This window comes from Rhineura floridana, chromosome 6, assembly GCF_030035675.1.
Source record: "Rhineura floridana isolate rRhiFlo1 chromosome 6, rRhiFlo1.hap2, whole genome shotgun sequence".
Classification (NCBI taxonomy): Eukaryota; Metazoa; Chordata; class Lepidosauria; order Squamata; family Rhineuridae; genus Rhineura; species Rhineura floridana.
The window spans coordinates 19594691-19883048 of NC_084485.1; the positions used below are offsets into that span (position 1 = coordinate 19594691).

Here is a 288358-nt window from a genome sequence, read left to right on the forward strand (position 1 = left end):
TGCATGTCCGCACTTATGTACACCTCATAGAACTGTAATTTGGCCAAGGTTCACAGAACATGTTACAAGAGACATGTATGTGTATCTTCTGTGTTTTACATGTTTTCTGCAGGACGAGGTCATACCAGTATTTTCAGAAGTGCTGGGCACCCAACAATAAAATTCTTCCAAAAGCTGAAAGTTCACCTTAGTTTTATTCAAGCCTGATCCAAAGAATTTGTAGCCTAAAATATTTAGATTCATATTATCTGGGTAAACCACAAACCATTTATTTTGTAACAGTTGTCGTGAAGTTACTCGAGGAGAAGTGGTTTGAGGAGTGTAATCCAACAAGGCCAAACTAAACAAACCACAGAAATCAGCTACAATCCAAAGTACAGTGAATTAAGCAGAACCTAAGCAATGATTACTTTCAACATATGGAACTGGGCCTGGCTTGCAGCCATTGTGTTCATGCCTCTTAGGTTAAAATTGAAAGCAGAGTTTCATTGCAGTTCAAGTAGCTTTGTCTTACATTTATCTAGGCTTAAGCATGAGAAAGTTAGCTGTGCTAAATAATTTCATTGCGTCTCATCAGACTCAACAGAACGAATTTCTCTGGGATGTAAACATGACTAATTAAATGGATTGTGACCATGACATTTGCTTTAGTTTGTCTTTTGTTACACTAATGAACACTTGGGTTACTGAAAATCATTTCCGTTATTTTTAGGGGCCTATAGCAAACCATTTGGGGACCTATAGCAAACTGAATGGAATCTTGACAAAACTGATATTCTGTTATGCATCATTGATAAACTGGTGGCACATCAATAATTCCATTACCTGACAAGATAAATTTATTCATATGTTGATGGCTACATGCTTGGGCAAGTTTGCGATGATAAAGTTGAACAATTTTTCTACAAGTTTTACATATGGACAAAAGAATTAATCACTGTGATGTCAAATGTTAATCTGCCTAATTATCGTCACAACAGTGTCAAACTACCCACAATTATTGGGTATACTCCAGAAGCAGCTGCAACTTTTGAAAGAAGTAGGCACATAAGTGACATTTCCGGTGTCTAGCATTTAGGTCAAAGATTATTCTTATTCTGAGGAGCTACTTTATTATCCTGCTGAAGTCAAAGGTCCAGAACTATTTGACCTGCACTGACACCCTTTATGGACAGTCAAACTCTATGCCAAACTTTTGTCCCATGGATCACTTGAAAACTGCTGAGGGCATCGGTGGACCACTTAATGATTTTTTTCTGCCTACTGTAGAATCATAGAATAGTAGAGTTGGAAGGGGCCTATAAGGCCATCGTCCAACCCCCTGCTCAATGCAGGAATGTAGCAATTGTAATGCTCAGTGCTAGATGCTATATGATTTTTATTGAATTTTTATTACTTTTATTTTTTCATATTGCATTTTATTGTATTACAATTTGAATTCCATAGAATTCTACAGAATTCAAACTGTAAGTATTCTTCACAGACATACCATGGATCACCTGAATAAAGCTCATGGGCCACTGGTGGTCTACAGACTACAATTCGGGAACCCCTGCTCTACGCCAAAGTTATTATCTAGTATGAAGGGTTTTTTGGTTAGGGACTGCCTGCACTCAGATGGCATGAGGTCGTTGAATGGGGTGGGGCTGAGTGTGTGCTAGCTGAAAGATTAGTGTACCTTTTTTGCATTTCCAAAATCTGTACAAAACAACAATAGAATGAAATATATGTGTGAAATACACTAACAGCACCATTTTTCTTTTCTTTACAAGTGAAACTAGGCAAACCTCCAGCTGGATTTGGGCCTTATTCTTTATGACAAGCACCTGCTTTAAAAACACAGCTGACTTTCCCCCCTCAATTAAAAGAAACACAATAAGAAAAGAGATACTTGCCAGTACTATAAATAGACTACATCTCTACAAAATACACAAAAGCATGTCAGAAAAATAGAAAACTTGTATAAATGTGATAATGGAGAGAGGTATTTTACTTTTATAATAATTTATTTATGTAATATATTCATACATATACTATATATATATATATATAGACAAAAGATCTGTTCCTTTGTTGTTTAAAACAATGTTCATTACTTCTTTCACATATTCTATATGGCCGGTTTGGGGGTTTGTGTGCTTTTTGCAGTAAGCACGAGAGTTCATCTGTTCAGCCTATAGTCTTAACTGTGGTCTCCAAATCTGTATTCTAGTAAAATATTAGCTTTCCTAAAGAGAAATCCCAGTTTTTACTAAAGTATCCTTTGAAAGATTTCCAACGATCAATAATGAATGTCTTTCTCCTCTTTTTCTTTTATTAGCAAACAGTGGATGAATGTTCTTCTGACATTTTCTACATGCACCCAACTCATTCACAAGGTCCATCCAGGCCACTTCCACTGGTTGTGTAGAAATATATCCAGTCCTTCTGCTTTGCCTATTCCTCAAGAGTGAGCTTTCTTAATTGTTGTTAAGTGTTCTGATCAATGTATTTTCCCAACCAGCCCTTCTAGCAATTCAAATTGAGGGCTAACAAATGGCTTTGAATGTCCTTAGCAAATTCATTTTTAATGTTTCAAATTTTCTTCTTAGAGAGGTTTTCAGTGTGGGTAGAGTTTGACAGATAAACAAGTGTTCCATTCACCAACACTACATATTCCCCAACATCTATCCTGTGGATCAGTTTTAAAATTCCACTTCAGTGCAGGAATAATTGGTGCCTAAATCCAATAACCTATGAAATACTCACAGTATACTGTTAGCTTGCTATATGTTATAATGTTATCAATATGAGCCATTCATATTTAATCTGCATAGATACTGTCATTTTTTAAAAAACAAATTGCCATTGAAATTACAATATGAAGTCAGATTTCAACAACTTTAGGGAGAAACAGCTTTTTAAAAAAATATAAAAGTGACAACAGTATCAAATACAGGTATTTTTCTAATGTACCAATTTCTCCCATGAGAACTGCATGTGGAAAATGGGACATTCACACACATATGAAAAGCAAGCAGGTGAAGCAGTATTTTTTCCTGTCTCACTTGCTGACAGAGTACGAGAGTTTTCCATCCCCTGAATTAGTGGTTCTTTGGACCTTAAAATAGGGGAAATGTTGTTTCCAAAATGGATGACAGTCATTATCATGTTCTGTATGATGTACAAGACTCATGCAAAATTCTAACCAGAACGCTGCAGAACAGTACAACATTCTCCAGGCAGGAACTTTCTCCACTTCCAATATGGCATCAGTTCAGGAAAAGATAGCACTTGCTAGATAATCCATGTGAGAATCCGGCACATTTGTTCATCTTCAGCAAGTTTCATATGTTATGGAGTAGCTTCTCGACTTCATACCTTTGAAAGAAAATGTGTTTAAGTGGTTGGGCATAATGAAAGGCTTTTCCAGATACTCTTGAGGTTTTATTTTGTATTCTTAAGCCATTAATATTTTTAAGGGCCAAAAGACAGAGTAGTTTATAAATTGTTATATTGATCAGGATGAGACCGAGGATAAAATAAGAGCTTCTTTATTTAATAATTCTCAAACAGTAAAACATCTGAGCTTGTTCTGTGCTAAGCCTTACCCAGCACCACAACATTGACTAACTAACTCCAGTAACTAAATCAGACTAGCTTCCCCTATGGTGTGTAATACCCTGTAGAGAAAGTTTCTTTGCTGTGCATCTAACCTAAAGACACATTTCACTACATAAATAAATGAAACCGTCATTGAGCACCAGTGGGGCTTGAACTGCTTTTTCCAATGTGTCATCTGCACAGACCACTTCCAGTGACCACAAGGCCCCTTTACTAGGCATCTGGGCACACTGTAAAGGCAAGTGCTGTCCAGCCATCCAACCTTTTCTCTGCCCACCCTGAAAAAAAAGGTTTTAGAAAAAGAGAAAAAGGGAGTGCCCCTCCAATAAGTTGGGAAGGGGTGGGGTAGAGAAGAAATGCAAAGCATCCAAGGATAGTACAGCAGGAAGAGAAAGCAGGGCAGGGCAGCAGTCAGGTGGCGGGAGAGTGGAGTGGCCAGTATGGTAGCAGGAATTGAGAGAGAGAGAGAGAGGTGCACAGAGACTGAAAGTGGGGGGGGGGGAGAGAAGAGGCACAAACATACACAAGCCAGATCCAGTAGAATTACAATAGAGCCTCCTGAATTTGCATGATTTTTATATAGGATCTTCCCATCCCATCCTGATGGGATGAGTTAACTGAATACCATCCAAAGACTCCCACCATTTTTTTATCAAATAACATGTTCAAAACAGTTGACTAGACAAGTGAACATGACTTCCTTGCCATTATTTCCACAATGATGCATCCCAAAGACATATTAAGGACTGTTCTCCATTTTCTTCTATTCTCTAAACTCACGGGTGATAAATTTATGTGCTTGTGTGATCTTAAGAATAGTGGAGCATGAACCATGTAGTCTAGCATTCCTTTTTCAACAGTGTCTCAGCCAGATGCTTCTCACAAGCTCACATGCAAGGTGTTAAGATGATGACCATCCATAACACTTCTGAACATGAATACAACTATCATGTCTATTAGCCATTAAGAGACACATCCTCTATGCCTATGTCAAATCCTTTTAAAAGCCACTTGAAGCACCATTCACACAAAAGCTCAGCCATGTCAGAGCAGCTTCCTCATGGTGCTCTGCCATGCTGCCACATACAGTATGCGTCGAAATACCAGAACTGCAGAGACTGTGCCAATTACATGGGTCTTTCCAACCCAACTGATGCCCAGCCCCACTCCAAGCAATTGGACAGGAAAGACCTAGCCAGTGCTGGCATTCACACAAATACTGCCACTGCATGGCATTGCATCATGGGGAAGCAGCTCCCACATAGCTGTGGGAGCATTTGGAAGAAGAATGTGCTCATCACCATCATCACATCTTGCGATTGTGAATTCTATACATTAAATTACGTAGTTCATGAAAAGGTACTTACTTTTGTCTGTCCTGTACCTACTGCATCATTTGCTGTGCTCAATTTCTCTTATATGAGACAGGAAGAAAAATTATACCAAGACTATTCACAATTTCTTCCAGATACACAGGTATAAATAGAACAGGAGTATGCAACCTGCACCCTTTGGCCTAATTTCATGTGGGTGGCAAGGAGAAAAATAAGAGGGAAACGGGGTGCCCAAAAGAAAGAAAAGGGGATAGCTACACTCACCTTTGATTCTGTCCCCCACTTCCCACCAGTATGTGGCCCCCAACCGTTTGCCCCCAAGGGAATGTGGCCCTCAATGGAAAAAAGCTGCTTCCCTCCCCTGTCACAAAGAACAAACTTACCATTGGCTACTCTGGGTCCTTTTGCAAAAACGCATACACTGCTTGTCACATCTGTCTGCGCAAGAGCAGCGCAATGGAGGCCAATTTGATGAATGCAAGCTCTTGTGATGTTGCTCTGCAGACCTTTTGCCTCTGAAACTTCCCCTATAATTAGCCAGCCCATATGGAACAGTCCTCCTGTAACAAAAGATATAAAAATGCCTTAGCATTTTCAGAACTATTATTTATTTTAAGCAGTTTTACCCCTCTTCAGCCAATGTTCCTAGAACAGCTTTCAAAGATCAATAATGTTTGCCCTCAGACTTACAATCTAAAAGATATGCCACAAAAACAAAAGGAATTGGGATGGAAGAGAGGTGGAACCAAACTGAGGCCCTAGTTCTTAGTTACACATTTTCTTATAAAGATCAGCTAGAATGGAAACAGTTCAAGGAGAGGAACAGCCAAAGTAGCTAAGCCAGAGAAGCCGCCCTGCCGCCCTTCTCTTCCCTCCTGCAACTTCTCACATGAGCATTTGAGTGTGTAGGCTGCTGAGGAGTCTATCTGTCTAGTTTTCCAGAAAGCCAGGAATGAAAGACTAGTAAAGGGTTAAGGTGTGCAGCAGCTCAAGGACAGCTCACAGCTGAGGCTGCAGCTGGCACAGAGCAAACCCAGTCTATAAAAGAAACTACAAGGTGTGGGGGTGTTAGGAGAGTAAAGGAAAGTATTCGTATCTATATTGTAACCGTTCCTGTACGAAATCCTGTCAGTAAAAGACTCTTAACAATTAATGGCCTGTGTGTGGGTATCCTTTCAACTTGCTCTATCCTGCTGGGCACAAGAAGTCGATACACCGCTGCCAACAAGGGTTATGGGCCCAGCTAACCCAGCAAGCCCAGAGGCTTAGAAGCGCAGCTTGTTCACAGTGCCAAGGAAGGAAAACAGAAGAGTTCAGGAGACGTGGCTGCAGGCATGGCAGTCTCTCTCTCAGCCGGGATGCCTTTGGAAAGGCTCACTGAACGAAACTATTCCTGTTGGCGATTAAGGATGCAAGTGTTCCTTACTAAGGAAGATTTATGGCAGGTGATTGTGACCGACCCACCGGCGGAACCGCAACCAGCTCCATGGATTCGAATGGATGAAACAGCAAGGGCGTTTATCATCTTGGCAGTAGATGATTCCCAGTTGCTGCATATACAAGATAAGCCGACAGCGAGGCTTATATGGACTGCATTAAATGAGGTGCACGTGAGAAAAACAGCCAGCAGTAAAATCCATTTAGCACGGAGACTCTATCAGATGAAGATGCCTGATGACGGGACAATGTCTGCCCATTTATTGGAGATAAAGAAACTGTTTGCGGAGCTGCAAGAAAGGAATGTGGTGCACACACAGTTGCAACAAGTGTACATCATTCTCTCTTCACTGAATTCGTCCTGGGATCCAGTCGTAAGCTCGTTGGAAGCTATGCCAGACGAGGGTCTGACAGTCGAGTACGTATCGGGCAAACTGCTACAGGAGTGGGAGAGACGAAAGGAAGCTGAAGGAAGGGAGCGAAATGAGAAAAGAGAAAGCAGAAAGCTAAACTTTAAGGACACAGAAGCACGATCTTTCAGACTAAAGACCTGCTACGTCTGTGGTTCTAATACTCATCTACAAAGAGACTGTGAAGCGAAGCGGAAAAGACAAGGAAGGAAGCCTTCGAAAGTACACATAGTCAGAGTATCAGGTTCATGTAAAGAGGACAGAGATTGCACTGTATGGGTTGTAGACTCAGGCGCTACCCACAGTATGATAAAGGACAAAACATTATTCAAAACTACACTTCCCATGAAAGAGGATGTTGTGCTTGCGGATGGCACGCACAGACAGGTATTGGGGAGGGGAACTGTAAAGTTAAGCGTACTTAACACTGTAATGACTGACGTATTATATGTACCAGGCTTAGAAAGTAATATCATGTCTGTTACGAAACTGAACGCAATGGGATATGTCATCACGTTTAGACAAGGGACATGTGAGATAAGGAAAGGGGACAAACTCTGAGAGGGTATCTCAAGAACGCACTATATCATATCAAACTGGGTTTTTTGAGGTTTGTTCAAGGGGTGGAAGACAAGGTGACAACACAAAGGGATGTTAGCAAAAGCCCAGAATGCGTACCAATGACGTGCCCAGTGATAGAATCGTCTCTGGGATTCACTACCGCTTTAACATCAATTGATGTGATACAGGAGGACCCCTCCAGCATCAATGACATCAGGCGGTTGTCTGAGGCTGAGCAGGCTAAATGGCAGGCAGCCATGCATGAGGAGCTAAATGCCATGGACAAAAACAGTACATGGACCTTGGGAAATCTTCCCACAGGAAAGAAGGCAATTGGCTGCAAGTGGGTATTTAAGAGAAAAAGGACTAGCACAGGAGATGTGCAAAGATATAGAGCGCGCTTAGTAGCCAAAGGGTTTACACAGCAGTATGGTACTGACTATGACGATGTCTTTGCCCCAGTCGTTAAGCATGAATCTATAAGACTACTGCTTAAGATAGCTGCGATGAAGAACATGAAAGTGTACCATTACAATATAGGTACTGCCTTCTTGCATGGAGACCTACAGGAGGAGATATATATGGAACAGCCTCCAGGGTTTGTAACAAAACCGGGGCTAGTCTGCAAGTTGCACAAATCTTTATGCGGTCTTCGTCAGAGTGCAAGATGTTGGAACACGAAATTAGATGAAGTGTTGAAGTCTATGGGGTTTAGAAGATGCATTGCAGATGCATGTGTGTATGTAAAGAACAGTGGGACCAAAACCACGTATTGTTCTGTGTATGTGGATGATATCTTGTATGTTTTCCACGACGAGAAGGATGAGATAAGCTTCCATAACAGCCTCAAACAACACGTGGATACAAAGTGTTTGGGGCCAGTAACTCATTACCTAGGAACTGACACGATACGTAGCGAAGACGGTAGCTTTATGTTGCGACAGGAAAAGAAAATAAAGCAGATGCTAGATATATGTGGCATGTCTGAATGTAAACCAGTGAGTACACCCATGACTGTCTCGTTCCAACAGGAAACAAACGAGATACCATGTACGAACCTGGATCTATACAGACACATTATGGGCAAGTTACAATATTTGGTGAAGGTAACATGCCCTGACATTTGCAATGCAGTCAGCATCTTAAGCAGGAAGGTAGAAACACCAACAGAACATGATTGGCAAGGCGTTAAGAGAGTGCTCAGATACCTTAAGGGCACGAGCAAGAAGGGGCTGGTTATGTCTGGACAAGGAAAGGGTGGCATGGAATGTTATGTGGGCGCAGACCATGCGGGTGAACTAACGAGCCGTAAGTCCACCACTGGCATTGTGATACTACACGGGTCTGTAATCGACTGCTGTAGCAGAAGGCAAGCGGTAGTTGCGATATCCAGCACAGAAGCTGAATATGTTAGTTTGTCTACCGCGTGCAACGAACTGCAATGGTTCGAACACCTAACACAGGAACTGTGTATAGAAGTCAAGAAGCTGATACTGGTTTATGAAGACAATCAGACATGCATTAGATTGGCAACATCAGAAGCGAACACCAAGCGCACAAAACACATCAGTGTGCGATACCACCACATAAGAGAATGCATACAGCAAGGATTTATCACATTAAGTTACTGTAACATGAATGATATGTTGGCAGATGTCATGACTAAACCAATATGTGAGGAGAAATACAACCGAATGGTTATTAAGCTTGGTATGTACTGACTGTAATTGTGAAACAAAAAGAATAAAACGTCATTAACTGTGTCTTTATGGAAAAGGTGGGAGCTGTAGGCTGCTGAGGAGTCTATCTGTCTAGTTTTCCAGAAAGCCAGGAATGAAAGACTAGTAAAGGGTTAAGGTGTGCAGCAGCTCAAGGACAGCTCACAGCAGAGGCTGCAGCTGGCACAGAGCAAACCCAGTCTATAAAGCCTTGAAAAAGAAACTACAAGGTGTGGGGGTGTTAGGAGAGTAAAGGAAAGTATTTGTATCTATATTGTAACCGTTCCTGTACGAAATCCTGTCAGTAAAAGACTCTTAACAATTAACGGCCTGTGTGTGGGTATCCTTTCAACTTGCTCTGTCCTGCTGGGCACAAGAAGTCGATACACCGCTGCCAACAGAGTGAAGTGGGGCTGTTGTCTGGACCAAACTTCCAAGAAATGCAGAATATGGATACAACCAGGAAAAATTTCGGCTTCATTCTACACCACTCACTCAGCGTGCTAAGACTGCAACTATGAAGCCTTCAGTTCTATTCTCACCTAAGGCACAAGCTTAGGCGGTGGCCTGAAATAAACCATCTTAACTTCAGCCCCACATTAGTAATGTACTGATGATAATACTCATATAATTCATTCATTCATTGGCAATCACTCATGGCCAAGTAAGATTGTCTTCCAAGATAAGGTCTTTAACAGTGGGTCTGTAAGTGACTGTGGAGGCCAATTCTGGATGCACACAGCCTCCCACAGTGAGGACATAGGTTTCCAGATGGAAGATGGTCGCGATGAGGGTTTGTTTGACATGCCTACTGCTTAGCTCATTTGTACCATTTCACTGATATAAATGCCAAGCACTGGAAAGGGTGCTAGGTAGATCTTTCGAGTAACATGCCATTTTATTGGTGGTCCTCCAACATTTCCACATCAAGCTACTGCCTTGGTTGCTTGTGCAGTCAGAACAGTCCTCCGCATCTCCCACCACTTCCCTCCAAAGACTCTTCAGACAAGATTCACATGCACAACCCTCAGCTTGGATTGGCTCGGAAATGTGATGAGCTATTTACATAAAGCGTGGAAATAGGTCTGCATATTTTTTGAGCCAATCTGACTTCAGCCAACTAGCCTCTCCCTTCCAGTCTGCCTTCCCTGATCCTCAAAACATCCCCCCCCACCAACCCATGATTCACATACACACACACACCCATCTGCTTTAAAGATAACTTACTGGGCTGGCAGGAGCAAGAAGAGGCATGGTGGACAGGAGCAGTGGCATCCAGGGAGAGGGAAGGGAGAAGGTGTGCTCATTCCCCCTCCAGTGCCCTGATATGCTACTACTTCCCAAGTTACATAGGACAGTTGAGCATGGGAGAGGAAGAGAAAGGAAAAACTTCCTCTTCTCTCCCCTTGAGTGCTGCTGCTACTTCTTCCATGCCCCAGCAAGCAGGAAGGAAACTAGGAATTCTTCTGCAATGCAGCTTAAAACCATAGCTAGAGAATAAAGTATCTGGGCCCAAGCCAAGCAAGCTTCACCAGCATCCCAAACAGGCTGCAAGTCAAAGAGATATAATTTAACTGCTGGCTGCCAGATATCATCATCCTGAGTAGGAGGGCTTTCTGCAGCTGCATCCCATTCCACTCTATTATCAAGTGTCCAGATTGGTAAGAGGGGTGGGTTTGCTGCTGGCATGATAAATCACACAAGGCTGCCCTCTCCCATTAGCAGTCTATGGCAACCACATGGGACTTCTTATTTGTGAAGAGTCTAACCAACCAACCCAAGAAACTGTCAGTGTTGAAACAAAGAAGAAGAGGGGAACCATCTTTCTCCTATAAGCACAGAAATATGAGACAGGAACAGAAGGATGCCATTTGGAGGTATGGGGATGAAAAGGGAGAAGAGGCTGTCTGCTGAAACAGAATTATCATCCAATGGCTATGTGGATGGATGGGCTGATTTTTATTCCTCTCCATCTGAAGATATGTCACTCGTGAATGTGAACTGACAGAGGTTTCCAGCAGGTTGTACATACTGTACTGGAAAGGTCTGGAGTTTGAACAACATGGAAATAATCTTTCCCAATGTGGTGGACATCAACATTAGTCCTCTGAAGGGAATGAATACAAATAACTGGAGAAAAACTAGCTTGTCATTTAAAGCTGCCATTTAAAATTAATCTAGTGTACTAGGTCTTATGAACACATTCTGAGATCAGAGTTTTTCCTAAAATAGGATAAAAAATCCCAATGTAATGTGAGAAATAAGCCACTATTTTTCAGAGTTTAAGAACAGAGCTGACACAAAATTGCCCCCAGTTTTAGTGTATTTTCAATAGTACACACACACACACACACACAACATTTCAACAATTCTTAAGAAATTGATTGTTCTTGCTGTCACTGCATAACCAATCTGACTGGCTATATAGCATCTTGATAATCATCTTGTTCACTGTATATGACTCCTGATGGCTGGGATTTAAAACAGGGATGAGGGAGGAACAGCCAAGGGAAAAGATGGCATCCAAAGGGATTGAAAGGGGCAGGGGAAGGAGTTAATATTTGCACAAACTGTTCGCAAGTAAAGATTTCTATCTCACAAAAAAATGCCATTTTTGGCTAGAAAACTGGAAATGGGTAAAGTTCAGCACAGCCCTATTTAGGAAGGAAAGAAGCATAAATTCTCTAGATTGCGCCTTTATATCATACAGAGTCTCTGCTACCAGTGTTGTGTATATTCCACAATTCCTTGGAAGCACAACATTCATTTTGATTAAAAAAAATAAGTTTTAGCCCGTTGTTACAAAGTTAAAATTGAAAGGATGTGGGTTATGCATAGTGAAATCTCAGAAACCAAAGGATAAGCCTCTGAGATTTCCAGTGATCAGATTTCAGAGCTTCTGTAGTCCTGTTCAGAAATTTCCTCCTCCACTACCACCATGTGATTACCGCTGCACAAGGGGAATAGCAGGGATGAGCTTATTACTCTACTGAGTAGCGTTCTATATTACACAGTAGCCTACAGCAGACTTCCGGCTGCAGGCATCCAGCCCTCAACATGCTGGGAGTTGCAGAAACAGAGACGGGGATGTGAAGGAGGAGACAGGACCAATAGACTCATCCCACTCTCCCCCTCACACAATGGCAACAGGGTAGTGTCCTGCATATCTTCATGTAACCGTCTACAACCAGAATAAACTATACAAATCAAGCAGTAATATGCAAAATGTATATAGCTTGCAGAATTTAGCTTTGCATTGCTCAAAACATGCATTAAATGGTGATGAATTTTGATATGTGTGTGTGATTTTAGTGTAGAGTTTATGAATGTGCAACTCCTTTTATTAAAAGACATTTATAAAAGTGTGGGGGGAAAGGAGATTGTGCAGCAGACTCATTACCTGGCCATAAACAAACACACATGAACCCAAGGGGTGGGGAAATAGGGAAGAACAAGAAAGTTAAAATGTACTGTACACAATAAATCAAACCTGCACAAAGATATATCCAAAACATGACAACCCTACAGAAGTTTCAGGATTTTGTGGTCCCTGAAAATACCTGGCTATGGGTTTGTGGTTAGCCTCAATAGGTTAGCAAACCAAGAATGAGATTCATCACAGATCAACAATCAAGAGTTACAAAAGAAATTATGAGGACAGGTTGGGGAAAAAACCTCATTAGTACAGTGGAATAAGCTTATTCAATACTGGAAGCAAAAAATGAGTACCAGAAACTAAGAAAAGAGGTGTTAGAAGTTGTATAACAAAAATAGATAGAAAGACAATTTAAATATTCACAAAATTGTAGTAGCATCAATTATGATTAGAAGTTGATTAATCATAATGAGTTGATAATGAAACTGATAATGAAAGTTGATAATGAAAACTTCATCTTGATTTTTTGTTTAACCTTTTGGAACTGTAAAAAGATTTGTATTTTAATATTTTATTTCTATTAAAATAAACAAAATCAAGGAGTTGCCATACATATGTAAACCTACCAAAGAGATTATTTTTCTTTGCTAGATAAAATGATCTCAGCTGTAGATAAGTAACTCAAACACGATATGTAACTCAAACACTCGTATATCAAGTGTTGCCTTATGCCAAGTCATAGCAAAGTCCACCTACATGTGATATTAAACGTAAATTTGCATCAAACCTGCAGATTTTTTAAAATACAAATTGCATCAGCTGGGAGGACTGATAATTGAATGGATCACAGCAGACATGCAGAGGGAAAGTCCCTCTTCTGAAGCTAATATTTCTGAAGCAAATGCTGCAGCCAATTAGGGATTTTCCCCAAAAGCAAATACTAGCTTTAGAAGAAGCGTTTTCCACCAGACTGCAGTAGGAAAGGGTTAAATCCCCCTCTAATTATCAGACACTCCCCCCATACAATTTGGATTTTTAAAATCCTGCAGGTTTAACTCAAGCATAATTTGGCCCTAAACCAATGCTGTCAAACAGCAGCTCTTGTTTTACATGGTCCTTTAAAATGGAAATGGACTGCCTTCAAGTCGATCCTGACTTGTAGCGACCCTATGAATAGGGTTTTCATGGTAAGCGGTATTTAGAGGGTTTTTTCCATTGCCTCCCTCTGAGCCTGAGAGGCAGTGACTGGCCCAAGGTCACCCAGGGAGCTTCATGGCTGCGTGGGGATTCAAACCCTGGTTGCGCAGGTCATAGTCCATCACCTTAACCACTACACCACACTGGCTCTCCATGGTCCTTTAACTGTAGGCTGGAACCCCTAGAACAAATGTAGCCTACATGGTCCTTTAACTGTAGGCTAAATCTCTTCTAGGGGTTCCCCTAACCCTCCGGAGCAGATCTGGGCATGTAGGGAGAGCAGGACAGGGGGGAAATCCCCTTGCACTAGTGGAAGTCATTCCACTACTGCAAGAATTTAGTTAAATACCACTACTACCATCCCATTTTTATTTTACAATTTGATTTTACTGTTACCTTGGGAAGTGCCAGGCGGCCTGAAAAACAAAGTGCCGGCTTCCAGCCATCCAACCCTCTTCCCTTCCTTTCCCAATAATGCCTCTGGCCCCATGTTTTCCTACTAGTGGCTTTTGAGGATTCGTGGGTGGGTTTTGCCTGTTTTGCCCATTTGTGGCGTGTGGGGAGGAATTCCCTGGTTTTCTTTCTTTTCTTTTTGTGGATTTTGCCTAGATTTGAGAGGGGGCTTTGAGGAGGGGTGTACAGTTTCAGATTTCCTGTGTGCAAAAGCATCAGGAATGCCTGACTGTGAACTGGGCTCCTGCCACCCTGGGCTCCTGCCGCCCTGGGCTCCTGTCACGTGGGATATAAATAAATAAACAAACAAACAAACAAACTGGAAAGATTTGCTCATGCTGTGTTATAATGCCATTTGTTCTGCTCCTCATAAAAAGAACTACTCAGAATACTGAAGCCCTAGCCCCTGACTAGTAGAAACTCTGGTCAACAATCCCTGCCTAGGTTCACCAGACACTGCACACCAGCTTATCTACACAGGCATATAGGGTAAACTTGCCTTTTCTTTTCAATGAAATCTAAGATTATCAGAACACTGAACAAAACATACAGTACCAAATTCCATGCAAAGATAATGGAAGAAATAAAGGTTTAATTAATTAGTGGTCTTAAAGACAATCAATTGTGTATTCCCCATTGTAACAAGAACTCTTAGTCAGTCTTCTCTATTACAGCAACTCCAGAGATTTTCAGTAAAAGGCAAATTATCAAAATCCCCATGGACTGAGAATTGGCTTGAAAGAATCTGAGATAATGCATATGATTAAATTAATCCATTTAGTCAGTTTTAGGGACATACATATGAATAGGAACAGGTACAAAAACTTCCTCCTTAGCTGGAATCAGTCAGTTCCTTTACTTCTGAAATACACACTTCAATCTGAATGTCTGCTTAAGATTCTTGCACTTTTAACAGTCTTTGTATTCAAGCAAGTTATCCAGTGCACAGGGTGGTATTCAATGCTAGCTCTACTTAGAGTAGACTCATTGAAATTAATAGATATGTGTAGCTTAGTAGGTACATTCATTTCAATGGCTCTGCCTAAGTAGGGCTTAGTTGAATACAACCCTATTTGTTTCTCTTTTTTCTGAGTAAATGTCTAAGGAAATTGACTAGGCATTGCTGAGATTTGAATCAATTGTGAATTTTTATAGTTGTATTTTATATACATAAATGATTTACATTTTTTGTAAATCAGATAATAACTATACTCAAAACACTATACAAATGGGAAGTATTAAGGAAATCTTAAAGTAACAGACTGACATTGTATCAGCATTGTAGGTGAATGCCAGAAAACATTTCTTTAAGAAACTTGTTTTCTTTGACTGCTTGCAAAGAAATGTTCTGAACATATGCTTGGTCCAATAAATAAAATGCAAGTTCACATACTCCATGCCTCCCATTTACTATTCAGTACCATTAGCACTAAAGGTGTGCCTGAGTGAGAGGATTAACACAGAGATCAAATTACAAAGTGCATCCTTGTAATTAAGCAGTAGCTGTGTGTGCCCTGGAGCTCAAGAGAGATGCATTCTTTCAGGAAGATATAAGCATCCTACCTTCCTTTAACTTCAACTTTCCTCGACGCACTAAGTGCAATTTTGGCCCCAGGCAACACTGGAGTCTAAAATTTGGAGCAACAGAAAAGTCAATAGTTTAGCTAGACTGCAATAAACAAACTCATAATTTCTGTAGCAGCAACTTCCAAATTACACGCTGGGCCACACTAATGTGCCACGAGAGAACTCTTAAGGGTGCCACAAGAAACGAATTAGTTAAGTAATTAAAGGCTCTTATGAGCCAATATCATGAGCCAATATACCCACCCATAGACAAACTTGACAAGTTTGTCAGTGCATCATTCAGTGCTCTGGTGTTGCTTCCTTCCAATCAGAAGATATGTATACACCAGTGACTGGTTTAGAAACATACAGGACCCTCCACTGAGAGCAGGCAATTCAGACTTGTAAAATAAGCACTCTTCGGTGAAAGAGTAAATTGAATCTCCATTTCTAACCCAGAGAAAAAGTATGTTATTAGCTATCAGAGATTTGGGAAGCTGTTCTATACATAGCTTACAATACATTTCCCAAGGTTATATTCTTATGGAATGCCATGACTGATAAAAGCAGAAGCTGCACATAAACCAGGGGTGGGGAACCTTTGGCCCGTGAGCTAATCATGGCCCACCTGGGGACCCAGTTTGGCCCATAAGGCCCTTTCCCCCAAGCCATGCCCATCTGTCCATCAGCTGGGTGGGGTTCAGGTGTTGCTTCACCAGCACATTCCCTGCAGACCCCTGCAAACAATAGGATTGATCCCTCCGCTTATCAGCTGCTGAACAGAGAGTTCAATCCCTCTGGGTACTGCATTATTTCCGAAGGAAGTCAGTGTGATGTAGTCCCCACTCAATCATGTAGCTCCCTGGAGTAAAACAATTTTGAGATGATAAAACTGGGGACGGGGGGGGGAATCATGTACACTGCTCTAAAATGCTTGGAGCAAGGTCAGGATAAAAATGTAATAGATTATTTTGCAATAAATAATCCATATGGTTCCATCACAACACTAAGCAGTGCTTTAAATCAGGGATTTAAAATGCACATGTTAAACCTTTGGAGAATCAATGAACCAATTAGCAGCATTCTCTGCCAAAGGGCACTGAAAACAACATAAGCAGTTAAGAAGCCATGATGAAAGAACAAATAACAATACAGTAAGGAATTCAATAATGGATTCCATCAGACCATAAGATCCTTACAGCTTGGTCCAGTATGTTTTACCCAGTGTTAAATCTTATTGATCCTAACAGAATTCAAGGGAAGCATGTACAGTGTCTTAGCGTGAAGTCACCTTTCCTAGAGAGATTTATTTACAAATGTAACATTAGCACATTTGCCTCCCTTAGCTTTATAAATGGACCAGCAGAACTCTGACATCAAAAGTATCTGTAAAAGGCAATCCAAAAGAGTAATTACTCTCAGAAGAAAGTAAGCAATCTGTCTTCTCTCCCTCTCCTCAAAAAGAATATGATCGTCTTTGTGGATCTGGCAAGAGGCCATTTGGCCAACTGTTAGCAGGAACATTCTTACTAACTCTCTGTGTGGTCAACACACCCCAGCTGTCCAGGCAAGTGTTGGGTTTCCCACACACACACACATATACGGACATGTGGCCAACAGTCACAACACTGCATCTCAGGATGTTTCACATACGATGCTTTTATCAGAATGACATGTGATAAAAGTATACATGGCTATTTTGCCATACAAACACACAGCAAAAGTTCCATTTAGCCCAAGGCTCCTGTCCTGAATACAGGTGTGTATATATCATCGAGCAATCAGGGAGAGCTACCCATTGCTGGCAAACTCTGAACATCTTGCTAGAGCCATCAGCAGGCCTCCTGTTGTAGCATTTCACCAGCCTTCTAATTTGCGCAGACTGTTAGTGAGAGCTGTGTTTAAGCCACCTATCACCAATCCTGAGTCTCATCCTTGTCACTCCAAATGCTGTATCACCTGTGTGTACCTCAGGGAGACAGCTACTTTTACAAGCACTAGGACAGGCAGGACATATTACATCAAACAGAACATCACCTGCAGGTCCTGCAATATAATTTATGTAATTGAATGCAAAAGACCAGGATGTCATATCCAATATGTAGGAAAAACCACATGCTTCAGAAACCACAAATCAGCAATCTTAACAAAAAAAAGTGGAGCAACCAGTTGCAAAACATTTCAACACTGAGGGTCACAGCCTGTTGGACTTTTCTATAACAGCTATAGAGGTGCCAACAGATCCAGCAGCATTGACTAAAAGGGAGAACGTTTGGATATACTCTATGGATACATTGGGACCACATGGCCTGAACCTGGAGGACAGTACCAGCATCACTTAGCTTCTGCCAATGAAGCCCCTCTGAGCATTCCATCCTCAAAGCTCTATAACTGCCACCTTGGTAACAGCATTTGTATGTTAGCAGCTGATGAAGGTGGAAGCCGAAATGTTTTGGTATTACAATAAAAACCTCTGTTTTGTTAATCACAATTACGTAATATGTATATAAAATGACAGCAAATACACTGGTTATACACAATTTCCAGCATGAAAGGAACTCATTAGCATGAAGCTGTCCTGATCCATAGTACTGAGGGCATCTAATGTTATGCTATGAGTGATACATTTCCTTGCCCTAAATATCCTGAATTTCAGTTTCAAGGAGGTAAATACCCTCAGAGCTTAAAATAAGACCTACAAAGATAATAAACACAAATGTTCAAAATATCTTGTTCTTTTCTACAGCATACACACACCCATACAGTGGATAGTGTCTGATTAAGTCACAGTCAGAGTAGACCCACCAAAATCAATGACTTCAGGTCCATTGATTTCAATGAGTTTACCCTATTATGTGTCAATGTACTGTGTCAATTTAAGCAGCTGAAGACCAAACTACATGAGACAGAGATTCTGTGATTCTTCCTTCCAATTTTTTTTTAAATGATAAGCACTCCCAGGAGGCTAAAAATGGGAGCAGAAGCCTAACTAACAGGGGTGATGAAAAGAAGCTGCTTAATCCTTTGATGCCGTTTGTCTGCTCAAAATTGTCCCTTCGCTCACTGCTTTCACCCCTCTGAGGAATAAAATAAGGAGTCCTGGTGTCTTTTCCCCTACAGGCTAGAAAACAGCTTGAGTTATAGCAGGGCTGTGGAGTCGGAGTCGTGGAGTCGGAGTTGGAAGCAATTTTGGCTGGAGTCGGTAGAAATGTACCGACTCCAAAGTAAAAGTAATATTTTATATTAATATTAATAAATTAATATACATTTGCCATTTATGAAGGAGTCGGAGTCAGACAGTAGAAAAATAAAGGAGTTGGAGTCGGAGTCAAAGGTTTGACGTACCGACTCCACAGCCCTGGGTTATAGCAATGTTGAATGGAAGGGAAAGGATTAAGCAGGCCCTCCCTCTGCTAGTCCTCAGCCCCAGATTTCAGTCTCACATAGCTACTTTTCTTTTTAAAAAGAGGGAGGGAAGATAGAAGCAGCACATTCATTGTCAAATGTACTTTTGGCCTAATGGCAAACTACCATACATTGTTTCTAGAGTTTCATTTCCTTCCTCCACTTGAGAGGCCGAGAAGAACTGTCATCAAGACTGATTACATTCTGCAGCCATCACCTGGGATTGTGCAATGGTTCTCCTTTTCAATCCAAGCAGCAGTGAAAAGTTATATATGTGCATGTTAATAGAGAATGGCAGCATCTATTGGGTATAGCAGCTATAGAAAGCCTGTGACTGAAGAGGAGGTGTCAGGAGGTCAAGGCAGAGGAGGAGAGAGTTTGACAGCTGAAGGTGTGCAGGAGGTTGCACCAAAGCCTAGGAATGGCCTGAAAAATTGGTACAGAAGAAGTGTGTATCCAAAGAAATTTGGGGGTGAATATGGAAGCATTAAGTGAAACAAATAGAAGAAAAGGCAGGAAGAGGAGTCTAAAATCACAGAAAAGTTGTGGAAGAAGAGAGCAGAAGTAATGTAATTTAAATGGGCCTGGGTTGAATAAATTGGTAAGCAATCTCATTCCAGTGCAACCCTTTTGGCACTAGCTGGCAAAGTCAACTCTCGCTCATTAGAAGGCAATACTTTAACATTATTTTTTAAAGCCAAACATATGCAAGGGAACACAGTCAGTTTTATATTACATGCTTTGGGTATATACCTAAGATATCTTAAGTGTAAAATGTGAAATGTGCTTGCAAGCAAATGTCTCACACAGGTACATTTATCAAGGCGTTGTAGTTGGTTCCACCTCCCTGTTGAGTGTATTTATTTATTATTCTTTTATATCATTTATTAAACTTATAGCCTACCTTTCATCCTAGAAGGAGCCCAGGGAAGCAAACAAAACACTAAAAGAATTCTAAAATATCTTAAAAACAGACTTTAAAATATACTAAAACAAAACTTTTTTAAAAACAGCTTTAAAAAACAGCTTTACAAACGTCTTAAAAAGCATTGACTGTGATAAGGTCTCTACTTAAAAGGCTTGTTGAATGAGGAAGGTTTTCAGTGGGTGCCAAAAAGATAACACAGATGGTGCTTGTCTAATATTTAAGGGCAGGAAATTCCAAAGGGTCGATGCCACAACACTAACGTTCCATTTCCCAAGTTGTGCAGAAAAGACCTGCTGATAAGAAGATATCTGCAGGAGGCCCTCACCTGCAGAGTGCAGTGATCGACTGGGTATATAAGGAGTAAGAAGATCTTTCAAGTATCCTGATCCCAAGCTGTATAGGGCTTTATAGACCAAAATCAGAACCTTGAACCTAGCCTGCAAAATTTCAAAGAACGCTACTTTAAGGAGCAACTTTACTATTAATTCCAAAGTCATTTCCAAATAAATCCCTTAGCACCCTAATTATAAAGAGGTGGTTTGCATGCAGCGTTAAGTCAAACTAAGGCTTAGTGCCAACACATAAGAGTGCAGGTTCCCAGACAGGAGATCACAGTCGCTTAGCTCCTCCCCCAGTCCTCCTGCTACTGTACTACTGTGAACTAAGCCATAGTTTGCTTAGCATGTCAGCTCAATCCAGGCTCATGGTCTGTCTTGCTCTAGGCCAACCACAAACTGTAGCCAAGGTTTATTCTTAAATTTACAGCTCGTGATTTGGCTAGGGAAGACAAATTACATGCCTGAGTATGGGTGATGCACTAAGCTGAACTATAGTTTAACTCATAGTAGTGCAGCAGCAGCAGCACGAGGACTGCGGCAGAGGACAGGAGCCACAATCTCCTGTCTGGGAACTCCTCATGCTCACACATTCACATAAAGCCATGATTTGGCTTAAGTGTTATGTGCAAACCACCTCAAAATCTTGTTTCCTCCCCCACGTTTTTCCAATAACCAAACAGATAAACATTAGCATTATCATGAGAAACAAAGCATCAATAAAACCACCGAAATAACTGATAAGGTGGAAATGTGGGTGGGGAAGAATTCACAGAACACTGACACTAATTTTAAAAAAATAACAGGGGTTCACACTATTGTACAAGACTAGCAAAATTACTCATCTCAAAAGAATCAGATGGCAAAGTGTCTCATTTCCAGTTTATTCTCCCTGCAGTACAGCAAGTACTCCAATCCAAAATAAGTTGTATTTTCTCTAGCTTTACACACATACTCTCTAAAAGAAAGAAAGAAAATTCTAAAATTATGCAATGTGAGTGATCGTGCAATTTACCTTGGAACAGTGAGACTGCAGTTTATTATGGAACTGTAAATTCTAAACTATTCAACTGGATTAAGATGAACTGCACTAGAAATCTCAACTCCTAGGAAGGAAGCACAAAATATTTTTTCTCTCTCCAAGCCACTTGTTTTCCCTCTTTTCATTTAGCACACAAATGTTCTTCTTTCCCAACTCCAACCCCTCTACTCCTGGACTGGGTCAAAAACAAGGCATGAGAAATTAATTTCTGTCTCGCTGGTTCTCACAAAACGAAAGACAGAGCTTTCCGCAATAAGGGGAGGGGACCGAATAAATATCAATACTGAGATGGAGAATGTGAAATAATACAGAACCTTTGCTTCAGCAATGAACAGGGCATGTGGGAGTGTCTTTAAAACAACCTTACTCTAAATAGCATTACTCTTCTGTATTGCAATATTCGCAACTTCTGTAAATATACAGCGCTATTGTGTGTAGGATACCTTAGCTTTATTGCTCAGACCAGATATCTACCCAATCAACCCACCTATGGATATCCATCTATGTAGTTCACAAACAGGGCCTGAGGGAAACAACCGGGTTTTTTTTGAAAATCAGAAGTCTGTTGCCCCTGATTGTGCTGGTTTTTGCTCTTTTGGCTAATAACCCCCATGAATCTATTCCACCTTTCTTAAGAGCCATCTGCTAGCGCTCCTCATATGCCAATGAATTCCACTAAGATATTAGGCATTGCATTACAAAATAATTTATCCTTTTTTAAAAAGAATCTGTTGCAATTCAGCTTAGGAATCCTGTATACCAATAGCACACTCATTCTGCAAGTGTGGGTCGTTCTGTAGCGAAAACATTGCCATCCACAAACAAGCGGAACACATCAGCAGGCTTGGAGAGAAGTATATTTATTTATTTATTATTACATTTATACCCTGCCTTTCTTATCATGATAGAAACCCAAGGCGGCTTACATATGGTTCCCATGCAGTCTCCCATCCAGGCACCGACCAGACCTGACCCTACTTAGCTTCAGCAGGGTGCTGGCCTCATGTGCCTTCAGACCATAGCCTGGGACACATAGGCAGGCACGGACAGGTCTCTTTTTCTTAGCTTCTGGGATTTTCCCACCCTTTTCTATTGTACTGCTTCTTGTGTGCAAGACACCTTACCTATCTCCTCAGTTAAATCTACTGTACAATGCCACTGCAGTTTTGACTATTTTTTTCCAATCTGTTTCAGAAACATGCCCTTTGTCTTCCTCATATTTTTTTTTTGCCCAGACATCTTTATGTCACTCTGCTTTGCACTGTTGCCTTCCTCTATATTCTTGCCTTCTTTGGTTTCCCTTCACTCTATTGAATAAATGTTCTACGCAAATTATTGGTATTTTCCTGTTTGACAATAGTCTGACTTGGTATAAAGCAGCTTCACATGAAAGAAGGGGGTGGAGGAAGGACTGAGGCTGGTGGAGAGGGCTGAAAAAGCTATTGAGAGAACACTGGTGACAACAAAGAGGAATCTTGCTTTCCTTTTCTTTTTCTTTTGATCACTCCCTCATTACCTCCTTGCAGTAATTAAACAGTTCTGAAGCAGGCTGGCTGTTACTCTGGGTCTGAAGATGTCACCTGCCCCCCATCATTGCTAAGCAACACCTTGAGGGAATAACTGTCAACTGTCATCTTGAGGGAGAAAACAACAGGGGCAGGGATTTTGAAGGAAGGTTTTGGAAAAGATTAAGGGAATTTACATAGCAAATATTTCATTTGGATGCTCCCTCATGGCAAGGTGAACACTAGTTCTTGGTATCTGCACCTCACATAGTAAATCTCAGCACTCATCACACAAGTGTTCACTTTGTATCCACACCATTGTTGTTATTAATCATTTATAAACAATCTAACATTTCATCTGAACAGATTGGAAGATGTTCTTGTTTGCAGGTTTGTAATCTAGTAGACATGACACAAAGGAAAAAAGGATGCAGAGCGGAGAGAAAAGCTGGCAAATATGAAGTAGATATGGAGAAAATGTCCTGAGAGAACTTTAATATCCCAACAAACAACATGGAAAGACAAGTATTTACAAACATTGTGAGTTGGTTGGAAACAAGAAAACAAGAGAAGACATACTGGATCAGGTCAAAGGCTGATCTAGCCCTGCATCCTGTTCTCACAGTGACCTACTAGATCCTTATGGGAAACTCAAAAGTAGGATTTGAGTGCAATCACACTCTTCCCACTTCTGATTCCCAGGTGGTGAACTGGTATTCAGAAGTATGCTGTTTCCAACAGTGAAGGTAGAATCTATAGCTATCATGGTTAGTAGTCAGTGAAAGTCTCATCCTCCATGAATTTCTATAATTCTCTTTCAAAGCCATCCAAGTTGGCGGCCATCAATGTATCTTGTGGGAGTTAACTCCATAATTTAACTGTGCACTGTGTGAGAAAGTACTTTCTTTTGTCTGTCCTGAATCTTTCAAGATTGGCCCCAGGTCTGCATATTATAAGAAAGAGGGAGGAAACACCTTCTCCCTAACCACTTTTTCTACACCATACACAATTTTATACACCTCTATCATGTCCCCCACTTCGCCTTTTCCTCAAAACTGAAAATCCCCAGATGTTGTAACCTTTCCTTAAAGGGGAATTGCCTTGATAATTTTGGTTGCCCTTTTCTGAACCTCTTCCAGTTCTACTACCTTCTTTTAGAGGTGAGGCTACCAGAACTATACACAGTATTCCAAGTGCGGCCTCGCCATAGATTTGTATAGTATGATATTGGCAGTTTTATTTCCACTCCTTTACCTAATGATTTGTAACACTGAATTCATCGTTTTCACAGCTACCACATATGGGGTTGACATCTTTCATCTTCCATGTTTCACTACAACCCCAAGGTCTTGTTTCTGGTCAATAACCACCAGTTCAGACCCCATTAGTTCTCACTAAGACAGTAAACCTGTGCCAAGGCTGTACCACTTCAGAAGACAAGCAAGGGCTTCACATGCTTGAATGCAGCATTCCAAAAGCTTCTCCCACATGGAAAAAAGTAGAATGTCAGGGAGACAGATGGCAGAGTAACCTTCTTTCCAACATCTAATTTTCTATTTGCACTGAACTTTCTTCATGTAAAAGGACAATAATGTGAGAGACACTTGCAGCCTGAAGTTCTACAGGTACAGGTTTACTGCTTCAGAGAGAACTGGGCCTTGTAGGAATGCCTTAAATGTTTATTATCATTAAGTTATTGTTCATTTATTTTCATAGCAACTTCTACATACATAGCACTTTACCAAGGCACAGTTGACAGCTCCCTACCCCAAGAGACTTGCACTCTAAATAATTCAAATAATTATTCAGATTAGAGATGTGCTAGCATTCCACCCAATTTGGATTTGGTACCAAATTTTCCATTAATTCACTTGTTCACCATCACTGAGGATCAGATTTTTATGTAGTAATTTTCCACAGCTATTTCTGGAAACTTAAAAAAAAATCCAAGTCTAATATATTTCTATTAATATTGATATTTTAATCAATATTTCCTTCAATTTATTGGTATTTCCTTTTAAAATATCAATATTTCCTTTAAAAACACTGATACTAATACAGTAGGGCCCCACTCATACGGTGGGTTATGTTCCGGACCCCCACTGAAAAGCAAAAGCCGCTGAAATAGAATGGTGCGTGACATCGGAAAACCGTCATAGAAGTGGAACAAGCGCCGTACGAGTGGGGCTTTAGTCTAATTGCATCTAACTGAGACTGCCACATTAGCGAAGCGCCATAAAGCGAAGCACTGTAAAGCGGGGCCCTACTGTATCAATTTTTTTCCAAGGGAAAAAACAGATCAATCAAACAGACAAAGAGCAAACTCGAATCGATACCCGCCTGTTAGGTTGACAAAATGCTTTCGAACCAGCACCAGGCAATGGATCTCATTCCTAATTCAGAACAATCTTTATCATCATAGTCTGAATGCTTAAGCTCAGTTATTAGCATGATTTCAGCCACTTATCAACACAGACTCATATTTTATTTGTATTCAATCTTCTATTCTACTTCCTAAACCAGCGGTGGGAAACTTCTTGTCCTCCACAGTGTAAAGCAGGCATAAAGGACTCATTTCCATAAAAAGAGCTGAGAAAAAGAGCGGAGAAGCCAGGACTCAATGAATACTACATAAAATTTAATCAGTCTCATTTTCTGAGCTATTAACTATGAGTTTCTGCTTCTCCCGGTTCTTCATATTTGTCATCATATGTATCACGGATTTTGAAAAAATGAAGGTTTGCCTGGGCTGAAACAATCTTCTATACCCTTTTACATGTCATAGCCCATTTTTTCATTTCCCCCCAAAAAACTAAAATAAAAAAAACTGGAAAAAATGGGGGGGGGTTCCCCCCTAATTCTTCCAAGCCTCCACATCTCTAGAGTTGTTCTGATGATGATGATTTATTAAATGTATATCCCACCCTTCCTCCTGCAGGAACCTAAGGCAGCAAACATAAGACAAAACAATTTTACGGAAAAAAAACCCTTCCCCACCTCCATTTTCCAGATATAAATCAAGCCCTTGAAGCAGCTATGAATCAATTAACAGGGGGCAAAAAACAAAGGTATGAGCACTTATCAATGCAGCTGCTAGGAGCGGGGGCAGAGGGAGACACACATGGAGAGATCCAATCACAAGTTACTCGGATCATGTCTGTTTCAGCCCAAAGGAAGCTGTCAATCTCATGCTTAGCTTTTGAACTTTTGACAATGGGGGCAACCAGAATGAGAAGAGAAACAGAGGATCATGTTAGGAGAGATTGGGGTGACAGAGAGATGAAGGAAGCCTTGTTGTGCAAAGCAAGAGATAAGGGAGGTTGAGAAAGTAAGAAGTTAAGGAAGAAAATCTAGTTTGACATGACCTACTTTCTCTTTTTTTCCCTAGTCCTTCCACATTACCTTTATGTTTGAAGCGTAAATGAAGTGGTTGCCACCCATCCAAAATCACCAAGCCTAAGCTTATAATACTGCAGAATGGAGGCTCATTGGCAGAGCATCTGCTTTGCATGAAGAAAGTCCCAGGCACGATCCCTGACGTCTCCAGGTAGATAGGGTTACCTTTCAGGTAGGGAAAGATCCCTACCGGAAACTTTGGTGAGTCACCCTGTCAGTTAGTGTAAGACAATACTGAGCTAGATGTACCAAAAGTGTGACTCAGAATAAGAGAGATTCTTATGTCCTATCTGTGCAAAGTGCAGCCAGTACAGGAGAGAGTCATTTAATAGCACTTATTACTTTGTTTTTAAAAAACTGGCAAAAAAGAGGAGCATCTACACAGTGGTTTATTGTGTGTTTGGTGCTACTCACATCTCCTTTAAATTTGCATGCTTCACATGACGTTACCGGCAAACGGAAGCTATTACGCAATTTCCCCCCTGTAAATCCATACTAACCTAATCCGCTGATAATACGAAAAGGGTAGGGGGAAATCTCCATTCCATTTCTCTAGTGCCTGCAGATGATTTGCTCTGATGCTTTTAGGTGGGTGCGTCAATCATTCCCCTCTCCACACCAACTATCTCCTCCTTCCTTGTTTCATTTTGTTTCCCATGGGCTGACAAGCTACTTCCAGTTGTTCTCCTCCATTCTGCTGGCCTTTTTTATATTGCTGCAAATGGTGCCTTTATTTTCTTTTTCCCCTAACATGTGCTCAAAAGCATAACACTGCTCAAACAAAGATTTGTATTTCAGCTGTATCCTACTGACCATAGGCATGGAAAACAGAGATATTCACACTTCCGTTTTTTTTTTAAAAGGAACCTATTGCGGCTGGTAGAACAGACTGAACATGCTTGGCCACCTAGCAACCAGAGGGAATGGAAATGCATAATTAGGGGGTGGGGCCACCAGGGCTGTGGAGTCGGTACGCCAAACCTTCGACTCTGACTCCAACTCCTTTATTTTTCCACTGTCTGACTCCAACTCCTCTATTTTTCTACTGTCCGACTCCAACTCCGACTCCACCCAAAATTGCTTCTTGTTAAACAAAATTTATTTGGAAGTCAGAGTCGGTACATTTCTACCGACTCCGACTCCACCCAAAATTGCTCCCGACTCCGACTCCACACAAAATTGCTCCTGACTCCGACTCCACAGCCCTAGGGGCCACAAGGAAACAGTGAGACTAATCCTTCCCAGAGGAATGCCTACTTGTGTGAATAGGACAAACCAATCGGCAGCTAACATTGAGCAAGAACTGTGGATGGTGCAAATATATTATGAATAGGGTTGCCAGGCCCAGCCTCAAGAGGTCTTTTGTATCTTTAAAAGTTGTGCAGAGGGAAGGGAGAATTCCACCTTGTGGTTTTTCCCATTACAGGGTTGCAAGAACACCTGCACTTGGCTGACTTTCTCTTCTCCTAAAGATACAGGATCAGCCTCAGGGATTGAACCTGGCAACCCTAATTATGAAGGTAAAAAGCAGTGTATTTGCTATGAAGAAATGATCTCATGTAGATGAACCCAGAGAGAGACCGGGGCAGGGCAGAGAGACAGTCAAAGAAGATATCCATGCTCTAGATGCATAAACGGCTTGCATGTCTCTCACAAGTTTCATTTTGAATGCTACAGCAGCAATGTGAAAGCCTAAGTTTTAATTCAGTTGGGCTTCCTCTTCCCACAAATCTAGGTAAATGCTCTCTGTGGCTGGTACGACTTTGAAACGAGTTTCCAAAGCATCCTCCAGAATCCAACAGATGTCTTGTGTTGGAGCAACATTTTATTGTATAATTATATTACTGAATTTGCCTTGACCCCTCAGAAGTTATACCAAACTTTCTGTGCTTAAAATACAAAAATTTAAAACAGAAACCCACAAAAGAATAGGCAATTTAGAAAATCCCTGCATCACCCACTGGCCATTAAACGTCTTTTCAAGTTAGAAAAAGAAGTGGGTGGGAAGTCTTGTAATACTTCTGGAAAGTGTTCAACCTCTGGCAGATTGGCAGATGCACATTTGGCATCTGGAGTAAATGAGGAATGGATCTATTTGAATTCAATTAAACTGTATACTTAAATCCATTTTTTAAACATGATGTTACCTGCCTGAAGCCTTTGGAATAAAAACAGGTAGGATGAAATGAAAATATAAACTAGCTAGGTGTCTGTCAGTATGCTGCTAAGGCAGCACAGCATGCTAGGAGACAGACTTGGCATTGCAATTTTGTTGAGTAACACTGCCCATTCAGCAAGACATGCCTACAGCTTCCACCATGTCAGCACACTGGCACACTGAAAACACTTTCCACCCTTATTGATCTAGTTAACTCCCATTCCCTAAAAACAGATGTTGTAGATGTATGAGATGATGATGATCTATTGGATTTCTTACCCTTCACCATGAGGTCCCAGGTCACTTTGCAGCAATATCAAAATACAGTATTATTAAAGCGCTTCCAGGGGGAGGGGACACACTGGAGAAGGGACACACTTGTGCGGGCACATAAAGTGGACTTTGCTTCAGTGCTTCACTGAAACTATCCCATCTGTGCAAGCAGAAAACCAAGCATTTGGTGAAATCCTGATCCCATGGTCCAGCATCCTGTTCTCACAGTGGCCAACCAGATGCCTGTGGGAAGCCTGCTATCAGGACCTGAGTGCAACAGCACTCTCCTCTCCTGTGTTTCCAGCAGCTGGTATTCAGAAGCATTCTGCCTCCAACAGTGGAGGCATCATGGTTAGTAGCCATTGATAGCCTTATCATCCATAAATTTGTTTGAACCTCTTTTAAAGCCATCCAAGTTGGCGGCCATCACTGCCTCTTCTGAAAGTGAATACTAACTATGTGCTGTGTGAAGAAGCACTTTCTTTTGTCTGTTCTGAATCTTCCAACATTCAGCTTCATTAAATGTCCCCAAGTTCTAGTGTTCCCCCAGGCACCTGGTTGGCCACTGTGAGAACAGGATGCTGGACTAGATGGGCCACTGGCCTGATCCAGCAGGCTCTTATGTTCTTAGGGTGAAAGCCCTTTCTCTGTCCACTTTCTCCACACCATGCATAATTCTGTACACCTCTATCATATCTCCTCTTACTCGCCTTTTCTCTACACTAAAATGCCCCAAATGTTGTAATCTTTTCTCATGGGGGAGTTGCTTCATCCCCTTGATCATTTTGGTTGTGCTTTTCTGAATTTTTCCAGTGCTTTAACATCCTTTTTGAGGTGAGGTTACCAGAACTGTACACAGTACTCCAAGTGCAGTTGCACTATAGATTTGTATAACAGCATTATTATATTGGCAGTTTTATTTTCAGTTTAAAGGAGTTTGGATGGTGTTAACTGAGAACCAAAGTCAATGAGATATTGGGGAAACATGACTGGATCTCCCAACTTTTTACAGTTCTTTTAAAAGCAGTTGAGGGGGGAGAAAAAGAGATTGGATCAGGACATTGTTCTTGCACTCGGGTCCTGCTTGTGGGCTTCCCTCAGACACCTGGTTGGCCACTGTGAGAGCAGGATGCTGGACTAGATGGGCCACTGGCCTGATCCAGCAGGCTCTTCTTATGTTCTTATGTTCTTAAATTGGCACTGAAAGATGGCAGACTTACCTTTCCCTCTGCCTCTTTTCCCCTAATATAAACCCCTCCCCAGTTGCCAGTTGCCTCACTGAGGAAAACGTGCTGGGACACAGGAGTTTTAACAGAGCCCAGGTAACAGCATAGGGGATCTATTCAGAGCTGGATGGCAGTAGAGAAAAAAGAATTAACCACCCTTTCACTAATTTATTAATTACATTTGCATCCCATCTTTCCTCCAAGAAAGCTCAGGGTGACATAGATGTGGTTTTCCAATTTTATCCTCGCAACAACCTGTGAGGTAGTGATTTATTTAATATCGCCCAGTGAGTTTCATGGTTTAGCAGGCATTTGAACCACATCTCTGCAATCCAAGTTCAACACCCTGCATTGTCAACCAAACTGGCTACAGTGTTGCACCAGGAAGAGCAAAATAGGGTGGAATTCACAGGAAATAACAATGGCATGTGGGGTAGAACTGCACTTCTCCTTGTTTTTAGTGCCATGAAAAAAGTCTGTGTTTGTGCAGCTAAAGCAACTACAGTGGATAATCTGGCTGCCTGAATCTGAATGCAGCATAGCAGAAAAGACCAAATAAATTCAAAAGAATGTTTCTATTTTAACTCTTTCATAGTTCATTAGCAAACCCTGCCAATTTAAAAATGGAAAACATACAACTTATTCATTGCAGAAAGCCAACTTTTCCAAACTAAGGACTGGAAATTTAAGCAATCCTCCTGAAATCAATGAAATTTGATCAAGGATAATTGAGTCAGGGCTAAACATTCTTATTTAATTATGATAAACAGGTATGATCTGAGGTGCTTATTTCTTAATTTCAGCTATTGTATCAATTCTGAGCCACCTCAGGCAAGAAAGTTTGTCTAGACAGATAATGCTTTGATGTAGGATAATATTGATAACAGGTAAAAACCTCAACTGTGTGTATTTTACTGCACATGAATGTGGCAAGACTGTGCAACCTATTGTATGAATGTGTGTATTTGTCATGAGTTTGAGGAGTTTTTCTGCACACAGGAAATAGCTGTACAGAAAGCCATCTTGCGCAAAGAGACTCTTAGCATTCACCTTAAAAGTACCTTAACAGTAAAGCTTACAAAAAGAAAAGTTCAGAGACTAAAGACAAACACTAACAATTCAGAAACACTTTCCAAAGAACAAATACGTGCTTATCATATGTGGTATGCAAGCCACCCGCACATCTAACCCATTTTTCTTTTGAAGAAATTGGAAGTGGCAACCAACAGATGTTCTGGCTCTGGCTAATTCATATTATGAAGGGGAAAGCCACAATTTGTTTATGTAGGTGCCTTACAAACCCAGTATTAGAAATCTGTTCCCACATTAAAAATGTAATCCATCCCATGTACAAAATGTATAGTTTGAAACAATAGTTTGCTCTAGAACGAGAACTCCACATCATTCTTATTCGTTTTATTTTCTTTTAGTAAATATGTAAAGGATAAACAGAAGCTCAACAAGTAACACACTCAATGCATGGAAATTGTGAATGCTGAAAGAATGTTATATTTGTCCGAGGCATTATTAGTTTGTAATTTAAAAGGGTGATAGAGTTCAGTATGGAAATTCATATTCCTTTATTGAGCTACTTCACTCACAATATTTTTGGGTGTACTTTTAAAGGTATGCCTGGAGAGCCAGTATTAGCTGCATCCATCTTTCAAGGATTCACTCAGGCCATTACCATGTCATGTGTGGAATGGCTCGGATTCTATATTTACATCTCTTTGCCAAAGAGTGGTATTGGAACTAAGAGTTGTATTGGTATGGAATCCAATAGCAGCATATACTATCAAAATATTATTGTATTATCTAACCAAAATTATAAATTACTAGTACAAGCATATTTATACAAAAATGTTCCAGGGCAACTGTTACAGCTTTTCACAGACAAGCACTGTGGAAAACTAGACAATCCATCATCTGACACAAAGTGTAATTGAGAAAATACATATGGAGAACATGATAGGATCCAGAGAACCATATAATTCCAAGGTTTAAAAAAATCCTCTAACATCTGGATTTGGCTTGTGAAGTTATTTACTATCATACAGGAGTTTTAAATTGAAAATATATGTGTATATATTTCTCTATGATACATTGGGCACTGATTTCAATTCCTGGCGTTTAGGACAGCTAGTGTGGTGTAGTGGTTAAGGTGTTGGACTATGACCTGGGAGACCAGGGTTTGAATCCCCACATAGCCATGAAGCTCACTGGGTGACCTTGAGCCAGTCACTGCCTCTCAGCCTCATGAAAACCCTATTCATAGGCAGAGCTTGGAAAAGTTACTTTTTTAAACTACAACTCCCATCAGCCCCAGCCAGCATAGCCACTGGATAGGGTCTCCATAAGTCAGAATCAACTTGAAAGCAGTACAGGCATACCCCGCTTAACGTACGCGTGCTTTGCAATTACGGACACTTAATGGCATGACACTGCTGTCATCTAGTGGCGATTTCTGTGCAATACATGCGTAGATAATTGCTTCACTTTAAGTACATTTTCACTTTACATACATGCTCCAGTCCCATTGCGTATGTTAAAGCGGGGTATGCCTGTACATTTACATTTAGCTGTGGGAATTGACTACTATAATGGAAGATATTCATTGGAATTCATACCTTTTTCTATGTATCTGAAATTTAAATAGTAATTATTCAGGCCACAAGTCAAATACATTTATCATTTATCAATGTTATATAAATCAGAAGAAGTGCAGTGTTTTCTCAACTGGCATCTTCATAAGGGTCAAAGTAATCTGCATTCCAATCAAACTTCAAATTGGCTGGGACACATACATTTGTTCCCTCCAATCACTTCTATAGCGAAGCTAACTAAGGCTGCAATCCTAACCCCACCTTCCTAGAGAGAGCCTTGGGCTGAATTCAATAGGGCTTAACTTCTAAATGAGAGCCAGTGTAGTGTAGTGGTCAGAGTATTGGACTACGACCTGAGAGACCAGAGTTCGAATCCCCACATAGCCATGAAACTCACTGGGTGACCTTGGGCCAGTCACTGCCTCTCAGTCTCAGAGGGAGGCAATGGTAAACCCCCTCCGAATACCGCTTACCATGAAAATCCTATTCATGGGGTCACCATAAGTCAGAATCGACTTGAAAGCAGTCCATTTCCATTTTAACTTCTGAGTAGAAATAGTTCGGATTGTGCTGAAAGTTAAGTACTAAAGCCAGCCTGAGGAGAAGCAGACAATCATTCACAGATGGCTAATTTCCTCAGTTCTGTGGAGAAGATCATGACCACTAAACAGATACAGAATGAAAGCTCATTTGTGTAACTTATGCCCCAAGAGCTCAGAAATGCTTTAAGTTGGATTCGTGCATTGCATAGGGGGTTGGACTCAATGGCCTTATAGGACCCTTCCAACTCTACCATTTTATGATTCTATGAAATCCAGCTGCTCAGCAATGATGCAGCCGAAATCTAACAGTATACTCAAGCATAACACAGTTGGTACACGTTTTCAGTGTGGCTTGACACAATTTTTTCTTGTTCTTCTCAGAGTAAGGCATTGCAGAAGCTCCATACCAGCATTTCCAAATTATAGTAACATGAATGTGGGTTGGTAGTTCCCTAGTTTGGTTAATTGGTCAATTGCCTGCTTTGGATGGGGTCGTACTCCCTCTGAAATAGCAGGTTCATAGTCTGGGGGTGCTCCCGTATCCATCTTTGTCAATAGAGGCCCAGGTGACCTCAGTGGCTAGGAGTGCCTTTCACCAGCTTTGGCTGGTAAGCCAGCTGCAGCCATTTCTGGACGGGGATAGCTTGACCACTGTTGTCCATGCACTGGTAACCACTAGGCTGGATAACTGTAATGTGCTCTATGTGGGGCTGCCCTTGAGGTTGGTCTGGAAGCTGCAGCTGGTGCAAAATGTAGCAGTACCACTGCTCACTCAATGTTACCTCACTACTGAAAAAAATTGCACTGGTTGCCCATTAGCTACCAGGCCAAGTTCAAGATTCTGGTTTTGGTGTACAAAGCCCTACACAGCTTGGGACCAGGATACTTGAAAGATCTTATCCCTTATATACCCTGTCGATCACTGCACTCTGCAGGTGAGGGCCTTCTGGAGATACCATCTTATCAGGGAGTCTGTTCCGCACAACATAGGAAGCGGACCTTTAATGTTGTGGCACCAACACTTTGGAATTTCCTCCCCTTAAAAATTAGACAGGTGCCATCTCTGTTATCTTTTTGGTGCCTACTGAAGACCCTCTTTCAACAAGTCTTTTCAATCTGTGGCTGTGTTGGAATTGTTTTTTAAGATGTTTTTAAAGTTGTATATTAAAGATGTTTTTAAATGTTTTGTTTAAAGTCTTTTGTTTTTAAGATGCTTTAAAATGATTTTAGGGTTTTTGTTTGTTGCCCTGGGCTCCTTCGGGGAGAAAGGGTGGAATATAAATTTAATAAATAAATAAACACTGTAAAAAGATAAGTCATGTCTAACATTCAGAGCATAAAACAGCTTAAGCCTCTGATAGTTCTCAAAGGAGTAAATCTAGGACACTACATTTTTTTAAAATGTCTGCTACATTTTTTTAAGGCCTGTTTGAAAGCCATATATACTCTGACCTAAAAACCTTGGCCACTATCTTGGAGGTTGGGTGTAGGTCATATTTACTCGGTGACAAGGAGAAAGGCATTCTGCACAGGCTTAAAGACATACTTTACTATCATTTTGAAGGATACAGTACTATGTTCTGGGGACTGAGCCCCTCCGAGGCCTGGCTCAGACCAAGAGCTGCTGGATTGTGCGTGTATGTTTGGGGTTTTGCTTTGTACTACTGCAATCTGTTTTAAGCCATCTTGAGGAACTTTCAAGTGAAAGGTGGAATATAAATCTTCAAATTAACAGGTGGGCTATAAATCTTCAAACTAAATGGCAAGAGTATAGAGGCTGCATAAAGGGCTACTGGCTCTTAAGCAAAAAGAAACTCAACCATGCAGTCTTTTCTTAAAGACAGAAGCACTGGGAAACCAACAGGTATTATGGACTCATATTCCCTTCTAGCTAGCAGTGACTTGGCTAGAAGGGTACAGGACAAAACCATATACACATCCTCCATAGTAATAAGGAAAGCTGTGTTGCTGTCACAGATAAAGAAGTATTTTCACACATAGAAACCTAGTAGAAACACCAGTGGGAAAGGCAAGCTAGAATCTTGTTGACATGCTAGTTTTCTATGATCAGAGGTCCTCTTTTCTCTTGAGGGACCAATATGCAGTCTTTGCAGTCTGAAACAATATATAGTCCAAGCCTGGGTGAACCAACTGCCACTTGGTTCCTCTAATGACCATTTCACATTTATGAGAGTACAAATCCCTGCCCCAAGAAGCTTACAATCTAAAATTGTAAACCAGGTTGGCAAGATAAACAGGGGGGAAATATCCATCAATAATTAAAAACTTTAATTAACCTGAATATACTTATCCTTCCTAGGATAAGGAACCTATTTTATTTCTTAGTACAGTACCTAGAATGTTAAACACATTTCATGAACATATTATTATTAATATAATAATAAGCACCAAGCAAATTTAGCCAAGGTTTGGTTTAGCATGCCATCTGAACCTTAAGGTCTAGCCACAATCTGGGTGGGGAACCTGCTTTGTCCCTGCTTTTTATCTCTAAAGGGGGCTCTGGAACCACTCTTGCCAAGAGAAAAATACCTGGAGAAGTGATGGGGTGGAACATGGGCAAGGGTTCACTTCTCTGCCCATCCACTAAGCATTTTAAATCCCCATCTGACCCTCAGCTTATATGAACTTGGGGCAAACAGAATTGGGTCAAGCTACCTAATTTTGCCTTGGGTTGTTGGAAGATTACACAGGAAACACCAAAGGCCTAGATCTTTTGGCATTGGTGACCAACTGCTGTGTAAACGCAGCAAATTCGCTTATAGTTCAGCAGTGACTTTAAGGGTTAGTACCATCAGTCACAGAACCTCTTTCATAGCAGAACCATGCAAGTTTACACTGCAGCAGCTAAACTGTAAACAGAGCCCAAATCCAGTACTCTGCAAAGAGAGACTGTTTCCAGGTTCAAAAGGTACATTCAGGCTGCCGGCTTAATACTGTATGCCACAACAGTGTAGCTTTCAAACCTGACAATGCTATTTTGTCCCTGAGAATTACTCTTTGAATGTTCCAAGGGTGCTGTTCCCCACCTGCATCCTTGAGATGCTTGAAAGACAGTCCAGGAAAAAACAGCTGGGGTGCCTTAGCATGGTCTTTCATGCTCCCTTATTCAACATGAGGCTGGATCAGGCCTAAAGTCCACCTAACCCAGCATCCTGTTTCAAGCAGTGCCAACCACACGTCTCCAGAAAGTGCACATGCAGAGCATGAAAACGATGTTTGCCTTCCAGAGGTATACTTCCTCTGTATATGGATGTTCATATGAGTAGTTTTATCCTCATATGCCGACCGTACAAAGTATTTTCATGCTGAAATTAAAAGGATGAACGTATTGCTTTTTGAAATGCCCTTCTCCTCACGCTTACCCCCTCATGCTTGACCTCATGCTTACCCCCCCCCCATTTCCCCACCCCTGTATGGAGGTGCTACCCCCTCACTCACTCTGGGGTGTTGATCCAGATGATGTCCAAGTGGCAGTAATAAACACATTCCTTATCCTTGTAGGTGTAGCAAGTGCAGCGCTTGGCTCTGTGGTGTACTTCCTCTGGGCCAGCCACTTTCTCCACGGTGGTGTTGCTGGCTGAGACTAGCCCTTCTCCTGTTGCCTTGTTTTCTGTGCTGACCCTCTCCCAGAGCCCTGGTAACCTCAGCCTGCTGCTGCTGCTGCCGCCGCCACTGGGGAGCAGCAGGGAGTGAGAGACGGGCAGTGAGAAGCCTGCAGGTCAGGGAAAGAATAAAAGAAGTTGCATCAGAAAGCTAAATGTCTATTCCCGCAGCTCTTGGTTAGGCAGCTAAGGCCAATAAGAGGGCAGCAACATCTGGGAAAAGATTCAGTCTTGAACATCTCATACTGACTTGAAAGTAAACAGCGTTTTATTTTTTAACATATAAAATATACAGAATGAAAACTGCAGTAAATCATCAACATGAATTTATGATAAACTCAGGGTTCCACCCATTATTTAAATGGAGATAGTAATTAATCAAAGGTCACATTCAGACATTATGATTAAACATGGCTCATTATGACAGGAACAAGCCTATGTAAGTCTTGGATCACACACTCTCCTCTAACTCCCTCTGTCATGATCATGAAGTATTCAGAAGCTTTCACTTGCATTTTGATTAACTGGCTTGTCATGCCATCTGAAACCAAAATACTAAGAGTAATGTTAACCAGGGTTTATTTGAAACAAGACAGCTTCAAACCACGAGATGCAACACTATTCTGCAATTAATCAAAAACAGGAGCAAAAGCTTCCATTCCTCATAACTACACTGGAGGAGGAAGAAGCACATGAGCCAAATGCTTGTACAGGTTCATTCATGTCACAATAAACCACAGTTTATCATGACATCTGAACACATATCACTTAGCCATGGTTAAAATGCTTAATGTCATTTTAACCCATAGCTTAATGTCATTTTAACCCATGGTTAATGGTTTATCATTCATGAGCAGATCACTCCCACTTTGCTCATAAGAGTGTAAGAGCCTGCTGGATCAGGCCAATGGTCCATCTAGTCCAGCATCCTGTTCTCATAGTGGTCAACCTGATACCCTTGGGAAGCCCACAAGCAAAATCTGACCACAACAGCACTCTCTTAGTAGGGACAACAAACCACAATCCTTGGCTTAGAGTTACATCCAAACTAAAGTTCATAGTTTGTTTAAGTCCAAACAAACCATGATCTGAAGCCAATATTTGCTTGTGGGTTTGCTTGGATTGAAACAAACCATGATCTTTGATTTGGACACACTACTAAGCCAAGGATAGTTTGTTGCTCCTCCTCCTCCTCCTAGGAGAGGAGCAAAGTATGACTGATCTGTGCATTCACAGTAAAATATTAACAATGGCTTATGATGATGTGCAAATGGGGCCAATGAGGAAAGCTGAACAAATGGAGGATGACCAAGACAAAAAGAATACAAAATGATACATTTACTGTCAAATTGCACTAACTTGCCATGTTTAAGAAGCGCTATTTGTCCCAAGCTGCCAGTGTACAGAGATCAGTAGTCCAATTTTGTATGTTGGAGTAATATTGGCTTCAAAATTTGTTTTGAGCCCCTAGAAATGTACAACTTAACACTAGGTTTGTGCAACTTCTATAAACTGCAGGAAATACTCCAGAGATTACACTGCGAGAAAACTTCTCACCAAAAGTGTGCTGCCTTGCAACAAGCCATCGCATGCAAGTTAGGGACGCATTTTATTGTCCTGTGCCAGTTCTCTCTGGCGCACTGGATTTCAGTGGAGATCAGAGCACAGCACTACCTGTAGGGAAGTCAGTGGAGCAACAGCGCAATCATTAGAAGTGCACTCCAGCATCCTCTCCTCTATAGGCAAAAGATTCTGGATGCAACCATTGCACTGTGCAGTACAGCCACATGAGATAGCCCCCCAAACCCTATATTATTTCCCTTGACCCTTGACCAGCCCTGATTACCCTTGTCCAGTCCTGATGGAAATAATACAGGAGTTTTTGTGTCTTCAGAGCAATTCCAACAGATTACTGAGATAATCCTCACAAAATGGAAATGGACTGCCTTCAAGTCGATCCCGACTTATGGGCGACCCTATTAATAGGGTTTTCATGGTAAGGGGTATTCAGAGGGGATTTCCCATTGCCTCCCTCTGAGGCTGAGAGGCAGTGACTGGCCCAAGGTCACCCAGTGAGCTTCATGGCTGTGTGGGGATTCGAACCCTGGTCTCCCAGGTCGTAGACCAACACTCTAACACCCTTTATAATGCAAGCGAGAATTACCATCACCAACTGCAGCCACGAGACATCAGCTCTGCTATCCCTAAAGCTATGAAGAGAATTTGTGACTAATGTTGGATTTGAACCAGGGAGTTCCAGGCTCCCAGCTCATCACAGCGCAAGAAAACAGATTCTTTTTTGGTTAGCATCACGTGAGCATGCACAACTCGAAGGTATGTACAAGCAATATAATACTTTGGAAAATTCTCTACTTTTTATTTTGAGGAAAAAATGTCAGATTTCCTTGATCCAGGAAATCCTGGATACTTTTTAGGAACTATTAATATTCATAGAAAGGTATTTCATAATTTTTTGTTGCCAAATAGCACTACTTTAAAAAAGCAAGGAGGGAACCAGATACCTTTAAAATTTTGGGGTTTTTTTTTTGTCTTTTAATGGTAACTGTTGTTTTTAATGATTTCATACTGCATTTTTAATATTGTCTTGCTTTTAAGCCACCCAGGGGATATTTAGTGATGGGTGACCATATAAATTTAATAATTACCTAACAAAATTTCAGAAGTTACAAGACTGCAGGCAATAATCTTATTTATTTGTTCTAATTTATTCTACTTTTATACTACAGGGCATTTCATTGTTTAATATTAATAAATTAGTATATTGTATTATTAACAATAACTTATTAAACAGAAGAAACATGTTTAAAACAATTTTAACGCCAGGAAGAGAGCTGTATCCTTGATTTTGACGGTTATTCAAGAGGCACTACTGTCCGTGGGATTTAATACGCAGAAGCAAATCATATTTCCTTCAATGGGGTTTACCCTCAGGTAACTGGGTATAGGATTTGTAACCTTAAGCAGCGATCCTATGCAGAACTACATACGGCTCACGTCTCAGTAGATATGATAGGACTGGACTGCACGGCTACGATCCTGTGCACATTTACTAGGGAGTAAGCCCTACTCAACTCAGGGGCACTAACTTTCGAGTACACGAGGTTAAGGATCGCGCGACTCATAGCTGCGAAATCGAATTCTCTTCTGTCTCGTCGCTATCGGCTGTCGCTTCCGAGAAAGTGATCAGAAATAACCAATGCAATGCATCTCTTTCTCCACCACCCTTTCTTTTCTTTTTTTTACCTGTACTCGAGATAATTGTAAGTCCAACAAGTATCAGGAATCCCAGCTCCATCAAATCCAAATTGCAAGCTTCTCAACTTGCAGGCAAATACGGAGGGCAAGGAAGAGAGGGGCTGGCTGGGGAGGGGAAAACCCTGCACGCCTTGGTGCATGCAAAATTACTCTCGGCGGCAGGGAAACTCCCGTCTACATGCAAGGTCTTCTCCCGGACTGGTTACCTCCACGCGCCGAGGTGTTCCCGCCGCCGGTGGTCTTGAATTGCCGCTTGTGTTCCCCCCTCCACCTCCCTCTTGGCACAACTAGTCCCGGGGAAAGCCTTGCAAAACCAAGACGCGCCCCATAGCTCGCCTTTCCCTCTCAGTCAGCACCCCGCCATCCGGTCCGAACCCGGGGTGTGAGGGCTTCCGCGCCAGCGCGCACCAATCGCTTCCAAGCCACGCCGTCGCCGAGCTGCTATCAGAGAGCTCTGCTTCTTTCCGTTTCCCTCATCGTCCTGCTGCAGCAGCTTGACCCAGGTAAATGCTGAGGGAGAGGCGCCGCTCCACCGCCGGGGCTGGAGGATGAGCCTACTCTCGTCAAAACGGATTTTGGCGCGGGTATCTTGCCCCATCACTTGAACGCAGCGCTTAAGCGAGCCGTCGGCTGGGGAGGGGGGCTTAGGGCAGGACGCAGGGCGTGGTAGCCACCCAGACTCTGCCCTGATTGGTTCCGCTCCGCCCTGGGTTTTGCATGCGTTGGCATAGGCTCGCAGCTTACGCGATCGAGGAGAAGGCAAGCGGCGAGGTTCGAGGTGTGAGCGCGTCCCTCTGTGATAAAGCCCTTCCTCGCTATGTGTCATGTACAGATTCATGTAGCATACTCAGATACAGAAACAGAGTTTAATCGGTAAAGCGCTTTACAGTCTTAAACTGTTGCCCTCCTAACAACCTCTATGCGCCCCCACACACACCAGCCCTTGGGAGGGGAAAAGTCAGGGGTGATCTGTTGAGGCTGAGAGTCAGCCGTATGTCCAAAGCCATGTAGAAAGAGGATGGCCTAGATCAGGGCTTGTGAACCTCAGAGCCGGGTGGAATGTGGCCCCTCAGGCTAGTCCTCAGGACTCTTCCCCAGGTCACACCCAGGGCTGGCCCCACTTCCTAATCTCCTGAGTATTTTTACCTGGCTGGAATGTGGACTTGAACTCTGATAGTGCCTCTTGGTTGCCTGGGCGTATGGTAAAGAGGGGTATGTGAGTGTGGGTGCAAACTAGCCTGCTGTACAAAGGTAAAAGTCACACTTGTTACTCCGCCCACTTTTGCCTCTGGTCCCTTCAACGTGTACCTTAGAAGCATATCCAGAAGGGAATGCAGCCCTCAGGCTGAAAATGTATTATTATTATTATTATTATTATTATCCCACCCTTCCTCCCAGCAGGAGCCCAGGGCAGCAAACAAAAGCACCAAAAACATTAAAACATCATAAAAACAAAGTTTAAAACACATTAAAACAAAACATCTTCAAAAACGTTACTTAAAAAAACAACTTTCAAAACATCTAAGATTAAAAACATTTTAAAAAGGTTTACGAACATCTTCTGAAGCAATTCCAGCACAGACGCAGACTGGGATAGGACTCGATTTAAAAGGCTTGTTGAGAGGGGAAAGTCTTCAATAGGCGCCGAAAAGATAACAGAGATGGCGCCTTTGTACCTTGCCCCTGGCATGGATCGAGGACAGGGAACCAGCCATGGCCCTCCAGATATCTCTGTATTACAGTTCCTATCATTCCTGAGTCCAACAACATATGGAGGGCCACTGGTTCTCCATGCCTGGCACTGATAGCATGAATCCAGATCTAATCTTGCTGTCTGCAACCAATGGTCTGCCAACTTCCTACCGTCATGGAACCCTTTCCACATCAACTCATCTGCAAAGAAACCCCGCATGTCTTCTTTGCACAGGATACTGGCGTGCATATGTTCTAGGGCACACTCTCAGTTCATAGACACTGGCAAAGACCTCCTGGGAACTAAGCGTGCACTGAAGATACCCAACAGCCTGTTTCGACATTGCAAAGATTGATATTGATTGGCAAACTTGTGTTTTAGGGAAGTTTGTATGCCATCACATTATGTTGGCTTGAATTTTTGTAAATTGTATTGTTTTTATTTGTATTTTGTATTTGCGTGTAAGCTGCCTTGAGGGCCTTTTGGCCAAAGGGCGGCCTAGAAATAAACCATAACATAACATTACTGCATTAATAATTAAGGAACAGCAGATAAGCTTCCAAGGAACTCAAAGTGTCTTCCAGAACAGAGTTTGAAAAGCAAAGCGTACTGGCTCTCTAGTTGTCACTTATGAGTAAGGTTGAAAACGTAAGCACCCTAGTCATATATTTACTCAGAAGGTATCACCTTTATTTCAATGTTGATTACCAGTTCCTTATTCGGAGATGATTTCCACTTTGAAATGTTAACTGTTGGGTGTCTCTTCTTTATGCCTACATACCTATGCAGTTCTTTAATCTTCATTTTGGTTAGTTAGTTATTTTAATGATTATTTTGTATTGTTTGTATGGTGTTTCATGTTTTATTGTACAAGGAACTGATTTGGGTTTTATTTATGAGTACTTTGTATTAGTACTTTGTATTTATTAGTACTTTGTATTAGTACTTTGTGCAAGTGTAGAATACTTGTATATGTAATATTATGTACTTCTGTAACATTCGTTGTTTTAGGGTGTTTTTTAATTTTTTTTTAGCATTATAGAATGATAGTATGATTATTTCTGTATATTTTTGACATTTCTGTGGTTGTAAACCGCCTTGAGTGCAGTGATGTAGAAAGGCGGTATACAAATTAAAAATGTAGCTGCCAACACCTTCCTCAACAATTGAAGAACAGGGCAGGAGCCACAGCAACAATAGCCTCTCTCCGTGCCTTCAAGCATTTAAAGGTGTAGACATAGTTGCTATTTGTGGGTAGGGTACTGGCAACCTTTCTTCCTCACCATAAAGCAATGATGTACAGTTTACAAGGGTTTCAGTACTGTTTGTACTTGTTAACGTTTCTTCCAGAAGAACTTTGGAAGGAGTGAGGGTTACAATAGTGCCTTGCTATTTTGGCTGCAAGCCATGATCTCAGCTGTAACTAAAAATATTCTTAGCACTTCCTAACACAAGTAGCAAATTCATTGCATTTTAATAGGACTTTGTAGATGCACCACTGATACACTGCACTGTAGATTTAGACTCATTGTGGCCTTTTCACTTCTTTAAAGGAGATAAAATAGCGTGGAGAAAGTACTCCTGCAATATGTTGTGCCAAGAGAGGCTGGGCTGGTTCACTCTGGCTAAGATCCACACATAGGAGCCATTGCTGAAGTCATGTCCAGCAATAAGCAAAATAATATGAAAACTCCCCCATTGACCTGTATACACTGAAGAGCTGCTTCTATAGAGAGCTGTAGTTTACAAATCTGGCTAGGTACGCATGACATGTATCACTCTCTGTTACATGGAAATGGCTCACTTGCAAGAGGAATTGCTGCATGATTGAAGCCATAATACAATAAACTGCCATCTATATTGGCAATCATTTACGCTATATAGAACTTGTGCCAGAGGACTGATACCCCAGCATAGTGAGTCTATGGTTAGGAACAATTTGTTTTTTCAAAAACCTCAAAGTTGTTGGCAGTTGTCAAGCAGTAGGCCAAGGTCTCTAACTACAGCTTAGGCTGCAATCCAATACATGCCTACTCAGAAGTTTTGGGTTCAACGAGACTTACTCCCAGATAAGTGTGTATTGGATTTCAGCCTTAATGTCTGTAAATATGCAAAGCACTTGCCAGCTCAAAAATGCATTGCTTTATTTCACTGATTCATAGCAAATAAAAATGTACTGAGAAGCCAGTTTTTGTTACAACTCATCATTACAGCCAATGAGACGTTTACAAGGGCTATGATAGTTTTTATTATTTCCTTTGTTCAAATGTTGCAAAATTCTTTCTCTTTCCCAAGCAATTAAGTCTTCATACAGCAATGAGGAAGAGCAAGGAAACATCATAATTTTATGTCATATTTATGAACTTTTGTTGAGTTCCAGTTCCAGAGGAATAGCTGTGGTAGTCTGTGGTAGCAAAAATGACAAAGAGTCCTGTGGCATCTTAAAGCCTTACTGATTTATTGTGACATAGAGCCCACTTTGTCGGATAAACCGTGAGTCTCACCCAAATATTCCAATCACCATTTTCAGATTCCAACTTTTAATAAGGTATAATAAATGCATGTAAGGCAATATCCAGACCACATGATAGTTCCTGGTTAGCCATTCCTGATTTAGAGGCAGTATCAGGCAGATATAGTCCATGATATTTGATACCTTAGGCACCATCTAAATACATCTCACAGTGGTCAAAATAAAATAATTACCTAGGCAATTGACACTGTGCTGCTTTTTAATGACACACCCAAATCTGCTCCTTGACTATATTTAATGGCAGCTCTGGCCTTGACACAGGTGACCCACTACTTGAAAATCCAGCCTACTTCTTCATCTGAATCATTCCATCTTCGGTTATTTTTGTTCAAGTGATGGCAGACATATTATAAAGACAGAATTCACAATTAATTCTGAAGCTGCAGTGCAAGTCTGGCTTTGCACCTGAGATGACAGATGTGCACACCAGAGAATCAAACACCGATTGAGCTGTCAGTTTTCCCTTCTCCTTTGCTTTAGAAAAGCTATAGAGCTTTTTAATTTTTTAAAAAAACATTGCATGAACATTCATACAAGTATCTATTTATTCATTCCTTATTAACTAAATGAAGTGGAAGTGAACCTTGTCTGCTGTCCTGAGGTCCTTGGAGGAAAAGTAGGGGGACACAGTGAGAGAGAATATATGTTCCCTTAATGCTTCATCATATGCTGAGGAGCCAAGGAGTGCTTGATCATTGCACCCAGTGCAAAGTCAGCTCACAGTCATAAAATGCATTCTCTCCTTAACAGCAATCAAAGTTCAAAATGAAGCATCCAAGCCAAGGCTTTGATCCCGAGCTTTCTTTGGGATATAATACAAAAAGATTAAATGAAATTTCCAGTGCTGAAAGAAGCCCTTGGCTAAATAAGTACAAAAACTATTATGAATTCTAGAAGTGTGTGACTGCTCTCAAGTCAGGGCTGATTTCTACATATTTTGACTGACATGGATCAGAGGACTACAGAGGACTGTCATCTGCAACTTGAGAATTGTCAGATCCCTGCATGTTACATTTGCATTACTGACTGAAACTTGCTTTAAGCCTCATGTGTGACAATGCCCCAAAACTAGTAACTAAATTTTGTTAGATTTTGCCATCTATCTTTATTTGTTACCAAGTGGTTGTTGCTAGGAAAATGCAATGACAGATGCTGTCTTTCATTAAGCAAGCAACAAAATTAAAGGGAGATCAGACATTTCATGCAGCTTATTTATTGAGGCACAAAGGATGATAGCTAAACATAAGACAGGCAAGGCACAATCCACCCATTGAAGCCCCATTGATGCCAGTGGGACAGGTGTAAGCATATGTTTAACTCTACCACAGAAACCAATGAGACTTCAAAATGTTTAACTTTGGCTGGGTTGTATCCATAATGTTTACATATATAAGGTTGTTTAGGTTCATCAGGACATCAAAAGCTCTGAGAAAAGGAGGAACCTCTAGAAATTCAATGATCAGAGACATTTCCTAAGTAATCCCATGTAACGTCGTAACTTGAATACAGTGTGATGTCATGACTTTTCATTGTTCATTCAAATGCACTTAGAGAGTTCCAAATTAAATCACTCTATCCTATTCCTCCAGTGGATTATGTCAGTGGGCCTTGGTTCTCATTTTAGATTATGATAAAAATGGTTTAGGTGTATAGATTTTTAGTGCCATGCAAATTTCATGCTTCTGCACAGCATTAACAGTCCAATCCTACATAGAGCATTGTATATCTTAACCCATTTATTTCACTGGGCTTAGGCATGCCTAATTCTGCATAGAATTGGGATGCAAGTACAAAAAAAACTAGAACTGACCATAATATCTTTTGTCAAAAAATCCCACAAAAATCTTCTTGTAGTACATGCTATGGTAAACAAGTTTTTCATAGGCATGGGAACTCTGCTGTACACATGCAGCTCCCCTGTTCACAATGGTTTGCCCATTCATTTCAATGGGGAACGGTGATTAGTTTATGTACTCTTTTGCGCTCATTGTTATTATTATTAAATTTATTATCTGCCCTTCCCCAGAAGGTCGCAGGACAGGTCACAGTATAAAATGCAGTATTAAAACTTAAACTGTTTTACATATTTTATAAATTACATTCACAACTAGAGAGGGTCCTAAAAATATATCTCGCAAAATATATATAAGTATCAAAGGCTAGGATTAAGATATGCATCTGCAGCATACGACAGAAGCTGTATGATGAAGATGCCAGACCCCTCCTGCGGGGAGGGAATTCCACAATTTAGGGACTGCTGCAGAGAATGCCCTCTCCCAAACCACCCCCATCCCCAAACTTCTGAGGGCAGTGGAACTACCAAGACAGCCCCCTCTGCTGATCTCAACACCTGAGAGGGTCTGTAGGGAAGGAGGCAGTCTTTCAGATATTTAGGGTCTACATTGTTTAGGGCTTTAAACAGTGGCTCAAGCATCTTGAACGGGGTCCAGAAATGAACTCACCACTGATGCAGCTGTTTTAAAGCTGGGGTTATGTGAAATCTAAACAGAACCCCAACCAATAGTTGGCTGCTGCATTTTGGACTAGTTGAAGTTTCTGAGTCGCCTTCAAGGGCTCATTGCAATGATAGAGTCTGAAAGTCACCAGAGCATGGGGTACAATGGTCAAGTCATAGAATCATAGAGTTGGAAGGGGCCTTGTAGGCCATCGAGTCCAACCCCCTGCTCACAGCAGGAAATCCACAGCTAGAGTCATCTCTGTCCAAAAGGGGCTGTAGCTGGCGAACTAGCCATAACTGGAAAAAGGCACTCCTAGCCACCAAGGCCACCTGAGCCTCCAGTGACAATGTTCAATCCTCCAGTGACAATGTTCAATCCAGGAGCACCTCCAAGTTATGAACCTGATCCTTCCAGAGGAGTGCAACCCTGTTTGGGACAGGCCACCTCCCCACCTTCCAGACTCGAGAACTCAGAACACATAACACCTCTGTCTTTTCAGGATTCAGCCTCAATTTATACATCTATTCCTTCTACAAAATTATTTAAACAGCTTGCCTGCATAACGGCTCACTCGACTGATACATAGGTGTGTAATAATGTGCCCTAGCAGTCTCTCAAGGCTAAAACAATCAGATCTTAGAATATCAGAATCAGAAGATAAAACTATTATTTTGAAATCTTTAACAGCATACATTTTCAAGGGAATAACATTTTTCTAAAAACAGCCAGTTTTCAAGCTCCTAATTTCTCTAGGGCTCTCTCTTTGGGAGCTGCTAGGAAAGGGTTATCTATATATCCAAGTAGGAGGTTTATTTTCTTGATTTTTAACAGTTGTTCCTAATAGCTGAAGTAAATCCCTTAGGAACAGTGATCCCCATCACCATGTGTTCAGGGATTAGGTGTTTCCTTATTTGCAACAGGGAAGACAACAACAGAACCAGGCCTTTTTCTGTTGTGACAACAGTCTACCCCTTCAACATATCCCTTTTAGTTTTTGCAAGCCACTTTTGCAGACTCATTTGGGTCAAAAATATTAAATAATATTTAATCATTGGATCACACCCATAATCTTTAATATATCAGAAAGAAACAGCTCACATTCCCTCAGCACCACGATAATTAAGAGTGCAAAGTTCGTGCTTCCCATTGTTTCTAGTTATTAAAGCAATATCAATCAGCAAATGTACTAGCATCAGGAATGCTGAATGTGCAGATTAGATACACAAATGCACTGCTCAAAGTAAATGTGTCAGTTTTGAAACTAGATGCACACCACCCATTCTGCAGTGTCAGTGGCATTTTGACTCTGACATGAAGTCATCTGGTCTCCCTGGGCAAGTTGCCATTAGTAAATTTCGGGTTCTTATCTGAAAAAATGGAGAAATTGGTGGTCAAAGGCTTGTTATGAGAAGCTGCTTGGCCATGTGTTGATGTATAAAGGAACAAAGGCAGTTCCATAGATGTCTTGTGTATTAGAAGAATCTCATAAACGGGGTTGGGATGGCTACATGGATACCCCCGGCCCTTTACCTTCAACATTGCCTCTTAATGGGAAGATGAGGCAGCCACTGCTTTTCTGGCCTCGTCCTCTTGGCCTCTTTCCTCTTCCACCTGTTGTAGGAAGCAGGGCTCCAGGTGTGCCATACGGTAGGCAGGGAAAGAGGCAGATTAAAAAAAACAAATAAAGTGCAATGGGAAAAACGAAGGCCCAGCTGCGTCATCTCCCCAACACAGCAGCAAATTTAAAGGTTCAGGAGGAATTTCTGCATTATGATCTAGCAACTGTCTCTGTTGTCTTTTCAACACCAACTGAAGACTTTCCTTTTTCAACAAGCCTGATGAGTAGAGACCTTACCCTAATCTGCATCTGTGATAGAATTATTTTTAAATACTTTTTTTTAAAAAAGATGTTTTTAAAGATTTTTTTTTTAAAAAAATATGTTTTATAGATGTTTTCAATGTTTTGTCATTTGTTTGCCGCTCCTTCTGGGAGGACGGGCGAGATATAAATTTAATATATATTAAACACTAGCTTGGATAGAAGCAATAGCTAGAGCTTTTGAGCTAGAGCTAGTTAATACCAGCCCATAGTGCGCCCATTCATCTTGCTATTACCTCTGTGTAGAAGTTCTTATAGTGCTTGAAAAAACTACTTCACCAGAGACCGCCCAAATTATCAAGAGCAACTATAGCCCTATTCATTCATTGTTTGTTCCTCTATACATGAACATGCCACAAAAGAGTGGGGTCATGTAAAGTAGCCCCATCTGACATCTGCGCATGCAGCATGAATGTCTTAAGGGAGGAGGACCCTGGTGTGTATGGTAGTACATGTGAAAACTTCTCTGGGACCCGGAACCCTGATTGTTCAGGATTCCAGATTCCAGGGAAGACTTTGTGCACATAACCATATCTGTGAAGGCCCTCCTCCCTATAGACAATAACAGCAAATATATGGATTTGGTGAAGGAGTGGCCCTACTCCTTGGCCCTGTATCAATGTACACAGGAACAAATAACATCCAAATAAGGCTTATGCCTTCTATTAATCTATTAATCTTCTATTATGCCTTCAACTCCATTAATCAGATCAGCTTCAGCTCTCTTAAATACTATTGCTTATATCCAGCCTAAGAGTTCTACAGAAATTAGCTAATGATAGCATTGGGTGATTTATTATCTTTTGGCCCCCTGGCAGTTGTGCTGTGGGGTGCCGCAGGGTACCATCTTGTCCCTAATGCTGTTTAACATCTATATGAAGCCCTTGGGAGCAGTCATCATGAGATTTGGGGTGAGGTGTGAGCAGTATGCTGATGATGCCTAGCTCTATTTCTCCGTAACATCTGAATCACGAGAGGCCGTGCAAGCCCTGACTAGTGCCTGGATTCGGTGGTGGGCTGGATGAGGGCCAATAAACTAAGTCTGAATTCTAACAAGATGGAGTCACTGTGGGTTGGTGGTTCCTGAGTTCAGATAATTGGTCAATTGCCTGCTTTGGATGTCCCTATGAAAGAGCAGATTGTCTGGAGGTATTCCTGGATCCATCTTTGTCACTAGAGACCCAGGTGACCTCAGTGGCTAGGACTGCCTTTTACCAGCTTTGGCTGGTAAGAAAGTGGCGGCCATTTCTGGACCGGGATAGCCTGACCACTGTTGTCCATGCACTGGTAACCTCCAGGCTGGATTACTTTAATGAGGTGTATGTGGGGTTACCATTGAGGTTGGTCCGGAAGCTGCAGCTAGTGCAAACTGCGGCAGCATAACTGCTTACTGGGGCAGGGTATTGCCAACATGTTACTCTGCTACTGAAAGAATTGCACTGGCTACCTATTAGCTACCGGGCTAAGTTCAAGGTTCTAGTTTTGGTGTATAAAGCCCTATGCAGCTTGGGACCAGGCCACCTGAAAGATCTTCTTACCCCTTATATATCCAGTCGATCACTGCACTCTGCAGGTGTGGGCTGTGACATCACAAGACAATGTAAATATGTTATCCAGGTTCTGCTCTTGTTTATTTGTTAACATATGTCCTTATTTGGAATGTGGAGTGGGGTAAAATGGAATGTTAGGGAGTGAGTGTTTGGCATGAATATTTCTGACTGGGTGATGGATTCTCTGATTGGGAGGAGGGAATAAGTGAGGGTTGGTGACAGAACATACACCATGGCTACTGCTGCACCCTAATTCACATTTGCCAATGACACAAATTAAAAAGTTTGAACAGCTGACCCAGGCAGCGTTATTTAGACATAAATTAAATTCCCCGTCATTTGTGTTTAAATATACTGGAGGTTTTGTCAGTGTGGTAGTTGGTTTTATTCTGGTGATGGATAGATAGATGGATAGACAGACAGAGGAATTGGGGTAGAAGGTGAAAGTTGGTCTGAGATTTAGTTAATAAAGTTTAGTGATATTGTATCTTATATTGTATCAGAGCTTATTACTATCTTTAAGGTATAAAAATACACTTACGTAAATAATAAAGTATTTTATTTTATATTGTCCCATGCTAACGCCTATGCTTGGTTTCTGTATACCAGAAATAAATAACAGTTAGGGAGGTGGTGAATAAACAAATGGTACTGAATCTGATACTCTCAATGTACAGTGTCTCTTGGCAAATATGATAAAGGTGTTTCATTTAGAACTGGTGGCAGCATAATACCATGGGGTAGCCCTTGAAGGAAGGGTTTGCCTTGCATGCAACCTAGCAATAATCACAGTGGGTTTGGGGTATTCAGGTTCACCCCAAGATAAGGTGGGATACTGTAGTATGCCCAGGCTGCGGAAACAAATATTGCACATACAGGTTGGGAGGCGATTAAAGGGTAGATTTTACTGGGTGCAGAGGCAGACATCCCCCTCATCTGTTGCAGGAAGGCAGAAACAGGTGGGTAGACAAGTCACAAGGGCCTCCTACAAATACCATCTTATCAGGAGTTCAGTTGCGCACAACATAGGAAGCAGACCTTTAATGTTGTGGCACCGACACTTTAAATACTAGACAGGTGCCATCTCTATTATATTTTCAGCACCTATTGAAGGCCTCCCTCTTTCAACAAGCCTTTTAAGTAGAGACCTTATCCCAGTCTGCATATGTGCTGGAATTGCATTTTAAGATGTTTTTAAAGTTGTTTTTAAAATGCGTTTTTAAGATGTTTTGTTTTAAGATGTTTTTAAAGATGCTTTGTTTTAATACATTTTAAAGTCTTTTGTTTTTAAGATGTTTTAAAGTGCTTTTAGTGTTTTTGTTTGCCGCCTGGTGTTCCTTCTGGGAAGAAGGGTGGGATATTGATTGATTGATTGATTGATTAAAGATAATAATAGCTATTTGCAAAGAGTGCTTGCAAATTAACTGCCTTGCAAATAGTTTTAGAGATAGACATAAGCAAATTATTTTCTATCTGATAACAGTAAGTATTTCTGTTCATGTGCATTTAATTCCAAGAGATTAATGAGCATGGCTATTAAATTCATATGTATTGTGACAAGGGTGAAGATATCTTTTTAGCAATCACACTGAAAGAAATATTGTTACCACATGCGATTCTGCTGTGATGGCAGCTTCTAAACTATTTTGAGGTGGGTGCAATTTCTTTTCTCTTTTTCTCATTTATAAATAAATTGGTTCCTTTTGATATTTGATTAAAGTCTTTTGTGTAAAAAAAAATCCTTTGAGAGCATGAGATTCTGATGATTGAACTCTAGAAACACAGCAAACATCTGTCAAAAAGTGAAGTCATCCAACTCTCATCAAACTTGCAGAGAAAAAACTAAGACGGTTCAAAAAAAAATTGGAGCCAGAAACGTAGACTGCTATTACTGTCATTAGTTTTTGCTTTGGCTGTGTTAGCTTGGTTAAATATTGGAAAAGTAGATTTTTCAAATAAATGGTACCCAGGGGCATCAAATTTATGTTAAGACAAACCAAAAGGTCTTAAGATCTCATTTTGAAAGGGATTTAGGACAAAATTCCCTGGGAAGTTCTCCTATATATGCTCCTTTGAAATCAATGGGAACAGGACAAGAGCACTTGTTCCCTGACCCTGGCATACCTCACAATCGTTTAACGGGTATACGCAGAAGAAAATTGCTACAGGATTGTGCTATAAAGTCCAGTGTACTCCAAATACATACCTTTACTATCTTAAGTACAACTCTAATTCTATTGAGAGATTTGCCATAACTGCTGAATAATACTCCCCTGCCCCAGAGACTCCTTTCCCAAGTTCTTGAATTAGTAGATAGCAGAGCAGCTGATCAAATTGGTACTGTGTTCACTAGGGGATGATACCCAATGTTAGGGGTGATATCAAATGGACAAGTCAATTGATTTTAATGTGTCTACTTTAAACATGACTTAGTTTTGCCAGCAGTAGACAGAAATCACAAATTTGTTCACCTTTCCATCAACTGAACAACACAAAAGGTATGAGAAGAGAGAAGTATCCATTTAAAGTAGAGACAAAGGCAAGACTCATGGAAGCATTTCAGAATGTGGAACAGCTGAGAAGGGTGACACCAGAATTCCCTAACTGAGCTTGTAGCAGGAATCCCCAAGACAAGTGACCTCAACACATTCCAGATCCTATATTTAGAATATCACAGAATGGCAATGCAAACACAAATTTATTTAAAAGTTATCTGGCACATCCACCCATCTTTGTTTTCAGAATTAAGATTCAGAAGTTTCTATATCAGGGTTGTCCCACAAATATCTCTTTGCCGAATACAGTTCGCTCTGTTTCTCTGTGAATTCCACACATAACAGATAGCAGCCTTCCTGTTGCCAGATCGACACTCAGAGATGGTGCCTGGATCTATCAAAACTCCATCACACTATCATTGCTATAGTAGATAACTGCTGTCATTATTAATATTTTCAGGTCACAAGGTCAAAAATACTTTATTCTGGAAAATATTTTCCAGAATATAAGAACATAAGAACATAAGAAGAGCCTGCTGGATCAGGCCAGTGGCCCATCTAGTCCAGCATCCTGTTCTCACAGTGGCCAACCAGGTGCCTGGGGGAAGCCCACAAGCAGGACCCGAGTGCAAGAACACTCTCCCCTCCTGATGCTTCCGGCAACTGGTTTTCAGTTTTACTCATATTTTACTCATAATCTTATAGACTGGAGCACTTCCCCAAAATAGATTCACCTTTTTCCATAATAAACCACTTATCAGTTTAAGTTGCTGTAAGCACCAGGCAAGCTTGTTTCCTTTGATAATAAATAACATCCCTATTAATTCATAGAAAATTATTCTGTCATCATGCAGAACAGCCACAAATCTAGATGATTTTAGTGAATATCCAGGTTTGAGTGTTTGTTTCTGCAATAGCCATTGCAACACTTAATTAATCAAGGGCAATGTTTTTATTTCCTTTTAAGTACTGCATTACATTTAAGGAACTTTCAGTTATATAAACCTTGCAAAAACATTCCAATATTTTATTTAAAATATAATGGAAATAGCTTTCCTCCCCCAGCACCAGCCAGTAACCACAGCCAACTCCCATACATCGAGGACTAAAAAGCAGCACTTTCCAGTTTGTGGTTGTCATTTCCACACAGGCCTGCCCCCCCCATGCATGTGCACACACAACAGCTTGCTGTTTATAAACTACACTCTAGGCATGAACAATAGCTGCAGCAAGCTGGTCCATTTCAGCAACAGAGAGGCTCATTTATCAATCTATTTTATTTCTTCTCTGAGGTGACATGCTATTTACTTCACTCTGGGAGCCTCTCTTTGGTGTGATCATGGGGAAGGAAAGGTCATATATTCATGTGCCACATAGGGCTTATTGCTAGATTGATGGGGCACGGCTGTGGTAGCAAATGAGATGCTTTGGTCAGAGACTGGGGCCTGACTATTCAAAAACTTAATAAAGGGGAAAGGGAATTTCCTGTAAGTGTTCACTTTTGGTTGAGTCCAACAAAGTCATTGCAAGAAAGAGACAACATCGGCCCGTGCCATGAAACTTCCCCTCCCTCTCCCCCCCCCCAATCTTCTACACTGGACGGTTGGGGGGAAACCCCAGAGCAGACTGGGGGAGGGGTGCAGGGGGAGGAGAGGGAAGTACTGTTGAGTAAACAGGTATCATTCTGTTCATTCAGTGACTTAATAGGATACATCCCCTGCAGGTTCCTATTGCCCAAATAGTAACCCTGATGTCATATTTTTATGTTGCTATCCTGATTTGAACTTTCAGGTACCTCCAGCTAGGGGATGGGGGAGAAATTTGATTTTGTTCGCATTTAAAGCCAAATTTATCAGATCCGCACTTTCCAAAATAATATGAGAACTGAAATACAGCCGTCCTTCAAAATTCGCACGTATCCAAATTTTGCAATGCAGTTCTCCAACCAAACAATGTTTACAAAAATGCAGATATATATGAGGGGAGCATGTGCATAAAAATGAATATATTCATGAAAATAACATACAAAAATGCATTACATTAGGAGAAAATGCTTGCAAAAATACATACATTAGTCAAACGTCATACAAAATATGTTTGTTGGGAGTGATTGGCACAGTAGCGTAGTGGCAAATTCAGAAGTGCAGGGTCCCTTCATGATAGTCACAGCTACACCCCCTCACGGCCACAACCCTTATAAGACTATCCAACCAAATATTATAGAATAACCTGGCCAGGTTTGAATACGGCTTTCTGCTTCTCTATCCTTGTTAATGCTCTCTCTCACAACAGAAATCCTTTGGAGCCAATCAGTATGAAAGGGGAGTGCGTTAACTACTAAGAAGAGTGGCTTCTCAATGGCTGACTCACCTCCTTTCACTCTGATTGGCTCCAGTCTTTCCATTCCATCTCTTCCACCAGAACTTCATCAGGACCTCCCCTTTATTAAGACTTTGCTCACAAGAACATAAGTCTTAGGTGTTCTGTAGTAAAGATGGAAAGATATGTCAGTTTTGGTTCTTTCAGTTTCTCATTTTTCCAATCTTAAATTCAGTTCTCTGCATTTCTGCAGCAATTTGTGCCTTTTTTTTTTTACAAAAAATCATCATGAACATTCGCCAGCATTTTAGTACAAATTTCTCCTAATAAAAATGTTTTTTGTAGGGAGTTTTGACTAATGTACACATTTTGCAAGCATTTATTATTATATAATACATTTTTGCATGTCATATATTCATTTTTATGCAAACATTCCCCTAATATATGCATTTTTGTAAACATTGGTTGGTGAACTGCATCACAAAATTTGAATAACTGTGAATGTTGAAGGATAGCTGTGTTTCGGTTCTCATATTGCTTCAGAGAGAGTGAAGATGATAAATTCAGCTGAAAATGCAAACTGGATCAAAATTCTCACCCATCCCTATTTTGCAGGGATTATTGAGATGGATGCCTGAATTTGGTTACTACTCACATGTGCTGCTGGGTTTTGCCACCCACTGTCATGCAAGGAAAAGTGCTTTTTCAGGAGGAAACACCACCTATTTCCTGTCTACGAGCTGATTCACACGGAGGTTTAATATGAGTCTGGTGCTACTCACAGCCCCTTGTAATCCTCATGGTTCACATGACGTTGAAGACAATCAGCAGCTAGAATGCAGTTTTCCCTATATCAATCCAATCCAATTATAATCTGAAAAGGGAAGGAAAAAATGTCTCCATTTGCAGATGCTGTGCTCCAATGCTTTTAGGTGGGTGTGTCAATCATCCCTCTCTCTCCACACCCACTCCCTCCTCCTCCGGCTGGCTCCCGTTCTGCAAGCCTGCTGCAAACAGTGCTTTATTTTTCTTTCCCCCCTAACTTGTGCAAAAAAGCATAACACTGTTCAAACAAATATTTGTATTTCAGCTGGATTGTAGCAGTGAAAATACAAGTAATCACACCTCAGGGTTTTTTTAATAAAACTTACTCTGGAACAAATTGAGCATGCTCGGTTGCCAAGGTAACCAGAAGAAGTGGTATTTTGACCTTAAGAGGACGTGGTCATTAGGAAGCTGCATGATTGATCCTTTCCCTTCAGTGTGAATGGAAAACAGAGATTGGAAAGTAGAAACCTTGCAAATCTAACGCTATGGCAAAAGCTTCATCTTTAATACGAAGTTCGGCTTCTGTGTTAATCAGCCCTATCTCTTGTTGCTTCCTACCTGACACATCTACAGAGCCCGCTTCTTTACCTACACAACACATTATTGTATTTATATAGCACCTCTGAAGTGCATGGTACTTCAGAGAGTAACATAGGCAAAAAGGTCAGTACCCCCCCCCCAGGAGCTTGCAACCTAACTTTCAACAGGAGATGGACAAAGGGGATCAGTGGGATGCAGGAACAAGAAGAGACTATTAACATGAAAAAGTGCATATGAAGAAAGGGATATGGTTGCAGAAGTGGTGGATCAAAGGGCAGGGAAGGCACATAATGAAAAACAAGGACCAAACAATTGGGTGGCAGTGGTCACAAAGAAGTGTAAAGTTGAGCCCACACAGTTGAAGGGGATGGGAAGCCAGTGCAAGGATACACAGTGGCCCAAGCCAGAGATCTTTCAGCTGGAGGTGACATATCCCATATATTGGCTATGGCAATGTTGTTTCCACCCTGTTAATGCAAGTTTTGAGTGCAACTTTAATTAATTGCGAGGGGGACTACTGGAGAGGAAGAGATGCTTTGATTCCTTGCACACAGTTTGCAAATGTTTGTATTTCTATTATTTATATTTCACCCTTTTCTGTCAAAATATACTCAGAATGGCTTACAATCTCCAAATGCAATGTTCAGTAAAACAACATCTTAAACAAAGACAGAACAAAACAACCAATCTAATTAGAAGCAGCAAGAAGAATTTGTTGTTATATGCCTTTAAGTCAATTACGACTTATGGCGACCCTACCATCTGTTATAAACCACCCTGTTCAGATCTTGTAAGTTCATGTCTGTGGTTTCCTTTATGGAATCAGTCCATCTCTTGTTTGGTCTTCCTGTTTTTCCTCTGCCTTCTGTTTTTCCCAGCATTATTGTCTTTTCCAGTGAATCATAGAATAAGCAGTAAGAATAAAAACACATTGGTCCCAGGCTATGGTCTGAAGGCACATAAGGCCAGCACTCTGCTGAAGCTAAGCAGGGCCAGGTCTGGTCAGTGCCTGGATGGGAGACCGCTGGGAACATATGTAAGCCGCCTTGGGTTTCAATCGTGAAAAGAAAGTCAGGGTAGAAATGTAATAAATAAATAAATAAAGAGGCCAAATCTTGGAAAAGTCCTTTGAAATAAAAGTGTTTTCAATGTCTGCCTAAATGTGTACACTGAACAATCTAGGTGTACCTCTCAAATGCATGTAAGCACTGAAATGTTGCTCAACAGCATCTTTAAGAGGCAGGAGTTAGGGCCAAAACTGTTACGATGTGTGCCATAGATAAGCATTTACCAATGCATACATTCCATATGTGTCCTTTCACATTCAAGTGCACTTTTCACATACTTTGGCTCATTTCCATGTAGCATTAACACACCACCAGCAGCACATTCACCTTGGCCACGTAGGAACTGTGAGCAGTTTTTCTGCAGCTTTAGCTGTTCTTTAACTACTGAAGCAACGGAGCTCCGACTTACTACCCTAGCACTTCACACCAAAGAGATTCGCTTCCTCAGAGCTTTTTGCCTCACTAGAAAGAAAATAAAGATACTGAAGGGGGAACTTGGGGCTGATTCACAAGGGAGAGAAAGTTCGGATTAAAGACGCAGCATTCGCTGTTGCAATAGATTTGGAATGTTCACACTACCTTCCAATCCACTGTTTTCTATTCACATTTAGTACCATTGTTTCCTTGTGGCCCCACCCCCAAATTTACATGTTTACTCCCTCCGAGTATTGCTAATGGAGAAGGGGAGGGGTTTTTTGTTTCATTGTTTCTTGTCAATTCCATACTGAAGCTGGGAGAGCGCTGTGACGTCCTTCCCCAGCACTACCTGTGAAGCTCTCACTTGTGGCTACCAGCAGACAGGAACAGCAGGTTTATTCTTACCCTTTACAGCACTAGCACCGATCTCAAAAGATCCCACTGCTAGGCCTTACTACCCAACACTCTGTATCTCTTATAACCTTTAGACTGTGCCTTAGTCTCTGCCAGGCTACCTCAATACCTTGTGTCTATGGGTATAGGTAATTCCCACACACCCCTGCAGCCTCTTGCACTGAAGCATACAGCCCTGGGTTTCTCTGTGGGACTGGATACACTTTCCTCCGATCCGCCGCTGCCACCATTCGATACAAACTGTTCAGCCTTGGTTACTTTGCTATTTCCCCTGGTACAAGTATCCCAGCTGAAGGAAACAGGCTTTTATTTAACCAAGAAATATTTATTAAGAATTAGAAATAACAAGATTACTTAAGGAATGTTTCACAAGCGTATGGTTTCATCTGTATTCTGTTATGTACTTGACTTCTTACTAATTGCCTCAGAACTCTGACACTCTCAACAACAACACCGACCCTCCAACATCCACCTCCCAATTCACCACCCAGATTCAACTGTCATTCTTCCACTTATACTCCCAACCATTCAAACGCTCAGCCAATCATCCAGCATTCTACTGCTCATGTACTCCCCCTCCTCTTTCACTCCACTTACCATATGTCTTCTATATAACCAGCACTTAGCATATTTACAATATAAGCAGGAACATCACAAGCACAGGGGGTGCAATTGACATGAAACTTTTTTCTGTCAGTTTCATTTCCTCCTGACATACTTATAGCAAAACCCCTTTTTGATTAAGTACTTATGAAATGCAATTTTTTGTGGAAGTGTGTGTGTGTATGTGTATGTGCCTTCTGTCACATGGGTAACTCAGAATGAAGAGGGGGGGTGCAACCCCCAGGACTGTTTGGGCTTCAAGGCTGAAGCCCAGAGAGCACCTCGGCGTGAAATTGACATGACACTGACTAGACTCCCCCCTATACCTAGCAAAACCATTCCTTTTTCTTTTTTAAAATTAGGTAGTCAGAGACAGTGTGTGTGTGTGTGTGTGTGTGTGTGTGTGTCAAGCTTCACAGCCCAACATTCCCTTCCTTCCTGCAGATCGGCGGCACTGTGCGGGAAAGTCGCAGGGGTAGTTCAGCTTCGTTTTTGTAAAGCCCGAAGAAGTTTCAGTGGAAAGAGTTCAAACCATGCTGAAATTTTTAAAAAAGAAAGAACAGGAGTGAAGGAAGGCAGTTTACTGGGTGAGAAAGGGGCGAAAGAAAGGGGCGAAAGTTCAGGAGCAGTCAGTCGGAAGTTGGTTGTTGAGCCACCAGAAATAAAATGGAATTCATGGAGAGTTTAGTGGGCAGAGAAGGGGGAGTATCTGAAAGTGACAATCCACCCTCAGCAAAAAAAATCACAGCAAAGCACCTACATGGGAGGAGCACAGCAAAGTGGAGACGTTTTCTCCTTCACTTTTCACATTTTCAGCGGGTTGGTTTAATTCAAATTTATTTATTTATTTATTTATATACCGCCCCTCTGGGCGGTTTACAGTAACTAAAAACATTAAAAACAAATATACAAGTTTAAAACACATCTTTTAAAAACAATTTAAAACACACTTTAAAAAATTTAAAACAATTTTAAAAAACACATTCTAAAATGCCTGGGAGAAGAGGAAAGTCTTGACCTGGTGCCGAAAACATAACAGTGATAGTGCCAGGCGCACCTCGTCAGAAATATCATTCCATAATTTGGGGGCCACCACTGAGAAGGCCCTCTCCCTTGTTGCCACCCTCAGAGCTTTCCTCGGAGTAGGCACCCGGAGGAGGGCCTTAGATGTTGAGCGTAGTGTACAGGTGGGTTCGTATCGGGAGAGGCATTCCATCAGGTATTATGGTCCCAAGCCGTTTAAGGCTTTATATGTTAAAACCAGCACCTTGAATCGAGCTCGGAAACATACAGGCAGCCAATGCAAGTGGGTCAGAATTTAAAGGGAAAAGCAGCAACACACCTTCCCTTTGCCTGCTACATCTTGTAAACCCTGCGAATTAAACAGGGATGCAGGTAGCACCAATCTCACATTAAATCGTCATGTGAACCAGCCCGCAGTTAACCAGGAAGATAAATCAGAAGAGTGCAACAAACTTGTGAAGGCGCCAAAAGCAAGAGAAAAAGCAGGGTCAGCAATGGCAGGGCTAGAATAGAGTGGTAGCTATGAGGCAATCTTGTTTTTCTAAATAAGAAAATTTAAAGCATCATTAATACTATTTACAATATTTTTAACCTGCTTCTTGAGAACTTATTATCACCAAAAGCAGCTTACAGCAAAAAAAAGGGGGGGGGCTGCCATCAAGCTTACAAATTTGTAGAAAGGCAAGACACACAAAGGAAAGAGCATGAAAGGAAAAGGCAGAGGAGGGCGATCACCATGAAATTTGAGATGGTTGTTAAGGAAGCATTTCTGACTTCAGGACTATAAGTTTTGTGAGGTTTTGTTTTGAAATGAGCTTATGGGAAGCATCAGAATGGCATGGCAGGTATTTTCAATTTAACATTGCGGAATGTGAAAAATCCATGCTGGCTATAGTATACAGCCACTCTCGTGGCTGTATAATAAAAAACTACAACAGTATCAAAAAATAATACCACAAAATATCATAAAACAGGCTGAAATCTCAAATCAATCTAGTCTGCAAAATCTAGAGAAAACAAATATATATATGGAGAGAGAGAGAGAACAAATATACAGTAGAGACCCATCACTGTATAACAGTCCATATCCTTCAAAGAAGGCTATCACAGATTCCTTGGTAGCAGTGTCTTCCCCCAGTGCCCAGACAGGCTTGCTTCCATCTCAACGTCCTCGGGCTCGCTCAGCTGCTGCTCCCCAGGCTTCTGCTGCTGGTGGTGGTTCATGTTGGACAGCGGCTGCAGCAGCTTGGGCTCAGGGGCCTGGGCCTTTTCACAGAAATTATTCTGTTTGATGGGGGTGGCCAATATTTATGCTGGCTTGTGGCTGTTCTGTTAGTTTTAATAATTGTGATTTGACTTTATTATTCATTGTTTTGATTTATGTAAGCCGCTCTGCAAGTCTTTGGACTGAAGAGTGGATGTTATTTTTGTATAATAAACAAACAAAACAGAAACTAAACATTTAATTCACTGGTATGCAGACCACTCTTTAGCTGCAAAGCTGGGAGAAAGCCAGGCTTACCAAAGAACTGAGGGATATTCATTCTCTTCATATTATATCTGTCTTCAGCCTCAGTAGCAGTGCACTGTTTAGAGCCACTCTATTTAGCATGGCACAACGTGGCAGGAAAATATTACAAGGACCATTGTAGATGATACATGAACAAAGAAATACCTCCTGGTATTAAAAAAGCTGCATCTCTTGTCCACATGAAACTACCTGTTGTGCACAAGAATTAAGGACATCTTTGAGAACAACCCATTGCCAGGCACCTGCTTGCAGGACTCAGCCTTGAACAAGAATTTAATCTCAGGAACAGAGCCCAGCACCAGCTCACATTTCGTAGATTTCCCAGGCAAATCCAGCTGTTTTTGCAGCATGGTGGCCAGAAAAGCAAACAAAATAAATGTGAAACTCCACAAAGCAATCAGATGAACACAATTCCAAATAGTAAGTCCGTGAGATCTGGCAGGCTGGCTATTGGACAGGATTCCAAAGAACAGGTCAGAATGGAGTGCCTAATTCATAAAACCAGCCCAGACTTTAAACCAGCAGCCCCACCACGTGAGAGGCTTAGTCTCCTGGTACAAAAATGTATCTGAAAATCCATGGAAGCTTGCTAGCTTAGCCTAATGGGATGCTGGGACAAAGCTGGTCAGCAAGTAAGATAGGGTTGAGGAACTCAAACAGAACAGAGCCAGCCAGACCCAGCCAAGGGATTTGATCTTGACACCCATTCCCCACCCCATCATCAGATGATTTACTCTAAAAACCGTATCTCTGAGGTCCTTGCATTTGTAAATGGAATGCAACAGCTGCATTAATTTCAAGATGGCTCTCGTCTGTTTTCAGTTTTACATTAACAACATTCACAAAAAGGCAGCAGTTTAATAAGAGACAGTTCCCATTCCAAAAATCTAAACAGTGAAGCCAGGGAGAGGGGTGCTGCGCTGTTGTCATTGTAGTAACTCTCTCATTACTTCATCCTGTCCAGCAACCTTTGCAGTTTGAGATGAGCAATATTTTTAATGAAATAAAATGAGAGCCAAGAGGCAAATCCATTAGAGAATCCATTGGATCATTATCAAATTGAGTAAATAATCTCGGAAATTTTGCTCCAGAAAAAATGTTCAGGTCCTTCCAAAATCCATACAAGTAGTCTGTCAGGGCAAAAACATAATCTCCAAAGCTGCTTGAACTCAGCTGAGGATCCTGCTAGAAAAGCCAAAACTCTTCAGGATACAGACTAGACTGTCTCGCACCACAATGTCATGTTGGGAGGAGTGAAAGAAATAGCAGTGTTCACTCCTAGCTGAAGACTGTTAGCAGCGCAATCCTAATGCATGAGTACTGGAAGCCTTACTCCCAGCACTGTGTATAGGATTGCAGCCAGACCAAGCAATCCTATACTTAGGATCATCAAATCTGCTCAACCCAGAGAGTAGAAAAAGTCAGAAATACAGAAGCAGTGCAAAAGTGACAGACATGCTGTCAGGGATCCCCCTGGTTCCTCAGCTTCACTTCATGTAACAGTCTTCTGCAACCCTTTCACTGCCACCAATTCATGCAGAATACTTCTTTAAACCCTCCTAGTAGTGTGTATGGAAGGCTTAGGCATGAGACGACAACACCACTGAGAGTCAGTATAAATCTTGAACTGTGTTGTAGGTTTATCAGAGGGATATTATTTACAAAAGGGAATCTGATTGCTTATTTTGGGACTTTATAGGTGCTTGCTGACAGGTTCCAAAGTCTCCATAGACACTGTCGCTGACACCAGCCTCCGCGTGGCTCTCCCCACAGGCCAATTTCCCTAAGCCTCCACCCCAGCCAATAACTTCCACAACCCAGTCCAGCACCTGGGACCAATCTGCCTCTGTGCCCCTCTGGTTGCACTCCTGGCTGTGGGACAGTTTAGCCAGGGATTGATTCCATAAAGGAAGCTACAGACCTGAACTTACACGATCTGAACAGGGTGGTTCATGACAGATGCTCTTGGAGGTCACTGATTCATAGGGTCGCCATAAGTCGTAGGCGACTTGGAGGCACATAACAACAACAACAAACTGTATATCCCCATTTGTGTCACTTCCCTCTGGTAAGACCTTACTTCAGGGCAACTCCTCAGACTCTCTCAGTCACTGGCTCCTTTCTGATCTTCACCAGACCACAATTAATGACACCCTCGGTAACTATTTACAGGCCTCATTCCTTCCCTCAGCTATTATCACCAACAACCAACTGCCATTTCTAACTGCTAACTGCCAGTTAACTTCCTATATGCCTGGAACCTTCAGCCAATAACAAAGAATTTACCCAACAGGCCCCATCTACTAGAGTCTTAAAGAGAGTGCCTCTCTCTCCTCTCAGGGTTGCAACCATGTACCAAAACAAGGCCTCATTGCAGTCACAGAGGTCATATAATATTTTTTAAACACAAACACATACATAAGAGTTTCTCCACACCTGCCCATTTTTCCATTCATGGAAAAACTTACACAGCCCAGCAGTTAAGGACTGTGCTGACAACGCCCACATGTCACCCACACACATGGGCAACCAATGAACCCATGACATTTGGGACACGTCGCCTACACACACCCCACATCACAACGACATCAGAGCACTTCCCACTCAATCAGCACCACTGGAATTGTTCTTTAAAGATGTTTTAAAGATACTTTAAAGACGTTTTTATTGTTTTATTGCTTGCTGTTTGCCATCCTGGGCTCGTTTTGGAAGAAGCATGGGATATAAATGTATTTATTTATTAATTATTAACAGCAAGGATCTTAAGTGTAAGCATATCCCTACAGGGCAGGCAGGGGTTCAAATCTCCTTACCCTGCTCTCTTAACCACCACTGTAAGATCCATGAACAGAGGAGGAAGAAGACAAAGCACCCCCAAATGCCCTTGCACAGAGCACACATGGGGGTGTGGAGACTGGAATGACTAAATATACATACATGACCCCTTCCCCCTTGGGGGCTGTAGTGGAATGCTGTGTGTGGGAGCTGTGGTGACAGCTTATTTTGCGCCAAGTATCCAGGCTCTGATCCTCCAAGGCAGGGGTGCCCAAACTGTGGTCCATAGAATGCCAGTGGTCTGTGAGCTTCATTCATGCATGTTTGCACTAAATATTCATATTGATTTTTAATTGCATTTTTATTGCTTCTTTTATATCTTATATTGTATTTTATTGTATTACAATTTGAATTCCATAAAATTATCTGAATTTTGCTATGCAGCTTTCCAGCCAAACAATATTTACATAAATTCATATGTTAAGGGAAAGTCTGCATAAAAATAAATATATTAGTGAAAATAACATACAACAGTGCATTATATTAGAAGGAATTGCTAGCAACAATGTGTTCATTAGTCAAAACTGCACACAAAAATGTGTTTATTAGGAGAAGCTTATACTAAAAATGCTGAAGAATTTTTATCAGGATTTTTTTAAAAAAATTCAAATTTCTGCAGAAATGAAAAAGCTGAATTTAAGACTGGAAAAATGAGAAAGTGAGAGAACCAAAACTGGCAGATCCTTCCATTCCTACTCCCAAGTAATGTACATAGAATTGTAACTAATTGTAACTCAGCCATGAAACTCACTGGCCAGTCACTATCCTTAGCCTAACCTACCTCACAGGCTTGTTGTGAGGATAAAATGGAAAGGGAAGAACCATGTACACCACTTTGAGCTCCTTGGAGGAAAAGTAAATGTAATAAATAAACAAACAAGCAAGGGATGCTGAAGACTAGGGTTGCCAGGTTCAGGGCCTGAGACTGATCCTGTATCTTTAGGAGAAGAGAAAGTCAGCTAAGTGCAGGTTTTCTTGCAACACTGTAATGGGAAAAACCACAAGGCGGAATTCTCCCTTCCCCCTGCACAACTTTTAAAGATACAGAAGACCTCTTGGAGATACAGGATCAGTCTCAGGCCCTGAGCCTGGCAACCCTGCTGAAGACCTTTGCTCTATTTGCTTTCAAATATGAACTGACATGATCTTCACCTCTGAGATGGTAATTATGGTGCAACAACATCTAGAGGGCAGCAGTTTCCTCATCCCTCTTTACAGGCAATAGTCACTCCAGGAGGGAAGAACACATGAGTTGTATCCAATGCTAGCCCTACTCAAAGTAGAACCATTGAAATTAATGGGCATGACTTAGCTTCATTAATTCCAATGGGTTTACCCTAAGTAGGACTCGCATTGGATTCCCACTGCAAAGCACTGTGCTCAGGTCCATGCAGATGCCTGCAACCCCTCTTTGGCCCAGTTGCACCTTTACCTGCCCACACATGTCATATATCAGGTGTAGAGCAAGTGGATGTGAGTTGGCCATGATGGCCTTGCGGGCCAAATGGGGAGGCCTGGGAGATCTAATTAGGCTCACTGCCCTGGCCTACAGGGACACATTTGGTTGTGGCATCCCCCATGTAGAACATCCTTTCCAGCGAGGATCTTCTAGAACCAAATCTGATGTCTTCACAGAACTAGACAAAGACTTTATATTGCTTCCACATGAGCTAATCTCCTGGAATTGCCATCATTTGCTCACACAGTTTTTATGGATAACCAAGCAAAGGCATATGCAAGTTCCTTCACTGCAACTTCTCCAAAGAAAAACCAAAATTATTTCATAATTTAGAAGTCACCTTTCTGTTAAGGCCCAGACTTTGCAAAACACTAGGTTATGTACAGTTTTAACCTGAGATTGTTTTTGTTTTGTTTTTTTTACACACTCTGCATCATTTCCCCCCCCCCCAAAAAAAAGTAGCTTGGGGAAGCAGCTGTTCTCATATAAAGTGATGCAGCTGTTGCATGAAGAACCAAATGATGTGATACTGCTGAAGATCCATGACTGACTCTCCATTTAGTGAAAAAAGGATAAAGAAACGTTTGGAGAATCTGTTTCCTTTTTTCACTAAATGCAGCTGCTAGAGGCTATCATGGGGGGGAGCAGCAGGAGGTGAAAAGGGTGTACAACACTTCCCCACAGACACCAACACTATGCAATTTTTCTAAGTTCTCCCACACCCCAGGTTGTAGTTTGCCCCATGGAAGGAAAATACTATGATGGGCAGCAAAGCCGCCTGGTGCCTGCCAACCTAGCAGGGCAGCCTACCAGCACCATGTGATCTGGCCTATTTCTTCCTCTTCTGACTACCACTTGCTTATTTCTCACCTAAGGCAAGAGGTATGGGATTCCCCCTGCCTGACTGTAGTCTGCACAAGGTTCTAGGGACTGCCAGATGAATTCCAAGTCTCTTGCTTGGTAACATCTATCTTCTTCTCCTGGCCTCTCCGGGAGTTCAGAAACTAGTAGCATCGGCCAAATGGTCTAAGCAATGTGGCGAGCAATAGGAATGGGGGAGATATTTGATTCAGTTCACATTTAAAGCAGAATCTATCAAAATATGCACTTTCCAAAACAATATGAGAACCGGAACCCAGCCATCCTTCAAAATTCGTACATATCCAAACTTTGTGATCTAGTTCTCCAACCAAACAATGTTTACAAAAGTGCATGGGTTAGGAGGAAATGTGCATAAAAATGAATATATTGGTGAAAATAACATACAACAATGCATGACATTAGGAGAAATTGCTTGCAAAAATGTGTTCATTAAGGAACAGCTGGAGCACTTGGGGACTGGAGAAGACCTGCCCTGGAAGTGAGTACCTGAGCATCTGGGTGCTTGCTTGCTCGCTCCTGTGGGTTGCTGTCTGTTGAGACAACTGAGGTCCCTGGTAAGTGCTACAAGGACTGGGACCCCCTGAATCCAGACAGAAGCTACAGTCAATCTTGCAGCCTCTTGCATGTGCTCCTGGCTTGGTCAGGGGATATAAGAGCCCGGCTGCCCTTGGGTGATACCAAAGGGGGTCAATCCCTGGGGAGCCCCTTAGGAAGTCCCAAGGATGAGGGTGCTACCCCCTTCTATTTTCTTTTTTAAAAACCAATCTAGAGAAGATTGGTAGTGGGGAGGGATATGGCACATGTGAAGTCCTTGCAACACTTACCTATGCAGGGTGAGAGTCTGTGCGGTGAACTGAATGATAGGAGAAAGTTGCCAGATGCCTTCAGAGTGAGAGTCTGTAACTAGCAGAAGGCTAGCCCTCCCTGGGTGTGAGTAGATGAGCCCTATGTGAAAGATATTGAGTGGGTCTGACTGTTCCTAATTCTGTCAGAGGCCTACTGGGATAACTGGTTCAGGTAGGTTTTGTTGGTGGGCTCTTGTTGGGTCCATATCAGGTGTTTAGGAGAAGTTTTGTAAGGAGGGACATGGGTGATGCCACCCCAATTTCAGTAATCATGGGTAGAGCGAGGTATAGCCATGGGGAGGTGGTAAGCTACCATAGAATATGAAGGCAAGGCTATCTACGCTTTGTTCCTCACTCCCAATAGATGGGTTCCTCATTGTTCATCTGCTGTGCCCGCTGGCCTGTGTGTGCTGTTGCTCAATGCCAGATCGGTACACAATAAGACCACACTGATTTGACCATGGATGAAGGTGCCTATTTGGTGTGCATTACCGAGACCTGGGTGGGTGAGCTGGGAAAAGTTGATCTAGCTTTGCCAACCTGTGTCCTGCCAGAATCCACTGAAGTCAGACACAAACATGGAGGTATGCTTTTCTTTTAGTAGATTTAATAGAAAGTTTTAGTTCAGAGCACTTCATGAATCAGCTTAAAGGTAACACAGAACACAGCATCTTTACTAGACACGACTATACTGCACGAAGACATTCTTGCAGCAACTAGTCACACCCCTCATCATGCTTAAGTAAGGATGGGCGGGCACCCTACTTGCATGAACCGAGAATGTGCGTGCACACTAACACTGCTTCTCAAGAGAGGTTGTGTTGAATTTGCCAGTGCAACCGCCTCCGTGTATGAGGCAAGGACAGCTGCTCTGCCTCAGCAAGATCCTCCCTATCAGAGGGAGGGAACCTCCCTATCACTGGGGCGGGCGGCAGTGAAGTGGGCATTGGAAGGGTATGAATGTTGGGTGGAGAAGCAACTGCCTGACTGGGTTGAGCCTCCTCGTGGGTAACCAGAGCTATAGGGGCCGAGCTGTCACTGTCTCTAGCATGAGAGCTTTCAGAATCCAGTACACCTGTTGGCCAAACACTGGAACCGTTTTCCCATTCGAAGTCCTCCTCCTCATTCTCACCACTCCACTCCCTTTCTGCGGGGCACACAACCACCTTGATACTCAGTGCAGCACAGGCTGCAGGGATGGGGGGAAGGGATTGCTGTAGGCTACAGAACTTCCATCTCGGTCACCAGGAAACCGCTCTGTCGTGGAGCTGGCTGTGAGGGCCTGCACCTGCTGTCAGGCCAAGGAGACAGTAAATTAGGATTGCTTCTGGTGTACCATCCACCCTGCTGCCTGGCAGCTTCTCTGACCAAGCTGGCGGAGTCTGTCGCAACTGTGGTATAGGAGGAGCCCAGAACTATAGTACTGAGTGGTTTCAATATCCATGCTGAGGCTGCCTCTAGTGTTCCAGCTCGGAATTTTATGGTCTTCATGACAACCATGGGGCTATCTCAAGTTGTCACTGGCCCAACACATAGGGCAGGGCACACCTTCGACTTGGTTTTTGCTCCAGATGCAGGAAGGGGTGGTCTGGAGATGGGGGGGTGGATGTCACCTCTTTTAGACTTATGCCTCCGCTCCTTCCCTGCAGGGGTGGTGGGCAGATTAAGATGGTCCACCCGTGGAGCCTAATGGAATCCACAGGATTCCTGAATGCCCTGGGTGTTTTAATAGTGCTTTCTTTGCTGAGAGAAGACAGAAACCTGCTTACTATAACTAAAGCTTTATTAAGAGAATGCTTACAAGATCTACCATGCTTGCTCAGGCTCCTCCCACCTGACCTTTACACTAGAGCTCAGCCTCCAGATCTCCATGGCAGTCTCCCTGCAGTTCCCTCTGCTGGATGGAACTGCTACCTATTATAACACTGCGGGAGTTCCCCGTAGATAGAGCAAGTGACCCTGTTGAAGCCGCTGTCAGGCTCTTGACACGGTTATTATTATCCAATCCACTTCTTGTGTAGCTTGGAAGAATTTGGTAACATGTACCTCTGAGCATATGGTGAGTGGTGGCAACACCTACAATCAGCCCAAATAACAGAAAGAAGACATGTGCTGTGCTGATCTTGTTTTAGCAGGAAGGAAGCAACATTATTAAGACAGTTGACATAGTTCAGATAGTCACTTTAAATAAGTCTGACTTCCTTTGCAATTTTAGTGAAGTTTCCTATAGGAAATCATTTTCTTTTACTTCTATTTCCGAGAATATGTGAAGCACAGCAACACTTTGCATAATTTACACTAAAAAAACTCAAAAAATAATTGTGGAATAATGGCACTAATTATTCTGCAGAATAGTCTCCAGTGGACATCAGGAGTGTCTCAGTTTGCACAAGATAAAACAGTGGGAGGTGAAATATATTCTAGCAAAATTCTAGGTGTGCTCTCTGTTTTTAATTGACCGTGGTTTAAATGTAGCAGCCTGAAAACATGCATCTTGGGCAGGCTAAGTTTGTTTTTTCCAACAGCTAGAGTCATTGCTGAAGTAGCAACATATTGTAATCAGTCTGATTTTACATCAAATTGCAGTTTCAGATTCAACTCTTAATGCACCCAAAATAGAAATAGAACATAACCTCCAATTTGAAACACAAAAAGCTGTCCTCACCATCATATGACACTGACCGATAAAAAGGCTTTGAAATTAATAAAAATAAATTTGACATGGATTTCTAGGATGAATAATGAGAGAAATAAAATTTTCTATATTAGATTCTCTGTAGAAGCAATAGTAACACAGGAATGAAGCAAAGTAAGAAGAACACCAACAAACATATAAAAATGTCATTCTCCATCTTTGGAGATGGCAGGTATTTACACCACTCACCATATGCTCAGAGGCACGTTACCAAATTCTTTCAAGCTACACAGGAAGTGGATTGGACTGTGAAAGACCAACCCAAATTGTGTTTGCATTTTGACAAATTTGTAGGGCAGCACAATATCTCAGACAGGAGGTCAGGTCTCCTGCTCCCCTGGTGCATTCACTACAGCTGCCCAATTTCCCTGCTTTTGAAAGTTTAATAGAAATATCTGTAGGCTATAGGTATGTTCTTAAACTGCAAGGTTTTTTGCCTTTTAGTGAATATTTATATGAAAGACAGACAGGGATTGATATTGGATAGGGATAGGGTCTGATGTTTGGAGGGAAAGGCCTGGAGGGTGTGTATGAGTGTAACCGATTTTTAGAGGGTTATACTGTGTAGGCAGATTAATATTAATTGACCATACAGTAAAGACTGTTGGAATTGTGTAAGTAAAGAACATATTTGTAAACCACATGTCTGAGTACTTGAAATGTAAACAATCTTACTTAAGAAACATCTGTTAAACAAATAAATGTATTTGTTCTTTTTAAACACACCTGGTTCTTGGCCAGCTATTGCAAGAATACAAGGATGGAAAAAAACAAAACGGGAAAAACAATATAAATGGTGCCAGCAAAGTACCTGAGAAAGTAACTGTAATAGGTTAGAGAGGACTAATAAAGGGCTGTTATCTTTCAGGGTTGTAAAGATACATAGGGGGGTTGAGGCTTGACTGGAAACCTGGATGTTTACAACAAGGGCTGGGGGAAATAGTCCCTAATAGCAGATTTTGTTATAAAGGGTGGTGGAAGAAAAGGGAAACCACGTCTCCCTCTGCTAAAGGTGGAGTGTTGGCAGGGTGGGGATGTGACAGTAACCAACCAAACCATTCTGTCTTTTCAACTGCCCTGCAGTTGCATACAAGGTTACTAGCTTCGCTTCTCATGCCCCAGTGCTCTTTTGATCCTGTTACTCACTGTTCCTTGCTGTGGGACAAATCTTGCTTGGTCTAGCACAGTGATGGGGAACCTGTGGCCCTCCAGATGTTGTTGGACAACTCCTGTCAGCTCTAGCCAGCATGGAGTCCCACAGCATCTGGAGAGCCACAGGTTCCCCATCCCTGTTATAGCAGGAGGCAGAGGAGGAAAAGGAATCCTTCCTTGCAGCTGCACAACTGCTAAAGAGCCACGAGAATTTGGTTGGCCTCCATGTAAGAAGCAAAATGATCCTATGCTAGAGAAAGTATGGTTTAGTGGTCAGAATGTAGGCCATGGATGTAGAACAACTGTGTTCGAATTGCCACCCATCTATTAATTCCCAGGGTGGCCTCACCACAGGTCCTCATCCATAAAAGGGATACAGTAATGAACAACATCACAAGAAGATCTCAGAGCAAAGGAAAAGCATCATCAACGTTGCCGCCCAACAAGATCAGCCTCAAAAGACCTTCTCTCCATCCCACCAGTTAAAACAGCTAGACTGGTGAGAACTAGGGAGAGGGCTTTTCCAATCGTGGCACCCACTCTGTGGAACTCCCTCCCAAATGATATCTGCCATGCCCCCTCCATGATGAGCTTCCGCCAGACCTTAAAAACCTGGCTCTTCAGGCAAGCTTTTGGGGCAGGTTAGGGTTTTAGTCTTATTGTCGGAATTTTAAGGTTTTAATGTGAATTATATGTTTTTATGTTGTACGTCACCCAGAGTGGCTGGTAAACCAGCCAGATGGGCGACTAATAAATTTAATAAATAAATAAATAATAACATGCTTTGCAGATCATGAGTTAATGAATCTCAGGTAGCAGAAGCAGGGAGGATTTCAGAAGAGGACAATGCTGGGCCTTATGATAAGATGGCCTTATGGTCTAATTCAGTGCAAGGTACCTTCAGGAATGCACAGAATTATTCTTGCTACTAAAAAGCCTACAAGTGATCAAATCAAAAGCCTCCATCAATGAGTTTTGTGGGGAGAAACAGTTGCTACCCTGTTCTATGCATGTTTGTGTAAATGCCTCTGAGTTTAATGGAATCTACTCCCAAATATGTGTGCACAGGATTTTAGTATTTTTCACTCTCACCAGATATAGACCCCAAAGTGGCCAAGCCACCAGATTCTCTAAGTTGTGTGTGTGTGTGTGTGTGTGTGTGTGTGTGTGTGTGTGTGTGTGTGTGTGTGTTTTCTTGATTCACTGTTGCAATAGCCCATATTGCTTTGCCTTTTGCCAGATTTATGTAGCTAATTAAATTGTCACATCGTTTCTTGTCTCCTGTGGAGACACAGAGCAGTTTAGAGAAACATACAACAGCCTTCCTGTAGCCAATTACAATAAAATGTGTCTTTATTATTTACTTATTCTGCATGGATTGTGTTCGGTTTGGGAAGAGTTTCAGAAATCTAGATTTCTGGAATCTCATTTGGACTCTTTAATTTATTTTATTTTTATTTTATTCAATTTTTATACCGCCCACAGCCAGAAGGCTCTCTGGGCGGTGCACAACAGTAAGTAAAGAAGACTAAACCTCTTGAAATTGTTAGAAATGGACACGAGGTAGAACCCTATGCAACAACAGGAAACAGTATTGCCCCAGCTTTGGAGCGGGAGCCTGTTTAACACCAGTTTGTTCTGCAGCAGTTAACAGGGAATATATTTACCTTCATACTGAGAAAAACTTTGCCTGCTGATTGCTGCAATCAAGCTCCTGTTACAGAAGCAGAAGGAGGCTTGGCTGTTTTTATCTGATCAGTTGGCAACCTAAAGAGGAAAGATGGCAGCATTGGTTTAGGGGTGTCATATAGCTCACACAGAATTTTTGTGGGTCTGTTATCTTCCATCTCAGGAAAAGTTTTGTCTGCTAAATCTCCATGTCAGGCTGCTGTTAAAAGCCCAGGGCAGAACAAAGCCAACAAAAATAGTTGTTGTTTGTTTATATACCACTTTTTGGTCAAAAGGCCCCCAACGTGGTGAAGAGCATATTATAAAATATATTGCAAAAACACCTCTAATAATATACAGTAGAAATACAATGCATGCAATAGATAAAACCATATTTTAAAAACAGCATGAAAATTCAGTCACTAATACCAACTGTGTAATAAGATCTAGTAATCAATAGGTGTGGCCCATTGGAAGTGGAATAAATCTTCTATTTTACTCGGTTTCTTTACAGAAGTAAGTAATCACATAAAATGGTCACGTACAAAATGAACATACATAAGTTTTATACCTGCCCCTCCTCCACAAAGAATCCTGGGGACTGTGGTTTGCTGAGGGTGCTGAGAATTCTCTGTTACAGTTACTAGCCTCCCTCATGTAACTTTAGATCTCAGAGATTTAATACCTCAGGGTTGCATAATCAGGAGGAAGAGGAGGAGCAGCAGCAGCAGCAGATTGGCAGTAACTCTGGAGTCTAACGAATATAACATTATTTATGTCATTAGTTTAAGAATGGCTAATGCAACCAATGGAAGAATAATTATAGCAGCCTTTGCAAATCTGATGCCCTCCAGACGTTTTAGACTACAGTTCCCATCAGTCTCAGCTAGGTTGGGCTGGAAAAAGTGAACAGAGAATAGCTTTCCTCCCTCTCTCATAATACTATGGTCCTTGGGAAGGGTAAATCTTCATGATTTTACCATCTATCATATGCTGCTAATATAATTGTTTTTATATGTATTGATGACTGTCCAGTATTTTTCTCTACTGTTATTAATATGACTGCATTTGATATTGTTGTATTTTATCTCATTTTAATGTACATCGCCTAGAGTGGCTATTTGCCAGATAGGCGACAAACAAATTAATTATTATTATTATTATTATTATTATTATTACTAGAACTTGGGGACATCCAATGAAGCTGAATGCTGGAAGATCCAAGACAGACAAAAGGAAGTACTGGGCATTGCGCCTCCAACTTAGTTAGTTAGAATTAAGTATGGCTTTCCCATCTACTATGTATTTCTATAAATAAAGTAGCTTTTCTTATTTTACTAAGACTTAAGTCTCAGTGATCTAAATGCAGGGTAAAAGCCTGCTTCTAAGGGAAACACACCTGTCATGAACCACCCTGTTCAGATCTTGTAAGTTCAGGTCTGTGGCTTCAATCCATCTCTTGTTTGGCCTTCCTCTTTTTCTACTCCCTTCTGTTTTTCCCAGCATTATCAAGCAAATGCAAAATCTACATTGCTAATGTTTCTTCTCCGCAATCAGTGCAAGAGGCTCCAAGGTGATTTAAGCCTCTTAAGGAAACACTAGAATAGCACTGAGGCATTGCAAACCGAACATTACTGTTAATATGCCAGAATTAAAATAACAATATGGGTCTCTGCCTCGAAGATTGCAATCTAAAATGTAACACAAAATAGAAGTATAGGGGAAGGATAAGGAAGTCAGAATATAATTTGGTACTAATGTAGGAGGGAATTATAAAAGCAATCAAGTTGGTCGCCATAAATCATAATTGACTTGAAAGCACATAACAAAATGGCAATGGTCATGGCATTCACAAATCAAAAGTAAATCTGGGGAGGGGTCACACACAAGTAATAAGATGTCTGACAGACAGAATGTTAACAGGTGAAGCTTTCCCCATAATTGTATTTCCACAACAGAAAAGGTTTAACCTTTACTACCTGCCCCACAGCTGTTAAATGCACAAGAGCTTGATCTCCTGCAATAGCAAACCATGCAAAGAACTCAAGTTAAAAAAATCAACCACAGATTATGGGCATTTTTTTAAAAAAAGAGCATCTTTAACTGTATGAAATACAACATTATCAGGTAAAAAGAAGTTATGGGGCAGTAGACATAAATTACACACACACAAAGCCTTGACAAACAGCAACAAAAATACTCTGAGCATGGGCATTTTCACATTTTAAATTTTTACTCATCATTATTTTTGCTTATTTACTGCCTTGGGCCAGTCGCTAACTCTCAGCCTATCCTACCTCACATGGCTGTTGTGAAGGTGCTGAAGGCAGAATTAAAATGGTTGCAAAAGGAAACTAAGGAAACCTCCTGGAGGCTGGGCCTGGCAACCAAGAGGTCTTCTGTATCTTTAAAAGTTGTGCAGGGGGAAGGGAGAAGTTCACCTTGTGGTTTTTCTCGTTACAGTGTTGCAAGAAACCTGCACTTGGCTGAATTTTCTCTTCTCTTAAGATACAGAATCATTCTCAGGCCCTGAGCCTGGCAGCCCTAATCTCAGCCAGCCAGCAGTCTCTCTCACTCAACCACTTCCTGGACCCTGCCCTGCAACAAAGCTAACCTTTTCCCTTGGGATGCAAAAAAGTTAAAACTGCAAATGGAGGAAAGTATCCACACACCAAGTGCAAATACAGTATTCACACATACACATCGTCGTTCTCCACCTCCTCCTAAATACCCATAGAGCAGGAGGGAAGAGCAACACTACACAGAAGAATGTGATTTTTATCCACAAATCAGAGGAGCAGAATGTTTCCCCTGCTCCCCCCCAATAAAAGCCCAAAAGTAATGCTGGAAACACTACACTTACAGCTCAAAAGTAATGAAATTACTCCTTGCTCTATTACAATCAAAATGTAAAGAAATTACCCACTCGTTCCTCAAAAAAGTAATAAATTACAAGTAATTCATTTTTCCTAGTGAATTACTTCCAAGCTCTGCTAAGCAGATCATTCCATCAGCACAAGGATTTCTACTTGCACAATGCAACAGTCTCCCCTTCCCCACTCCCCCCCCAAAAAAAACCTGTTCTGGGGTTTTCCCCAACCCTCCAGAGCAGACAGCATGGGGCTCACATGGGGGAGAAGGGGGAATTCCTGTAGCACTAGAGCAACTTTTTATTTGAATATCATCCATAGACTGGATCATCCTCAACTTCAGCACTGCTTCGAATTTCGATGTGTTTCCCTATGTTTTGGATCCATTTACATTGGCTTCTTTTCTACAAACCAAGGATTCTGAAATTATACTTCCTTTCTCAGTGCTTGTAGCATAGACACTGTCTCAAACCCTTAGAATGTGTTGCCATGTAGTTTGTTTGTTTGTTTATATACATATCCTGCCCTTTATTTATTTATATATGCATTCTTTTAATCTTTCTTGGTAAATCACTATTCGTTTTCCTCCTCTGACTTCCATACCATTTGTTAGCTTTGTGGGGTCAAGGCAGCATACACAGTTCTGACAGTACCTGGACTCTTTTGAAACATAGGACAAGTTCCCTTGGGTATGTTGTTAATTAGTAGTTCCTCAAGTTCCACTTTTTCTGATCGTGACTCCCCAGTTCACATCTGGTATTAATAAAAACAAAGGCTCTCATTTTTGTTTACGCTCTTCATATCAGACATGCAAAGGTAATAATTACTTCCCTTTGGCCCAGGTTTTTTCAATCAGACTGAAGCTGGCCAACTTTGTTCCTTTACTCCCTTAAGCTTCATACTATTTCCCTGGATCAAATCTCTTCTATTTCTTCTGCTGCTTTCTTTGCCTGATACTTCCAGTCTGAATCCCTTGTTTATTCGCTGAGCCAACAAGTTTATACAACTCCTCAATCAACACGCTTATGCAAACACTTTCATAAGCTTGAATGTTTCGACGGTCAGAAAAACAAGCCCTGGTTCCCCACACCAACATTATTTTATTATTTTATTTATTTCATTTCTAGACCGCCCATAGCTAGTAGCTCTCTGGGCGGTGTACAAAACGGGATTAAAATACAATATATAATAAAATCAGTAACAGAGAGGAACACATTAAACTAAAACATTAAACGTAAAACATTGAACATTAAAACATTAGAGATCATTCTTTGATAAAGAGAGATAAGGTGGATACATGTAATCCCTTCAAACAGAGAAATTAAATACAGTGTAAGTGGGGGGACAAATGGGATGTTTTAATATCAGATTAGACCAGAGTCAATTTTGTCTGTGACTTGTTCATCATATTTTCAGCCACACAATCTAAGAAGTTTGAACTTAAACCGTCAAAGTCTTGTGGCACCTTGAAGACTAAAGGTTGTAGCCAATGTTAGTCCTACTCAGAGTCGTCCCACTGAAATTAATAAACATTACTAAGTTAGGCTCATTAATTTCAAAGCAGGGGTGGGCAAGCTTGGCAATTGCCAAGCTGAGCTCATTGACTTATTTTAATGTACTGTCTGCAAGTGAGCTAGGGTGGTAAAGGAAGTGTCAGTAACTTTTCCCCCAAAGTTCTAAGGTTGTTTGGGTACTAACTATAAAAACAATATTCCTTCAATTAGCTTTAAAATATTTTTTTTTCAATTTCTACTTCAATGACATTTGCACTAGGTAAAAATAAGTGAAATACAGTGTTACTTTGAGTCAACATTACCAAGCACTTAGCACTTGAAATACTATACTTGAAATACTATTTTATGTATTTTAATAGTATTTTATGCATTTAATCTACTGTAATGTTTTGTGTTTTTATTGTGTATTTTATTATGTATGTATGCGCTTTTATTGTAGCCGCCCTGAGTGACCTATTGTAGGGTAGAAGGGTGGGATAGAAATATTTTAAATAAATAAATAATAAAATATAAACACTATATAAATAACAATAAAATTAAGCCATAAGCTGTAAGAGGTCAGCTGGATAACTTTTTTTATTTGTAACTTTTATTTATTATTTTTAAAGATAAAAATAATGGATATTCTAAAATAAAGAATGCTTATCAAAAGATATGAACTGCTAAATATATATACATATATTAAGTAAAACTTGTGATAACTGAGGACGGAGTGTTGGAACTCAGGGAGGAGAGCTTGCAGTAGGAGCCATTTTGTGTGTGTGCCGGACACAATGTAGACCTTCAAGACCATGCGGCCTACAGCTCCATGAGAGTAATTCTTTGAGAGTCACCCACACACATGACAGAAACTTCATTAGGACCCTAGAAATGGAGCGGGATTGCACTGAAAGCAGAGCAGAAAATAAAAAGTAACTCACTCTGGGCCCTTTTCATGGGCATTGCTGGGGGAAAGCCTGGGAGTAGCAGGGTCTGTTACACTGCTAAGTTTTGCAATCCTGCACAAGCCATACAACTTGGCAACGTTGCAAAGCTGCAGGGCTGCCCAGAGGGGTTGGGGCAATTTGCCCAGGCCCCCACAAAACAAGGGCCCGCTGCCTTAGTTCCTGGGTGTACCACTGACTCCTGCCCTGATCCTGCCACATTGCTCACCAGAATTCTTCATATTTTGTTAAGAAATTATATATTAAGAGTGTAAGATTGAATCTCAACATGTAATTTTGACATCATGGGACCTCTCCCCAGTCATGATGAAGTAAATATTTTACATAGTTGTATATGAAACAGAAGAGATGCCAATTTGAGGCTTGAGCTGGCTATAAAATGTATCCTTGGGAGGCTGCAATGGTCTGCTTATTAACTAAGCCTGAAGCCCAAATGTAACGGAGTCTCAACTAATCAAGGTAAGGTAAAATCTTTATGGTTGGGCAGCAATAGAGATAAGATTGGTCAGGCACCTTTTTGACTGGCCCAGGCCAAGAAGCCTTGGTTACAGAGTTTGTTGTAAGGAGAGAAGGAACAGGGAAGACTTTAAGGAGGAATTCTGTTGCAGAGTAGGTGGCCTGTTCTTGTCACAGAAAGAACTCCAGACCCACCAGGAAAAGAGTTTAAGGAGTGAGTGAGTGAACATCACCTAAGATTTCCAGGCAAGGTGCCACAGGAGAGTAATTTTCTGTGGCATTTACCACAGAGAAAGGTTTAGGACTGGTGTGAGCCATGCCTTAAGGAAGGTATCCTTCATGAGAGAGTAGTGAAGAAGGCCAGCAGCAGCCCACAACTAGAAGACCTGTGAGACTGAGCCCCTGAAAGCAGAAAGCTCTGCCAGAAGCAGTTTTGAATTTGGAGGAGATCCTTAGGAAAAGCACAACCTGATCCCTATTCCCTTATCCCCCATAAGAAAAAATGAAGCACATCTATCATTCTGCTCGATCTCAGAACAAGGAGGAGCTGCAGGCAAGAATTCTCACATGTAGTCTGTGCATGCAATTCTCACATGTAGTCTGTGCATGCAATAATTCTAACATGTGGCCTCCAGCTTTGTACACACATGCATGGGTCCTTGTAGAGGAGCATCAGCATCACACCTGCACTGTGGGCTCCATAAAGCCTCTGGGTGGCCCTGCAAAGCTAACCATGGAGGAGGGTGGCACCGACAGCACTCCTCACCCAAGGTACTATTTATCCTAGAGCCAGCCCTATTTCAAAGGATCTGTTCTGAGTATAACTTGGTTGAATACAACCCTAACATTATATTTATTGAGCTTTCATTGATGACAATCTGCTTCTTCAGATGCATGAAGTGACAGGAATATATTATTATTATTAACTTTATTTATACCCCGCCGTTTTTCCAAATTGGAACTCACGGCGGCTTCCAGATAAAAAACAGATACAATTAAAACCTACCAAAGTTAAAAGCATATAATACATAAATAAATAAATATAGACAGATATAATTAAAAAATGAACTCTAATTTAAAACAGCATTAAACTGTTTCTGATAATTAAAAACTATACTCATAAAATCAGAATAATTAAAAAATAAACAAGAAAGAACAATATAACCTCCTTTTGGGCCTATCCTTAGCCACCTTCAGAATCAAAGGCTTGCTGAAATAAGAAAGTTTTTACCTGTCGACAAAAGGACTGCAGGGAAGAGGCCATTCTTATCTCCTCATTGGGAAGGCCCTATCTCGTATCCTCACTAGTTGTACTTGTGTGAATGAAAGTATTGAAAGAAGGGCCTCTCCTGAGGATCTCAGGGCCCAGGCAGGCACATAGAGGGCGATGCGGTCTGACAAATAGCCTGGACCCAAGCCGTGTAGGGCTTTATAGGTCAGCACCAGCACTTTGAATTGTGTCTGGAAACAAACTGGCAGCCAGTGGAGCTTTTTTTTAACAGGGGAGTTGTATGGTCCCTGTAATCAGCCCCAGTTAACATTCTGGCTGCAGCACGTTGTACCAGCTGAAGTTTCCGAGCAGTCTTCAGAGGCAGCCCCACATAGAGTGCATTACAGTAATCTAAACAGAATGTGACTAAGGCATGTGTCACCATGGCCAGATCGGACAGGTCAAGGAACGGGCGCAGTTGGCGCACTAATCTCAAATGTGCAAAAGCCCTCCTGGCCACTGCAGAAACCTGGGAATCCAAATTTAAAGCTGAGTCCAGGAGGACACCCAAACTGCGAACCTGTCTCTTCAGGGGGAGTATAACCCCATCCAGCACAGGCTGAATCCCTATTCTCTGATCTGCCTTACGACTGACCAGGAGCACCTCTGTCTTGTCTGGATTAAGCCTCAATTTGCTCACCCTCATCCAATCCACCACTGACGTCAGACACCGGTTTAAAACCAAGACAGCTTCCTTGGAAGAAGGTGGAAAGGAGAAATAGAGTTGGGTGTCATCAGCATACTGGTGGCACCAAACTCCAAACGCCCGAACAACCTCTCCCAGCGGTTTCACGTAGATGTTAAATAACATAGGGGACAAAACTGAATCCTGAGGGACTCCACAGGCCAACGGCCAAGGAGTTGAACAGGAGTTCCCCAATACCACCTTCTGGGTTTGCCCCTCCAGGAATGACCGGAGCCACTGCAAGACAGTGCCCCCAAGTCCCATCCCAGCTAGGAGGTCCAGGAGGATACCATGGTCGATGGTATCAAAAGCCACTGAGAGGTCCAGCAGAACCAACAGGGACACACTCCCCCTGTCCAGTTCTCTGCGTAGGTAGTCCACCAAGGCGACCAAAGCTGTCTCCGTCCCATACCCAGGCCTGAAACCAGATTGAAATGGATCTAGATATTCTGTTTCATCCAGGAATCTCTGGAGCTGGGAGGCCACCACACGCTCTATTACCTTACCCAAGAATGGAATATATCAGTATGATAGGTTGGCAGGAATATATACATGTGGGTCTGAAGGAAAAAGAGTAGAGGTTGGAGATAAATGGAGGTGAAATACAAAAGTAGACAGTAACAATTTAATTACAGTTTAGATGTTTGCAAAATAGGCACAGTGATCCTTCACAACAGCAGTAATTGGTGATAACATAATGATCTTAGCACTGCTGAGTAAATTAGCACCCATAATGGAACAGGAAACCACTGTCTCTTTTTAGTCCCAAATGAATCAAACTGAACTTCTTGATAACTTGCAATTCAGTAGTTTCATGCTGGAGTTTCCCTTTGAAGTCCCTTTATTCAAGGATGACCACCTCAAGGTCAATAGTGTGCCCTGCTAGCTGAAATGTTCTGATATTGTGTCCACTCATTCTGTTGCAGAGAGAAAAGAAATGGCAATCTCAGAAATCTGTTACCAACCTTGTCAGATTCTTTGTCATTTTTGCAACAAGATTCTTCTTTGTTTTTGCTGCAACAAAGTAACACACTGCCCCTCAGAAACCTGAATTCACATTCACACTCTGCAATAATTACAGTCAGTTATCAACTATTACTAAAGACAAGAATTGCTAGTAAGTTAAACCTGTCAATAAATGTGGTTTAATTTTGGACATGACATGCCTTCAAAAAGTGTCCAGATATCCTCATTGTGTAATTATGTGCACTTGTTCGCTGCAGAGGCAGAGCAAAAAGTATCACCAGCATGACATTGCTCCTTGCCCAACCATTGTTTTATCATATTTTGGCTTAAAATGTGGTGTAGAGGGCCAACCACTAGATTCTATAAAAAGGGCCAGTTTTCATCTTATAGCCTTGCCCAGGCCAGAGTTGGCTGTGAAGCTGAGAGGCACAGTAGACAGACAGGCACTTCAGACAGACAGCTTCATCTTGCTCTGGAGGCCCAGCTAAAGTTCTGCTGGGTTTGGGGCTTCACTTCTTTCTTTGCAAGCGCCTGCATCATCCAACTCCACTAACAGCAATATTTATTTATTTATTTATTTATTATACTTGTTTACCGCCCCATAGCCGAAGCTCTCTGGGCGGTTTACAGTAACTAAAAACAAATACAATTTAAAATACATCTTTTAAAAAACAATTTCAAACACAATTAAAAAATTTAAAACAATATAAAACACATGCTAAAATGCCTGGCAGAAGAGGAAAGTCTTGACCTGGCGCCGAAAAGATAAGTGCACCTCGTCAGTGAGATCATTCCATAATTTGGGGGCCACCACTGAGAAGGCCCTCTCCCTTGTTGCCATTCTCCGAGCTTCCCTTGGAGTAGGCACCCGGAGGAGGGCCTTTGATCTTGAACATAGTGTATGGGTGGGTTCGTATCGAGACAGGCGTTCCATCAGGTGTTGTGGTCCCAAGCCGTATAAGGCTTTATAGGTCAAAACCAGCACCTTGAATTGAGCTCGGAAACATAAAGGCAGCCAGTGCAAGTGGGCCAGAATCGGTTTTATATGTTCGGACTGTCTGGTCCCTGTTACCAATCTGGCTGCTGCATTTTGCCCAAGCTGCAGTTTCCGAAACGTCTTCAAAGGCAGCCCCACGTAGAGTGCATTGCAGTAATCTAATTTAGAGGTTACCAAAGCATTGACAACTGAAGCCAGGTTATCCCTGTCCAGATAGGGACGTAGTTGGGCCACCAACCGAAGTTGGTAGAAGGCACTCCGTGCCACCGAGGCTATCTGAACCTCAAGTGACAGAGATGGTTCTAGGATAACCCCCAAGCTACGAACCTGCTCCTTCAGGGGGAGTGCAACCCCATCCAGGACAGGTTGGACATCCACCATCCAGTCAGAAGAATGACCCACAATATTGATCTAAGCCTGCTCTACGTAGCATCCCAAGGTGATTTTACATCCAGTTTTGAGATGCATCCCACCCCCCTTTAAGCACTGCTGACTATTAGGCTGGCTGTGTGCCCTCAGACAGAAGGGCTGTCAAAGGACAGTTTTCTATCTGAAGGAGTCCTCTCTTGGACGGGCTGCTAGTTTAGGTCTGGTTTAAAGAATCCTAGGGAGAGCACTAAATATTTATGAACTTGCACACACACACACACACACACACACAAATTAGCATACACAAATGTGATGTGAATCTTTGTCCTTTTGTCTTCTCTTTGCATCATCATTTTTGGTGATGGCCACCCTGCCCACAACAGTCATTGCATTTTTATTTCTCTTGTGAAAACATATATGGAGAAGCTGTGCTGGTTCTTAGTCACTTCCTTATGAACATATGAAGCAGTTTAGGACACTGTGAGTGAGGAGAAACCTACAGGAGCCAAGGCAGATTTTTCTGCTTTAGGGTTGGGTGAAGCCAGCCAGTCAGCATCCTGCCCAGGCATCTAAGGAAGGGGGAGGAAAAGCTGATGAAATCACACACACACGATCCTTCATTTCCAAAGCCTTCTTTCCCTGCTTCTAGGCCAACCTTCCCCAACCTGATGCCCTCTAGATGTTTCTGTTGCAGCGTGCGTTGGCACGGTCCAGAGAGGCGGTACTGAAACAGGTTCAATCAGAAATAATCCAGGCCAGGCAAAGTACTTTGTAAGAGTCTTTTACTGCCATTAAGTTTCTCAAACGCAGTCCTCCTTCCATACAACATTCCCCCACACCAGAGCTGCCGTGAGTCCTGTTCTTATCAGAGCTGTTGCCCTTGCCAACCAGCTGCTGGCCTTGACAGACCTGGCATCCTCTCTTGCTCTGGTTAACCCTTTTTCTTCAGGTTTCCTTTTCCTCACAAGAACCTCTTTCTGTGAGACACACAGATAGCACTATAGGCCAACAGTTTCAGACGTCATTACCTCTGACCTTCAGCCAGGCTGGCTGAGGCTGGTAGTTGTAGTTCAAAACATCTGGAGGGCACCAGGTTGGGGGAAGTTGTTGGAGACTTGCCAAAAGCAGCTGCTCGGCAACTGCTTAAAGCAAGATGCTGGACTAGTGTCTGGCGCATTACTTTGCTCCATCATGGCTCTTCTTAAGTATTATTATTATTCATTAGATTTATTAGTCGCTTGATACTCGAAGGTGCCCAAGCAATGTTTAACACATTAAAACAAAAAGTAACACATACTATAAAATGTAACAATAAACAACAATAGCAATAACACCCCCACATAGCCAAAGGAAGGTTTGGCAGCACATTAAAACAAAATATCTCAATCTAGCAAATGCCTGGGACAAAATGTATGTCTTTACCTGGCATTGAAAAGATGTCAATGAAGATGCCAGGTGGACCTCACTGGGAAGCATTTCCACAGATAGTGAGCCACAACTGAAAAGGCCCTCTCCCTTTTCACCACCCTCAAAGCCTTCCTCAGATGGGGGACCAGTCTGGGTTTTAGATTTGTCTCAATAGCCCCTTGTCAATGATTGCGGTAAAGAAACACTGCAGGGCAGGGAAAGACACAGGTTCTAATCCCCACTCAGAAATGAAATTCACCTTGGGGCAGTCATTATCATTCAAACGTAACTTTATAGGGTTATTTTTGAGGATAAAACGGGTTGGGGGAAGAATCAGGTATATTGCCTTGGCCTATTTGAAAGTCAGGATATAAATGTGATAAACTTAATTACATTTTGAATGATAATCAAGTCATTATACTCCGCTGTGAGACAGAGTATTGCAGAAATTCATAAAAGGATCAATAATATTTTTTAAGAGATTGTTATTCTGTTGGCTTTGATTGCTTCCAATCTTGGCGCTAAATCACTCTCTGCTTCTAAGTGCATACTTACGTTGATCTTAAATCCTTTGGGGCTGAATTCTTACTATGTGGTATAAAAAAAAAGTCTGGAGACTTTTTTATCCGGGCATACATTAAACAGAAAAAGAAAACCAGAGGATAAAAAAAACAACACTTGGATTTAGGAAGATGGATACTTAACTTTAGGGTTTTTTTGCCTATCTTCTACTTGTTGTTCGTGTAACAATCAGAATAGATAACAAACGATTAAAAAATATAAAGCAAGACAACCGAGAAAGAAATCACATCCATTAACACCCAGCAATTAAAACACGTGATTACGCCACCGCGCTCGCTCCGCATGAAAGTAGACGCGAGCCTAGAGTATCGCGAGAGTTCGCTCGCAACCTCCTTCTTCTCCGCGCACGTGTTGTAAAACTCGTGTCTGAGTGGGTTAGAGATCCCGCGATAGAAGGTTTCCTTGGGGTGAAATCTCGCGAGAGGGGTATTCTCCTTTTCTTTTTCGGAGCCGACAAGATGGTAGGTCGAACTGGGAGCGCCGGCTGAGGAGGGCGCCTGATGGGTGTCCTGTTCGCTGCTTTTCACGACGGAGGGAGTCTGTGTGCCCTTCGTTAGGTTGTACCGCCCGGACCAGGCCCCGTTTGGTCTCTACGGGGAGGCGGGAGGAGAATCGAGGCTCCTCTCAGAGCTCGTGGGAGGAGGGAAAATTCAGGAGCGGCTGAGGGGATTGTTTTTAAAAGGGGGGAATTTCGTGTTGGACTCGGACTGGAGAGACCTAGGTTCAAATCCCTCCTCAGGCATGGACTTCACGGGGTGATTTTTCCCTCAGTCTGTCCTACCTCGCAGGGTTGTTTGTATGGATAGAAAAGGCGAGAGGGGAGGCCGCTGTGCAGCAAAGGAGCAGCCCCGTGTTTCTGCTTTCGAAACGATTTTTTTTAAGGGATTATTTTGCTAGATCAGGCCGGGGGTGGGATCCTGCCTGCCTGCCTCTTCACAGTGGCCAGCTAGATTCCTGTGGAGAAGCCCAGAAAGCAAACAGGAGGGCTGCAGTCTTTGGCTGGTGTTTTCACTCCAACCACTAGTATTCAGAGGAATCCTACTTCAGGTTGAGGAGGTCTTTTGCATCTATCATGCGTACTTGCTGTTAGTAGAGTCATTCTTAAAGAACGTGGCTACGTCTGTGGCTGAATCTTCTTGCTTTCTTTTTAAGAGTTCTAAACCTGTCGGGTTGGGTTGGGTGTTATACGGAATACCACTTCCTCTTATCCTACATGTGTTGCTGATCCATTTCATTTCTGGATAACTGATCTGGTGCCCTCTAGATGTTGCTTATACCGAAAAATATTGAAATGGACTGCCTTCAAGTTGATCCTGACTTATGGTGGCCCTATGAATAAAGTTTTCATGGTAAGCGGTATTCAGATGTGGTTTACCATTGCCTTCCTCTGAGGCTGAGAGGCAGTGACTGGCCCAAGGTCACCCAGTAAGCATCATGGCTGAGGGGGGCTTCGAACAATGGTCTCCCAGGTTGTAGTCCAACACTCTAACTCTATGCCACACTGGCTGTCATTTCTTATACTACAAGTCTGATAATCCCCGACTGCTGGCTGGGCTGAGTGAGACTGGTGGAAATTGAGAGCCCAACGCTACATCTTTGCGTATTGGGATCTCTTCTCTATTTCATTCATATTTTTGTCATCCTTGGTTGTCATTGTTTCTCTCTCTTCCCCCCCCCCGACCTCCAGTTATTTCTGTTCCTAGACTAACTGCCATAAAGCACATTACTGTAACAGAAAGGTGCTTCAGCCCTGAGTAGCCCTTTTCTATAGCTTTTTAGTTAGGCTCCAGAGTAGTTTCATTGTTTTCCAAAAGTGTATTCTTAGTAAAGGTTACTCCCAACACGTTATGCATCTGTTATCTGTGTGGGTCATACATGGCCATTCCTTCTATGAGTGGATGAGCAGGTGCAGTGAGAGCTGCGCTGGTCATATTTTGTTTTGCCTGATTTTGGCCATATGCTGAATAGGAGCTGCAAAACTTATACCAAGTCAGGCCATTGGTTTATCCAGTTCACTATTGTCAACACTGACTGGCAGCGGCTCTCCAGGATTTCAGGCAGGAATCATTCCCATCCCACCTGGTGGCTGAACTTGCAAGGGATTGTATCTGGGACCTTTGCATGTAATGTGCTCTTCCACTGAGCACCATCCCTTCCTCTTGGCCCAGACCTTTCTGCGTTGAGTAAGGAAGGCCTGAAAAGGGGCTCTGCTTGTGTTATCTTGAACATTAGAAGCCTCTGCAGAATGGGGAGCTCTGCTTTATCAGAGTACCTGGTTGTGCAGAGGGGTCTACTCACATGCATTCAAACATTTGTACAGGCTGCTTCAGACTTTTCTGGCCAACATGGGAAGGTCAGGAGCAGAGTAGCAGGGCTGCTGTGCATGGGGACATTGTGGGTAGGAGTTGTGTGTGTGATCCTGCTCCTATCCATAGATTGGGAATTTAAATGAGTCTTCTAGCCTAAAGAATCACTGATGTGAAAGAGTTTCTTTTACTTGTATTTTTAAAATTTATATAGGCTTTAGTGTGCCGTATACTGCTAGCTCAGTATGGCTAGTACTAGAGCATACTGATGCATATATAGTGTGTACAACCCAGTGTATGCAGTGGTTAGAGAGGTTTAAATCCCTGAACAGCCATGAAGCTCACTGGCCGATCTTGAGCTGCTCACTGAGTCAGCCTCACCCAGATATATAACTGTTGTGCAGATTAAATGGAGAGGTGGAAAATAATGTACACCATCCTGAGATGGGATAAAAATGTAAAACTACTAATGTAACAGCCACTTGAAGCAAATTAAACTGTCAAAACATTGAAATATGGTGCTCATAAAAAGTAAGTGTGAGGTGCATGTTAATCAGGCATATTAATCTTAATCTTATTAAAGCTCATAACAATTTGAGGCAGAAAGACCCCACTGGCATATTCAAAACATTTATTGCTTTTTGAAACTTCAGGCTATGTCTGTTTCTGTTTCCCTAGACACTGACATAACATGATTATGTTCTCATATATATGTAAATATTTATTTTTCCCCTACTTAAGCCTTCAAGACTAAGGAAGACCAGAAAATTGCGGGGTCATGTCAGCCATGGCCATGGCCGGATTGGTATGTGTAGAGGGCAGTTTCCTTGGAGAACTATTTAACCATTGATCTGTCATTGCTGCATGGTGTCTAGAAATTTTCTGCTTTGGTTTTCAGATCACTTAAGTCTGCAGAGAAAGGAAGCTTGTTGGTGTCTCCCACTTTTATTACTTCTTTTTATTGCTTTTAAGCTCTTCAGTGTATAAGAGTAAAATGATCCATTCCAGACTTGTATAATGTTGTCTGCTACCCAGGACTATCTTTCCATAGCTAGTACCATCATGCTTTTGGGGCTCAGCTTGGACAGCCCAGAATGAATTCGGGCCATGGAGAAGAACTGTTTTAATACCTAGGACCACACTGTTCATCTCAGCCAAGGTTTCTCTACTAATATGGGAATGAATTCGTTTGCAAGAAAGTAGGTAACCAAGCATTTTTAAGCAGGGTCTTTAGCATAACTATTTGAGACAGAACGCTTTTTGAAATGCAAGGGCGGCAAACAAAAGCATTAAAAACATTTTTAAAACATCATAAAAACAGACTGTAAAATCTATTAAAACAAAACATCTATTTTTTAAAAAGCTTTAAAAACATCTATTTTTTAAAAAAAATCTTAAAAAGCAATTCTAACAGACGCAGACTGGGATAAGGTCTCAAAAGGCTTGTTGAAAGAGTAAGGTCTTCAGTAGGCACTGAAAAGATAACAGAGATGGCGCCTGTCTAATATACACACTGAAGGTCCATTTCCTATGTTGTGCGGAACGGACCTTCTGATAAGATGGTATCTGCAAGAGGCCCTCATCTGTAGAGTGGGTATATAAGGGGGTCTTTCAGGCATCCTGGTCCCAAGCTGTATAGGGCTTTGTACACCAAAACTAGAACCTTGAACTTAGCCTGGTAGCTAACAGGTAGCCAGTGCTGTTCTTTCAGCAGTAGGGTGACATGTTGGTGATACCCTGCCCCAATGAGCAGTCTCACCGCTGCATTTTGCACAAGCTGCAGCTTCTGGACCAACCTCAAGGGTAGCCCCACATAAAGTGCATTACAATAATCCAGCCTGGAGGTTACCAGTGTATGGAAAACAGTGGTCAGGCTGTCCTGGTCCAGAAATGGCCGCAGCTGTCTTACTAGCTGAAGCTGGTAAAAGGCACTCCTAGCCACTGAGATCACCTGGGCTTCTAGTGACAAAGATGGATCCAGGAGCACCCCCAGACTACAGACCTGTTCTTTCAGAGGGAGTACGACCCCATCCAAAGCAGGCAACCAACCAATTATCTGAACATGGGAACCACCAACCCACAGCGCCTCCATCTTGCTAGGATTGAGAGTCAGTTTAGAGGCCCTCATCCAGCCCACCAAGTTCAGGCAGCGATCCAGGGCTTTCACGGCCTCTCCCAGTTCAGATGTTACAGATAAATAGAGCTGGGTTTTGTCAGCATACTGCTGACACCTCGCCCCAAAGCTCCTGATGGTCGCTCCCAAGGGCTTCATATAGATGTTAAACAGGGTGAGGGACCCTACAGCAAACTGTCGGGGCTGAAAGACAATCACCCAATGCTGTTTCCTGAAAATGACCCTGGAGATAGGATCGGAACCACTGTGAAACAGTGCCTCCAGTACCCAGAAGGATACCATGGTCAATGGTATCAAAAGCTGCTGAGAGATCAAGTAAGAGTAACAGGATTGCATTCCCCCTGTCCTTCTGCCGATAAAGGTCATCCATCAGGGTGACCCAGGCCAATTCAGTCTCATAACCAGGCCTGAACCCAGACTGGAATGGATCAAGATAATCCATTTCATCCAAGAGTAATTGCAATTGCTGTACCACAACCCTCTCAATCACCTTCCCTAAGAAGGGGGTATTTGTGACCAGTTGCTAATTATCACAAACCAGTGGGTCCAAGGTGGGCTTTTTCAGGAACCATTGGATCACTGTCTCTTTCAGGGTGGCTGAAAGCATTCCTTCCTGCAACTATGAATTGACCACACCCTGGATCCACTTGGTCAAACCCCCTTGGCAAGCTTTAATAAGTCAAGAACGGGAAGGGTCAAGAGGACACGTTGCTGGCTGCATTATCGCAAGCACCATGTCATCAGGCTGCATCAACTGAAACCCTTCCCAAGAAGTTGCAGGAGATGTTACACTGGATACTTCACTGAGGACTACAGATGTGAATGGGGCATCAAGACTGCTGCGGAGGCGAGCAACTTCACTCTCAAACTGCCTTGCAAACAATTCACAGTGGGCCTCCAAAGGGTCTAAAACTCCATTTCCTGGAGTTGATGTCAGCAGACCCCTGATAATATGGAAAAGCTCCACTTGAGGATGTGATGATGGCAGAGAAGTGGACCTTCTTCGCTGCCCTCACCACCACACAATAGGCATGGTTATGTTGTTTTACTCGTACCCGATCAGCCTTACAGTACGTCTTTCATCACTTGCGCTCTAGCCATACAGAAGCAGCAGATATGCATAGCATAACAGTGGTAAAATACAGGGTTGCTTAGTACGAAGTCTTGCTTTACTGATCGGCTAAAACGGGTTTTCCATGCTGGGTCCCAAACTTATAGACGTTCCCCAAGTAATTTCAGGCCTTGTTTAAAAAATCCAGTGACATCCACCACATGTGTTCTGGAGCAGTTCTAACCCACCCATATATATGTTGGCATCAGGAAGAATGAATGGGGAAAAGGAGAACTACCGTCCCATCTTGTTATTTAAGCTTTCTAAGTCCTGCTTTGGGTAACTAGATAGTACTTTCAGACAGTTTAGAGCTGGGTGTAGCGTGAGTGGCATCATGCAGTAACTTTACAAAGCAGAGATCCCAGGTAGCTTGAAATGCACTCTGAAGAAAAGTCAGAAACGTGCTCTCTGGGAGTGACACTCAATGCATATAGTATATAGGGAAAAATACAATAGAACTGATAACTTCACTAACTTGATACCAAGTTTTGGAGCTTTTTAAGAATTAAGCTGGAAGTTCAACCTTGGCCATCAAGGTCAACAGGGATGCAGTTCATCACACCTGCAACCTGATCCTCTTCATGTTCACTCTTAAGTCACACACCTAAGTGCTTGCTTAAAGGGTAAGCACCATTGAACAAAGTGGGACTTCTGAGTAAACATGTTTAGGGTTATGCTGTAAATTCTGTGAGAGTTAATTCCTCAGTATTATGGATGGGATTGCAGGCTTAATCTTACGTAAATTTTGCGTTGGATTGTGATCTATGAGTATTAGCAATGTTTAAACTTTTATGTTAGTGCTTTTGTTCTGAGCTTTTAAACTTTAAAGTGACTTGGAGAGGTTTTGTAAAATGTTATTTAATGCTTCTCTTAGGCAAGCATAGAAAGCATCCTGGAGGACGTGGTAATGCTGGGGGTATGCACCACCACAGAATTAACTTCGATAAATAGTAAGCTAGCCCTCCTTTTCTTTAACTTCCCATCTCATCATTTCTTCCATTATCCACTCCCCTTACTTCCTATACATGTTCAGCCAATAGGAAATGCTATTGTCAAATATTCAAATATATTTAAGGTGAGTAAGCATGTATCAGGGCAGCAGTGGAAAGCTTGAACTTATTGCTCTTGCCTTCTCAAATCCCTACTGAAACCAATGAGCTCAAGTCTGCAAAAAGTGTATTTTGTTTGTTTGAATGTGGGAGCTGTATCTGCAAATTCTGAAATGACATATGGGCTATTTTTCAACTAAATGTTAAGAGAATATTGTTCTCATTTCTGGTACATTTTAATGAATTATTTTAGCTACCAAATGGAATGCTACACCAGTGATATGGAGCAGAATGTTTTCTGTAATGGAAAACTGTTGTTTTTTCTGTGCAAAAGTTTCCATTCCTAGAACCAGTAGCATACTCAGTAGATACAAAATCAGTTAAAATTGGTAATTTAAAAAGTTGTCATTGCCCCCTACACTTTGGAACAAAGATACATACTCTTCCATTTTGCTTGTTTAATTTAAACTCTCTTTGGAAGTGTATGCTATTGTTATGACTTAAAAGTGTTCTTATAAAAGTCACTTCCAAATAAAGCTTGGAAAATATTTGAATGTAAAAAAACATTGAATGCACACTGCTGTTTCTTCTAATAAAGTATTTTAGTTCAAATAGTTGTAGGGAAAACTGTTTCAGTGATCTATACAGTACATAAAATTGACTTCTTGGAGTAAAATCCAATGTCACACCAGCAGATATAGTGGAACTTTCCCTTCTCCTTCCCTCTGCAGCCCCCCCCCCAGTTCTCTGGAGGATCCCCAGCCCTCCAGAGCAGGTTAGAGGGGGGCTGCAGGGAAGAGGAAGGGGAAGTCCCGTTTGTGCAAGCAGCAGTCCATAACAGAAGAGGGACCGTGCCATTGGATGTGTTATGCATGGCTGCGTTTACTAAATATTAGTCAAATATATTAAATCAGATTTCAGGTCAATTGGGCCCATTGGAAAATTTTCCCAAGAAGCTACATTCAGATTTTTCCAACAAACTGGATAAACCATATTATTAAAACCAATTCTTTCATAATCTATAGAAACTCCCTTATTTCAGATGTGTTCTGACATGCACAGTATTAATAATCCAGTCCATTGTACATTGGTCAGGGATCGGAGTACTTTTGCAGGGCACTGTATATAGTCTGTGCCAGACTTTGATCTGTTGCCTTGAGTGTTTGGCATGACAATGGAGCTGCATATTTACAAATGACTGAGACTAGAGTCACATCTAGATATTGTCAGTTATCATGGTGTGCTATAGTACTCAGAGAGTAACAACTGACTTCTATTCACTGACTGTTCTCATAGTACAGTCAGCCACGAGGTTAGTAACAGTAGGCTGTTCCAGTGGGAGTTGTGGGTCATCAGGAGGGAGTGCATAGTGTCCCATATAGTCTTTTCTGTTTTTAAACTGCTTTGCTGGCACTTTGTCAGTAATATTTGCCTCATCTCCTTATCCTGTATTAAGAGAAAGCAGCTTACTTAAAGCTCATGGCTGAGTTTTGAAAATAATGTCTCCCTTGTACCTTGTGCTCTGAACTTCTGAGTTATGCCAGATCTTAGTCAATAAACCCCAAAATGGTCACTCCGTAACATGTATTTCAAAATGAACCATGCAGTGATTTTTCATGTTGTGTACTTTCTTTCTAGCCACCCTGGTTATTTTGGAAAGGTTGGTATGAGACATTACCACTTGAAGAAAAACCAGCACTTCTGTCCCACAGTCAACCTGGATAAGCTCTGGACCCTTGTTAGTGAGCAGACAAGGCTCAAGTACGCAAAAAATCAGACTGGATTAGCACCTGTTATTGATGTTGTACGCTCAGTAAGTGTCACTAACTTCTGTATCTGCCTTTTTCGATAATGGAGAACTTAAGTGTGTCCATGTGCTTTTGTTTCCTTATATTTGAAGACCTAGGGCAGGTCTGTGTTACTTGCCTACAGTTAAGGATGAGGAAATAATCCATCACATGGCTCAAGTGAGAACTGCCGTTTTTCTTTTAAATCCAACCTCCATAGTGTTTCACTGTTTATATAACAATGGAACTTTACAGTCATCTCATTAAACTTTAAGCCAAACAGCACTGATGTAAAAGTTGCTGTAAAGAAGCCTAGCACAGTATCATAATATACTTCATTATTTATAGCGTGCTGTGTTTCTTGGAGAAAAGTTCAGATACAAATGTGATCTGAAGTCTGGGACCATATTCCACCTGTATGAATGACTCTCATTAGGTTGTGGGGTCAGCTTCTGGAACATGAGTGAGTTCTTGGTGATATTGAAGTTATGTGAAACAGCTGGTGTTAGCAAATCAGGATAATACCCATTTAACATTAGAATATGTGTTGGAACAGCTCATTGTGACACTGCCCTCACTTGCACATAACAGTGAGCCAAACCATGTCTCTGAACCCAGGCTCATGGTTTAGCTTACACAAGCTGCAGCTATGATTTATCCTATGGTTTACAGTTTGTGGTTTGCCCAGAGTGCTAAAGCACAAGCCCATGTTTGGATGATGTGCTAAGCAAAACCATAGCTTAATGCAGTGTAGTAGAGCAGCAAAATGAGAAGGGACAAAGCATCCAGTCTCCTCTCTGAAAGCGTGCTTGTTTGTGATAAATCATGATTTGCCTCAGCATCATGAGCAAAATGGGCCTATGTTATGTACTGTAAAAATGTGGTATAGGATGCTAATAATCCCCAAACGCTGGAGTTTCAGCAGCTACCTTTCCCATTAACAAAACAGTAAGGCAGCATCCATTCAGTAGACTTGACTGTTTCTAACACGTGCATACTGAAAATGTGATGAGACTTTGCTACATGTCTGTAGAGACTATATTGTATGCAAAAAATAGTGTGTAGATTCAACATTTGTCTTTCTACCTGTAGATATTAAGTATACAGACAACTATCTAAGTGAGACATGATATGGAATAACCTTTAATTTCTTGTTCAATTATAATTTGCTAGCAGATTGCCCCACATTATCAAAACATTTTATCAGCTAGAATAGTGAGACAAATGCATGTGTGTATTGTAAATATCATGGAGTAGCAAGCATATTTTAAACTGTACATGTTGCACTACATTGCAAAATTACTATTTTTGGTTTCTACCCTTTAAGTGCCATCCGTAATTCTACATAATACCTTCTCCACTAGGCACAAGTTGTTACTTACAACATTCTGCAAAGTATTGTGTGCCAGTTTTATTGAAATGGCTCCAGACCAGTGATGGTTGCAAGAAATGTACCTTTTGGGCTTGCTTGTGATTTTGCTAAATTATTTACCTTTTCAGGGTTATTATAAAGTCCTGGGCAAGGGAAAACTGCCCAAACAGCCTGTAATTGTGAAAGCAAAGTTCTTCAGCAGAAAAGCAGAAGAGAAGATAAAAAAAGTTGGTGGAGCTTGTGTGCTAGTAGCATAAGGATCTCTCCGTGTGTGCAGATTTAAATAAACATCATTTCAGCTATGCTGTGTTCTCCTTTTAATAAGCTAGTGAGAGAGTGCCAATTCCAGTGCTGCTGGTTTATTCATAGGAGGTAAAATCCTGATAATGTATCTCCTGTCATCTTCCCTTTTCTTTCAAAATATACGTAAGGGCAGGAGCCCGGAGGGTTCAACATTGTGGTCAGTGATAAGGGTAACAGTTTCTGCTAAACAGTGGGGTACACTATACATCGTAGGGCAAGGTGGAAGATATGTGGTCATTGTGCAAAAACAACTACTGCAAACGAGTGGATTTGACATCAAGTCATAATTGTCATCCTAGCATTGGAGCACAGCTGAATTGAGCCAACTTTCACTGTCAAAGAATATCAACACATGCACACCAAAAAAAACCCTGGCTTTCACATTCATGAGCCATAGTCTTCAGTTAGAATTACTGGAACATTTTAATAAGCACACAGTATTTCATAAAAATAAGAAAGCTATTTGCAAAATCCACCAAGAAACAGCTACTAGGAAGTTCCTAAGATCATACTCTGTCTTGCATGTCTTCCAATAGAGCTTGTATAGTTACAGTTCTAATTGTTCACTAGCAACTGAAAACAATTTGAGGCTTGGATGGCCTTTCCCCGTAACATTCTGAAAGCTGGTAACTGAGACCAACTCTAAATCTGATTGCCAAATTGGTAAAGTATTTTTAAAAGTCCACATTTAAACAAAGGAAGTTTTGAGTATTTTCAGGTCAGAAGGAGGATGACCTGCTTTTTTTCAGTCACGTTCTTAGTATGTGTTTTTCCTGCTGCATATCTGGTACCACCAGTATAAGGTTTCATTTTTATCATTTTTTACCAAAGAAAAAGCAATTCCAAGCATCACATGAAAGATTTACTGTCTTGTAACAATACAGAATCAAAGTATTCTAAAATGCCTATGAAATATTAAATATAAACCTGAATATAATACAGCAGTGCAGTTGAGCTATAAAATTACCTCACGTCACATTAGTGTTATAACAAAACGGTTGAGTTTAGAAAAAAAACCGACCAATTAGACTTGGTACATAGAAGCTGGTGAAATAAATTTTTCAGCAAAGCATGTTTTGCTGATGTACTAGTTCAAAAGATTGGACTAGGACAAAACTTGAGGGGGAGGGAAACATGAAACGGTTTTTTTATCTGTATATTCAAGTCCTGTGGCTCAAACTAAGCATTTATTTGTGTAAAAAATTTTCTTGTTTGACCTAGAAAACAATTCAAAAGAAACCTTAGAAATGTTGACACTGATAAGCCATTTTACCAGAGGAGTCGGAGATATAAAATACTCAAAAAATGATTTCAGAAGAAAAAGGCACAAAACACGAAGCAAGACACGCTTGTGTTGTCTGTCAAAAGGCAGTACAGAATATGCAATATGGAAAAGCTATAGGATGCCTTAAGGACACAGATCTCATGCAAAAGTCTGTAGATGGGAAAAGGTTATAGAAAAGCAGCAACCAACAGCTGATAGAACTATTCCAAAGTTGATGGCACTGTGTTGATCTTCAACTAGCAGGAAAGTGATTGCTGCTGTTCTCAAGATGTGCTGTGGATGTGGCCTCTGCTGCTTTCCATTGTATCAATATGAGAAACAAATAGGACTGAGCTTACAATGAGGCTTGATGCAGCAAGGAACTAAGGTAATGTTGGTTTATTGTTGGACGAAGTGCTTCCTTCATATAAAAACATGAACACATCTAAATAAGCCCAACTGAGGTCAGGCATGGCTTTTTCTGCACTCAAACATGCAATAGAAAAGCAGGCCAACAATTTGCTGGTCGTACAGCACTTCCCCGCTCTAGGATGCATACCTTAACGTGGTGAGGGGGTTTGAGAGTATCAAAAAAGCTGAGACCAATGTTGTCAGGAGCCTAGACCAAGACGCTAGGTTCCTAACGGGCACCCAAGGCAGAATGGTCAAAGCTGAGACACCAGACCAAACGCAGAGGAAGGTAATGGTAAACCACCTCAGAATACCTCCTACTGTGAAAATCCTATGAACAGAGTATCCAAAATGCAACATGTGATAGTGCTGGAAGATGAGACCCCCAAGTCAGATGGCACTTAACGAGCTACTGGGAAAGAACAAAGGACAAGTACGAGTAGCGCTGTGACTAATGACACCACTGGGTCAAAGTCGAAGGGAAGCCCAGAGGCTGATGCGCACAAATGTGAAAGGAGGGTCAGGAGTTGTATGACGTATGCAAGAGGAACATGGAATGTGAGAAGCATGAACCAGGAAAAGTTAGAAATTGTCAAGCAAGAAATGGAGCATATCAACATTACAATACTTGGCATGAGTGAATTAAAATGGATGGGAATAGGACACTTTCAATCAGGCAACTACAAAATATTTTATGCAGGAAATGATAAGAAGAAACGGGATTGCTTTAACAGTGAGAAGTAATGTAGCAAAAGCAATTAAAAGCTATAATGCAAGGTCTGAGCGAGTGATATCAATGAGATTTAACGGGATATGTATTAACACAACCATCATCCAAGTCTATGCTCCAATGGCAAACACAGAAGAAGAGAAACTGGAAAGATTTTACACAAAGTACAGGAAGAAATTGATCACACACCAAAACAAGATGTACTGATACTCATGGGAGACTGGAATGCAAAAGGAGGGAACAGAGAAGAACTAGGAATTGTGGGCAAATGGGGCTTAGGAGACAGAAATGAAGCAGGAAAAAGACTTACTGAATTCTGTGCAGCCAACAATTTGTTTCTTGCAAATACATTTTTTGAGCAACTGAAAGGATGACTGTACACGTGGACATCACCAAATGGTCAATATAGGAATCAAATTGATTAGATAATTGGTAGCAGAAGATGGAGATGCGAAAACAAGACCAGGTGCAGACTGCGGTACAGATCATGAACTAGTAATATCAAAAATCAGAATAAACCTAAAGAAGAAGAACAAAGCAATCATAATGGTTTCAAAGTACAATTTAAATAACATCCCAGAAGAATTTAAAGCTCAAATAAGGAACGGATTTGAGGCTTTAAACTTAGTTGATAGAGAACCAGAAGAACTATGAATTGAAGAGACATCACCAGAGAAGAATGCAAAAAGACAATACCTCTAGTTAAAAAGCTAGAAGACCTCAATGGATGACTGAAGAAACTTCTTAAAATGGCTAGAGAGGGAGAAAGCAAAGAAACACAGTCAGAACCCTAAATACAGTGACTAGTAATACAGTGATACAGTAATACAGTGACTAGTACGTAAGAACAAAGAGAACTATTACAATAGATATTGTATAGAAACAGAAGAGGATAATAAAAAAGGTAGAACAAGAGCCATATTCCAAAAGATTTGAGAATTAAAGGGAAATTTAAACGAAGAGTAGGGATCTGGAATAATCAACAGGGAACACTGACTGACTGAGATGAAATCAACGAAGATGGAAGCAATACACTGAAGAACAACAGAAAAGAGATGCAAGGAGCACAGATTCATTCACGGAGGAACTGTATAATGAAGAACCAGAAATTTTATAATGCGAGGTGAAAGCTTCTCTCAAAATACTTGGATGAAACAAATCACCAGGAACAGATGACATACCAATAGAGTTGCTACAAGCTACTGAGATGGAATGTGTCCAAATTTTGACAAAAATTTGTCAACAAATATGGAAAACTAAACAATGGCCCACAGACTGGAAGCGTTCAATATATATCCCAAATCCAAAGAAAGGGGATTCCAGGGAATGCAGTAATTATTGAACTATCCCTTAATATCCCATGCAGATAAAGTAATGCTCAAGATACTACAACAAAGGCTCTTACTATATATGGAGCTTTTGTACTGGTCTTTGACCGTAAGAATAAATTCATTCATTCAATATATATGGAGCAAGAAATGCCAGACGTCCAAGCTGGATTTAGAAAGAGAAGAGGTACAAGAGATCATATCGCAAATATATGCTGGATAATGGAACGGACCAAGGAATTTCAGAAGAAAATCACCCTGTGCTTTATAGATTACAGCAAAGCCTTTGACTGTGCAGATCATGAAAAACTATGGAATGTGTTATAAGAAATGGGGGTGCCACAGCATCTGATTGTTCTGATGCGCAACCTATACTCTGGTCAAGAGGCTACTGTAAGGACGGAATATGGAGAAACCAATTGGTTCCCCATCGGAAAGGGTGTGAGACAGGTGTATTTTATCACCCTATTTGTTTAATCTATATGCAAGTGAACAAAACAAGTAAAATGGAACCTTAATGAATACCATAGGTAAAAATAAATAAATAAAAAATTAAGGTGAAAGTAGCAGTATAAATCCTGAAAATATTTATTATAATAAGGTAAGATAAAACAAAAATGCATCAATATCACAGAATGTATCTAAACTCAAACATGAAGAATTTTTTACAGAAATATATATGTCAAGAACAATATATAAATGTGAATATTGTTTCTGATATGGAACAAGATTGGTAGGAGAAATCAAATTCTAATGTGGTGATGTTTTCAAGGTGGTCCAGCCAGACGCGTTTCGACACAAAATGTCTTTTTCAATGGCCTTAAAGATAGAAAGAGCACAGCACAATATAGTTTATGTCTTAATATAAAAAAAATATTTTTATAGAAAAAATCTTATATAATATAAAATATACATACTTTAAAACTGGCTCACAACATATCAAATATAATTCAGTATCCAATTCTGTAAAATATATAGATATACACATAAATAAAAAAATAATACAAAGAAATATCACAGAATTTTTTATACATAAAGAAAAAATTATTATATGGAAAATAAGGTTTTCCATATAATAATTTTTTCTTCTTTTTACACATAAAAATTTTTTACACATAAAGAAAATTGTGTAAAAAATTATGTGATATTTCTTTGTATTATTTTTTTATTTATGTGTATATCTATATATTTTACAGAATTTATTGGATACTGAATTATATTTGATTCATGTTGTGAGCCAGTTTTAAAGTATGTATATATATTGATGCATTTTTGTTTTACCTTATTATAATAAATATTTTCAGGATTTATACTGCTACTTTCACCTTAATTTTTTATTTTAATCTATATGCAAAACATATCATACAGAAAGCAGGATTGGACCAAGATTAAGGAGGTGTGAAATTTGGAGGGAGAAATATCAATAATTTAAGACATGCAGACGATACCATACTACTCACAGAAACCAGTAATTATTTTAAACTAATGCTGTTGACGATTAAAGAGGAAAACACAAAAGCAGGACTCAGCTGAATGTCAAGTAGACTAAAGTGATGACAACAGATTTATGTAACTTTAAAGCTGACAATGAGGACAGTAAACTTGTCAAGGATTATCAATATCTTGGCACAGTCATTAACCAAAGCGGAGACAATAGTCAAGAAATCAGAAGAAGGCTATGACTGGGGAGGGCAGCTATGAGAGAACTAGAAAAAGTCCTCAGATGCAAAGATGTACCACTGAACACTAAAGTCAAGATCATTCAGACCATGGTATTTCCGATCTCTATGTATGGATGTGAAAATTGGACAGTGGAAAAAGTGGATAAGAGAAAAATAAACTCATTTGAAATGTGGTGCTGGAGGAGAGGTTTGCGCATACCATGGACTGCGAAAAAGACAAATAATTGGGTGTTAGAACAAATTAAAGCAGAACTATCATTAGAAGCCAAAATGATGAAATTGAGGTTATCATACTTTGGACACATAATGAGAAGACATGATTCACTAGAAAAGACAATAATGCTGGGAAAAACAGAAGGGAGTAGAAAAAGAGGAAGGTCAAACAAGAGATGGATTGATTCCATAAAGGAAGCCACAGACCTGAACTTACAAGATCTGAACAGGGTGGTTCATGACAGATGCTATTGGAGGTCACTGATTCATAGGGTCGCCATAAGTTGAAATCAACTTGAAGGCACATAACAAACAGCACTTCCTAATGACCGTGCCCCTATTAGACCAGTTAGGACTTCCCAAGCTGTACCCAGCACCAGCCCTATTCCATAGCCTCCTCAAGTGCTTTTGCCAGGACAGAATGTGCGCTTGATAATGCCTCTTGCTAGCAGTGAGAGATGTGTGGATGCAGATGTGGCCCTTAGAAGGTTGCCCAACAGGGATGCAGCCGTTGGGCTGAGAAAGGGTTCCCCCCCCCGCCCTATATGTTAAATCTTCAACCATAGAGGGACTATTCACTATATTTCTATAATCAGCCTGTCTTCATCATCACTGCTGCTTGTGTCATCATATTCCACATGTGCTTGCTTGTTTATCACTTCCACACTTAGCTTTTTGTAAGAGTTGGAGACTGTTCCAGAGCTAGCAATGAAAGCAGAGGGTTTTTTAAAAGCAGGAAATCCAGGTTTACAAAGCTTTCCTTGATTATCATCTGGTTTCACTGAGTGGACGTTCTTATCTGTACATCTAAGGTGGCCAGAAGAGTCGTTTGTCTCCTGCACATGCTTTGAACCATGTAAAGGGTTATTTGAAACTGACATATCAGGAAGCAGCTTCGATCTGAGCAAAACAGGACACTGAGTTTCGAAGGTGGGTGCGAGTTGCTCTTTTAAAGATGAATACAAATCCCCGTGTGTGGATTTTTCTTTTCTTCCTGTGGTGTGAACAGATGTCTCTAAGACATTTTGATGCTTCACTTCTATGCTATTGCAGTCTACTTCTGATCCTACAAAAATAGGACTAGTAACCTTTGAATCAACAATGTCACGTGAATTGCTCTTGCCTGAAACTGTGAATTCAAAGTTACAATGCCCAGTAGAAGACCAGTGATGGTCAGAATTAACATCTGGCTGTGGCTCTTTCTGAAGTATTCCTAAGGATGTAACATCGAAGGTGCTTGCTTTTTCCACCAGTGCATCAGTAGCCAATGGACAGGAATATGATGCTGTTGGAACATCTGGAACTGTAGCAATTACATTAAAAGAGAGGCTACCACTTGAGTGTTGCTTAATGGACCCAGGAATCTCCTATCAAAGATGGAGAAGAAATTATCAATTCATTAAATTCTATGACTTTAAAATCTAAAGCAACTGAGTGTACTATGAAAATTTAAAAGTTCATTTAACTACATTGACTAAAGCTGCAATCCTAGCTGTGTCTACTCAGAAGTAAGTCCCACTGAATTCAATGGGGTTTACTCCTATACAGGTAGGATTAGAATTGCAGCCTCTGGGCAGTATTCAATGCATTTGTCCATTTGTGCAATGGACAACTTCTCCTTCCTCTCCTCTCCCTGCATACCCCCTAAATCTGTTCTGGGGGTTCCCCCAACCTCTGGAGCATATTTGGGGAGGGCATGGGATGAAGAGGGTTTAGTTGCACAAATGGAAATCCTTGCACTAACAGAATGAGTGCACTAGACAGTGCACTATGTCTATGAATATTCCCCCAGAACTCCGCCCATAAAGTTATTTTCTCACAACAAAATCACTTGTGGCAGGCATCTTCTGGTAAAGAAGACTATCATGCAACTTGTTCTTATAAATGGTATCTCATGTATTGTGCGGGGGGGCACACACATTTATGAGCTCAGATTTTATATGGATAGCTGCAATGCCTGCCAAAATTAATCTTGCAGTAAGAAGATATCAGAAATGGGAAATCACTGACCATCACAAATCACTATCATTACATTTCCTTTCTTGTCATAATGGCAAGCGATAAACATTTGTCTTTCACGATGTTGCCAAACATCCCAGCAAGTAACATTACTGTTTTCATTTTCATTGTACGCTAGGACTTAATAATTTTGTATAGACTGCACAATTTTACACACACTTATCAGGCTATTCTCTCTCCCTTCACACTATTTGTATACAACCCATGATAGTAACTCCACCCTGTTGCTCCTAGGCAACTCAGATATTCTTGGATGTGACCTGCTCTAACTGTTCTAAGCCTCAGAGTAGTGTTGCAAAGATCACCAACTGTTTGTGGCTCTGCTTGCTGTCTTGACACTAGATCTGCTTCATGGTTGGCCTTGAATCTTGTCCTTCCAAGCTTTTCTTGACATAATCCTGTTCAATCCATTCTGCAGATACTCTATTAAAAACGATCTTCCCACAAGGGCTCTGACAACCACATTGTTCCCTCCCAAGCCTTTCTTCTGTTGCAACTCCACTACCAATGTGTGGTATCCAACTAAACAGATCCACCAGCACAAGGATATTTCGCTGTGTAAAGGAACTTCCACTCCCATGAGCCCCTGAAATCTGTTCTGGGTTTTCCCCCAATCCTCCGGAGCAGATTTGGGGATGATACAGGGGGCAAGCGGGAAGAGGAAAGGGAGGGGAATTTCCATTGCACAAATGGAAATGCTTGCACTAATAGCTTTACTTAGTTGGGTACTGCCCAAAATGAATTACCTTTTGCTTTTTACAGATTCAAAACTATCCAGAGGACAATGGCTGGTTTGTCATCTATTCGTCCATTCAGCTTATCATTTAGCCCAAAGTTACTTGAGTTACCAAGAGATGGAATAGTGTTTCCAAATGACTCCTTACTTCTTTCATCTGCTTATTTTTCACAGAGGAAGCTGCTTGATCAGTTGGAGTATAAGCTGTCTCCTGTGGCAGATCTTGGTCATTCCCTATTTGGGAAGAAAACAGTGACATAAACATGATTAGCAGGGTGATGCATGTAGTGATTTCCCCACCACCACCTTCTCTGGGCAAAAAGGTTGCAGATGGTTTTTGCTTAGATTTGATTTTGTAGTTAGTGATTCTCAGAATGCATTTGGTGAACCATATTTTACAAGCAGCTGTTTAATATTGTTATTTATGTAGATATCTTTGTCATTTTATCCTTAATGGTTTGAGGAATGTATAATTATATTTAAACATCTCAGTGAAACTGGCTAGGCTGCCTGCCCAAGGTTACTGCTCCATTTTATGGCTGAGTAAGGAGCTGACTAAGTTTGCCATGTCTAAACCCAACACTTGTCTGTACTTCACTGGCAACATCACTTGAATCCCTTTATAATAATAATAATAATAAAATTTTATTTCTAGGCCGCGTATCTGGCCGAATTAACGGCCACTCTAGGCGGCGTACATAGACTAAAATATAACACAGAGTAAAATGTAACATATAATACAAAACAACAAACCTACCCACATCATACAAAGTTTAAACTAAATTAGACAGAGGTCTCGAATGCCTGCCTAAAAAGCCATGTTTTCAGTCCTCGGCGGAAGCCTGTCAGGGACGGGGCATGGCGGAGATCATAAGGCAGAGAGTTCCAGAGGGCGGGGGCCACAATTGAAAATGCCCTCTCTCTGGTCCGCACCAGCTTAGCTGTTTTGACTGGTGGGACCGAGAGAAGGTCTTGGGAGGCTGATCTCGTTTGGCGGCCTATCTGGTGATGCTGAAGGCGTTCCTTTAGATAAACTGGACCAAAACCGTGTAAGGCTTTAAAGGTTAAAACCAACACCTTGAATTGGGCCCGGTAAACAACTGGAAGCCAATGCAGATCTTTAAGTACTGGAGTAATATGGTCTCGGCGGTGGCTGTTCTTGATCACACGTGCCGCCGCGTTCTGTACCAGCTGTAATTTCCGGACCATCTTCAAGGGTAGCCCCACGTAGAGTGCATTACAATAGTCTAAGCGAGAGGAGACCAGGGCATGTACCACCCGTGGGAGCAGATGGACAGGGAGGTAGGGTCGCAGCCTCTGTATCAAATGTAATTGATACCAAGCTGCCCGGCTCACCGTCACGACCTGAGCCTCCATGGACAGCTGGGAATCAAGAACAACACCGAAGCTGCGAACCTGGTCCTTCAGGGGCAATCTTACCCCATTCAACACCAGGTCAAAATCACCCAACCTCCTCCTATCTCCCACAAGCAGTACCTCGGTCTTGTCGGGGTTCATCTTCAGCCTGTTTCCTCCCATCCATGCTTGCAAGATGGCGGCATAGGAGGCTGACGCTTTAGTCAGAGCTCCGGAAGCCATATTTTAACATCCAAATCTGCCACCTTAAAACACTTTAAAACCTTTTGGGGGACTTGTACGAGAACTGCCCTACCCCCCCTTTTATACTACAGCGGTGAGAGAGCATTGTGGGGGGCCGTCTGAACACTGGATGCGACCTGCCTTCCTGCCTCCTGTCTCCGGCACCGAGAACTCGGTGGTGAGAGCGCCGAGTTTGGGGTGCTAAGGTGAGCAGTCTCATGTTCTGGCTGTGAGCATTGTTACTAATGTAGCCAAAGTGCCACTACCCATGCACAAGAGGGAGGTACCAGAAGGCTTGAGAGAACCTCTTAGTTTTCAGTTTTTTTAAAAAAAAAAACCTAAGGTGGGAAGAGAGGATACCCCCAAAAGCCTAATGAGAACTCAGCATCTTCAGTGGCCATGGAATGCTGACCAGGGAGGGAGAAGGAATGGAATGGTGGTTTACTTTGGAGGAACAGCATAGCCATTGTGAATAGCCATTCATAGGAAAAGACTATCTAGTCCTGTCAATCCATAGCCATACATGCTGCATACTCACCACATGAAATCAGTGCTAGGGCAAGCCCATCTTGAGGTCTGTATGTCTTATTTAAAGAGCATAAACAAAAATGAGGTCCTTTGTGCATCTACAGCTCACAGTTGTTATGAATAAAACAATCAGAAAAAAGTGGAAGTTGGGGAACAAAACTGGAAATGGTGGAACTATCCAGAATTAGCACTGTGGGAGCGCAGACATGTTCTGTGCTTCAGGTGTTGTCCAATCTGGGTATGGCACCCTGAGCTCACAAAGATGACAGGTGGGATAGGAGAAGGAAATATTGAATGCTTCAAAGGAATGACACCAAGAAGCAAAGAAGCAAGGGAATGTATTATTACACCTATTAATATCTTTTTCTTAACATAAGCGAAGTAATGGCGTAATACTTCCCAGATTCATAACCCATGTATCCATTGTTCCATCCATAGGACCTCAAAGCATATTAAATTAAAATTCAAAATATGTAATATTGACAGCCTTCTAGTTCCAATGATCAAGAGACAGACTGAAAGGGTGCGATACAAATACTACGCTGGTTTCTGTCCTGTAGCAATAAAAAAAGCTGAGCCTTGTAGAAATCCATCCCTGGAAAAACAGTTTATACTCTTTAGTGCCGCAATTACTAGTTCATGTCTTCAAGGAAACCAGTACCAAGGAGCTAAACTGAGATGATTAAAAAGAAAAAAGGAGATTGTGTGCTGAAAAGACATTGTTCCAAGCCTCTGCATTAATTCAAAGACAGGCAGGGTAACTGAGGGCCCTGGGATATTTATTTATTTATTATTTAATTTGTATCCCGCCCTTCCTCCCAGCAGGAGCCCATGGCAGCAAACAAAGCGCTAAAAACACTTTAAAACATCATAAAAACAGGTCTTAAAACACATTAAAACAAAACAGAGTTAAAAACATTTTAAAAAAACAACTTTAAAAAAGGGTTAAAAACATTAAAAAACATATTAAGCTATTAGGATATGCGCAATCCCACCAGCGCAGGAATGGGAGAAACCTACAGCCCTCTAGATTTTGCTGAATTCCAACTGCCATCAGCCCAAGCCAGAATGGTCAATGGTGAGGGATGATGGGAGTTGTAGTCCAACAGCTTCTGGAGGGCAACATGTTCCCCATCCTTGCACTGGCACTGCATGTGACTCAATGAAAATTAAAGCATTTCTCCACTGCAGTCAAAATTAATGCAACGACATAACAATAGCCATGTTACAGTCTTCGTATCTGTTATATCAGGGGTAGGGAACCTTTTAGGCTCCGTGGGCCAGAGCCTTATTGGGAACTGCCTTGCGGGCCAAATTTGACAGGTGTGCAGGGATGTCACAAATGACAGCAGGATTTTTTGTCCTTTGAAGTCCCAAAGTCAGGGCTTTTCCTTTTTCCACAGACAGTGCTTTTGCTAGCCATTCTTCTGTCTTTGTTTCCTATCCTTCTGGGAGCATACACAGCAATTTAATTGGAAAGAAATATGTCAAGAAGTTGAGAATGTAAGGTCTCCCACAAATCTGCACAGAAAGCATTACTCCAAAGCTTCTTTGGAGTGACACATACTTACACTAAAAGTCCAGAGACCAATCGAATTCTGCAGGCACTGTCCACTCCATCAGGTAAACAGGAATTGGAAAGCTAAAGCTTTCCACAGTAAACCCAAATGATTTGGCAGCCAAATACACCAACACACTACAGTGAACTAGGACGGTGCTAATGCGTAGATAAGGAGTCTGGCAATACTTTTTCTTTTGTGCTTGGCCTAGTCACAATTCTGCATTCTCCTAACAATGAAGGCTCAATTCACATTTTACACAGCAAGGGGATTTGCTGAGTATACAATGGAGCTTGCCATGATAAACACTATGAAGTATTAAGTAATGAATTATGCTTGTAAATAGACTTGGAGACCTCGTAGATAATGTGCTAGGGAGTATGCCATGGCCCCTTGGCATGAAGTGCTTTTACAAACAATGTTTCTACTACATCATGGGTGTTCACTACTATAAACACCAGTGCATGTGCAGGTAACACACGTGTCTCACCTCTCTCAAGCTAATGCTCTACATTATGTAAGACCAGGCCTGCACAGCTTGTGATTCAGGCAGCTGCACACAGCCCACCAACCACATATTGTGGTTTGACAACCCACATCTTAATCTATTCATTCTCAAATGAGCAGCAAAACTAGATTTTCCAAGACCCTGGTGAGCCATCCTTCATGGATGGCAACCTGAAGTAAGCTGTTGTCGCTTGATTAGATGCAGAAGCATGTTTTAATTTGCAACACTTTTCTCAAAATGTCAACATTTGTTTTTGTGGATATGAGAGACAACTAGAAACAATTGTGGGGGTTCCATAGTGAAAGCAGGGAGTGCCTAGGGTGGGGCGAGTGTAATTTTGCCCCATCTTTTAGTGTGAGCTTAAATTGGGGATTTGGCATCATTAGCAAAAGTGCTGCTGCAATCTATAAATACATGTTTGTCTAGTTGGTGGGTGAGTCTGGTTGTCACTCTTGTACTTCTGTATTTTGGTTCTGTTAATAGTTCTTATGTTCCCGTATGCTAGAAGTTTAGTTTAAACTGATGTTTTAAGAGGATATTTTATTTATTTGTTCTGTGCTGCTCTGAAATGTGCCCTGCTGGAGATGGGGGGACTGAATCTAGGATATTGTGTGTGCAAAGCAGATACTCCACCACTGAGCTACAGCCCTTCCCAAACACACGCCTTACACAGGAATGCTTGTTGAGGAGCTACAGAAAGGCCATGAAGCAATCTAAGGAGCAGCTGCTCTTGACCTGAGAATATCAGTCAATAAGGAAACTGGAGTGGCAGTGTGCTTCTAATTATTATGTAATGGAAAGCCACCCTTACCTTGAGAGGCTGTTGAAAGACAAAGGCATTTTCCACAAGGGTCATGGCTGTCAGATGTGTGGGAATGGGGACGCGTTTTTGGAGTCTCCAAGGCTCTACTCGTTGGCCAGTGTTGCTTGCCCATCCTGCTGGTTTTCAATAGAATGAGTCTGTGCCCATAACTCCCTTTATAGCTGTAAAATAAAATATACAGATCAAGTTTTATATCTTTAAAAAATGTCTTATGATCACTACTGAGGACATTTCATCACAATCATCGGTGGGACCCTCCAGACTGGTGTTTTTATACAGGTGCATTCTGCAACATGCCATTGACTCAACAATAGTGGATCAGTGGCAAATTTATATTGGACCATCCATCCATAATTCTCTACTTTATTAGTTGTTGTGGGATGCTTCCCTAATATTATTGCCATCTGGAGGGGCAACAACAGCGGGGGGGAAAAAAACCCTCCAGAGTATTTATGGTATAAAAAGGTATAGGATTTCAGAAGAAAGTTACAGGATATGCACTGATTGGAAATGCAGCAGTATGCCTGTCCTCAAACGTCTGCAGGTGCGAACAGCAAGACTGCATATAATTGCTGATACCGGCACCAGCACCAATAATCAAGAATGCACAACATAAAGGACATCTGGAGGGGCCCACTGACTGATGTTTACTGCCCAAGATTAACAGTCAAGAAAGAAACAACTCCACAAGGTTGTCTTCTGCAAAGTTCACCTAAAAGTTGACTGACCCGTTCATAGTTTAGATAAATGATCATTCAGAAATGAAACTTTCCTTCTGCTTTCATAAATCATAGGCAGCCCTACTGCAAAGCAATAATAAATCACTTTGTGTTGTATATGAAATCACACCAGTATATATGAAAGTCTTGTAAAGGATATGAGCTTCAACTGGCAATTCTCCATTCAAGTTTCATCTCTGCCCTAACTAGTTAGCCTCTGATAAGCCACCATCGGCCAATTTTAGCTTCTGTGACAAGGGATGCTAATGCTGGCTTACCTTAGGGATCTTGTAAGGATTACTGAATAATTACGATACTGTAACGTGAAATGCTCTGAACATTTGAACTCTGGGATGTAACATGCCAAGTGCTGTATCTCACTTCTCTATTCTCCTGTCGGATGGCATCCACCCGAGAGTTCTCAAAGAACTCAAAGGTGAAATTGCTGATCTGCTAACTAAAATATGTAACTTGTCCCTCGGGTCCTCCTCCGTGCCTGAGGACTGGAAAGTGGCAAATGTAACACCAATCTTCAAAAAGGGATCCAGAGGGGATCCCGGAAATTACAGGCCAGTTAGCTTAACTTCTGTCCCTGGAAAACTGGTAGAAAGTATGATTAAAGCTAGATTAACCAAGCACATAGAAGAACAAGCCTTGCTGAAGCAGAGCCAGCATGGCTTCTGCAAGGGAAAGTCCTGTCTCAGTAACCTATTAGAATTCTTTGAGAGTGTCAACAAACATATAGATAGAGGTGATCCAGTGGACATAGTGTACTTAGACTTTCAAAAAGCGTTTGACAAGGTACCTCACCAAAGGCTTCTGAGGAAGCTTAGCAGTCATGGAATAAGAGGAGAGGTCCTCTTGTGGATAAGGAATTGGTTAAGAAGCAGAAAGCAGAGAGTAGGAATAAACGGACAGTTCTCCCAATGGAGGGCTGTAGAAAGTAGAGTCCCTCAAGGATCGGTATTGGGACCTGTACTTTTCAACTTGTTCATTAATGACCTAGAATTAGGAGTGAGCAGTGAAGTGGCCAAGTTTGCTGACGACACTAAATTGTTCAGGGTTGTTAAAACAAAAAGGGATTGCGAAGAGCTCCAAAAAGACCTCTCCAAACTGAGTGAATGGGCGGAAAAATGGCAAATGCAATTCAATATAAACAAGTGTAAAATTATGCATATTGGAGCAAAAAATCTGAATTTCACATATACGCTCATGGGGTCTGAACTGGCGGTGACCGACCAGGAGAGAGACCTCGGGGTTGTAGTGGACAGCACGATGAAAATGTCGACCCAGTGTGCGGCAGCTGTGAAAAAGGCAAATTCCATGCTAGCAATAATTAGGAAAGGTATTGAAAATAAAACAGCCGATATCATCATGCCGTTGTATAAATCTATGGTGTGGCCGCATTTGGAATACTGTGTACAGTTCTGGTCGCCTCATCTCAAAAAGGATATTATAGAGTTGGAAAAGGTTCAGAAGAGGGCAACCAGAATGATCAAGGGGATGGAGCGACTCCCTTACGAGGAAAGGTTGCAGCATTTGGGGCTTTTTAGTTTAGAGAAAAGGCGGGTCAGAGGAGACATGATAGAAGTGTATAAAATTATGCATGGCATTGAGAAAGTGGATAGAGAAAAGTTCTTCTCCCTCTCTCATAATACTAGAACTCATGGACATTCAAAAAAGCTGAATGTTGGAAGATTCAGGACAGACAAAAGGAAGTACTTCTTTACTCAGCGCATAGTTAAACTATGGAATTTGCTCCCACAAGATGCAGTAATGGCCACCAGCTTGGATGGCTTTAAAAGAAGATTAGACAAATTCATGGAGACAGGGCTATCAATGGCTACTAGCCATGATGGCTGTGCTCTGCCACCCTAGTCAGAGGCAGCATGCTTCTGAAAACCAGTTGCCGGAAGCCTCAGGAGGGGAGAGTGTTCTTGCACTTGGGTCCTGCTTGTGGGCTTCCCCCAGGCACCTGGTTGGCCACTGTGAGAACAGGATGCTGGACTAGATGGGCCACTGGCCTGATCCAGCAGGCTCTTCTTATGTTCTTCAGTCCAGTCCCCTCTTTATCCACATCTGACTCATGCAAAGCCTTGTATGGTAAAAAATGTAAATGTACTGCCTTCAAGTTGATTCTGACTTATGGCGACCCTATGAATAGGGTTTTCATGAGGCTGAGAGGCAGTGACTGGCCCAAGGTCACCCAGTGAGCTTCATAGCTATGTGGGGATTCAAACCCTGGTCTCCCAGGTCGTAGTCCAACACCTTAACCACTACACCACATCGGCTCTCACTCTGTATGGTACAATGGCAGTATTATGAATCATTACACTGGTGCAGCTAAAGCCTCTGTTCTACCCCCCTTTTTTTACTTGCACAGCAGACTCACTTATTTGTGATATTTGTTTTAATTAGATGTACTTTCAGTAGCATCATACTAATGTCTGCTGGGTATTAAAAACAAAAGGGAAGAAAAAGAAAAAAGCATCAGTGTCTGCATCTGATAAGTTTTAAGGTGGAGTGTAGGAGTTGCTAGCAGACATTCAACTAAGGTACTTGTAGGCTTCATGTTGCGCTATAGCCTCCTGGGAAGCAGAAACTGAGTAACAGCTGGTTGTTTTACTTATTTTAATTATAAAAATATTTGTATACCACTATTTCGTTAAAACATCAAAGCGGTTTGTTGTTATGTGCTTTCAAGTCAATTACAACTTATGGCAAACCTATGAATCAGCGACCTCCAATAGCATGTGTTATAAACCACCCTGCTGAGATCTTGCAAGTTCACGTCTGTGGCTTACTTTATGAATCAATCTACCTCTTGTTTGGCCTTCCTCTTTTTCTACTCCCTTCTGTCTTCCCAGCAAAATTGTTCCATCACCTTTTGCATCTTTTACATCTGTTGGGGGCCACATGTGTGAAGTGGAGCAGCCCTCACCTCCCCTTTTTTAAATCGCTGAAGTACCTTCCCTACCTGCGGCGTCGGGACGGGTGTGACGGCGAGGCAGTGGAGGAGTGCTGTGGAGGTGGGCGCTGTGGGGAGAGACCAGAGTTGGTGTGGCCGGCCCCCTGTGGTGGCTGGAGAGTGGTTGGAGAGTGCGGTGAGGAGCGGCCTGGTGGCGGTAGGAAGAGTGCCGTGGAGGCTGTGAGAGAGCCACGGGGGACGACCGAGCCGAGAGAACATCAAGCTGACGGCAGTTGGGGAGCGGTGGTGAGAGCGCCGCGAGAAACAGCCGACAGCGGTGGCGGCAGCGACGGAGTTGTGGAAGTGCCACCGAGGAGTGACCCAAGGAGTGGGGCCGCCGAGGAGGAGCAGCCCAGCAGCGATGGCGGTGGCGGCGACGAGAGAACGCCGCCGAGGAGTGGCCCAGTGACGGAGAGAGAGCGCCGCGGAGAAACGGCCCGGATCTCTCAGCGGCTTTTGATACCGTTGACCACGGTATCCTCCTGGATCGCCTGGAGAGAATGGGAATTGGGGGCACTGTTTTACGGTGGTTCCGTTCCTATCTCTCTGACAGGCACCAGAGGGTGGCATTGGGAGAGGAGGTTTCAGACCCTTGGCCTCTCAATTGTGGTGTGCCACAGGGTTCTATCCTCTCTCCCATGCTGTTTAACATCTATGTAAAGCCGCTGGGAGCTATCATCAGGAGATTTGGGTTGCAGTGTCACCAATATGCGGATGACACTCAGCTCTATCTCTCATTTAAGTTCTCACCGGAGTTGGCTGTGGGGACTATTTCCAAGTGCCTGGAGTCTGTAAGTGAATGGATGGGAGGAAACAGGCTGAAACTGAACACTGACAAGACCGAGGTACTGCTTGTGGGAGATAAGAGAAGGATAGGAGATATTGACCTGATGCTGAATGGGGTTAGATTGCCCCTGAAGGACCAGGTTCGCAGCCTCGGGGTCATTCTTGACTCCCAGCTGTCCATGGAGGCTCAGGTGTCAGCGGTGAGCCGGGAAGCTTGGTATCAATTACGTCTGATACAGAGGCTGCGACCCTACCTTCCGGTCCATCTGCTCCCATGGGTGGTGCATGCCCTGGTCTCCTCTCGCTTAGACTACTGTAATGCGCTCTACGTGGGGCTACCCTTGAAGACGGTCCGGAAATTACAACTGGTACAGAATGCGGCGGCACGGTTGATTAAAAACAGCCGCCACCGGGATCATATCACCCCAGTGCTGGAAGATCTGCACTGGCTACCAGTTGTGTACCGAGCCCAATTCAAGGTGTTGGTGTTAACCTTTAAAGCCCTATACGGTGTCGGTCCAGTTTATCTAAAGGAGCACCTCCAGCATCACCAAATATGCCGCCTGACGAGATCAGCTACACAAGACCTTCTCTCGGTCCCACCAGTTAAGACAGCTAGGCTGGTGCGGACCAGAGAGAGGGCATTCTCAGTTGTGGCCCCCACCCTCTGGAACTCTCTGCCATATGACCTTCGCCATGCCCCCTCCCTGGTAGGTTTCCGCCAAGGATTGAAAACTTGGTTGTTTCAGCGGGCATACAAGTCTCCTAGATAATTTTAGTTTACAGTGTATAGATGTAGGTTGGTGGATTATAATTGTTTTATATGTTAAAACTGTATTATATGTTGTATTTTTAATTATGTATGCCGCCTAGAGTGGCTGTTCATTCGGCCAGATAGGCGGCCTAAAAATAAAATTTTATTATTATTATTATTATATTGTCTTTTCTAGTGAATCATGTCTTGCCATTATGTGTCCAAAGTATGATAACCTGTTTCATCGTTTTAACTTCTAGTGATAGTTCTGCTTTAATTTGTTCGAACACCCAATTATTTCTTTTTTGCAGTTCATGGTATGTGCACAGCTCTCCTCCAACACCACATTTCAAATGAGTTGATTTTTCTCTTTACTGCTTTTTTCACTGTCCAACTTTCACATCCACACATAGAGATCGGAAATACCATGGTCTGAATGATCCTGATTCTAGTGTTCAGCGATACTTCTTTGCATTTGAGGAACTATTCTAGTTCTCTCATAGCTGCCCTCCCCAGTCCTAGCCTTCTTCTGATTTCTTGACTATTGTCTCCATTTTGGTTAATGACTGTGCCAAGGTATTGATAATCCCCATTGTCAACTTTATATAACTCTTCTGTTGTCATTATTTTAGTCTTCTTGACATTCCGCTGTAGTCCTGCTTTTGTGCTTTCCTCTTTAACTTTCATCAGCGTTCGTTTCAAATCATTACTGGTTTCTGCTAGTAGTATGTTATTAGTATGTTGTTAGTAGTATATTTTGTTAAAAACATCAATGCAGTTTACAATACGTTAAGAACCACCACAGAATAAAAAACATTAAAAATACAATAAAAACAAAGGCCACCTGTTGCAAAAAAAGCTTTAGAATAGCAGGAGTGGATGGCATCCAACAAAACAGGGGGATGGGGGGGGAAGTGACTAGATTCCCTTTTATGTGCAGAATTGTAGTTTATTTGCCTTATTTGTATTATCTTACTAGTGAATGACTTTACAGACTCTACACTCGCCCCTGATGAAGGCCAAGATTTGTCTAGCTGAAACATGTTGAGCACATTTTCTTTACTATTTTTAATAAATCCATTTGGAACTTCATCATCTATGTTTTTTCTTTCTGGCATCCTGGGTTCTCCCCCCCCCCCAATCCTCCTGCAAAAAAAGCTTTGCCTGCATAAACCTGGCAGAACAGAAAGGTTTTCAGCAGGCGCTTAAAAGTTAAAATAGTTGTACTTGCAGAGATGTGGACTCGATGACTATGTGCTTCCGCTTCCCAGAAGGCTGTATGGCAACACGAAATCTACAAAATGCTTCATTGAATGTCTGCTAGCTCCTCTCACAAGACGTTTCTGCTTACCAAGAGGCCATAGCGCAACATGAAGCCTACAAGCACCTCTTAAACTTACCAGATGCAGACCTGGATGTTTCACTAACTACTCCCTGCCCCCCAACCTAATAAAGAGTTCTAGGGAATTCAACAGCTTGCACACTATTTTATGATCTTTTGGTTAGCCTAAGAAAGGTATTGTCCTAATATGCCCTTTGTTTTGTTTTTTTCATTATGGACCGCCAGAGCCACCATTAAGCATTATGTGACTCCTCATAGAAATGGAAATGGACTGCCTTCAAGTCGATTCCGACTTATGGTGACCCTTTCATGGTAAGCGGTATTCAGATGTGGCTTACCATTGCCTTCCTCTGAGGCTGAGAGACAGTGACTGGCCCAAGGTCACCCAGTGAGCTTCATGGCTGTGTGGGGCTTCGAACCCTGGTCTCCCAGGTCGTAGTCCAATACCTTAACCCAGCCTTTCCCAACCAGTGTGCCTCCAGATGTTGTTGGACCACAACTCCCATCTTCCTGACCATTGGCAGTGCTGGCTGAGGCTGATGGGAGTTGTGGTCCAACAACATCTGGAGGCACACTGGTTGGGAAAGGCTGCCTTAACCACTACACCACACTGGCTCTTATACTAGTGTGAAAATAGTGACTCCCCATACTAGTGTGAAAATTTTCAGAGGGGTAGCCGTGTTATTCACCTGTAGCAAAAAAGAACAAAGAGGCTCGGGACACCTTAAACACTAAAACATTTATTATGGCATAAACCTTGTGGACTCAAGCTCACTTTTTCAGATGCACTAGTGGTTTTTCTTGTAAGTTTAGCAAGATGTTCACATTCCCTTCAGAACTGAAGGGAAAATGGGTAAGTACTTCCTTTTCCCTTGAAAAAATTATCTGTTGCCTCATTCTCATAGTCCCTTATCATTATCATGTCACATTTATTAACATGAAAACAAACATCAGCAATATAATCACAGTGATATCCAAGGCCATCTAGTGGCTGAAGTGGGGATTCCAGCTCTAAGCAACATTCCAACCCAATATACAACTGTTCACAGAAGCAGACGAAGCAAGAGTGGGAAACATAAATCTTATGCATCACCTCTCATATTTGTTCTCTGTATGAGAGCTACACTTTCTTAACATTCCAGCTCTCCCCTTTTCAAATGTAAGCCTCTGGGCAACGGTTGTCTTATCACTGACATTTCTAATTCTAAGCCACTCTGGACTTTTTTTAGCTGAAAACTGGGATAAAACATGTGTTAAATAAATAAATAATACACAATGCTGAAAATATTGCCACTCCAGTTTTGTAATGAAACCATATTTGTTCTGTGGTGGTTGCCAATATCATGAAATCAGTTATGAGACACCTGAAAGCATGTCTGCAATTTAACATCAATCCAGTTAATGCCACCTAAAAGAGGAAATTTATCCCTGCTGGAGACTTGGCCTCAACACACACATTTTACTTCATTGCTATAAACATAAATCTTGTGTTCAACTGAACCCACCCACATAACTTTACATGTTGCACTCCAAGCCAGCTCCAAGCCACTCAAGTGTTTAGTTGTTCCGACTGCAAAAATGCCAGCTAATCTTCTGCTTGGGACAAGGGCAGCCACGCAACATGCATTCTAAGTCACAATGTGGCTCCATCTGTATTCTTCACTTCATGTCTTCTTCATGATATAATCTGCTTTGTCTAGGTTCAGTCAGTTATCCTCAAAAAGCAAGTGCTCATGCAAAAGCTATTGGTCTAATTCAGGTCTTGGTGGTTTGTGTGCTCTTTCAACCAACTCCCAAATGGTAGCAGTGCGGGGTGGGGGGGACTACATGTTCCAGTCAGATGCTACTACAAATACAGGCTTCAAGACTGCATCCATGCTAATCAAATTGTTCTTTATGGCAGCTTTTGTGTGCACATTATAGGAGCATTAAGAGAGATAAAACAGTGCTTCTCAAATCCCCAGATTTACCATTCACACTGAGAGGCATAAACAGATGCCCCCCTTTTGTACTTCCTTTGGCACCTATTCTTTGCATGTATCTCTCTCTTTTGCACCCATACTCATCTTCTTCCTCTCTTTATTCTGCCTCCTTTACCACTTTAATCATTTTGCATTCATAGGAAAGGAGAGGGGAAAGAGTTAGGGAGACAAATATGAAATAAATAACCAGGACCAAAGTCAATTTTTTTTATCTTAGTTGTTGTTATGATTACTACTACAGCACCATCAATAATCCAACCCACCCAATCCCTAGACCCTGCATTTGGAGAGAGAGAAAGGCATCAGGAGCACAAAGCATGGAGCTGCCACCACATCAGGTTACATAGTTTCTGGATGCTACACATATCCAGAGAAAATGCTCTTCAATTAGATTAAAGCTAAACCCCAAATTTCTTACTGTTTTTGGCTGATCTTCATCTTTTTCCTTTTACGGCTTCTCTTCGCTTTGTTTGTTGCGAATCCTCTCACTTTGTTAAGTTTTTCTTTTGCTTCTTCTTGCTCTGGAATATTTTTCAACAGTGTATCCAATCTGGCTGTTGAAAGGTACTGCTGCAAATAATTTTTTAAAAAGTATGGCAAGATAAAGATGACTTTAAAAACACCCCCCCACCCACAAATTGTATTAATGATACAATTCCCTCCACATTTCTCCAGAGGGAGGCCTTCCTACCACCATCACTGTTGTCCTACTCGTTCCAGGCAAAGACATTTTTACAGGGCAATCCAATGAACAGATGCAAGCTTCTTCCTTTGCATCCCCAGCTTAAATTCAAGCTGTGCAGATGCAAAGGAAGAGCCAGGGCTAGAAAGGAAGAATCTCCCTTTGCAGGGCTTGAACTTTCAGTGACCTGCCATCATATGGCATCAGGGGACTGACAGGTAGTCAGCTCACCTGTCAGTGGTTGGCTACTGCTGGCTGTACCCCTCTGGCCTGATCCAATTCCACATCCCTGCTACAGTGAGAAATCTGTGTTCATTCTCACTGTCCTCCTCCTAGGTAAGTGTACACGGGTTTGCAGCCTAACTGAGCTATCCTTTGGAGAAGGGGAAAGAATCCCTGGTGGTGGATTCACCTTCAGTCCTGTTGTGCTCATGCCAGCCAGGGCAAAAGGCGCCCCCTGGGTTTTTCTCTTCTTTTTATTTTAACTTGTTTGTCCTTTTTAACGTTGTCCCTATTGGTGTCAATGGGAGGGCCAATAACTCCTCCAGCTCCAAGGCTAGCTTAGCTTTTTTCCTATTAGGGACATGACAGAGGAATAAGAGGGTGTTGGATCTTGTGGATCCCGGAGCTTCCCTCATCACTCAACCTGCCCCTCTCCATCCCATGCCAATGGATCTTTACACTGCCACATCAAGGAAGCCTCTGGTGGCAGTTCTCCCTCTCCACCTGCAGAGACTAGCTGAGTCTAGCAGCTCCTCAGCTGCAGTTCATTAGAGCTTATACTGTTCCTTTGTCCTCCCAGGCTTCTCAATGTATTTTTTCTTCTAACATATTTATTATATTTTATTTATGTATTTTATCTTGTTTTTGCAAACATCCATGGAAGATTTGATGAGGTTACTATATTAATCTTTTAAATAAATAAAATTATGCTAAAGAGAGATAAAATAATCATCTTGTACAGCAATCCAGTATAAAATTCAAATATAAAATATTTGAATTTAACCTGATTGTCTGGTCTCAGACAGCTTCACACAGCTCTCTGTGTTCATTGAGTTCACTGAAGGCAAGGCAACTACTTGTTTTCTATCCAGATGGGGAAAAATAGGTCATTTAAAGCACATTATTTTCCCCCAAAGTATCCTGGGAACTGTAGTTTACACACAGCAGCGATTCCCCACACTCTTAACAAACTAACAGTTCCTATGATTCTTTGGGGAAAATAATGTGCTTTAAATGTATGGTGCGTACGCAGCCTAAGATGTCCTTGCAGTAGAGTAGTTGTGCGAGTACTGGATCTAACCTGAATGAGTGAGCACAGAGGAAATGCAAGTGATGTGCATGACTACTTACTTAAAGCCTTACACGGCATGGGACCTCAATACCTTGTGGAACGCCTCTCTCGCTATGAACCTACCCGTTCACTTCGTTCAGAATCTAAGGCCCTCCTCCGGGTACCAGCTCATTGGGAAGCCCGGAGGGTGGTTACTAGATCTAGGGCCTTTTCTGTGGTGGCCCGAGTTGTGGAACAGCCTCCCCGAAGAGGTACGCCTGGCGCCTACACTTCTATCTTTCCGGCGCCAGAAAAAGACCTTTTTATGCTCCCAGGCATTTTAATCTTTTAATTTTCTTAATCTTTCTACTTTTAACATGTATCCTTCTTAATTTGTGTTCTATTTCGTTTTTGTTGTGCTTTCTGTTGTTTGTTTGTACATGTTTTTGTGATTTTTTACTATGATATATTGTATTTTATCTTGTTTGTTCACCGCCCTGAGAGCTATTCTGCTAAGGGCGGTATATAAATTGAAATAATAAATAAATAAATACTTCTTACACGGCTTTTGAATATCTTGACATTTTGCCCACATATGCTCAAATACAGACACAAAAGATGCCTCTTCCCAAGGGCAGTGCTGGTTCCCAGCTTCCTGAACCTCCAGGGCTGCTAGAAGAAGGAACTGCAGGTAGTATAAGCCCAGACGCTATTACTGCAGCCCAGAGTCCTCCTGGGTCCTGGGAATCAGATTACTGAAATCTGATCCCACGCTACTTGCCTGATATAAAGCTCCCAACCCTAATGCAAAGGTACAGAAATTAAGGCTGTTAATTCTAGTTCAAAATATAGTACCATGTTTCTGACTGACATGAATCCTTTTCAGAATACTCATATTCAATGAGCATGTGAAGACATATTCATGTTGGGGGGTTGTGCTTGTAGCCCTCGCTCCCTAAACATTTAGTTGAACCTGTGCACAGACTTGTATTTGCAAGTTAAACACACAGGTTCAGCTGAGGGGTTGGGAGGCTAGTGGTCACAAAGCCTGTGTATTTACTGAATGTGAAGGACATGCCTTCTGAATAATGCTATAGTTCTTTGTGCTGCCTATTTTATGCTCCGACCCTTCATGTCTGTAAACAGATGCATAACTTGCTTGTTGAAAAAATATTACCTGCATCAAGAGATGCACATTAATGATTTACAACAAACTTAGCAACCTTGAGTATCCTTCTGCAATGGGTAACTCCAATTAAAAATTCTTGTTTCAGCCTGTGAGTAGATACATTTAATTAAAATCAAATGGATATGGAGTAAACTCTTTCTCCAGGGAGGAGTCTCTTGTTTCTCCACCCCATCAGTGCTTTGAGTAGCTTGACAAAGCAGATGAGAAGGTCTGGATGGAGCTATGGGTGGCACACACCATTCCTCAGAATGCCTGGTTGTCCTGCTTTAGTAAATGTGCCAGAGTGAAGGGGAAAAACAGATCTCCATTGAAGCCTATGGTGGCCTTTCTACATGCAATGGATTATGGATCCCTCCTCATATCCTTTTTTTGTGTGCACATTTATATTTAGTTCTGGTCAAGATGGTATCAGCATGGTGATTCACAATTCTGTTTTCAATACTCTTTGTACCTGTAAACATTGCAGGGCAGGCATATTACTGCACTTCCTACTGATATCCTTTATATACCACAAACGTTCTGGGAAGGGGGAGAGGGTTGTCACCTTTGTGCAAGAGTGCCTATCCAGCTGGGAATGATGCAGTAATATTAGGGGAGCATTGCAGAACTAATAAAGCAGAATTAAGTGCACATACTTCTCTCATTTCCCCTATGTCTACTTTTAAATTGTAAGCTCCCCCTCTGTCTGTCCTCTTGCATTCTCTAAAGTACCATACACACTGATGATGCTATACACACAAACAGCAGCACTTGGAGCTAACTGCATGGTAGGTGAGCAGGACTCACCCTGTCCCCACACCATTCTACTGAAATGCCACCTTAAAATTACTCTATGAACTGGGACTCACCTGAATCTCCTCCCACTGAAACATATTGTGTAAGTTCAGCGTATAGTGGCTATTTCCCACGTGTAAGTTATTTCTGGATGCTACACACAAATTGACTCAATCTAAAAATATCAGAGGAGCAATTTCATGAAATACTTTAAAAGACAGATGATGCAGCAACCATACCAAAAGGTAAGCAGGCTTGGATCTAGTTAGCACCTGGATAGGAAACCCACTGGGCATCCTATCTATCTATGCCACACTGAGTTTGATGGAATGAAGGCAGGATATAAATGTAAAATAATAAAAAGAATGCAACATGGGATTCTATCCAACTAAATTCTAGTCACAGTAGATCCGCTGAAATTAATTGACCTAAATTAGTCACATCTATTCATTTCAACAGGTGTACTTTGAGTAGGGCTTATTTGGATACAACCCACAGCAATCACACATTATAATTGTGACTTGGTCATGTATAGAGGAAGGTGATCACCACACATTTTGAGGATTCAACTTTGTACCTACCAATAATCTACAGACAGCCATATGGCCCTTGAATATCCAGAGTATGAATCTATCAGAACCTACTAGTATCACTACTAACAAGATGAGATAAAAACATACCCTTTAACCACCATTCTCCCATTTTATTCTAGGTGAAAAGTAACATCCATCTATTTGGGGAGGAAGGGAGTAATGACATTACCTTCCCCATCTGCTGCTTCTGTGAAAACCAGGAGGCTGGTGTTTTGGGGGTCTCAGCTGCCAAGCCTTCGCTAGCAGCCTTCCTGGTATTTTTCATTTTACAAAAGGAGAGACTACATTTTGAAACAATGTTTTCATTTTTGCAGGTATGCAGGGAAGAATAAGCAGAATCTTTCTTCTCCTTCTGCTCAATAGGAAGAGGAAGGTTTCTAGATAAGCAACACCAAGTCAACTGTGGCTCAGCATTTAGAGTTGGGAAGGATATATCCAAGTTTGGGATTTTCAAGCCTCCTGCAGGAGAAACTACACTTAATTGGGACAAAGAGCAGATTTCCTTTTGCTGAGTACAGAGCACATGGCAATAAAGCATGTCAGAGGACTGACAAAGGCATCTGGAATTATCCACTGAGCAGGTGGGCAGATCTTGAAATCCTGGGAAAGGGTTAACATCTGATTGCCACTCCTTGATTTTCTTGTCTGTGCTTCCACACAAAACTGCCCTTTCAACCAATGAAGACACCGATATAACTGAACTGTTCCCTGAGTGTATTAACTGAAGGGCAGAACTCTGCCCTGTCATGTCCGAAGATATAAAAAACCCTCCTGTATACATAGATGTAAAGCATATTTTCTTCCCTGGTGTGTGTGATGTACAAACAATTGTGTGTCCACTCCCCTCCTGTGCTGGCTTTTGATCACCTAAATTGTCTTTGTTATTGGCTCCTTTCCTCGTATCTTTCGTCTTCTCCGTTTGCTTGGCACTCTGAAGACAGCATCTTCTGTCTATCCTGGCTGTGATGCTGGTTGTTTCTAAGATAGCTGGTGAACAAACTACTAGAGACTTCAATGTCGTACGCACATCCCATTTTAGCTCTTTTGTCCTGGTTGGATGACTCAGTTCCAATTGCAAAGGGCACAGAAATACATCTGCAGAATTGGTTCCAAGTGATCCATTGTTATTGGCAGGGGAAGGGGAGTCAGTCGAAGTGCATGGCAGTGAAATACAGGTCATTTCATTTGACTCCCCTGCAAGAATTAATGGCACACCTGTACTATTCCCTTCTTGTGGATATTTTAGGATATACTTTGGGAGAAATTCATTTTTCTCTAGATGTGGAGCTACTTGATCACATACTAGGTGTTGTGTGGGCAATGGTGACATGTTTCCACACTGACATGACATTTCTGTCCCTGCTATCATGGGACATGATTTTTTTGTCAGCTTTTGTAAAGCATATGAATTACAGATGTATCCCTTTCTTATCCCAGCCCTAGGTTGTTCAGAAAATGAACGTGCTGATACATCTGCAGAATCAGTAAGATTAGCAATATCATCCCTTTTATCAGAAATCATTATGGGATGCTGGATTGCTTCCTCACATTCCATGCTGCTACCTGATGCATTTTTTCCTGCCATTACTGTCTGTTTTTCTCCCTTAACTGGGTGCTTTACTGATACTGGAGCAACCATATCAATAAGTTTGTAGCAATCTAGTGGTTTCACAATTGTCTCTGCTAAGCTACTGAGACCAAGACTGACTTTTAAGTTTGTATTTTCCTTGCTCTTCAGTTTATCCACTTTTAACTTTTTTCTCTCTGAGGGTAACTTTTGAGGTCCCTGCACTGGCTCACTGCTGTTGCACTGATGTGATGGTAAGCCCCCCTCTGCAAGTTTTAAGCTTTCTTTCCCACTGGCATCCTCTTCTTGGTTAGTCAAAATATCCTCATGTAGCAGGGGCACACATTTAATAAAGTCTTGTGCATCTGTCTGCTCCAAGCTGTTATCATGCAGGCTAGCAGTGTTTAATGAGGTACCAGTCTCTTGGAGTGCAGGCTGCTGTAGTTGGAACCTCAATTCACAAGTGGTATTTAACGGCTGGACCTGACTGTTGTCACTTGAGTCTTGTTTTGAAACACACAGTTCTTTGCATCTGCGTTCAAGGAGTGTTTTAGTCATCACAGTGTGTTCACAATCACTGACTGAACATGTTTCCATTAATTCTGCAAAGCTACCTGAACTCTCCTGTGAGGAAACACACTGCGACATAGGACTACCAACGGAACAGCCTTCTGACTCTTCAGAATTCAGTTTTGCAGAAATGGGTACTGGGGATGAAACTAGATTCCTAACTGTGGAGAGTCTGCCATCTCTTGGCAGAGCAATTCCCTCCTGACTAGTTGTTTCCTTGGCATCCAAATGGAAACTTGAAAAATCTGTTACCTTGTTTCCCTTTTGTTTCTTGGCCGTTTGACTGTTTTTCATTTTCTGGTAGATTTTCTTGAATGTCTCATCCCCATACACCTGCCATTTTTCTTGAGAGAACATTTTAAATTTTCTTTGACTAGGTTTCTTATACTTTGTGTTTGCTCCTTCCCCTCTGGCTCCAGGCTTTTTAGTGCCTTTCATCTCTTCAGAAGATAATGAAGATTCAACCACGTTACTTAAAGGCAGGTCATCTACCGCCACCTGCCTGACCAGTGCCCGGGGGTGGCTGTTAGGAAAAACTGCTGTACTTGCAGCGAAGTTGTTGCTACGCAACAAACCAGAAAAACTTGTATTTGGGGACATTCTAGTGAAAGAAGGTAGTTGTGAACTATCCAGTTCGGTCTGCATCCGCCTACTACTCTCAACAAAAGGCAAAGAGTTACTTCTGGTAACAGGCACACAATCAATTGTTGTTGAGAACTGAGTGGGGACAGAGTGAAACAGCAATGGCTTGGATTTTTCCACAGGTGTGAATATAGACTTGGCTGAGCACAGAGAAAGATTCTTTTTTCTGTTTATATCAACAGGCCGTATGTCAAAATGGAAAGAGTCTTTGTATGTATAAGGCATAGGCAAGTCAATACTGCCCTGCTTGGACAGGACAGTTTTCCTGGGTCTAACATTGTCCAATTGGGTGTCATCCACCACAGCTTTGTTATGAGAGATTAGCTTTGAGATATGTTCCTCCAACTTCTTTTTCTCTAATGTTACTGCTCCTGGTGATTTCTCAGTCAAATCTACTTTTGAGCTATTTCCTGCTGTGCACCTGAGATTGCTAGTGGCTATATCACTTTCTGACTCTATGCTGTGTTCACTAAGACTGTGCAGGGAGCTGGGGGACAGCATCTGCTGTTCCACACTATCAGAGCGTGACAGATATCCTGAGTCAGTGCTTTCACATTTCTTCAGCTTGTAGTCTGGCGATCTACTGTCCCACAGCTTCTCTGAATATGTGGCTTGCTGCCTCTGTAACTGACTATGCTTATTAACTGTTGGAGACTTTTGCTCCTGGATCTTCCTTCTTTGGAGTGGAGTTGATGGATCTTTTGTGGTCTCCTTCTCAAGAACATTCTGATAGGAGTTGTCCGTTATTACATCAATGGACTCAGAAATGGCTTGTTTAATCACTGTCCTTGGGAGGTCACAGTTTCTATCATTGGCTTTTGTTATCTGGGGGGATCCAATGCTCTCAGTCACCTTCTCATTCTCTTCTAATGTGCTACTGCTGTCAGTCTCCGAGGGCTGCCTGGCATTGTTTACATGTGTTTGGGTTCTTCTATGTTTATACAGATTGCTTTGAGTTTTAAACGCAATGCCACATGTCATACATGGAAAAGGCCTCTCACCTGTGTGTGAGCGCATATGTTTCTCAAGAACACTTGGCTTTAGGCAATCACGCCCACAATGTTTACAGAGGTACTTCCCAGCACTTTTGGATTTCCCTGGGCTTCCAAGGGGTGCACACGGAGAAGAGTTTTGTGGCAAAACTGATAAACCACTAATTATATTTATTGTCCCAGGTTGTTTCTGAATGACTGCCTGAAGTTGATCTGTCTCCTCCAAATGTAAAACTGGGCTTACAATTAAAGGCATATTACTGCTGTCTAAGCTGATAGTGGTTCGGCCTGTGGGTAGCTTGTTGCTTGGCTGACGGCATTCTGACTGGATAGGATGATAAAGTGGTATGGTAAGGGCTTTCAGATATATAGTCTGGGAGAGTGCTTGTTCTGGCTGGAGAATCAATGGACTCAGTGAGAGATTTGATGCTGTTGGTATGGCTTGAAGGCAAGACAGCTGAACTGATTGATCATTTAATGAGGCCGGAGGACAAGGAAGTCTCTGTGCCTCCATTCTTTTTATGTTCTCCAACAACTGATGTTCAGTTATCTGTAGAAGAAATAAAACAGAAGCAGTTACATTTGAAATCAACACTGGGCTGGATGTAGAATAAGTTAGTTCCACTTAGGTCCCATTGACAGCACTGTGAAAGCTTAGCTGGGATAAAAGTTTCATTGATATCAGTGGGACCTAAGTGCAGCTAACTTAGTCTGAATCCAACTCCCTGTTTCTTTCCCACATTCAGGAGTGTGGAATGTAGTGACCAAAGGTCTCTACAAGGATACATGGTAACCTAAATAAGTATTACAAATTGGTTAATTAAAATTATGAAGGCACTATTACTTTTAAAGGGCACAAAACAGCACACACATTATGCTGACAAAGTAGCAAGGAGAACGTTTGTAATTCAAGATATTTTATTAAAATGTCCTACTACCTTTTAAACAATATAAAATGTATATATGAAATTTCTTTATCTATTATCTCTATGCTATTAATTATGCTGAGTTCCCCTAGCCATGGAAGAAAAGCAAGGTAGAAATCACATATATAAATGAATAATGAAAGCCCGGCTACATTCTCTTGGAAAAAGCATTTTAACTGAAAAACAGGAACTTGGGCACTTGGATTCCAATTATTTCTATCATAAAAACAGAACACTAGTTCCAGACAGAGACATCTAAACATTATTACCGTGTGAATTTAGCCACCCATTCAGCAACCAATGATTGACAAGTTAGCATGTCGGGGAAGCCATGGCTGTTTAAAGTGGTATGAAAATGGAAATTGACTGCCTTCAAGTCAAACCCGACTTATGGCGACCCTATGAATAGGGTTTTCATGGTAAGCGGTATTCAGAGGGGGTTTACCATTGCCTTCCTCTGAGGGGCAGTGACATCCAGTGAGCTTCATGGTTGTGTGGGAATTCAAACCAGGTTGTAGTCCAACACCTTAACCACTACACCACACTGGCTCTCTTTAGTAGACCTTACCTGCATTCTAATGTAACAACATTTTGTGACTCCCTGACCCCTGCTAGCAGCAACTAATAGTGCAAAACAGGGATAGAAAAATGCAGAGCATACATGTACTATGCATTAGGGAGGTGGGAACTAGCTTCTGAGCTTCCAAAAGACATCTCGTTGGCTGCTGTGGTAAACAGAACACTGAACTAGATGGGCTTGATCCAACAGGACCCTTCTTATGACAAGATATAGCCATTTTTAAGGGAAGTTGAGTACTTAGCTTAATGCTTAGTTTTGCTATCACAGCTCTCGAAAACACTGGTCGTAACGTCCCTAAAAAGAAAACCAAATGTCCAGATCCCATGGGAGACAAACCAAATTGTGGGATAAATTACAATCTAATCAGCACCTGCTACTTTGAACTCCAGCTGGATGAAGACAGGCCAAAATTATCAGGAAATTGGAATCACAGATATATAAGGGCTTGGTTTTTATAATAATCACTAATAAAGTAGAAAGTTTCATGTTTTCACAGACTGAGGCTCAATGTGGCCCTTGAAGTAAATTGAAAACAAAAAGTGACAAGATGAATTGTCCAATTATACTGGACATTTAAAAGGTACAAATGCAAAACAGTAAGAGCAATAATAACTAGAGCAACTATAAACTTGACATGCAATACAAAGAGTTGTATTCAACATAGTCCTCAGTAGATAGTTCCATTGTGCAAGGAAAAATCCTTGTTCTGACTAGAGATCTGAAGGCCCAGAAAAAAATGAGAAAAATTTGGAAAAAGACTGTTTTTTTCCCCTTTTCCCCCCGAAGTCTTTTTTGTTTTTTCTGAAAAACTGGAAAAATTGAAAAAAATGAAGAAAAAATAGATCATGGAATGTTTTATTTTAGCATGAATAAAATGTTTCATTGAATCTTGCCCCCCCCCATTTTTCTCAGTTCTTTTTATGGAAATGGATGCTTTATGTCTGCTTGACACTAGCGGAGACATAAATAATTTTCTTTGTTATTAATGTTGATGGTTTCTTCTGGGGGGTTTTAATTGCTTTTTGCCTGCTCCTCACAAACTGGCAAAATGAAAGAGGTTCCTTACAGTTCAGGGGTTCCTTACAGTTCAGGAGCTTGTAGATCCATTTGTTACCAAAAAAAGTAAAAATTTTAAAAAGTAAATTCAATTTGTAATAATTGTTTGAATAAAATGTACTTTTAATATACCAAATGTGATGATTTTATGCCAAACCAACTTGTACATAATTACATTTTACGTTCCTGAAGTAACAATGTGACTTTCAATTTGTAGAAAGTGCTAATATTGCATTTTTTTAATTTTTCCAAAACTTTCCATTTTTTTCTGAGAAAACCCCAGAAAAAAACTGTTTTTCCCCCCATGGCTTCAAAATTTACAGAAATTTTACATCCCTAGTTCTGACAGAATGATTCCACCTTTTCTTTCTCTGCACACCCCCAGAGCTGTCTTGGGATGGTGCGGGGCACTTGCAAGGAGAGGAGAGAGGGAAATCCTGTTGCACTAGTACTAAGTTAAAACACTTCTGTTTGAAATGGAAAAGATGTATAACATAATTCTATATATGTCTACTCAAAAGTAAGCCCCACTGAGTTCAAAGGGACTTACTCCGAGGTATGCGTACATAACACAGGATTGCAGCACAAAGCTTGTGTCCATCTCATAAGAACATAAGAAGAGCCTGCTGGATCAGGCCAGTGGCCCATCTAGTCCAGCATCCTGTTCTCACAGTGGCCAACCAGGTGCCCGGGGGAAGCCTGCAAGCAGGACCCGAGTGCAAGAACACTCTCCCCTCCTGAGGCTTCCGGCAACTGGTTTTCAGAAGCATGCTGCCTCTGACTAGGGTGGCAGAGCACAGCCATCATGGCTAGTAGCCATTGATAGCCCTGTCCTCCATGAATTTGTCTAATCTTCTTTTAAAGCCATCCAAGCTGGTGGCCATTACTGTGTCTTGTGGGAGCAAATTCCATAGTTTAACTATGCGCTGAGTAAAGAAGTACTTCCTTTTGTCTGTCCTGAATCTTCCAACATTCAGCTTCTTTGAATGTCCACAAGTTCTAGTATTATGAGAGGGAGAAGAACTTTTCTCTATCCACTTTCTCAATGCCATGCATAATTTTATACACTTCTATCATGTCTCCTCTGACCCGCCTTTTCTCTAAACTAAAAAGCCCCAAATGCTGCAACCTTTCCTCGTAAGGGAGTCGCTCCATCCCCTTGATCCCCAGACTGCTGGCACTTAAAATTAAAAAGGTGGCAGAGCAGCTTTTAAACTGACTGAGGGGGGAAACCCGACAGGAGCTGAGAAAGGTCCGGTTTGGAATAAACCTCCCCCCTGGGATAAAAACCAAAGAAATGATGAAATTTTAAAAGGGGTAGGCCTAGAAGTAGGCATTGTGAGAGCAGGGGCACAGGATATAAATTCAGAAGAGCAAAATTACCACAGGCCTAACCACAAGTGCCAAAGACACTTGAAGAGAGACACTGCTTACAAGTGCCTGTACGCTAATGCTAGGAGCCTGCGAACCAAGATGGGAGAACTGGAGTGCTTGGTCTTAGAGGAGAGCATTGATATAGTGAGCATAACGGAGACCTGGTGGAATGGAGAAAACAAGTGGGATACGGTTATCCCTGGATATAAACTATATCGGAAGGACAGGGAAGGACGTGTTGGTGGCGGAGTCGCTCTATACGTGAAAGAAGGCATTGAATCCAGCAAGCTCGAAACCCCAAAAGAGGCAGACTCCTCCACAGAATCGTTGTGGGTGGTGATACCATGCCCCAGGAGGGACTTAATACTGGGAACGATCTATCGTCCCCCTGATCAAAATGCTCAGGGAGACCTTGAGATGAGATATGAAATTGAGGAAGCATCCAAACTAGGAAAGGTGGTAGTAATGGGTGACTTCAACTACCCGGACATAGACTGGCCGCATATGTGTTCCAGTCATGACAAAGAAGCAAAGTTTCTAGATATTCTAAATGACTATTCCCTAGACCAGTTGGTCATGGAACCGACCAGAGGGACGGCAACCCTGGACTTAATCCTCAGTAGGGACCGGGACCTGGTGCGAGATGTAAGTGTTGTTGAACCGATTGGGAGCAGTGACCACAGTGCTATTAAATTAAACATACATGTAACTGGCCAATTGCCAAGAAAATCCAACACGGTCACATTTGACTTCAAAAGAGGAAACTTCACAAAAATGAGGGGATTGGTAAAAAGAAAGCTGAAAAACAAAGTCCAGAGGGTCACATCACTCAAAAATGCTTGGAAGTTGTTTAAAAACACTATATCAGAAGCTCAACTGGAGTGCATACCGCAGATCAGAAAAGGTACCGCCAGGGCCAAGAAGATGCCAGCATGGTTAACGAGCAAAGTCAAGGAAGCTCTTAGAGGCAAAAAGTCTTCCTTCAAAAAATGGAAGTCTTGTCCAAATGAAGAAAATAAAAAAGAACACAAACTCTGGCAAAAGAAATGCAAGAAGACAATAAGGGATGCTAAAAAAGAATTTGAGGAGCACATTGCTAAGAACATAAAAACCAACAACAAAAAATTCTATAAATACATTCAAAGCAGGAGACCATCTAGGGAGACAATTGGACCCTTGGATGAGAAGGGAGTCAAAGGTGTCCTAAAGAACGATAAGGAGATTGCAGAGAAGCTAAATGAATTCTTTGCATCTGTCTTCACAGTGGAAGATATAGGGCAGATCCCTGAACCTGAACTAACATTTGCAGGAAGGGATTCTGAGGAACTGAGACAAATAGTGGTAACGAGAGAGGAAGTTCTAAGCTTAATGGACAATATAAAAACTGACAAATCACCGGGCCCGGATGGCATCCACCCGAGAGTTCTCAAAGAACTCAAAGGTGAAATTGCTGATCTGCTAACTAAAATATGTAACTTGTCCCTTGGGTCCTCCTCCGTGCCTGAGGACTGGAAAGTGGCAAATGTAACACCAATCTTCAAAAAGGGATCCAGAGGGGATCCAGGAAATTACAGGCCAGTTAGCTTAACTTCTGTCCCTGGAAAACTGGTAGAAAGTATTATTAAAGCTAGATTAACTAAGCACATAGAAGAACAAGCCTTGCTGAAGCAGAGCCAGCATGGCTTCTGCAAGGGAAAGTCCTGTCTCAGTAACCTATTATAATTCTTTGAGAGTGTCAACAAGCATATAGATAGAGGTGATCCAGTGGACATAGTGTACTTAGACTTTCAAAAAGCGTTTGACAAGGTACCTCACCAAAGGCTTCTGAGGAAGCTTAGCAGTCATGGAATAAGAGGAGAGGTCCTCTTGTGGATAAGGAATTGGTTAAGAAACAGAAAGCAGAGAGTAGGAATAAACGGACAGTTCTCCCAATGGAGGGCTGTAGAAAGTGGAGTCCCTCAAGGATCGGTATTGGGACCTGTACTTTTCAACTTGTTCATTAATGACCTAGAATTAGGAGTGAGCAGTGAAGTGGCCAAGTTTGCTGATGACACTAAATTGTTCAGGGTTGTTAAAACAAAAAAGGATTGCGAAGAGCTCCAAAAAGACCTCTCCAAACTGAGTGAATGGGCAGAAAAATGGCAAATGCAATTCAATATAAACAAGTGTAAAATTATGCATATTGGAGCAAAAAATCTGAATTTCACATATACGCTCATGGGGTCTGAACTGGCGGTGACCGACCAGGAGAGAGACCTCGGGGTTGTAGTGGACAGCACGATGAAAATGTCGACCCAGTGTGTGGCAGCTGTGAAAAAGGCAAATTCCATGCTAGCGATAATTAGGAAAGGTGTTGAAAATAAAACAGCCAATATCATAATGCCGTTGTATAAATCTATGGTGCAGCCGCATTTGGAATACTGTGTACAGTTCTGGTCGCCTCATCTCAAAAAGGATATTATAGAGTTGGAAAAGGTTCAGAAGAGGGCAACCAGAATGATCAAGGGGATGGAGCGACTCCCTTACGAGGAAAGGTTGCAGCATTTGGGGCTTTTTAGTTTAGAGAAAAGGCAGGTCAGAGGAGACATGATAGAAGTGTATAAAATTATGCATGGCATTGAGAAAGTGGATAGAGAAAAGTTCTTCTCCCTCTCATAATACTAGAACTCGTGGACATTCAAAGAAGCTGAATGTTGGAAGATTCAGGACAGACAAAAGGAAGTACTTCTTTACTCAGCGCATAGTTAAACTATGGAATTTGCTCCCACAAGATGCAGTAATGGCCACCAGCTTGGACGGCTTTAAAAGAAGATTAGACAAATTCATGGAGGACAGGGCTATCAATGGCTACTAGCCGTGATGGCTGTGCTCTGCCACCCTAGTCAGAGGCAGCATGCTTCTGAAAACCAGTTGCCGGAAGCCTCAGGAGGGGAGAGTGTTCTTGCACTCAGGTCCTACTTGCGGGCTTCCCCCAGGCATCTGGTTGGCCACTGTGAGAACAGGATGCTGGACTAGATGGGCCACTGGCCTGATCCAGCAGGCTCTTCTTATGTTCTTATCATTCTGGTTGCCCTCTTCTGAACCTTTTCCAACTCTATAATATCCTTTTTGAGATGAGGTGACCAGAACTCTCCCATTAAAATTAACTAAATTTAAAAATATATCTGCCTATGTCTTGCTTAAAGGCATAATTACAGCACAATCCCTTTTGTTTATATATAATATACAAGCAACCCCTAATAAAAATATAAAATAAGTAGTCCCAATAGTGAGGTTCAAATTGTAACAAAATGTAATATCCCTCTGATGGAAGCTTAAGTCCCTACAATAAATAAGAACTGTTCAGCAAATAGTTATGGAAATATCCTGATCACTTGCAGTAACTGAGTACAAAATTAGTATTTATTATTCAAAGAGGGCTATAAGGATATCCTACACAGCTCTTCATGCATCGTCAGTACTGCAAATGCGATTAATGCCCTGTGGATTCTGGATTGGCATTTCCTGAATAAACATTACATTACATTACATTACATTACATACTGATTGCTGTGTATCCTTACATGTTGGTAACAAACTAGTTTTTTAGCTTAAAATTAATTGCAATTAGGAATGTCAGATTAAAAGAGAAGATGCTAGTGTCTTTAACAGGCACAGAGAAGGAAAAACTTGTTGAGCATGGAATTAGAGGGATGAGAGAAGCTTCATTTCATATGGCATTCATCAATTAGCTTTGTATTAAACTATGCTGTACAAAATTAGTACAGAACCACTGAGGTTAGAATGCTGGATTAACACAGAGAGACCGAAGTTCAAATCCACTCTCAGGGGGAGAGAACATTGCCTGGCACTCAGAGCTCTTTGGAAGAAGGTGAGAATAGCAATGTAAATTATTGTTTTATTATTATCAGTTGTAGTAATAGCACTACTGCTATTACTACAACTGATAATAATAAAAACAATAAAACAAAGCAGCAGTAGTATGGGCTGAGAGAACCACTAAAATGCTTCAGAGAATTAGCTGCAAGCCAATAAATTCCTTTTTCAAATTAGGATCACGGTATAGCTGCTCCAATGGGAGATGCTTATCTTGAGGCTAAGGTTTACACACAGTTGTCACAAACTATACTTTTTTCATTTCATTATCACTTGGCCACATTTTTTTCTCTCCATGTCCCGTATATACACACCAGCCAACCGAGGAAAATTGTTTATGCGTATGATGGAGAAGACTCGAGTCTATGAAATCTTATGCTATTGTAAAATCTGTTCTTTCAGAAAGGGGTCACCAGCCTTTATGGAATTCTAAGGGAGCTGTGGGCACCTGTCACAAAATAGCTCTCATGGGAGCACAGCAAAAACTTGAACACAAGGCATGGATTCTTATAGATCTTTGATTTTGACATGGGATCCCCCTCAAACCACCATGAAATCTGTGAACACAGATATGATTTGTAATTTAATGTTGGTTTAATGAGATACCTTGTTAAAATCATAAGGATTCATAAAGATCTGTGACTGGCACCATGTCAAATCCATGCCTTGGATAATTATTTGCATGGAAAATATTTTAAGTCAAGAGCCAAGAAACGGTGTGAGCCACAGCAGAGACAATCCTGCCATTGGGAAGCAGGGGATGAAGGTGGTTAAGAAAAAGGAAGAAGTTGAACCCATTCACTTAGGAGCACCCAATGGTTCAAATATGTGTCCCCAAAAACAAGAATGGGGTGGGGGAAGACAGAAGTTGATTTTTTCTAGTCAATCTTCAAAAGCAGCCCCTCTTCCAGAAAGGGAAAAGAAGAGGCAAGCCACAGTTGGGGTTTATTTTAGAAGGAAAGTCAGTAAACACCTGCAAGTCACTGACTCAGCCTTCCCCAAGGTGCTTTTTGGGAAGGGACCCCTAAGATTATTTCCACACACATTTCCTTATACTTGTACACACCACTGCTGCAAAAAGGCATGATGTACAGGAGCAGGGAATGCCCACTGAGCATCAGCTTCCTGTGCTCATCTCTCCACTGGGTGCATTCTTAGAAAGGTCCTGCTTGTGACCACTACCACAAGGCATGTAGGTGGGGAATAACCCTCGCTCAGGCAGCCTATCTCCATGAAGCCATTCAAGCACATACAATCCACACATACAAACCACATACATATGTGTATATTCATAAGAACATGCATGCATAGAGCACTCACCCTCTACATTCACCTGTACATTCTTTGTTGATTTTGCTGCAACAGAGTAAAGGCCAAACTACAAGTAATCTGAAACACATAGCTAGGTGTTGCATGTATCTTTTTAAATATATACATAGCAGCTGCTAGCAAACCCAGTCAGGACTGGGAACTAAGATCATCAGGGAGGGGCCAGTAATTCTCAGGGCCATAATCCCAATAAAAACCCCTCCCCTTCAGAAGCTACTATATGACATAGGAGAGAAAACTTCCAGAGGCACTTTCATCCCATGCCAAATAGTAATCTCCCTTCCCCAGGGGCTGTGGTGCCAATGCTAATTGGACTTGCCAGATATATATGTATCCTGTCCTTCCTCCCAGCAGGAGCCCAGGGAGGCAAACAAAAACACTCAAAAACATAATACAAACAGACTTTTAAAAATATTAATATGAAACATCTTTAAAAATATCTTTTTTTTAAAAAAAGGGTTCAAAGCATATTAAAAAGCAATTCCAACACAGATGCAGACTGGGATAAGGTCTCTACCTGAAGGCTTGTTGAAAGAGGAAGGTCTTCAGTAGGCACTGAAAAGATAACAGAGATAGTGCCTGCCTAATATTTAACAAGAGAGAATTCCAAAGGGTCAGTGCCACTACACTAAAGGTCGGCTTCCTATGTTGTATGGAATGGACCTTCTGATAAAATGATATCTACAGGAGGCCCTCACCTGCAGGGTGCAGTGACTGACTGGGTATATAAGGGTAAGACAACTTAAAGGCATGTGTGGTTTGGCCCTGAATATGATGGTCCTTCTGGAAGTTTTCCTAGAACTGTATCTGTCAGCAGCCATTCCTCCTGACCGCTTCATGAGATGCAAGACAAAAAGACCCCTTCCATCACCCTAACTAGTATCACCTGCCTTTTAGCTTTCCTCACTCAGAACTGTTTGCTGCCCTGATTATATTATTAGTCACTAACAGGCAAAAAAACCCCTTGTTGTTTAAGAACGTACCTATAGCCAACAGATATTTCTATCAAACTTTAAAAAACAGGGAAATTGGGCAGCCATAGCGAATGCACAAGGGGAGGAGACCTGACCTCCTCTCTCAGATACTGTCCCGCCCTACAAATTTGGAGAAGGGTAAGAAGGGTAGGGGGGAAGGTAGAGGAGAGAGACAGGGGAGGAGATTGGGTGGGCGGGCATTGGGCAAAGGGAAAGCCCCTTTCCTTTCCAGAAGGAAAACACTGTGAACAGTATCACTGTTTTTCAGGGTTTCTGCTACCTTTTTATTCTACAGCAGACACATATAGTCTCCCACCCAAATTTAAACCAAAGCTGACACTGGCTACATGCACACCAGACCTTTATTTTACTTTAGATCGTCATGGCTTCCCCCAAAGCATCCTGGGAAGTGTAGTTTGTGAAGAGTGCTGAGAGTTGCTAGGAGACACCCAATTCCCCTCACAGAGCTACAGTCCCCAGAAGAGGGGCTGACTGTTAAACCACTCTGGCCACTATACTTCCCAGGATTCTTTGGGGGAAGCCATGACTATCCAAAGTGAAATAGAATGGGTTTGGCCCCCTGATTAGCCAAGCCAAGCAGCTGTGCATCTGGCCTTTAGAATACTGACAACTGGTTCTTACTGAGCATGCCCGAAATTATAATAGATTTCAATGTTACATTTCTTAAATTAATTAAAAATCAGCCTTGCATTTTTCTAAATTTTTAAACTGCAGAAGATGAAGGTCAGAGTGTAGGGCAAGGTCAGTAATAGGATTACAGGTACTCTTTAAACATGACTGATTTTTAATTAATTTCAACATATTATGAGACCACTGACAGAAAAAAGTCCAACAGAGGTCTGGATTTTTTCCTCTGGTTTTACACTTTGAACTCTCAATTCTCTCTTACTGTTTTGTGTATCAACATAAAAACTTAAGAGGGTTGTTAAGCAAGCTTTTCTGAGTTCAGGACTATAAGTTTTGTAAAATTTTGTTTTGAAATGACTTTATGGGAAGCACCAGAATGACGGGGGGTATTTTCAATTTAACATTGCAGAATGTGGCTGTATAATGTAAGTGATGGTATCTGCATTTGCTTATCATCCTCTTTCCTCTCAGTGCCTCTTTTCTTCAGCATTATTTTAGCTTGTAAACCACCTCGACTGTATTGGCAGAGAAGTAAATGCACTCATGTGATGGCCTTAAGCAAGCCCCGATCTCTAAGCACACGTACACGCAATATGAGGATAATATGACTGACTACCACACAGGGTTTGTAAAAAGATTTCTGAGAGAGTACGAGTAAAACACTTAAAGCACTTCAGAAAGTACGATACAAATATTTGTTACCACAGAATCATGCATTTCCCCACTATCCCCTATAAACAAGACACAACTTACAACTAGAATATGCCAACAGGTTAAATTATTGTTATTTCCCAGTAGGAGCCCAGGGCAACAAACAAAAACACTAAAACAATCTAAAATATCATAAAAACAGACTTTAAAATATATTAAAACAAAACATCTTTAAAAACCTATTCTTAAAAAGCTTTAAAAAGTCTTAAATATTCCAACATGGATGCAGATAAGGTGTCTTAAAAGGTTTGTTGAAAGAGGAAGGTCTTCAGTAATTGCCAAAAAGATAAGAGAGATGGTGCTTGCCGAATATTTAAGGGGAGAGAATTTCAAAGGGTAGGTGCCGCCACACTAAAGGTCCACTTCCTCTGTTTTGCAGAACAGACCTCCTGATAAGATGGTATCTGCAGGAGGCCCTCATCTGCACAGCACAGTAAGACTGGATGTATAAGGGGTAAGAGGATCATTCAGGTATCCTGATCCCAAGCTGTATAGCGTTTGTATACCAAAACCAGAACCTTGAACTTAGCCTGGTAGCTAATGGGCAGCCAATGCAATTCTTTCAGCAGTGGGATGACATATTGGTGATAACCTGGTCCCAGTGTGCGGTCACACTGCCACATTTTGCACCAGCTGCAGCTTCTGGATCAGCCTCAAGGGTAGCTCCCATAGAGCACATTACAGTAATCCAACCTGGAGGTTACCAGTGCATACACAACAGTGGTCAGGCTATCCTGGTACAGAAATGGCTGCAGCTGTCTTACCAGCCAAAATTGGTAAATGGCACTCCTAGTCACCTGGGCCTCTAGCGACAAAGATGGATCCAGGAGCACCCCCAGACTACAAACCTGCTCTTTCCGAGGGAGTACGGCCCCATCCAAAGCAGGCAACTGACCAATCATCCGGATTCGGGAACCACTAACCCACAGCACCTCCGTCTTGCTAGGATTCAGACTCAGTTTTTTGACCCTCATTCAGCCCACCACCGAGTCCAGGCGCATCAGGGCTTGCGCAGCCTCTCCTGATTCAGATGCTACAGAAAAATAGAGCTGGATATCATCAGTGTACTGCTGACACTTCACCCCAAATATCCTGATGACTGCTCCCAAGGAATTCATATAGATGTTAAACAGCATTGAGGACAAGATGGTGCCCTGCGGCACCCTAGAGCACAACTGGGCTCCTATTGGGAGGAATGGTGGGATATAAAGCTAATAAATAAATACATACATAATAAACTGCCAGTGAACCAATCACCCAATGCTATTCTCTGAAAATGACCCTGGAGGTAGGATCGGAACCACTGTAAAACAGTAATGTGGATCAGCAATTTAGAAAACATGCCATGGCTGCAATCCTAAGTCATTTTCTGATGAATAAGAACACTCATGAGTAATGGTTTTAGGCCAGAAGCCCTAAGGCTTTGTGGCAGACAGATGTTTTTGATGCGTGCTGTTATTCTAGCATACCCATTGATCCATGTAATTCAATATAAAACATTAAAGCATACAGACTGTAAAGCGTATACCATAAAACATGGTACTTTATGTCCTTTAAACAGACTCAGCCCTTTTCAGCATAACATATTAGAAAAAGACAAACATTTTAATGAGACTCCCAGCCCCAAAGTACTGGCTCTAATCAAAAGCCATGGGGTCATAGCACAATATAGGGAAAGATTTTAGCAAATGCTGCACTAAATGATGACACAGGCTGATGCCAGCAGTTCAGTGTTTTCTGAAACAAGCTGATGTTATCTCGCTTTGTGGCATCCGGTGTTTTTCATAAGTCAGTCTCATTCTGTTGTTCTTTATTGTTCTGAAGATTTTTCTGCAGGCCAGACACGGTGTTCCTTTGCACATGACCTGTGGTCTGATCTACCATGCAACAGAATGAGGGGGCAGGGTGGAATGTATCACCTCTAGGTACAAATGGTGACATGCTATTTCTGAATGTTATCCCTGTGTTCAGAGAGAAAGATTCCTTCTCCATTTCCTACTTCTGTGAGATTTCTTTACATACAGGAATACTACCAAAAAAAAAAAGTAACAACCAGTTGCAGTTAGAAATAGTTCAATCTATTCTACTACCATATTTATGTGTTAGGCCTGTGCAGCTGATAAATGATATGATCATAATGGATAAATGGAACTAAAACCAAAGCAGCTGCTTCAGAGAGATTCAGGGTTTGTCTGAGACAAAGCAGGGCTTCACCAAAGCAGCTCAAAGTGAGCTGGGTGGCTCCCAAAGCCCTGTGTCTACCTTCAGAGAACACCAATGGAGTCAGACAATCTCAGACTCTCCGTTAAAAAAATTTACATTTCCCCTCTCAGCCCTCCATAAAAGGACAGTCAAGGGGGGAAGGAGAAGGGTAATTTTGTCACTGATCTCTAAGAGGTATGCAAATTTTCGAGCAGAGTGGTAAGCGGCGGTAACGCAGCTGAAGCTCTGCTCACGGCTGCAGTCGATTCCAACGAAAGGAGGAAGTCGAATCTCCGGTAAAAGGGGTCGAGGTCCACTCAGCCTTCCATCCATCCGTGGTCGGTAAAATGAGTACCCGGCATATGCTGGGACGTAAAGAAAGGCCAGGGAAGGAACTGGCAACCCCACCCCATATGTACGGTCTGCCTAGTAAACGTCGCAAGACATCACCCTAAGAGTCGGAAACGGCTCGCACTATAAGTGCGGGGACACCTTTACCTTTTAAAATTAAAATCAGAAGGGAAGGAAATCCTTTTCGCCACTCCCAAAAACTTTAAAGACTTCCCTTTCACAAATTTCACTGTACCTATCTGTCTGAAATTTGACTTCATCCTCACAGTAGGAGGAACTATGCCTACACATTTCATCCAATTTTACTAATAAATAAAATTATAGCTGTCCCTTTAAAAAAAAAATCAGACTGTTAAAGCACCTAGTGCAGAACCCCCTACACATATCTGTCTGACATGTGACATGCTTCATCCACTCAGAAAGGCTATTATGCTGACAAAATTAATCCAGTTCTACATTAAAAAGCGTAAAAGCACTATAGGCATTTGTTCATTTCCCCAGTAAGTCTAAGCCTGTACACCTGATGATATTATCATGTTGGTTAAGTGAAACCTTGGTGTTCTTGCAGGGGGGGTGCTTCATTTCAGACAAAGTCTGAATCCAGAACCAAAGCAGGCTGCTTCAGAGAGATCCAAGCACATATAAATTCTCAGATTTTCTTTTTTTTTTTTTTCAATAATTTTTATTCAGATTTTCATAAAACATACAAGACGAAATCATAAAACATTCGAAGACAAAAAACAAAATCAAAAATAGTTAAACAAAAAGAAAAAAAGAAAAAAAAAACAAAAACAAAAAATAAAGAGTAAAATATTGACTTCCCATTTGTCAAAGATCAAATCAGTTATAAGTCTATAATATATAACAATCCTGTCTCTTAAGTCATATTATAAAATCACTTTCCTCCAGTAGTTATCTTACTTAATCATCAAATCTCATAAACATTACTTTATTCTTTCCACAAAAAGTCAAAGAGAGGTTTCAATTCTTTAAGAAATATATCTATCAATTTTTTTTCCAGTTAAGCATATCGATTAATCCATCTCATTACTAATTATGATAATCTTATTGTCATAACCATAGTCAAAATAAACATTTCAATTAATCCATCACATCAGAATCTGTTAGGTTCAATAATTTCAGTAGCCATTGTTCTATTATCCCTATTAGTTCCATTTTCCATCTTCCATCTTCAGTAGTCTTGTTAAGTCCAATAATTTCAGTATCCAATCTTCCATTATCAGTATTCCATAATAATCTTGCTGTCAAAGCCATAGTCATATAGTAAGAGTCTGATGGGAATTACCTCTATCCCAAATATTTTCTTGCCATCCATTCTGAATAGGTTGCTGAAATACTGCTGTAAAATCATATCTCTGTTCTTTTTTTCAAAATACACTGGGTCATCTCTTGAAAGTTTTTCCATTGTCACATGGCTGCAGTTAATTCCATAGATTTTCTCTATATTGGGCTCCATCACATCATTCCAGTCCAGAAGATTATCCATGCCATTGATAACTTTATCTCTAGAATCTTCATTAATTTCTTCAGAGATAACATTGAGTTCCAAACAATAGATTTTATTTCTAAAGTCCATAGACTCCAAATCTTGTTCCTGTTCCACGTTTGTTCCAATCTCCGGGATCTCCTCTCTCACAGGGACCCCTGTTCCAGTCTCCAGGGTCTCCTCTCTCACAGGGACCCCTGTTCCAGTCTCCAGGGTCTCCTCTCTCACAAGGACCCCTATGTCTTTAATCTCCTGTGTCTCCAAACAATAGATTTTGTTTCTAAAGTCCATAGACTCCAAATCTTTTTCCTGTTCCACGTTTGTTCCAATCTCCGGGGTCTCCTCTCTCACAGGGACCCCTTCCAGGGTCACCTCTCTCACAGGGACCCCTATATCTTTAATCTCCTGCTTCATTTTACTCAATTCAATTTTCAGCTCCTTACAACCCTGTCGCAGGTTTTGTTTCGTTATCTCAATCTCATCCATTATTTTCTGAAACATAGTTATTTCCAGATTCTCAGCCACTTTCTTAATTGCCATTTTAAAAGAAAAATATAGGAAAACCACTTCTTATTTCAGCAACAATTGGGTTAATACTCCAAACTTGGTGACATCACAGTATAAACAGAGCAGACAGCCTTATCTCTCCATGCTTAAGTAAACAAAATGTAGTTCCCAGGATCGAAACAATTAATGGCGGTCGTCAGGAAACAGATTCGTCAAAATAAAATAGACCAAAAAGAGAGTAGTCTCAGACAATATAATATTCTTCAAAATAAAAATCTGGAATAGAAATCCCTCTTCTGTGTATATCTTTAGAATGCAAATCCAGGACAGCTTTTTGCAACAAAAACAGAGATAAGCTATTAATTAGTGAGTAGCAGAGAGAAGTTATGGCTCCCCAGTGAGATGTCAAAAACCGATCAATCTGGCAAATCTCTTTTAAACAGCAACAATTTAAGTCAAGTAAAAGAAAAATATAGAAAGAAGGGTGCTTGCCTGTTAGTGCGTTCTCTCTTAGAAGATAAGATGAACGTTCGCTTTATCAGATAGAGCTTGTTGTTGAAAATCCGTCCCACCTTCGTCGGCTAGACCTCGTCCCATAAATTAATGAGATCTGGTCGTCCCAACAAAAATAGGCTTTGAGGTTAATCTCTTCGTTTCTCCCTACCCGGGAGAAGTTTAATCAGTCAAAAAAAAAAAAAAAATCTGACTGATATATCTGAATAAGCTTCTTTTGAGGCAGGAGCCCGTCTCAAAAGCAGGCACAGGCTAAGTCACCCTTCCCGGAAGTCAAATTCTCAGATTTTCCAAAGTGAGGTTTTAATTTAGACCACAGGCAAAGTGGCTTGTGCCCAAAGCAGTCCAAGTCAAATCAATCTGCTTTCCAAAGCGGGATCTGAACTGAATCTTGTCTTTGGTGTAGACCCCTAATTCAGAGTCCGGGGGCTTATCCATATAGGAGCATAACTTTGTGCTAAAGACGCTGTTTTTACCCCAGTTTTCTGTTTGCACCTTCTACAGTAAGAGATCAGTGCTAGGTGCAAACACAGTGTTTTCTAGTCACACTTGAGCAGAAGCATCAATCACGGAGTTTCCTAAAGACTACACCCCTAATTCAACATTTCCACTCCCTCTGTTTACCTGGCAACCAAGCATGCTCAGTTTGTTCTACCAGCAAGTTTCATTTAAAAAAAAAAAACTTGGAAGTGCAATTATTTGTATTTTCACTGGTACAATACAGATGAAATACAAATCTTTGTTTGAACTATGTTATGCTTTTGAGCACAAGTTAGAGGGAAAAAGAAAATAAAGGCACCATTTGCAGCAACTTAAAAAAAGCTTGCAGAACGGGAGAGAGAAGCAGAAATGAAATGAAAGAATGGAGGAGGGAGTGGGCGTGGAAAGGGGAATGATTGACATACCCACCTAACAGCATCAGAGCAAAGCATCTGCAAGCCCTAGAGATACTGAGTGAAAACTTTTTTTTCTTCCCTTTTCGGATTATCAGAAGATTGGGTTAGTATGGATTTACAGGGGGGAAACTGTGATAACTTCTGTTTGCCAGTAACATCATGTGAACCATGTAAATTAAAAGGGGATGCAAGTAGCACCAGACACACAGTAAAACCCTGTGTAGATGAGTCCAGGGCAGGGCTATGGAGTCAGTACGCCAGACCTTCGACTCTGACTTCTCTATTTTTCTACTGTCCGACTCCGACTCCTTCATAAATGGCAAATGTATATTAACTAGTAACAAATTTACTGTAGTAAAATGGTAGCACAAGGCATTTCATCACCACCACGTGAATCCAGAGCTTGGAAAAGTTACTTTTTTGAACTACAACTCCCACGAGCCCAATCCCTGGGGTTGATGGGAGTTGTAGTTTAAAAAAGTAACTTTTCCAAACTCTGGATCCATGTGGTGGTGATGAAATGCCTTGTGCTACTATTTTACTACAGTAAATTTGTTATTATTAGTTAATATACACTTGCCATTTATGAAGGAGTAGGAGTCGGAGTCAGAATCAGGGTCGGTACATTTCGACTGACTCCGACTCCACCCAAAATTGCTCCCAACTCCGACTCCATGACTCCGACTCCACAGCCCTGGTCCAGGGTGTGCTGTGCTGCCGAATACCAGTTGCTGAGGAACAGCAGCAGTAGGAGAGGGCTATTGTTTTCATAGTCTGCTTGAGGACTTTCCAGTTGCCCATTGCAGGAAACAGGATATTAGACTAGATGGACCTATGGTCTGATCAATCAGGGCTGTTCCTATATTCTGAAATACAGCTAGTCCAAAACTAGTCCTTTTAACTTTCCTTTACTTCATAAGTGATTAATAATCCCTGGGAGGAAGGAACTAAGAGGCAGAGCTAAACCCCAAAGACAACCTGCTTTCAATGTAGCTAAGGCAAAGTTCTGTTTTTGACAAAAGGAAATAATAGGTGTGGCCACCCTGATTTCCACCCCATTCCTTTTCTAAGGTATTTCCTTGCTCCCAGTTCCATGTTTTATCACAGCAGACTACAGGAATCTGTCACAAAAGAAGCTAAGCGGCCAGGAGACAGAAACGCTTGTGCAGAATACGATATTTTGGCCCATACCACATGTCATGCAGGGATGAAAAAAGCTACAGTTTCTTAACTTCCCCTCTCCACCATAGCTTTCTGAAGGTGCAGGAGCCCGGTCTTCTACTGAATCTGGACAGGCACGACTCCTGTGTCTAGCAGGTGAAGTGGGCTATATATATAAATAGCCTTTTTCACATGCTCAGGACAAGGGATTGCTCAGAGTCCTGACATATAAGGGCCAATGCTGGGTTGGAACCATCACTTGAAAAAAACAGGACCAGGTGGGGGGACAGCAGCAAAACTGCAATGAAATCTTGCAAAGGGCATTCCCACTAGAACTACCTAGTCCATGCTCCCATTTCTGGAGTTAGAATCATTTATGGCGCCTAGAATTAGTACATGTCATTCTTCAGCTGCTGTCAGGGTTTATTTTAGCTCACCAGTGATACAAGTTTTGGATCCCCCTTTAACCAATGCTTCAATCTAATAAGCACTGGGCAGGTTTGAGAAATGTTAACATAATCTCCAGTGGAGTCCAGCAGCCTTCATTTAAATTTCCCACGATGTCTCTAATGTAGCACTGCTCTGAGGCATTGTGATAAATTTAAATGGCAGTTCCATTGGAGCCCTGCTTCTGCCAGCTGCAGCAACAACTACTGTAAGCACCTGCAGCCTGACTGACACAGGAGGGGAGGTCTATCAGAGGGCAGTATGCAAAGAGTCCCCTCAAGCCTGGACCTGACACTGTGAAATGGGTTCAGCTGTTGCAATAATTCCATGTCTGTGTAGCTTGTAGGCATCATATATTGATCTAGAACATCCCTCCTAATCAGATCTTGCTGGATAGTGTTTGCCTTAAACTTTGCCAGAGAAATTAATTGCTTTAAATAAAATCCTGCTTCTTAGCATCTTAAAATAGACATGATGTGTATGAAATGTCATTTGGCTTCTTTTCACCCCACAAACTGTTTTATTATTCAGACTGTGAGTCCCTTGGAGCAGTATTAGCTACTCCAAGCTCACAGGGCAGAGGGATATAAATTTTAAGTACTGTTAATTCTGATTAAATGATGCCCAAATAACTTACAACATAAGGTGCCTCAAGCATCAGAAAAATTAGGGTGGCAAAAAAGAAAATTAATTACCCCAAAAAAGAGAGACAAAAGAGGACATGCATATAGAACAGGGATGGTACTACAACTCCCATCATTCCTGACCATTGGCCATGCTGGCAGGAGCTGGAGTCCAACAACATCTGAAGGGCCACCGCACTACTTAATACAATGCAACATGCCTAACAATGGTTTGAATTATTGCACAAGTACATGCCAGCAATGACTCATACAAACAGTTCTGGTTCACAGATTGCTGCTAATTACAACTCCCAGAATCAAATTGTATGCATGTACAAAGACTTTCTAAAGGCCTAATCCTGTAAGGAAGTGACACATACCATGTAAAAAAGTGTCACAGTGCATCCCATTTATATTGCATACCTTATTACAGACAATTCTTTATATCTAACAGAAGTGGCTAAATGTCTGTCTGCAGAACAATGGTAAGGTTCCATGGCAAGGGACCCTAATGAGAAAAGGGAGTTCAAGATGGGTGGGAGTTTCTAAAACAGGAAATTCTAAAGGCACAATGGCAAACAATTCCATCAAGGAAAAAAGGGGGAAGACAGCAGAAGAAGCCAATGTGGCTTCACAGAAAGCTTAGAGATGACCTGAAAACAAAAAAGGACACATACAAGATATAGGCCAGACCACAACAGAAGAGTACTGACATGTACCATGGAATTGCAGGGATGGCATCAGGACAGCTAAAGCTGAGGTTAGTGAGAGATACAAAAAGCAACAACAACAAAACTTTCTTTAGGTACATCCATAGAAAAGAAATGGTGGTACCACTACTCAATAAGGATGGCAAAATGACAATAGATGACAAAAAAGGCAGAAATGTTCAATTCCTACTTTGGCTCAGTCTTCTCCCCAAAGGGGGTCTATGATCCTCCTGGGAAACATGAAGTTGACGGGGCAGAACTGCAGCTTGAGACTGACAGACAAATGGTCCAGGAATACCTAATCACTTTGAACGAGTTCAAATCTCCAGGGCTCAACTGGCTGAAGAACTCTCAGAACCACTGTCTATTATCTTTGCAAAATCGTGGAGGATGGGTGAAGTGCTGGATGGCTGGAAGACAAAAAGGGCAAAAAGGAGGAACTTGGGAACTACAAACTAGTCAGTCTGACATATGTCAGCCTGCAAGCACCTAGAAAACAATGCAGTGATTACTAGAAGCTAACATGAATTTGTCAAGAACAAATCCTGCCAGAGTAATTGTTATGCCACAGGGTAGCTAAGCCTGGGCCAGAGTTACATGTGATACTAGCAAGGCAAATAAAGACATCAGCTTGATAAAGTTAACAAGACATTTATAAAAAGACAGGATTAGGAAACAGCAGAAATTTTTCTGCCTGTTGTAGCAACTGTAATGTGCTGTGCTATGTGCTGCATGATTTTTAATTGTATTATTGCTTCTTTTATTTCTTATATTGTATTTTATTGTATCAACTTGCATTCCACAGAATTCAAATTGCAATACTGTAAAATATAATAAAAAACAATTAAATACAATTAAAAATCACTATGAATATTGAATGGGAACCTCTGGCCAAGACGGTTCTGCTGCAAGTTAGTTAGGCTCCCTTCCCTACTCCCACCCCACATTCCTTACCTCCCTTCAGACTGTATCTTTGTGTTTATACTCAGATTAGTTCCAGCAGAGGTTCATCACATGTATATCTCCCTTCATCAAATGTGCACCTCTAAGAAATCTGCCAGGACTCAGTCCACCCTTGTCTGGTTGTTTGTGGGTAAAAAGAGGAATCTTATTATCTAAGGCCCAGTGTTGGAACCCCAAGAATTCCTAAGAAAGTGGTCAAGCAACTCCCACTATCATAGTGCTGAGGAGACTATTCTGATTTACTGCAACCCTCTGACAAAAAAGTTTATTCCTCTTCCTCCCACCTCAGAGTAGATGGCTGTGGTCATACTAGTCACCTGAAAAGTGTGTTTTGAAGCAACTCTGCTCTCTGCTTGCCACACCTCCCTTCCCTATTGCTGACTTCAGACCTTAAAGGACCACCCACAGCAAAGTGTTGGGCCAATTACTGTCTCTGCCTGAGCCTGCAGCAAAACAATTCCATTGGCCACACCTGGAAGACAAACGGGTTGATCTACCAATCAGTTGTGAAATCTGCCTGAAGCGGAATTGGGGGGGAAAATGTACTCAAGGTGATCTGACCAGGATTTTAGAGTAAAAAGGGGCAAAGTCTGACTAGCATCATATGCCAGTTTCCAGAAAAGAGAGGTGGAGACGCAGTGGAACTGGCACAACAGTAAGCGTGTCTCTACCCAATAATATACACCCTCCCCCCTTTCTTTCCTCTTTAGCTCTTGTATAGGTACCACTATTTTTAACAACTTATGTTTGCAATCTATAACTTCCTTCTGTAACCTAATTTCTCTAGTTTCTACCACCAAAAGTTGCCAGTGCAGCCTGAATCATCCTTTTTACTCTGCAACAACCTGCACATTAATCCATCTTTGTGTTTTGCTATAAATTGAGTCTTTTATTCTAAGCTTTTGTTTCTGTTACGAATTCCCCCGGTATGCCTATACCCTTGTATAAGTCTACTTTGCCCCTTAACATGCCATGACTCTCTGAGCTAAAGGCCCAACATGTGCTTCTTCTGTACATGGAGGTTTCCCAAACTTGTGTAAACGAGGACAGGCAACAACTGCCCAAGCCCACATCTTTCCATTCCCTCTGCTCCCTAGATGTTCCAGATGATGCTCTCCAATCTTCCTATCCCTCATGTGCCTCTAAGGGCAGCGGTTAGGAGCACTCTGGCATCTAAGTGGCACACGCCTTTAGCTGTCTCAGGGCCTGTTCACATGGTGACTTACCGTGAGATTGATACTACTTGCATCCCCGTTTAATTCGCATGGCTCACATGATGTTGCAGGCAAGCTAGTTTTTCCCTTTAAATCCACATTAAACCAATCCAGGGAGAATGCGAAAAGTGAAGGAAAAACTGTCTCCGCTTTGCAGTGTTACTGCATGTAGGCACTTTGCTTCAACGTTTTTTGCTGGGCAGGTGGATCCTCGCTTTTAGATACTCCCCTTTCTCCGCCCACTAAACTCTCCATGAATTTCATTTTGTTCCCAGCTGCTTAACCAGCCACTTCTGCCTCCCTCTCCTACATCAGAGTTTCCTATAGCCTTCCTTTCTTCCCCCCCCCCCGCTCTAATCAGTTTCGTGTCAATTGCACCAGATGCTCTGGGCTTCCAGGTGTGCAACTGACAAGAACAATGAAACTGATAAAGAAAACCATCTCTCTCTCTCTCTCTCCCCCCTCCCAGTCAGTATCCTATCAATTGCATCCCCAAGCTCTGGGCTTCAGCAGGGACAAGCATGTAATTGACAAGAAACAATGAAACTGACAATGAAATACCATCTCCCCCTCTAGTCTGTATCCGGTCAATTGCACCCATAGGCTGTGGGGCTTCAGCAGGGAGAAGCGTGCAATTGACAAGAAACACTGACAAAAAAATGTTGGCAGCGTTGTATCGATTGCGTGTGCCCAGCGGTATACAGCAAGTTGAAAGGATACCCACACACAGGCCGTTAATTGTTAAGAGTCTTTTACTGACAGGATTTCGTAAAGGAACGGTTACAAGACAGATACGAATACTTTCCTTTACTCTCCTAACACCCCCACACCTTGTAGTTTCTCTTTCAAGGCTTTATAGACTGGGTTGCTCTGTGCCAGCTGCAGCCTCTGCTGTGAGCTGTCCTTGAGCTGCTGCACACCTTAACCCTTTACTTGTCTTTCATTTCTGGCTTTCTGGAAAACTAGACAGATAGACTCCTCAGCAGCCTACAAAAAACCCTTCCCCTTCTCCATTAGCAATAGCTATACACTGGAGGGACTAAACATGTACATTTAGGGGCGGGGGCACAAAACAGCAACACCAATCCTTCCCAGAGGAATGCTGACAAGTGTGAACAGAAAACAGTAGATTTGAAGGTAGTAAATGTGAACCTTGCAAATCTATCCCAATGGCAAAAGCTGTGTCTTTACTACGTCTTTTGGCTCCTGTGTGAAAGCAGCCAAACCACAAGTGGAGACTTGAAGTTCAGTATGGACAAAGGAAAAGTTCTTGAGTCTCAGCGGAGGTGGCCACAAGGGCAGAAGGATAGGTAAGAGTAGTTTGCAAATGTGCCCAAGGACCAAAAACATTTGATGAGCCCTGAATTACAAGGCAGGAAAAGGAGTTTTGTAAGATATATCATCTCTGCAATTTTCTGTTCTTCCTCTGGGGCACGAGTACCCATCCATTCACAAGTACAGAATCTGCATGCTGAAAAAGTCTGTGGCAAAAATCTCTTTTCTTGCCCCTCCATTTCAGTTGGGTAGCCTGGCATACGGCATACACCAGCTGGAATCCACAAACCTAGGATGGATTCTGTCTGAGAGGGGCATGGCCCTATCCTCTGCCCAGAGGGTGTCTAACATCCTCTCCCGCCTCCCAAGGGCTTAATCTCCTGTTTACACAGGAGGAGAGCAAAAGATAGCTCAGATAGTTGAGCTAAAGAGCTGCTTTTTATTTGCCCCAAATCCTGCTTTGTCCATTTGTTCTATTTCTTTACATTATATAATTAGACAGTCAGGTCTGTGTGCATGGTTGCCAAACTCTCAGGGTATTCAGATACTGCCATGTGCCTAGGTCGTTTGGGGTTCATGTTACAGTATGTTTCAGAGTTGTTAAAGGAGCAGCTTGTTGCTAGGCTCTCCAGGGGAGATGGGAGAACATGGGCTGATTTTACTCTGTGGGTAAATTGTACAAGGAATCTGGCCGGAAAGTGCATGGCATTTCTAGTATTTTTCTTGGGCACCCCAGTATTTCTTTCTATCTGAGGGGCTGCGAGTTGAGAAGGAAGCGGTGGCAGCAATTACCAGAAGATTAAAACACAACTGGCCTACTATGTTTTCTGAAAAAGTCTGTGCTTTTTCTTAAGGTTTTTTCAGTTAAAAAAGAAATTCCTTATCAGCATATTTAATTATGTAGCCAAATTATATTTTAAGCTTGCACATACACAGACAGTACCTAACATGGCAGTATGCAGCAAGAAACTTGTTTCTCTCTGAAAGTGGGATGCTGGGCTTCTGGCCAAAATACATATACATATATATAATTCTTCACTGCCTATAGTAAAACTGAAAATCACTGGCAACGCACCTCTTAAAATCAATGGGATTTAAACATTTTCCACAAACCCAGAATATAATTTACTGAATAAGGGTTTTTTTTAATGATTCAGAAGGATGAACCAACTACAGCTGAGAATAAGTATATGATATCTCCAAATTAATTTTATTCACAGTATAGCACATGGAACCTACAAAATTTCACAGAAAATATTTATTCTAAATGCACCAGATTGGCTTGCAAACTGTGGAGTTATTCTCCAAGCCAAGACCCTGGAGAGCCTATAGAATTATTTACCCAATTGGTACCACTCCCACTTGGGAGAATCCCTAATAAGGACTTCCCACCAAGCTACTGTGAGCTTTTTTACTGTATTAATAGGAAGATAGGAAGATTAATAAGAAGGATAATGCTCTCATACCATCTCAGGACTCTACCAGGGCTGATGGGAGTTGTAGTTTAAATTCATTCTTATTTGTTGCTTCTCCCCACTCATGGTTGATGTCCAGGAACATGCTTGTGACTGAAATGCCTCTGGGATGTGATGTTCCTACATCAAGATCAGTGCAGTAGGTTTGGCAGGCCAGTGAGCTTGCAAAACTTACGCTGCAATCCTTTATGTGTATTTTTCAATAAATGCCAGAGTTTTCTTGCCCCAGTTCAGTTGTGAACCTGGGACATACTGCATGCAAAGCAGATGCTCAACCACTGACCCATTATTATGTGCAGGTGTATATGAAGCTGGCCCAGACTGAAATCTTAGCACTCTGGGAATAGGTAGCTTCAAGTTTCACCTATATGTTGGAGCTGTTGAAGTATCTTTATGGATATAAAAAAGACAACAGACTCTTCATGGGGGCATTGTGGTTACTTTCCAATGAGCTAGAGTCTTGAAAAATACTCCAATAGACCCTAATTGCTAGAAAAACTCTAAATAGGTCATTTATACATTTCCCCCCAAAAAACAAGGGGTGTGAAGTGTAGCCCAAAAATGGACAAAGGACTCTCACAGTAGCTAGAAAGCTGAGGTTTGGTACAATGCATAGTCTGGTACCAATTAGCAGTAGAAGTCTATAAAGCAGGGGCATTTCTAAATCTCTTCCTCAAAACAAAGAACAAGAGGTTGATGCACCAAATTTAAGATACTTGCAGCCCACTAAAAAAAGCTGAATGTGGTCATATTCAATCTACCCTGCTTATTTTGGAAAAGTCTAAAGTATGTATCTCCCTCAAAATGAAAAGGATAAACTAAACTTGAATATATATGGTACTTCCAAATTTCACTCAGCTGCTATTCCATACACATGTAACACATGCCACACATGATCACCAAACAGTCTGAAAATGGAACATTTTAGAAACATCATAGTCAAAAGTTGAGGCATGATTTTTTCCCCCCTCATAATGTAGCCAGCATTCTAGAACAGACCAAGCCAAGGTACACCTGGGATAGAATCAGAGCTTGGAAAAGTTACTTTTTTTAAACTGCAACTCCCATCAGCCCCAGCCAGCATGGCCACTGGAAAACAAATCCATAGTGACTAACCTTTAAATATCCCCCACCCTTGTTAGGACCAAAAGGTGGGGCATAAAACTTTTGAACAAAATACAATTGCAAAATCACTATTGTCTCTCACAACTACCTCATTTATTTATTTAGGTGACACTTGTACTGTTCTTTGTTTATATGTTCGTCTTTCACCTTCTTTTAAAACAACAAATGTTCCAAGAACAATAATAAAAGTGGTCTGGGATTGGGGGGTGTTGATAGTGATACTAGCAGTAGCCAGTTGGTGACTTCCCCAGCAAGCTTTTCCCTGGTTCAAAATGAACTGCCTTGCATATGCGCAGAACCATTTTTGGTGAAGACATTTCCAAACCAACCCCACAACTCTAAAAATATTACATGTGTTTCTACCTTTGTGGATGCACTGGAAGCATCAGCCAATGTGAAGCTAAGATAAGACTCAAACGCACAGCCTTGAATCTAATGATCTAGCTACTGGGTCTAACGTGGCACCTCTTTAATTCTATCAAGGATTTGCCCTTCTTGGTACTTCATTCTCTTGTCCAAATGAAACTCTGTAAGAAACCATTTGGAAAACATTCGTATCTACATGGACTTTTAATTTCAGGGTTGGGGGGAAAAAGCCATACAGCTGAGAAAAAAGACTCCCTGCTGAGAAATGAACATAACTCATTTGTCTATTCTTCCTTGAGGTTTCTCATCCCCCCCCCATGTTATTTGTTTATCCAAGCACATGGCACCACTAAGCAACAAACTGAGAAAATTTTCATCTGATCTTGCAACCATAGTGTGGTTTGTTCTGTCTCAAATTTAATTGGCAACATCTACAGTTTTGTTCTGCACCAAAACTAATTTATCTAGAAAATCAGAAAGAACCACACCCAATTATTTGGACTCCATAGCACTGGGAAAGTGGAAGCTTATAGTGTTATTTAAAAGTAAAAAGTCAAATGCTTCCTTTTAAATATGACTTGCATTAGATCTTTGTGTGTCAGACAGACCTGGGAGAATTCCTACTCACCCATTAATTTACCTGGTTGACCTTAGGCTAGTTGCTATCAGGCTGTAAACACACTAGTCGCCATATCAAAGCATTTCCATTAGCAACACCTGGAGGTCAAATGGGTTTATCTGCCGATTAGTTGCAAAATCTCTTAGAAGCAAACTAAAAAAAACATGCACTCAAGTGACTCCTACCAGATTTTGCAAGGAAAAGGAGTGGGGTTTGAGTAGCATCCTGTGGCCCAGTTTTCAGAAGAGAGAGGTAGAGACGTACTGGAACCGGCATAACAGTGAGTATATTTCTGCCTCACCGCCTAACCTACCTCACAAGGTTGCTGTGAGGATCACTGCAGTCTCTGAGGGGGCCATGGCATAATGCCCTCCTTCCTACATTACCCTCCTACAGTGGCAGGCAGCACTATCATCAGCACTACAATCTGCACTAGGCTGCTGGGTCTGTGCACCACCCACCATGTTGATTTACAGATTGCCCTGGAGCAATGCTACCTCAGGGGTACTGTGGTTGATTAAAATGTTGAGCAGCTCCCAGGCCCAGTTGTCCAGCATGGAGGGCCAGTGTAGGAGCACTTGGACATCAACAGCTGTTCAAGGATAGGGGGTGCTGATGCCAGTCCTGATGGTTGGGAGAAGAACCATGTTGATACCCTGAGCTAATTGGAAGAAGGGTGGCATATAAATGTAATAAATACCCCCATCAAATGCAAGGAAAAAGGATTACTTATGCAGTTGTGTAATTCTTCAGTTATGAAAATATTTGGGATTGTTTTGTATTACAAACTCTGGATAAGGCACGAAAAGCATCAGTATATATTTCTCCAGCAATTCCAGATGAGAATCCCTAATGAATAAACATCCAAGGATCTACATTGAGGTCTACCTGTGGAGTAGTTCCAGATTAGGGTGCCCACAGGCAATTCTTGGCTGCTTGAAGGAAAACTATTTTGATGTGCTTAGCCAGTGCTCATCAGACCCTCCATAAGACAATAATAATGACTGTTGCAAAGGGCCTTTGCAAGTACAGTAGGGCCCCACTCATATGGTGGGTTATGTTCCAGACCCTCGCTGAAAAGCGAAAACTGCTGAAAAGCAGAACTCATTGAATAGAATGGTGCGCGATGCACCAAAACCGCCGTAAAAGTGGAACAAGCGCCGTATGAGTAGGGCTTTAGTCTAACTGTGTCTAATTGAGACCGCTGCATTAGCGAAGCACCGTAAAGCAGGGCCCTACTGTATATCCCACAAACATTAAATATTCAGATAACTGGGTAGTTATTTTTAAAAGCTAGTCCAGGCGTCTTAAAGTCAGCTGAGAGATTCCTCATCTTCTGGCAATGTCTCATGTACAGACGGCATGTGCTTCACTCACACAGCGTGCATGCACACATTTTGGAACAGTCACTTTCATTCCGCCTCTCAATAAATACTTCTTTAAATGCACACAAATGGCTTATTCTGTGAAATGGCATATGGTGAAATCTCACAGCTGAATACTTGAAGGCAGGAAACAACCTAACTATTTAGACAACCAGAGCTTCATATTTAAAAAAGAGTGCTGTTTATAAAGGTTTATGCTGTCACGGGTCTGCATGTCAAGGACTTGATCCATAGCCTGTTGGGGAACCTAGGAAGTTGCCTTATACAGAGTGAGACCTTTGGCCCATCTAGCTCAGTATTGTCTACACTGTCTGGCAGCAGCTCTCCAGCATCCCAGACAGGGGTCTCTCCAAGCCCATCCCGGAGATGCCAGTGAGTGCACCTGCAACCTCCTGAATACAAAGCAGATGCTCTACCACTAAACTATGTTTTTTTCCCAGGGCATGGCAGAACTCCTTTCAGATACAGAATGGAACAGAGGAGTATAATGCTGGATCCTAGAACTGGAAAACAGTAGGAGCCTCTACATTGATAAGATGTGATATAATACTAGGAGCCTGGGTTTCTGCCACTGCCTGATCAACAACACAGGAACTTCTTATTTGTTGCACTCTCGCCCTCAATCTCATAAGAAGGGCCTGCTAAAACAGGTCAATGGCCCATCTAGTCCAGCATCCTGTTTTCGCAGTGCCTAATCAGATGCCCATGGGAAGCCCACAGTCAGAACCTGAACACAACACTATTCTCCCCTCCTGCAGTTTCCAGCAACTGGTATGGAGAAGCATACTGCCTCAAACAGTGGAGGAAGAACATTGCCATCATATTTAGTAGCCACTGATAGCCTTAATCCGCCATGAATTTATCTAAACCTCTTTAAAACCATCCAAGTTGGCAGCCATCACTCAGGATGGGGGACACATATCTGGATGCAAGAACAACTGTCCAGGGCCCCAGCAATATGTAAGGATTTCAATGAAGGTCTTGCAGCACTTGGGGGTGGGGGGGAGAGAAGTGTCAGAAACTTAAATACTGTAGAACAGGTACTCAAAAACTGCATTATAGTTAGATTTGTTATGTGAAATCTCTGCATCTTTCCCTGCCCTGTCTCTCATCAGAACTGCCTTCACATCTTTTCCTGCTTCTCACAGCTGATAGTTCCTTAATCTGGGCTGCCATATTTTGCAACAATAGTGAATATGCATTCACATTAGCATTAACATAAGGAGACATGGCAAACTGACTGAAACAGCTCAAGTCTCTCAAGGTATAATTAACACAATGCACAGCCATTATCAACAATGCAGAACTTACTCTTGTCCTGGCTCAGTGGACAAAGACATCCAAGGCAGCAATAAATGTACATGGACCAACAAGACCCCTCCGAAAACCAACAGTGAAATGAAATTTGTGTCACTTACATGGATCAGCACAAAAGTTGTATGTACTGTGACAACTGCAAAAGGCAAGCCCGTAGGGGGGAAAAACACTGGGAAAAAGCTCGCACCTCTGCTAGCAATTATCCAAGGAAGATCAACCACAGAGTCTTACACTGATCTTAAACTGGGCAGGGCCCAAAGGAGCAGACCAACCTGGTGAGTTACACTAGAGTCACAACCAAAATTTTATTTTGCCTTTTTAAATTGAAAGAGAAGTGGAAAAGGAGCGACATGCAGAAAGATGGAGGGGAAGAAGAGAAATGAAGAGAAAGTGAGGGGGAAGAGAATCACAGAGAGAGGGTACTATATAGTTAAAATATAATAAAAGTAGGTTTGGTGTAGCAAGTTGAGAGTAAAAGGTGGGTCTTGGATCTGAAAACACTGAAGACTACAAGATAATATCATTTAAAGGAAGAATCTGAACAGTTGCAGGCTTCTTACAGATCTTAAAAAAAAAATTCTGGCAACATTTATGTAGGGGAACAAAAATCCTCTAATTTATATTTACATTCTTAAGTATTACATTCTTTAGGCAGAAATGGTACTATTATTAGCCTGGACAAGATGCATTAGGGATGCATGCTGCCAACTGAGTTGTTATGCCAAATGGAGCTTTGGGTCATATTGGCTAAAAATTATAATCAGTAAGAAGATTTGTATATGTGGCCTCATTAAGAACATAAGAACATAAGAAGAGCCTGCTGGATCAGGCCAGTGGCCCATCTAGTCCAGCATCCTGTTCTCACAGTGGCCAACCAGGTGCCTGGGGGAAACCCGCAAGCAGGACCCGAGTGCAAGAACACTCTCCCCTCCTGAGGCTTCTGGCAACTGGTTTTCAGAAGCATGCTGCCTCTGACTAGGGTGGCAGAGCACAGCCATCATGGCTAGTAGCCATTGATAGCCCTGTCCTCCATGAATTTGTCTAATCTTCTTTTAAAGCCATCCAAGCTGGTGGCCATTACTGCATCTTGTGGGAGCAAATTCCATAGTTTAACTATGTGCTGAGTAAAGAAGTACTTCCTTTTGTCTGTCCTGAATCTTCCAACATTCAGCTTCTTTGAATGTCCACGAGTTCTAGTATTATGAGAGAGGGAGAAGAACTTTTCTCTATCCACTTTCTCAATGCCATGCATAATTTTATACACTTCTATCATGTCTCCTCTGACCCGCCTTTTCTCTAAACTAAAAAGCCCCAAATGCTGCAACCTTTCCTCGTAAGGGAGTCGCTCCATCCCCTTGATCATTCTGGTTGCCCTCTTCTGAGCCTTTTCCAACTCTATAATATCCTTTTTGAGATGAGGCGACCAGAACTGTACACAGTATTCCAAATGCGGCCGCACCATAGATTTATACAACGGCATTATGGTATCGGCTGTTTTATTTTCAATACCTTTCCTAATTATTGCTAGCATGGAATTTGCCTTTTTCACAGCTGCCGCACACTGGGTCGACATTTTCATCGTGCTGTCCACTACAACCCCGAGGTCTCTCTCCTGGTCGGTCACCTCCAGTTCAGACCTCATGAGCGTATATGTGAAATTAAGATTTTTTGCTCCAATATGCATAATTTTACACTTGTTTATACTGAATTGCATTTGCCATTTTTCTGCCCATTCACTCAGTTTGGAGAGGTCTTTTTGGAGCTCTTCGCAATCCCTTTTTGTTTTAACAACCCTGAACAATTTAGTGTCGTCAGCAAACTTGGCCACTTCACTGCTCACTCCTCATTCTAGGTCATTAATGAACAAGTTGAAAAGTACAGGTCCCAATACCGATCCTTGAGGGACTCCACTTTCTACAGCCCTCCATTGGGAGAACTGTCCGTTTATTCCTACTCTCTGCTTTCTGCTTCTTAACCAATTCCTTATCCACAAGAGGACCTCTCCTCTTATTCCATGACTGCTAAGCTTCCTCAGAAGTCTTTGGTGAGGGACCTTGTGAAACGCTTTTTGAAAGTCTAAGTACACTATGTCCACTGGATCACCTCTATCTATATGCTTGTTGACACTCTCAAAGAATTCTAATAGGTTACTGAGACAGGACTTTCCCTTGCAGAAGCCATGCTGGCTCTGCTTCAGCAAGGCTTGTTCTTCTATGTGCTTAGTTAATCTAGCTTTAATAAGACTTTCTACCAGTTTTCCAGGGACAGAAGTTAAGCTAACTGGCCTGTAATTTCCAGGATCCCCTCTGGATCCCTTTTTGAAGATTGGCGTTACATTTGCCACTTTCCAGTCCTCAGGCACGGAGGAGGACCCAAGGGACAAGTTACATATTTTAGTTAGCAGATCAGCAATTTCACCTTTGAGTTCTTTGAGAACTCTCGGGTGGATGCCATCCGGGCCCGGTGATTTGTCAGTTTTTATATTGTCCATTAAGCTTAGAACTTCCTCTCTCGTTACCACTATTTGTCTCAGTTCCTCAGAATCCCTTCCTGCAAATGTTAGTTCAGGTTCAGGGATCTGCCCTATATCTTCCACTGTGAAGACAGATGCAAAGAATTCATTTAGCTTCTCTGCAATCTCCTTATCGTTCTTTAGGACACCTTTGACTCCCTTATCATCCAAGGGTCCAATTGTCTCCCTAGATGGTCTCCTGCTTTGAATATATTTATAGAATTTTTTGTTGTTGGTTTTTATGTTCTTAGCAATGTGCTCCTCAAATTCTTTTTTAGCATCCCTTATTGTCTTCTTGCATTTCTTTTGCCAGAGTTTGTGTTCCTTTTTATTTTCTTCATTCGGACAAGACTTCCATTTTCTGAAGGAAGACTTTTTGCCTCTAAGAGCTTCCTTGACTTTGCTCGTTAACCATGCTGGCATCTTCTTGGCCCTGGCGGTACCTTTTCTGATCTGCGGTATGCACTCCAGTTGAGCTTCTAATATAGCGTTTTTAAACAACTTCCAAGCATTTTCGAGTGATGTGACCCTCTGGACTTTGTTTTTCAGCTTTCTTTTTACCAATCCCCTCATTTTTGTGAAGTTTCCTCTTTTGAAGTCAAATGTGACCGTGTTGGATTTTCTTGGCAATTGGCCAGTTACATGTATGTTTAATTTAATAGCACTGTGGTCACTGCTCCCAATCGGTTCAACAACACTTACATCTCGCACCAGGTCCCGGTCCCCACTGAGGATTAAGTCCAGGGTTGCCGTCCCTCTGGTCGGTTCCATGACCAACTGGTCTAGGGAATAGTCATTTAGAATATCTAGAAACTTTGCTTCTTTGTCATGACTGAAACACATATGCGGCCAGTCTATGTCCGGGTAGTTGAAGTCACCCATTACTACCACCTTTCCTAGTTTGGATGCTTCCTCAATTTCATATCTCATCTCAAGGTCTCCCTGAGCATTTTGATCAGGGGGATGATAGATCGTTCCCAGTATTAAGTCCCTCCTGGGGCATGGTATCACCACCCACAACGATTCTGTGGAGGAGTTCATTCCTTACTGGATCCTGCTAACTAGCATGTATTAGGTGGACAAAGGTAATGTCCATTGGCTTTCATGCACCCATATGATCCTGGTTTTTGGGGGGCACGCTTTTGCACATCACAGAATAGCACTCTGGAAGATCTCCTGAGCTGAGAAGGCTCCAGCATAAAAGGAGATGTGAAAAGCTCCTATGTATGTACAGTAGACCACATGCAGCCCTTTGAATTCTTGCCAAATTCTTTTGGCTAAGTTAACAAACCAGAATATCAAACCAAGATCTGATCCTGACTTGCTTTCAGTAATTATAGAATGATCTTCTTGACAAGGTACACCTGGCGCCAACACTGTTATCTTTTCAGTGCCAGATCAAGACTTTCCTCTTCTCCCAGGCATTTTAGCATGTGTTTTTAAATTGCTTTTAAAAATGTGTTTTTAAATTTGTATATTTGTTTTTAATGTTTTTAATTGTTGTAAACTGCCCAGAGAGCTTTGGCTATGGGTCAGTATACAAATGCAATCAATCAATCAATCAATCAATCAATAATAGTTAAAACAAACTACAGATCCCCATGTTTGGACAACAAGGAAACTGCAGTTAGTTCTGAGGCATAAGCTTTCAACCTCTCTGAAGGGAGGGGGGGGAGGTTCCAAAACCGATAAAAAAACCTTGTCCCCGTGCTAAACTATGATTTATTGTTACGTGTGAATCCAGCCTTGCTGTCTTTCACTGCTCAAATAATTCAGACAAGAGGACCTACAGACTTTCATATTATGTGGGCACTGTTGATTTGTGATTGCACAAAACCATGAAAAAGATATCTTGATGTCACTAGGAGGCATAATTCATAACATACGTTTCCTTTTAGTCAAAGCGATAACCAAAGTTTTACTGATACAAACTATGATCTAGTTCACACTTAACAATGAGCCAAACCATAGCTTAGCACAATCAAGCAAGCATGCTAGTTCCAGAGTGAAGATCACAACTGCTGGGCTCTTCATGAGTCCTGCTGCCACTGCACTAACTGGGTTTGGCTTAGCATTACAACTGAACCCAGACTCAAGCTTTGATTCCCCCATATCTTCACTCTGGGAACCAGCTCATTTGTACTAAAGCCATGGGTCACTATTTAATGTTAAAGTGCAATTATTTTCCAAATCAAATGGTCTTGTAACAAAGAAACAACAGGTGGGTATCCACACTTTGGTGTCTGAAAAACTAGGTTCTACAGCGTTTCCCTCTTCATTTCCAATCAAATCAATCTAAGATTGTTGAGGAATTCCTGGCAATATAAAGTGAAGGACAGGGAATCATTAGATTTAATCTAGTTTTGCAACCTATTAGTATTTTGAAGTAGTCGGATTTTTTGTGAGAAAGGTTGGACATCATGTTAAAAAAACCAAGTCGTTTCAGGATTATGAAAAACACTAGAAAAACACTGCAATGTAAACTAAAATGAGCTCCCAACCCTCTGACTTTATTCAGAATCAAATGGTTTCCAAAGATACAGGAAACCATTTGTTTGTTCCATTGACTAAAAAAACTATCATGCAACAAGATTTTACCACATTACATTGAAACATGGGAGCAGATAAACATTTGTCTTCTTGCTTAAATGAGATTAACAGTACAGTTGTACACATGTCCATCCAGTCCAGATGCAATTCCCACTGAGTTCAACAGGGCTTTCTCCTAGGTAACTGGTCATAGGACTACAACCTTAGGCAACTGTATGTTCTTCATGGTCCACTGACGTTTGCAAATCACACTACATGTTGGAAACTAAGTAGAACTAGCTTTCCAAATAGAATTCGATACATACCTACACGTACACACTTTAGTCTCCATAGCTGATGCTCACTGGATAAGCTACAATAATAGTGATTTTAACTTTCTGATTCCTAACATCAGAAGGTTAGAACAAAAATAACAAAATATTTTTGTCCTAAAATTGCAGTTACAATCTGTTTACTCAAGGGGAAGGAGACAAGAGTGCTCCCATTACCAGTGTCCAGTTTTAGCAGAACACTGAGACTGGGTAGAAGTCAGTATGGCTGTAGATCATAGGAATGGAAGTCACAATTTCAGTGTCCACTGGTTAGCCTCAACATCCAGGAAGAGGTGAGGTGAAGGAAAACATTAATAAAATACATGCCTCAAACATATGAAGATGGAAATGAAGACTTTAAAAATCCAAACTGGACACAATTTTTACATCAACAATATCAGCTAACACTTCCAATCAGTCAATTCACATGGCCCTTGGGAATGTGCCTACAGGCTCATATTTTCAATTTGGATTAATATTCTGGGTCACACTAGAGCAGCCTTTCCCAACCAGTGTGCCTCCAGATGTTGTTGGACCACAACTCCCATCTTTCCTGACCATTGGCAATGCTGGCTGAGGCTGATGGGAGTTGTGGTCCAACAACATCTGGAGGCACACTGGTTGGGAAAGGCTGGACTAGAGTCTAATGTGTTCCTGTAAAGCAATAATCCAACAGTTCTATCACAGGCATAAAACATTATTCAGAACATCAACATGCAGCACCACCATTGTTTGCAAATGCACATTGAAATCACAGTTGGCATCCACAAAATCACATCCAGAGGGCTGCTTGCCTCTGGCCCTCTAGAATCCAAACAGTCAAAATATATTTTCCTTGAAAGAAAATGTCAAAAGGAAGAAAACATTGAAAGCATTGCCTACATTCCAAAGGCCCAGGTAAGCTGACCTTTGACTCCTACATCTATCAATGAAAGACAAAATTACTGGATTTTAAAAATGTGTTTATTAAGTTTCTTTATACTACAAGAGATTTTTGTTAAGATTCAATTTAATAATACCACGTATAGGCGTACTAATTCTCTGCTTTCACAAAGTGGATTTCTTGCCAATTATTATTTGCATTACAGTTAAATATATCATTTTCCTGCAACATGTACTTGTGTCACAAGCTATATTTATGAACCAAACCCCACTGTCAAACAACACATAAACCTTCTCCTATTAGCAATATCACCTCAGCCACCCACAGCCCATCCCCAATCGTTTATGGAAAGGTTTTGTGAGTCAACAGCACAAGGTCCACAAATTTTGGCTTTACTTAGAAGCCAGCCATTATTTTGGTCACTGGTCACTATTGCACATACTACAGAGAGTCACTCTGCTTCAAAGCTCAGTACAATACTGGAGACCCCTTTTCAGAGTTGGAGGAAAAAGGTGTATTTAACAAGGCGTGCTAAGAAAGGAGGCCCTCACCAGAAGGCCAAGAGCATTGCAACAAGATTTGCAGAGATCTGATTTAACAGGTTATTCTTGGTACACTGTCTTTGAGAGAAAGCATATTGAACATTTGCCTTCTTTTAAAATATAGTTTGCAAGAGAGGTCTGTATCTCACCTCCTGAAGACTATCACTGTTTCGCTGTTGGAATATCACTGAGAGCTCCTTAACTGTAATGACATCTGCATTTCATCAAGAACTGATACATCAGATAACCACTAGACTAGAAAATCTAGTGAGCAGTTATAAATTGCTGGGGACCTTTTGTTGACAAGTAACATTTAAAAAGTTAAAATTAATCACCCCAAGGCAACAAGCATTAAAACAATGCTGAATTTAAATTAGCTAGTTTTATCCTTATGCATAGGAGGATAAATCCTCTAACCTAGTGGATAAATTATTTTTATCCTACTGGACTGAAAGAGCAGGATAGAGAGTTCTTTTTCAAAAGTTGCCCTTCACTGGAGCATGGGACGTTCATAACGTAGCATGTGTTGTAATCAAACCCAAGGGACATAATACATTTAAATATCAAAAGAAATTGGTGTTCAGCAAAATGCTAAAGATAACACCAAGAGAGTGTCTGATGCAAGTATTCCCACTCAGGAGCCCTTGAAATAACCTGTATTTCACCTCATTTTTCCATGAGCCGATCTGAAGGCTAAAATGAATTCATGACTCATATGTTTCCAAGGATTTCTTTTCTTCAGGGTTTCAGACAGGGGATCCTACATAACATTAAAACCCTATGCCAGGAACAGGGAGACTATTTTGGTTTGGGCGCCACATTATTTGGTGGGGAACCCTCTGAGGCCACCTGCCAGGGGTGGGTGAGGCCAAATTCACACATACATACACACACACTTTCATATACTCACCTCTATTTGTTTACATCCATACATCCATTACCCATTCACATCTATAGACCCATCATACATCAGCTCTTGTAGCCACACCCTACTCTGACAAACAAAACTCTCTCCACACTGCACAGTGAGATTGTGACATACACCTGTGAGGGAGTTGTTGATGCCAATTCTATAATTTGTACAAACACCCTTTTCCCTGTTTCCCCTAGCAAATGCCCTGCAATATTCAGTCCGGAACTTGTCAATGGCCTAGGCCTAGAAACTGTGTTTGCTGCTGCGGAGGCAGCAGGGCCAAGCATTGGCTCCCCTTTCTCATCACACAGCAACAAAATGCAGCTAGCACATGATGCATAAAGAGACTGAATCAAACTGGAACTTCAAAGAGCTTCAGAAGGGCCTCCAATGCTTCCCAAGTGATACAGAAGGCGACTTAGGAGGAGCAGAGAAAACAGAGAGTATCACCAAAGAACGGTGGAGGATCCCTATAGAAGGGAGCATGGTCTGCCAGGACAGGCTAGTGGGCTGATCAAAAAAGCTTTGTGGGCCAGATGCAGCCTGCTGGATGACCAGCCTTGCTCTATGTTTTTCATGATACAAGCTACAATCCTGGACCAAACTAAGGCCCATCAAGTTCAGTATCCTGTCCAGATGTATCCAGAACCTTCCAAGCAGCCCTCAATTGTTTGGCACCAAGGCATATCATATTCAGAAGGATCCTGACTCTGAACATCTAGGTTCCATTTAGCTATATAGCCATTAATACACCCATCCTCCATAAATCTATGTAATCCTTTCAAAGCTTTGTAAACTGCTTTCATCAACACATCTTGTTAGCGAATTCATTAAGGTAATAAATGAAGAAATAAGTGGATATTGTCAGCAGTAGCTGGTGTGGTAGGGCAGAGTCACTAAGCCACCCTCCCAATCCCAGTATCACTACAGTTCATCTGAACAGGGCTGGGGCAAAGTCAGGGCTGCAGACATATCAATGGAGGCCATCTGGTGCTTCTGACAGTGCATGTGCATAGCCCTGACCTTGCCCCCCTGTCCAAGTAAGCCACAGCAATGCTGGTGTTCGTATTATGGCTCTGCCCTTCCATACCAGATGCCTAGTGAATATTGCTCTTCATCAGGGGTATATTTTTACACACATTTGAAGTTAATCATGGTGATCTGAACTCTCAAACATTTAGCCCTGGTGAAAACTGAGCACTCAAAACGTGGGATTTTATCAAGCTTGACAATAAACACCTTTGTATTGCAATCATTTTCTTCTTTATGAGTAGTGCTTATCACATTTAAAAAAAGAAATGGAGACACTCTGTGCCCTTAAACTCAATCACAACTGCTCAAGGGAAGAAAAGGGCCATAGCTCAGTGGTAGAGCACCTACTTTACCTGCAAAAGGTCCCAGGTTCAATCCGGGGCATCTCCAGGTAGGGCTGAAAAACTCCTGCCTGAGTAGAGGCACTACCAGTCAGATGGACCAAATATCTGACTTTGGGTATAATGCAGCCTCCTACAATTCTATGGAAAGTCTATTTGCTAAAAAAACTAACTGCCAGAAATATATGAAATAAAAAATCTCCAGCACATTGGGGTTCCAGCAACAGCTTGTACTGCAGCATACGGTATTTCCTGAACAACAGGAAGTCTCACAAGGTGCTTACAGATGCCACAAAATCAGCCCAAATTAACTACATATGTAGTCACCTTGTCAGTTTTATGACAGCCAAAATAATTTGCTTCTTAATAAATACGGAGCAGCTACTGAACAACCCTTTCAGGGTAAAAGGATAAAATTGCCAAACTGATCAACCCAGCAGAGAAATATTAGAAGCTGCTTTTCTTAAATAAATACAAATTAATACCCAATGAGGTGTGGGTAACGCAACTGCCAAGGACTGCTGCAACCACCCACAATATTGCAGTTGCCTTCCTTTAAAAAAAACACCATAAATTTAACATAGAAAGTCTAAGTTTTCACAGGGAACAGCTGCTTCAGTTCCATTCCAAGGGGCTTCATGAAACACTCTGCACGTGCAGCAGTGCTTCTGAATTCCCTTGTATAAATAAGCCCTCCCTTGACATTTGGGGGAACTTCAGGGTCACTCCTAAAACTAGCATAAGGAGTGGCTGTCAGAAAAAAAGAGTGAGAAACTATGATGTGTATGTACAAGCTCCACATGTATGGGACTATGTCCAGAAAAGCAGGGTATCTTTCCACTAACAGAATGGAATCTGTCAAATGAATGGGGAGGAAGGCTATTTTTGGCAATTCCCCCTCCTTGCTGCAGCATCCTGTACCCCCTGCCTAGGTTCTTCAGGAATCCTTTGAGAGGAAAATGGATCACCTACAGAAAAAGATAGTAAGAAGTCTACTTAAGTATTGCCTAAAGATCAATACCTCAATATGCATTCCATCTAAAACAGGGGTCATCAATGCAGCACTAGGGTGCCAGGGTGCCCACCAGTACCTTCTATGGTGCCTCTGAAAAGTTACAATAACTATCCCCTCAAAAATCCACAGTGTATGACAGACTGTTGGCTCTTCCTGTTCTGTTTTTGTTTGCACTGTCTTAGCCTCTTCAATACTGAACACATTCCCTCAAACATACCCATATTTCACTGGGATGCCAGGACTGGAGATGCACCCTCCCTTTTGTTCTGAACAGAGGGAAGGAGCAAAGTGTGAGGTGTAGTGGTGGCAGATATAGGTGCCTTTTTCCCTACTGATGGGGGAGGGGCTGATGGAGGGCACACCTGCACAATTTGTGGTCCGGTCTTTTTCTGCTCTTTGCAATGCAACAGCAATTTTGTGTTATATCACTGTCCCATCCAGAGCCGAAAGAATGAGGCTGGAGTGTGTGTGCAAGTAAATCTTGTTTTATTAGAGTAATGGATACATCAAAGGCATTGCGCTTCATAGGAAACCCTACGCTAACTCACTAGAGTCCCTAACTATACTCTAGACATGCTCTGCAGCGTGTGAAGGAAGTTGACCCAACGACCCCCCACTGGGAGCGGCAGGCTTATATAGGAAATGTTTTCGAACGTAATCTCTGACTCCTTCGTAATTCCTGTCTTTGCCCTGTCCGTTTCACGCGGCGACGGGAAGGAGGAGACAGGGGACGCGCATCCAACAGCTCATCTGAAGACACCTGCTCCCGAGCAACGGGCTCGAGGTCAGGGGGCGGTGCCACACTGGAATCCTCCTGGGAAATGCTTGGTAAAGGAGGAGCTGGCACTGACTCTGAAGCTTCCCCCCACAAGTCCTCTGCATCAACTGGGGGCGGTGCGCTCGGCTCCTCGGAAAGGGCGTTACTCGTGGGAACTGGCTGGAGAGCAGGCTGCCCCCCTTCCGCACAATCCTGCTCAGACACAACAATCCCCAACTCTGCTTCTTCTGGCTGTGGAGGTGCCTGAAACTCATGCCTCCCCCCTTCCTGTCCCTTCTGAGTTGGCTGCAGCGCAACAATCACACCATCATGGTAATCTTTTGCCACGCCCTCCCCATGGCAGCCATTTTGTGACTGGTGCCTATGAAACTCTATCAAAATTCCAGATGTGCCTACTGGCCCAATAAAGTTGGCAACTCATGATCTAAGAAGTTTGTGCCACTGTTTTTAATGGGAACAGCTGAGCAGAGAGAAGTTGCATGGGCTACCATGTGTTTGTATGTAATCTTTTTTTAAAAAAAATCAGCCCAATAACCAATTGACTCATTAGCCCAGTTCAGATGTCATGGCCAAACCATGGGTTGGCTGTCAGAACTGCACCTCAGTCTTTCACACTACCTCTTTCTCCGTCCCATCTCATTCCAAATACCCTCCCTCACTTCCTGATTCACAATAATATGCATGTTTACCATTACATACATAAAAAGCAAACTATGCTTACCATTACTGAAAATCAGTTTGCCTCCACACCAGAATTGGAGTGCAAAGTTTGTACTGAGTTTACAATTCTAGTTCACAGTCAATTTATGGTTTGTGGTAATGCTTAGCATAGTTTGCCTGATTTAGATGTAACAAGCCATCCATAGTTATTACAAACTTGGAAGTGAAAGAGAAAATCAAAGCGTGAGAGCCAAGGTACATCTCTGATGGTCAAACCGTGACTCATCCACGACATAACCAGAATATTGCTAACAAGGCATCAATATTTAGTATTCTTACAGCAGAAAACATCATATAACTGAATATTTTATCTTTAGTATAATGCAGTAGGCGGTTTGGATATACAGAAGACTTAGCTGCAGTAGAAAGCTGGTATAGCACAGTGGGGAGGACAGCATGGCTGGGAGTCCAGAGTCTGTGAGTTCAAATCCCTGCTCGTGTCTCCTGGGTGTCAAGGGCCAGCTAAAGATCACCCCCACAGGGAGTGGCTCAGGGGTTATGTGCCCTGCCACCTGTGCAGCCGTGGGCAAGCTGCAGAGTCCCAAGGAGCCCAGTTGCCCCCCAGCTGGCAGCTGTGGACAAGGAAGGGGCTGGCTTGTGCAGCTATGGCAAGCTGAACAGACCCTAACCAGCTGGGGAGGACTAGCCTCAAAGGGAGGCAATGGTAAGCCCCCTCTGAATACCGCTTACCATGAAATCCCTATTCGTAGGGTCACTATAAGTCGGGATCGACTTGAAGGAAGTACATTTACATTTTTACCTGTCTCAACTGCAAGCGATTTTCTTCTGACATTTCCCTTTTTTTCTTCATTTACTGAAACAGAAATCATCTCCAGTATCTTATATCTTAAGCTTCAGCTTTACTGCAATTGTCATCAGTACTTCTCAAATGTTATTAATGAGTCGCACTACTATAATCTTCTCTATTCAGGACCTACCTGCAAGCCTGATTCCTGGTACTAAAACCACACATCCATGAGATCTTTGAGTTCTGCTGTCTCCAACACATTGTGCAAACAGCTTGGCAGCCCAGCAACATATCTGTATGTTAACAGTAGTCAAGGAAGCTCATGTGTCTATGGCATTTGGATCTAGATTACAATTCTACGTATCTGAAAATGCTAATAACCTTTTGGAAAATTAGTCTTGCCTGTGATTCACCCGAGACAGCTATCTGTGCCTTGTAATATCAATATATGCTGGAAATGATTTTTTTTTCCTAGAAAAATATAGATGTTTAAGGAAGTTTACAAAACATGCTTCAGTCATGGGAGTGGCGTCTATCTTCAGATACCGAAACAAATATTTGATAAGAACCTTTTCTAGTGCCACAATACATTCCCATCAGTTCTCATTTAAATGAACAAGCATTTATTCAATCCTCAACTCTTGTATCCTAGAATAATAAAAGCAATTTCAGAGCACACAATATGATGACAGAGCAAATTATTACAATTAATACAGAGGACTACAGAAGGGACTAAAGTCATTCATTTACATTCCAAAGCAAGAGAAATAAGCATCTGATTCAATACACAAGAAAAAAATATTATTTTTCCCTCCTATTTGATCATTTGCAAAACTGAAAATTACTGACCTCAGTAACACCACCTTTTACAACAAGTATTAGAGCACTCACTGTCTCCTCAACCATTGTTATTTTAATATGAATATACTTATACTAATTCTAGCAACAGTCCACATCTAAGATGAATCACATAAAAGTATGTATTGTTTGGATTATTTTCCTGGCAATTAAATTTAGATCAATACTCTCCAAGGGAAAACAAATTTCATGCACATGTTCTGCCTTTTCCTAATAAACCACACAAACAAGATGCTTCCTGCAAATGTGGATAAAAGGGAGTTTGCAAGTTATTTTGGTAACGATCACTTATGCTTTACAATGCCAGACAAGAGTTAACTGTCCTTAGCTTGCATACCACACATCAACAGGCTTGCTTTTCTACCAGCACAAAAACAACCTTGATGTCTATTTCAAAGTTTGTGAGACTTGATCAAAAGGTGCTAAAAATACCAATGACAAAGCCCCATTTCAGGTTTTTGGTAAAAAAATATTGCTGTGTGTATCACAGAAAAGCAATCATTGTACCTCATCGTAACTGTGCTGCACTAAAATATACACAACTTAAATAACCAATCTTGTTCTTTGCAGACTTTCATCAAATTTAAACACAGAAATTAACAAAGCTCTTGCTAACCTTTAGATGGCAAAGTCCATAGGCCAGAGGTGTGCTTCAGGTTTCCCTGGGAAAGAGCTGGAACAAAAAAAGGATTCTGAGTCTTCGTTTCAATTTTTCTGGCTTTCTTTTTCAAAATGTGTAAAAGACTGATGCATAGAAGGTTTTGTGGTGGGCGGTGGGCTTTTTGGTGGGGAGTAAAGAAGAGGGTGATTTCAACCCACACTTGGCGTGGGAAGAGTTTTAATGGCTCTAGCTGGTAATATGGTTTTCCTGCTACAGTGTCTGCACTACTGCAGCTCTGTGTGGGCGTAAAGAAATGACACGACTAGGTTTCAAACCATTACAGCAACATTTGCAAACAGATAAAAAAACAAAACCATCAGGTACAAATGAAAAGAATCCTTTTTTTTTTTACTTTAAAAATACAGTACAACTAATATCCTTTCAATCAATCTGAAGTCTCCTTCTGGTCCTGTAAAACACAAGTAGCAGCTGATATATATGGGAATAGCCTTGGCAACTTCCATGCAATAAATGTTTTATGGATTACTTCTGTGAGCACTTTATAAGGGGCTTCAATATGGCATTTAAATCACTTGTAACCTTTAGGCTCTCTAATAATCACAATCATCCTATAGTCTCATTCCAATTCAATTCTCCAAGTGTCACCGCTTATATCGCCAAAACTATAACAGCCACACAAAAGGCATCAGCGGACTGAGGGTAATCTCAAGATTTGCAGAACCTGGGAGGGGACCCCAAAAATAGTCCTAGGGTAACTGAGTGTGCTCTCATACTGATGGAATGCTGACTGATAGAAAAAACTGATTATGGAGGGGGAGCAGTTGGGAAAGGAGGATGGAAGAAGGGACACACAAGCACACACATATAGTGCCCACCCATTCATTCACTTTCTCAACAGCTAGGCCCCACACACTCACTCACTCACCCTAGATAGTCTTCCACCTAAGAAAGGAGAGCTTTTAAGTCTTCCCCCTCCTCCCCCTGGACACACACACATTTAGTTGCAGGGGCCCAGTGCTATATTCTAATAGGATTTTCAATTAACTGAATGCCTGTTTACAGAGGTACAAAAAAAAACTTTAAGGGAAAAAAACCTCTTGGCTCCCCCACCAACAACTGAAGGCTGACCATGTACTTGTAGAAAGATTCTTATAAATGAATAATGCAGCTTTGCAACTGTACACAAAGGTTAACTAAACAAATATTTACCAGATAATATCAAATAACACTTTTGAGATTTGAATGAATGAAACCCTGGACATTCTTCCCTGACTGCAGGGGCTCATAACCAGAACTGCCAACAGATGGGGAGAAAGGGTAGGTTTCTAGCGAGCCCAGGGCCAGCAGGGGGCTCAGACTCTTAGCTTTCTTAAAAAAAAAAATCTAACTGCTCTAGAAAGAAAACTAGAACCAAAATGTGAGCCTCCTTCCGCCCCCACAATCTGTATGAAATGAGGTAGCCTGCTGTTCCAAGTCCCCTCCCATTTAGGTTTTCAGCCAATGAGTGAAGTCAAAGCTATGACTGATGATTGGGCACTAGCAAATCAAAAGCTGCTGTCCTCCTCTGAATAGTGGCTTGTCTCTTTGTAATCGCTGTTTGATCATTAGATATTACCTATGAATTATTTTCTGCAGATTCTACTACACAGTAAGTGTGAGTGTTATCAAGCCAGTTGGGATATTCTTCATGGTAACTTTTTCCAGATTGGTCTTTTTCTGGTGTTGCAAAATAAAAAACATGTAAATCTGTATCATTGTGTAATTTACTTTTCATTGTAATTTACATATAGCTAGATCTAGAGAGGACACTGTCACAAATTTTAATCTGTTTATTGTCCCCATTCATTCACGGAGGAACCGTATGATGAAGAACCAGAAATTTTAGAACGCGAGATGAAAGCTGCTCTTAAAATACTGGAAGAAACAAATCACCAGGAATAGACGGCATACCAATAGAGTTGCTACAAGCTACTGAGACTGAATCTGTCCAAATTTTGACAAAAATCTGTCAAGAAATATGGAAAACTAAACAATGGCCCACAGACTGGAAGCACTCCATATACATCCCAATTCCAAAGAAAGGGGATCCCAGGGAATGCAGTAATTATCAAACTATTGTCTTAATATCCCATGCAAGTAAAGTAATGCTCAAGATTCTACAACAAAGGGTCTTACCATATATGGAGTGAGAAATGCCAGACATTCAAGCTGGATTTAGAAAGGGAAGAGGTACCAGAGATCATATCGCAAACATACGTTGGATAATGGAATGGAACAAGGAATTTCAGAAGAAAATCACCCTGTGCTTTATAGATTACAGCAAAGCCTTTGATTGTGTAAATCATGACACACTATGGAATGCTTTAAAAGAAATGGAGGTGCCACAACATATGATTGTCGTGATGCACAATCTATACTCTGCACAAGAGGCTACTGTAAGGACAGAATATGGAGAAACCGATTGGTTCCCAACAGGAAAGGGTGTGAGACAGGGGTGTATTTTATCACCCTATTTATTTAATCTATACGCAGAACATATCATACGGAAAGCAGGATTGGACCAAGATGAAGGAGGTGTGAAATTTGGAGGGAGAAATATCAATAATTTAAGATATGCGGATGATACCAGTAATGATTTGAAACAAATGCTGATGAAAGTTAAAGAGGAAAGCACAAAAGCAGGACTACAGCTGAACATCAAAAAGACTAAAGTAATGACAACAGAAGATTTATGCAACTTTACAGTTGACAATGAGGACATTGAACTTGTCAAGGATTATCAATACCTCGGCACAGTCAATCAAAATGGAGACAATAGTCAAGAAATCAGAAGAAGGCTAGGACTGGGGAGGGCAGCTGTGACAGAACTAGAAAAGGTCCTCAAATGTAAAGATGTATCACTGAACACTAAAGTCAGGATCATTCAGACCATGGTATTTCCGATCTCTATGTATGGATGTGAAAGTTGGACAGTGAAAAAAGCAGATAAGAGAAAGATCAACTCATTTGAAATGCAGTGGTGGAGAAGAGCTTTGTGGATACCATGGACTGCAAAAAAGACAAATAATTGGGTGTTAGATACAAATTAAACCAAAACTGTTACTAGAAGCTAAAATGATGAAACTGAGGTTATCATACTTTGGACACATAATGAGAAGACATGATTCATTAGAAAGATAATAATGCTTGGAAAAACAGAAGGAAGTAGAAAAAGAGGAAGGCCAAACAAGAGATGGGTTGATTCCATAAAGGAAGCCACAGACCTGAACTTACAAGATCTGAACAGGGTGGTTCATGACAGATACTCTTGGAGGTCACTGATTCATAGGGTTGCCGTAAGTCGTAGTCGACTTGGAGGCACATAACAATTGTCCCCAAATTTCAGCCAGTTATCACTTACCATTTTCCTTCTGGACAAAAACCCACTGGAATCCAGAAATACCCCACCTTGCTCAATATGCATGCAGAAGGAGCCAATGTACACTGCTCAGAAAAATTCTGCCTCCTCTGAATAAGTGTTTTTTGGCTCAAAGTGCTTTGGTAGTGACAATCACACTTGTGATCACCAAAAAAGGGGGAGAATCTCTGGGGTACAAAGTGACCCTATCCTTCCACTGGAAATCCTACTGGGGTCCAAACATACCCACAAGTCAGACAAGTATGTTTTTTTAAAAAACAGTCAGGATGTTCAACTCACAGAGATTCAAGTTATAGTAAACATAATACTTCCTTCCCCTTCCTTCACCCACCCCAATTCTAGAAATCAGTGCAATTAAGTTTTAGCAACCTGATAGGCAAACCACTTGAATTCCATTACACTGGCATCTTGAGTATTTTCCCTTTCCCACTGATTACGAATAATTTTTTGCACTTCTATAGCTCGTCCATCTCAAGGTCTCATACCACTTTATGAAAAAATATTAATTTACCACTTGTACTCTGCACAAGCATAATCAAATAATGTATTCTTGAAACCAGAGTCCTTATAAGAACGTTAATAAGTAGAAACATTGTTAACTATAGTACAGGCACTAGAAAACATCATCCAATATCTCCACAAAATCAGGAATTCCTATGATTATCACCACAGAGTAACTTTTGACAAAACAACCAGTTTATAATTGTTCCACTGAAATTAAGCATCCTTGTGAACCTTGCTGGAAATGCGGTTATATCTCCCTTCGGGGTTCCCTTTACCTTTACTTGTCTTTGGAAATGAAAAAGGTTAAAGCCACAGGTTAATGCTTACCAATCCTACTGATAAGCTGGTGTGAAAAATAAAACAATGCAAGATAGTTTTATTTCAGTTTAGAAGGTCTAAAATATATTAACAAAGAGAAATACTGAAAATTATTTCTAGAAATTTTCCTACTATCAAACAGAATAAACAAGTCCTGGCAAAATTGATAGGTGTATGTGTGTGTAGGATTAGACGCACATCAAGCAATTACTATTAATTTGCTCAAAACTGCCAAGAATCTTTTGCTTGGCAAAAATTCAAAGCACCATGGAAACAAAAGAAACCAATGGCACCAAATATGTCTATCCATTTTACACTATATTTATGGAGAATTTAATGAAGTGTATTTGGGGAAACAGTATCAACAACTGCAATTGTATACAAAGTAACTGATCTACATTTAGCAGAGGCCAAAGGTTATCCCCTTAAAAAAGCTAAGGGTAGTTCACCAAGGAGGACAGCCTCCACATGATCCCTCCTGACAGTCACAGAGATGAAATGGGCAACTATACTGCATGAAGAGGTGCTCCACTGATAACACTCCCATTGTGATTTCTACAATCATAGCATGACTAACCAGATCCATTTGTACCACTTTAGCTGTGGCGGTACAAGCTGAGGTTGAGTGAGAAACATCCTGTGGGTTACTTCAGATGTTATTTTCTTAAACGTGAAGAACCACTCATGCCCTCCAGTTGCAGTCAACAGTACACAGGGTTGTTTTGCTATGTATGTGTTTGTTTGTTTGTTTCTTTCTTTCTTTCTTTCTTGTAGTACTTTAGTCAGTCAAATTTGCTTTTCACATTTTATTGCTTAACCTTTACCTTGAAGAGCTACAACTTTTGCTCTCCCTGAAACTAGAACCACCACAAGCATGTCCAACTACTGAATAATATGGGCTCATTCACATGGGAGCTGAACTTTGCAGTAAAGACACAACTTTTGCCATCACAATAGGTTTGCAAGGGTCACACTTCCTACCTTCAAATCTGCTGTTTTCCTTTCATGCAGGTAGGCGTTCCTCTGGAAAGGTTTAGTATCACTGTTTCCTTGTGGCCCTGCCGCTGATTTTACATGCTTACTCCTTCCAGAGTACAGATATTGCTAATGGAGATGGGGAGGTGTTTTTTTCATCAGATTCATTGTTTCTTGTCAATTGCACACCTCTGAGCTGAGAGTGTGGGGTGCAACTGACATGAAACTGTATGAAACTGAATAAAGGGGGGAGTGAGTGAAAGGCAGTTTTTGCAGGCAGCAGAGAGAGAGAGGGAGCTGGAGATGGGGCACTAAAAAAAACATTTGAGGTAAAGCGCTTACCAAGAGGAATGCAGCACACCTGAGATGGTTTCTCCTTTCCTTTTCACATTAAAATTGGATTGGTTTGATACAGGAAAACTGTGTGATAGCCGCTGACTGCCTGCAACGTCATGTGAACCATGAAAATTAAATGGGGTTGCAAGTAGCACCAGTCTCACAGTAAGTCGCCATGTGAACCAGCCCATTGCCTAATGATGAACACTTTCCCTTCCCCACCCTGCATGCCTATCCATTTTGTTAAAAAAAAATTAAGCATTTTTATCAACAGCAAATAATGAACACTTAACTAACATACAATTAATCCTCATATAGCTTTATAAACTTTAGCTTTATCTACTGCCTTCCTCCATGCAGAAATGGCTGGCTATTTCAAGAAGCTGGGGTGAGGGTTAAATTTAACTTTGAAAAAATGTCAACTTCCCTCTCTCCATCACTAGAGCATACATCTCCCTTTCTATTTCTGTTTTTTAAAGAGCTTTTTCATCCATAGCAAAGCTGTCCTCCCCTTCCCAGACATTTATACAGCTAATAAGCTACTGGAACAGCATTGGAGACAGCACCGGTCTAGTACTAAAAGGAAATCCTGCAAGATTAAAGCATGAAGTGATGGCCTGGGTTGTATTAAAAGCTGCATGTTAAACACTATAGACACAGCTATCAAATTATATAAAACACAACAGATTCAAGCTGAGACAGCTTTGTCAAGCTTAGTCATGAGACATCAACTAGCATTTATGCATTTCTAATTCAGCCCCATGCTAGAAATGCAGGAAGAGTGGGATATAAATGTAATAAATAATGATAACTAATGGCTTTTTCACATCTGTGTTTGCCACAACATATGCATGCCAATCCAAGCTACATGATGTGTCTGTTGTTGTTGTTATGTGCCTTCAAGTCAATTACAACTTATGGTGACCCTATGAATCAGTGACCTCCAAGAGCATCTGTCATGAACCACCCTGTTCAGATCTTGTAAGTTCAGGTCTGTGGCTTCCTTTATGGAATCAATCCATCTCTTGTTTGGCCTTCCTCTTTTTCTACTCCCTGTTGTTTTTCCAAGCATTATCATCTTTTCTAGTGAATCGTGTCTTCTCATGATGTGCCCAAAGTATGATAACCTCAGGTTCATCATTTTGGCTTCTAGTGACAGTTCTGCTTTAATTTGTATCTAACACCCAAATATTTGTCTTTTTCGCAGTCCATGGTATGCGCAAAGCTCTCCTCCAGCACCACATTTCAAATGAGTTGATTTTTCTCTTATCCGCCTTTTTCACTGTCCAATTTTCACATCCATATATAGAGATCGGGAATACCATGGTCTGAATGATCCTGACTTTAGTGTTCAGTGATACATCTTTACATTTGAGGACCTTTTCTAGTTCTCTCACAGCTGCCCTCCCCAGTCCTAGCCTTCTTCTGATTTCTTGACTATTGTCTCCATTTTGATTAATGACTGTGCCGAGGTATTGATAATCCTTGACAAGTTCAATGTCCTCTTCATTGTCAACTGTAAAGTTACATAAATCTTCTGTTGTCATTACTTTAGTCTTCTTGACGTTCAGCTGTAGTCCTGCTTTTGTGCTTTCCTCTTAACATTCATCAGCATTTGTTTCAAATAATTACTGGTGCCTGCTAAGAATATGGTATTGTCTGCATATCTTAAATTATTGATATTTCTCCCTCCAAATTTCACACCTCCTTCATCTTGGTCCAATCCTGCTTTCCGTATGATATGTTCTGCGTATAGATTAAATAAATAGAGTGATAAAATACAACCGTGTCTCGCACCCTTTCTGATGGGGAACCAATCAGTTTCTCCATATTCTGTCCTTACAGTAACCTCTTCTGCAGAGTATAGGTTGTGCATCAGGACAATCAGATGCTGTGGCACCCCCATTTCTTTTAAAGCATTCCATAGTGTTTCATGATCTACACAGTCAAAGCCTTTGCTGTAGTCTATAAAGCACAGGGTGATTTTCTTCTGAAATTCCTTGTTCCATTCCATTATCCAACGTATGTTTGCGATATGATCTCTGGTACCTCTTCCCTTTCTAAATCCAGCTTGAATGTCTGGCATTTCTCGCTCCATATATGGTAAGACCCTTTTGTTGTAGAATCTTGAGCATTACTTTACTTGCATGGGATATTAAGACAATAGTTCGGTAATTACTGAATTCTCTGGGATCCCCTTTCTTTGGAAGTGGGATATATACTGAATGCTTCCAGTCTGTGGGCCACTGTTTAGTTTTCCATATTTCTTGACAGATTTTTGTCAAAATTTGGACAGATTCAGTCTCAGTAGCTTGTAGCAACTCTATTGGTATGCCGTCTATTCCTGGTGATTTGTTTCTTCCAAGAATTTTAAGAGCAGCTTTCACCTCACATTCTAAAATTTCTGGTTCTTCATCATATGGTTCCTCCGTGAATGAATCTGTCATCCTGTCATCTCTTTTATAGAGTTCTTCAGTGTATTGCTTCCATCTTCCTTTTATTTCATCTCAGTCAGTCAGTGTGTTCCCCTGTTGATTATTCAACATCCCTACTCATGGTTTAAATTTTCCTTTCATTTCTCTAATCTTTTGGAATAGGGCTCTTGTTCTTCCCATTTTGTTGTCCTTTTCTATTTCTATACTATTGTAATAGTTTCCTTTGTCCCTACATACTAGTCGTTGTATAGTTGCATATAGGGTTCTGACTGTGTTTCTATCTCCTTTTGCTTTTGCTTTCCTTCTCTCTTTAACCATTTTAAGAGTTTCTTCAGTCATCCATTGAGGTCTTTCTCTCTTTTTAACAAGAGGTATTGTCTTTTTGCATTCTTCCCTGATAATGTCCCTGACTTCAGTCCATAGTTCTTCTGGTTCTCTGTCAACTAAGTTTAAAGCCTCAAACCTGTTCCTTATTTGATCTTTATATGGTTCTGGGATGTTATTTAAATTGTATTTTGGCATTATGAGTGCTTTGTTGGTCTTCTTTAGCTTTACTCTGATGTTTGATACAATCAGTTCATGATCTGTACCGCAGTCTGCTCCTGGTCTTGTTTTTGCAGAAAGTAGGGAGGCAGCTGACCAAGAGAGGAGGAGGAGCTCTGGTGAGGTAAGCAGCTCATCTGCATACTTTCTTTCCCACCAGGCTCGGAGGCGCACGCCGTCACACAGACACACACACAAACTACAATCCGTTCAACTAATTCCCAGAACCGACAACATGAACAACAAGACTGCCACTGACAACAGGAATAGTAAACAACAAACAGAAAATGGAGGGGGATCAATCAGTTGTTGTCACCTGCAAGGTGTGCGCTATGTTCATCTTCTTGATGGAAACCAGACGCAATTACACTTGCAGCAAGTGCAGATTGGTGGCACTCCTAGAAGAAAAGGTCAGGGGGCTGCAGCAACGCATCGACACCCTGCAACTTATCAGAGAAGATGAGGACTTCCTCGATAGAACACAGGAGGAATTAAGGGAACGACACAAAGTACAGGAAGAAAGCGACAAGGAAGAAGAGGACTGCAACAGCAACAAATCCCCATGGAGGACTGTCACTGTAAGGGCAAGGAAAAACAGGAGGGATACAGAACAGATGCAACTAACAAATCGCTTTCAGCATCTCTCAGCCGACAGCAACTCTGAAGAGCCTCAACAAACTCACCTGCATCAAGAGCCACTGGCTGCAAAGGAAGACTCCACACCCCAGAAGAAGGAAGCTGATGCAACCACCACTCGCGGCAAAAAGAGGAGGGTGCTGGTGGTTGGAGACTCGTTGCTCAGGGGGGTAGAGGCACTGGTATGCCACCCAGACAAAATGAATCGGGAAGTCTGTTGTCTCCCTGGGGCACACATCCGGGATGTCACTGACAACCTGCCGAGGCTCATTGGGAACTAAGATAGGTACCCCTTTCTCCTCATCCATGTGGGCACAAATGACACGGCCAGAAACACCTTGCAACAGATCACCTCAGACTATGAGGCTCTGTGTAGGAAGGTCAAGGATTTTCGGGCGCAGGTCTTCCCGTGAAGGATAGAGGACTGCAAAGGGAAAGGAAGATACTGCAGGTCAACGACTGGTTACGCAGATGGTGTCGACGGGAGAGGTTTGGATTCTGGGACCATGGTCTAAGCTTCTTGGAGGGGGGACTGTTGGCAAGAGATGGGCTGCACCTCACAAGGACTGGGAAGAATCTCTTTGGCAGAAGTATGGCAAAACTCATCAAGAGGGCTTTAAACTAAAGCCTCTGGGGGATGGAGATGAAAGCTTAAAGACCGATCCAAAGACAGCGGGTTGTAAACGCAAGGATTTGAAGAGTACAGGAGACACTGGGAGAGAGAAAGGGATGCACGGCAAAGCTCACGGTATATTAATGGAGGAATCCAATCAGGACAAAAGAGACTTCTGGTGTCTATATACCAACGTACGGAGCTTGGGAAACAAGCAAGAGGAGCTTGAAGTCTTAGTGCATCACGGCAAATATGACTTCATAGGGATAACAGAGACTTGGTGGGATGACTCCCATGATTGGAATATAGCCATTCAAGAATATAAACTCTACAGAAAGAATAGAAGCAACAGAAAAGGAGGGGGAGTAGCGTTATACGTCAAAGAAAAATACACCTCTATGGAAATCCAAGACAGTGAACAAAGTGGTCTGGTAGAGACCATTTGGGTAAAAATAAATGGAGAAACAAATAAAACCAACATGGTAGTAGGTGTCTACTACAGACCCCCTGGCCAAGAAGAGGTGGTAGACGAGGCCTTTCTCAAACAAATCTCTGAAATCTCAAGGAGGCAAGAAGTAGTAGTGATGGGGGACTTCAACTACCCGGATATCTGCTGGGAGACAAACTCTGCGAAGCACAAAGCCTCCAACAAATTCCTGATGGGCCTTGCTGATAATTTCCTCTTTCAAAAAGTAGAAGAAGGAACAAGGGGATCGGCAATCCTGGACCTGATCTTAACTAACACGGATGAATTGGTCACAGGAATTAAAGCGGTTGGTACCTTGGGGGAAAGTGACCACGTAATGCTGGAATTCGTGATTCTGGGGAAAGCCAAAGAAGAATACAGTCAAATATGGACCTTGGATTTCAGGAAAGTCGATTTTAGCAAGCTCAGGGAAATGATGGGTAGGATCCCGTGGCTAGATAGACTAAAGAAAAAAGGAGCCCAAGAAGCGTGGGAGTTCATGAAGAATGTAAAGCACAATCGCAAACAATTCCGAAGAGGAAGAAAAATGGAAGACATCGGAAAAAGCCAATGTGGCTACACGGAAGACTGGTGGAGGACGTAAAAATAAAAAAGAGCATTTATAAAGAATGGAAGGAAGGACGCATCACCAAGGAGGAGTACCGACAAGCGGCTCGGGCTTGCAGGAATAGTGTAAGGAAAGCTAAAACCCAGAATGAGCTGAGGCTGGTGAGGGAAGCGAGGAACAACAAAAAGGGTTTTTTCAGATATGTTCGAAGCAAGAGAAAGACCAAGGAAACGGTGGGACTGGTGCTCAATGAAGATGGCAAAATGTTGACAGATAACAAGGAAAAGGCAGTACTGCTCAACACCTATTTTGCCTCCCAAAAAGGGAACAGTGTGCAACCTTGCATCGGTAGCAATCTCAGTAAGGGGTCGGGATTGCAGTTCAAGATTGATAAAGAGATAGTCAGGAAATACCTAGTTAACCTAAATGAGTTCAAATCTCCAGGGCCTGATGAACTGCATCCCAGAGTATTGAAGGAACTTGCGGATGTACTCTCCGAACCTCTTGCCATCATCTTTGAGAAATCATGGAGAACGGGAGAGGTGCTGGAGGATTGGTGACGGGCAAACGTCGTCCCGCTCTTTAAAAAGGGTAAAAAAGAAGATCCGGGGAATTACAGGCCGGTCAGTCTGACTTTAATACCGGGAAAGATATTAGAACAGATAATAAAAGAGTCCATTGGCAACTATCTAGATGACAATGCTGTGATTAGTAGGAGCCAGCATGGGTTTGTCAAGAAAAAATCCTGTCAAACTAATCTCATCTCTTTTTTTGATCGGGTCACTAGCTTAGTAGATGGTGGAAATGCTGTAGATGTCATCTATCTAGATTTCAGCAAAGCGTTTGACAAAGTCCCCCACGACCTTTTGATTAGCAAACTGGTCAAATGCGGACTAGATGGAAAAACTGTCAGGTGGATTCACAACTGGTTGGAAAACTGTACTCAAAGAGTGGTCGTTGGTGGCTCTGCTTCGAACTGGAAGGAGGTTTCGAGTGGAGTGCCACAGGGTTCTGTCCTGGGGCCGATACTCTTCAACATTTTTATCAATGACTTAGATGACAGGGTGGAGATAAGCCTTATGAAGTTTGCGGATGATACGAAACTGGGACGGATAGCTTACACAATGGAAGACAGGAATAAAATCCAAAGGGACCTGGATAGACTAGAAAATTGGGCTGTAATTAATAAAATGACATTCAATAAAGACAAATGCAAGATTCTGCATTTAGGCCACAAAAACAAAATGCACGGGTACAGGATGGGAAATACCCGGCTTAGCAGTAGTGCGTGTGAGAAGGACCTTGGAATTGTAGTGGATCGCAAATTGAACATGACCCAGCAGTGTGATGCTGCGGCAAAAAAGGCAAACGCGGTTTTGGGCTGCATAAACAGAGCTATAGTTTCCAGGTCGAGGGAAGTAATAGTTCCACTATATTCTGCATTAGTCAGGCCTCATCTGGAATACTGCGTTCAGTTATGGCGCCTCATTTTAAGGAAGATATAGACAAGTTAGAGCGGGTTCAGAAGAGGGCGACGAGGATGATAGCCGGTATGGAGAACAAGTCTTATGAGGAAAGGCTGAAGGAACTTGGCATGTTCAGTCTGGTGAAGAGAAGGCTGAGGGGTGACATGATTGCACTCTTTAAGTACCTGAAGGGCTGTCACATAGAGGAGGGTACAGATTTGTTCTCTGCTGCCCCAGAGGGTAGGACTAGGTCTAACGGTTTTAAGTTGCAGGAGCGTAGATTCAGATTGGAGATTAGAAGGAACTTCTTGACAGTAAGGGCAGTTCGGCAATGGAACCGACTGCCTAGGGAGGTGGTGGGATCCCCTTCCCTGGATGTCTTCAAGCAGAGGCTGGACAGCTATCTGCGGGAGATGCTCTAGCCGTGGATTTCCTGCTGTGAGCAGGGGGTTGGACTCGATGGCCTACAAGGCCCCTTCCAACTCTATGATTCTATGATTCTCCATCTTCTGTTTCCAATTATATAATCAATTTGATTCCTTTATTGACCATTTGGTGATGTCCATGTGTACAGTTGTCTTTTTGGTTGCTCAAAAAATGTGTTGGCAAGAAACAAATCATTGGCTTCACAGAATTCAATGTCTTTCTCTTGCTTCATTTCTGTTACCTAAGCCCCATTTCCCCACAAATCCTAGTTCTTCTCTGTTCCCTATTTTTGCATTCCAGTCCCCCATGATTATCTTCATATCTTGTTTCAGTGTGTGATCAATTTCCTCCTGTATTTCTGCGTAAAATCTCTCCAATTCTTCTTCTTCTGCGTTTGATGTTGGAGCATAGACTTGGATGATGGTTATGTTAATAGGTTTCCTGTTAAATCTCATTGATATCACTCACTCAGACCTTGCGTTGTAGCTCCTAATTGCTTTTGCTACATCACTTCTCACTATTAAAGCAACCCTGTTTCTTTTTGATTTCTCATTTCCTGCATAAAATATTTTGTAGTTGCCTGATTGAAAATGTCCCATTCCAGTCCATTTGAATTCACTCACGCAAAGTATTGTAATGTCGATACGCTCCATTTCTTGCTTGACAATTTCTAACTTTCCCTGGTTCATGCTTCTCACATTCCATGTTCCTATTGTGTGCGTCATACAACTCTGTACTCTCCTTTTGCATCTGTGCGCATCAGCTTCTGGGCTTCCTTTCGGCTTTGACCCAGCTGTGTCATTAGTCACAGCGCTACTCGTACTTGTCCTTTGTTCTTCCCCAGTAGCTCGGTGAATGCCTTCTAACCTGGGGGTCTCATCTTCCAGCACTACATGATGTGTCTATCTATATTTTAGTGGTTTACTGTTTTCTATACCACCCTTTGCCAAATGCTCACAGGACAGTTTACAAATTAAAATGGTCATAAATATATAATATGTAACATTAAAGCAATTAGCACAGCAAACTACAATAACAAGTTTCTGCAAATCAGCAGAAGTTCCAACAATTGCATATTTCCACTACACCTATGACACACATTTGCCATGTTCATGATTTACACTTTTAGAAGTATACTTTAAACATAATTGGTTCAACTCGAGGACGTGGACAAGGTGCTTGGACAGGTACGTGCAACCACTTCGGTACTGGATCCTTGCCCCTCCTGGCTGATAAAAACTAGTAGGAATGGAACAGGTAGCTGGGCCAAGGAAGTGATAAATGCCTCTATACGAGAGGGAGTGGTCCCGGGCTGTCTGAAAGAGGCAGTGGTGAGACCACTCCTGAAAAAGCCTTCCTTGGACCCAGACAATTTTAACAGCTACAGGCCAGTGGCGAATGTTCCATTCCTGGGCAAGGTCTTGGAACGGGTGGTTGCTGGCCAGCTCCAGGCGCTATTGGATGAAACTGATTATCTAGATCCATTTCAATCGGGTTTTAGGCCCGGTTTTGGCACTGAGACAGCCTTGGTCGCCCTGTACGATGACCTATGTCGGGAAAGAGACAGAGGGAGTGTAACTCTGTTGATTCTCCTTGATCTCTCAGCAGCTTTTGATACCATCGACCATGGTATCCTTCTGGAGAGGCTCGCGGAGTTGGGAGTTGGAGGTACTGCTTGGCAGTGGTTCCGCTCCTACTTGGCGGGTCGTCTCCAGAAGGTAGTGCTTGGGGAACATTGCTCGACACCGCGGGCTCTCCAATATGGGGTCCCGCAGGGGTCAGTTTTGTCCCCCCTGCTTTTTAATATCTACATGAAGCCGTTGGGAGAGGTCATCAGGAGTTTTGGAGTGCGTTGTCATCAGTATGCTGATGACACGCAGCTCTACTTCTCCTTTTCATCTTCTTCAGGTGAGGCTGTCGATTTGCTGAACCGTTGCCTGGCCTCGACAATGGACTGGATGAGAGTTAACAAACTGAAGCTCAATCCAGACAAGACTGAGATGCTGTTGGTGGACGGGTTCTCTGATCGGATGGTGGATATATACCCTGTCCTGGACGGGGTTACACTCCCCCTAAAGGACCGGGTTCGTAGTCTGGGAGTCTTTTTAGACTCTTCCCTCTCACTTGAGGCTCAAGTAGCCTCGGTGGTTAGGAATGCGTTTTACCAACTTCGGTTGGTAGCCCAGCTACGTCCCTATTTGAGTAAAGAGGACCTTACATCAGTGGTACATGCTCTGGTAACCTCACGTTTGGATTACTGTAATGCGCTTTACGTAGGGCTACCTTTGAAGACAGTTCGGAAGCTACAACTAGTGCAAAATGCGGCGGCCAGATTGCTGACAAGGACCAAGCGGTCCGAGCATATAACACCTGTTCTGGCCAGCTTGCACTGGTTGCCAATATGTTTCCGCGCTAGATTCAAAGTGTTGGTATTAACCTATAAAGCCTTATACGGTGCGGGACCACGATACCTTGCGGAACGCCTCTTCCGATATGAACCGGCCCGTGCACTACGTTCTGCTACGAAGGCCCTCTTCCGGGTTCCAACTCACAGGGAGGCCCGGAGGGTGATGACAAGATCTAGGGCCTTCTCAGTGGTGGCCCCCGAACTATGGAACAGTCTCCCTGAGGAAGTACGCCTGGCGCCGACTCTGCTCTCCTTCCGGCACCAGGTCAAAACCTTCCTATTCTCTGAAGCATTTTAAGTTACACTGATTTAATTTTAAAAATGTTTACTGTGTTGGATTGTTGCTTGTATTTTAGTATTGTTTTGTTATTTATTGTATTTTTATGCTGTTTTATGTTCACCGCCCAGAGAGCTATTGCTAGTCGGGCGGTATATAAATTTAATAAATAAATAAATAAAATAAATAAATTCAGTGTAATGCTACATTCCTGTTCCATCAGCACATGGATTTCTCCTTGCACAATGGAACATTCTCCTCTCTCCTCCCTCCACACACACCCCAAATCTGTTCTGGGGCTTCCCCTAACTCTCCACAGCAGATCTGGGCATGGCACAGGGTGTGCAGTGGGAGAGGAGAGAGGGAAATCCTGTTGCACTAGTGCAAATTCTTGTGTTTGTGCTATTATTTAACTGAATGTGACTTGGTTGGGGGGGCAGAGGGTGCTCACAGCAGTTTCTCCAGCTTTCAAATGTGCCCATGAGCCCAAAGAGACTGGCAACCCCTGCCCTATGCTACCCTGCAGAATCGTAGTTGGAAGTAACCTCAAAGATCTTCTAATCCAACCCCTTGCTAATGCAGGACATCCACTACTACAGCATCCCTGATAGAGGTTTGTAAGCAGAGACTGGGTGGCAATCTAACAGTCCACCACCTTCTAAGGCAGTCTCACTGTTCCATTGTTGAACAACTCGTACCATCAGGAAATTCTTCCCACTCTTTAGCCCAATTCCTCTCTGATGCCATTTGAACCCATTAGTTGAGGTCTTTACTCAAGGAGCAGCAGAAAACAAATTTGCTTCATAATCTACATACGGCACTTTATATATTTGAAGATGATTGTCATATCACCTCTTGCCTTTTCTCAAGGCTAAACATGCCCAACATCTTCAACCTTTCCTCATAGGATGTGGTCTCTTTTGTCATCCTCCTCTGGACATGTTCCAGTTTGTCAATGTCCTTCTTAAAATGTGGTGCCTAGAGCTTGACACAGTACTCCAGGGGAGGTCTGTCCAAAGCAGAATAGAGTGGTACTATTACTTCTCATGATCTGGACTATACTTCTGTTGATTCAACTTGGAATTGCCTTAGCCTTTTTAGCTGCTGTATTGCACTGCTAACTCCTGTTTAGCTTGTGACGGAGATGGGCTCAGCAGGTATTTCATACCATTTTGGTCTCACTGGCACTCAGTCATAGTTCCGTTCACTCCCCTTGCATGCCGTTCCATCCCAATGCATGCATTTTGTACATACTTTTTACATATAAACACTTTGCAAAAAAAATTGAATTTATCTTTTATGTAAAATATGTATTTTTGTGCGCACTTTTGTGAGCATCAAAAGTGCATTACAAAACCAAGAAAACTGCATATAGTAGGGCCCCGCTTTACGGCATTCTGTTTTCCGGCGTTCTGCTGATGCGGCGGCTTTCAATTAGGGGAAATTCCCCATTTTAAAGTTGATGTTGCACTTTTGTGGCATTTTGCAGCATTTTCGTGCGACGCAACCCATTAGTCAATGGGTTCCGCTTTACGGCGATCTCCGCTTTACGGCGGGGGCCTGGTCCCTAACCCGTCGTATAAGCGGGGCCCTACTGTAATCCAACTGGGAATTGCAATCCAATCTGCAAGCAAGATTGGGTGTATTGGACTGCAAAAAAACAGACCAAATACATTCCTCCCCTATCACAAACTTGTGGTCCACTTAAACACCCAAATGCTTCTCACATGTACTGCCAGGTGTCATTCACCCTGCATTTGTGCATCTGATTCTCCAGCCTTTCAAAATTATCTTGAATCATAAAAAATTAGCCACCCCTCCCAGACTGAGGTCATTTGCAAATTGGATGAGCTTCCTCTCTAATCCTTTGCCCAAATCATTCATAAAAGATGCTGAACAACACTGGATCCAAGAGAGAATTCTGCAGAACACTATTAGTCACTTCTCTTCAGGTTGATGAAGAATCACTGTTGAGGATTCTTTGAGTATGATCTATCAAGCAGTTATGAATCCACTTATCGGTAGCATCATCTAGTCTACATTTTACTAGCTTACCAACAAGAATATTGTGTGACCTTGTCAAAAGCCTTAGCGGAATTAAGATATACACATGCATAGCACTCCCCTTATCTACCAAGATAGTACCTGTCAAAAAACGAGATCAGTTTAGTCCGGATTTTCTTGAGAAACCTTGCTCTCTCCTTGTGATCACAATGTTTTTTCTTTTCTTTTGTTAAATGTTCACAGACTGGCTGCTTCATTATTTCTTCTAGAACCTTTCCAGGTATCCACACCAAGCAGACCAGTCAGAGTTGCCTGGATCCTCTCCCCACCCCCTTTTGAAAAAGGAGACATTTGCTTGCCCCCAGCCTTGCTGCACTTCTCCTGTTCTTCAAACATTAGACAGAAGCTCTGAGATTACATTTGATTTGTGTAAAGTGTACATTTAGCTATTAAAACAGAACAAAGTATTCCTGCATTGAGCAGGGGGTTGGACTCAATGGCTTTATAGGCCCCTTCCAACTCTACTATTCTAGGATTCTATGAAAACTTACAAATTGGATATTACACAGCTAGTTGATTTGTGATCAAACTCAGTTGCTCTTACCCCCAGGAACATTCTTCCTACAATATTAAAGTTGCACCTTCATTCCTATAATACAGAATTCCTGCTCCTTTTACTCAGGGACAGTTAAGAACTACTATTCCCTGTCTTCTTGACCATAGCTTATGTAATATTTGAAGCTTTTTTATCCCCAGTTTCCTTGATAGCCAGTCAAGTGTTCAAATGGTGAATCATGTCTTGCAAGTGTCAGATATTGAAGCTAATCTGATTCATTATTCAGCACAAAGATAAAAGAATTCTGTGAAGAAAACAGAACTGTTATGTTCTATTTTTCGCTCACTCCTTTTCCACCTGACACATGAAGAAAGACTTCCTATATGCACTGAAACTCCAGAACACACATGGAACCTATCTATTCTCAACTTTCAAGTGTTCCCACATCCAGTGCAACATCTGAGACAGCTCTGGACGTGCATTTCAAGTTAACAGGAAAGTCAAAGCTACCCAGGAGCTCCATGTGTGCACCTGAGCACACACATCAGGCAATCAAAGTCAAAGTCTTAGATGGTTACACTTTTTTTCATGATGAAAACAATAATTAGTACAGCAGATGCATTTATGCATTGTCCATCATTTCATTAATATCCCCATGGTAAAGATTAGCAGCTAATTGTACCTCAGCAACTATAATGCATTTCAAAGAATCACATGTGCACACGTTCCTTGCTATGGTAACAGCCCCTGCACAAAGGCTGTAGTGACTAATTCCTTCCGGATGACTTCTCTTACCACATGTGCAAATCTTTTAGTCTTTGTGTAATTCTTTCTGCATGCTTGTTTTTAGATTTTTAAAAAACAATTTTAAATATGTTTTTATTTAGTTCATAATTGTATTTTTATTACAGATGTTTGCTGCCCTGGGCTCCTTTGGAAGGATGGGAGATATAGATATCCCCCAAGTTATAAAGGCTCAGTTGGCTTCAACCACAAGTTGGGCATTTAGTGTTGTTGGTCCCATGCTGGGGAACACTGCTCCAGCAGAGATTCAGCAGGTACCCTCACTTTTGACTTGCAAGAGTTTCTTGAAGATTATTTTGTGCCAACAGGTGCTATGCAGCTGTTTAAAGTGTTTTTTCAAGTAGCCAGTCATTTTAATTATTGTTTTGTATTGCTTTTAAATGTTTTATGTTGTTGTGCACCACCCTGATGTTTTGCAAGAGGGCAGTATATAAAAACTTTCATAAATGAAACAGTAAATAAAATAAAAATAAAATAAATAATGTAGCTGTTTACAATGCATAAGTTTCTCATGGCTGCTAAAGAGTACAATAACTTGAGTACAAGCACAGTAATTCTGAATTTTCTATAGCGCTCATCCCACTATGCTCACAGAGTATTTTTTTCCTGTGGGGTTTAGGTTTTTAATTCACAAAAGTTTAATAGACTGTAAAGCAGCCTACAACACCACTTTAATTACTACATTGTTTATCAATTTAAACCTGGGACCGAGATGAAAAGGTTGTATCTAAATTTTAAACCATTACTATTTTAAACCATTACCATTTCCGCATTAACGGAGTGCCAGGTGTGTGCTGCTAAATATTGTACAAAACATGAAAGTGGCACAGTTCCTTCTCAGAGAGCTTATATCGGCTTCATTCTAAAGCCACAATAAGCGACAGCTTGTATTAACCAGGAGTGGGGAAACTTTGTCCCTCCAAATATTGCTGAACTACAACTCCCATCAGCCTCAGCAAGCATGGCCAATGGCCAAGGATGATGGGCATTTTACTTCAGCAGTATCTGAAGGGACAAAGTTTCCCCACCTGTTTTAAACCATGGTTTGATCATGAAACATGACTCTCCCCCGACACACAGGTCCCCACACAGCTAAAAAAAAAGCCATACTATAGTTTATTGTTTTGTTCAAATTTGGATCTGGTTTGTTTGTTTCAAGACAGAAATAAACCAAATCTTAAATGACTACAACTCAGTACCTATTCATACATGCTTCAGTTTTCATTTAGTTGGATTCTAGTATATCCTTTAGTGGAGAACAGCGTATTATAAGTAAGACAAAGATGACAAGACTTCACTAAACAAAAATGAAGATCAGCTGGTGCAAAAGAAGTCAGTTTTAGCAATACAAAAGGGGAGGCTCTCATAAGCCGAGGAACCAGCATGGCCAAAGCCACAATGGCAGAAGTGCAAAAGAGGAAAGGAATGGGGACTGAAACAATATGGGTTTGCAATGAGAAATGTCTGGCTTTTTATTATTTCTATATATAACGTGCAAAAAAGAAAACCTACCTGAAACACACCAAATTATAGTCAGACCTGGCCATGTTCTTGCATCCTCACGTGTATGGAAGACAACTTTGCTTTCTTGAAGCCCCAATCCAGATGTCAAAAGAGTTTATAACTACTGTTCTCATCAGGATCCCCCCTTCTACATGCTACCTTAAGCAGGATAAGCTGCTGTCCCAGCCCACGCTGTCAATGAGTGCTGCATCCTTCAACCTCAGTTTCTGTGCATTTCTGTTTTTCTCAGTTGTCAGGGAAACACTACAATTTCTACTGTTGCAGCTTACCATCTAGATCAGTATTACTACAGACAAGATGGTTTAGAAATATAAAGGCACATCACTTATTTTCACCTATTGCCTTGAGCTCAGGATTTCATGCTAGCATTTTTGCCATTCAGAATTCTTTTAAAGATACTTATGCCATTATTAGAGTTGAGAATTTAAGTTCACAGAAAATTTCATGTCAGTCTTTATGAAGCTTTTTTAAAAAACATATAAACACTGCTGCTATGTTCCAGAGAGCACATTTTATTTACTAAGTAAAAGTAAGTCAGAGCTGTCCAACACTATATACTAATAACCCTGTAATCTAACCAAGGTGATGCATCATACCGTCATGATTTGCCATTATCTATCCAAGTCGAATGCTCACAAACTACTACTACTCCCCCATCCCGTTGTGTTTAGTGATACTCTCCCTCCTTTCCTGGTTTGAAGCAAACCCCAGCTTACCATTTCATACAAGCCAGCAACCCATGATTTGCTATTGATCAGAAACCATAACCAAAGCCTGAGGTTTTTTAACCTCATGGCACACATTCTCCCCAATTCCCCTATTCCAGACAACAGTATTAGGGGCTTAAGCAAGCTAATTCTCTCTCTTCTCCACCTACCTCCCCCCAATACATCAACATTCTGTACATCCTGGAAGTTTAAAGGTCCTTGTCAAGCCATTTTTTGTTTTTTAAAGTTTATTTTTGTTTTGCTTATAAACATCTTTGCATACCTAGTGAATCTCCCAGGTGTACAGAAACCACTACCTTATTTTTGGGTGGCCCCATTGAACTTTTATGCTGATAGCAAACATAGGTTGAAAAGACAATTATATTTGAAAACTTAAAAGACCTGAATTTTAAAACCCATTTTTAAATATAAAAATTCTGTTTATATTTTTATAAACATTATGTTTATAAAAAAGGTTTTTAAAAACATCTCCAAAAGCACTGAAGTGCATGGTGTAATTAACAAAGAAGCTTATGCCTCACTGACAGAAGTATCAAAATTATTAAGCTATTTTTGAACAGATTGCAAGAGCTGAATATTTGTATATACCTACTCCAGTCTACAGTACCATAAGCAGAGAAGGCTAAACATGAGACACTTTCACCTCTCTGAAACTGAGAACCAGGCCTCCTAATAATAACAGCCACCACAGAGTGAGACGGAGCATAGATGGGAGACAATATTAGTCTGCGTGAATTCCACCTTCATATACTTTAATTAGCCTCTGGACCAATTCAAAAATATGCATGTGTGCTTCCACTTCCTTAACTGAACAATTTCAGACTGCAGATGTGGGAATCATATGTTTGAATGATCCCCCAAGAAAAGATTCCCTGAACCCAAGAAGCTAGCTCTTCAGGGAGAAAGAGAAAGGTAGCCTAATAGCTTTTGACTGGTATACAAGCTTCCCTCACACAAGGATATTTTTTTTAAATCACAGATGAACATTCAAACACAATCTGAAGTGGAACAGTCAGAAAGAGCTGAACTGTGTGAACAATCTATTTCGGCATATTTAGGAACATAGGAAGCTGCATTATACCACTGTTAGACAAGTTGTCCATCTAGCCCAGTGATATCTACTCTACTAGGTCTCCAAGGTCTCAGGCAGGAGTCTTCACATCACTTGATTCTTAACTGGAGATGGCAGGAACTGAGCCTCGGACCTTCTGTACACAAAGCATGTTCTCCATCACTGAGCTATGGCCTCTCCCTGGCTCTTATTTTTAGGAGGGAGATTGGCCGTGTCAGCATAGGAGCATGCCTATGGTTGAAGAATCCAAGTTATATTAATATAACAATTATATAATCAGAGAAAATGTACAACATCAAACCCTTTAAGGGTCTTGCATTAATTGTACAGTATTATTATTATTAAATTAAATTTCTATACTGCCCCATAGCCGAAGCTCTCTGGACAGTTTACAACATAAAAATCAATATACAATATATAATATACAATTAATATTTGGTATAATTAAAAGGAAAAATACATCACATTTTAAATAAACACAACTAAACAATAAATCTCAACAATGTACATAACATAATAACAGAATAAAACAAACCAAACATAACAATTATAAAAATATCTAAAAATATTCCCCAATGTCCCAGTATCTCAAAACTCAATGAACTGCATTGTTTTACTGCATATGATCATATTGTAAAAATGCTATCACTTTTCCAGCTTTCATGAAGTTATCAGCTGTCACAGTAACACCAAGCTTCTCTCTTTTGCTCTCTCATGTCTAGAACTGTGTTTCTATAGTTACAGAGAAACCTTAATATTTTGGCTGAAGTTGATTTATAATCCCTTTCACTTTAAACTGATCACTACTAGCAATAGCTATAGTTGCAAAAGCAGTTATCAACATCAAACCAGCAACCTGGGGGGCAGTTGGTACCATCAGGTAGGGAATGGGGAAAGGACAATCTTGCTTCCCATATTAAGGCATATTAAGCATGGCTGAGAAGTGAAACTATTAGCTGTAAGAAGAACCCTGTTTCTATTTCCTGACTCTTCTAACTGAGCAGAGGCAGCTGTGTTAGCTGGTCCAGAGGAGATATAAGCAAGCTAGCTGTCAGAGAGCGAGTGAATAGGGAGAGCTAACAGGAGTTTGGCAAAGGTGGTGTAAGCAGGAAGAGACAAAGACGACTCTGAAGCTGTGTGCTCTGATGGGCTCCATAGCAGCTTGACTAGAAGGGCCGTAGCCTGATAGCTGCTGAGTGCAACTAGGAGCAGCTCTGTGTGTGTGTGTTGGGAGTTTTCATTCTGTTTCGTGACTCCTAACTGAGCAGAGGGAGCTGTGTCAGCTGGTCCAGAGGAGATACAAGTGAGCCAGCTCTCAGAGAGTGAGCAAACAGGGAGAGCTAAGAGGAGTTTGGCAGAGGCGTTTGGCAAGGGAGAAGTCCCTAAAAAACCATTTCCGGAGAGGGAGAGGGAGAGACCGACCGACCGACCGACGGGAAGGCCACTCCAGTGGTAGTGACCGGCAAGGTGTGTGCAATGTTTTCTTGCCTGAGAACAACATACCACACATATCCAACAAGTGCAAGCTGGTGGCGCTGCTGGAAGAAAAGTGAGGGACCTAGAACGGTGGGTGGCCATACTGAAGAGTATAAGAGAAGATGAAGAGTTCTTAGAACGCTGGAACAGCAGCAAAGACAAGTACAGGAGATAGAAGAACAACAGCATGTTCAAGCAGAAGAGGAGACTGTTGTAGAGAGCAACAATGAAATGGGGGAAACTCCATGGAAAAGGGTGACAGTAGGAGCAGAAGAGCTAGAAGACACCCTTCACCAGTGGAACTATGGAACCATTTCCAGGCACTTGAAGATGAGACCACAGGACAGTCTGAAGGGAAGAATTACAGGAGACCCCACGCAACAGCAAGCAAGAGGCTGAAGCTAAGTCAAACAAAGGCAATGAAACCATGCCCCACGACAAGAAGAAGAGAAGAGTAGCGGTAGCGAGAGACTCCCTACTATATGGGATTGAAACCCAAGTATACCGAGAAGATCCATGGACTCGCCAGATATGCTGCCTCCCTCAAGACCAGAATAGAGATATGACAGAAGGGTTGCCATCGCTCATAAAGCCCACTGACAGACATCTCTTTCTTCTCATCCATGTGGGAACAAATGATACTGTCAAGGGGAACTACAAAGAAATCATGTCAGACTGTGAAGCTCTGGGAACGGAACTGAAGGACTTCAGGCCCAGATAGTTTTCTCATCCATCCTCCTGGTACTTAGAAGAGGAGTGGAAGGGAAAGAAAAATACTCCGGGCAAATGATTGACTACAAAGATGATGCTGATGCAAAAGATTTGGATTCTGGGACCACGGGCTACACTTCCTGGAAGATGGGACTGCTAGCAAATGATGGGTTGCCCCACACAAGGATCGGGAAGAATGTGTTTGGCCACAGCATGGAGAAATTCAACAGGAGAGCTTTAAACTGAATCCTAAGGGGGACGGAGACGTAAATTTGGTGGTAACAACAAACAAAGGCTTGCACACAGTAAGAGGAACTGAGTGAACAACTCTAATGGGAGCCCAGTAATAGTCTTCATAAAAATGTAGGAAGGAAGCCAGGCCATAAATCACATGGTCTTCGATGTCTGCATACTAATGCCCAGACCATGGGAAATAAACAGAAAGAACTTGAACTCTTAATGCAGGAGAGTAAATATAACTTGATAAGTATAACTGAAACTTGGTGAAATGACTCCCATGACTGGAATACTGCGATTGAAGGATATAACTTGTTCAAAAAGAACAGAAGGGAGGCAGAGTCGGCTATATGCTAAAAATATATATCCCTGCACAAAAATACAGGAAGATGAAGCTGGTAGCTCCACCAAGAGTATCTGGATTAAAATAAATGGGGCAAGAAACATGGTAGTTGGAGTCTTCTACCAACCACCCAATCAAAAAGAAGACAAAGATGAAACTTTTGCAAAGCAAATTGCCAATGTTCGAGGAGGCATGATGAAGTAGTAATGGGGGATTTCAATTACCCCAATATCTGTTGGGAGACAAATTCTGCCAAACACAACCCCTCCAAGAAATTCCTGATTTGTGTTGGAGATAACTTTCTCCTACAGAAAGTGGAGGAAGCAACTGGAGGATCAGCTATCCTTGACGATTCTAACCAATAGAGATGACTTGGAGGATGAAATGGCAGTTACGGGAACTCTGCGGGAAAGTGGCCACACTATACTTGAGTTCTTAATTTTAAAGGAAGCAAAAGCTGGGAGTAGCCATACACATAGCCTTGACTTCAAGAAAGCTGATTTTAATAAACTCAGAACAATGCCAGTTTGTTTCCGGTCACAATTCAAAGTGCTGGTTTTGACCTATAAAGCTCTATACGGCCTAGGTCCAGGCTATTTGTCAGACCATATCTCCCCATATGAGCCTGCCCGGGCGTTGTGATCCTCAGGAGAGGCCCTTCTCTTAGTCCCAAGACCTTTGCAAGTGCGATTGGTGGGGACGCGAGATAGGGCCTTCTCGGTGGCTGCCCCCAGGTTCTGGAAATCTCTTCCTAGGGAAGCACGAATGGCCCCTTCCTTGCTATCCTTCCGTCGGCAGGCAAAGACTTTTTTATTCCGACAAGCTTTTGGACTAGAAGATGTTTAAGATAGGACCTCATAAAGTCTGTTGTATTTTCTATGGTCCTATTCTTAATGTTTTAAATTGTCTTAGTATTTTAAGTGTATGTTTCATGGTTTTAATGTTACGAATAGTTTAATTCTATTTTAATTGTATATTTTTGTATGTTTTTTATCTATGTGTAGTTTTTATTTGTAAGCTGCTCTGAGTTCCAGTTTTGGGAAAAGGGCGGGGTAAAAATAAAGAGTAGTAGTAGGAGTAGGAATAGTAGTAGTAATAATAATAATAATAATAATGGTAAGGTTCCATGGCAAGAGACCCTAATGAGAAAAGGGGGTTCAAGATGGGTGGGAGTTTCTAAAACAGGAAATTCTAAAGGCACAATGGCAAACAATTCCATCAAGGAAAAAAGGAGGAAGACAGCAGAAGAAACCAATGTGGCTTCACAGAAAGCTTAGAGATGACCTGAAAACAAAAAAGGACACATACAAGATATGGAAAGAAGGCCAAAAAGCCTTCAAAAAGCAACAACAACAAAACTTTCTTTAGGTACATCCATAGAAAAGAAATGGTGGTACCACTACTCAATAAGGATGGCAAAATGACAATAGATGACAAAAAAGGCAGAAATGTTCAATTCCTACTTTGGCTCAGTCTTCTCCCCAAAGAGGGTCTATGATCCTCCTGGGAAACATGAAGTTGAAGGGGCAGAACTGCAGCTTGAGACTGACAGACAAATGGTCCAGGAATACCTAATCACTTTGAACGAGTTCAAATCTCCAGGGCTCAACTGGCTGAAGAACTCTCAGAACCACTGTCTATTATCTTTGCAAAATTGTGGAGGATGGGTGAAGTGCTGGATGATTGGAGGAGGGCTAATATTGTCCCTATCTTCAAAATGGGCAAAAAGGAGGAATCTGGGAACTACAGACCAGTCAGCCTGACGTCAATCCCTGAAAAAATTCTGGAGTAGATTACAAAACAGTTATTATAATCTGTGGAGTAGATTATAAAGCACCCTAAAAATGCAGTGATTACTTGAAGCTAAAATGGATTTATTATTATTATTTATTAAATTTATATCCTGCCCTCCCTCCAACTAGTAGCCCAAGGGGGCAAACAAAAACACTAAAAACAAATATTAAAACAAAACATATTTAAAAACATTTTAAAAACTTTAAAAAATCTTTAAAAGGAATTCCAACAGACACAGACTGGGATACGGTCTCTACTTTAAAAGTTTGTTGAAAGAGGAAGGCCTTCAGTAAGCACTGAAAAGTTAACAGATGGCGCCTGTCTCATATTTAAGCAGAGGGAATTCCAAAGGGTAGGTTCCACCACACTAAAGGTCCATTTCCTATGTGGTGCAGAAGAGACCTCCTGCTAAGATGGTATCTCCAGGAGGCCCTCACCTGCAGAGTACAGTGATTGACTGGGTATATAAGGGATAAGATGGTCTTTCAGGTATCCTGGTCCCAAGCGGTATAGGGGTTTGTACACCAAAACCAGAACCTTGAACTTAGCCTGATAACTAATGGGTCAGATTTATCAAGAACAAATCCCACCAACCTCCCTGCTAAACTGTGGAAATGCTGTGGACATACTATATCTTGACTTCAGCAAAGCCTTTGACAAAGTGCCCCATGATATTCTGATTAGCAAGGTAGCTAATGTGGCTGGATGGAACAACTATCAGGTGGATCGACAGAATCGTACTCAAAGACCGCTTTATCAATGGTTCCTTCTCAAACTGGGGGCAGCTAACAAGTGGGGTACCACAGGGTTCAGTCCTGGGCTCATACTCTTCAACATTTTTATTAATGGCTTGGATGAGGTGGTGCAGGGAATGCTAATCAAATTTGCAGATGATACAAAATTGGGAGGGATAGCTAATACCTTGGAAGATAGAAATAAAATTCAAAGAGATCTTGATAGGCTGGAGCCTTGGGCTGAAAACAACAGAATTAAATTTAACAGGGGTAAGTGCAAAGATCTACACCTAGGAAAAAGAAATCAAATGCAGAATTATAAGATGGGGGATAATTGGCTCAGCAATACTACATGTGAGAAGGATCTTGGGATTGTTGTTGATCACAAGCTGAATATGAGCCAACAGTATGATGTGGCTGCAAAAAAGCCAAATGCTATTTTAGGCTGCATTAACAGAAATATAGTTTCCAAATCGCATGAAGTATTGGTTCCCCTCTATTTGACACTGGTTAGGCCTCATCTTGAGTTGTGCATCCAGTTCTGGACACCACACTTTAAGAAGGATGCAGACAAACTGGAACGGGTTCAGGGGAGCGCAATGAAGATGATCAGGGGACTGGAAACAAAGCCCTATGAGGAGAGACTGAAGGAACAGGGCATGTTTAGTCTTGAGAAGACAGAGGAGAGATATGATAGCACTATTCAAGTACTTGAAATGTTGCTACACAGAGGAGAGCCAGGATCTCTTCTTGACTGTCACCGATTGCAGGACACGGAATAAAGGGCTCAAGTTACAGGAAGCCAGATTTCAACTGAACATCAGGAAAAACTTCATAACTGTTACGAGAAGTACGACAATGGAACCAATGACCTAGGGAGGTGGCGGGCTCTCCAAGCCTGGAGGCATTCAAGAGGCAGCTAGACAACCACCTGTCAGGTATGCTTTAATTTGGATCCTGCATTGAGCAGGGGGTCGGGCTTGATAGCCTTATATGCCCCTTCCAATTCTATGAGTCTAACCCTGCTGAATCAGACCAAAGGTTCAGCTAGTGAGTCCATAAGAGCTCTGCAGGGTCAGATCAAAGGTCTACCTAGCCTAATATTCAAATTCAAACAGTACCCAGTGGAGATACCTCTGGGAAGTACACAAGCAGGACATGAAGATAAAAGCCCTCTGCTGTATTAGTTTGCCAGTGACCAGTACTTGGAGGGATGATGCTTCCGATCCTGGGGGTAGAATATAGCCATTATGTCTAGCAGCCATGGATAGGATTATGCCCCAATCCCACTGACTTGGCAGAAAATTCCCACTGAGTTTTTTAAGAGATATGTATAGGGCTGCACTGTAATAAACCATTTTAAAAGAAGGCACTATTTACAAGGAACAGAAACTGCTAAAGCATTTGGCAATCCATGATGTGACAAAGGGGTTCCCCTAATAGCGGCACTGCAGGTTGCTGCAAAATGAAGGAACTACAACTCAGTGCACTCCCCGAGTACAGCAAGAAGCATTTATGTCTCCTTGTGCACTCAGCTGTAGACTGAAACAAGAACTGATACTTGCCTGGTATTTCTCCATGTGTCACCCACCTAGAACTTGTTAAAGCATGTTGTCCATACCACTGAAGGTGCTTTACAATTGTTTATTTTGTTTTGCATATACTTTCTGAGTCTTAAAAAGTATATGACTCTGGTATTTTATATATTGAGTAGTGTAGAAATTTCTACAGATAAATAAAGCAGCACTTTCACACTTGGCATGCCAAATATACTTATTGGAGAAGTGCAATCAAGAAACAATATGAAGTAATGGCATAAGAAGATAACGCCTTTTAATGTAGGGACTTGGAAGAACTTAGCAGAGACCAAGAATAAGTTGCCCATGTCAGCCAAATGATTAGGGATAGTTTCAGGACAAAGTAAGTATTCATTTTTAGAATTTATATTTTAACTTGTGAAATAAATTTCTATGAGTTACATTAATGTCCAAAAGTTTACATACCTTTAAAAAAGTATTAGTCTAATTTGTACAGGGTAAATTTATCAACTGCTATTAATAGCTAGCTATTCAAAAAGCAGTACCCTTTTAATTAGTAAGATGCTGGGAAACACAATAGGGAGAGTCTATCACCATCATCATGGCCTGCTTCTGACCTCCCAAGGAGCACATCTCAGGCTGTTGTAGTCCTACATTGTTATATTTATATGTACTATGTACAGTCAAACCACAAGAAAAGCTCCTTTCATTCCACCTTACAGAATCTCACTGGTGCTACATTTAGTAGCATAGTGGCAAATTCAGAAGTGCAAGGTCCCTTCATGACAGTCACGCCATGCTCCCTCACAGCCCTGCCCTTTCCCACTTTCCCACTTTCCCTCGTCTCCCTTGCTCTCCATATCATCTCCAAGTCCAGTCTCCACTACCAACAGATGCACTTTAAAAGCATGAAAGGGGACGCTCTGTGTTAGCTACTGAGAAGACTCTTCTCAATCGCTGACTCACCTCTTTTCACTCCAAATGGCTCCAATCAGCACAAAAGGACAAGGACTCTTTCCTGTGGCTAACATGCTCTCCCTTCATGATGTTTGGTTTGTACATAAGGACCTGGCTAGGACCCTGCTCCCAAAAAAGTAAGGGGCCTATGACCACCAGGTGACCCTGGACAACTACACTCCTCACTACATTAAGGGGGAATATTCAGGAGCCAGCACCCTCTGCAATCCAGGAGCAGACAAAGGTGAGAACAGTGGAGAAAAGGAAGGCAGAAGGGGAAGAGGGGGTGCAGCCAAAACTGATGAAGCAATAGAAGGGGGAAGAGTGTCCTCTACAAGTAAACAGTTCACACTTCTAACAAAAGCAATTTGTCCCTCCTTCAGAAGCTTGTTGGATGGGGAAAAAAGAGAGAGGTGTGACCCCACCAACCACCAGAATGTAACCTGCAACAAGTCACCTCACAGGAATCCTGCCCTCAACAGAAAATGGTTTATTACCTCTGATACAATCCTTAAGCATCAGCCAATGAACATTTCATCCCAAACATGTAACAACTTTTTACCCTTTTTTTGCTGCAATTATCTTGGCTTAAGAACTACTTGTGTGGGGTTTAAGAGCTTGCAAAAACTCCAAACAAGTGGTCCGATTAAAAAAAAAAAAGTATCAGGTATGTCTGAGGTTAATCACAGGGTTGGTTATGTGCCTTCAAATCGATTACGACTTACGGCAGCCCTATGAATCAGTGACTTCCAATAGCATCTGTCATGAATCACCGTTCAGATCTTGTACGTTCAGGTCTGTGGCTTCCTTTATGCATTATTGTCTTTTCTAATTAATGCCTTCTCATTATGTGTCCAAAGAATGATAACCTCACTTTCACCATTTTAGCTTCTAGTGATAGTTCTGGTTTAATTTGTTCTAACACCCAATTTGTCTTTTTCACAGCCCATGGTATGCGCAAAGCTGTCCTTGATTTTTCTCCTATCCAAGCGTCTACAACCTCTGAGTGACCTTACTAGTCAAACCAAAAATTGTGATTGTCATAGGATTAATGGGAGAAATAAATGGCAAAGAATCAAAATGGGGTAGGCGTAGAATGCCAGAGCAGAAGATGGATCCCTACTTTATTCGTCTTCTTAAGTTGATTGGTTGATGTTGCAGTGTATGAGTGTTTTATTGCTTTTGTTTTTATCTACTGTGATTTTAGTGTTTTCATATCACCATATCACAGACATGAAGTACTAACAATGCAAGGGGAAATACAGCCAAAATCTACAGAGCATGCTTCACTAAACTCACAGCAAAGTTATTTAATTCCACAGTTCTGACCTTTTTTCCTCTGCCTACCCTACTTGCAGGGCCACAGGGGCCAATGACACCCATCCTAGCATCCCTCAAGCCCCGCCACACCGTCCAGGCGAGGTCAGTACCATTCCCACCTTGGGGTGAAGGTGCGAGAGAAGAGCGGCCAATCCAGCCGCACTGTCCCTAATAAACGAGAGCGGAAAACTAAAGTAAACTCGGGCTACAGATTTAAAAGGAGTGAATGTTTTGACGCTGTACCTGTGATGAAGATTTATCGAAGAAGATAATGGATCGGGGGTCGCTGCGGGGCCCCTCTCTCGGCTCCCCACCCCACCCCAAAGTACAAAACTGCTGCTGACATGGTACGACCCACCACCACAGCCCTCTGTGAGGTGAAGGGGCGTCGCGAGCCCGCAATGCTCCGCGCGAGGCAGAAAGGCGCCAAAGATGGCGGCGGCAGGTTGAAGCGCCGAAGACCTTCGATCAACGCCTGCGCAGTTCCCACTCGGCGCGAAGTGGCGCCTTTGGCAGCGCCACGGCACCGAGGAGCTGCATCCTCAGGCCACCGTTCAGTCACCACGAGCGGCGCTGCCTGAACCACCATGGCTTTGGCGCTGCGGGGCAAACGGGCCGTGGCGCTTTTGCACTTTATCTGTCTCGTCTGGGCGCTTTTCGCCTTGACCCAGAATTTAGGGGTGCCTAAATCGGTCCGCAAGGAACCGGACATTACCTACGGGGGCCCCTGGAAGTACCTGACCTTCCTTAATCAGGTGGTGGCTAAGAGAGCAGAGACGCTATGGGAGCGGGAGGGAAAGTGCGCAGGCGCGCACATGAAGTTCTCCCTTGCTGCACGTGCAAGGGGAGGGGCCAATGGAGGGAAAGAGGGGCAAAGGGGCGGGGCTAGGTGGTCCTCTTGAGGTAAATTTAGCAGCTTGCTTTACCCTCCTAGTGGGTTCATAGATGAGTGGAATTTGATCTATCCTCTGCCCCCATCTCCCATTCTTGGACCCTACAGTGTCCTAGTTTACATTTCAGTTGAAGTTTACATTAAGATACAATGTTATTAAACAAATATAAAAGGTTATATTCAACTACTCCAGTAGTTCCTAAACTTTTTCCCCCATGGACCACTTGGAAATTGCTGAGGGTCTTGGTAGACTTCATTAGTTTTCTGCCTGTTGTAATAATTGTAGTGCACTGTGCCAGATACTGCATGATTTTTAATTGTGTTTTCATTGCTTCTTTTATGTATTATATATTTTACTGTATTCCATAGAATTCAAATTGTAATACAATAAAATATAAGGAATAAGAAGAAATTAAAATACAATTTAAAATCAACATGAATATTTATGATGATGTACTGTCTCCCATCATCAACCACAGATCCAGAGACTTGTCACAGACCACCTGAATGAAGCTCAGTTTGGGAACTTCTGTCCTATTCAGAGTAGACCCATTGAAATTAATGAACCTATGTTAGCCATGTCTATTAATGTAAATGCATCTACTCTGAGAAGGACTAGCACTGAATGTCACTTGAAGACTTTTAAACAATTAGATGCTGCCTAACAGCAGTGTTTAACCTTCAAATAATTTTCCTTGTTAAACTAAACAGGAAAAAGCAAATGTTGTAAATACATAACTTTTTTTATAATTGCATAGGTTCTGCAGACACTGCTGTATATATTGTGTGTCATAACTGATGTTGTAGCTCTGTGCATGCCTTCCAAAGAGAAGAAAGTATCATCTGTGGTGGTGCCTTTCAGAGATTTCATCTTCTCTGCATATGTATTCCCTGTTGGCTTAGTAAGTAATTACTGTATCCGTTATTCAACCATTTGCGTACCACAGAGCATCCTTCCCTAACCTGATGCCCCCTAATGTTTCAGACTATAACTCCCATGGACATGCTGATTAGGGCTGATGGGAGTTGTAGTCCAAATGATTGGGAGACTTGCACAGAGAGCCTAGTGTCTATGTGAAACTGACCACATTGATTGATTCAAAAGATATTTTAGATATTTCTTACAAATAGCTGGTTTTCCCATGTAATTATCCTGCTCCAGTCCAAGGGCTCTGAGTAGATTGTCATCTAGTATATAAAATGGAGATGGATTTCCCCCCAAAAGTGTAAGATAAGTGAGAGGCTTTGCAATAGCATTCTTTAAACCCACCATCATTATCATTTAGATCAGGAGAAATTTTGTCCTTAGGAAAGGGCAGAAATATTTCACTTTTAAATAATGAAGCTAATGCACCTATTGAAGAACTCACTGATTTACAGATGGAGTCTAGCATATGATACATTATGTTATTAATATTCATAGATGCCTCTGTGGAGAGTAGGGTTGCCAGATCCATGGCCTGATCCTGTATCTTTAAGAGAAGAGAAGGTCAGCCAAGTGCAAGTGTTCTTGCAACTCTGTAATGGGAAAAACCACAAGGTGGAATTCTCCCTCCCCCCTCCACAACTTTTAAAGATACAGAAGACCTCTTGGAGGCCGGGCCTGGCAACCAAGAGGTCTTTTGTATCTTTAAAAATTATGCAGGGGGGAGGGAGAATTCCACCTTGTGGTTTTTCCCATTACAGAGTTGCAAGAACACCTGCACTTGGCTGACTTTCTTTTCTCCTAAAGATACAGGATCAGTCTCTGGCCCTGAACCTGGCAACCCTAGTGGAGAGGCTGGTAGACTAACATTCTTTATGAAAACTCCCTGCAGGCCACTGATTGCATGAATGACATTAATTGTGCACGTTTTGTTATGTTAAATACCTTCAGCAGGGAAGCCTCTCTTGTTTTTTCAACAAAAATAACCACTCCATAGCTACTATTTGCATTTCAAGGGAAGTCTCCATTGGAGCCAATGGACTTTTAGAGAGCAATTTTTGTCCCAACTGTGTTACAGAAACACAGAGAGAGTTCAACTAATTGTCCCCACTCCGTACACACCCAAGGCTGCTTAGGCTTCCCTGCAGCTGTTTATTTACATGAGAAGAAAGCATGCACCATAATTTCATTCACACAGTTAACATGAGTCTAGATTGGCCCTTCAGCGTAACAGGTTTAATATGTAATTGTATAAGTACCCTGTATAATTTGTATTAAATATGTTGTTCCATTTGAGAGCCTGTGTGGTGTAGTGGTTAGGGTATCAGACTGGGACCTGGGAGACTGGGCTTCAAATTCTCACTTGACTATGAAGCTCACTGGGTGACCTTGGTCCAGTCACTGTCTCTCAGCCTAATCTACCTCACAGAGTTGTTGTGAGTATAAAATTGGGACCATGTTTGTACACCACCTTGAGCTCTTTGGGGGAAATGTGGGATATAATGTAAGAGTAAAAATGATAAAAACAAAATCCTGAATACAGAGATTATGATGTTAGTTTTTTAATTATTATTAATTTTATCTGAAGAAATAAAAGAAAACAAAGTCCTGTATTCAGAGTAGATAAGTATTTATTCACAGTACTAATGGATAGTTGTAAGAAAGGATGGGAACAATTAATAAATACTTCAGTTTTGAAAAACATTAGCTAGCCATTGTTTTCATTTATCTGATATCTAACTGTTAATTTAAAACTGTTTTAATCACAGTTTGTAGCTGTTGCTTTCTGGGGCCTTTACGCATATGACAGAGAACTAGTATATCCTAGAGAGCTGGATGATATTAATCCAAGTTGGCTTAATCATACAATGGTAAGTGTATACTGTGTACAATGTTTGATTTTTAGGATATTTATTTTGCTATATATAGTTCCTACGTTATTTATCTGATCATAAATTTTTGCAGTTCAAATGTAACGTGAAATGATGGTTTAAGATTATGTGCATAAGCTGTAGTGAGCCTTGGGGTCATGTGTTTCTACTTCCCTCCCCTGGTGAATACCAGAAGAGAACAAAAGCATACACTTGCAGTTTTAAAGTAAATAGATTACCCTGTTGTGTCTGAACTTCCAGACCTCTGAGTAGTTGAAACTCTAATTACAGTGTGATCCTGGGTTGATTTGAAAGCTGCTGTATAGGCCAAGCAATCGCATACCAATTTACATTGGGGAGGTTTTGTTTATTTATTTATTATTTGATTTATATCCCACCCTTCCTCCCAGCAGGAGCCCAGGGCAGCAAACAAAAGCACTAAAAACACTTTAAAACACCATAAAAACAGACATTAAAATACATTAAAAAAAAAAAACTTTAAAAACTTTTTTTAAAAAAGCTTTGAAGGCTTTTTTTAAAAAAAGGTTAAAAAACATATTGTTTAAAAAAAAGGTTTAAAAGCATATTAAAAAGCAATTCCAACACAGAAGCAGACTGGGATAAGGTCTCATCTTAAAAGGCTTGTTGAAAGAGAAAGGTCTTCAATAGGCGCCAAAAAGATAACAGAGATGGTGCCTGTCTGATATTTAAGGGTAGGGAGTTCCACAGGGTAGGTACAGCCACACTAAAGCTCAGTTTCCTATGTTGTGCAGAACGGACCTCCTGATAAGATGGTATCTGCAAGAGGCCCTCACCTGCAGAGCGCAGTGATTGACTGGGTATATAAGGGATAAGACGATCTTTCAGGTATCCTGGTCCCAAGCTGTATAGGGCTTTGTACACCAAAACTAGAACTTTGAACTTGGCCCGATAGCAAATAGGCAGCCAGTGCAATTCTTTCAGCAGCGGGGTGACATGTTGGAGATACCCTGCCCCAGTGAGCAGTCTCTCTGCTGCATTTTGCACCAGCTGCAGCTTCTGGAACAACCTCAGAGGCAGCCCCAAATAGAGCGCATTACAGTAATCCAGCCTGGAGGTTACCAGTGCGTGGACAACAATGGTCAGGCCATCCCGGTCCAGAAACAGCTGCAGCTGTCTTACCAGCCAAAGCTGGTAAATGGCAGTCCTAGCCACTGAGGTCACCTGGGCCTCTAGTGACAAAGATGGATCTAGGAGCACCCCCAAACTATGGACCTGCTCTTTCAGAGGGAGTACGACCCCATCCAAAGCAGGCAACTGACCAATTATCCGAACTCAGGAACCACAAACCCACAGTTCCTCCATCTTGCTAGGATTCAGACTCAGTTTATTGGCCCTCATCCAGCCCACCAATGAGTCCAAGCAGCGGTCCAGGGCTTGCACAGCCTCTCCCGATTCAGATGTTACAGAGAAATAGAACTGTGTATCATAGAATCATAGAATAGTAGAGTTGGAAGGGGCCTATAAGGCCATCAAGTCCAACCCCCTGCTCAATGCAGGAATCCAAATCAAAGCATTCCCGACAGTATCAGTGTACTGCTGACACCTTGCCCCAAATCTCCTGATGACCGCTCCCAAGGGCTTCATATAGATGTTAAACAGCATGAAGGACAAGATGTTACCCTGCAGCACCCCACAGTAAAACTGCCAGGGGGCCAAAAGACAATCATCCAATGCTATTCTCTGGAAACAACCCTGGAGATAGGATTGGAACCACTGTAAAACAATGCCTCTGATACCCATCTCACCAAGTCGGCCCAGAAGGATACCATGGTCAATGGTATCAAAAGCCACTGAGAGATCAAGTGCGAGTAACAGGGTCGCACTCCCCCTGTCCTTCTGCTGATAAAGGTCATCCATCAGGGTGACCAAGGCCAATTCAGTCCTATAACCAGGCCTGAACCCAGACTGGAACTGGTCAAGATAATCTAACGTTGCTGCAACATTGGCACAATTTAATTCATATCCTATACTCTCTCAGTACAAACTAAGAGTGGGGAGATACATAGTTTCAAAAAAGCAGAGAACATAGCAACTACAACAGCCACATAACCAGTGTTCTTTGCAACACAGCCAACATTCATCTACCATAGGCTGGCACAGTGGCAACACCTCTATCTCAGCCAGCCACGGAAGGAGCCAATCCACTCCCTGCAACATGAAAAAAAGAAAAGGATCTCTCCACTCAAACAGACTGCCTGCCACAGCACAGCACCCTCTGCTCAGAGCTTGGAAAAGTTACTTTTTTGAACTACAACTCCCATCAGCCCCAGCCAGCATGGCCACTGGATTGGGCTGATGGGAGTTGTAGTTCAAAAAAAGTAACTTTACCAAGCTCTGCCTCTGCTGCAGGGGCCACTGTGGGGTGCACAATAAGAACCCAGGTACTGTGAGTCCTGAGGAATTCCTGCACATAGAAATTTGAATCCACCTATACCGTCACACAGATGCACCTCGTGAGCACCCTTTGGATTGTACAATAAAGGAAGGAGGAGACATGTAGCATGCTACTCAAAATAGCTCTCTTTAAGATATATGGCTCCCTTGTCCCTTTTGCCCACCATGAGCAGGCCTTAATATCCACCCTCTCCCTCCTGTACTAACTGCCTCATATACCATGACAGCCCTTTTCTCACTTGTGCAGTCTGAGAAGACTGCTACCTTAGATTCCCCAGAGTCTGCATGAAAAGAGAGTTGAGGGGTGTGATGTTCCTGTAGGTTAAGCATCTGTAAATATGGTAAAGGCGGGTCTATTAGGTGATGTATGGTAATTGACTGAGAGAGAAAGGGGGAGTACATGGGTGAGAAGCTGAAGTATGCTGGATGATGATTGGCTGAGTGGCTGGCTGGCTGAAGGTATAAATGGAGGTTTGTGAGTGATGAGGGGGGGAGAAGTTGTTTGGAGTGAGGCCATTTGGTGAGGGTTGGTTGGCAGAGTTCTGAGGGAAGTTTGGATTGTATTTGGCTGATATTTAAAGAGTATATATATGAACAGAAACATAAAGAGTGACCATATATGAAACCACATGCTTGTGAAACATCCTAAAGTAATCTTGTTATTTCTTGTTGTTAGTAAATAAATACTTATTTGGTTTACCAAAGGCCTGATCCTTGGCTGGGGGAATATACAGACCAGAAGGGAGGGCAAGGTAATTACCAAGGTTGAACAGAAGCTGTATCTAATGGTGGCAGTGGTGAAGGGAGATATTGTAACAAGTCAAGTATCCAGAGCAACCCAGAGTTGTATGCTTTATATATAAAGATACAAGGGGGTTGGGAACAGCATAGGCACACAGTCACAAAGTAACAACCTATAGAGAGACTTAGGCAAAGTCTCTGGGAGTATTGGTTACAGGAAGTGACTGGTGGTGCTGCCTAGCAGTGGGATCTAGTGAGATCTATGCTAGAGCGGAGAAACCATATAAAGGACGGTCCTGACTGGTGGTGTCCCTGGTGGTGCCTAGTGAAAGGTAGTAGCCACAAGCAGGTGGGAACCTGACAGGGAGAACCAGGGAAGGACGTCACAAGGGGTCACTCCTCACCCAGAGACCTGTAGCAATAAGGTCCCTGTCCACTCACATCCTGCCAGCTGAAGCAAGATTAAAGCAAGGGGAAGGAAAGCAATTTCCCTATTTGCTAACTCTTCACAACAAAGTCAAAGCCTCTGCTGATCACCCTCATGGATGGAGTAGTCTAAGGTACATGTATGTGGTTGGTAAACAGTCACTCCGACAGAACCTTCTGTGCCATTGATAGTTGCCTGAGAGACAGCAGAGTAGCAGGTGTAACATCCCTCATGACTCCACTTCCCTTCTAGGTACACCTTCACCTTGTGCATAACTGTCTGTCATGGAGTTAACAAAGGTGCAAGAGCCTGTCTTAGCAACCTCAAGGAAGTATAACTGCTGCCAATCATGCCATGGGTTTCTCTTGTTATTTACATGGATGAAACTAGGCAGGTGGAAGGTCCTGTCCTCAGTACTGTTGGATAACTACCTGAGGAGAGCCAAGGGACATGCACCAAAAGTAACAAGAAGCAGCAGGAGCACATGGTCCATGGACTTGCATGCACAGTTGATGTCTATGAGGAAGAGATTGAGTGGTGCAACTTTAATGCTTTTCCAGTGCTGTTGCCCCTTTCCAAATTTGGTGGGTGGGGACTGCAGTGACAGGCTCCTACACCTTGGAGGGAAAACTGCAGTACTTACTCCTTCCCCTGCAGGGAATTGCAGTGGTACTTGTGAGTGTACAGCGTGTTCTGCTCCATGTGTCCAGTCTGTGTCCTGCAAGGAGGTAGTGGGCATGAGTGTTCAGTCAGTAGTAGCAATGACTGGAGTGGAGTGTCTAGCATTCACCAACAGAGACCTCACTTGCATGTGAGAGTGTATGATTATTCTTGTTTCTGTGTAGGAGACCCTGCTACTAGCTGTGTGGGAGGAAGGATTGTTTCATCCACTTGGTTAACCAGCAGTTTTCCCACACACAGCAAGGAGTGTGTGGGGAAGATGCGGGAGATAATTGAAGCCGGTATGCTTTGTAGCATGGGTTCCTCCCCCCCTTGGTTTCTAGTGCAGGAGTATCTATCAGAAGTGTTAGCAATGTGCTCTTTTGATGTGTGTTGAGAGGGAATGTTGAGATGTGTGTTGAGAGGGAAGGCTGTTCCTGCAAAGTTCTTCCTTTTTGTGTACTCTATGTGTGTTGTAAGTGTGTGCAACTTGAGGCCAAAACAATACAGCCTCATGCTGTGCATTTTTTCATCTGCATTATGGTGTCCCTACTGGTATATGCAGAGCTTGGAAAAGTTACTTTTTTGAACTACAGCTCCCATCAGCCCCAGCCAGCATGGCCACTGGATTGGGCTGATGGGAGTTGTAGTTCAAAAAAGTAACTTTACCAAGCTCTGGGTATATGTATGTTGATATTCTGTGATTGTGTGTGGAGTTAGCCTGAATCCTATACACTGTTGTGGTAATATGGATGGGGCAGGAATACATGACAGGGTCTGATTTTTTGCCTTTCATTGTGTTGCATAGTGGTATTTAACTTAAGTCACCTCTGTAGTCATTGCAGAGATGCGCTGTCAAGACGGTGTGGCTCAGGTCTGAGGAGATATATGTTGGGAGAGGTGTATTGCAAGTTCCAGTCACAAGTGAGGAGAGTGCTGTTGCACTCAGATCCTGCTTGTGGGATTCCCGTAGGCATCTGGTTGGCCACTGTGAGAACAGAATGCTAAACTAAATGGGCCTTTGGCCAGCAAGGCTCTTCTTATACAGTGGGAATTCTACCCAAACCAGTGTAACCTGAGCACAGGAACGTAACCTAAGTGTTTACAGTCAGGCTCAAAATGTGTGGTTATAGTGTTTTTCTTAGGGATATGGGAACTTTCTGCTTTTCAGCTAGACCATAGGTGGGGAATTTGTGGCCCTACTGGTGAAGTTTGCCATGGTGGCTGGAGCTGGGAGTCCAACACCATCTGGAGAGCCAAAGAGTTTAAGCTAGACCAGTGCGGGGGGGGGGGTTAGGAAGATAGATCTCCCTCCTCTGAAGGGCCAGAGGAGGTGTTGAAGGAGATTTGAAAGTGAGATACAAGGTGATGGTGGTTATAATTAATATTATTAAGATGTTGATATTTATTATAGACAAACTGGGAATAGAAAGGAAGATGATGAGAGGAAAGCTGTTATAGGAGGAAGAAGTGGATGTAAAAGGACTAGGGTGGTGGGATAAAGAAACTGGCAGTTGCGGAGGGCGGGGAGATAAGCTACCAGGTGACTGTGAAAGGAGAATGGGAGAAGAGATTACAAGAGATGGGTAAAAATACTTTTGAGAGGCATGGGGTGGGAGGGAATCAGCAAATGCTGTATATCAGCATATTCTGCCTAAAATGTGGAGGGTGAGTTACAATACCAAATCAAAGGTCTGTACTTAACTTGAGGAAAACTGAGCTCTGGAACTGTTTGCCACAAGGAAAACACTGTGGCAAATAATAACAAAGCTATTTCCAAAGATGAATTAGATGTAAGTAGAAAATGCTGTCAGAAATTGCCAGCTGATTATGCTAAACTCTGTCTCCATCTGCCACCATTTTGTAATGGGCTCTGTCCCTGCACCATTTTGTACCTGGTGGGTGTTAGCAATTAGCCAATTCAAGTGGGCCCTGGGGATAGTAAGTTAGAGAATGCTTGAACTATAAAAAAATATTGTACTTGGGGGGGGGGAACATTGAACAGAAGTACAAGAAGTGTAATATAATACATCCACTGACACCAGTATAACCAACAATAAAACTTTTTTTTATTCACTATATGTTTCCAGCTGTTATACTTGTATGTGTTTTTTATTTTTAGCATACTACCATCCTTCCACTGCTCTTTATAGAACTGGTTATATGTACTCATAAGTATCCTCGTAGATGGAAAGGGATTTGGGGACTTTGCATCTTTTCAGTTATATACGTCTCATGGTAGGTATCCAGTCTCTTTACAGAGACACTTTTGAAATGCAAAACATTTTTACTCATTTTACTTATATTGTTATTTTTATATTAGCAGAAAGCTATTTTCTCTTGGAATCCATGTTTGCAATGGCTACATTTAACTTTTTTCTTAATATAAAAATATTTGCAATGTTGATATCATAAAGCAACATATACTATAAATTATCCAATGAAATCATGTAGTACGATCTTAAAATATTAGCAGTGAAAAAGCTTGAATTCCATGTTACATTTCTGCTTCATAAAAAGGAGACCAAACTCTCTCAAATTGTTCTTGATTTTGACGTCTTTCTCTTAAACATATCTTAATAATTTCAATACGTTTAGACATCGTGGCATATACCATATTTTATTAAGCCACTCTTGCTCAGTTGATATTTTATGAATGTGCCATTTAGCAGTTACTAACATTTTTGCTACAGTTATCAAGTTTCCCACTAAATTATGATGTCCTGGTCACACATCATTTTTAAAGCAACTCAAAATAATTTTTAACTGACTCAATGTACAATATATCTAGTCTTATTTTTGTCTCAAAAACTAGTTTTCCCAAAGTTTTGATTTTGCTCACACATCCACCATACATACATATAATCTGAATCGTTTTCCCCACGTTCCCAGCAATATCTTTGTTACCAGATGATGTGGGGTTAAGTATTACAATTTCCTTTTATAGTCATACATGGTGAGAGAGCCAAATTAGTGGAGAACATATATTTCCATATTTCTTCAGTGATGTTCATCTCCAATACCTTTTGTTTCTTTGAACTAATTTGTTATAATGCATCTGGATTGTTAAAATGGTCAAAAATGAGTGCAAGTAAATATTACACTAACGATTCCGGTGGTTCAGATATCATTTCTTTAATTACCATATAAGCATAACCCCAGTATCATCACTTTGCTTCATGTCTGTCATGCCTTAAAATTCTATTTCTGCAGTAGCTGACATAGATTAATTTAAGTACAACCAGCTCTGCTCTTACACTTCTATCCTCACATTCAGTTAAAATAATTTATCAGTCAAGAATATTATCATGAGCAGCACACAGGTAAAAGTGTTTTTAATTATTGACAACAAATACCACATTAGACCACTATAGCTGATGTAAATACACAGTTCTGTACAGCGCATACCTTTACTTTGGGTTCCTAAAAATGAAAGATTATAGGATCAACAAAGCTGCTCTTGAAGGCCTGTAATATAAGAGAGAGGAGGAGGAGGGCAGGTTTGATCATTTGCATGCTTGTTGAGTTCAATGGGATTTACTCCCCTGCAATCATGTTTAGGATAGGTGAAACTAACCACGGGGGGGGGGGAGGAGCCGGAGCTGGAGTTATGAGGAAGAATTAGGAGATGCCGTATCCCCCTCACAGAGCTACAATCACAAGAATTCTCTGGGAAGAAGGACTGATTATTAAACCACTCTGATCACTGGATCTCTGTCAGGTAAATAGGAGTCTCCCAACTCTCAGCACCCTTCACAAACTATACTTCCCAGGATTCTTTGGGGGAAGCCATGACTGTGTAAAGTAGAATAAATGTCTGGCATGGGTGTGGCCCCCAGATTAACCAAGCTAAACAGCTGTTAGTCTGGCTTTTAGAACACCGACAGGTTGTTCTACTGGGCATGCCTGCGCTATCATAGATTCCAGTGTCAATTTTCTTAAATTTATTAAAAATCAGCCATGCATTTTTTTAACTTTTAAACTGCAGAAGATAAAGGTCAGAGTATGGGACAAGGTAACTAATAGGATTACATGTATTCTATGAATATGGCTGATTTTTAATTAATTTCAACAATTTATGAGACCACTGACAGAAAAAAGTCCAACAGGGATTATTTTATTCTTGTTTAAGACTTTGAACTCTGGATTCTCTCTGAGTGTTTTGTGTATCACCATGAAAACGTAGAGAGTTGTTAAGCAAGCATTTCTGAGTTCAGGACTGTAAGTTTTGTAAAATTTTGTTTTGAAATGAGCTTATGGGAAGCAGCAGAATGGCATGGGGGTATTTTCAATTTAACATGCTGGAATGTGAAAAATCCATGCTGACTATAGTATACAGCCACCCTCTTGGCTGTTTAATACCATATCCACTTAAATGGAGCTCTATTTAAATCAACAGAACTTTCAAGTGGAAATCACATTCCTGTATTTTTAATGAAATCCAAGTTTATGCACATAGTTTTCTATTTGTAGTTATCAGCAAATATATAATGTTTTTCCACACAACTACAGAAATAAATACAGTCTGCTAGCTATCTTTACAATTTATGGCTTCTTATGTCTTTATCTCCCTTTGTTTCTAGGATAATGTGGATACACCATGCAGCTGGGGTTTGGGCATATCCAGTTTTAGGAGTGCTCAGTCCATGTGGACAGGCAGCATTTTTATGCACTGCTTTCTTTATAATGCTCATCTTCTACTTCATTGGGGAGCAACTAACAAAATGGTTGTGGGGTAAGTTAGCAGACAGGGTGGGTTTTTTGTTTTTGTATTTTCAGTACTACAGCTGTCACAAGGGCTGGACTTTACCCGTGTATTAGTGGAGTCTTTTAAGTATCTTCCTCAAGAAAGGCCACAGTGGTATATTGATGTCTGGAAGTAACGCCATTATATTCAATGAGGCTTGCTTCTGAGTTAACATGTCTAAGATTGAGTTGTTAATGTGTTCAGTCAAAAACAACCTCTACTTCACTTGTAAGATTATAATGATGAATACAATATTTTCCCTCCCGGCTGCACCTCCGTGCATTGAAGGATTCCCACAGGCATTCTGCTGAGTCCTCTGTCCTACCCAGAAGGCACTTAGCGAACAATGCAGCCACTGTGCTGGGCACTCTGCAACAGCTTGATCATTCCAGATGTCATGAGGCTCTCCGTGCTTCTCTCCAGATTACACAGGCCACTTCCGCAGTCCTCCTAAATATGCAATGCACTGGGAACTTGGAGGGAGGCAGGTTGCTATATAACTGTATATGAGGTCCAGTTGGAACTTGCATTATCATGAATAGCACAGTATGAGCACACTCAGCTGAGGGATGCAGAGGGCTCAGTAGAGCTTTAGTTGTCAGTTGGTGGATCAGGGCAAGCTGCCTTGTTGCAGCCTGAAATTGGTCACAGCAGCAGCAGCACTCTCACCATACAAATATATGGTGAATTTTTTTAAAAATGGTCCCAAAATGCATGTTAGAGAAAGTAGGACCCAGTCTGAAAACACTGAAGTCTGTTGCTGTAGACCACCTGTGGGAGGGCTCCACAAACATGTATATCATGTTGTTCTGTGCTGCAAAATGTTCTAAAACTTATGTTCCTTTCTTTCCCTCCCAGCAAGACGTAAAAAGAAGTGTACATAGAGAAGAACCTGGGAAAGGTATAAGGTCATTAAAAGTGCACGTTCACTTATGGAACAGAGTGAAACTTTAATCAAGATAAAAGCATTCATCACAACCTGTTCTTAAAGATTAAGTACACTGAAAATGGCCTTTTCTGAGACACACAATGTTTAGCACCTTCAAAATAGAAAGAGAAAAATGTAGCAAATCAGATTAATAATGCTTGGAACAAAATTATCTTTGTGTATAGGAAAATTGGTTATATATAAATGGATGGTGTATGCAAGGATGTACATTATACCTGGCACCTTAAGGCAGACAAACGCCTAAAAGCATAAGAATGGTCTTGCTGGATAAATCAAGGTTTGTCTAGTCCAGCATGCCAATAAAAAAAACAGTCCTTATGCTTCAGCTTGATAGTTGAGCTAAGCAGTCTTCCATGACGGTTTATGGGTTTGTTGGAGTACTTCAAATAATGCAAGAGCGTAAACCGTTTTACATGTATTTATGCTTCTATCATCTCTTTAAAAAATAAAAAAATATGAAAACATATAAACAAAAATATCTTGCATATGGGGGTTAAACACACTGTCTGTCCTCCAACCAGGGATGGGCCACTAGGAGCATAGCACTAGTGCTGCCGAATCTATTCTATACAACTCAAGGTAATAGTTTTGCCTATAAAGATCTAAAGGGCTTTGAGCCAATATTGATTGACAGTCCTATTGATGGAGGATCTCCCCCAGGCATCCTGATAAACTGATGAAGGAAAAATGGATTTCTTTCCCCTTTGTCTCACACAGCAGGCATTAAAAGCAGGCCTGCATGTACCAAGCAGAAAAAGGGTTAAGCTCACCCTGCTACAAAATTCCTGAGCATCTTTCAGTGCCAAATGGCTAAATGCATGACCGCAGATTTATTTAGTATTGTTTCTCTTGACCAATATACTTTTTACTATGTGATCTTGGAAACCAGGTTTCTGATATTATGGCTTCAGCTAAGGGGAAATCTTTATAATGGAAATCTAGGTGAAAAAGAGATAGCATTTTAGCTTGATACTGATTCTTTTTAAATTAGCATGATGTATATAATTTTATAGAAACTGCCAGTTATTCTAAGGAGAGCTAACCACCCAAGGAACGTGCTGTTATGTCCTAAGAGATATTCTTGACCAGCTTGACTGGTCAGGAGCCATGGTAGAATGAAATGTAATGGTACATATTGGTTTCCAAACAGTGCAAGATCATCAATAATATATGACAGTAGAATAGTGGTAATATCAGCCAAGGGGACAGATTGACATCAATGAATACAGTGGGGATGGGAGGTATCTACTTGATTATGAATATCCATGAATTCATTTTAATAAAGTTATCTGGTTTGTTGGAAATATTTCAAGAGGGAAGAACTATTACAAAGAACTTAGGGGACTGGTAAAACGAATGTCACATGTGTATTCAATAAGGTATAAAGGATCTGTTCAGACTGTACTTCTTTACAGTCCCTCTTAAATTTCTAGGGTGCTGTCCTTGCATATGCTTCTCTACCAAATAAAGGCCTACCTTTTTGCTTTAAGCCTGTGTCATATATTATTTAAAGGACCCCCAGCAAAGACCCCACAGGAGAAATAGAAAAATTCTCCAACACTATCTGTTTATTAGATTTGAACAGTACTAGCACATAGAAGGGCATTCTCAGAGGCTGATTTAGTTATTGAACTCCCTTCCCCTAGAAGTTTGTCAAAGCCCATACCTGTACATTATTAGAATGCAATATATAGCTCTATTTCATTTGGAATGACATATAGATAAAAAGTTAAAATATATATGGTTCTGTCATATGATCAGCAGGGTTAAGGGAAGGGAGTGGGCCTTTAAATGTGTTGTATTTTAATGTTTTAAAATCTACTGTTCCTCTCCCTAGGCCTGTGAGCAAGACCAAAATACAAATTCACATAAATATTAAATCTTTGTGAATAAGTACAGGCTATAATCCTAAATGTTGCTATGCATGAGTCAATGGTAGTTTATCATGAATCTGTATAGGACTGAGGGTGTAATTTCCCTCTGTTTCAATAATTATAGTATGTAAAAGCTTCTGTCAGGAATGGTGAATTGCAAGATCCAACTGAGTAAATCAGTCTTTTCTTTTTGATAAAGGCTGTGCAACCTTTCCCATAGAACTAATCCAGGGTGAGATTTTTAAATCTTGAATTTCAGCAAATACTGGTATCCCTTTCAGTTCATGTCTTATGAACTAAATCCTTAGAAGCAAGTATGCTGAGCTTTTTTTTTCTGTGCATGAAATCTAGTGGCAATTATTATTTTTAAAAGTTTTCAAGCATGTACAAAGCAGATTAATGGAATAACCTAATTAAAGGCCCAGTTATTGTAGTGGTAGATTGAACTTGTTCACTCATAGCAGAGTACAGACATAGCCAGTGTTCTCCTCTGTGTTTGACCGTGTACCATTTCCAGCACTTTCAGGTTAGATTTCTCATTGTAAAGTCTGGTTGTGTTTTTTCACAGCCGTAATAAACAAGCCAGATGTCTCCAACATTGGAGGCATTCAAGAGGCAGATGGACAGCCACCTGTCAGGTATGCTTTAATTTGGATTCCTGCATTGAGCAGGGGGTTGGACTTGATGGCCTTATAGGCCCCTTCCAAATCTATGATGCTATGATTCTATGTAGTTTATAAATCACAAAAAGTTATGCAATAGGCTGAATACTGCTAGAACGTTTATATTTTTATGTAATGTATCAGAATTTCTGCTAAACCTGCTACCTCTTGAGATTTAAACTAAAGACCCCAAAGTAAAATGTTATTTCCAGAACTAAGCAAGACATATTAATCTAAACTTTGGTTAATATATATCTCTCAGAAACTCTGACCTTATATTAAGAACTCATATTTCAAAAGTCAGTGCTGTGTGGTAACATCTCTTATTTTATTAGTATTAAAAGATGAATAATAAAGCATTGATTACAGCCTCGCATGGCATTGGCCGTCATCTTTGGGAGCATTTGCTGACAGGCTCTGCTCACATGAAAGTGCCACTTTGTCTGAGCCAACACCTCAGATGGACACTATATATATGACCGTCAATATATATGTGACAGCAAAAGCTTGAAGAAATATTGCCACTATCACAGAAGTCTTGGCGCTGACTTATTCATCACCTAGGCAGAAGCAACCATTCACACAAATGAGTGCACTCCATATGAGTGCAGCTCAGCAAAGAGCCTGACCACCATAGTCCTGTAGGAGGGAATATGGGAATAACTTGCCTTGGCCCCAAAGTAAAAGAGCTTTTAAATCCCATTGATTTCAAAGGGATAAAATGCTTACTTCTCTCCCACTGCAATCAGCTGAACTTAAAAAAAATTAATTTGGGTCTGGATCATGCCCATTATTTCATTCAAATAACTAGTTCAAAGAAAACCATATATATATTTTCAAGTAACATTTCTTAGAAGAATATATAGTGTAGCATTCCCCTCAAAGAGCACACAAACTTCATTTTTAATGTTCTTATTCCTAACACATTACTTAAATCAAAGCCACATATTTAACAGTGTGACCACACATTGGGGCATTCTGCCTTCAGCCCTGTTATAACACATAGCCGTGTCAACATCAGGTTTTTTGGCACTTTGCTCACTGTTTCACATAGCTGTTGACAGTGATAGGCTTACCACGAAGCATCATGAAGCACTTGTTGCAGGCAGCAGATTCTCATTTTCCTGCCTCCATTGTCCTCCGTCTCTGTATATTGGTGTTTGATTTTTTTTTAAAATGAATTCCGATCCTGAGCCAGTGATGTTTTGTGTCAAGTATATAAATGACTAAGGCCAGCTATGGTTTGTGGTATTCTTCATCCTAAGTGTACAGTGCTGTTGCATGAATATCTAAGTTCAGTCTTATCAGAAAGATGACTGTGGGTAGTACAAGAGCATCCATTGTTAGAATCCAAAATGTTTTCATAAACCACATGAATTTTGGAAGGACTATTATGACTCATTCCTGAGAGAATGAATCATTAAGAGAATGTTCCACAGCAAACATGTTATCCTGTAACTACCAGTTAGAAATCTTTCCTCATTAGCCCTCTACCATTTATCAGCATATTTTTCAGCCAGGAAGACCGAGTCGTTTTCCTCTAAATGGAATTTTGCATGATAACTGGTGCCTAAATAAACAGAGGAGATAGGCAGATTTTGCATATTAGGAATAGATTAGAGGTGTTGACGGTTGAATTCTTAAGAGTTTATTTTAGCTACATACTGCGCTTATTCTTTCTTAGAGAACAGTATTTTTGCTTTACTTGTGTTAATTGTGTCAGAGCTTCAGGAAATTTTAGCAATATGTGTACTTCAAGAATTATGCAGCGGTATCAAACCTTGAATCTTAACTGCTCTAGATTTTTATTCACATGTTTTTCTTTAGCCTGAGGTTACCTTGAATCGCTCTAGAGGTTGGCATGCAACTAGAGTTAAAAGTTCCACCATGGGGTTCTGTTGTACAAGCCCCTTAGAAATTAATGAAATCTTTAGTGCAACTCTCAGGTACATGAATGAGGTATGGGTAGGAGATCTTCCTAGTGGATAGTGCCTGAAAACAAAACTTTTGTTACAGCAACTTAACAGTAAAACAATGAGTGCCTCCCAACTATGAGGATTTGCAGGAGGAATTCAAGCACATACCAAAAGTTTAGGTTTACACAGTTAGAAGTGGAGTGAAGGGCTCTGTTACCCTAGCACAACAAATCCACTTTTAAAAAGAAATAGACTTATTCCTGTTAGAAGAGTGACAAGGTAGTTCATTCCTTGTGGAAATAAAAAAATTACTAAAGTGTTGGATAAACAAATGACTAATGAGAAGACATATAACATCCCACAAGCAAATCAGGGGCTCACTGTCATATAACTACCACATGGACAAAGCAGACTGAATGTTCAATAAAGACTGGATATAATCTAGTATAAGCTTAGTGCAAGCAAATCAGTATGAGTGCTCAGTCAATAGGTCATATGGAGTGGCCCTATAATGGCTTGAGATCTACCTTTTTCTGGTCTGAATGGAGACCTAGCTTTCTAGGTTGTGGAAGAGAAATTTCTTGCTTCCCCATTCACTCTGCAGCTCCCTGTGCACCCTTGAAAATCTGTCTCTGAGGATTGGGGTCTTTGGAAATGATGTGGGATATGGTGTGGGGAACTGCAGATGTATGGGGGAGATAGCAGGAATCACTCCCCTTAAGTAAATGGAGGAGCAATTTAGAATCATTTTGGATGTAATGCTAAATCATACCTTAGCATTATGAAAATGAGCCTACCCTCCCAGTGAGCTCAGATACTCCTCTCCCATCTCCTCATCCAGAATGGCTGTGAGACATTTGGAAAGTTTCATTTCCATTTCATGTTAACCACAATTTGCATGTTATCTGCCCATAAACAATCTGGTTAATCTTAAATTGTGGTGAGTAGAAACAAACCAAGTTCAAACCATAATTTGTTAAACTGGCTTGTTTTCACTAACCATAACCACAGTTTAGTGTTTGGGTGACACACTGAACTATGGTTAGTTTAAAAGTAAAACATAAGATTCTGATTTCCTTGCAGCTGCAGTGGAGAAAGAGAGAGGAGTGGAAGCACCTAAACCTAGGGAAAGACAAGGCTCATTCTCATAAAAATGCTAAAACAAATGCTTTAGTGTTATGCTCAAACATAATCAATGTGTTAATAATCCACTAAGGGAACCATTTAAAAAAAACTGTGAAAAGATGCTTAGAATTTTCATTCTCAGCACTCTCACTAAATTAATTTCCAGGATGCTTTGGAGACAGCTATTACAATTAGATTTGTATAAAACATTAATATAGATACACTTCCATAATATAAAATACTTCTGTAGTTTAGTCTAATGAGCTGCTGTGCTGTGGCAGTGGTTTTTAGGATCAATGAAAAATCCTGTTGTTACAGCAAATAAGGCAGCTTTGTCGTGCCAATATTGCAATTCAACTCTAGGACAGCAGCTATCATTCATGTTAATATGTCAGAGCTTCCCTCAACCATGCTCTAAAACAGCAGTACTACACATAGGTTGCTGTACTGCTCTGGCAAGTTGAGGAGAAGGTAGAAACTCCCCCCCTTGTGTAGCATCTTTCAGGCGTTTATAAGTCTGGCACAAATTTGCACATTAATATTTTCAATAGTAAGGGAAGTCAGGGGATTTCTTGGGGTAAAATCAGCAAACCTTACCCCAATCCCAATTAGAATAACATTTCAGCATTGCTAGGGAGGAGAGAAACTAGTCATAAGTCAATTTAAGTTATACTGATTTCAATGGATCTACTCAGAGTTTGGTAGAGGGCTAAGACTGAAATCATAACCTCATTTACCTAGGAGTGAGCCCTACTGAATTCAATAGGAGTTGCTTCTGACTAGACACAGTTAAAACAGACAGAAATGGAGGGGCATCATGCAGGAAATAAAAATGCCCAAATCTTAATCCCTGTATATAAATATGTGGTGTAGCTGCATTTGGAATACTTTCTAAAGTTCTCGTCGCCCATCTCAAAAAGGATATCATGGAGCTAGAATAGGTACTGAAAATGCAACCAAAAATATCAAGGAGCTGCAGCAGGTTCCCTACAAGGAAACTGATTGAGAAAAAAATACGACTTTACACTGCAAGCCTATGCCTGTTTACAGAGAAGTAAGGCTCACTATGTTCAGTGCAGGGTTGCCAGGCCCATGACCTGAGACTGATCCTGTATCTTTAAGAGAAGAGAAAGTCAGCCAAGTGCAGGTGTTCTTGCAACTCTGTAATGGGAAAAGCCACAAGGTGGAATTCTCCCTTCCCCTTGCACAACTTTTAAAGATACAGAAGACCTCTTGGAGGCCGGGCCTGGCAACCACGACATCTTCTGTATCTTTAAAAGTTGTGCAGGGGGGAGGGAGAATTCCACCTTCTGGTTTTTCCCATTACAAAGTTGCAAGAACACCTGCACTTAGCTGACTTTCTCTTCTCCTAAAGATACAGGATCAGTCTCAGGCCATGAACCTGGCAACCCTAGTTCAGTGCCAATATGCACAGGATCCCAGGTCAGTAGGATTGCAGCCCAAGGAATTTAGTAAATTCTGCAATAGTGGTTCATAAGATTATGCATGATGTGGAGAAAGCAAGGGTGGGCAGGAACAAAGTGGCATTTATTTCACAATAGGACAATATTGTCATCTCATAAGACACTAATTGGTAATCCTCTGCATGCCAACTAATTTTTTGTTGGAGAGAAACCCATCCAATAAACTAAGCAGAGGAAGAGGTAAGTTACATCAGTATGCATTGCTACTTTTATGTTGAAAATTTTCAAAATCCCTTTATTATGACCAACCAACATGTCAAAAAATGGTGAGGAAGCTTTTGAGTCCAACAGAACTGTTCCATCAGGCTATAAGTTAAGAAAAGCAAGAGAAGGAATAAGAGAAATCTGGCTTGGCATAATGTCTGCATTGGTCAAAAGTTAATTTTTGTTTTGTAGTCTTAAAACGGGCAAGTTATAGGGCAGGAGTAACCAATGTGATACCCTCCAGATATTGGAACACAACCCCTATGATCCCTCACCATCGGTCATGCTGGCTGAGGCTCTTGGAAGCTCAACACCAACATCTGGAAGGCCCCACAGTGGCTGCCCCCACTATAGGGATTGTCATGGAGAGTGCCTTCACTTCAGAACTAACTACTACACTTATTGAAAGTGGATAGAGATTTTCCTTGTTGTACTAGAACTTGGGTTCATCCAATTATAATGACTTCCAGTAGATTCAGGACAGACAAATGGAAGTATTTCTTCACATAGCATGTATTTAACTATAGAATTCACTGCACAAGGTGTGATAGTGGCCACTAGGTTAGATGGTTTTAGAGTGGGAGCAGACAAATGCATGGAGGATAAGTAGCCATTGTGACTGTATGGAATCTCTTATGATCAGATGCAATATGCCCCTGAATACCAGATCTTGAGGGCAACAGCAGAGGAGAGCTATTGCCTCAGGGCCCATCCTTACCTCCTTTTAATCTGTGATCTAACACCCTTGTGTGTCCATCAATTCACCAGCATCCATATGACGTCCCCTGCCATTTCGGACTTTCTCCAAGTTAAATCCACACTTCTCTTACCCCGCTATGAACTGGGTTTTTTTGCCCCAATTAGTAACTGCTCTAACCTCTGAAGTGAGGATGTCTTTCTCCGCGTTTTTGTATTATGGGCGGATGACGTTAGATCGCACCCTCTGTCCACGCCTCTTCCTCCTTTCTTACAGTTCATTCCTATTTCTGGTACTGAACCAGGGCACTTCCTCCTCCTGGCTTCTGTAGCTGTATCACTTTGCTTCTGTTGCTTTTTTAAACTACTGTTTTTCAATCAAATATTTAACGAATCATGTTTCCACTTAAAAGCTATTTTGCGTGATACAAACAAAGGTCAATAGACTTCATTAAAAACGTAGCAAACCTACGCATACACGTTAATTTAAAAAGTCAGATATATTTTTTGTGCTCTTCTGGAAAAGCACAGGAAAAGCAAAGTACCATTTTGGACCAATCACCCTAAAGGGGTGTGACTAATGCAGAAGCGAATTAGACCAACAAAAATTAACACCCATGGGTATGGATGTGAAAATTTGGGTTTTAAAAAATGAACCCGAGCACAAACAGAACATATATGGATCTCAAAGCCACCAACTGAATATGGAAAACATGGATTTTGAGGTGAGGTATGGATCGTCGTTTAGTAGTTTGCTTGTCTGCTTCCTAAAAGGGGGTGAGTAGCCACTGTGGGAAATATGATGCTGGATTAGATGGATCTTTGGTCTGATAAAACTATGCTCTTCTTAAATTCTTGTCTTTGAGGAGAAGTAAGTGAGCTAGTAGTTCAACCACATCCCCTCCAGTGGGTTGCCTATAAGCTCTTTCTGCAGACACCACTTTTTCCAGCTCAATATTAGCCACTGAGAAATGGGCTATCCTTGGGATAGATGTGATGCAGAGGCCTTTGGATGGTGACCACTTGCATAAAGTGAGTATAGTTTACTGTACGTGGAAGGATATTTAGGGTTTCCACTTGCAAATTACATGCATATACATCTGATTAATATTTGCTTGTACTTTTACAATCATTTCTAGCACAAAGTGGGCAGATGTCACTCTCCTAATTGTCATGACATACAGGGTTGTTTTTTAAGGGTTTATTCCTTCCCTGCCACATACACACACACAGGATCTAAAAAAGGGGAGATGGAACACATGCATTACTATTGAACAGCTAATTTATGTTATTGTGGAAAAATTCTTTGAAAAGGCTGCACTCAGTAGCATGAATCATGCAATATATATATTTCATTTCAAACACGATGAGTCACTTTTTAATTGAAATGATGCATCTATCATGAACAGACAAAAAAAAAACCACTAAAGGAAGTTGTGTGCCACCTGCACAGGACATCCTGGTCTTCTGGAGGAAAATGTACAGAATATAAATGCATGTGAGCGCAATCTGTTGCCTCTTTTCATAATTTCATGTTGTCTCTTTTCATAATTTCATGTCTTGAATAAAGATGTCTCAGGTCAAATGTGAAGGAAATGGATCTTTGAGGAAAAAACATCCTGGCTAGACTTAACAGATGTCGATTGACTGGGACTGTTGAGTTCATGCCTTTTTTATTATTATTATGAAGGAGTGATGATTCCTGACAAAGTTAAATCTAGCAATACAGAACAAGTGAAGTCTAATTCAGGAATGGTATGATCGGCGGACTTGCATTGTACCCTGACTATCTGGAGGCAAAAAGTGTTTGCTCTTGCCTCCTGCCTTCTTCCTTACCCTCTCTTCATGGTTTCCATTAACTGCTTGATTCTTTCTTGCACCCACTGAAGTCTGTGTAAGATTCATCCTGAAAGATATATGGCCTCCATAAATCCACATTTATTTATTTATTTTATATCCTGCCCTTCCTCCCAAAGGAGCCCAAGGCTATAGTTACTTTCAGCAAGCTCACAGATGTGCCAATGGAGTCCATAAACACTCAACCCTTGCAAGCCAATGTTTCCTATGATTATTGTCGCTATTTCAAACAAACAAGCAATCCATGAGCACAATTTGTTTTAAACTGGTTTTAATATTGTACTTTAAATTGCTGTAACCAACCATGGGGCCTTATGGTGAAGGGTGGGTAAGAAATCAAATGATTAATAAATAATAAACCAAAGCAAATATATTTCTGACCTCTCATACACACAAACTGAAGGACACTATTTTATTTAATGTCTACAAATGCACATTGATATTATACTACTAACAGCCATGTCTTCCCTCAAATAACTGAGTCTGGTGAGGTGTTGAGAGTTTGGAACTTGTCTTATATTTAGTCAGAGCATTAGTCCATCTAGTGTCTGCAACTCAGGCTGGCAGTGGTTGTCTAGGATTTCAGATGGGTATTTCCCAGCCCTACCTGGAGATGATGGGAGTTGAACCTGGGGCCCATCTTCTATATGCAGTCCATATGCTCTTCCATATCCCTAGCCCTCCTCACAAAACTACAGTCTGTACATCTTTTTGGTGAGAAGGAATGACTATCAAACCAGTTTAGGTCTAGCATGGATAGGCCATGTGCCTCTTCAGATAAGATACCTTCTCCCTGACCTAGGGTTCAGTATTTCAGTCTCTGGAGGAAGCTGTCTTCAAGGTGTTGTTTTTAAAGTGCTTTACACCCACTTTTCAAGACCCTTTAGACCAAACTACACATCATGTGAAATGCGCAGTTGCTTTTTATGTGTCTAGTAAAAGTAGTTCTTTTTAAACAGCAACTGAGATGGGGGGCAGAGGCAATCAGGATCGAGAGCATGGTGGACAGGGAGGAAGATTTAACCCTAATGCTGGCCCTTATTCCTGCATCACAGTCCTGACCACAAAAAAATCCCCCAGAAGATGCATCTCAGACCGTTGACAATCTCTGCTAATATCTATACAAATTTACATAACAAAGGGTTATGCTGGCCCAGTAAACTAAGCTGAATGGCAAGTTGTGCCTAAAAGCTAAAAAGGCTAAATACTGTGTGTGATTTACAAAGAAATCGAAAAAGGAGACTAGGTTAGAGAAAGAAAAGCAGAACAAAAGATAGGAAAGGATGGCTGGTGAATCAACACTAAAGACTAACGTCCCGAGGCTGGAGAAAGACAATTATGTGGTTTGGAGTCTTCGAATGACTGCACTCCTGGAAGGAGAGGATCTGTATGGAATCCTGACTGATCCTGAACCCTCAGCAGAGGATGAAACTGCTACAGCATCCTGGAGACGTAAGCATGCAAAAGTGAAATCTCTTCTTATTTCTGCATTATCAGATGAAGCACTAAATGTTTGCATAGGATGTAAGAATGTGAAAGAAATGTGGCAGAAGCTAGAAGAAATATATGACAGTCTAAAAATACAAGGAATTGTTTACTCTGAGAGAGGCAGACAGTCTCAATACAATCTAGGAAGATTCACAGAACTGCTCAGAGAAACAGAGAGATGTGGAAGAAAATTTGATGATGAGATGCAAAAAGCATTGCTCCTGAGCTTTCTCCATGAGCGTCATAAATTAACTGCTTGTGTGCTACAACAGACAGACCAGAATATGAGCCAGATTATATCATATATGGACCAGGATTTTAAAGAGAGACAGGAACAAACTCTGTCTGAGAAGGCAAACCTTAATGTGGGCAGGGAAAACAAACAAACAAAGAATAGAGGCATGAGGCATTGCCCGAATCCACACAAGGGCACACAACACAGAAGGAAGCTCTGTTTTAAGTGCAAATCTCCAAATCATCTTCAAAGAGATTGCAATAGGTGTCAGACAGGAGAAAAGCCTGACTTTAAACAAAGCCAGACTGAAAAGGCAAAAACAAAGGCTTCTAGTTACCATGTATCTGATGAAAGGAAAGATGATTATAAAAACAGATTTTTAATTGATTCACGCTGTACAGCCCACCTAATAAAAGATAAAAATTCGTTTAAGTATTTAAAAAATATACACAGGAAGTAAAAAGTACTTCTGGAGACATGTTCTTTTGTCAAGGAATAGGCACGGTCCAACTGCTTTGCAAAACACCAGAAAGTGAAAGACAGCTTGAGCTTAAAAACTGCCTATATGTTCCAGATTTCAAAGACAATAAGTGCTACTAAAATAAGTCATGTGAGACAGGGGTGTATTTTATCACCCTATTTGTTTAATCTGTACGCAGAACATATACGGAAAGCGGGATTGGACCAAGATGAAGGAGGTGTGAAAATTGGAGGGAGAAACATCAATAATTTAAGATATGCAGACGATACCATACTACTAGCAGAAACCAGTAATGATTTGAAACGAATGCTGATGAAAGTTAAAGACGAAAGCACAAAAGCAGGACTACAGCTGAACGTCAAAAAGACTAAAGTAATAACAACAGAAGATTTATGTAACTTTAAAGTTGACAATGAGGACATTGAACTTGTCAAGGATTATCAATACCTCGGCACAGTCATTAACCAAAATGGAGACAACAGTCAAGAAATCAGAAGAAGGTTAGGACTGGGCAGGGCAGCTGTGAGAGAACTAGAAAAGGTCCTCAAATACAATGATGTATCACTGAACACCAAAGTCAGGATCATTCAGACCATGGTATTCCCGATCTCTATGTATGGATGTGAAAGTTGGACAGTGAAAAGGGCGGATAAGAGAAAAACCAACTCATTTGAAATGTGGTGCTGGAGGAGAGGTTTGTGCATACCATGGACTGTGAAAAAGACAAATAATTGGGTGTTAGAACAAATTAAACCAGAACTGTCACTAGAAGCTAAAATGATGAAACTGAGGTTATCATACTTTGGACACATAATGAGAAGACATGATTCACTAGAAAAGATCATAATGCTGGGAATAACAGAAGGGAGTAGAAAAAGAGGAAGGCCAAACAAGAGATGGATTGATTCCATAAAGGAAGCCATAGACCTGAACTTACAAGATCTGAACAGGGTGGTTCAGGACAGATGCTCTTGGAGGTCACTGATTCATAGGGTCGCCATAAGTTGTAATCGACTTGAAGGCACATAATAACAACAACAGCAAGATAATGGGACTGGGGGGGACTTTATATGAGTGGAGAGTTTTGCCACATTCTAGATGGAAGAGAAATATGTTGCACTGCAAAATTGAAAAATGGACTTTTATATTTAGAATACCTTGAAGCTATGCATGAAATACAGTCAAAGAAACCTGTAATTCTGAACGTTTGCATATTTGACATAGAAGAATGTGACATGCCAGCTTAGTCAGAGTAACTGCTCTAGGGAAAGAGAATTTGGCTAGAGGCATTAAAATGGGACAATGCAAATGTACAGAAACATGTGAGTGCTGTATAAAGACAAAGAGTGTGAAACTAAAATTTCCTAAGAAAAGTTAAAGGAAAACCAAAAGGCCTCTAGAATTAATTCACACTGATCTTTGTGGGCCAATGAAGGTGCCATCTCAGGGTGGAAATTTATACATGCTGACTTTTATAGATGACTACTCAAATATACTACAATGTACCTGCTAAGAGAGAAAAGTCAAGTACTTCAAAAATTGGAGGACTCTGTCAGGATTGTGTCCAATAAATTTGGCAGAAAGCCACAGATCATAAGATCTGACAACGGAGGAGAATATGTGACTAGGGCTATGCAAGTCTTTCTCCGTGAGGAAGGCATATAGCACCAGACTACAGTTGTCTACAACCCAGAACAAAATGGAGTTGCAGGACACATGAACTGGACTCTTGGACAGATTATTTGTTCCTTGTTCGAAGATGCACAGTTATCACAGAAGTACTGGGGAGAAGCAGCGGTTACTGCCACCTACCTGCAGAACCGACTTCCTGTATCTGCAACCAACAAGACGCCAATTGAACTATGGCATGATAGGACACCAAGCATGTCTCACCTTTGTGTATTCAGGTGCAAGGCCTTTGTGCACATCCCAAAACAAAAGAGGTCAAAACCTGACAACACTGCCAGGGAAGTAATATTAATTGGATATTCTTCAACGCAGAAGGGATACAGAGTAATAGATCCCACAACTGGTGAAGTTGGAGTATACAGAGCTGTCCACTTTGATGAAGGAAAGTGCGCACACCAACCAGAACGGGTGCCACACAAAACAGATGACAGCAAAATGGAAAAAGAAGCTGTTATTCTTCCACCACAGAAGGTATAACAATAATACACCTGCAGAGGAAAGGCGGGGAGTCTGAGCCACAAGAGGCAACTGAGCCAGAACAGGCAACAGAGCCAGAAGGGGCAGCCAAAGCGCCAGCACCCAGACGATCTCAATGCACCAACAGAGGTGTACCGCCAAAAAGATTTGTTTACCTCATGAAAGATGAACTTCCAGAGCCAGAGACCGGGAAAGAGATTGAAGCCTTACCCAAAGCTGAAGCTGAGAGGTGGAGGCAGGCAGCCAAGGAAGAGCTGGAGGCTCTACACAAAAGTAAAACTTGGACACTGACCAAGCTTCCTCAAGACAGGAAAGCTGTAGGCTACAAGGGGAAATTCAAGAAAAAGCCAGATGCTAAAGGAAACGTTGAGAAATACAAGACAAGCCATCAGAAAGCGTCTGTATATCAGTACTGTTACCAGGCCAGATGTGGGGTAGCAGTGGGATACCTGTGCAGAAAAACCAGTGGTGAGATAGCTATTTTTATTGTTTTTTATTATCATCTTTATTTTTACCCCGCCCTTTTTCCAAAGCTGGAACTCAGGGCGGCTTACATATAAAAATGAATACATACAATAAAAACATACAAAAACCTGCATTTAAAATTGAATTAAACTATATACAACATTAAAACATTTAAACATACACTTAAAATTATTTAAAAAACAGTTTAAAAATAGTACAATTAAGGCAATAAAACAATACCGCACACCTCTTAAACACTATCCTTAAACATCTTCTATTCCAAAGGCCTGTTGGAATAAAAAGGTCTTTACCTGCTGACAAAAGGACAGTAGGGAGGGGGCCATTCTTGCCTCCCTCGGGAGTTCCAAAGCCTGGGGACAGCTACCGAAAGGGCCCTATCCCGCGTCCCCACCAATCGTGCTTGTTTTTTTTTTTTTTTTTTTTTTCAATAATTTTTATTCAGATTTTCATAAAACATACAAGACAAAATCATAAAACATTCAAAGACAAAAAACAAAATCAAAAATAGTTAAACAAAAAGAAAAAAAGAAAAAAAAAACAAAAATAAAAAATAAAGAGTAAAATATTGACTTCCCATTTGTCAAAGATCAAATCAGTTATAAGTCTATAATATATAACAATCCTGTCTCTTAAGTCATATTATAAAATCACTTTCCTCCAGTAGTTATCTTACTTAATCATCAAATCTCATAAACATTACTTTATTCTTTCCACAAAAAGTCAAAGAGAGGTTTCAATTCTTTAAGAAATATATCTATCAATTTTTTTTTTCCAGATAAGCATATCGATTAATCCATCTCATTACTAATTATGATAATCTTATTGTCATAACCATAGTCAAAATAAACATTTCAATTAATCCATCACATCAGAATCTGTTAGGTTCAATAATTTCAGTAGCCATTGTTCTATTATCTCTATTAGTTCCATTTTCCATCTTCCATCTTCAGTAGTCTTGTTAAGTCCAGTAATTTCAATATCCAATCTTCCATTATCAGTATTCCATAATAATCTTGCTGTCAAAGCCATAGTCATATAGTAAGAGTCTGATGGGGATTACCTCTATCCCAAATATTTTCTTGCCATCCATTCTGAATAGGTTGCTGAAATACTGCTGTAAAATCATATCTCTGTTCTTTTTTTCAAAATACACTGGGTCATCTCTTAAAAGTTTTTCCATTGTCACATGGCTGCAGTTAATTCCATAGATTTTCTCTATATTGGGCTCCATCACATCATTCCAGTCCAGAAGATTATCCATGCCATTGATAACTTTATCTCTAGAATCTTCATTCATTTCTTCAGAGATAACATTGAGTTCCAAACAATAGATTTTATTTCTAAAGTCCATAGACTCCAAATCTTGTTCCTGTTCCACGTTGGTTCCAATCTCCGGGATCTCCTCTCTCACAGGGACCCCTATTCCAGTCTCCAGGGTCACCTCTCTCACAGGGACCCCTGTTCCAATCTCCGGGGTCTCCTCTCTCACAGGGACCCCTTCCAGGGTCACCTCTCTCACAGGGACCCTTATATCTTTAATCTCCTGCTTCATTTTACTCAATTCAATTTTCATTATCTCAATCTCATCCATTATTTTCTGAAACATAGTTATTTCCAGATTTTCAGCCACTTTCTTAATTGCCATTTTAAAAGAAAAATATAGGAAAACCACTTCTTATTTCAGCAACAATTGGGTTAATACTCCAAACTTGGTGACATCACAGTATAAACAGAGCAGACAGCCTTATCTCTCCAATAGTTAAGTAAACAAAATGCAGTTCCCAGGATCGAAACAATTAATGGCAATCGTCAAGAAACAGATTCGTCAAAATAAAATAGACCAAAAAGAGAGTAGTCTCAAAACAGTATAATATTTTTCAAAATAAAAATCTGGAATAGAAATCCCTCTTCTGTGTATATCTTTAGAATGCAAATCCAGGACAGCTTTTTGCAACAAAAACAGAGATAAGCTATTAATTAGTGCGTAGCAGAGAGAAGTTATGGCTCCCCAGTGAGATGTCAAAAACTGATCAATCTGGCAAATCTCTTTTAAACAGCAACAATTTAAGTCAAGTAAAAGAAAAATATAGAAAGAAGGGTGCTTGCCTGTTAGTGCGTTCTCTCTTAGAAGATAAGGTGAACGTTCGCTTTATCAGATAGAGCTTGCTGTTAAAAATCCGTCCCACCTTCGTCGGCTGGACCTCGTCCCATAAATTAATGAGATCTGGTCGTCCCAACAAAAATAGGCTTTGAGGTTAATCTCTTCGTTTCTCCCTACCCGGGAGAAGTTTAATCAGTCAAAAAAAAAAGAAAAAACTGACTGATATATCTGAATAAGCTTCTTTTGAGGCAGGAGCCCGTCTCAAAAGCAGGCACAGGCTAAGTCACCCTTCCCGGAAGTCCCCCACCAGTCGTGCTTGTGAAGGTGTTGGGACTGAGAGAAAGGCCTCTCCTGATGATCTCAGGGCCCGGGCAGTCTCATATAGGGAGATACGGTCTGACAGATAGCCTGGACCTAGGCCGTATAGGGCTTTATAGGTCATAACCAGCACTTTGAATTGTGCCTGGAAGCAAACTGGGAGCCAGTGGAGCTGTTGTAACAGGGGGGTTGTATGATCCCTGTAACCAGCTCCAGTTAATACTCTGGCTGCAGCTCATTGTACCAATTGAAGCTTCCAAGCAGTCTTCAGAGGCAGCCCCACGTACAGCGCGTTACAGTAATCTAAACGGGATGTAACTAAGGCATGTGTCACCGTAGCCAGATCAGGCTTCTCCAGGAACGGGCGCAGTTGGCATACTAGTCTCAGCTGTGCAAAAGCCCTCCTGGCCACTGCAGACACCTGGACCTCCAAATTTAAGGCTGAGTCCAGGAGCACACCCAAACTGCAAACCTGTGTCTTCAGGGGGAGTGTAACCCCATCCAGCACAGGCTGAATCCCTATTCCCTGATTTGCCTTTTGACTGACCAGGAGCACCTCTGTCTTGTCTGGATTAAGCTTCAATTTGTTCACCCTCATCCAATCCATCACTGATGCCAGGCACCGGTTCAGAACCAAGACAGCTTCCTTGGCGTTAGGTGGAAAGGAGAAATAGAGTTGGGTGTCGTCAGCATATTGATGGCACCGAACCCCAAACCCTTGGGCAACCTCTCCCAGCGGTTTCATGTAGATATTAAATAGAATGGGGGACAGAACTGAACCCTGAGGGACCCCACAGGCCAACGGCCAAGGAGTCGAACAGGAGTCCCCGAGCACCACCTTCTGGGTACACCCCTCCAGAAAGGAACGGAGCCACTGTTAAACAGTGCCCCCAAGTCCCATCCCAGCAAGGCGTTCTAAAGGGCACTACAACCATAAAACTGAAGCTAGCAGCTACCCGAGATTCCAAACTAGTGGGATATGCAAAGGCTACTTGAACTGTTTAAAGACTTAGGCATCTCTATACCTGGGCCTGTTGTGACGCATGAGGACAACCAAGGAAGCATCAGACTCATGGAGTCAGAAGGGGTGAGTTCACGAACCAAGCACATAGACATGAAGCACCATTTCATTAGAGATACCTACCGCAGAGGACTACTCAAGATGGAGTATTGTCCAACAGAAGAAATGACTACAGACGCTCTCACGAAGGTGTTGGGCAAAGTCAGACATTGCAAGCTGCGAGACAAGATGAACCTCATGGGCTGAACCAACGCTTGTTGACAAGGGGTGTTGGAAGTGGGGCAAGAACAATTCCTGTTTTGTTCTTTTGTTCGTGTTCCAGAAGGGAGATAGAGTTAGGGTCCTTCAAGAGCTAGGCTTGACTACCTTTACCTGTGATGCCCTGACTGACTTCCTTCCGTCGTTGGACTGATATGCTTAGGAAAGCTTATCTGCCCCTCCTCCTTCCACCCTTTCCTCCCTCTCTTCTTTGACTGTCCGAGAGAGAGGAGACACCTTTGTTATCTCTCTCCCTCCTGAGCCATGAGGGCAACTTCCAAACCTGGGTGTTGCTCCTCCAACTTAGTTAAAACTAGGTATGCCTTTCCTATCTATTATGTATTTCTATAAATAAAGTAGCTTTTCTTATTTTACTAAGTCTTAAGTCTCAGTGATCTAAATGCAGGGTAAAAGCCTACCACTTAGGTAAACGCATGGCACACACACATCTCAGACTGTTGACAATCTCTGCTAATATCTATACTAATTTACATAACATTCTTAACATAGCAGAACTGCATAAACCAATGGCTTGAGCTGGCAGAAACCTTGTGCTGTGTTAACGCTACTGCAGGGATGGGGAAACCTTTTTCAGGGCCATATTCCCTCCTGGGCAGTCTTCTGAGGGCCACATGCCAGTGGTGGGTGGGACCAGTGGCAAAAGTGGGCAGAGCAACTAATGCAAAGTGTACCTTTCTGCAAAAGGCTAGTTTCTACACTAGAGTTATCGGATCTCCGGTTGTTGGCCGGAGTCTCCATTTTGGGGGGGGGCCCTCCAGCTCTCCGGCTAGCACCCCTTAATCTCTGGACTCTCAGCTTCAATTTAAAAAAAATTAAGTTTCTAGGTGGTCTGGTTCCTGAGATATACACCAAAACGTCAACCGCCTCCTCTGCGCAACTGTTTTTTACAGATCTCTAAACAATTCCTTGCTCTAGCTACAACTCCCATCAGCCCAATCCAGTGGCCATGCTGGCTGGGGCTGATGGGAGTTGTAGTTTTAAAAAGTAACTTTTCAAAGCTCTGGCTGTAACCCCGCCCTTTCAGGATTGTAGCCAATGAAGCCAGTGTTGTGACTTGTTGATCCAGGCATGCCTAGGCTTAATTTCAATGTCAGAAAATGGTGGCTTTAAGATTTTTGCAGTTTGCGTAAGTAATATGGCTTAATGTTGTTTTTTCTCTTCTGTCCAACAGTCAGACCCTGGGCTATGAAATATGAAAGTATTTAATCCAATATCTGCTTTTCTGGGAGTAAAGCAATTCTAATCCCATGTACCTGGAGTAAACCCCATTGAACTCCATTAGGACTTACTTTTGAGTAGACATGGTTAGGATTGTGCTGTAAATTAATGGGACTTTTGAGTAAACATAGCGCAGACTTGTGTTTGTGTTGTAACTCTTTCTCTCCCCCTCCAACCCTATTTTTAAAGAAATTAGGCAGGGTTTATCACAGTTTTTATTATGTACGAAACTAATACTGATTTTTAAAAAAAATGTTCCTCAATGACCAACTGGTTTGACAATAAACTATTATATGGGGTGTATTTTTACACCTGCGTATATATGTGTGTGTGTAGGGTTGGTGATTGGAAACCAAGGCAGCTCACAATAAGAAATAAATCACTTTAAAAACCAATAACCATAAAAAGTATAAACAGTTGGGAAACAGCTTAAAGTGGCATGATTCCAACTTTTGGATTGGGTGAATGAAGTTTATTTATTTATTTTTATTTATTTATTATTTGATTTATATCCCGCCCTTCCTCCCAGTAGGAGCCCAGGGCAGCAAACAAAAGCACTAAAGACACTTTAAAACATCATAAAAACAGACTTTAAAATATATTAAAACAAAACATCTTTAAAAACATTTTTAAAGCTTTAAAAACATTTTTTTTAAGGAAAAGGTTTAAAAATATATTAAAAAGCAATTCCAACATAGACTAGGATAAGGTCTCAACTTAAAAGACTTGCTAAAAGAACAAGTTCCGTATCACTTCAGGGTACAGTTTTCCCTGGTTGAGTAAGCCCCATTGAATACATTGGGACTTGCTTCTGAGTAAACAAACATAGGATTGCACTATAAATATCTTTACAGGTTGTATAAATAATAAACATATTTGATAGTCATGCTTATATAAATATTTTCATAGAATCATAGAATAGTAGAGTTGGAAGGGGCCTATAAGGCCATCAAGTCCAACCCCCTGCTCAATGCAGGAATCTAAATCAAAACATTCCTGACAGATGGCTGTCCAGCTGCCTCTTGAATGCCTCCAGTGTTGGAGAGCCCACTACCTCTCTAATAATTGGTTCCATCATCGTATGGCTATAACAGTTAGGAAGTTTTTCCTGATGTCCAGTCGAAATCTGGCTTCTTGCAACTTGAGCCCATTATTCTGTGTCCTGCACTCTGGGACAATCAAGAAGAGATCCCGGCCCTCCTCTGTGTGGCAACCTTTCAAGTACTTGAAGAGTGTTATCATATCTCCCCTCAGTCTTCTCTTCTCCAGGCTAAACATGCCCAGTTCTTTCAGTCTCTCCTCCTAGGGCTTTGTTTCCAGTCCCCTGATCATCCTGCCCTCCTCTGAACCTGTTCCAGTTTGTCTGCATCCTTCTTGAAGTGCAGAGACCAGAACTGGACGCAGCACTCAAGATGAAGCCTAACCAGTGCTGAATAGAGGGGAACTAATACTTCACGCGATTTGGAAACTATACTTCTGTTAATGCAGCCTAATATAGCATTTGCCTTTTTTGCAGCCACATCACACTGTTGGCTCATATTCAGCTTGTGATCAACGACAATTCCAAGATCCTTCTCATATGTCGTTTTGCTGAGCCAAGTATCCCCCATCTTATAACTGTGCATTTGGTTTCTTTTTCCTAAGTGTAGAACTTTGCATTTATCCCTGTTGAATTTCATTCTGTTGTTTTCAGCCCAATACTCCAGCCTATCAAGGTCCCTTTGAATTTTGTTTCTGTCGTCCACGGTATTAGCTATGCCCCCCAATTTTGTATCATCTGCAAATTTGATAAGCATGCTCTGTACCTCCTCATCCAAGTCATTAATAAAAATGTTGAAGAGCACTGGGCCCAGGACCGAGCCCTGTGGTACCCCACTCATTACTTCCATCCAGTTTTCTCATACTGTGTCCCTATAAGTATCCGATTTCACACTGTGGTTGTACAATACTTCCTTTACATTTTAAGTATGCCTTGGGGTAGTCATGGTTCTCTATTGTTTTCATACTGAGGGGCACATAGGCTGAAAGATGGTGAGTAGCTCATGGTCACCCACTACAGTTTATAGCTCATTTCCATTTTGAAAAAATAATTAAAACAATTTACATGCAGGCAAAATTTATTAAGTGGATTCACACAATATGTTTAAAGCACATCCAACTCGCATTTAAAGCGCATGACTTCCCCTAAAGAATTCTGGGAAGTGTCATTTCCCCCTCACAGTGATAGTTCTCACCACTCTTAACAAACTGCAGTTCCCATGATTCTGGGGTGGGATTCATGTGCTTCAAATGGGTGTTGAATGTGCTTTAAATGAATGGTGTGGATCTGCCCTAGGTATGATGTGCATTCAAGAGTGAATTGAAAAGAACAATTTTAAAAGATACTTCTTACTCTTACTCATTTCTCAGACCTCTTTCTGAAGTAAAGGGTCAAATCTGTAAAAAAAAGTTTGGAGCAGCCACGTTAAAAGATAAGGGCAGGGTATTTATTTTTTATTTATTTAATTTAATTTAATTTATATACCGCCCTAAGCCAAAAAGGCTCTCTGGGCGGTGTACATAGGGGATAAAACAAGAAAAATATATGAATAGAACAAATATAAGAAAATCAAAAAGCAAAACAAACAAAGAACAAAAACCAAGCAACATCAGAATATACTAGTAACGAAATACTGTTTTAAAATACACTATAAAACAATTTTTTAAAATACAATTTTAAAATTTTAAAATGCCTGGGAGTATAAAAAGGTTTTCACCTGGCGCCGAAAAGATAGTTGCCAACCCTGCTGCTTGGATATGGATATCTTTGCAGAAGAACCCTAGTCAAGGTTTACCAACAGCACAATCCAAACTATATCTACTTAGAAGTCAGTCCTGTTGAGTTCTATGGGGCTTAATACCTTAGTAAGTGTGTTTAGAATTGCAGCCTTCAGGAGCATCCATCTTTACTACCCAAAGCTCCCATCTAACATCTCCACAACACTAAGGTCCTTTGTCCCTACAGTGACCTTCTGGTGACTGGCCTGGCCTGAAGGCACTTAACTCTTCTTGCTGAAAGCAAGTAAAGGTAAAGGTAAAGGTGTCCCCGTACTTATAGTGCGAGTCGTTTCCAACTCTTAGGGTGACGTCTTGCGACGTTTACTAGGCAGACTGTATATATGGGGTGGGATTGCCAGTTCCTTCCCCGGCCTTTCTTTACCCCCCAGCATATGCCGGGTACTCATTTTACCGACCATGGATGGATGGAAGCCTGAGTGGACCTCGACCCGTTTTACTGGAGATTCAACTTCCTCCTTCCGTTGGAATCTAACTCTGGCCATGAGCAGAGCTTCGGCTGTGTTACAGCCGCTTACCACTCTGCGCCACAGAGGGTCTTGAAAGCAAGTAGACTAGATTAAATGTCCCCTACCCAGGCTCCACCTTTTAGCTAAGATTTCTATCTTAATTTCCAATCAGATTTTTTTTTTAATTGTATGCTCCAAGAAACTGTGATTGATGCATAATGTATCATGCTTAATGACATAACTGGGGCCCACACCGTGACATCACTGGGGCCCGCCCCATGACATCACTCGGGCCCGCCCCTCAAATCTCAAGTTTCTGACCTGGCAACCCTATTCTACATACACATACGCCTCTTTCCTCCATCCAGGCAAGGAAGAAGCATTAGGAGAGCTCAAGGTCATATTCCAGCTGGGCAAAAACACTAGGGGCCAAAGGAGAGCTGGTGAGGGTTGTGGTTCAGGAAGCTGTGTGGCCTGGGGAGACTCCCAAGCGCCAAACAGGCCTGGAGGGCTGCATTTGGCTCATGGACCTGAGGTTCACCATCCCTGACCTATCGTATATCTTTTGGTACTGTTATGCTGCTTCCGTTTGCTCCGCCACTTGGACAACAATGCCAACTCTCCTACACACCAAATGTAACATAGAGACTAGCATCCAAAGGCCTGGTGTGTTTTGGGGGATAATTTGTTTTGATGAAGTAGACATGGATATAAGCAAGATGGAATGTGCATCTCAAGCAACATCTTATTGTTTTCCAATATAATATTGAGCTCACTCTTCCCCAACTGGAATATCAATACGTTAGTGCACTATGGAGAGCACTTTTCACATAATAATACAATTATATCATCTTCCAGTATTATTTCACATTCTTTGAAATAGGAAACAATCTTCCCTTGTGTGTACAAAACTCAGCATGACAAGGGGGTTGCTCAAAATACTAAATGCTACCACTCACAAGGCTTGAATGTTTTGACCACCTGTTTCTGCATTAAAGTCTGGTATGGGCCCTATAAAAAGAGTTGGATTTGGAGGCATGGATCCCTGAACCTGGGCTTGAAGGTAAGGTAACCACTTGCCCTGCACAAAGTCAGAGAGCATCAAGCACTTTCAGATGCCTGAGGCATCCAGCTGTTTTCACTACTCTCAGGGTGCAGCTAAAACCCAGAAGATGCTAGGCTCTGGAATAAGGATGGAAGAATCTGTCAATTTTGGTTCTGTCCACTTCTCATTTTTGCAGTTTGAAATTAAGAGCCAGTGTGGTGTAGCGGTTAAGGTGTTGGACTACAACCTGATAGAGCAGGGTTCAAATCCCCACATAGCCGTGAAGCTCACTGGGTGACCTTGGGCCAGTCACTGCCTCTCAGCCTCAGAGGAAGGCAATGAATACCTCTGAATACCGCTTACCATAAAAATCGTAGGTTGCCATAAGTCAGGATCAACTTGAAGGCAGTCCATTTCCATTTTTCCATACATTTCTGCAGCAATTTGCTAATTTTTATTTTTAAAATCCTCATTAAAATTCTTCAGCATTTTAGTGCAAATTTATCCTAATGAACACAATTTTATATACAGTTTTGACTAATGTACACATTTTTGCAAGCAAATTATCCTAATATAATGCATGTTTGTATGCCATTTTCAGTAATATATTCATTTTTATGCACACTTTCCCCTAATATATTAATTTCTGTAAGCACTATTTGGTTGGAAAACTGCACCACAGATAAGTGCCAGAATTTGAAGGATGGCTGTATTTCAGTTCTCATACTGTTTCGGAAAGTGCAAATTTGATAAATTCAGCTATAAATGCAAACCGATTTGAAATTTCCCCCCATCCCCAGGCTGGAGAATGATTCCCCATCGCCAGTTATATCAAGGTGCAAGAAAACTTGAAGGTGGCTGGGAGAAGTAACCACTGCCCCCTTGCTGATATCAATTCTCTCCCTTTCCCCACTTTCTGGTCACTAGGGCTGGCCTTTCTGTACTTCTACTTATATCATTGTCATCAGTTTATCACAGGCAACCAAATACAAGTTTTAGCCAGATAAAATACTAATATACAGAGGCAGTATCTAAAAACTTTAACAGTGGTACAGTAGGGCCCCGCTTATATGGCGGGTTAGGGACCAGGCCCCCGCCATAAAGCAGAAATTGCCGTAAAGCGGAACCCATTGACTATAATGGGTCGTATAGCACAAAAATGCCACAAAATGCCGCAAAAGCGCAAAATCAGCTTTAAAACGGGGAATTTCCCGCAATTGAAAGCCGCCGCACCAGCAGGATGCCGGAAAACAGAACACCGTAAAGCAGGGCCCTACTGTATGTAAAACTGTAACACAAATTATAAAAATTATAACATTATAACAACATTTGAAAGTAAAACTGAGATCGTGAGGCAAACTTGTCTAATCTGAGCAGCTCTCACTGCAAATTTGGCTGTGCTGACCATTACAGATCTATCTGGGCTGGTAAACAAATATTTGATCTTCTTTAACCTACTTCTCTAACCTACTGAAGGAGGGTTTCTTCAGAGGAGAAAAAGGATTGTTCCCCTAGCTAATTCACTCAAATTGTTTTTGCTGCTCTGAACTCCTTGGAGAAAGGAAGAATGGATTTAAATTAGACAGACATCATAAGGATGCTGACTAACGGAAAGTACAGCACAGGAATATTAAATTCAGGGATTGTGTAAAAGCCAGAATAGAATGGAAAAGGCCAGAACGGGCCATTAATAAAAGAAATTGATACAGAAAACACTGGGATGTATTAGATACATTTAAGGACATTTAAGAACAAAAACCATTCCAATATTATCTTTTATTACCCTTTAACAACCAAAACACCATCCGGAACAGAATGGAATGGCCCAGAATGGCAACTTCTCAGCAAGCCAGGCCTACCAAATTCACCACTCACACATGACTAGTTGCCGTTCTGGGCCATTTTCCGTAAAAACGTATCATAATCCGGACGGGGTATCAGAACATGCTTTGCATGAACGTTTTGTGGCTTATTGCATAAATCACATCTAGTCATGTGCAGCTGGTGAATTTGGTAGGTCTGACTTGCTCTTTCAGGGTTTTTTTCTGGGAAAATGTATTATAACCCAGAATGGGTATCAGAATGTGGTTTCCCTGGTAATTTTGTTGCTTATTACATCAATCCCATCTAGTCATGCTGGGAAGGGGGGGAGTGGAGGGCGGCGGCGGCAGCAGCAGCAGCTCCTTTGCTGTTCCTCTTATGACCACAGGTCATTCCCCTCTATTGGAGGATAGAGCTGTGTATGTTATACAGCATGTCCTTGCCCCCTTAAACTAGCCTCCTGCCCCAGGTGTTGTGGAGGACACTATCCCAATAAGATCCAATTCCTAGTCCAGTCAGCTTCTCTGTATGTAGAACGAGAAGGTGCCATCTTAGCCTTCAAACCAGGCAGCAGAATGTCTTGGGCCATCCCTGGATAGCAGATAATGCGAAAGGCTTCTGCCTGAGACCCTGCAGATTGGCTGTCAGAATAGACAATATTGGACGAGATGGACAAGTAATTCTTGTGTAAACAACACAATGATCCTGTGGAATGGTACTAAATTCTAGCTGAGCCACTGAATATGGGTACTACTACTCAGGGCTGGTATAAGGGGTCAGCAACAATAAGGCCCTGCCGCAGCTAGTGAAATAGAGGTCCCACAAGTAATTCCTGGAGCCCCCTGGTCCTGTGCTTGTTCCTACTCCTCACTCTACCTTGCTGTTCATCTGCCCTCTTTGAGCAAGAACAAGAAGGAACAGCTCCACCACTTCCCTTTCCCCTCCCCCTCCGCATGTTGAGCACAGAAGAGGAAAGCAAGCAGATGGCAGCCAATGGCCACGATAAGGAAGGAAGGGACCCCAAAAAGGCATCTTGACCCATTCCTACCCTCACCAGAACTTGCAGCCAGCAGCGTTACTAATGAAACATGGAGGACTGCTCCCCATTACAGTAATCAGTGGAGACTGATCCATTGGAGCAAATGGGGCACTACTTTGCCACCAACCTCACTCTGCCATCAGCCAGCCCCCCCCCCCCAGCCTGCTTTCTTCCTTACAACCAGTCCAGGGCATTAGCTGTCAGATTCCTTCTACTAATCTCAGTGCTGCCTTTGCAGAAAGGACAAAAACAGCATTAGTTGGCTTTGTCAGATATTAGGGCCGGCGCCAGGCATGACTGGGCCCTTGGGCACCAGCCTGCCCCGGGCCCTCGGCACCATAGCCCAACCCCCCTACAGGAGGTACAGAGCTAATAAGCCCACCTACACATCCCATTTACCTCTCCGGTCCCTGTGAATGATGTGCGTGCTGCCATCAACTTGGCTGAATTACAGTGCGCACGTCATTCACAGGGACGAGAGAGGTAGTGATGTGTGCAACTTACCAAAGCCCATACTGACGGTATTGGAGAGTAGTGCCTGAGAGTTCCCTCTCCACAATCCGTACCAAGGTTGGAAGCCGATGCTGCCACAGATCGCAGAACAGGAGTGCTACCTTCCAACCCTAAAGAGGGGCCCTCAGCCAGAGCCTGACCTGGCCACCCTCTGCCACTGGCCCTGCCAGACATGGGCATCTGGTTGGCCACTGTGAGAACAGGATGCTGGACTAGATGGTCCATTGGCCTGATCCAGCAGACTCTTCTTATGTTCTTATTGGCTCTGGCTCCACCTACTCCTGGTCACTCTGCCCTCCACCCTACCAACCCGAGTGGGCATTAGCCACCACTGACAATAACCCAGGGATGGGGAAACTCTGTAGCCCTCTGAATGTAGTTGGTCTCTAGCTCCCATCAGCCCCAACTAGCATGGTCAATTTGTTGATGGGAATTGTAGTCCAACAGCATCTGGAGAGCCACAGGCTCCCTGTCCCTGCAATAAACTGAAAATACTGTTCTTCCCTTTAACATACACAACATGACAGAACTGGGCATTTTAACAGCCTTTCCTTCCATAAAGGGCTGAACTCTGCCTTCAAAAGGACACACATGACTCCATCTGGGGATCATTTGTGTTCAGAATGTGGACATTAAAAACGTTTCACCGCAGATGTTTCTTCTGCCATATGGGACTTATATCTATTGAGGGAAACGCAACATCTTGAAAGAATTGTCATGGCCAAACAAGTGTGATTTATTACTTTGATTTGAATTGTTTGCAACAGGAAAAAAAAACTCATACAGGAACGCAGGCTAGAAAACCAACAGCTTATAATTGGCATTTTAAAAACTATTTAAAAAATGTTGATGCAAATAGGATGAAGAAAGGAGATTAGACATGCAACTATATTTTTCCAAAGCAAATTTTTCAAAGCAAATTCAACCCAATATTGTTACAGACTTCTGAATCATGTTCTCTTTCACATTATTTGATGATTTGTAATTATCATCATCTGCCCAAGTTTCCTTCCATCAGCCTTCAGAACCAACTGATGACATCCTGTAGAAAGATGCAGATTTGTTTTAAGTTTTTGCATTTACACAAAATTAAAAATAACCGGTTGTATTCAGTACCAGTCTTAGTGTAGGCCCATTGAAGTTAACAGACGTCACATGACATTACTTAGATTCATTAATTTCAATGAGTTTACACTTAGGACTTCGCTTAATACAATCCAGAATTGTCAGGAATTTACAAGAAGAGCAAGCACTTTTGATAAATTAGAGATTTTGTAAAAGGCAAATCTTCCTTTCAGAGAACTTTAGAAAAAGATGAGTTTTATTACTGTTGTTGCTATTGTTATTATTTAACAAATATCAACATATCTGACAGCATCAATATTTCCACCTAAGTCACAACTGACCTTATGAGCTGCAGTATCTCTCCCCCCCCCCAGACCACATGTAATTATGAGAGAGAGAGAGAGAGAGATTGCTTTCAAGTCGATCCCGCCTTATGGCGACCCTATGAATAGGGTTTTCATGGTAAGCAGTATTCAGAGGGGGTTTACCATTGCCTCCCTCTGAGGCTGAGAGGCAGTGACTGGCCCAAGGTCACCCAGTGAGCTTCATGGCTGTGGGAGGATTCAAACCCTGGTCTCCCAGGTTGTAGTCTAACACTGTAACCACTACACCACACTGGCTCTCACATCTAATTATATTTCATTCATTTATATAAAATATGTTTAAGCTGCCTTTCAGGGCACGCTGCCCTCACAAGGTACCTTATAAGACTCAAAAACACATGAAAATACAATTACAAAACAAAAACAAAAAAACAACAACCCTGCAGCAGCTAAAGATTTTTTCAGATATAGTACAATTCAGCCAAACATAGACTTTAACAAACGTGTCTTCTTCAGAGAGTTTAGAAAACAACTATGTTTTGTTTAATTATTACAAGATTTCTATTCTGCCCTTCATCATAAGTGATCTCAGGCAGGTCATATTCAAATAAAAACAATGCATAGCATATAATAAAACTGGTCAATAAAATATTTGTTTGTTTATTATTCCTCAGCAGTGACTGGTAACATAGGGAAGGGCTGTAGCTCAGTGGTAATCTGCATTGCTTGCAAGAGGTCTGAAGTTCAGTCTCCAGCATCTCCAGGAAGAGTTGGGAGAGACTCCTCCCTGAAACCCTGAAGAGCCACTGCTAGTCACTATTGACCAGGGGTAGCCAACATGGTGCCCTCCAGATGTTGCTGGATTACTACTCCCATCATCTCTGACCATTGGCCATGCTGGCTGGGGCTGATGGGAGCTGTAGTCCAACAACATATGGAGGGCATCACATTGGCTACCTCTACTGTAGGCAGTACTGAGCTAGATATAAAGCAGCTATGTTCAAAATTACATTCTTTTCCAGTGTAAACTGCCCAGAGAGCTTCAGCTATGGCGCGGTATATAAATACAATTAATAACAACAATAATGATGATGATAATAATAATAAAAATCTGGAAGGTATCCAAAAAACAGGTATTTGAAATGCATAAATCTAATCTTACACAAAGACACACACAGATACAGACTACACTGCATCCCACCTATGAGACTCCATATTCAATCCCTGGCATTTCCAGTTACAGAATGGCTAGTATATGCATGAGCAGCCTGCAGCATGGATTTCACAAGTGGCACAGACAGCAGGGGCTGATGGCATTACTGGAGAGGAGACGACTTGTGGGCCTGGCAATAAGGTATACATAGTCAAGCCTGCACTCTTCCCAACCTTTCCTCCTGCTGTCTGCTTTGTGGCTCGATAGACTAGAAGCAACCTGCACCGAACAGCAGTGGGCTGCATCTGTATTAAAGGAACACTTTGGGTTTGACATGTGGCATACTTGAGAGAAACGTAGGGCACCATGCAATATTCTAGCAGCAGGGCTGAGTCTTTGGCTGCATACACACCATACATATAAGGTCCATGACTTCTCCTAAAGAATCCTGGGAGCTGTAGTTTACCCCTCAGAGAGCTACAATTCCCAGCACCCTTAACAACCCTTAACAATGAATTCTTTGCATCTGTCTTCACAGTGGAAGATATAGGGCAGATCCCTGAACCTGAACTAACATTTGCAGGAAGGGATTCTGAGGAACTGAGACAAATAGTGGTAACGAGAGAGGAAGTTCTAAGCTTAATGGACAATATAAAAACTGACAAATCACCAGGCCCGGATGGCATCCACCCGAGAGTTCTCAAAGAACTCAAAGGTGAAATTGCTGATCTGCTAACTAAAATATGTAACTTGTCCCTTGGGTCCTCCTCCGTGCCTGAGGACTGGAAAGTGGCAAATGTAACACCAATCTTCAAAAAGGGATCCAGAGGGTGTCCCGGAAATTACAGGCCAGTTAGCTTAACTTCTGTCCCTGGAAAACTGGTAGAAAGTATTATTAAAGCTAGATTAACCAAGCACATAGAAGAACAAGCCTTGCTGAAGCAGAGCCAGCATGGCTTCTGCAAGGGAAAGTCCTGTCTCAGTAACCTATTAGAATTCTTTGAGAGTGTCAACAAGCATATAGATAGAGGTGATCCAGTGGACATAGTGTACTTAGACTTTCAAAAAGCGTTTGACAAGGTCCCTCACCAAAGACTTCTGAGGAATCTTAGCAGTCATGGAATAAGAGGAGAGGTCCTCTTGTGGATAAGGAATTGGTTAAGAAGCAGAAGCAGAGAGTAGGAATGAATGAACAGTTCTCCCAATGGAGGGCTGTAGAAAGTGGGGTCCCTCAAGGATCGGTATTGGGACCTGTACTTTTCAACTTGTTCATTAATGACCTAGAATTAGGAGTGAGCAGTGAAGTGGCCAAGTTTGCTGACGACACTAAATTGTTCAGGGTTGTTAAAACAAAAAGGGATTGCGAAGAGCTCCAAAAAGACCTCTCCAAACTGAGTGAATGGGCGGAAAAATGGCAAATGCAATTCAATATAAACAAGTGTAAAATTATGCATATTGGAGCAAAAAATCTTAATTTCACATATACGCTCATGGGGTCTGAACTGGCGGTGACCGACCAGGAGAGAGACCTCGGGGTTGTAGTGGACAGCACGATGAAAATGTCGACCCAGTGTGCGGCAGCTGTGAAAAAGGCAAATTCCATGCTAGCGATAATTAGGAAAGGTATTGAAAATAAAACAGTCGATATCATAATGCCGTTGTATAAATCTATGGTGCGGCCGCATTTGGAATACTGTGTACAGTTCTGGTCGCCTCATCTCAAAAAGGATATTATAGAGTTGGAAAAGGTTCAGAAGAGGGCAACCAGAATGATCAAGGGGATGGAGCGACTCCCTTACGAGGAAAGGTTGCAGCATTTGGGGCTTTTTAGTTTAGAGAAAAGGCGGGTCAGAGGAGACATGATAGAAGTGTATAAAATTATGCATGGCATTGAGAAACTGGATAGCGAAAAGTTCTTCTCCCTCTCTCATAATACTAGAACTCGTGGACATTCAAAGAAGCTGAATGTTGGAAGATTCAGGACAGACAAAAGGAAGTACTTCTTTACTCAGCGCATAGTTAAACTATGGAATTTGCTCCCACAAGATGCAGTAATGGCCACCAGCTTGGATGGCTTTAAAAGAAGATTAGACAAATTCATGGGGGACAGGGCTATCAATGGCTACTAGCCGTGATGGCTGTGCTGTGCCACCCTAGTCAGAGGCAGCATGCTTCTGAAAACCAGTTGCTGGAAGCCTCAGGAGGGGAGAGTGTTCTTGCACTCGGGTCCTGCTTGCGGGCTTCCCCCAGGCACCTGGTTGGCCACTGTGAGAACAGGATGCTGGACTAGATGGGCCACTGGCCTGATCCAGCAGGCTGTTCTTAAGTTCTTATGTTCTTAACATGCTGATCCCAGGTTTCTTTGGGGAAAATCATGGCCTTTAAATGTATGGTGTGCACAAAGCGTTTGAAGCTTGGCATCATACTATGATGTGGCCCATTAGTATTGTTATGGGTATCCCCACTTCTCCAAGGGGTGAGGATTTCCAGGGGTGCCATGTTTGGTTTGGTCTCCTTTGGAAGGAGGTTGCTAGAGGTTTATTGCCATTTTGTAAGGTGTGACTTTATTTACAAATGTACCGGTTGAGCAGAGGTGGAAGCACACAGCCTAAACACTCCAACAGAAAGCCAAAGCCTCCCACTCCCACATCAGATCAGTAAGGAGCCAGCCAGCTCCATAAGATCCTTCCAGAGCCCAAAACACATCTCTCTGTGTTCATGCTCAGCCTGCCTCAAACTGCAGCCTTCCTTTCTCCTTTTTACCACAGACAGCTTAATGACATCATCCCCAGCTAAGGGAAGAGGGAAGGTAAGCCTCAATTCCCAAAAGGATCTCTCCTTCCAGAAGAGTCTCCAACCATGATTAGTTCCCATGGCAACATATTGCCTGTACTTGGCTAACTATTAAATGCCATAGCAACATAACAGCTATATGTGCCTAACAAAAGATGTGTTGGACCAGACCTGTCACCAGATTTCGGGTCCATTATCCTTCTCCTGTCTGGTCCCTTATCTCATAACAATATACTGCACAATTTCCTTGGCTGTTGCTCTAGTGAGGGTCAAGCTACAAGTGTGCTGTGCTTCCTTAGGCCATATTATTTTCCTGATGTGCACCAGAATAAGGATTCTTTCAGTACGCAAGAACAGGATAAGATACAACATCTCCTTTTCTTCTTCTGCCTGCCCTTCTCTAGTGTTTGCTGTGACAGCGTCAACTCAGGACTTACCAGCAGAGCAAGCACTGCCCTTGGCATAGCAAAAACATTCTGACAGCCACCTCAACAGCAAGCTGGCACCCTCTGTCATGAGTGGATCTATTCACCAATCCAGGCCTGAGCCAGCTGTTTCGATTAGATTCTACTCAAGATAACAGCACTTTCTGTACAGATTTTTGGCTGCATGTTGAGCACATGCTCAAATAGCAGCATAGGAACTTTATTGGGGCAAAGAGGCCAAATGGAAAACTTGGTGCAGACCTAACTGGACCAGATGTTCTCCATATGCCACCCCAGCATAATCCATGCATTGCACAAAAAACACATTCATTTCTCGCTTGCTGCTTATGCATGGCCCACAATGTCACCCTCCATGTTGCTTTCAGATTTCTGCTGCAGAATACCAAGCTTTTCAAACACTCGGGGGGGGGCAGGGATAATTGGGATGGTTAGATGCAATCCTGCTTTAAAAAATGTTTGTGCCTGCAAAAGTTTCAGGTGGACATATTGCTTTGTTTCCAATCAGTACATGTCCTGTAAATACTTGCTGAAATCCTGTAACTTTTTATACCACAAACGTTCCAGTTTATTTTTTGCCCCACTTTCGTTTCCAGTTGGCAGTAAATCAATAACATTGGGGAAGCATCACAGAACATCAAATATTGCTGAACTGTGTGGATAGTTCAGCAGAAATCCACCGCTAATGCACTATTATTGTGTCAATGACATATTACAGAATACACCCACAAAAAAACCACCAATCTGGAGGGACCCTCAGAGGACAATATTTTGTCCCTGGGAAAACATGATGCTTTCTCTTATGTTCATTGTTATATGGAATGTGACTGTGCAATTCACACATACTCTTCATAGATATTGTCATGTTTATTAATAACAAATGAAAGAACATTTCTCCATGCACACTCGCATCATCTTCTGAAACTTCTAAAAATATATATTTAAAATGGTTGTAACATTTGGATGTTTGTGTCTAAGGTTTGGTTTTTATGTTTTTACTGCATTTTTAGATATTTTCAATATATTTTATTGAATTCCCCTAATTTGCTGTAAGCCAGCCTTAGGAACTGATTAACTGAATGGTGACATATTAAACCCATACATGCATATGTAAAATATGTTTTATTTCTTCACAGGCTGGGCATAGGGCTGGTGCCAGGCTTGAAATGTTCTGCGCAAGGTGTCCTCTGGTGGACCTCCACAAGACCACTCTGGTGACCCCACTAAATTTATTTTAGGGAAGGAACAGATAAGGACAGATCGTGGCGCTGAAAGCAGGGCAGATTCAATTGCCCAATGCTCCCTCAGTCCCCCGCTGTGTAGCTCTAGGCCCCACCCCAAATGCAATGTTTTGGGGTCAATTAAAAACAACCAGAATCACAAAACAGGGTGGGTCCAAAAATATACGTCTCAGATGTCAAAAGCCTGGGTAAAGAGGTGCATCTTCAGCATTCACTTAAAGCTGAACTAACAGGGGTGCCAGACACACCTTGGTGCCTATGGGGTTCCACAACTTAAGGGCTACCACAGAGAATGCCCTCTCCCAGGCCAACACTACCCAAACCTCTGAGGGTGCTGGAACTACCAAAAGGGCCCCCTCTGCTGATCTCAACACCTGAGAGGGTCTGTAGGGAAGGGGGCAGTCTTTTAGATATTTGGGACCTCAGTCGTTTGGGGTTGGAAGAATCTGTGTTTGTGAATTTATTTGTTTGTTTGTTTATTATTTGATTTATATCCCACCCTTCCTCCCAGCAGGAGACCAGAGAGAGGTTTTGGCCTGGTTCACACATAACATTAAACCACAGCTAAAAATAAACTATGGGTTAATGCAAATTATCAACATGGTAGTGCAAGGTGCTGAAATCACACCCACCCCATCAAAGGCTGGCATACTGTTACACACAAACCAACACTGCTGGTTGGTTTCCTCCAAGCAAACCATGGCCCCATCTGCACTATATATAAAGCAGTATTATACCATTTTATATCCCTCATAGAATCCTGGAAACTGTAGTTTATTAAGGGACCCAGAGTTGTTAGGAGACCCCAATTCCTCTCACAGAGCTACAATTCCCTAGTTCCCTGGGAAGAGGGATTGATCGTTAAACCACTCTGAGAATTGTAGCTCTGTGAGGGGAACTGGGGTCTCCTAACAACTCTGAGCACCCTTAACAAATGACAGTTCCCAGAATACTTTGGGGGAAGCCATGGCTGTTTACGGTGGTATGATACTGCTGCATATGTATAGGGCAGACGGGGCCTATGCATGGAAAGCCAAGAACAAACCTTGGTTCCCTCTTGTGATTTGTTTGGAGGAAACAAGCCACACAGTTTGCATGTAACGCTGTGGAGACCTCTGGTTTGTTTGGGCAGGGTGCTGATTGGCTCACCCTTATAGCAATTGCAAAGCAACCCACCTAAGACAAAGAAGATTTTTTTAAAGGGAAGTTTTAAAGATTTTTTTTAAAGAGATATATAAACATACCAGGTGCCAGATATTTTTTTAATTTTAAAGTCTGTCCAAAAAGTTAAGAGGGTAATTAAAATTGAAGCTTGATTTGGAACTAGGTTTGTGTATGAGTAGAGGAGTGACATTCACCCCACCCTGAAGCAGACAAATCTGCTTCGGCTCCTGTAGTTTTCTCCTCACTCACAGTGTCCTCACTCACAGTATAAACAGCTTCATATGTTCATAAGGAAGTGACTAAGAACCAGCACAGCTTCTCCGTATATGTTCTCACAAGAGAAATAAAACTGTAATGACTGTTGTGGGTAGAGTGGCTATTACCAAAAATGATGATGCATCCCCAAAAGTGAAGACAAAAAGACAAAGATTTGCATCACGATAGATAGATAGATAGATAGATAGAAGCAAGTTTAGAAATATTTAGTGCTCTCCCTTGCTAGGGTTCTTTAAACCAGACCTAAACCAGCAGCCCTTCCAAGGAAGGACTCCTTCAGAGAGAGAACTGTCCTCTGACAACCCTACAATCTGGGGGCACACAGCCACCCTAGTAGTCAGCAGTGGGATGCCATGCTGTTTCTTTCCACTGGATATAAAACCACCTTGGGATACTTACATGGAGCAGGCATAGACCAATATTGTTGTTTGTGGGGTTGGGAGATGCAGGCACTTGCAAAGAAAGACAGTTTCCTCTTTCTCCTAGAAATGAAGCCCCAAAACCAGCAGATCTTTAGCTTGGCCTCTGGAGCAAGAGAAAGCTGTCTATCCGAAGTGCCTGTCTGTCTACTGTGCCTCTCAGCTTCACAGTCAGCTCTGGCCTGGGCAAGGCTGGAAGATGGAAACTGGCCCTTTTTATCACATCTAGTCAGATAGTCATCAGCTTGGTTGGCCCTCTAAAACACATTTTAAGCCAGAATATGATAAAACAACGGTTGGGCAAGAGCAATTTTGCCCTGCCTGTGCAGTGAATAAGTGCACATAATTACACAGTGAGGACATCTGGACACTTTTTGAAGGTATGTCATATCCAAAATTAAACCACATTTATTGACAGGTTTAACTTCGTTTGTTGCAATTATTGTCCCTAGTAATAATTGATAATTGTAATTATTTCAGTGTGTGAATGTACTTGTTCAGGTTTCAGAAGGGTAGTTGTGTTACTTTGTAGCAACAAAAACAAAAAAGTCTTGTTGCAAAAATGACAAAAAATCTGACACCTTAAAGTTGGTAACAGATTTCTGATTATTGCCATTTCTTTTCTCTCTGCAGCAGAATGAGTGGACACAATAGAACATTTCAGCTAGCAGGGCACACTATTGACCTTAAGGTGGCCATCCCTGAATAAAGGAACGTCAGAGGGAAACTCCAGCATGAAACTACTGAATTGCAAGTTATCAAGAAGTTCAGTGTGGTTTGTTTGGGTCTAAATAGAGACAACGGTTTCCTGTTCCACTATGGGTGCTAATTTACTCAGCAATGCTAAGATCATTATGTTATTACCAATTACGGCTGTTGTGGAGGGTCACATCTAAACTCTAATTGCTACTGTCTGTCACCTCCATTTATCCCCAACCTCTACCTTTTCCCCTTCATACCCATGTGTATATATTCCTGCCAATTGAGGATTACACTTTATGCATCTGAAGAAGTGGACTGTAGTTAATGAAAGATAATGACATAATAAATGTTAGAGTGGTATTCAACGAAGTTATACTCAGAACTGAAATAAATGAACCCCAATTAGTCATGTCCATTAATTTCAGTGTGTCTGTTCTGAATAGAATTAACACTGGACACAGCTGTTAGTCTTCAACGTGCCACAAGACTTTGTTGCTTTAAATTCAAACTTCTTAATTTGTGAGATTTAAAATATGGTAAACAGGTCACAGATACAATCAACTCTGGTTTAATTTGAAATTAAAACATTCCATCCCCCCCCCATTACTTAGAGCCCTGGTAGTGAGTGGGAGGGATCTTCACAGAGGCCCCATATACTATATTTAATTTCTCTTCTCAGAAGAGATTGCATGTATCAACCTTATCTCTCTTTGTAAAAGAATGATTTGTAGTGTTGGTGTGGGGAACCAGGGCTTGTTATTCTGACCATGAATACATTCAACCTTATGATAGAGTTTGCATAAGCATGTTGACTGAGGAGTTGTATCAACTTGTTGGCTCAGCAAATGAACAAGGGATTCAGACTGGAAGTATCACACAAAGAAAACAGTTAGCAGAGAAAGCATCAGAAAAGACAGAACAGATTTGCTCCAGGGACATACCATGAAGCTTAAGGGAGTAATGGAACAAATTTGGCCAACTTCAGCCTGATTGAAAAAGCCTGGGCCAAAGTGAAATACTGTAATCATTACCTTGAATCAACTTGAAGGCAGTCAATTTCCATTTTGCATGTCTAAGATGAAGAGTGTAAACAAAAATGAGAGCCTTTGCTTTTATTCATACCAGATGCAAACCGGGGGGCCAAGATCAGAAAAAGTGGAACTTGGGGAGCTGTTCATAATTAACACCACGTATAATTGTTAATGAATGGCTATGAATAATGGCAAGATGCAAGTCATCAGTCAAAACAGCTGCTTTATACAGTACTGCTAGGGATTATGTTACAGCATTGCTCTGCCCTCTAGTGGATAACAGTCAGTGAGACCTTCTTTTCAAATGAAGCCATATCCAAGCTGGAGACCGTTTTTGTTGAAGGCATTTTGAAAAGAGACTCGGTGCTTACAGTGCATGCAGAGCTTGGAAAAGTTACTTTTTTGAACTACAACTCCCATCAGCTCCAGCCAGCATGGACACTGGATTGGGCTGATGGGAGTTGTAGTTCAAAAAAAGTAACTTTTCCAAGCTCTGATCCCGCTTTTGCTCGTGAGAAATAGCCTTTGCTTATTTTTTGCAGTGTTCAAATACATGCAAAACCTGTTTCACCAGATTCAACAGTGAGACAAAATGTGTGCTGTCTCTCTCAAACTACTTTCAACCATGGATGGATGGATGGGGGGGGGGGATTTGATTCAGTTGGCATTTAAAGGCAAATTATTAAATTTGTACTTTGAGAAACAATATTAGAACTGAAACACAATCCTTCAAAATTCACACTTATCCAAATTTTGCAGTGGAGTTCTCTAAACAACCAACGTTTATAAAATGCATATGTTAAGGGAAAGTGCGCATCCACATGAATATATTTGTGAAAATAACATACAAAAATGCATCATATTAGGGGCTATTGCTTTCAAAAATGTGTATATTAGTCAAAACTGCATACAAAAATGTGTTTATCTGGAGAAATCCCACTAAAATGCTGATGAATTTTCATTTTTAAAATGTTTTTATTGATTTTAAAGCAAGGTAAGTAACAGCAAATTCCCTGACCCCCCCAACTCCCTTCCTCCTTCCCCTCCCGGATATATATAACAAACCATAATAAGGCCATTCAAAGGTAAGTGCAAACAAGGTACAGTCATCCAGGGTCTTGGGGCATCTTAGACCCCTTAAGTTTTTAGAAACAGGGTCTCAGCAGGGTCCCTATGTCTCCAGCGTCCTATGAGCCAATCAGCATGAAAAGGGAGTGTGTTAGCCACTGAGGAGAACCTTCTAACATGCTTTCTGATCCTTTTCTGCTGACTGAAGCCAATCACAGTGAAAGGAGGTGAGTGAGCCACTGAGAAGATTCTTCTCAGTAGCTAACACACTCCCCTTTCATGCTGATTGGCTCCTAGGAATGTCTGTTGTGGCAGAAGGCACACCTGGGAAGGAATGAGGAGTATGGAGAAGCCAGCGAATGAGGGAGCATGGCTGTGAGGAGGGGTAGCATGACTGTCATGAAGGGACCCTGCACTTCTGGATTTGCCACTAAACCACTGGGTACAAAAGACAAATCATAATAACTCTCTCAGCCCAAATATCCACAAATGAGAATGAATTGTGAGGGGATATAAAGTATGAGTTTGAGAGTCTACATAGGTAATAAATTTATACCACACTTCAATAAAGTTATCATTGTCTTGGCTGCCATTTAAGGCTCTTAACTGGTTTGTTAATTTTTCCATTAATGTGATTATCCATATTTTCTGTCTCGAGGTCTCTAAGCATGGATTGTCCAACCATTTCCAGTGCTGAGCAACCACCTCTCTTGCTGCCGCCAGCAGAAAAGTTACTAGTTCCTTATGTTGCAGCTCTTTCTGGTCATCAGTAAACAAAGTTAACAGTCCTAGATGTTGTGTGTAGCTTATTGTTCGTCCAGTAATAAATGATATTTATTTAAAAACTCCCACCCAAAATTTCTGAACTAAATCACATGACCACCACATGAATTTTCTTTTTTTTAAAAAAAGGCAAATTGCTGCAGAAATGTTGAGGAACTGAATGTAAGATTAGAAAAATGAGAAACAGATAGAATCATATTTACAGATCCTTTCATCCCTACTTTCAGCTCTCCAAAACTATTATCTAACTGCCAGCCTGAGTAATTAGCCAGAGCTTGGAAAAGTTACTTTTTTTGAACTACAAGTCCCATCAGCCCAATCCAGTGGCCATGCTGGCTGGGGCTGATGGGAGTTGTAGTTCAAAAAAGTAACTTTTCCAAGCTCTGGAATTACATACTGGAAGTGGCTCTAGTCTACAAGGCAAGGATCCCAGGTTCAATCCCTGGCATCTGCAGCTAGGATTGGGAATGTCCCCGTCTGAAACCTTGCACAGTGGCTGTCAGTCAGTGTGTACAATACTGAGCTAAATGGACCAATGGTCTGATTCAGTCTAACTTCCTATATTTATATGCAACAATGATTGTAATTGATAGGTGGGCCAAAATATATTTGCTGCAAATATTTTTATTATTGTTATTGCTACCCTGGGCATTCAGTTTTAAAAAGAAAAACTCCCAGGGTGGCATACAATGAGGTAATAAAAACAATAAATATATAAAACACTACAAGAATAAAACAGCGGAAGCAGCAATTAAGACAAAGTCACAAAACTCCACAGTACAAATGTTGCTGTTGTTATATGCCTTCACGTCGATTACAACTTATGGCAACCCTATGAATCTTTTTTTGGATATATTCATAGGATTTTCATGGTAAAAGGTATTCAGAGATGGTTTACCATTGCCTTCCTCTAAGCCTACAGCACCTGGTATTCCCATGCAGTCTCCCAAGTACTAACCAGGCCTGACCCTGCTTAGCTTCCGAGATCAGATGCAATCAGGCATGTTCAGGGTAGTATAAAGGGGGGGGGGACATAATGAAGGTATGTAAAGGAACTTCCATTACAGCCTGAAGTGCCCAGACAAAGTTTTACAAAGGTCTTGCCTGGGGCCACAAGGGCATCAAAGTTGCTGCCTGGTTAACTCCTTTAGAGAGGACATTTCACAGATGCCACCAACCAAAAAGGCTCTCTTCCCAGCGACACCCAACCTAACTTGAGATATATTAGCTGTGCCTCAAAGGTTGCCTAGGTGTTTCCCATGGGTAGTTCAACCTTAAACATAATTACTTCTAGAAGTAAATCCCATAGCATGATAGCCAACTAATGAAATTAATGGACCTAAGTTAGTCATGTTCATTGATTTAAAAGGGGCTACTCTGAGTAGGACTAGCATTCAATACATCCCATTGGATTCAGTGGGACTTACTCACTAGTACATTTGCTTAGGATTGCAGCCTTGTGTCTCTTTTTGAAATAGAGCTTGCAGTGGGCATTTCACATGATTTTAAATATTTAACATTTTAATTTTGGTTGGTTTCCTTTTTTTATTGTAGTGGACTATCATCAGAACAAATAAAGAATTCATGAGTGAATACTGAGGTTGCCACCTTTTTTCTACTGGCCCTGCTTTAACAACAACATCCTGTCACACACAAATTTAGAAGGTAAAGCTTTTCCCGGCTTTTCAGGCTATTGTTAAAGGTATAGGAGCAGGGCCAGTTAAAACAATTGGCAGCCCTAAGCCTGGTTGAAGCCCAAGCTGCTTGGCCTAGAAACCATGCCATAGGAGCAGGGCCAGGAAAAAAAGGGATGGCAAATGAAATATTGGATCATAGCTTAGAGCCACATCTGCACACCAGCAAACTTTCCTAGTAATACAGTGTGCCATTTTGCTCTGCACTCTGCAGTGTTCATAGTTCATCCCTTTGCATTTCCACATCTGTTCCACCTAGGGTTGTCAGGTCCAGGCCGGGCCTGGCAACCAAGAGGTCTTCTGTATCTTTAAAAGTTGTGCAGGGGGAAGGGAGAATTCCACCTTCTGGTTTTTCCCTTTACAGGGTTGCAAGAACACCTGCACTTGGCTGACTTTCTCTTCTCCTAAAGATACAGGATCAGTGTCAGGCCTTGAACCTGGCAATCCTACTCAGGGTACATGCAAGCAGGGGGCTGCCCAGCCCTACTTAAGCTGGGTGAGGGCGGAGGGTTAGTTGCTGAGTCAACATCTTAATGCCACCAAGTTGTACCTAGTTAGATAAAGTGGGATGCTGAGTTCTAAACAAGCCGTGCCATGAAGCGCACGGAACTGAAACTTTCTCTTACTTCAATAAAAGAAAAAACTACAGCTGCATCTGAGTTCCTCAAATTCAGGCAGGACAGTCAGAGATTATGGTAGCTGTAATCCAGCAACATCTGAACACAGGGCCACATGTTCCCCACCCCTGTATTATAGGTAGTGGACCTTTGTATCCCTTTGCACCTGGTTGTTGTACTCCCCCTACACAGTGTGACTTTAAGAATTGATCCTGGCTCTAGTCAGTAGTATAAACTGCTTTTGCACCTGAACCCAATTATAAAGCTGAGAAGAAAAGGGTCTGAGCTGATAGGAATTTTTCAGTGATAGTAGAGAAAGCTTGAGCTAAGGTCCCTGCTGAAATCCTGCTTTCTTCTAGAGTTTGGGAGGATTCTGCAAATTGAGTTGGTTTGTTAGGTAATGAACATGCAATTTTTAAGGGACCACTAGATGAATGTAGCACAAGTGTTGCTAAGGGAGGTAAATACTATGCTAAACAAACTAGCTATGTTGGTCTTAAGATAATGAACACTTTCTGAAAGATGTTACTTGTAAACTTTTGTTTTCTGAAGGATATAAATTAAACAGTCTTTGATGTATGTATATATTGGTGGAATAGCTTGTATGATGTGATGGCTTCAAATGACTTAGAATGTGACATAATTGTTCTTATTGAGCCAGTTCTTCTTGAACAAAAAATGACCTCAGGTGACTGATAAGTGGGTAGCCTTGCCCACCTGTCAAAAGTGGCCTGTGAAAGGCTCACTTGGTATGGACAATACAGTATAGACAATACTTAGCTAGATGGATCAGTGGTCTGACTTTGTATAAATACAGTAAGAATAATAAAGGCCCACAGTATACAAAAGGTTCTGTACTGAACTCAGGAATAATAATAGAAAGATACAAAATGCAGTAAAGTCCAAAAGAAATAAAGTCTATAAAGTAATAATGAATAACAGCACACTAGTAGAAACAAATTGGTTTTGACTGTCTTCCTCAGATCTTGTTGTAAATGTACCATTCATGGCAGGAGTGACTCAGTATAAGCAGAGCTTGGAAGATTACTTTTTAAAAGGAATAAATTATAATTACTGTTACATTGCCTCCAAAAGGAATAAATTATTACTACAGTTACAATTGTTTGGAAGGAATTGATCACTTTGCTGTTCCTCAAAAGTAATCACTACAATTACAGTTACAGTAGGGCCCAACTTTTCAGCTAATACAGTGGCTTTCAATTAGAGTAAGGCCCTGCTCATACGGCGCTTGTTCCACTTTTACGGCGTTTTTTGGGTGTCAGGCGCCATTTTATTGATGCAGTTCCGCTTTTAGGCGGGTTTCGCTTTTAGGCTGGGGTCTGGAACGTAACCCTCCATATTAGTGGGGCCCTACTATACTTTTAAAAAATCCAGAGTGCCTATAAGTGCTGGCCTTGGCTGCTGGACAGTGCACACCTAAGTAACCTAAAACAATATTAAAAATAAAGACGGAAAGACAGAGAGAGGTAGTAGACCAATTCTTTTTATCCCTAAGACAGCAGTGGTGGTCCTTCCGCTGGTAAGGGAGGTGGGGAAGGAGGCAGAAGCCACCACTTGGATCTTTGCATGTCAAACCAGGTGCAACACACATACACACGCTCAGCCAGCAAGCATCATCTCTCTCGCTCAACCACTTCCCAGACTCTGTCCTGCCACCAACTAAGGCACATCCACCCACGCAAACATTTCCGCCTGGGTGCAAAAAAGTTAAAACACTGCAAATGCAGCAAAGTAGCCAGGGAGGGTGGCAGAGGCCGCTTTGCACGCCAAGTGCAAACACAGTATTAACACACACGTCAGCATCTCTCACCTCCATAGTTCTTTATCTCAGTTCTGCTGCTGCCTCCTTCATTCATGTCCTTGCCCTCTGGCTCCTTTGTCCCTCCATTCCATTCTTCACCACCACTGTCCATTTTTTTAAACAATTGTTTTCTCCATTCCACCCGTCTCACTCTCCACCTCCTCCCTCGTCGACTCCTAAACACCCACAGAGCACAAGGGAAGAGCGACACTGCGCAGAAGCCCAATTTGAGGCACATGATTTTCATCCATGAATCAGAAAACACCCCCTGCTACACACGCACACACACCAGTAACACCGGAAACATTACAATTCTTCAAAAGTAACAAAATTACACCTGTTGCAATCAAAATGTAAAGAAATTACCCGCTCGTTCTTCAAAAAAGTAATAAATTATAAGTAATTCTTTTTAACAAATTGCTTCCAAGCTCTGGGTATAAGGCAGCTTCCTCTGTGGTATCTTAAAAATTTATAAATGTATTATGGCCTCACTGTTTACAATGTCCCACCCCAACCATATAGATGTGTAACTAAGGATAACCATGCATCTTAATGCTATAATGCACAGAAACCTATGCCATGATAAGCTGGTTAGTCTTTGAGGTAAGGTACCACAAGACTCTGTGTCCTTCCTTGTCCAGTTCCTTCATCCTAACTTGGAAGCCTAGCCTAGTCTTGCCTGCTGTGTCCGTCAATGCCCACCACAGGATCAAGTGGAGAGCTTTTGCTATTAATCTGGCTCAGGCTCTGGGGTGTACCAGGCCCAACCCAAGCACCAAACCTCTTGAAATCAACTTATAGTAACCCTAGAATCCAGATAGGCTGGAGCAGAGCAGGCCTCACCACTTGGCAAACTGAGATGGCCTCAGAAGGCAGATGCTGGAAGGAGTGGTGGTGCGTCCCTTGGCTGTCCTCTCTTGACTGTTAAGAAGTTTTGTGTGTGTGTGTGTTATATTGCAGTGCAGTGCAGGAATAACTGGCCTGTTAAGGCTGGTGGTTGTAAGAATAAAGAAATGTATGGTCTATTACTACAGAGATAAAGTTATTCACACTGAAGCAGCCATGAGGCTTGTTCTCAGGGAGCTATTACTAACTAACTGAGAACAACAACAGGAAGGGAAGGGAAGGGAGAAAAGGGAGGAGCAAAGCCTGCAAAAACAACAAATGGTTTAAAGGAGAAATCAGCAGAGGGAAGAACAGATTGCCTTTCTGTCTATTGCCCCCTTCCTCACTGGTTCAGGTCACTTGTAACATGCATTGGTGCCAGAGCTTGGAAAAGTTACTTTTTTGAACTACAACTCCCATCAGCCCCAGCCAGTGCCATGCTTTACTTCCAACATGGAGAACAGAGCTACGTATGCTACACAGCCTGTTCCAGCCACTCTGAACTAACAAATAAAATATCAGGCTGCCTCAGGTGCAGTGGAGGATGCTCTCCTGTAACCAGTGTTGAAGCAAGATTCCACTGCCAAGTCCAGTCTGCTTCTGTACATAAAATGGGGAAGGTGCACCATCTTGCTGTTTGCCTCAGGTATCCAAATGTCTTTGGCGAGCTCTGGGCTGGAATCTTAACATCATGTGCATGTGTGTTTCCCCCTCTTTAGCATACTTCCCTTGAAGACTGATGGACCACCAGGAGACTGCAGATGTACATCCCGGCAAAACTAGCAAAAAGGTAAGCTCCTGGCCAGCTCACTGGTGGAAGATGCCATTCCCTAATTATGTCACACCAAATCCCCCTTTAATCTCCTGCTCTATGTGCTGTTTAATGTGGCTTATAAAGACTGTGGAAGATAACAATATTTTAAGGATAAACATGGATGGAGTGTACATATAGATTTTATAGGTCATGCTATAAAGCAGAAGTTAAACTCTTGCTTGGAAACGGGTCCCTAACTAGGGCTGGTCCTACCATTAGGGGCCAAATTATGCTGCCACCTCAGGCAGTGGGTGGATGCTGGAGTGTGTAGGTGGTGGGTAGTGGCAGCAGCTTCCCAGCTGTTCTCCTGGCCATACCCACAGAACTGTGTGTGCTGAACTGCCTGCAGTGCACCCCCTAAGCAAGTGTGCGCTCCTTAGATGCAGTGTTGAATGACGTCCCAGTCACCAGTCTTGAGGTAAGGTTCAACTGCCAGTTTCGGTCAGCTTCTGTATATGGAATGCAAGAGCATCTTGTCCTTTGCCTCAAGCAGCAAAATGTCTTGTGCCAGCCCTGTCTTTTATGTGATGATGGTTTTAGGATGCCTGCAGTTGGGGCACTGTGTTGGCCAGAGGCCCAAAATCTGTAAGCCAGAGGCGGGGAACCTTTTTCAGATGGAGGGCCATAGCCCCTTCTGAGCAGGCAAAAGCAGATGGTGCAACTCATGCAAATGTTATCTCTGTACAGAAGGCTAGTTCCTACACATTCATACTCTCTCCTCTCTGTCCTCCATGCTGTCAAGCAAGAGCTGTTATCAGAGTTCAATTACATATTCCAGCCAAGCAGAAACGTGTGGGGGTGCAAAGCAGGGCTGGTGGGGGCTGTGGCCTGGGGAGAATGCCAAGGCCTAGAGGGAGAGGTCAGGAGGGCCACATTTGGTCCCCAGGCCTGAGGTTCCCCACCCATGCTGTAAGTTGTTGCTAAGTGATAGGGGGTCTGGACGAGCTTGCAACTCTCCTGCATTGCTTTGTGACTCCTTATTCAGGCCCCTTTTAGCTCTCAAGGAAGACCGTTACTCTTAACCTTTGGCCTCCTGATGTTGCTGAACTAAAACTCCCATAATCCCTGGCTATTGCCCATGCTTGCTGTGGCTGATGAGAGTTGTAGTTGAACAACATCTGGAGCGCCGAAAGTTCCCCTCATCTGCTTTTGATAGACTAAGTCACTAAGATGACATTGTTTGTTAGTATGCTGCCAAAGTTTCCTGTGGCTGTTAGGGGGTTGTTGGTGGTTTTTGTGTGTGTGTTTCTGGTATAATATATTTTCAGTGTTGTAAGCTGCTTGGAGACCTTTGGATAACAAGTGACTAACAAATCTAATAAATGATAATTTTAAGGCATCATGTGCTTCTAATAGGTGCATTAAAACCTATTGGATTGTCCCTGTAGCCATTTGTGATGAAGCCAAAGATGCCCAGCTCCATCATACAGCAGATGCCTCTAAGGAAACAGTTCAGCAGCTCCTCTGTTTCAGTCTGTGCCTTTCAGGGGGGACAGTCTCCAAAACACAAGACACTCCTAAACAAAGACAAAGGAAGATTGGAGTCAAAGGGTATGTTGCCGGCTGTTTCATATCATGTTAGTCTGCAGCCACATCTGCACCTTATATTTAAAGCAGCATTGTATACCACTTTAACAGTCATGGCTTCCCCCAGAATGGTTTAACATGGCTGTTTAAAGTGGTGTAATAGTGCTTTAAAAGTAAAGTGCAGATGTGGCCTGTGTTTTGACACTAAACTGTATTGGAATAGTAACCTGGTGAGCCCTCAGAGCTGGCCCAAGGCATTTTGCTATCTCAAGTGGAATAACAAATGGCACCACCCAAGCAGTTGCATCAATGGATTTGTACATACCATACATTTAAAACACATGACTAACAACTGTAGTTTGCTAAGGGTTCTAGGAACTGTAGCTCTGTGAGGGGTAAACTATAGTTCCCAGGATTTGGGGGTGGGGGGAACAACGCACTTTAAATGTCTGGTGTGTATGCAGCCATTCTCAAGGTTGATTAAAGTTTCTGAGGCAGAAAATCCCATAAATGTCCCACAAACCAATGAAATAATAATTTTCCTTTTCATGACACCCAAAATCAACTGCCTGAGGGGATTGCCTCACTCTGCCTGATGGCAGGGCTGTCCCTGAGCTTCTTCTGTTTTGTGAAGCAACTACCACTTCCCATCCCAAAATGCCCCCCAATATGTTAGGAATAGATGGCTTCCCTTGTCAATTAGCTATACCTTTCTTGAGGAAAAGGTAGGAACTTTCAGGTCAGCTGTTCAGCTTCTTGCCTCTAATCCTTTTCTTTTATTTCTCCACGCCTCCCTCAGGACTTTCTTCTGCCTTACTTCTCCAATGTTGCACTAGCTACTTATTTTCAATATATGAAGATCCCTTCCCCACATCTTGATTGCTTTTATAATTCCCTCCTACATTAGTACTTCATGACAGATGCTCTTGGAGGTCGCTGATTCATAGGGTCGCCATAAGTCGCAGCTGACTTGGAGGCACATAACAACAACAAACATTAGTACTAGATTATATGCCGACTTCCTTATCCTTCCCCTATACTTCTGTTTTGTTTTACATTTCAGATAGCCATCTTGTAGGCAGAGACCTATATTGTTATTTTAATTCTAGCATATTAACAGGAATGTTCAGTTTGCAATGCCTGCAGTGCTATTCTAGTGTTTCCTTAAGAGGCTTAAATCTTAAATCCTTGGAGCCTCTTGCACTGCTTGCGGAGAAGAAACATTAGCAATGTAGATCTTTCATTTGCTTGATAAAGCTAATTGAAGCAAGAGCTCTTGAGCTGGTTGTGTAGAAAAACACCCTGGCAAGGAATGCTGCAGGTAAAGTAGCAAATATGGGGAATGTTAGTCCCAAACCAACACCAGCCCAGATCCCAGAAGTCAATCTGAGTTCTCAGGATTGGAAAAAACTTCAAATTACATTGAGGCTGTGTACACACCTTACATTTAAAGCCATGACTTTCCCTAAAGAATCCTGGGAACTGTAGTTTATCCCTCACACAGCTACAATTCCCAGTACCCTCAGAAGGCTACAGTTCCCAGGATTCTTTGGGGGAAATTATGTGCTTTAAATGTATGGTGTGTATGCAGCCGTGAATTAGCTATGTAGTTTGAACTACATAGTTCAACTATGAACTACATAGTTTCAGTTACATGAAAAGTACTTTAACTGGATTCATCACTACTGCCCAACACTGGTGGTATACTTTGTGACTAAGTTGTATTTGCAGGAGAAGAAAATGGATCTAAAACAAGTGCCAAACGTGACTCTGGTTCTCTGCTTCCCAGGTAACAATTAAAACTACTTAAAAGTGGCTCGTGAATGTTGCAGTGGAGCAATCTCCTGACATGTTGCAGTTAATAACTGCTTTGATACCTTATCAGAAACTGTAGCCCCATCTGCACTATACATTTAAAGCAGCATCATGGCTTCCCCCCAAAGAACCCTGGGAAATGTAGTTTGTTAAGGGTGCTGAGGATTGTCAGGAGAACCTCTAAGGATCCAGCATGATTCCTACAGTATGATACCTACTATTGGAAGCTTGTAATTGCTGTTTTTTTTCTTTTAAATTATGTTATTTGTTATTTAGATCTGAGGGTCGGGGAGGTGGGGTCGCTGTGGTCTATAAGAGTTCCATCTCACTCATCAAGCACCATGTCCACGTAGTTACTAGCCTGGAGTGTTTGCACCTCGTGTTGGGTCAGAGGGACAGATTGGGAATCTTGTTGGTGTACCGCCCATCTTGCTGCCCAACGGCTTCCCTAACTGAGCTGACGGAAGTGGTCTCCGTGGTATTGCTGAGATCCCCCAGACTACTGGTACTGGGAGATAATAATAAATAATAATAATAATTTAATTTTTAGGCCGCCTATCTGGCCGAAGCCACTCTAGGCGGCGTACATAACAAATTCAATAAAATACAATAATACAGTAATTACAGTAAATACAATAAAATACAATAAATGGATGTCAACATCCATGCTGAGGCCACTTTATGCGGGGCGGCTCAGGACCTCATGGCATCCATGACAACCATGGGGCTGTCCCAATACGTTAGTGGCCCAACACATGTGTCGGGGCACACTCTAGACCTTGTTTTTGCTACTGGACATGGGGATGGTGATCTGGATGTGGGAAGTTTTACATCTCTCCCGTTGTCATGGACAGATCACCGCTTGCTGAAGTTTAGACTCACAGCGGCTTTTCCGCTCCGCAAGGGTGGGGGACCCATTAAAGTGGTCCCCCCCTGGAGACTAATGAATCCTGAAGGTTTTCAGAGGGCTCTGGGGGATTTTCCGGCTGATAAGACTGGCGCTCCTGTCAAAGCCCTGGTTGAACTGTGGAATGCGGAGATGACCCGGGCTGTTGACACGATCGCTCCTGCGCGCCCTCTCCTGTGTAGAGCTCATACAGCTCCATGGTACACCCCAGAGCTGAGAGCGATGAAACAAGATAGGAGACGGCTAGAGTGGAGGTGGAGACGAACTCCCAACGGATGCAATTATGCGCTGGTAAGTGCTTCTACCAAACTGTACTTAGGAGCGGCGAGGGTGGCGAAAAAACAATATTTTGCTGCCACCATTAAGTCATCTCTCTGCCGCCCAACGGAGCTTTTCAGAACTGTCCGAAGGTTGCTCCATTCTGGCCCTCAGGACATGGTAGGGTCATCGGTGGCCCATTGTAATGTGTTTGCTGGACACTTCCAGAATAAGATCTCATGCATCCGCCGGGACCTAGACTCTCAGTTTATAGCAGCTGATCCTAATGAGGTGTCTAGAGCTCAGTCTTGTCATGTTTTATTGGATGAGTTTCAGTTGGTTCAGCTCGAGGACGTGGACAAGGTGCTGGGACAGATGCGTGCTACCACTTCGGTACTAGATCCTTGCCCCTCTTGGCTAATAAAAAATAGCAGGGATGGAACAGCCAGCTGGGCCAGGGAAGTGATAAATGCCTCTTTATGAGAGGGAGTGGTTCCTGGCCACCTGAAAGAGGCGGCAGTGAGACCGCTTCTGAAAAAACCTTCCTTGGACCCAGAAAATTTTAACAGCTATAGACCAGTGGCGAATGTTCCATTCCTGGGCAAAATCTTGGAACGAGTGGTTGCTGGCCAGCTCCAGGTGCTATTGGATGAAACCGATTATCTAGATCCATTTCAATCGGGTTTTAGGCCTGGTTTCGGCACCGAGACAGCCTTGGTCGCCCTGTATGATGACCTATGTCGGGAGAGGGACGGAGGGAGTGTAACTCTGTTGATTCTCCTTGATCTCTCAGCGGCTTTTGATACTATCGACCATGGTATCCTTCTGGAGAGGCTCGCGGAGTTGGGAATTGGAGGTACTGCTTGGCAGTGGTTCCGCTCCTACTTGGCAGGTCGTCTCCAGAAGGTAGTGCTTGGGGAACACTGCTCGACACCGTGGGCTCTCCAATATGGAGTCCCGCAGGGGTCAGTTCTGTCCCCCATGCTTTTCAACATCTATATGAAGCCGTTGGGTGCGGTCATCAGGAGATTTGGAGTGTGCTGCCATCAGTATGCTGATGACACGCAGCTCTATTTCTCCTTTTCATCTTCTTCAGGTGAGGCTGTCAATGTGCTGAACCGTTGCCTGGCTGCGATAATGGACTGGATGGGAGCTGACAAACTGAGGCTCAATCCAGACAAGACTGAGATGCTGCTTGTGGGTGGTTTCTCTGACCAGATTGTGGACATACATCCTGTCCTGGATGGGGTAACACTCCCCCTAAAGGAACAGGTTCATAGTTTGGGAGTTGTTTTAGATCCTTCCTTGTCACTTGAGGCTCAAGTAGCCTCAGTGGCACGGAATGCGTTCTACCAACTTCGGTTGGTAGCCCAGCTACGTCCCTATCTGAGCAGGGAAGACCTAACATCAGTGGTACATGTTCTGGTAACCAGAGATTGGAAAAGTTACTTTTCTGAAATACAACTCCCAACAGCCCCAGCCAGCATGGCCAATGGATTGGGCTGATGGGAGTTGTAGTTCAAAAAAGTAACTTTTCCAAGCTCTGCTGGTAACCTCGCGATTGGATTACTGCAATGTGCTCTACGTAGGGCTACCTTTGAAGACAGTTCGGAAGCTGCAGCTCGTGCAAAACGAGCGGCAAGACTGATAACGAAGACCAAGCGGTCCGAACACATAACACCTGTTCTGGCTCGCTTGCACTGGCTGCCAATATGCTTCTGGGCCAGATTCAAAGTGTTGGTTTTTGACTTATAAAGCCTTACACGGTGCGGGACCACAATATCTGCTGTAACGCCTCTCCCAATATGAACCTGCTCGTACACTACGCTCTACATCGAAGGCCCTCCTCCGAGTTCCGACTCAGAGAGAGGCTCGGAGGGTGGTAACAAGAACTAGGGCCTTCTCGGTGGTGGCCCCTGAACTGTGGAATAGTCTCCCTGATGAGGTGTGCTTGGCGCCGACTTTGCTATCTTTTCGGCACCAAGTTAAAACCTTCCTCTTTTCTAAGGCATTTTAATCTAATTTTAATCTTAATTTAGTTTTAAACTTGTTATAACTGATTTTAGATTTTCATTTTTTTCATATGTGTTCTTGTTTTATTATGATGGGTTTTATTGTATGTATCTGTATCTTTGCTGTACACTGCCCAGAGAGCTATGCTAGTCGGGCTGTATAAAAATCTAACTAATAAATAAATAAATAAATAAATTTTGATAATTGTACTATTTTATTGATGTACTATGTTCTATTGATGTATTGCTATATTCATGTTTTTTGTAAGCCGCCTTGAGGGCCTTTTGGCCAAAAGGCAGGGTATAAATTTAATTAAATAAATAAAAATATATATATATTCACCACTACCCCCAGAACTACAATTTTCAGAGCTTCTTGGGAAGAAGAATTGATTGTTAAACCACTCTGGAAATGGTAGCTCTGTGAAGTGAATGGGAGTTTCCTAACAACCCTCAGCACCCTTAACAAACTACAGTTTCCAAGATTATTTGGAGAGAGCCATGACTGTTTAAAGTGGAATAATACCTCTTTAAATGTGCAGTGCAGATGGACCCTGTATGTGTGTGCCATCTCACACATGCATTGGGTTTGTTCTGCATTGCTGTGTGCCTTTGCCAACCTCTCCCTTCTTCTAGTTTCTTTATAAGCGCAATATCATGACTGGTGCCTGTTTAACCTTCTCAGTGGCATATATAAATTATAAAGCTCTTGAGCAGTTGTAAGAAAGCTGTCTTTTATTACTTGTCCATCTGTCCCAGCACACCCTCCTTCAAGTACCTCGGACATCTCTGCCCAGCCAAGATTTCAGATTTTTCCCCTTCTTGGAAGAACCCCACATGTATGCCTCAGTGCATAGAGCCCCATCACATGTCGTGCACCTGTGCAGATGGCAGGTGCATGGCCACTGAGTGCAGTTTTTCAACGCATGGGGGTGCCTGAACCCCCTTTATGATACTGGAGAATGCCAGTGCTGCACCACAGATTGGAATTAGCCAAATATTATCTTGCTAGTAAAGGAAATAAAGGCATCTATTGGGCCAGTGGCTGGCTTTAACTGTCCCCTTTGATTTATAGGAAAATGTGGGGCACCTCAGATTTTGAATATGGCAAGCCGCTTGGCAAGGGGAGATTTGGAGCGGTGTACTTGGCCCGGGAGAAGACGACTCACTTCATCTTGGCCTTGAAAGTCATATTCAAGTCATCGCTAGAGAAAGCTCAGCTAGAACACCAGCTCAGAAGAGAGATAGAAATCTTAAGTCACCTCAGGTAAAGCTGCTGAATCCATTGGGAACTGCCTCGTCCTGAGTCAGGCCATCTAGCTCTGTTGGCAGCAGCTCTCCTGGATTTCAGACTGTTTCTCTGAGCCTTACTTGGAGATGCCGGGGGCTGAACCTGGGAGCTTCTGAATGCAAAGCGAGTGCTCTGCCACTTAGCTAAGGACCCTTCCCATCGTCGTGGACAATGGGGAATTGTAGCCTTCAGTGTCTATCCCTGCTCTGTGCTAAATCTATCTCAAAAGAATTATAAAACTTGGAAAGCCTCTTTATCGCCTCCTAAACTTGCCAGGAGAGCCAGTGTGGTGTAGTGGTTAAGGTGTCGGACTGTGACCTGGGAGACCAGGGTTCAAATCCCCACATAGCCATGAAGTTCACTGGGTGACTTTGGGCCAGTCACTGCCTTTCAGCCTCAGAGGAAGGCAATGGTAAAACCACCTCTGAATACCACTTACCATGGAAACCCTATTCATAGGGTCGCCATACGTTGGAATCGACTTGAAGGCAGTCCATTTCCATTTCAAAACTTGCCAGAGCAAGGTCTGTCAATAACCCTGGCCCTCTGGCAGGGTAATTGTTCCTGCTCTGAAAAAAGTCCCAGAGTGGCACCTCTTCTCTTTTCATCTCTCCCTCTCCCCCCCCCACATTTCCTGGTCCACTATACTGCTAATTGTGAATCTTCCTTTTGTCTTCATTTGTGGGCACGCTTGCTGGCTAGCTCTGAGCAAAATCTTTTTTGTTAATGATGAACATTATTCTTGTTTTTTTAACATGTGTTGTGCCCTCACAAAGAAACTGACCCTGCAGGTTGGTCCTCACCCTCAGAAAACCCTCCCTTCTGCTAAGAAAGCAGGGAGCAAGAAATACTAACTTTTTAATGAGGTGGTTTTTGTCTCTTCACCACCATCCTTAGGATTGTCTTACCTTTGCTCCCTCCTGCTACAACTGGTTTTACTGTTTTCTGTTTTTTAATTTTGTTGCTTTGTACCTTATTGTGATTAACTGTATGTACTTATGTTTTGTTTTTCAATCAGTTGCCAACCACCTTAGGGACCCATTTTAGGGACTCTTGTAATTGAAAGAAAGAAATATGTAAAAGTGAAATCCTAAATGTGCCTATGCGGGAGTAAGCCCCATTGAGTTTAATGAGATGTACATCTAGGTAAGTGTGTGCACCAGCCTTCCCCAAAGTGATGCCATCCAAATGTTTTGGTCTACAGAACATCTGTAGTCCAAAACATCTGGAGTGCTCAAGCTTGAGAAAGACTGGTGTATAAGGATGCGAGCACACTATCCTACAGCAAAGTGTTTCCATTGGCCACACCTGGAGGGGGAATGGGTTGATCTGCCAATCAGTTGCAAAATCTCTTTGAAGTGAATTTTTAAAAAATGCCCTCAAGTTGAAACCACCAGGTTTTACAGTAAAAAGGTGTGGGGTTTGACTAGCATCCTATGCCCCGGTTTTCAGAAAAGAGAGGTGAAGATGCTGGAACCGGTGGAACAGTGTGTGTCTACCCTAAGATTGCACCCTTAATTGTTGCTACTGATGCTGAGGCTGCAGTCATGCCCACATGCCTAGGGGTAAGCCCCACTGAACATAATGGAGATTTTCTCCCAACAAACATACACAGGATGGGCTGAATACGATTCTGTATCATAATGGTATCTTCATCCTGGATGGGGCAATTTGGAAATCTGCCTAGTATATTCACATGTGGGCCAGGTATCTTGGCCACCATCACAGTGGCTTACAACTTACATGACCTAAACAACTGTTTTCCCCACCCCTTTCCCCTAAAAAAACACAAAACTGTCTAGGCATCCAAATATCTTAAGGATGTATAACTATTTCCATGATCAGACACGGATTTTTCTAATGTTGGAATATGCTCCAAGGGGAGAACTGTACAAGGAGCTACAAAAGAAAAAACATTTTGATGACATCAGAACAGCCACAGTGAGTACAAAATAAAGAAAACCCTACTGATTTTAAGTCTGTGGACAGCAAAGCATTTCCATTAGCCACACCTGGAGGGGCAAAGGGCTGATCTGCTGATCAGTTGCGAATATCTTTGAAGCTGAATTTTTAAAAATCACACTCAAGCTGATCTGACCAGGTTTTAGACTAAAAAGGGGAGAGGTTTGACTAGCAAAGTATACCCCCATTTTCAAAAGAGGTGGAGACGCATTGGAACTGGCCGAACCGTAAGTGTGTGTCTACTCTTAGAGGAATGTTGGGAGGAGCCTGTTGGAGCTGAAGTAAAGCAAAAGTAAAGTAAAGCTGGTGAGCTTTTTTTTTTTTGCAGGGGGGTGTCAATATCTCTTAGCCTAAGCCTACCTCAAAGGGTTCTTGTATGGATGAAAAATAGAGCTGAAGAATCATGTATATTGCATTGAGCTCAGATGAAAGCTGATAGGTAAATACCTTGTGGGGAGAACAAAGCATAGGAGGGAGTAGGTCTCCTGCTGGCTCAGTGCTCCAGCTTGGACTGGCCCCAATCAGCAGAAGAACCAAGCCATTGCTTGCAGTGATGGAGAGAAGGATACTTCAGTATAAGTGCACCAATGCTTAACTGTAGACATTAAGGTTGGACCCTCTGACAATAGATTTAGGTATTGTTGAAGCCATTTTCATGATGTTGCTGAGTATAGCACATTGTTGCCCTCACTTGGGCTATTAAAAATGTAATGACATTTCCCTAACATACAAAACAGTAATGTACTGCATTACATTGCCCGTCGGTGTACATAGCAGCTTGCAAAGCTGCATGGAAGATGGGTCTCTGTCCCTAGGAACTCACCATCTATATTTTGACCATGGGTGGAGGAAAAGCCAACACAGAGAGGGGAGAGGTTAAAGTTGGAGAACAAAAGATGAATGGAACCAAATGCAGTTTACGTATATATATGGCTCTGTTTCAGCTGGGGAAGTAGCCTAAAGAGATCCCTATTGGGAGGAGCATTGTATTAAATATTTACTTGTAGACCCCACTAGCTGCTTTCTAAGTGAAGTTCTAGCCCAAAAGTAAGAAAATTCCCATGTCCACCAAGAGCCGCAGTTTCTTGGAGGAAGAAAAGTGGCTGGAATTTACATACTGGTGGTGGGTGGAGCTAAATTGCAAAGTGGGTGGGGCCAAAGCATTTAGGGCAGGGGTGGGGAACCTCAGGCCAGGGAGCCAAATGTGTCCCTCTAGGCCTCTCTGTGTAGTCCTTGGAACTCTGCCCAGGCCACACCCTTCACTGGCCCTGCTTTGCACCCCAAATATTTTGCTTTGTTGCGATATATCCTCCTTGCTGTTTGCTTGCCTGGATGGAGAACAGAGATTGTGGTCACATCCACACCATACATTTAAAGCACCCTTATACCACTTTGAGTCATGGCACCCAAAAATCCTGGGAACTGTAGTGTATTAAGGGTGCCGAGTGTGGTTTGGAGATACCCTCACAGAGTTACAGTTCCCAGCACCCTTATCAAACTACAGTTCCTGGGGTTCTTTGGGGAGCAACATGACTTCAAAGTGCTTTAAATGTATGGTGTGGATGTGACCATAGTGTAGAAACTAGCCTACTGTACAAAGGTAAATTTTACATTTGTTTTCCCACTCAGTTTTGCCTGTTGCTCTGCCCACCAATGGCATGTGGCCCTTGGACAGTTGTGCATTTGGGAATGTGGCCCTCAGATTGAAATCACCCCAATATTGGCTAAAACATAAAGGTTACATACATAGTGGGGCTAGTTACTGCAGGGTGAGCTCTGCTTCTCTCTGCCCTTACTCTTGCGCTAATACACACACACACCCGGTTCAGCAAATGCTTATTGTTACCTTTCCCTGTGTTCCAGGGGAGCCGTTTGCTTTGTAGCGGATTCCCCCCTCCACCAAAGTATCTGGCATGGTAATTTGATTTAAAAGTATGTTAGCTTCTTTGAAGGATCCACATCCCATTACTTCTTAAACTGGCCTGGGATGGGGAGATGGCATCCTGACTGACGTAAGGGGCTACCAGTTCAGTACAGTGAAGTGCGTCCTTCTGGAGGGCTGTTCTATGGCTGGCACAAGGGCTGGCCAATCAGTGCTGTGCAGACCCAGCTTTTCCTCAGATGGAAAAGCAAAAGCCTTCTCCCCAGACGGCAGAGAGGAGACCTTTAACATTACCACAGCAGTGGTGATTGCACTTCTGGTGCAGTCTTGCTGCTGAATTCATGTATAGCTGCATGCAGTCGCAGTTTACGTCCAAAATTAACTATTCGATTATTATTTCCTGTATGTCGTATATCTACAGTATATGGAAGAAATATCTGATGCTCTGATGTACTGTCATGCTCAGAAAGTGATCCATAGAGATATTAAACCGGAAAACCTCCTGTTAGGATTAAGAGGGGAGCTGAAGTTGGCAGACTTTGGCTGGTCGGTACATGCACCATCACTTAGGTATGTATATTTCTTTTTTATATATAAATAAGCTTTCTGATTGGCATTTCTTTGTGAGGAATGCTCCCTAAAGTGCAGTGTGGACCTGTGGAGCCCTCTGCATGGTGGTCTTGGACCTGGCACAGTATTTCAAATAGCTATGCCCTAAGACTTGGGTCTTTAAAAGAGACCAACCTTGTAAGGTTAATATAATTCCTCATCCTCATTGTCATGGTCTATCTGTATGCCACCTTCCCACAGTAATCTATACTCAAGGTGGTGTGAGGCACGAGACAGGGACGAGGGTGGAAGAAATTCTTGTTTTATTAGGGTAATTGAAACATCAAAGGCAGCAAGCCTCATTAACTCGACTAACTAACTCACTGCAAGCCCTGTCTAAGCTACTAAGCATACTTTACAGCCTATGAAGGAAGTTGACTCAGCACCCCAGTCCGGGGGTGGGGGTGGGGGTGGGGGTGGGGGTGGGGCGCAAGCTTAAATAGGAAAGGTGTTCACTCATAATCTCTCACTCCTTCAAACAACCTCCCTCTGACCGGTGCACTTCTCGCGACGTCTGGCTTGGGGTGAGAGAGGACGCACCTCCAACGGCTCATCTCACAATACCGACTGGATAGGTGCAGGCTGGAGGTCAGGAGGCGGGGAAGCATTTGAAGTGTCAAGAGGGGGATCCAGGGGAGTTGGAATTGGCACGTGTGCCAGAGATTCCCCCAACGGTTCTGTTGGTGCGTCTTCTTCAGCAGGAGGACTATCCATGGGAACTGGCACAGTGTCAAGTACACTCCCTCCCCCAGTGTCCTTAAAAGTCTCAGGCTCTGCCCCTTGCTGCTCTAGCTGAGGGGGCTGAAGTTCCTCCAGCCCCCTTCCTTGATTCCCTTGAAAGACCTGGGGCTCGACAGGCGGCTTACAGCATGAAAAAGTTACATAATTCATTCAGTCATAAACAAAATTTAAAGTCAATTTAAATAGATGAAAACATCTCATTATGTAATTCATCAGTTGTAATAATGAAATACAAAAACATAATGCCAATAACAAAAAATAACTGACCTCTAGAATTAAGTGTTGAGCCTAACAGAAGCCCCTAAACAACCCACGGTCTGGCAACTTCAGGTGGTAGCAGTTTTTCTAGCTGGACTCAGTCAAGGCTCTACCCTCCTGGGCCAGGAGGAAAACAGGCCAGCAATGCAGGAAGAGGAGCTTGCAGCACGGAGTCAAGATGGTCTCTGGCTCCTGTTCTAAATGTCTGCAGATATATGAAGCTTTGTTGCATGAAATCAGCCCTTTAGTCCATCTAAGCCAGCTGTCTTAAGGTCCGTGCCTTTCCTGTAAGCGCACACCTCTGACCCTATCACGTAATACTAGAACCCAAAGTCATCCAATGAAGCTGAGTGGTGGAAGTTTCAGGACAGGCAAAAGAAAGTATTTCCCCCCCAAAGTGCATTGTTATGGAGTTTGCTAAAACAAGATATAGTAATAGCCATTGACTTAGCTGGCTTCAAAAAGGCAAATTAATGCAAGATAAGGCTATCAATGCAATTAGTCATGATGGCTGTGTACCACTTCTAGTACTGGAAGTGTTATGCCTCTGAATACCAGTTGCTAGGGCGCACAAGTGGGGAAGAGTGCTGTTGCACTCACATCCTGCTTGTGGGTTTCCCATAAGCATCTGGTTGGCCACTGTAAGAGTAGGATGCTGGATGAGACAGGCCTTTGGCCTGATCTAGCAAGGCTCTTCTAATGTTCTTATGTACTTGGATCAACATCTGAGGCCCTGCTCTGTCATAGTCTGAGATGCAATCTGAGACTATCTTTAGGGGAAGGGGAAATAGCTCGAGTAAAACATCTGCTTTTCATGCAGAAAGTCCCGGTCCAATCTCTGCCACCTGGGAAAGATTCCACGCCTGAAAACTTGAATAGCCTCTGCCAATCAGCGGTGACAATACTGAGGGCTTGTCCATACTGGAGTTTGTGTGTTTGTATTTCCATTTAATTTGTATAGTCCACATGCTGGTACCCTCAAACAACACCAATCCCAATGCTTCTCCGCTGTAAATTCAGGTTTACTCAATGTGGGGATAATCTGATAAATTGGGGCTAGTCAGGCTTCAAACTGCTTCACTTGGGGGCGCAGACTATTTGTCTTGGTGTTGTTGGGTAGGTGGATCAAATGTCACTTTCTGATACTCATACCCTGGGATCCTTCACAAGGATGGGATATAAATGAAATTAATAAAAATTCCCATGCCCACTACTTTCTCCATGCTTTCTTTTCTGGCAGCACTCCTGTTTCTAGTGGGCTGCTGAACAGATCCTAACCTCCCATATATATCTATATATCTTTTGATCCTTCAGATTTGCAAAACAAACAAACAAACAAACCCACACAGAAAACTGCACAAGCAAACACATAAAAATGTTCTACATGAGCTTTCGATCCTGCAGATTTGCATAAAACCAGAAAACTGCAGAAGCAAATTTACAACTGCCTATTTTACCTTTACAGCCATCTGCCCACGTGTCCTACTAGTACTTAATCGGCAAAACAGAGTCAACAAATGAGAAAGCCAGGTCAAACACAAAACCTCCTGGTATGAACAGGAAAGACTGAAGTAGCTTCTCGTATACAAATTCAAATACATGCAGATGTGGATTATTTTGGTCTAATTCGAATGAGGGAAAAGTTAGTTAACAGCTAAATAACGCTCAGCTATGGACAATGATCTTGCTCAGTATAAGGGAGCTTCTTATGTTGCTATAAAGGTGATAAGCCTGAGGGACAGAGCTGTCAAGAAAGCTTAAAAACTAAAATGGTTCTGAGGCAAGGAAATGTGAGGAAAACATTTTGTCTGAAATGGGGCCTCTGTGAAGACCATGAGTTTGCAGTTCTCACACTGAAGCTAGTTAATTAGGCTGTAAGCAAGAACACCTGCTTATCAGTGGAGACTGGTACTTCAAGGCCAAGCGGTTGGTGAGTACATGACAGTTAGGTGTGAAAGCTCCAGAAGATTTCATCATCAGAAAGCCCCCTGATTGGCTAATTAATTCCTGGCTATTGCTGGTCATTTCCCCATAAGAATAGGATTCAGACCTTAGCCTTTGTTCCTCAATTTCCCTCAATGTTTGGAGTGCTACCTGCTTTGATTTGGAGCATTTTTAAGAGAATAACTTGCCCTGTTACATGTGTAATTATTTGAAAATGAACCAATTTTAATTTTTTTAAAAAAACATAGGAGAACAACACTGTGTGGCACTACAGACTATCTTGCTCCAGAAATGATAGAGGGGAGTCCGCACGGTGAGAATGTTGATGTGTGGTGTGTTGGTGTCCTTTGTTATGAGTGTCTTGCGGGATACGCACCGTTTGAAGCACCAACTCGCACGGAGACTTTCAGAAGAATACAAGAGGTATGTTCTTCTCAGAAACAGTATTTGCAACCTACAGCTTGAAACTTGGGGTCATATCTTGATGGCTTGTCACTGAGACTTGTCTGAGCACTGAAGGTTATAGGATTAGTCTTAGCATAGAGATGGCTAACCCATAACCCAGATGTGGCCTGTCATCCCCTGCAGCTTTATCTCCCAATCTGCTTGAGACAAAATGCTCTGTCTGTTCTTCAGAACCATTTTTAAAGAACAGATAGAACCTTTAACCTCTGTGTGTGTGTTTGTATATGCGCACACGTGTGTTCTGGTGAGCATACATCGGCCACACCCACCACTGCCATCTGGTCCTTTGAGGAATGGCTGACCATCAATATGGCCCTTGGACAGAAAAAGATTAGCTACCCTGACCTAGCAGGAGGACACATCTGGTTTGTTCATATGATATTGATCTGTGAAGGGGCACGTGGTGTTTCTGTTTGATCTGCAGTGCGCTAGGGGTGTTATACAGGGTCCCAAAGTCTTTGTCCTAAGTTCTTCTGACAGATGGACAAGGCTGATGCAGAGGGCAGGGACTGGCACATGAGCAGTACAGATGGAAAGCTGCATAGGAGTGGAGAAACAGATAAACCGACACTAGGGTGGTTCAGTGAAGTTTTGTTTTTTTTAAACAAACAAACAAACAGAAGGAACACAATAAAATGTAACTTTTAAAAACTCTTTCTCTCCCAAGGTGAACTTTGCATTTCCTTCTTGGGTGTCCGATGGAGCCAAGGACCTAATCTCCAAAGTACTAAACCATATACCTTCATTGCGGCTTCCCTTGAAAGAAATAATAGTACACCCATGGGTTAAGGCTAACTCTAGGAGAATCTTGCCACCTGTCTACAACGAAGACTAAAAGCTTGTCCTGCATCTTGAAGGCTGTTGACCACCCTGCACATACCTCTGTCTTTTTAGGTAGCTGGCTGCAGCAGTAGATAGACTGGACCAATTATCATGCTCTTGCCTTTACCTAAACCTGGGGTGGGAAGCTTGTGCCACAGTGGATGATGTTGGATTCAGTCTCCCATTATTCCTGACCATTGGCCATACTGGCTAGGGCTAATGGGAGCTGGAGTCCAACATCATCAGGAATGCCACAAGGTCCCATTTCTCCTAAACCATTCCTCTTTTGCAAAGCATTATCACCACTACTGGTGATATGATCTACTGTATCTGTGGAATATTAAGCAGCAATGTAAAGGGGGGGAGAGGGGAAGCTAAGCTTTGTATCATTTTAAACTTTAAAAAAAGAATAAATGCGTGTTAATAAATCTCAGACTAATAAATCTCAATCTAGTAGCAAGTTGGAGAGATGGTCCAGAGGCAAACCTTGAAGTATACATTTGCTCAGGATTGCCATGCTGAAGAATTAATGTTGGGATTCATACCTTTTGTTAGGATCAATTAAAATGTTTTAGTAGTAAGCAAACTTTCAAGTTCTGCAGAACACTTAATTCAGACTAGATGTTCCGTTTAAAAAGGGGTAGGGAGATCAGGGTATGATGGAAAAGCCAGACATTTGGTTTGCAACAGTGTTCAGATGGGGAGTACAAGGTGTTATGTGGATTTTAGCTTGTACTAAGGACTACTAGGACAAGAGCACTGGCCACTTTCCCTTTGAAAATATAGAAGTCAGCAGTAAATTGGGTGTTCACAAAAGATTAGGAAGGCAGAGCTTGGAAGTAATTCATTACAAGTAACGAATTACTGTAATTCATTACTTTTTTGAGGAACGAGTGGGTAATTCCTTTACATTTTGACTGTAATAGAACTAGGAGTAATTTTATTACTTTTGTGGAGTAATTGTAATGTTTCCAGCATTATTATGGGCATTATTGGGGGGGGGAGCAGGGGAAGTCTACTGCTCCTCTGATTTGTGCATGAAACTCATGTACCTCAAACTGGGCTTCTGTTCTTAAACAATTGTTTCAAAAAATGGATGGTGGTGGTGAAGAATGGAGCGGAGGGAAAAAGGAGCCGGAGGGCAAAAGATGGATAAAGGAGGAGACAGCAGCAAAATGGAGATAAAGAACTGTGGAGGTGAAAGATGACGTGTGTGTGAGTGTGAGAGTGTGACAGAGAGAGAGAGAGAGAGAGAGAGAGAGAGAGAGAGAGACTGTGTTTGCACTTGGCACACAAAATGGCCTCCACCACCCTCTCTGACTACTATGCTGCATGTGCAGTATTTTAACTTTTTTTGCATCTCAGGGGAAAATGTTTGCTTGAGTGAGAGTCCCTTAGTTGGTGGCAGGGCAGGGTCTGGGAGGTGGTTAAGTGGGAAAGATTATGCTTGCTGGCTGAGTGGGGAGGGGGTGCACTTGGTTTGATGTGCAAAGATCTGAGTAGTGGCTTCTGCTTCCCTCCTCACCTCCCTTACCAGCGAAGAGACCACCATTGCTATCTTATGGATAAAAAGAATTATTCTACTACCTCTGTATGTGTGTGTTTATTTTTAATGTTGTTTTAGGCTACTTAGATGTGCAGCAGCCAAGGCCAGCACCTTGTAGGTGTGTTTTTTAAAAAGTAACTGAAATGTAATTGTAGTGATTACTTTTGAGTAAAAGGAAAGTAATCAGTTACTTTCAGAGCAATTGTAATTGTGACGGTAATCACTACTTTTTGGGCCATGTAATTGTAACTGTAATTTATTACTTTTAAAAAGTAATATTCCAAGTTCCGTAGGAAGGAGCAACCTTTGGTTACCTTGTTGTTGTTGTTGTTATGTGCCTTCAAGTCGACTATGACTTATGGTGACCCTATGCATCAGCGACCTCCAATAGCATCTGTCATGAACCACCCTGCTCAGATCTTGTAAGTTCAGGTCTGTGGCTTCCTTTATGGAATCAATCCATCTCTTGTTTGGCCTTCCTCTTTTTCAACTCCCTTCTGTTTCTCCCAGCATTATTGTCTTTTCTAGTGAATCATGTCTTCTCATTATGTGTCCAAAGTATGATAACCTCAGTTTCATCATTTTAGCTTCTACTGATAGTTCTGGTTTAATTTGTTCTAACACTCAATTATTTGTCTTTTTTGCAGTCCATGGTATGCACAAAGCTCTCTTCCAACACCACATTTCAAATGAGTTGATTCTTCTCTTTTCCACTTTTTTCACTGTCCAACTTTCACTTCCATACATACAGATTGGGAATACCATGGTCTGAATGATCCTGACTTTTGTGTTCAGTGACCTACACTTGGATTTTGTTTTAACACAAAAGTCTGGTCATATTCTATAGTATAATGGGACCTAGTGCTATCCATTCTCTGCTGGGATGATGTCCAGCCAGGAGGGAAGTCCTAGAGACACAGGATGAAGACAACGGCTGCCTTAAAAGTAAGGACTGATGGAGCAGCAGAGCTAATGGCAAAAGCTGTCAAACCAACCAGAAAATAGCTGAGAACAAGCAACCTAAATGGCAGTAAATGTTGTGCATCAGTGGGTAACTATCCTACTTGACTTCAATGCCTTCAATTTAAATAATGGAGAATTTCATACAGGGCATCTTCCTTGGTGTAGTTCCTCTTCCAGTCCATATATTTCAGAATGGAAGGTATTTGCTGTTGCCTTGAGTTCACCTGCATTGCTTTTAAGCATTGCTGTGGATATGCCTGCATCTTAAAAATCAGCCAATCCCTTTTCATCTTGGCTTTGTTTTGCTGCTCATCCAACTGCAGCCCTACAAGAACACGTCTGTACTCCTGCATCACTTGCTGATGTGAATCCTGTCTTCCCGCTTTGACAGTGTGCTTCTCTTAAAAAGAAAGGTCACTTCATCAAGAAACACAAAAAGCAAAGGCAGCCGTGCTAATCATAAGAAATTCCAAAATCCACAGTATGGCACAATACCTCTATTAGAAACCAACCAAAATGTCACAAAATAGCAAGAAGACTTGAGGTTTCCAGAATTGTAATTGCTAAGCAAAGCAGGGGGCTGGAGGGACAAAAGGACAGATGTTGAAGTCACACATCTGCCTTGCTTGCAGGGATGGGGAACCTCAGGCTCAAACGTGGCCCTCCAATCTCCTCTGTCTGGCCCTCTGCCCTCTTCACAAACCACACCATGCGCCAGTCATGCCTTGCATCCTCCTTCAGGTTTTTTTGCCTGACTGGAATGTCACTGTTTGCTTGCCTGAAGGCAGGACAGATGCACGAGTGTGTGTAGAAACTGGACTACTGCACTAAGGTAAACATTAGTTACCCTGCCCCCTTTTGCCTCTAGCGCCACCCATCAACTGGCATGTGGTCCTCAGAAGGTTAGCCAAAAAGGAATGCAGCCCTTGGGCTGAAAGTGGTTCCATATCACTGCTGCTGTTTTATTGATTGATTGATTACATTTATATACCACCCCATAACCGAAGCTCTCTGGGCAGTTTACAGCAATTAAAAGGAAGGAATTATAGGAAGAAGAGGCAGAGTTAGGCTCTGCTAGGTACTGTAAGTAGCCTTAATTCTATGATTAAAATCCCTACTGGCTATAGTATACAGCCACTCTTGTGGCTGTATAAGTCTACTTCTTCCTGCATACCATCTTAAAACGCAAAAAATAAAGGTAGCTAGGTTGGTCTATTTAAAAAATTCTTATTGGGTCTAATAAAGGTATTATGCCAATTTGGACATTGGAATGTATCAAAAGACTAAGACAAATTCAGATTTTGTAGCCAACATCATCCTACTTCTCCCACTCTTTCCCCATCCCAAATTTCTTCTACTGTTGCTTAATATCCAACCTGGTAAAGGGCTCTGAAGAACTCAAAAAGCTTGCATGCTATTTTGTGACATTTCATCCTCATAAGGGCACTGCCCTACTGTGGTTTCTGGAACTTAGCAAGTTCCGTTCTGGCTGCCCTCCACCCTTACGTATGCAAAGCAGCTGCAGAAGAATGCGGATGGCATGCCAAGTAACTCGCACAAACAGTACCTAATAATAAGCAAATGCAGCCGTAGATGCCTAGTAATAAAACCTGTGTTAAAACCCAAGCAGAACTATACAAAATACCAGACCAAAAGGGCCTGGAAGAGATAAGAATTGGAGGACTTGTAGACCTACTACCCTCAGACCTTTTCCACAGGTATGTCCGTAGGGGCAGTTGTGTTGCTCTGTAACAGCAATCACAAAAATGGCATCTTAAAATGTAACAGTTCTTTTAAATGCTGTAAGATGCTTTCCTGTACAGTGCTTGTAGCCAGGGGTTACATATACGTTCTAAAAAGAGAATGTTAAAACAATCTGCCCAGATAAGAAGCCCCTGCCTTCTTTGGATACCAACAACTTGTGTTATCTTGTCCTGGTAGTATGTTAAGCTGGCATAAACTACGCCTGATCCAACCGCCCTGTAAGAGCGAGTCCAAGCCTGAAGAGGAAAAACAAGTTTGATACACACCACCCTTGTTGCTAGTGTTAAGTTCTTCTGGGTTGTGAGGTCAAGTGACTGAGCTGAACAGAGTTAGGATGCAGGGTAAGTCCTCCGCTACCTGGTCCTGCCCCCACTATGCCTCTTTCTGGGGACTTACAGCAGGTTTTGCTGAGCCCCAGCTGAACCGGGGTTGGGAACTTATGCTGGCGTAGTTCCGGCTGAGCTGAAGATCCGCCAGATCCTAACTTGCTCATCCCTTTGGATTGTGGGCTTGGATTGCTCCCCTAATCTGTTGCAGCAAAACCAACAGTGCTGTGGTAGTTTAGAGGCTAACATTTTAAAAAATGACAAGAGGCAGTGAGCAGACTTCTGCCTCCCCTGTGCTATTTTGTAGGGGAAATGGTCAACAACTAAAACAGAAGAGAAGATTCCCCCTGTGTAGTTTTGTCTTTTAGTTAACATCCATCTTGAAGAAATCAACCAAAAGTCTGCTCACTACATTATTCCATTTTTGCTCCTGATACATTGATGTGTTTAATTTAATTAAAAGCATTTCTAAACCATTTAATATTTTATAATTGCTAAGTAGTATACAAAAACATTATAAAACAATGGGTTGTTGTATGCAATATAACGCTATGTGAACGTTCTGTCAGCACAAGGATTTCTGCTTGCACAATTGAACATTCTCCCCCATCACCCCCAAATTTGTTCTAGGGGTTTCCCCAGCCCTCTGGAGCAAACTTGGGAAGGGCAACAGCAGAGGGCGGAGGAAAGTCACATTGTGGAAGCTGAAATCCTTGCACTGACAGGATGTATTAGCTGAATAACCCGTCATAAAATCAGACACCCAGCACATTTGGTTCTCCCCCCTGCCTGGCCATCTTATCCTCACAACAATCTTGTAAGGTAGACAGGCTTAGAGCTATCTGCTGGCTCAAGGTCACTGGGGTTTTGAACCCAGATCATTTACCCAACACTCCAGCTAGCTACATCACACTGACACTGCATTACTATTGCTCCTAGATTTTTTCTAAACTGGCCAAGATGGCTACCTATAACTTTTTTGCAGGCACCTGTTCTAATCAGCATTTTATCCAGAACTTAAAATCCCCACTCAGCCATAAAGGTCGCTGGATGACCTTGGGCTAGTCACAGTTTCTCAGCCTAGTCTACCTCGCAGGGTTGTTGTGGAGATGAAAAGGCGAGAGGGGAGACCCATACACACCACCTTGAGGTCCTTGGAGGAAAGGCGGGATATAAATATATTAATAAATACTAAATGAAATGCTAAGATTGGGAGATAATCGTGGTGCCATGCCTCCCTCCCACCGCTGCAGGGCCGCAATCACGTTCCCTAGCAAGTATCAATGCACATGCGTGCGGGCAAGCTACGAGTCCAACACTACACCGTTAGGGTGGTGCACACTCGCACTGGCGTAACTCACGCGCCGGGTCGGTTGGTCCGCCCATCCTCATCGATCTTGGAGTGGATGGAAAGGAGAGAGTCGTTGATTTCAGTTCTGATGTCACCCTATCAGAGGTTTCCTTTGTGCTTATCCCCCGCCCCTCAAGGGCAGCGCAGGCGCACTGAGGGGGAGGAAAGCCTCGCTCGGCTCTTTAGTTCTCCTTCCTCACAATCTTAGCTTCTTTTCAGTCAGGGAGGGCGAGCGAGCGGTTGGTGGGCTCGGAAGGGCGTCGTGAGAGGGCCTTTTAAGAAACCACCGCTACCGTGAGCCGCCCCATCCCCCGTCTTCCTTCTCCGCCCACCGCCATGAAGATCTGGACCTCCGAGCACATCTTCGAGTGAGTGAGGGCGGGAAGCGCCTGCTGCCCTAAAGCGGCGCCGGGAACGGAGAACGAGGCTTTGTGGGGTCCTCTCCCTGTTTTGTGAGGCGGGGCGGTGATTGGTAACTCGGCTTTTCGGTTACATTCACACACTGGGGCTTAGTAATCAGGGGACGCCAGGACGGCTCTTGTTGGATCCCAGCAAGCTCCTCTGGAGCGTTGCTGCTTTGGGTAGGGGGTCGGCCTTGGCGTCATTTCGGCCACTCCCTACTTGTGGGGAGGGGGATGCACTTTGGGGGGCCCTCCGCCTAACTTATTCCACACGCGCCCCATAAGCGGCTGCCTGTCTTTGGGTCTGAGTGATGACCTTGGAGTAAGGTTCCTACAAACACGGAAGAGCATGCATCGCGTCGTGTGCTTGGTCTTTCTCTCCTCAAAAGTGTCGCACATTAGATGTCCGAGGTTTGTCTCCGTGTTTTTCTTAGCTATGGCAATCTTTGAAACGGGGAGTTAAAGGGTATTGACGGTCTCCTGGGCTTCGCTGTCGCCCTCAAGGTTGATTTTGAGGCAGCATCCGTCTTCTGTCTTTCCTCCAAACAAAATCAGATGACAAAATATACATAGTTTTGTGGGAAAGGGCCGAAAGCAGTAGACTTTGTTTTTCACAGGTATTCCACTGGGTACTTTATTTCAGCACACGAGAAACATTGCATCAGATTTAGGCCTCCTTCAGTGCGTAGCTGGTATCTTTCTTCCCATGTGGCCATGGCTAAGCAGCTGCCTTGGGATTATTGCTTTTCCTTGCCTGCCTTTTCTGCGCTGGTGTTGCCTACCCATGCTCTCGTGCCTGTAATGGCCAAGTTCTCTTTGTATTGTGTTCTTATTATGTCTCCTGCTCTTTGGTGCAAGAAAATGTGTGCTGGAAAACGTGTGTTGGAGAGCTGCCTCAACCCCCTCCTTTGCAAGCAACAAGATATTGAAAGATCCACTTTCCCCTTTCAGTCTGTGTAGGCAGCATGTGTTTTAGCATGCTGTGTTCTGGCAGTTGCTGTTTGAACGGCATGCTTTTCACAGGCTGCTGTCGTTGCTAGGTTTGGTCATGTGACATTTTTATTAAGTTTCCTTTTTGCTATTAGAAAAGTCCATGGATCCAGATAGAGTTTTGGATTGGAATTGATACAGGGATGTGTCTTGATTCTCCCAGAATGTGTCTGCCTTAGTTTCTACAAATCAGAAACAAACTATGCTTGATGGCTCAGTATTCAGAGCTGGCTGCCCATACAGAAAACGGTCTATGTGACTAGCTCTTTCTGTACCTGATTGGTTGTTCCTTGCATGTCTTTCCAAAGCACATTTTGCTGGTAATGTATTTTGGATTCTCAGGGCTGGAGTGTTTCTCTTTTTTTTGTGACCACCCTGGTGTCTTAATCTTTAAGGTGCGACAAGGTTATAATTGTTTTTGCTTTTTCCTATATAGGTGTTGTACAGTTTACAACATACTTGAAACAGAATTCAGTGAAAATACCTTACTGTACAGTGAACTGCTTGGCTCAAAGTCTTCATTAAATCTGAGACTGTCTGCAGATTCTATTCCTATGCAGTATAATTAACTGAAAATTGGTTATCTTGGATTTTGTCTTTACAGTCACCCTTGGGAAACTGTTACTACAGCTGCTATGCAGAAATATCCAAATCCCATGAACCCCAGTGTGGTTGGAGTTGATGTTTTGGACCGGCACGTAGATCCCAATGGAAAGTTACATAGTCACAGATTGCTTAGTACAGAATGGGGGATGCCATCAATTGTAAAATTAGTAAGTGTCCGATCCAGATGCTTGGCAAATACCATTGCGTGCATTTACATTACTAGGCAAATACTTTCTTTGAAAGTGATATTTGGGGATCAGGTTAGTTTTGCATTTGTTAACATCTCTCAGTCTGTCTCAGTATACTTCCTTTGGATTTTCTGGCACTGTTCAGGATGCTAATCGGTAACTTTATTCTGGTTTATTTACTGTAATTGCATTGTATCCAGAATTGGAAGGGATTGGCATCTTCATGGATGGCCCCATTGCATCTTTATAAAAAGCAGTATTTTTGCTCCATAGCTGAACCATAGTCCTTTAAATTGCACTTTTCAGTTAGTAACAAACAAAGAGCAGTGGGACTGGGGGAGGGCTTTACAATTAAAATGTTCTAAGAAAGGAAAACATTACAAGAAGTGGAAAATGGGTTGTGGTAGTTCATGCACATGAAATGGAACAAGTAACAATGTACACTACACTAATAATGATAATAATCTGACAAATATTGAATATACATCTCAAGATGAGATGATTAGATGTTTTCATATTTGTCCTCTCTTGTACTCACATTGATAAAGAAAATAGTCTTAAGGTATATAATGGCTGGTGTTCTCTCGTAGCTCATTGGTGCTTGTAGAACAAGAACATATGTTCAAGAACACTCCATAGTTGACCCAGTAGAGAAAGTAATGGAACTCAATTCTACTAATGTAAGTATTACAAAAATGGTTTAACTTTAGGCTTTAGATGCATGCAAATATCTTTTCAAAATCAATCTTTCGAAGACTTATTTGGTTGTTTATTTGAACAAATAAATCTTGATCACACTTTTTGCAGAGCTTTTCTGACATCTGCGCAAAGGCAGCCTGGAGAAATGCATCTCAAGTGATGCACACAGCACATGACTTTTCCTTCAGTAGTTTTTATGTCATGTTGTGCTGACCTGTACTCATTTTTGGGAGCATCAGTATAGCAGTTTTTTGTGAATTTGGCAGCCTGTGCTAATAATGACAGCCTTCTAAAATGAAGAACATTTAGCATCGGGTTTGTTTCCAGTTCATGGTGCATTACTTGTGATTTAGTCTCAGGAAAAAATGTAATGACATCTATATTTGGGGAGATTGATGCATGCTCGTGAAAATACGGTACCCCAATCCAAGTGGCTTTAGATATCATGAGTGTTAAGCCTTTTGATTTTTTTTATTGAATGTCACTTTTGGCTGATAAAACTGACTGGATAAATTAAATCTCTTCTAGATTTCATTCACAAATCTGGTATCAGTAGATGAGAGGCTAATTTATAAACCACATCCTCAAGAGCCAGAAAAGTAAGTAATTGTATTTTTTCAGTGTGTTTTACTTTAGACCAAGGGTGGAGAACCTTCAGCCCACAGGCCTAATTAGGCTTGGCCCAAGTCTCCAGTTGGCCCTTGAGGCCATTTCCTGCAGACCACACCCATCTGCCCCACTCCTGATGGCATATGTAGCAGGTGATGGGCAGATGGAGATGCTATCATAGTGATGTCAGGTGATTGACAGTGGGTACAAAGTGGTCCTCCGTGGGTGGAGAAACCCAGGATCTGGCTCATTGGCTCGATCCAGTTGTCCCCCACCGCTTGAGATGTTTTGTTTATGTTTATGGTCTTAATATTAAAATTAGGTTGTATTAAAATTACTAAACCATGAGCTTTTATTTTACTATGATTTCTTGCATTCGATTTAATTTTTTATACCAGGATTGCTGGCTTTGCATATTTTCAGGAGTGGCATGTTAATGTCTCTTTGTGTTGGAGAGGAACCTGTTAGGTTTTTCCACCATCCCTTGCCTGTTCTCCTGTTTCCATTGTCTCCTACCTGGTTAAAAAGATATAGATACCTCTGCCTAAGTGAGCCTTACTTCCTGGCTTGCGTCTTTCTCTTGATTGTTCTAACCTACTTTAAACAGTTACTCATTCTGAAAACTTGCAGGTCTGTGTACAGCAATCTTGTTTCATGGGAGTGTATTACGGCCCAGATCCATGTGAGGGAGCAGATGAGAAATGTGCTATAAGGAGTGGAAGGATTTGTGCCACACATAACCTGGAAGCAATGCATATCTATTAACCCCAAAGAGTAAAATTGCTTCCACATATTCCCATTCTTAGCATCAGTGTGTACAACCGTGGAATATAAACTCAGTATTCCAATTGGCATTCCAGTATTCTAGAACAAATTACTGCTTGATCTCCTGTCTCATTTGCAGTTTGTTTGCTCTAGCTCTTGTAAAATATTTGCCTCCTTTTTATAAGTAAGTATTTAGTTAATAGCAGATAGCCTAACTACAGTATGTTGCTCCTGTGTTATATCAGAAGGTGTTATTACAATAGCAGAAGTTTGAGAAATGAGTTGGTAAATTGTTGTTCTTTTTTTCCTTAGAACTATTTTGACACAAGAAGCAACAATCTGTGTGAAAGGAGTTAGTGTCAGCAGTTACCTGGAAGGACTAATGGAGAACACAATCTCTTCTAACGCTAACAAAGTATGTATTGCCATCTTTTATTTATATCCCACCTTTCCTCTGAGGATGTCAAGGTGGCATACAAGCATGGTTCTCCCCCTATCAACAACCCTGTGAGGTTGGTTAGGCTGAGAGACAGGGACTGGCCCAAGGTCACCCAGTGATCTTCATGGCAGAGCAAGGATTTGAACCCTTGTCTCCCAGGTCCCAGTCCGGCACTCTTACCACTATACTTTATAAGGGATGAGGAAAAAGGATGGAGGATCTCATAGACTTTGCATGAAATGCAGTGCTGGCGCAGCTAAGTTTGAACTTGGAGGATTCCTAGCTCAAATCTCACTGTGGCCTCAAGGTTGGGCAAAGAACTATTCACTTAGCACTGATAGTGCTCATCTACCTTACATGACTGATGCAACTGCCATGTGGAGTGGAAACCGAGAGAGGGTGAGAGGCAGGCAAGCAAAGACACCATCACACAACTGCTCCTGCTTCATCTAGATTGAGATGGGTGGGTTCTTTGGTTGGTTAGTTTGAAGCGTTGGGTTGCCAGTGGGTCTGTTACATCCATGAATGTTGTGAGCCATTTGACTCCTGTTAAAAATCAAGATACAAGTTGACTAAAAAACGTTTTTAATCAATGAAATTGAGGTATGTTGCATGTTATAAAACTATCAAATGAAAATAATTAACCAAAGTGTATATTGGTGAGCTGCAGCTAAAAAGCTCTTTAGCTGAAGGTGAAGAACACAAGTTGAAATCCAAAGTGCTCTTTGAGCCCTAGCATAGCTTTTTACTATTTACTCTCTGTCAGTACCATATCACGTATGAGATATCTCCTCAGCTTTTCAGAAACAGTTCATCAGGGAATGAACCCGAAGGCCATAGAAATGAGCATGCAGGCAGTATTATCTCTGCTTTGGGTTGACTGCCTGACCGTGCTAATTTGTGCCTCCCACATCTCCATGCACACCATTTTATTTTTCCAGTATCTAGTATAAGTAGGAACAATACTCTTGTTTGTTTAAAATATTTTCCATCTTTTTTACCTGAGATAGGCATTCGAGGTGGCTCGCTACATTTTTTAAAAAAAATCATGGTAACAAGTAAAAGTGGGAGCCTGCAGTCAAAGCATAATACAAACGGAGCAGATGATGAATCAAATACTGCCAAAAGCGTCTACAAATAGGAAAGCCTTTTTTTAAATTGGCACCTAAAACTTAATAATGACATGATCCAGGAAGAGTGTTGCAAAGATGGGAGGTACCACAGGAAAGACCCCTTGTTCCCTACTCAACCACTTTATCTGTGAAAGTGGGAGGGCACAAAATAGGTCTGCTGCTGAATATTGGAGCAGGCAGAAGTCCTTAAGCCAGGATTCACCAACTTGTTACCCTCGGGCACCATGGCGCTTGCAAAAGCCTTCACTGGTGCCCCCAGCAGGTAGCCCAGAATAGGAACTTTAATTATAAAAAAAGCTCTGGCCATCCTAGGAAAAAAGTTATGAAGCAAAATGTTCAGGTACCCTTCTAAGTTATTTCTGTGAAATGAGTCAGCGTGGCTGCTCCTGTCTGTCAGTGTTTTTAGCCAGCGAGTGAAATCAGAGCTGTGACTAACCAGTAAGTTGTTCAGACACCAGACAATAGGAATCCCTGAAGTCCT

At 41.9% G+C, this 288358-nt stretch overlaps 6 protein-coding genes, 1 long non-coding RNA gene and 1 other non-coding gene across 19 annotated transcripts in view; 5 read left to right on the top strand and 3 right to left on the bottom strand.

The window, feature by feature from the left end:
* Positions 1-2064: 2064 nt before the first annotated feature.
* Positions 2065-40586, bottom strand: EDN3 (endothelin 3). Its single transcript, XM_061630263.1, has 4 exons — positions 39956-40586; positions 36528-36801; positions 5321-5497; positions 2065-3360 (listed from the first exon to the last, which is right to left on the bottom strand). The coding sequence occupies exons 1-4, from the start codon at positions 40005-40007 to the stop codon at positions 3327-3329; spliced, it is 537 nt and encodes a 178-aa protein (XP_061486247.1). The 5' UTR covers positions 40008-40586; the 3' UTR covers positions 2065-3326.
* Positions 40587-81210: 40624 nt separating this feature from the next.
* On the bottom strand, positions 81211-85229 carry LOC133387085 (uncharacterized). The gene is made up of 3 exons (XR_009763363.1): positions 84888-85229; positions 83426-83494; positions 81211-81510 (listed from the first exon to the last, which is right to left on the bottom strand). It is a non-coding gene; the product is annotated as an uncharacterized LOC133387085 (long non-coding RNA).
* LOC133387084 (large ribosomal subunit protein uL15) lies at positions 85165-94975 on the top strand. Of its 2 annotated transcripts, none has more exons than XM_061631119.1 (5): positions 85165-85375; positions 87962-88025; positions 91340-91415; positions 93153-93327; positions 94802-94975. In XM_061631119.1, the coding sequence occupies exons 1-5, from the start codon at positions 85373-85375 to the stop codon at positions 94928-94930; spliced, it is 447 nt and encodes a 148-aa protein (XP_061487103.1). In that variant the 5' UTR covers positions 85165-85372; the 3' UTR covers positions 94931-94975. The 2 variants fall into 2 exon arrangements, with proteins under 2 accessions (XP_061487103.1, XP_061487102.1); XM_061631118.1 differs by lacking the exon at positions 85165-85375 and adding an exon at positions 86179-86263.
* Positions 92712-92839, top strand: LOC133388225 (small nucleolar RNA SNORA3/SNORA45 family). Its single transcript, XR_009763704.1, has one exon. It is a non-coding gene; the product is annotated as a small nucleolar RNA SNORA3/SNORA45 family (small nucleolar RNA).
* A 5648-nt stretch (positions 94976-100623) lies between the features above and the next one.
* On the bottom strand, positions 100624-200780 carry ZNF831 (zinc finger protein 831). Of its 4 annotated transcripts, XM_061631120.1 has the most exons (7): positions 200594-200663; positions 169159-169215; positions 121608-125759; positions 117346-117497; positions 108365-108537; positions 103508-103593; positions 100624-101971 (listed from the first exon to the last, which is right to left on the bottom strand). In XM_061631120.1, the coding sequence occupies exons 3-7, from the start codon at positions 125721-125723 to the stop codon at positions 101183-101185; spliced, it is 5316 nt and encodes a 1771-aa protein (XP_061487104.1). In that variant the 5' UTR covers positions 125724-125759; positions 169159-169215; positions 200594-200663; the 3' UTR covers positions 100624-101182. The 4 variants fall into 4 exon arrangements, with proteins under 4 accessions (XP_061487104.1, XP_061487108.1, XP_061487105.1 ...); XM_061631124.1 differs by lacking the exon at positions 169159-169215 and having other exon boundaries at positions 200594-200780; XM_061631121.1 differs by lacking the exon at positions 200594-200663 and having other exon boundaries at positions 169159-169352.
* On the top strand, positions 200770-215086 carry LOC133387088 (androgen-induced gene 1 protein-like). Its single transcript, XM_061631125.1, has 6 exons — positions 200770-201105; positions 202001-202144; positions 203937-204038; positions 210425-210540; positions 212886-213037; positions 213908-215086. The coding sequence occupies exons 1-6, from the start codon at positions 200938-200940 to the stop codon at positions 213931-213933; spliced, it is 708 nt and encodes a 235-aa protein (XP_061487109.1). The 5' UTR covers positions 200770-200937; the 3' UTR covers positions 213934-215086.
* A 41278-nt stretch (positions 215087-256364) lies between these two features.
* LOC133387089 (aurora kinase B-like) lies at positions 256365-276535 on the top strand. Of its 7 annotated transcripts, none has more exons than XM_061631127.1 (9): positions 256367-256543; positions 259510-259580; positions 260993-261155; positions 262863-262920; positions 267199-267390; positions 269217-269355; positions 271680-271828; positions 275059-275233; positions 275943-276534. In XM_061631127.1, the coding sequence occupies exons 2-9, from the start codon at positions 259530-259532 to the stop codon at positions 276108-276110; spliced, it is 1095 nt and encodes a 364-aa protein (XP_061487111.1). In that variant the 5' UTR covers positions 256367-256543; positions 259510-259529; the 3' UTR covers positions 276111-276534. The 7 variants fall into 7 exon arrangements, with proteins under 7 accessions (XP_061487116.1, XP_061487111.1, XP_061487114.1 ...); XM_061631126.1 differs by having other exon boundaries at positions 256368-256480; XM_061631128.1 differs by lacking the exon at positions 256367-256543 and having other exon boundaries at positions 259506-259580; positions 260961-261155.
* Positions 276536-282176: 5641 nt separating this feature from the next.
* The window catches only part of PRELID3B (PRELI domain containing 3B), a 12418-nt gene continuing 6236 nt past the window's right edge, over positions 282177-288358 (top strand). The window contains exons 1-5 of one of the 2 annotated variants that reach the window (XM_061631140.1): positions 282177-282415; positions 284043-284211; positions 284823-284912; positions 285460-285530; positions 286618-286720. In XM_061631140.1, coding sequence (XP_061487124.1) covers positions 282384-282415; positions 284043-284211; positions 284823-284912; positions 285460-285530; positions 286618-286720 — 465 coding nt within the window. In that variant the 5' untranslated portion in view covers positions 282177-282383. The remainder of the gene's footprint in view (positions 282416-284042; positions 284212-284822; positions 284913-285459; positions 285531-286617; positions 286721-288358) is intronic. The other variant, XM_061631139.1, reaches the window with a different exon arrangement.

Excerpts from the sequence above, each read along its gene's own strand:
- LOC133387089 (XM_061631127.1), top strand. The coding sequence starts at position 259,530 with ATGGACCACCAGGAGACTGCAGATGTACATCCCGGCAAAACTAGCAAA. Across the intron at positions 261,156-262,862 it reads AGGAAGATTGGAGTCAAAGG|GAGAAGAAAATGGATCTAAA; the intron begins GTATGTTGCCGG and ends TTGTATTTGCAG. Across the intron at positions 267,391-269,216 it reads GAAATCTTAAGTCACCTCAG|GCATCCAAATATCTTAAGGA; the intron begins GTAAAGCTGCTG and ends AAAACTGTCTAG.
- EDN3 (XM_061630263.1), bottom strand. The coding sequence starts at position 40,007 with ATGGAGCTGGGATTCCTGATACTTGTTGGACTTACAATTATCTCGAGT. Across the intron at positions 36,802-39,955 it reads TACAATTATCTCGAGTACAG|GCTTCTCACTGCCCGTCTCT; the intron begins GTAAAAAAAAGA and ends CCTGACCTGCAG. Across the intron at positions 3,361-5,320 it reads AGGACCCAGAGTAGCCAATG|GTATGAAGTCGAGAAGCTAC; the intron begins GTAAGTTTGTTC and ends TTTCTTTCAAAG.
- LOC133387084 (XM_061631118.1), top strand. Across the intron at positions 91,416-93,152 it reads AGAATTAACTTCGATAAATA|CCACCCTGGTTATTTTGGAA; the intron begins GTAAGCTAGCCC and ends CTTTCTTTCTAG. Across the intron at positions 93,328-94,801 it reads TTATTGATGTTGTACGCTCA|GGTTATTATAAAGTCCTGGG; the intron begins GTAAGTGTCACT and ends TTACCTTTTCAG.
- ZNF831 (XM_061631124.1), bottom strand. The coding sequence starts at position 125,723 with ATGGAGGCACAGAGACTTCCTTGTCCTCCGGCCTCATTAAATGATCAA. Across the intron at positions 117,498-121,607 it reads AGAAGCAGCAGATGGGGAAG|CAGTACCTTTCAACAGCCAG; the intron begins GTAATGTCATTA and ends AATTATTTGCAG. Across the intron at positions 108,538-117,345 it reads ATGAAGATCAGCCAAAAACA|CTATAAAGGGAGTTATGGGC; the intron begins GTAAGAAATTTG and ends TTTATTTTACAG.
- LOC133387088 (XM_061631125.1), top strand. The coding sequence starts at position 200,938 with ATGGCTTTGGCGCTGCGGGGCAAACGGGCCGTGGCGCTTTTGCACTTT. Across the intron at positions 204,039-210,424 it reads GTTGGCTTAATCATACAATG|CATACTACCATCCTTCCACT; the intron begins GTAAGTGTATAC and ends TTTTATTTTTAG. Across the intron at positions 210,541-212,885 it reads TCAGTTATATACGTCTCATG|GATAATGTGGATACACCATG; the intron begins GTAGGTATCCAG and ends CTTTGTTTCTAG.